This window comes from Neofelis nebulosa, chromosome 5 (assembly GCF_028018385.1).
Source record: "Neofelis nebulosa isolate mNeoNeb1 chromosome 5, mNeoNeb1.pri, whole genome shotgun sequence".
Classification (NCBI taxonomy): domain Eukaryota; kingdom Metazoa; phylum Chordata; class Mammalia; order Carnivora; family Felidae; genus Neofelis; species Neofelis nebulosa.
In genome coordinates, this window is record NC_080786.1 from 69538871 (window position 1) to 69827228 (window position 288358).

General features: G+C 37.9%; 1 protein-coding gene across 9 annotated transcripts; it reads right to left on the bottom strand.

Annotated features, from left to right (window-relative positions):
- Positions 1-33436: 33436 nt before the first annotated feature.
- On the bottom strand, positions 33437-211031 carry TBL1XR1 (TBL1X/Y related 1). Of its 9 annotated transcripts, none has more exons than XM_058730537.1 (17): positions 210965-211031; positions 120091-120159; positions 76255-76357; positions 65316-65461; positions 62857-63079; positions 62002-62134; positions 61478-61619; positions 61192-61359; positions 58851-58914; positions 58651-58748; positions 57099-57159; positions 48707-48828; positions 48493-48567; positions 44899-45026; positions 43980-44145; positions 39133-39234; positions 33437-38266 (listed from the first exon to the last, which is right to left on the bottom strand). In XM_058730537.1, exons 3-17 carry the CDS (start codon positions 76310-76312, stop codon positions 38240-38242), a joined length of 1713 nt encoding a protein of 570 aa, XP_058586520.1. In that variant the 5' UTR covers positions 76313-76357; positions 120091-120159; positions 210965-211031; the 3' UTR covers positions 33437-38239. The 9 variants fall into 9 exon arrangements, with proteins under 9 accessions (XP_058586520.1, XP_058586522.1, XP_058586521.1 ...); XM_058730539.1 differs by having other exon boundaries at positions 120091-120156; positions 210965-211021; XM_058730538.1 differs by lacking the exon at positions 210965-211031 and adding an exon at positions 210148-210816.
- Positions 211032-288358: the final 77327 nt, after the last annotated feature.

Genomic DNA, 288358 nt, shown 5'->3' on the forward strand with positions numbered 1-288358 from the left:
TAGAGGCCCTCTAAGTTAAAGGAGAAGTGAAACTAGGATGTGTTTTGGTACTTCCCCAGCAGGAAGCCCATCTACTTCCCTATGATTTCCACCATCAGTTCTGGTGCAAAGAAGGACAGCATGGTGGGTGCAGAGTTATAAGGAATTATTTTTAGACTGTAACTTACTGATTTCTCTACTAGTGACCAGGTTTATGGACATCACATTCTATAAGTGTGCAGAGCCCATGGGGAAGACATTTGTGAGAGGATTTTAACCAGAGACAGCCAGCATATGCAAGATTTTAAGTAATATCTTCTCACTAATGTTTGATACATTTTGGAAGGTTTGGAAGAATAAAGGGGATCTCACCTTGATCGTTTCCATTATGCTTGCAAACTACTGAGATGTGCAAGAGGAAGTATATATTAGCAGGGATAAAGATTAAGTTGCTATAACAAAGAATCTCTTAATTAAGATAGAAGTTTCTCTCTCAAGAGTAGTAAGTCCAGTAAGCTGGAGAGACTTACACAGGTTGGGCACACAGGTTCTTTCTAATTGTTGCTCCCCCATCCCCAAAGAGATTGTCCTCATCCACACTGCTACAGCTAGATTTGCTCCAACATCCACACCGCAGCCTATGGGAAGAGTGAAAAGGCCGAAATCCAGGGAAGCATGCTTGTCTTTAAGTTGCAAAGTATCTCAAAGTTGTACACACTACTTCAGCTCACTTTCTATTAGCCAGAGATTAGTCTGATGTCCACACCTAGCTGGAAAAAAAGCTGGGAGATAAGGGGCAGTTTCCCAAAGCCCACCTTTCTGATCACCCAAATATCCATGGAGACCCTTTTCTTCCTTCACACAGAACAGGTGCACCCCTCCCCTAAAAGAGGTCCAGGTCCCATCCAGCTACTGCACCCAACTTAAATGCATCATAGCTGCACAATGTGCAGTCTCCTCTGTCAGATCTGGATGCCCCTTCTAATAGACAAGTTACAGTTCATTCTCTTCCCTATCCCCTGTCTCACCCAACCCTGAACCCAAAACATCCTCAGTAAACAATGGTGGATAAGACAAGATGTGCACAATAGAAATTTATTCTCAGAAAGAGAAGAATTAAAACACACAGCAGCCACTGGTCCTTAGCAATGATTGAGTCTTGCTGAGCAGTAATTATTAAAGGGCTTTGCCTTGGCCGTGCAGTATTTTCTATAGTTAGACCTTGGTTCTGGTTTCTGGGAGGAATTCCCTTGTCCATCGTCTCTTGAGCCCGCTGTCTTTCCTCTGGGTGGCTCTTCCTTGTCTACTGTCCCCCATGATCACATTTGAGTTTAAAAACATTTCTCTCTTGAGCACTCCTTTGAGGGTACCCAGTACTTTTTAGACTGCTTCCTAGCAGTACAATTTTAGGAGCCCCATCAGGATTGAAGTATCACAGGCCTGTGGTCTTTTGGGCAATAAAATTTACCCAAATACATGATAGGTTTCTGGTCTATTTGGTTCTGGTCTGATTTAATGTGTCAGTAACCACTCAGAACTCTTTCCTGGGCATTATTTCTTCGGTGTGCTTATTTCCTGGCTTCCGTTTAGCTACCACCCTCTCCCCCACTTAAATGGCAATTCCCTTGAGGCCGCCTGACACAACAGACTTAATATAATCTTTGTTGCTAGGTCTAACTCCCTTTGTTTGGTTGAGTATCAAGGGCTATGAAGAACACTCTTAGTAACACTTATCTTCTGCCTTTGTGGGACTCAAAGTACTTGGGATTCTATTACACTTCAGTTTTTCCTACAAACTGGCCAGTGCCTGCCTGGTATCATTTCTTTCTTACAATATCCTGTGAAAAGCAGCAAAGAGCAACCAACACACAAAAATTCTCACTCTTTCCAACTGCTTTCTCTAGGGCTGATGATTACATAGACATGGGGTTTGTCTTCACTTGATTGCAGAAGACAATTTTACCAAATGTTGCCTTGACATTACAAAGTTTATCAGCTTTCCAATATCTGCAATTTCTATTTTTTTCATTATCCACTGCCTAACACGTAAGGCAATGCCACATATTTAAGGCTTTTTGTAATGTTAAATACCAATTTCTGTAGTAGCTATAATAAAAAATGACATGGCAAAAACAAAGGCATGAAAAAACAGCCTAGTAGGTCAATATGGCAGAGTAACTACAGGAGTTCATTCAGGAGCTTAAGTCTTTTCCATCTGTCACTCTGCATTACCCTAGGGCATTGCTTTTCGTTGATGGAAGCTGGGTCAATGCTACATCAATATAGCAGCCTATGGAGAGGGGAGAAACAAAGACCAAGGACAGCAGCTTTTTTTTTTTTTTTTTTTTTTTAGTGAGAAAGTACTTAGAAGTTACACATATCAATTCTACTTCTGTCCTACTGGTTCAAATTTCATCATGTGGCCACTAAATGAGTGCTTGTATGAGTATTGGAGAGAAAGAGGAAATGCCAGGGACATAATCTGGCTATCAGTACCAGAGGGTGGGGTTAGGAAAGCTGACTAAGCCCTGTAGGAAAGCTGTATAACCCTACCAACAATAGCCCAGTCCTAAAACCATTTGAGGCTTCTTCAGGTTAACACACTCCTAGTCCCAAGAAGTACGGAAGTCCTTCCCTCAGCAGTGCCCACCTCTCACTGTCTGAGGATTTACCTCTGCCCATGATGCCTGATAGTGATAACATCCACTCCCTGCACAGTGCAGTCTGAACCCTAGGGCACCAATAAGACTAATATGAAAACACAGCCAGACACAGGCACATTTCCCAAAGTCTGAGCTATTTTATCTTATACATGATCATTTTGTTACAAAAGCATTTTATTAAGGGAGCTCAATGTCGGACTCAGGGAGACAAAAATCCTTTAAAGGAAATTTCATGGAATCAGAATGTGGAGGCTGCAGCCTAGGAGATCAACTACTCACCTTTTTAGTCTAACTACACTACTATAGAACATGCTTTATTTAGCTACTGAGGCTTCAGTAAATAATCTTAGATTATGCAAGTAGTTGCCAGGCATTACTAATTTATCATACAATATTTGTTGAATATCTATCTCTAGCAACATAATAGAACAAACTTTCTACCTTCATTTCTATTCTAGATGAGAAGACATAGAATCCAAACACAAAAAGACTCTCACCATTTAGTGAAATCAAAATACATGATAAAGCTAAACGTTATCCGATTTCTGATAAATTATTCAACAGTGGAGTCAGGAAGCTTCAAAGAAGTGGCATTTGATCAGGTCCTTGAAGGATAAAGGGTGTGTGAGTAGGTAGAGATGAGAGAAAATAGCCCTGAAGGTAGAGAAAGTAACTTGTGAAAAAGATCAGGAGCAGCAAAATAAAAACAAAAACAAAAACAAAAACACCCCACATTCTGGGCCCTTGGGATAGACACTCTTTTAGGTTCACACAGAGACATTTATGTGTAAGTGAGTGGTGGGAGATGAGGTTAGGAAACTAAAATTGGAGTGACTGCACCTCTATCAAGTTTAAACTTTACCTCTGTGGTGATGGGACATGGAAGGTAAAATAAGACAGGGAGACCAGTTAGAAAACCAAACATAAGAGACTTCAATAATACTAGGATGTGTAGTTCTACTACTCAAACTTTACCTGAAGGGGAGAAAAAAAATGTTCTTTTTCCTTCTACCCTTCTAGATTCTCACTGAGCTCTGTAAGCAAAGATCCATTAACAAGAGAAAAGCATACATGTGTTTAATATTAAGTTTCATGTGACAAGGAAGTCTTGTAAGCAGTGAAACCGGAGTACGTCTATGCCAGGTCTGATGAAGAGTGGAAAGTCCTAGGAAAGTGTGATAGGACAAAAGGGTATGAGCCAAAGATGATAAACTGGGGGAAACAGCAAAGCCTGCTTGTTTGGATTCCTCTGAGCATCCCTATGTTGGAGATAAGAATACTCCTTCCCTGTGGGTTTAGGGAGGGCACATCTCCCAGGAAGGTCTCCCACCTGAAGGAAAAAGAGATCAGAGAGGCCTTCCAGCACCTGACATTTCTCAAATTCCTTCAGCTTAAAATATTTAAATGCCAGTGTGCCATATTTTGGAGTATATGTCCTGAACCCTATCAGTATCTTCAGAATTTTAAATATAAAATTATTTTCCAAATGTCAGTTCTTCCATAAACATAGGCTAATTACCAACAAAAGGGTCTTTTTTTCTTTTCTTTTTAAGCTTCCACTTGTTTGGGGGACTCTGGAATTTGGCCCTTTACAATCAGTACGAGACACACATACACCTTCCAAAAACTGAAACGACAACTTTTAAATACTGGAGGTAACATGATGCCAATAAATTTATATTTCTCAATTGTTTAGTAAGTACCTACCAGGTGCTAGGTTCTAGGGCTACAAAATTGAGTAAGACTAGTAGGTTCCCCATACTGACAGAACTTCCATTTAGCAGGCCAAAGACCCTGAAAGAAGACGTTACTCAGCGGGGCCAGTAGGGTCCTGATGCTCCAGGTACTTGGTGCTGCCAAACATGTAGAAGTCACCCAACCCCAAGTAAGATGTCAGAGAGTTGGGTTCATTTCCTATTGGTACTGTAATAAATTACTACAGACTGCGTGGCTTGTAACAACTAAAATTTATTCTCTCACAGTCTGGAATCTGGAAGTCTGAAATCAGTCTCACTGAGCTGAAATCAAGGTGTTAGCAAAGCTATACTCCATCTAGAGGTTCTAGGAGACAGCCCCTCCCTTGCTTCTTCCAGCTTCCGGTTGCTGCCACAATCCTTGGCTTTGGCCACATCACACCATTCTCCCCTTCCACAGCCCAGTGCCTTCCCCTCTGCTGTCTGTGTCAAAGCTCCTTCTGCCTCTGTCTTATAAGGATGCATGTGATGGCATTTTTCACTCACCCTGATAATCCAAGATAATCTCCCCATCTCAATAGCCTTACCTTCATCACATTTGCAAAGTTCTGTTTTTGTCATGTAAGGTAACATCCACAGGTTTCAAGAGTTAGGACGGGGTATCTTTCGGGGAGTCATTATTTAGCCTACCACATAAATCACTTTTCAGGTAGGATTTCAAAGACATTTAGGAGTCAGCCAGTTCTCTCTGTTTCTCTCGTGTGTGCTCGCTCTCTCTCTCTCTCTCTCTCTCTCTCTCTCTCTCTCTCATTGTAGTCCTGGAGGCTTGCTTTGAGCTAAGACACCCATGTGTGCATCTATCTGAGGTTAGGTGCACAATATATGAAAAATGAATTATTTTTTTTAACTGTAAGCCTGGTGCTATAAACTGAATATTTGCATCCCTCCAAAATTCGTATGTTGAAATCTAATCCCCAATATGATAGTATTTGGAATTAGGGCCTTTGGGAGGTAATTACATCATGAAGGTAGAGACCTTGTGCATGGGATTAGTACCCCTACAGAAGAGAACACAGAGAGCTCCCTCACTGCTTCCACAAAGGGAGGTCAGAGCAAGAAGAGAGCTGCCTATGAACCCTTACCAGACACTGGATCTGCGGGCGCCTTGATCCTGGACTTCCCAGCCTCCAGAACTGATAGTGTTCTAGCAGTCTGAACAGACTAGACAGCCACCTACCCCTCAGAATACCCTTTGCCTTACATTATTGATTCAATCTTCTGATTAGGCAGGACTGGAACACAAACACTGCATGACTGCAGTGGTTCTGGCCCATTAGCTACTCCACCAGTCACTGGGCACTCGTTCTGCCACCTCCCAGGGAATTAGGTGATTTAATATCACCTCTACACAAGCATGCTCTGAAAAATCTATTTTCTAGCCAAGCTTTTTCAGTAATGAAGCCTGACACCGCCTCTTCCCTCAGATTTGAAGCTGTCCTCATCATTCTCCCCATGCTCTGTAAATTTACATCTTGTCTATCTAATGAGTTTACATACTTGTTTTTACTGCACAATCTGAATTCAGATCCATCTTTCTGGCTTTTGATAGGCAACATGTTTGTCATCAATATATTTTGTTTCCACTAAATATGGGATTCACTGTGGCAATTATCCAAGGCCATAATCAGCTGAAGTGGCAGTGAAGTGTTTAAGTTAGAATAGGAAAGTTGTAGAGTTTCATTAATATGCACAGAAACATGACACAAGTGCCTCGCGAGGAAGTGCTCTGCCTCAGACAGCTGCCAGAGCAAGACTGCATGAACGAACAGACAGATGAAGGCCATTAAGAGATTATTATATTTTCGTTAAAAAACACCAAAGAACTTTATATGCTGCAAGACTGAACTCGATAGTTAAAAACAATAAAATGTGTGATTTAAGAAGAAACGAGATCTACTTTTAAATGCACATGAGTATTCGTTGCTGTTGATTTCCTCCTTTCTGGAAAACAGTAAAGTAATAATAGCAAAAAAAAAACAAAAAAAACAAAAACAAAAACATGAAAATCACCCTTTTCCTCTAATACAAGTTGAAATTATTCCATACGTTCATTTATAACAGGGAGAATCTTTCAGAGAAAAGGTAAAAGGTAAATCAACTTACGCATATCCTTTAGGTGACGAGAAGGAGGAACAGTTTTGGTTGGCTCCCTCCACTCCGTTATTTTTCATATTCCAATTTGGATATATAAGCTTTGTCCAGATAGTTAAATTTAGTGTCAGAACTTTCTTTCTTTCTTTCTTTCTTTCTTTCTTTCTTTCTTTCTTTCTTTCTTTCTTTCTTTCTTTCTTTCGAGAGAAAGAGAGAACAAACTAGGGAGAGGGGAAAAAGGAGAGGGAGAGAATCTTTAAGCAGGCTCCACACCCAGCAAAAAGCTTGATATGGGGCTCCATCTCACAACCATGAGATCATGACCTGAGCTGAAATCAAGAGTCAAACTAACTGAGCCACCCAGGACCCCTTGGTGTCAGGACATTTAAAGGATCCTGGAGAACGTCACGAGGGACACATGCAGCCCAAAAATAAATGCCAGAGTAAAAGTAATTTTAATATTGTGCGATTAGGTACATCATTTGGATAAACACAGGGTGTGTTTTAATTTCATATTTACTTATGCTTATGTCCCTACATTCGTTCAGCAGTGAGTGGCAGACAGCTGTGGTTGGGTCACGTTTGGGATATTATAGGACTTCCCTCCCCGCTGTATTTTTTTTCATTCATCCTTCAAATAAGATAGTCATCTGTGTGCTCATTGCCTCAGAGGAAGATTGTTTGTTTTCCAAAAGGCTTGAGCCTCTTAGAAAATTTAGAGAATTTGCTAAGGAAGTAAAAGGTGGATTAGAAAGTCCAAGTGTAAACAGTGTTGGAGAAATATTGAAGGAAGAGGATTAGGACCTCCCCTCCAGAATGATGGGAGTCTCCTGGGCTTAAGGGGAAAAGAGATAGAGAGGAAGTTCTTTGGTGATGGAAGCAGAGATTCTTGCCCCATTCCCTAGCCATGCTGGGAGGGAGTCAAAGGCGTGGAATGTTGAGGCCAAGAAGACCAATTCTAACTTGCAAGATTACTGTATCCCTGGAGAGTGTGTGAGCAGGAGGGAGATGCTGGTCCTGAAGGGATTATACAGGAAGGGACAGTCAGCTTCTAGAAGACAACCTGTGAGCACTGAGTGCCAAGGATCACATGGCCCTCCACCTCCACCTCACCCACCCCTCCTCATGATTTAGATCCTGGAACTGTGGCTTAACCCTGGGGTGGGGATGGGTTCTGGAGAAAAGGTCGGGAAAGTTCTGAGGTTAAATTGTTCCTCTAGTACAGTGGAACTGGAACTCAAATATAAAATTATATAATAGGAAATAAAGTCTTTTTGTACTTAGTTGGGGGACTAGTAAACATAGTCACCACATAATGAAAGCTAAACGATTATTAGATTAATTAATCAATATAATAAGAGCACATGGAAAGAACACCCAGAGAGGAGTGTGGCTTTCCTGAGAAAATGTTGTCAAGATGTGTCCTGACACAGCAGTGAAGGCAGAAGTGGGAGCAGAGATGGCATCATAGGGGGATAAAACAGTCCAAAGGACCAAGAACAAACCTTCAGATCAAAGGACAGAAATTCCTTCACTGGGGATGAAGCACAGTCTATATGGAAGATGCACAGTCTGGCCAGATCCCCATGGGGCAACTAAAAGCCATTTGAAGAAGCGTGGGTATTTTTCTGAGCCCAGTGAAAGACTCTACTTCTGCAATAGACATCTACTAGTCCAGATTTCAGGAGTTTTTCAGAACATGGGCCTCACCGTCACCTGGGTTAGGGCATGTGAGTAAAAGACAGCCTGGTTCCGGACCTCACTGGCCTGTGCACGCTTCCCCTCCCACCTCTCCCCTGCCCCCCAGCCCATCCCTGGCTGTGGGCACCTTCCTTTACTTGCTGTGGTCTCTAACCTCCCTACAACTGGGTTGACACCAGCACCCCCAGAAAAGGGAGGCCCAAGAACTCCACATATGCTGTGGCACTGCCTGCAAGTGTGGGCGAGGGACCCTTTCAGGTTGCTGTCAAACACACCCAGGTGAACCACCTCAATTTATGAGGGGGCCTTGATCCTGCCTTACTGTCCTAAAAACAGCCATTGGCATTTCAGCCAGTCGGACATGGAAGAACCAAGGAGGCCCAGTATGAACTTCTGCAGTTTTACAGAATCAGTTGATTCACTTCCCCATCTTTTTGTAGAGAAGATTTCTGTGTGGAATTAACTGCACGTCTCTCCTCATGGAAAGAAGCAAACCACCGTTTATCGAGCCACTCCTATGTGCATTAAGCACTTCAGATACACATCGTGCCATTTAACCCTTACAACAGCCCTGAAAAATCAGCAGTATTAGCCCAACTTTATAAACAGGAGAAAGCAGAGCATTAAAGACATTTAGTATCTTGCTGAAGGTTGCCCAGCTAGGAAGACATCAATCTACATTTCAAAACCAGTGGTAATTACAGAAATGCTCTGTGTACTGAAGCACACTGTCTCGCTGGAGCAGAAACTCTGACAAGTCGTGGGCCTTTGATTCAGGACCATGACGACACTCTTCTGCAGAGAAAGATGTGCAGCACACTGTGGGAGGGGCCATTCCTCCCTGTAGGAGACCTTCTGGCATCCTATGAGGTGTAGTACTACCTAAACACAGGGTCACACAGCCATCGTGACCACACCCTACATTTCCCCCAGGAGTGTCCTCCGCTCCAGGAAAGGACAAGAGCTCCTCCTCTTGAGACCCACTCTAGTAAAAGGCAAAAGGACACAGTAAAATATTTTGAGTTTATTGCTACCAAGGTATCAAAGGCAGTATGTTTTAAAGCAAATCCTCCTTATAATCATTCAGGCGAGACTGATCTTCTCCATCTTTGTTGCCACTGAAATGTCACTATAAATTAGTGATCACCATATAGGTTTTCTGAGGGGAGCCCAGGGAGAGCAAATGCTAGAGGTGTCCCAGTAATCGGGATCTGCCTGCTATGGGCAGAAGGGCCTCCGACAGCCATGACCAGCACTACCACCACCACATTAACACATCACAAGGCCAAACATCAAGATGCCTCGCAACATGTATCCCTTTAAGGCCATGGTCGCATGGCCCAATACTTGAGCACCCTTATAACTGGAGTGTTATCGGGGCACCTGGGTGGCTCGGTCAGTTGAGCATCCGACTTTGGCTCAGGTCAGGATCTCATGGATTGTGGGTTCAAGCCCCACATCGGGTTCTCTGCTGTCAGCACAGGGACCACTTGAGATCCTCTGTCTCCCTCTCTGCCCCTCCCCAACTCACGCTCTCTCTCTCTCAAAAATAAACATTAAAAATAATATTAAATAGAGTGATATTAATGGAAAAATTACATTTTGGATTTAAGTTATTCTTTTCTAAATGATTTTGTATATACCTTGTGGTCACAGGTAGTTAATACACATGATTTATTTCTACCATCCAATTTTTTTAAAAACCCAGAATTTTAAAGACCACAAGATTTGCCTAAGGTTATTCAAGCTCTTACTTTCATGGCCAGATTCCCACAATATTACCTTGCTTTCAGTGAATCAGTAATTGGAAAAAATCTTAACCAGGAACAAGTATTAGTATCTGTTTCTTTTTTCACTCATTCAACTTATGAAGTAACAAAACAAGAGTATATGTACCATAGGTTCTAGTCCCTACTCTCTGGAGTTCATATTTTTCCTGTACCACTGACTCAATATTTATTAACACTGTTAAATATTTATTTACTTTCACTTGTTAAACTATGGATAGCCTTCACTTAACCTCTCTTGGTCTCAGTCTTTCCATCTACTAAAAAAACAAAACAAAACAAACAAACAAACAAAAACCAGCAGTTAGATTTAAGGTTATCTCTTTATTCTCTCCTAATTCTAAAATCTTTGTGCCAAGATCATTAAAACATAACCTGTCATCTTAACCTTCCCAGCAACACTTCCAATTTTTTAACACTGACTCTTCTTAGCTCTTTAAACTCACAATCATGATGTTTCATTTAGGTTTGCAATCTCAAATATTTATGCAAAATGTATTTTTAATGTCATCCTTAATGTATTGTCATTATTTTGTAATTTACTGTTCTCATTGTCTTAGTAAACACACAGAGAAGCTACTAATGGAGACTAGTTTGAAGTCCCCTAAGCAATTAGGTTAACCTATCTTGATGATAACCATGATTCATTTTTTTCCAATTATTAAACTTTTCAAGAAGCTAGCTAAATGACTTTCAGTAAGTGATACCTAAGAGAAATAAAGGGAGCCTGATAGTTTGGTTATAAGAACATGTAATTCTACTGAATTTGCATAACAGTAACCCCTGAAAGAATAACCTAGTAAATAAATCAACGGATCCAAATTAATTAAACATCAGTTTTAAGAACACAACCAGTAGAGACTTTCATACCTTTTTTTCTAAAAAGATAAGCATGCCATAATCTCAGAACCTTTGTCTTTCCCCAATAAGTAACAATATTTAACATCTACAGAGCATGTCATAACCTTGTATGATTTTGGTTAATACCCAGAGAAACCCTGTTAAATTTGCATTGTGGGTCTCACGTCACAAACGAGAGGGCAGTTTCTGTGAGGTTAGGTGAAATGCATAAAACTCTACTCACTCAAACCCAGATGTTCCTTCCTCTCTACGCCACTCAACGACCACAGCACAGTAAACTGGTGGAGAGTTGGCCAAGCCCACGGCCACCGCTGGTGCAGGTATGAACAGCTGTACTGATCATAGAGCGATCTTTATACCCTGTGAAGATAGCAAAACACCAGGCCTTACTGACTAATCATAAGTTGCCATATTTAGTTCATTTATTTACTTTTTTCCTTCATTAAACCTAAAAAGTCTTCTGAGTACCAACCATGTGCCAGGTACTCTCCTATACAGGTGATACAAAATAAATCAGTCCAATTCAGTCCATCAGGCAGTTAACCTGGGCAGTCATTCATTCAAAACACTTACATGGCACGTTCTGGTAATCTAAACTGAAAAAGAATGGTCCCTCCTAGGGAGGACCTTGTGGTTTCTACACGGCCCCTCTTACAGCAGTCAGTTTGATATTTGTAATGAACAGGTATCACACGTATCATTTAGAAGGACTTTCCTCCAGGGGGGCCTTCTTCGGCTACTTACTTCCTTAGCACTGAGGGATGATGATGCAAGTCTCAAATTGCTCTGCTCAGATTGAGTGAGAGGTTTTCTATTTCCTTTCAGTTAAATTTGAGAATTCAAGAAATAATCTTCATTCTAAAGAACGCTAATTTCATTTTGGAACACAGTACTGAAAATGAAGCAACATCATTTCAAGCTGTTTGTCTTAACTGCTGTCATTACTTGTCAAGAAGCAATTTTGGAGAATTTCTTTTAAAGGAAAGCAAGAAATCTGTAAAAATGTTATCAACTTACAATAGTAGACTTTAGAGGGGAAAATTTTTTAAGCAGGTTGAGATTACAACCTCACTGAATCTTTCTGACTATAACTGTTTACCAGAATGTGTCAGAACCAACTGATTAACAAAGTATAATTCACATTTGGACTTTTTTCAGTTCAAGATTTTTAAGTAGGTTTCATCTGTCACAGGATTGCTAAGAGAGATGTACATAAAAAATAAATCTTATTCTTACTCTCTCTCAACATAGTTGAACATGCAGTTTATTTACAAACGCAGCATGAATGACTTTCAAGTAAATTAACTACAAAGCACCAGGCATGAATGCCATTCAACAAAGTGTTAAAAAAAACAGAATTTGTTCTTGTTTTTGTTTTTTAAATAAAACTTAATTTCTGACTCTGAGCCAGCCTCCGGTCTTCCCTATTCCACAAGGTTAGAGAAAAAATACCCTAGTACTTCATAAACTTCCCACCACCCACCTTCTCTGGGTAGTACTATAGTCTTGGGGCCTTCTGCTACGCCAAAACATGGGAGGGATGTGTTTTTCAGATAATCCTTTATCAGTGCAAGAGATTAGCACATTTTTCTCAAGTTTATGGCCCCTTTAGAATTGGAGATTCTCTGCTACCTCTATGTTCTTCTTGGAACATGGAAATCTTTTGCTTGGCTGCACAGGTCCCATCTGCCTAGACACAACGTGGAGCTATTCTCTCCAAATTTTGTGGACTTCATGACAGTACAGTCTAGAAGCAGAAAATGGTCTTCTCTGCTCTTGGAACCCAAACCTTCCATTCTTCTCTTTCTCTCTCTTTCACTCTCTCCTCCCTCTCCCTCCCTCCCTCGCTTTCTCTCTCTCTCCTCCAGTGCCCCCCAGCCCCTAGTTTCCTGCCACTAACTGTAATTTAGAGAAAATCACTCTCCTTTCATGTTTCTTTGTTAGTCTTATTATGACGAAAAACCATAAGTTTTCCTGAGGACTTGAGCTTCTGAGTAACAAAACTCAGAAAGACTTGGAGAATATTCATGTTTCCTACTCTGCCATATGCCTTCTCTGAGATAATGAACACAAAGCTAGCTACCTGCTGGATGAAAGGAAGGATGGGCATAGCTCAGTCTTTCGAAATATTATTCAGCAATAACTACAGCTCCTTAACAGTAGGAGGAGGAGGGATCTCTAACCCTGTATTCCCCAACATTTTATCTTCTTTAAAACAGACTTAAAGTGAGAGAACGAAAGGGGGAGGGGAGAGAGAGAGAGATAGCAGGGTGTGATAGCAGAATAACGACACCAAGACATCCATCCACATCTGAAACCTCAGAATCTGTGAATATGATATGCTACGTGGCAAAGAGGAATTCAGGTTGTAGACAGAATTAAAGCTGTTTATCAGTTGACCTTAAAATAGAGATTACCCAGGATTACTCAAGTAGATCCAAAGTACATTTAACTTAAAACTTCTGGTTTCCAGTCCCACATGTAAGGAACTTGAAAGGTACTGCTTGGCCCTCCTGAGTAAAAGGCTGAACAGACTGAAATTTTAAAACTAAATCAATCAACAACTCTTCTTAGATCTATAAGAGAGGGTGAGACCATGTCTATGTCCAAGATCAAGAACCAGTGTGAGTACAGAGTCATGATTTATAGAAGCAGAAACTCAAAAGCGTAAACAGCTGTGGGATCCAGCACCAGGCCAGGAAAACCCACACTCTAACTGATGAACTGCTGGAGGCTCAGAGAGCCTGACAACTAAAAACTCCAGGGAGACCCAGTCACAGGGAGGCCCCCACATTTTATGAGTTTTACCTACAAGAGCTCAACTAGGTTCACAGTGAAAAATCAAGACAAAAATTTCCTGGTGCTTCTGGAAGAAGGAGGAGAAAAAAAGAACCATTTTGAATACATCAGAGCACTCTGTTCTTTTCAACAAGGCCCGTTGTCAAAGAAACTAGTTAACCAGAGACTAATCTGCTGGGGTATTATCAGAACCCAACTGACCTGAAGAAAGGGAAATACCCAACTCCAGTCAGCTGTAGTCATCCTGCCCTACATAAAAGGGGGAGGGGGAAAAAAATGAAAAACACTTACAAGTTCACAGTTCTAAGGCACAGGCTCATTAAAAGGCAGACCTAATTCTGGGGCTCCTGGTGGCTCAGTTGGTTAAGATCTGACTTCGGCTCAGGTCGTGTTCTTGTGCTCATGGGTTCGAGCTCCACATCAGGTTCTCTGCTGTCAGCACAGAGCCTGCTTCAGATCCTCTGCCTGCCTCTCTCTCTCTGTGCCCCTCCCCCAACTCTCTCTCTCTCTTTCTCTCAAAAATAAATAAACATTAAAAAAACAAAAAGAAAGACAAACTTAATCCTAAGACTACAGGATGCTTTTCCTCCCCCCACACTTACCACTGCATTACTAAAGGCCTATTTAGAGCAGTTCCTTTCACCCAGTGCATCATGTCTGGCTATCAAAGAAAAGTTATAGGACATACTAAAAGGAAAAAAACATAATTTGAAGCTAATGTAAGCATCAAATCAGACATGACCTAGCTATTAGAACTATCAGACTGAGGTGGTGCCTGGGTGGCTCAGTTGGTTAAGCGTCCGACTCACGGTTTTGGCTCAGGTCATGATCTCATGGTTCATATGATGGAGCCCCGTGTCAGCTCTGCACTGGCAGCACGGAGTCTGCTTGGGATTCTCTCTTGGTTTCCCTCTCTCTCTGCCCCTCCCCCACTCATGCCCTCCCTCTCTCTCTTTCTCTCCATCTCTCTCAAAATAAATAAACACTAAAAAAAAGAACTATCAAACTGAGAATTTAAAACAACTACTATTAATATGCTAAAGGCTCTAATGCATAAAGTATGTAAGATGCAAGAATATATGGACAATATAAGTAGATATGATGGAAATTCTAAAAAAGAACAAAAAGAAATGGTGGAGACTGAAAACACTAACAGAAATGAAGCATGTCTTTGATAGGTTTATTAGTACACTGGACATGGCTGAGGAAAGAATCTCTGAGCTCAAGAATATCTCAGGAGTCAGGGCATTTGGGTGGCTCAGTCACTGACTGAGTCGGACTCTTGATTTCAGATCAAGATCTGATCTGAGCTCAGATCGTGATCCTAGGGTCATGGGACTGAGCCCTGCATCAGGCTCTTCACTGAGCATGGAACCTGCTTAAGATTAATTCTCTCTCTCTCTCCCTCTCCCTCTCCCCTGCTCATGCTCTCTCTCTCAAAAAAAAAAAAAAAAAAAAAAAATCCCAGTAGAAACCACCAAAACTAAAAAGCAAAGAAAACAAAGACTGAATAAAATCAAAATAGTATATACAAGGACAACTATAAAAAGTATAATATATGTAATAGAAATATCAGAAGGAGAAGCAAGAAAGAAACAGAAGAAATATTTGAAACAATAATGACAAGATTCCCTCTGAATTAATGTCAGACAACATCAGCTTCTCCAGGAAGCTCAGAGAATACCAAGAAGGATAAATGCCAAAATAAACAAACAAACTCAACAATAACAAAACAAAACAAATACACCAAGGCACATCATTTTCAAACAGCAGAATTAAAAAGATAAAGAAAAACCCTAGGAAAATGTCAGAAGGAAAAACACCTTATCTATAGGTAAACAAAGACAAAAAATACATCCAACTTCTCAGAAAACCATGCAAGCAAAAAGAGAGTAGACCTAAATATTTAAACTGTTAAGAAAGAAAAAACCACCAACCTAGAATTCTGTACCCTGTGAAATAATCCTTGAAATGTAAAGTTAAAGTAAAGACTTGGCCTAACAAAAATTGAGAGACTTTGTTGCCAGTACACCTGCCCTGCAAGAAATGTTAAAAGAAGTTATTTAGACAGAAGGAAAATGATGTAGGTCAGATACTCATATCTACATAAAGGAAGAACATCAGAGAAGAAATAAGTGAGGTAAAATAAAAACTTACATTTTTCTTATTTTTAATTGATCTAACAGATAAGAGTTTGTTAAAAATAATAACAGCAACAACATACTCAATTTTACACACTTTAATATATCCTCTGTGTGTGTGATTGTGTGTGTATTTGATATGTATATATGACTATGTATATACATATGATTATATATAAGTGAAATGAATGACAGCAATGATACAAAGGATGGGAGCGAGGAATCAGGATTACTTTGTTATTATAAGGTATTCACACTACCTGTGAAGCAGTATGGTACTATATATATATATATATATATATATATATATATGGCAGCATGAATTCATTGTAAATGTATATTGCAAACTCTAGGGCAACCACTGAAATAGGTAAAAAAGAAAAAAATAAAAGAAAGAAGTATAACTAATATGCTAAGAAAGAAAAGAAAATTAAACCATATCAAATGGTCAGTTAAAACCACAAAAGGCAGGAAAAAAAATGGAAGACGAAAATAGGAACAAAAAAAACCAAAGCCAACAAGTAAAAAACAATAATGAATATGGAAGATAGTAATCCAACTATATGAATAATCACTTTGACACTTCATGATCTAAATGAAACAATTAAAAGAGATTTGGGGGCACTTGGCTGGCTCAGTCAGCAGAGCATGTGACTCTTGATCTTGAGGTCATTATTTTGAGTCCCATATGGGGTAAAGAGATCACATAAATAAGACTTTAAAAGACAGAGAATTTACATAAGAAGCAAATGAAAAATAAATATGTGGGGCTATTCAGACTAAAAAAATTCCGCACAGCAAATGAACCAATAAACAAGATGAAAAGGCAACCTACGGAATGAGAGAAAATATGTGCAAATCATATGAGGTATTAATTGCAAAAATATATAAGAAATTCTTTTAACTTGATAGCAAAAAGACAAGCAAACCAATTTAAAAATGGGTAAAGGATTTAAATAGACATTTCTCCAAGGAAAACATACAATGGTCAATGGGTATAAGAAATGATGTTCAACCTCACTAATCAGGGAAGTGAAAATCAAAACCTCAATGAGATATCACTTTGCACTGGTTAGGATACATAGCTATTACCAGAAAGTCAAAACATAAGCTTTGTCAAGGATATAGAAATAAAAGAACCCTGTACACTGTTGGTGAGAATATAAATTAGTACAGCCATTCTGGAAAACAGTATGAAGGCTCTCAAAAGATTAAAAATAAAAGTATCATATGATCTAGCAATTCCACTTTGGGGCATATATCCAAGGTAAATAAAATCACTATCTGAAAAAGTTATTTGCGCTCCCATGTTCATTACAGTGTCATCACAGTAGTGAAGATATATAAAGAACTTAAATGTTTGTCAACAGATGAATGAATACAGAAAATGTGATCACACACACACACACACACACACACACACACACACACACACAATGGAATATTATTCAGCCTTAGAAACAGAAGGAAATCCTGTCATTTGTGATGGGAAATTTGGATGAAACTGGAGAATATTATGCTAAATGAAATAAGCTAAGCTAGTCACAGAAAGACAGATACTGTATAATCTCACTTATATGTAGAATATATATTTTTAAAAAAGTCTAACTCATAGTAACAAAGAATGAAATGGTGTTTACCAAGGGCTGGGGAGTGGGGGGGAGGGGGATATGCTGGTCAAGGGAGCAAACTTCCAGTTTTAAGATGAATAAGTTCTGGAGACCCAATGTACAGCATGGTGACTATAGTTAATCATACTGTATTCTATACCTGAAATGTGCTAAAAGAGTAGTTCTCATCACACACTCAGAAATAGGTAACTATGTGAGGTAATGGATATATTAATTAGCTTAAACGTGGTAACCATTTCACAATGTGCATGTATATCAAAACATCATGTACACCCCAAAAATGTACAATTTTTCTTTGTCAATAATACTTTGATAAAGGTATTATGGGGGAGGGGTGAAGAGACAGAGATTGTCAGAGTGGATCAAAAGATAAGAACTGCTATATGTTGTCTACAAGAAACCCACTTTAAATATAAAGACATACATAGGTGCAAAGAATGGATGGAGAGAAACATACCATGCTAATCCTAATGAAAAGAAAGCAAGAGCAACTACATTTATTTCAGACAAAGCAGACTTCAAAGCAAGGAATGTTATCAGGGATAATGAAAGGCATTACATGGTGATAAAGGGGTCAGTTCTCCAAGAAGCCATAACAATCTTTAATGAGTATGTGCCTAACAATAGAGCATCAAACTACATGAGGCAAAAACTAATAGAAATAGGAGAAGCAGATGAACCCATTATCATAGTGGGAGACTTTTGCTATCAGACATGAACAGATTTAGCAGGCAGAAAATCAGTAAGGTCATAGCTGAACTCAACAACACCATCAATCAACTCGATGTAACTGACAGCTATAGACAACTTCATCCAACAGCACAGTCACATTCTTCTCATGCTCACATGGTACAGCCACTTTGGAAGTCACTTCCTAACTGCCTTCCAATTTAGTTTCTTATAAAACTAAATATATTCTTGCCATACGATCCATTAATTGTGCTCTTTGGTATTTACCTAAAGGAGTTGAAAATGTATATCCCTGAAAAAACCTGTACCTGGATGTTTACAGCAGCCTATTAATAATTCCCCAAACCTGAAAGCAACCAAGAGGGCTTTCAGTAGAAGAATGGATAAGCAGTGGTAGAGACAGACAACTGAATTTTCTTCGGCACTAAAAAGAAATGAGCGATCAAGGCATGAAAAGATGTGGAGGAAACTTAAATACATATTACTAAGAGAAAGAAGTCAATCTGAAAAGGCTACATACTATATGATTCCAACTATATGACACTCTTTGATATAACACCAAGTGATGATTGCTTTAAAAATAATTCAAAACTTAAAACTTCTGCCTTAGAAAAACACTGTTAAAATGTAAAAAGTACCTAATAAACGACTCATATTCATAATATAAAAAACTACCAAAACTCAATAAAAAGGAAACAAACATCTTAATTGAAAAATGAGCAAAAGTTTTGAACACACACTGCCATGGAAGACATATGGCGGCAAATAAGTACATGAAAAGACTCTGAACTTTATTAGTCATTAGGGGAATGCAAATTAAAGCCACTGAGATACTACAACACAATTATTAGGATGGTGTTTAAAAAGACCACCAATAACAGATGCTGACCTGGATATAGAGCAAAAACTCTCAATCAATTGTGCTGTGGTAACAAAACAAAACAAAACAAAAAAATGGTACAACCACTTTGTTAAACAATTTTTCTTCCCACTACTATACACTTACCCAAATGAATTGAAACCTGCTCACATAAAAACCTGTACAGAAGGGTTTACAGCAGCTTTATTCATAATCGCCAAAAACTGAGAACAATCAAAATGTCCTTCAACAGGCAAATGGATAAAAAAGCTAGGGAACATCTACACAATGGAATAGTAATTGGCAATAAAAAGGAATGAACTACTGATTCACCTAACAAAAAGGACAAATCATAAATGTGTTTAAGAAATTGAAAGAAGGCAGACTTAAAAGGCTACATCTGTTATTTTCTTTAGATGACAACCTGGAAAAGGCAAAACTACAGGAATGGAAAATACATCAGTGAGTGTTTGAGTGTTGAAGGAGGGAGAGGAGTTGACTACAAAGTGGTTGTACCTGGGAATTTTGAGGGTAATGCAACGGTTTCTCTGTGGTATTTTGGTGGTTTAGTATATACATGACTATGCATTTGTCAAATTCATAGATTTTTATACTACAAAGAGTGAATTGTACTGAGTGGAAATTAAAAATAATTCAACTAGTATGTCAAGATGAAATCCAGGCTGGCAAATAAATCCAACTATATTACAAATGTGTGACACTGAATAGGGAAAGGGTTCACATCAGGCAGGGAGACATAGGGGACCTTCGGTGAGGCAGGCTGCAGCTGCAAGTGGGAGGCTGAAGAAGCGGTGGGTTTGGGGGGTAAAAAAAAAAAAAAAAAAAAAAAGGATGAAGGTATTCCAGAGCCACCTGGGCTAGGTGCCATGCACGGAGTCTCAAGTTTTCTGATAAGGTCCCAATTAAAAGTCAGGGACAAAATTCCTCAGCGGCTACCCAGTCGGGAACCCTCTCACTCTTGAGGGTTTTATACTTTCTTTCAATAAACTCTATCGCTTTCCTCACTCCGCTGTCTGCGAGATTCATTCTTGGACTCCATGAGACAAGGACCAGCGTCTGTCCCACCCTCCTGTAACAGCACGACGTCACTGAAGGAGTGGGAAGTAAAAGGAACTTACCCAAGTAACTTTGGAACAGAAACCGTGGTGCTCACTGGCTCCTCCAACCGGAAGAGGGTTCTAGCCGCTCTCCCGCACTTTGGTGGAGTGTTCTAGGGCTGGATGTTAACTGTGCCAGTTGCTCTTTTATACCGCAAGTTTGTCCTATGTCCCAAGGCAGGAGTGGGGGTTGGGGGTCAGGACGGCTGGGGCTTCTGAAGCCCGGGCGAGGTGGAGGGCTTGGAAGGTGCTCGCGGCTGCGCTCAGATCAAGACCGAGGGAGCGCAAACCCAGCGTAAACCTAGCGTAAACCCAACGTAAACCCAGGTAACCCCGCGTAAACCCAGAGTAAAGCCAGACGGCTGCAGCCCTCCAACCCTGACAGAGTCCCAACTCCTCCGGCCACAGCTTGGCTGGGTTCTAGTGCTGATTCATTTCTACCCTAGTTGCCTTTAAACCGCAGCTTTTCTTCTGAGCCCCAGGGCCACAGAATCTGCTCCCCGTCCCTCGGTCCTGCCGGTCCCCATGGCGTTCGCAACATGGAAAATGGGGTTCCCCTCATTACTGGGACCACCTTGCCCCGGGGGCTTCTCCCTTGCTCTTTTCTCCATCTTTTGTTGTGCAGAAGCTGTTCAGTCAGCCCTAAGCTCTCCCTCAGGAGGAATTGGTCTATAAACAGATGTACATTTGGTATAAACAGGTATAAATACAATAGGTATAAATTTGGTGTGCCCGTGGAGGTGAATTCAGAGTCTTCCTATGTCACCCTCTTGGACTGGAAGCTCTAAGCAACTTTGGGAACCCCTGCTTTCACTAGATATTGTAAGGAACTATATAGGGGCCTGGGTGGCCCAGTCAGTTAAGCCTCTGACTTCATTTCAGCTCAGGTCATGATCCCAGGGTGCGAGATCCAGTCCTATGTGGGGCGCTACACTGATAGCGAGGAGCCTGCTTGGGATTCTCTGTCTCCCTCCCTCGCTCTCTCTCTCTTTGAGTGTGTGTGTGTGTGTCCCTCCCCCTCTCATGTGCTCTCTCAAAATAAAATTTAAAAAAAAAGAAGGCTTAGTGGAAGATGAATTCTAGCTAAGAGTGATTAGGGAATCCTTTGTGAAGGTGGAAAATGATGGGCATTATTATGTGATATAAGACAAAAAAAATGGGGGGAGGAGGGAAGGGGAGGCCAGGGGAGGAAGAAAAAAAAAAAAAACTGCACCAAAAGCGCCTGGGTGGCTCAGTTGGTTGACCATCTTTTATTTCAGCTCAGGTCATGATTCCTGGGTCATGTGATCAAGCCCTGCTTTTGTTAAGATTCTCTCTCTCTCCTCCTCTGCCCCTGTCCCCTGCTTTCCCTCTAAAATAAATTTAAAAATTTATTTTAAACAAATGTACAAGAAAACACTGTATTATAGTTCATAAGTTTTGTTTTGCACAGGGGCACAGTTAATTATGAAACTATTTTCCATGTATATTAAGGTGGGGCAAATAAGTAAACAAATTAAGATAATGAGAGCCAGGTTACAAGAGAGAAGTGACATGTAAGCAAGGGGAAAAGGCTAAACTGAACCCAAGCAGTACTGGAATAGAGTCAGAGATATCAGTGTGAACCCATGTTTATTTTAATATATATAAAGATAATGAAATAAAAATGTTTAGTATACATGAGATAATACACATGTGTGTATTTGTATACAAGCTCTACTCAGTAAAGGAGCCTGGTAGTAAGGAACACACTTAACTCCCAGATCTTGTTTTCTAAATGCCATTCTCCAGTAAAAGGAAACAGAGCTCTTTGAAGAAATGGCTTTTTCTATAGCTGGGGAAGGGAAAATTCTAGATATGCTTGGAGTATCTTTCAATGTCAAAAAATAGCAAAGTGCATTTTTTTAAAGAAACGATGAGGCATGTTGAAAGGGCACAGAAGCCAACCTGAAAGACCTCTCAATGGCTAAATAAGGAATATGTAAGCAAAAAAATAATGATAGCATTGGATTTGAATCTAAAGAACAAAATAAATACCTACAATTTGATACTAATTTCTCAGTAAGGATTAACCTTGCCTGTAGAGAGCTTTGGCTTTTGCCTCCAATTCCTAGGAAGTAACTTCTAACCCTTGGGTATCCTGAATAATGAGAATGTCTTCATTTATCTGGAGGCCTTGGCCTGTACCAGATAATCTATACTAACAATGTGATTTTGGGCGTAGGGACTTTGGGCCAGACAGTATACGTGGCCAGCCCCAAGAAAACTGGACACCAAGGTTTGGGCACGCTTCTCTGGTTGTTAACACTGGGGGAAGAAGATGCTGTCAGCATGACTCCATTGGGAAAGTGTAACTGGAAATTCTGCACCTGGTGTCTCCTGGACCCTGTCCTATGCACTTCTTTCCCTCGGCTGATTTTAATTTGCTATAATAAAACTGAGCGAAATGGCTTTGCTGAATGCTGGGAGTCCTTCTAGTGAAATATTGAGCCTGAAGTTTGTCTTGAGGACCCCCCAAGTTTGCAGTTGATGTCAGAAGAGAGGGTGGTCTTAGGGATTACCAAATTTTGCACTGATATGAGAGGTTATTAAACAAACAAACAAACAAGGTATGAGAGAAGGGACAAATCTTCCTTGCAGAATTCCAAATAATAAACATAAAAGGGACAAGGGAAATAGAAAATCCCTGTTAAAATACTACTGTAATAGGCAAGATTCACTGATGAATGTGAAAATTCAGGGGGCAACATTTGGAGAAACAGGATATTTGCATAACCTTAAGATATCCTCCCAAATATATATTAATTACTGTAGTGGTTTCAGCATATGTCCTCAGACTATTTGATACTTTTCCTCCAAGAGGTGGAGTTTAATTTCTCTCTCTCCCTTGAACGTGTGCTGTAATTAGTAATTCATTTCTAATGAATAAAATATGAAAAAGAAAAGTATTAACCTTACAGCAGAGAAAACTTGTAGACACTATCTTTAACAAATGAGCATAATTCACATCACCAATAATAAAACATGTTGATATGGGCTACCCCTTGTAATGATGTGAGTACAAGGAGATTTGAACTTTGTTGTCTGCTCTCCCCAAATCCATAATGCCACTCTGATCATGAGAAAATATACAAAAGACCCAGCTTGAGAGGCATTCTATGAAGTATTTGCCGAGACTTCTTAAAATGTGGCAGGGATGGGAAAAACAGGCAGACTGAAACAGTGCTACCGATTGGAGGAGACCACTGTGACTCAGTGCAACGTGGTGTGCCGGGCTGGATCCTGGAACAGAAAAAGGACATTGGTAGAGAAGTTGCTGAAATCTGAATAAATTCTAGTTTTTGTTCAAAGTTTCATGACAATATGAATTTCTTAGTTTTTTATATAATTGTCAAATTGGCTTCCATACAATACCCAGTGCTCATCCCAAGTGCCTTCCTTAATGCCCATCACCCACTTTCCCCTCTCCCCAACACCCACCCCCCCCCAATCAACCCTCAGTTTGTTCTCTGTATTTAAGAGTCTCTTATGGTTTGCCTGTTTGTAACTTTTTTTCCCCTTCCCCTCCCCCATGTTCTTCTGTTAAGTTTCTCAAGGTCAACATATGAGTGAAAACATATGGTATCTGTCTTTCTCTGACTTATTTCACTTAGCGTATCAAATAGCCAGGGAAAGCTGGCTAAAAGATATAGAGGACTTGTACTATCTTTGTAACTCTGGGACTTACTATACTATCTTTGTAACTCTTCTGTAAATTTTAAATTATTCAAAAGACAATTTTTTTCTTTTAAGACTGATCATACCAAGTGGGTGAGGATGTGTAGAGGAACTAGAACTCTCAAACACTGCTGGTTGAGATGTTAAAACAGTAAACAATACACCCAACTTATTTTTTTTAATTTTTTTTTAACGTTTATTTTTGAGACAGAGAGAGACAGAGCATGAACGGGGCAGGGTCAGAGAGAGGGAGACACAGAATCTGAAACAGGCTCCAGGCTCTGAGCTGTCAGCACAGAGCCCGACGCGGGGCTCGAACTCATGGACCGCGAGATCATGACCTGAACCAAAGCCGGCCACTTAACTGACTGAGCCACCCAGGCTCCCCAACAACACACCCAATTTAAATAGTTTGACAGTCTCTTAGGAAAATAAGAATTTCCCATCCATTGCATTCCTAGGTATTTACCCAAGGGAAATAAATGTTTTTGTTTGGTTTGGTTTGTTTTTTGAGGGGGGGGGGGTGGGAGGGAGAGAACAAGGGAACAGGGGAGAGGCAGAAAGAGAGGGAGAGAGAAAATCTTAAGCAGGCTCCACACCCAGTGTGGATGGAGCCTGACACAGGGCTGGATCTCACAACTGTGAGATCATGACCTGAGCCAAAATCAAGAGTCAGATGCTTAACTAACTGAGCCACCCAGGAGCCCCCATGAATAAGTCCTATACATGAACCTTCATAGCAACATTATTAGTAATAGTCAAAAAGTGTAAACAACCCAAACGTTCAAGAGGTTATTGGTTAAGTGATTTAAGGTATATCCATACAATAGAATACTGCTTAGCAAAAAAAAATAATGAACCATAAATGAAAAATAATTATGCTGAGTGAAAGCTAGACTATCCCTACCCCTAAAATGAATAATGATTCCATTTTTATCAAATCCTAGAAAATGCAAACCAATTATCAGTGACAGAAAACAAATCAGTGATTGTCTAAGAATAGTAAGCAGGCTCTGTGGTGCCAGCACAGAGCCCGACTTGAGGCTCAATCCCATGAACCATGAGATTGTGACCTGAGCTGATATCAGGTCAGATGCTTAACTGACTCAGCCACCCAGACACCCCAGGACCAAGAGATTTCTAAAGGGCAAGAGAAACTTTGGAAGGTGATAGGTAGGTTCATTTTGTAAGTGTAATTGTTTCACAGGTATGTACATAGGTCAAAACACATGGGCTTGTATAATTTAAGTATGTACTTTATGTCAAGTAGAGCTCAATAAAGCTGTTTTTAAAAAGAATGAGATGAGGGGCACCTAGGTGGCTCAGTCGGTTAAGCGTCTGACTTCGGCTTAGGTCATGATCTCATGGTTCGTGGGTTTGAGCTGCGCGTCAGGCTCTGTGCTGACATCTCAGAGCCTGGAGCCTGCTTCGGATTCTGTGTCTCCCTCTCTCCCTGACCCTCCCCGCTCATGCTCTGTCTCTCTCTCTCTCTCTTTCCTTCAAAAATAAATAAAAACATTTAAAAAAAAGAATGAGATGAAAAGATGTTTCAAAATATTTTAAAAAATAAAATCAAGTCACATAAAAACAAGTACAGCATAATTCTCTTGGCATTAAAGCAAAACGCCTTGGTTTTTGCTTATAAATGCATCAAAACGTGTCTAGAATATCATGTAATTGACAGAACCTACTGTAAGAGAGAATGCCCAGGTGAGTCACAGGTAGGGGTAGAAAGTGAGTATGCTACACTAACAACTCCAAAATCCCAGCGACTTGATGCAACAATTTTCTTTCTTACTCACGCTGCATGCCCTGTGTAGGTTACTAGGATACCTGCTTCCTCACCAAAACGGCTTGAAGGCCTACATTTAGCAATACTCAGGAATCCTGCTCAAAGCTAGATAAAACTTACACCTGTGATTTTCTCTTTATTTACACACACCCCAGAATTTTTTACTTTAAAATTTTCTAAAATGAACATGTATTACTAGCATAAGGGGAAAGAAATTACATAGAACGAAAGGTCTATGTCTGAAAGACAAATGTGACCAAACACACAAAAGAGAAGTGCTATTTTGACCTTGATTAATGTTTCAAAATTGAAGTCTAAGTGAGATAATTGAAATAGAAGCCAAAAGAAAGTGCAATGTGAAATGCTACGTCTTTAGAAACTTGGTTCTTAATATTGATGCATTTCTGATGTTTTTCTATAAATAATAGATCGCAAAATGGATACTTGGCACAGACTTGCTTTTAAAAGTGCATTTTCCAATTCTTGGCAATGCAAAAAAAGAAAAATGTAGTAGAGACTAAGGACAAGACATAAAAGAATGCTGATAAAGTAACATAAGGGAACTGATTACAGACACACGCATCACCGTTATCATCCAACCAGGTTTCATGCAAAAAACAATGACATGTTTTAAGAATTCCATCATAACAAAATACAACTGTAAATAACAGTTTGTTCAATAAACTACTTCCACATTCATGTCCCTAATAGCAGTGCTTTGTAAATCTAATTACAACCAATTATTTTCAACAAATTATCCTGTCTGACAAATGTTTTTTCTGGCATGTTTCTAACAGGAAAGATAGTAACAATAATCATGCCACGTATGAAAGCCCAACCTATGCCAGTCACTGTGCTATGATTTATATGACTGCTAATCCTTAGAACAATCTTGAAAGCGGGATATCTTATATACATGTTTCTTAAAGGTAACAAAATGACGTTCAGATGTAAAGTAACCTGTTGAAGCTCACTAATATCTGTAAGAAAAGTGTGGTGCTTTTTTCATTCTAGCATGTCACCTTTTCATTTTTATGATTTACTTACCAGTAAATTAATCCAACAGCTACTGTTTTCCAGGCACCGTTCTGGGCTCTGGGTATCCACAGAGCAGTGTCTTTCAGGAACTCAATCTAAGAAGCAGCATAGGAAGCAATTCTAAAGCCAGAGCTATGTAGAGGACACTGAGAAAGCTGAAGGGGCACCTAACCCCTTCAGAGTGGGGGCAAAGGCAAAAGGAAGGAAGTGAGTGATGAGCAGGTGGGAGGCTTGTCTTCCCAGAAGCACTTGGCTTGGTGGAATCTAACAAGAATTGGACAAATGAGAAAGGGGAGAAAGCATCCAGGGAGAGGCAATTACATGCATCAAGGGGAGAAGAAACCCTACAGAAGGGATTTGCATTTGTTTGAGGATGACAAGAATGTGATTGAATGCAGGAGACAAATCTTCCTCAGCCCCTTAAATTCACAACTGCTAATCAGAACACCCCAGTGTCCTGCCACTTAGCCTCTATTCCACAGCCTGCCTCCCCCTAGGCATTGCCACAAATTCTGACAACTCTGAGCAACCATAACTTTATCACCTGTTTGGCAGGCCCCCTCATTGTAGCAGAGCTTCTAAGCTCTCCCCGGAAGCCTACATGCCAGGCACACTTAATCCAGCTACCCTTGCCTTCAAGGGAGGCCACAATGGTTCCTTCCAGACGCACAGAAACCTTCTCAGATACCAGAAACCTGAACTTCCTTACCAGTGTTATCCCCACCTGTCCCAGGTGTTTCCTGACTCAAGGGCCCCATGTTCTGTAAGTACTTGTGAGTGCTGATCCTGTAGCAAAATGTAGACTGTTAAATGCTCCTTGATGCTGTTAGTCTGATCACCACCTAAGACATCCATCTTCCCTGGGCCTACTGAGAACTAGTGGAGAAAAATCACACAATGGCATAGATTGGTGCCACTGGAAAGTCATATTTCCATAGTTCAGCTGGGCCTGCCGCAAGGCTCCACAAAATATGAATAGGAGACATATTCAAAAGTATAGTTAAGTTGTTGTTGTTGTTTTTTTAAGTAAAGGAAAATGTGAATGTGTGGCTACTGCATTTACTATGGCTTGCCACATTCTAGGACAGATTCAGAAGTGACTAACACCGAGGCATATTATGAGCAGTCACTGAGTTTCAAGGACAAAGAAATCCTTAGAAATCCGGGTATGAAAACATGACCTATAAAAAGGCAAAAACCATGTTGGCCTTGGCCTTCAGCACTGCAGCAGCGGTTGCTAGGAGATGGTGGAGCACCACAACAGCGGTTCTCTAGGTTTAGTGGAAATTAGCAGTTTCCGGAGAGCTGGCATAAAATGCAGACAGCGGACACCCACTCTGCATGTGACCTGATTTAGTACGTCTTGGGTGGAATACCACTTGTTCTCAAGCTGGGAGTTCTTGACTTACACATTAACTCTGATCAATGGAGATAGGAGAAAATGTGATAAAATAGATCAGGTATTCATTTTGTGGGCATAAGACAGCACAAGAGCCTCACATATGCAAGGATTCAAGAGAGAGAAAACTCACTAGCCATATTTGAAGATAAAAATCCATCCAATGAAAGGACAGATCCAAATAAAGAACTCAGGAATGAAGAACCATGATCTCAAATTGAGTATGGCACCTCAATAGAAAACTGAGCATGAACAGCTGTGGTTATAGAAGACAGTGTAGATGACATAAATGGCAACGCAAGGGGATGGGAACTTCTGCATCCTAGCACCCTCCTGCAGCATCACCCCCGGGAAGCAATCCTGGTTATGCTTTTTCTCATGCCTAATTATGTGCTGGGCATGGTGCTATAAAATATGTGCATCATCTCCTTCAATTCTTCCAACCTAAGGCAGGTAATTGTTATTCTTGCTTCAACCTAAGGATACAGGTAGAGAGTGGGTAACCTTGTCACGCTCACCCACTTAATTTTGTCAGAGCCTAAGATACTGACTTTGACATTTTTAAGATGGGTAGGATTACTAGGAGAACCCCTTAGTATCCTAGCATTCTACTACTCTGTCTTAATCAGTAAGCTGTGTCAGAGTACCTTTTGGGGAACCCTTCCTCCTTTCCTCTACCCCTACCATGACCAACAACTGTGTTATGGGGTCTCAAGATACATTGCTAATTTCAAGGAATTCAGGATAAAGTAATTCTTCGCAAACTTTTATATGCATATAATTTACCTAGGGGATCCTGTTAAGTTGCAGCTGCTGATTCATGAGAATCCAGGGTGGAACGCTGAACTGACTTAAGTTTCCAGGTGAGGTTGATTGACTACACAGTGAGTAGCAAAGCCCTAAACCGCAAACTCCAAACTAGCTTCTCGTGAGAGCTAATTGAATGGTAGGAGCTATCGTGTAGCTATTGAGGAAGATGTACTTTGATTCAAATACTATTTCTTTATGTGTGATAACTGCCTTTGGAAACCAAGAAGGGGAGAGGTTTGAGGAGAGAGACACATAGTGATTGGCACAAGTTTCCAACCCTTAGGAGGTTCCTGGTTGGTGATGGAAGGACAGCAAAAATATGCCTAACATCTTTAACAAGTGAAAATTGTAACAAACCTCTCAAGATAAGGAGGACTAAAGTGCTTAATTTCTCTGCTTTTCATAGTAAGAATGGACAATGTTTTAAAGTAGTAAGTGGAGGTGTTAATCCAGATTGTTTGAAATGACAAAAAACAAGTAGTTACAGGGGCCAAGTCAATCACGGGGAAGGCCATATTGGGTGTCCTGGGACAAACATAGCCCAGCAAGCTCTCCTAGTCTAAGGGGTCAACAGTCCAAACTGTTAGGTACTCCGTGCCATTAAAAACACACTGCCTTCCATTATGTTGAACCCTCTGAAACTGCCGGTATTTAGCAGTTTTCGACTTTGAAAAACAATTTCAGGTGCTTCTTCAACCTAATTCCCTAACACTTCACAGGAGCAGATTCTATTTTTTTTCTTGCTCACTATTGTATATCTAGTGGTAAACACACTTCCTGGGACATACTCTAGATATTTAACAAACATATATGCTGAAGAAAATAAGAGAGGAACCAAGGCTCAAAAAGGTAAAATGTATAAAAATTGCATTTAAAAAAATCCTAGAAAAAAAAAGTGAATACCTGCTATTCTAGCATGTGGACTAGGAATTTAGCACCCAGCAATATTGGTACATATCATTAAATACGCTGGTAGTTCCATGAAATTCATAATTGAATTTATACAGTTAACTCTATGGCAGAAATATTCCATGTTTAACAAAATCTTAGTCATAATTCACTATTTAATGACTAGTAAGATAGTCTTAAAAATTAGTTTTCTGCCAACTCCCTCCACGATTGTCATTTATTGGTCTAAATTATTCTCGTTTCTGTATGCACATTGAGTAAATATACAAATGACATTTCCCAAGAAATCTTCCTTTTACAAATTCCTAAGTGACTCCTTTTGAAATAAGATTTAGTTAAGGCAGAAAATAGGTGGATGGCGAGTTTTATAGATTCTTCATGTCTGTTAACCAGTGGCGTCCATCAGTATCAACTGCTGAATTTGCCTCACAGATATGCAAATATTTATTGCACCATTGTTTCTAATAGGAAACACTGAAAAAAATACAGTAAAACCTTGGATTGCGAGTAACTTGTTTTGCGAGTATTCCACAAGATGAGCAAACATTTCTAATACATTTTAACTTAATAAATGAGCCATGTCTTGCAATACGAGTAGTACCTGATGCCAAACATCACATGTATACATGATAGGGGGAGAAATTATGGGGTATAATGCAACCATTAAAAATCAAAATAATGGCAGCATCTAGTGTAGTTTATACAACTGGGCACTATTCCCTAAGGGCTTAGGTATGGTAACAATTTTAATCTTCATAACCAATCTATGAGGTAGGTACTATCACATTTTATAGATGGGGAAATGAAGAAAATCGCTCCTTAGGTCAAATGGTTACATAGTGGAGTTGGGATTCAACCAGGCCATGAGGCAGAATTCATCCTCTTACAAACCTTTATCGCATACTCCACATCTACAGCATAGGGAAGTACCTACATTGGTGAGACAGAAGTCTGTGACTATTTTAATGAAAAAGCTAGTTTCTGAAATCAAGAAAATCTACAATTGCATTTATGTTTTCCTTTTTTATTTTTGGATATGTATTAAAAATATTCGCAAGATATTAACAGTGGAACTGAGGAAACTGGTTGGGAGTCTGGAAATGGGAATTTACAAGCATGCGTTTTATAATAAATATACAGTATGCCAGTTACACAAACCCCTTCTTTCCCTCCCACCCATCCCCCACCCGCCCCCGCCATCATCTATGTGGCACACAAACAAGCACAAAAAAATGTACACAGCCCTAGTGCTATCATGTTCAGTGTAGGGCCAAGTATTTTATTTTAAAAAGGGTCTTAATGGACTCTAGGTTAACCAACATTGTTAAAAAGTAAAGTTTACTTACCTCTAGTTTAGACTGGATTCATCACAAGACGTCATTTACTTCAACACCACACTTGTACAATGTCATACTTAAGTTTATTTCCATATACTGTTTCAACCACTTAAATGGAAACATTTTAAACATACTACATGTCATATTAAACTTAATTTGAATTATTTGATGACCTCAGGCCTCTATTATGATATCCACGTCAAATGGGCCATTTCGGCCAGGAGTCTCAGCTATTCCTTATCCTCTACCGAGTATACTGCTCCTCAGGTACCCAAGTTGGAAAATCATAATTAACCTGGTGAAGTACAGTGTATAAATTAAGCCAATAAATGCTTATGTGGAAGAGGACCTGACAATGTGTAGATTTCTCAGAATCCCTTAATTTGTATGAGATTCTGAAAGCTGATGTTTTCAAATGTCTGGTATCTTAGACTGAGTTCAGTGTGACTGGATTTTTAATGCCAAGAGTTTGACTACTTGAGGTATCCATTCAGTGCATCTATAGGAGTCCTGCCCAGTGGCCCTCCAACATATGCCTCTGATATTTCTGGCAGTGCAGCATTTAAAAAAAATTTTTTTAACATTTATTTTTGAGAGCAAGACAGAGCACGAGTGGGAGAGGGGCCGGGGGGGGGGGGGGGCTGGGTAACACAGAATCCAAAGCAGGCTCCAGGCTCTGAGCTGTCAGCACAGAGCCTGACACGGGGCTCGAACTCACGGACTGCGAGATCATAACCTGAGCCAAAATCAGCCGCCCAACCAACTGAGCCACGCAGGTGCCCCAGCAGTGCAGAATCTCTTAAAGCAGCCATTCTGACAGTGGATTAATATAACATACTTAAAAAAAAAATAGAATTGTATTATTTTTTTCCGTGTAGATTCCATCCCACTGATCCTAGTTCTTAAAACGTGAATTGTTAGCATAATTGATCATACAAACCCCACAACCAAGAAACATTAATAATTGTCTTCTGTACTTTACTAAACACTTTGTGTTTAATATATTTTAAATTATAAAGAAATTACAAGGAACTCCTAAAAAATTTAATACAAAAATATTACAAGTTAGGACAAATAAGCATTGAGATATGACATTTAAGAAGGAACATGCAGAAAAAGGAGCATAGGGTTAACATTTCATTGTTGACAGAGAGCTTTGGTACAGCAGAGAAAAGCACCATAAAACTACTGTCCGTAGTGTCTTTTCCTCCACTGCATTTTGCAAATGAATGTATTGGGGAAACAGTAAGCTTTCATCTGCTATGTATAACAGGTTAGAAATTTGGTCTATTGTAGAGTAGAAGAACTATGAAATTAAAAATAACCCCTGCCATGACTACTCAGACTGATTTGTTTTACCTTAAGCTTAGATGGATTATAATCCTTAGTAGTCCAACACTTTTTCAAAGTGTAAAATGCAGACTATTATTAATCTATGCCATGCAATAAAAGTTAACCCTTTGAAAATGAAAGACTGTCAGAAAGTTCTAGCAACGGCAAAAGCTTATCATTTAATAAAACATGACAAGTCTATGCCTGTGTTAGTTTCTGCTTAAGGAAATGAAACGGAAAAGTAGAAGACCTGAGGAATGTAAGTTTTTAAAAAACAAAGGAAAACAAAAAATGTGCTCAATGATTCTTTTAAAAAGTCTCTAAGTACTCAAGAGCTAGGACTAATTGAAACTGGAAGGTGCCTGGTACCATTCCTCAAAGATTGTAAGGTTCGTTAGCAACTTAAGCAACTAGCTAAGGAAGAAAATTATTTAAGTTAGGTTTATATGAGACAAAAATGCCATTATGGAAGTTGAGAACCCGGCCCTAAAATCTTCAGCAACATATACACACGGTTTTGTGCTCAACTGCACACTAAGCAAATGAATCTGAGATTTCTTTTAGTTTATGTGAAACAATGTCCTTTCAATACAGTATTATTTTTGAAAATAATTCAAAGCAATTGTTTATTTCTTAGCTGATTAAATGCTCTATTATTCTTTAATAAAAATAGTAAATAATCCCTTCATTTAAAAAATTTCATCTCCTGTGAGAGGTAATAAAATAGTAAAATTTGTAATTTTATCTATGGGCTTAAAACATATAGCTTAGAAAACAATACAGCTGTGAAAAACAGTGGTTTGGGTTCTGATGGCAGTTGTTACAACTGATAACAACAGCTTGGGAAGAATAGACATGTTATATGTCAGGAAGGCTAACTCAAAGCAAAAAAAGTTTATTCTACAATAGAACATTGGAGGAGTAAATGCAATTAAAATGTAAACAAGAAATTGTAAACAAGAAATAGCATCCCTCTCTTTACTTGACTAGTAAACAGTCTATACAAACTACATAGGTATCAAAGGTTTTATATATGTACACAGCCAACATAATATCAAAATATATTTTATTCTGGACCTCTTTCAGATCTGATTCAAATTACAGTTGTCAAAGCAATACAATGCAAAGGGAAACTGCAACAACAACAACAACAAAAAAAAATGTGCCTAGAAAGGATAAAAGGATCATTGGGGACAAATCATTGTGATGTGGAACCAAAATACATCAGAAGTGTAATTAACATGGTCCAGGACAGCATAGAACATCTATATCAGTCTTCCTTACACAATAATCATGAAAACTGAACAATAAAGTTCTTTAACATGTACAAAAAACTGTCATGGGCTGGTTTACACTTTTACAACAGTTTTAAAGTTAACTGGATAACTAAAGAAATGATGCAGACATTTTAATCCAGTGCTATAGGTAGGCTCACAGAATTAGACCCAAAGGATTTGTAAAAATCAAAATTAGAACATTATAGCTACAATGTCAAAGTCAGGAAAGAAGAGAATTACTTCTGTATTTAGGGATTACAGAGCTACAGAATGCAGTCTGTGTTTGTTTTTAATGAGATGGATAAGTACATCAGACTAGATACAACATGCAGAATGTTTTCTTGAACTTATCCAGAAACGCCAAAGAAAACATTGTGAAACAGCTTACTAGAAAAAAAAAAAATATGCCCTAGTTATTCACCCTGCTTCAACATTGTCAACGTAAAGGCAGAAACAAAGAATGCTATTAATACTTCAGAACTACTGATATAAGACATCAAATTTCTAAATCAGTGTATTAAAAAAAGTGAACACTTCCTCTTTTTCTCTCTCTTCTACATTTAACTAGAATCATGTTAAAAAAAAAATTGATATTGAATGTGACACTTCAGAGCTACTACCGGAAGGAGTAATTCATAACTTCCCTACCCTCCTTCCATCCCTGCTGATTCAGAAGGAAAAACAAACAAAAACAAACAAACAAAAAAAACCAACCAGGGTCTCTTGTAGATTTGCTGCTATTCCCCAAAATGTTGGCATTTGCTGCCATGCCACAATGTTGGTCCACTGAAATAGAATTTCTGTGGAAACAATCAACAGTAATTCACCAAATGCAAGTACCACCCTTAGCATGTGAGAATAAATGCAGGTTCTATAGAAATGTACAATGTGCTCAAGAAAATGAAAACGGTTTTGAAAAGAGTAAACAGCACTGCATTTGAGATTTGTTTTTCTGCTTACTTAGTAAAATTGAACATTTTTGCTCACATAAGGACAGTCATTCGTGATTCCTTTAAATAGCAAAAATGCATACCCCTCTTCAGGCCTCTATGCGTTAATAGTTTACATTACTCTTAACAAAATCATTCTACATAAACAGATAGCTCCTTAAAAATAGTACTCTCTCATTAAATCTAATTTGACAGAAAGAAGTTTAAGGAAAAAAGGAGTGCTTTATAAGTGAAAAAGTACAAATCTTTGGCCTTTCTCTTGACATTTTTATGTCAAAAAGCAAAAAACCTTCATGTAATTCAATCTAATAATTACTTTTTGCACCATAATTTGTTTTTTTACACCACAAAAGGAGGCACTTTCAGTATCTGTAAAAGGTGTTTAATCCTAAAACATACTTACCTAGAGAATTATTCATTAAAACAGAATTCAATATACTCTAATATCTATTAGGAAATGAAAAGTTACCACTTCTAAAAGTCATTTAAAGTCAATGATGGTACCTGATCAATGACAGAAATGGGGATTGGAACAAATATAAGCACGTATCAGATTTCCTACATGGAGAAGAAAAATGATATTCCTTTATGAAGTTTAAGAGTGACAGCTGCTCTTTCTTTATTCTACTTCAATCAATGAGTATTCTATTCATTCAAGTTTTCCTTTCTATTTTTCCTTATACGTTTCTTACAGTAGCTTATACAACAATGATATATAATGAATACCGATAGAAAATCTATTGGAATCAGTTGATCTTCAGGAGTAAGTTCTCAGAAAAAAAAGGAAGGAAAAATGAGCCAAGAACCTCAAATACAGAATTTTGCAGGCTGTGAAACTTGGTCTCCTACAATCAAGTTACTGCTCAAATTCAAGGCAATCTTACTTTTGTCTATTGGAGCAGCATGGTGGCACATCAGCAGGCAATGATGATGTTGAGAACAGCAGCAAAAATAAACAACTGTATGCTCATAAAGAACCCAAGCCTACAAAATGGATACCTTTCAGATAAAGTTTATACTTAAAAGACCCAAGACTTCAGGATAATAAAGCTCTGTATTTATAATCTTTTAATATGTCCTATTGTGGCTATTATGCTTAAGTAAAATACCTAAAGAAAAAAAAAAAAAAAGAAAAAAGAAAAGATGACAATACCATAAAAATGTAGCTGTCTATTTTGGCAGCTATATTGCAGAACTTCTTGACTATCACTTTTAATCAGCTGGGGGGAAAAAGTCAATAACTGTATGCAAATGAATAAATTGTCCATATCAAAATACAAAAGTACTATCAATAATCACCTCTGACTTTCAGATTTAAATTCAGTGCAATTGACAGATGCGTCGCTAAAGGAAAATGCAGCTTAAACCTACTCAAAACATTTGTGTCTATTCCTGGGAGCACATTTAAAAATTATTGCACAGATTTTTAAATTTTTATTTATTTTTTTAAAACAACAACAGAGGTTAACCACAGATGTGGACCTCTAGCAATAAAAGCAGGATTTCAAGTGCCAGATACTCAGCATATTAGGTTTCCTACATAAGTCACAGGGTTATAGTTCTAAATATCTATAATGTGATCCAAAACCCTAAAAACAGCTGGCACAAAACCATCATGAATGACTGCCTCTCTGGATGTAAATTTTAAAAAATATTATTACAGTATCATAGTCCCCACTAACAATAATTGGGGTACATATAACAATGTATTGTGAAATTAAGTGTATTTATTCTCTTTACCAATAGCAAATGCTATCCTACCTTAGTAAAACCAAGACTTGCTTCAATCAATGCTGTTTTGTAAAAATAGCAAAACAACAAATGCTAAAAATCAAAGCTGCATTACTTGGGTTAAATCAGTTTCTACTTAAAACATAGATTAAAATTTTAGTAGTAAAGGCCTCAAAATAATTAGTGACAGAAATAGTGTTATAAATTTGCTAAGCTTAATAATAAGCAACTCCTTAATTATAATCTTTTGAGATACAAATTTGACAACTATTCTCTTCAAAACTGACACTTGTGGATACTTACATTAATCATGACAAACCCTGTTGATCACACATATAAACAAATGCTCTCATTTGCAAATTCTGTGTATTTTAGCTTTTAGTTGCATGAGCGTAAGAAGAGGTTTGCTCTGATACCTATATCTTTAAGAAAATACTTGATATTATAAACAGAGTAAAAGACATGATATAGTAGTGATTACTGAAAAACAAACAAAAAAAAAAATAGCAGCTTAAATCTATCCGTATTTGAAAAAAATGTAGTCACAAGTACCACGAATGCAGAATCAGAGCAGCAGGGAGGTTAGTGCAATTATACTTTTTTTTCTTTTTTAAATTCTGAATCACTGCTATTTAAAAACACCTTGAAGCAAGTCTTTTGTTTTAAAGATTGTTTTTAAACTAAGGTAGCAAACATTTTGCCATGTAATGGCAGTGTTATATGCCGTTATCTTGCTTTGTATAAAGAAAAACAACATGAGAGATTTTTAATACTGGAGTTTGGTTACATTACATTTTTCAGCTTCTACACAGAATGATGGACACTTTGAGAAGCTAATCCTTATCCAGAAACATTTTAATCTCTTAAAAAACAAAGCAAAACAAACAAATAAACAAACAACAACAACAAAAAAAACCCAAACCTACTTTGCTCCTTTTCACAATAGTGCACATTTTAACCATAATTTAGTTATGGCTACAAAACATCAGAAGATTTTTTTTTTATGCATCTTCTCTATGGTATTAAAAAAAATTGTGCCCTTCTAGTCTTTAATTGGCAGAAATATGTCCCAAAAAAGAAACTATTGCATTTAAGCCACATCACCAAAAAAAGAACAAAAACAAAACAAAACAAACAAAAAAAAAACCAACAGAGCATAATATCCTTTTACTGATGTGTCTTACAGATTGACATGACCAAAAGTCATATATTTTCATTCACTTTCCAATTCCCCCTTCCACAACATGCACCAATTGAATATATGCTCTGGGAGCCATAAAATGTACCAAACATCTATCTCTTCAAAAGAATGCATTAAAATATTTTTAAGAATTTTTTGTTTAAAAGGTGAAAAAAATATAAACAAGAAACTGATTCACTCCCTTACTTCATGCATCCATAAACTAAACCGAAAACAAAGTTTAAAAGCAAGAACAAACTACTGCTGCAAGTTTTTGTAAGTCCATTTTCTCTGTACATACAAACTGCTCAACTACTGAAAGGAAAAAAGAATATAATCCATGGTGTCTTCTGATTCAAAGGGGAGAAACAAGGCTGTCATTAGTATCCAAAAACTGGTACACATATGGGCTGCTTTTATAACGCATATTTCTTTCTCTTCTGTTTTTCATATCCAAAACTTCTAAATGCTATTTTAGGGGCACAGCAGATTAGATTCCAGCACTTGGTGAACAGAATTCACAAGCTGTGACAAAATTCTGTCATCTTCAGGGTGCAATTTTGTTTATATACACTGTATGTATATATTTCTTTTAGATTTGGCTGTAGTGGACTGGCCATGGTTCAAGTGGGACTATAGCAGTACATGGGTCAGGGACAGTCATTTTGGCTATGTACACATTCATAGTCGGTCCATGGCTTCCAACTAGTAGCGCTATTTCCGAAGGTCTAATACACAAACCTGTAAGAAATTAAAATAATCAACCAGTGTATTAAGAATTTCATTGTACAGTTTTAGTTTAATGTTTCAATAGTACAGTTTGAAATCTAGTTTTACTTCCTAGTTCACGAAACTGGTAAAGCAACAGTAATCATGGCACTGGGCACTTAACCAACAGAAATCAGATAAATAGTCTAAGTAGATGGAGGCAACAACCATGGGCTACTACTACCAAGAAAGAACGTGGCTTAAATTTTGAAGATCTACTATTAATTAAAAAGTAGAAAAAATACGCTCAAAATAGACCATTTCCTATCTCTTGGACATGAATGAAAGATACCTTAGGTTATATCAAGCTATAGCTTCAGAAAGCAGCTAATGGCTAATATCGTCTGTATCTTCCTTTTGCTTTCAGAGCTTTCGAAGCCACAACTAATATTTCTAAAAAGAGTTGGCCAACCTCATCCTGAAAGTCTCTCAGTATCACACATTCCTCAATGCAGGACTCAACTGCCTCTACTCCCCCTTCCCTGGGCCACCAACACTCTTCTGCAAGGAAGACAAGGTAGAAATAGGCATTAAAAATTCAAATCTCTCTCAGAGTGGTATTCTTCTATGCTCAATTTTGCTAACGAAGGTTTACATTAAAAATAACTGTCCATTTCTTGATTATGAAGATACTCTTTTGGCAAACATAGCCTAAATTCTGTTTACATTATTTGAATGAAATAAACATGAAAAATATACAGCCTTCAGTAAAAAGGACCAAAACCATTATCACAAGATTCATTATGAAAAGAAGACTTTTGTAGTCACAACCACAATAAACCACATTTATTTACTATGCTTACAAACCCATTCCCGTGCAAACACTTCATTATACTTACTGAACCATCTGATGCACTGGCTCCAACTTTGTCTCCTGCTGCATTCCAGCAAACTTCAAAAATTCCACCTGTTCCCCTATAGCTGTGAACTAGAGCACCTGTCTAAAAAAATGAAAAACAGATTCTTAAAAATGAGAGCATATATTATTATAAATCCAAATATTGAGGTACAAATATTACTATTACATGGCTTTATTTCTAGCAATCGGAAATAGAATTTAGCTTTGACTCCAAAATAAATACAAGTTTTGAAACACTAGCAATGTGATATGAGGATCTTTCTATAAAAAGATAACACTTGCCTGCTCTCAACATGTCTATCTGTCTGTCCCTCCCTCTCCCTCCCTCTCTCTCTCTCTCTCTCTCTCTCTCTCTCTCTCTCTCACACACACACACACACACACACACACACACACACACAGACACACACACTCAGTTTCTCCAGTATTGATAACCATTCTTAACTAAGGTATGTTTGGCCTCTTTGACACAGTTAATAGCTAGAAGTAAACACTCAATATATGGCTTCAACAACAAATTATTGTTGTTGAAGGATGCATAAGCTTGGCCAACATGTAGAGAGACAAAATTAAGTCAGAATTTCTTTGACAAAACATCCTAAAGAGAAAGTAAAATAAGCCGGTAAAGACAATTCCAGTATAAGTCTGTTACTCCATATTTACTGAGTAGCCCCTAAGCCAGGGGCGATATAAAAGAAGCTGAAGGAATACACGTCCATTACTCCTGAAAGAGGTTAGAAATTTAAGGAAAAAAAAAAAAGAAAGAAAGAAACCAAAATCATGCAGCTGCCCCACTGAATACTTAAAACTCAGTAAAAAAAAAATCTATTCTCCTAGGAAACCAGTCATTAACCAAGGCAAAGACAGAGGTTCTGCTGTGAGAAATTGGAAAACAATGAAAACTATGGTTCTGATGTTCTGCCCTGACAAAGCAGAAAAGCATCTCTCAGTTTTATGATAACCAAAAAAGGTCAAACTAAAGGCAGCAGATCTAAATAAAAACAACATGGCAGCAAGGCCTTGAAAATACCTTCTCAGGCAGCCAACCCTAACTTAATCATTGAGACTGTTTTCCTTTGTTTTCCTCTTCAAAGTCCTTCTGCTAATATTAAAGTAACCACAGGTGCACTGCTACAGCTGATCATATTTGGAAGGTTCAACTGTTCTCTTTATCCCTAAAGTTTCTCAAAATTTAAAAGATTAATGAACAAGTGTAAGCATAGTAAGTCTTGAGCTTACTTCCATGGTTAATTAGGAGAAAGGAGTGGCACCAACAAAATCTAAAATCTTTTGATGAAGAGAAAGTAAAACCTATAGGACAGTAAATTTGGGGTTTAAAAAAAAACAGCTTTCTTTCAAAAGCACTTCCCAATCTCTAAGCTCAGAGTAAGCTATAACTGAACCAAAACAGCATAGTCAACAAGCTAGAGCTTTAATATTCACAAAGACCAATGGATCATTAGCACTACTCAAATCTGTATATATGTTCAAACCAGACTTCAATAATTTATCTGTGAAATGCTTAGGTAACAGATCATATGGATGATAATCCAAATGAGGAAAGAAAAAACCTTGATTTATTTATGACAAGAGGATGACTTTCTCCTGCACTAAAAACTTACTAGATGCATTTTACTATTTTCAAACTAAAAAGAAAAAAGTAAACTGACATTTTTTGATATGCAGTTGTGATACATCTAAAATAGTATGGACAGCTGCTCAAACCCCCTAAGAGCCTATCAGTATCTTCCATTAGAATCATATACTTCCATACCCAAATTTCATTTAAACTGATTTTCTCATAATAGAGTAAATAAGGGACCGAAAATGTATACAACAGGCAAATTACCTATGTATTACTTTTAGAAAGTCTCTGCTATTCAATCACAACAAAAATACTAACATGCCGCAAAAACCAAGGGGAAACAATTAGAACTAACAAGAGAGTACAGAGAAGTGGATGAATTCAGTCTCAATGTGTCAAAAGTCCTAATGTTCCAAACACAAGCAACAACCAGTAAGTAAAAGGAACATATTTTTAAAAAGATGCCATTCATGGTTAATAATAATATCCACAAGGCACTTCAGAATAAATTAAGAAAAAAGAAGATCTTCATAAACAAATTATAAGACCTTAATGATGGGAAAAAAGACTTAATGAGAGGAAATTTATAAAGTTACTTATTAAAAGTATGCTAATGATGCAGGTATATACGAATACAAATGTCTATCAGTGGAGAATCTATAAATAAACCACAATGAGAACTTGGTATATGAAAAGAAATGGCATTATGAGATAGCAAAGGGTTAAACAGTATTGAGACAACTGATTATCCATTAGATATTAAAACTAGATCTCTACCTCACATCATACATATAAAAATCAATTCCAAGGCAGTTAAAAATCCAAATGAAAAAATAGAGCATAAAAATGAAGGAATCCACACTTTTATTCCCAAACAAATTCAGGAAGTTACTTATAGGGGATCAAGAAGAAAATGGGAGCAAGACTTTGCAATGTATACCTTTTTAGTGTTTTGAGGGAACCATGTGAATGTATAACTTAAAAATGATACTTGAAATTGATGATTTATGCAAAAATAGTTTGACCAACTATGATGATCAGCTACACAAAGAGCACAGCCCACAATAACTTACTACGGTGTGCTATGACCATTTAAGAGGTGATCGCTGATTGCCAGGGAAGAAGGTGGGAGGGTGGGGGAGAGCGTCAAGTGACTGCTATTAAAAAAAACAGTACAGGGGCGCCTGGGTGGCGCAGTCGGTTAAGCGTCCGACTTCAGCCAGGTCACGATCTCGCGGTCCGTGAGTTCGAGCCCCGCGTCAGGCTCTGGGCTGATGGCTCAGAGCCTGGAGCCTGTTTCCGATTCTGTGTCTCCCTCTCTCTCTGGCCCTCCCCCATTCATGCTATGTCTCTCTCTGTCCCAAAAAATAAAAATAAAAAACGTTGAAAAAAAACAGTACACTTCTCTAAAGAAGACATCCGGATGGCCAACAGGCACATGAAAAGATGCTCAACGTCGCTCCTTATCAGGGAAATACAAATCAAAACCACACTCAGATATCACCTCACGCCAGTCAGAGTGGCCAAAATGAACAAATCAGGAGACTATAGATGCTGGAGAGGATGTGGAGAAACGGGAACCCTCTTGCACTGTTGGTGGGAATGCAAACTGGTGCAGCCGCTCTGGAAAGCAGTGTGGAGGTTCCTCAGAAAATTAAAAATAGACCTACCCTATGACCCAGCAATAGCACTGCTAGGAATTTACCCAAGGGATACAGGAGTACTGATGCATAGGGGCACCTGTACCCCAATGTTTATAGCAGCACTCTCAACAATAGCCAAATTATGGAAAGAGCCTAAATGTCCATCAACTGATGAATGGATAAAGAAATTGTGGTTTATATACACAATGGAATACTACGTGGCAATGAGAAAGAATGAAATATGGCCTTTTGTAGCAACGTGGATGGAACTGGAGAGGGTGATGCTAAGTGAAATAAGCCATACAGAGAAAGACAGATACCATATGGTTTCACTCTTATGTGGATCCTGAGAAACTTAACAGAAACCCATGGGGGAGGGGAAGAAAAAAAAAAAAAAGAGGTTAGAGTGGGAGAGAGCCAAAGCATAAGAGACTGTTAAAAACTGAGAACAAACTGAGGGTTGATGGGGGGTGGGAGGGGGGGGAGGGTGGGTGATGGGTATTGAGGGGGGCACCTTTTGGGATGAGCACTGGGTGTTGTATGGAAACCAATTTGACAATAAATTTCATATATTAAATAAATAAATAAATAAATAAATAAATAAATAAATAAAAACAGTACATGGAACATAAACACTAAAAAGGTGAGAAAATGAAAAAATTAGAGCAACTGGCTGTTTTCTCCATTTTTAGGAAAGGATCTCTATAAAGTACTGTCCCTACAAAGGTAGCCTAGTTTTCTGTTGTTGTTGTTTTTAAAAGAGAGAAAGAGAGAAAGAGAGAGAGAGAGTGCGCGCGCACACAAAAGTGGGGGAGAGGGAGAGAGAGAAAATCTCAACCAGGCTCCACACCCAGCACAACCCCCCCCCCCCCAGTGCAAATCCAACGTAGGGCTTGATCCCACGATCCTAGGATCATGAACTGAGCTAAATCAAGAGTCTGATGTTCAACTCAAGTTATCCAGGTACCCAAAGATACTATAGTTTTAAATTTATTTCTGATAAGTCATTGTGTTGAGCCATACAATCTTATCCTTTAATACATTTTATTAACTGCTCATATATAGCTCCTTCAAAGACAATTCTTTTAGAAAATAAAGAAATTAGGGTGCCTGGGTGGTTTAGTCAGTTAAATGTCAAGACTTCAGCTCAGGTCATGATCTCACAGTTGGTGAGTTCCAGCCCTGCGTCTGGCTCTCTGCTGTCAGAGTGGAGCCTGCCCTGGATCCTCGGTGTCCCTCCCTCTGCCCACCCGCAGGTGCACATGCTCTCTCAAAAATGAAACATTTTAAAACATTATGAAAATAAAGAAATTATATCACTTATATAAACACGTATCTTAAACTCTCACATTTTATGTCTGCAACCTGTTGAGGAAAAAATAATACAATCTAAATTTATTTCTAAATTCTGGTCTATATCAGGAAAATATAACTTCAACTGATTTTAGTCTTTGTAAATTCAAAAAAGGTACTCATCTAGAAACTAAGAATTGAACTAATGTCACAAAAGGAATGACAACCAAAGGAGAGAAGAGTATACAGGCAAATGCTTATTAGTACCTATGAAACAATGTGATGATTTCAATAACTGAGACATACCTGTGTGTTCCAGATGTGCACACATTTATCAAAAGAACCGCTTGCCAGGTACCTGCCATCAGGACTGAAAGCCACACTGTACACAGGCTCTTGGTGTTTTGTCAATGTATGGATGCAAATTCCTCGGTCTACGTCCCATAATCTAACAGTAGAATCGAAGGATGCACTGACAAAGGAGGAAACAAAACAATTTTAAAAATAATGAAATATACCCAAGTCCCACCCACAATCTAGAATCATTCCTAGTAGCTAGACACAAATCACACAGTCATTCCTAGCAGCTAGACACAAATTCTTTATGAGACCAGATTGGCTAGCTACAATAGGCGAAAAGGCAGCTTACGGGCATCTCCAAGTCTCTAAACTGAAAAACAAAATAAGCTAAATTCACCATATTCCTTTCCTTTCCTCTCTCTCTCTCTTTTTTTACGTAGGCTCCATGACCACCATGGAGTTCAATGTGGGGCTTCAACCCACAATCCTGAGATTAAGACCTGAGCTAACCGACTGAGCTGCACAAGCACTTTTTTTTTTTTTTTACTAATTTTTTTCCTTTTTTTCCCCTTCCTCTTCCTCTTTAAATAATTACATTGATTCATCCATGGTTCTGAACAATGTATTGACAATATTTTTAACTTTATCTTTTTTTTATGCTGAAGAAATGTTATTGCACTATACCTCAATTACTTGGGTTTTAATTAATACTTAATTATCATCAATAAATATTTGATAACTCCAGATATTAAAATCCATTATGGTCTGAAATAAGAATAAAACTCTGAGTTTAAAGGTTTCCATCAAAAAATTATTCCTGCAGGATACGATCCCATTTCATGAACTCTTTCCTAACTTTGTCATATGTATTAGAAGCTTTTTTTGTGGCAGACTCATAAAAGGAGGAGTAAAACAGAAATATTACCTTGCTAACATAAGGTTGGCATTTGGATTATTTGTCCCTGGCCCTGTTGGACTCCATTTGATAGTATAAATTTCTTTATTATGTGCTTGCAAATCATGGACACAATTGTCTTGTTTCATACTCCATATCTAAGTAAAAAAGAAAAAAATATATAATTATATTTTCCCATACAAAGGGTACATTTACAATAATACTACTTTGCCAATCCAAACTATAAATAGTGTAACCAGAACAACGATTAGAGCTCAAGGGAATATTTGCAAAGAAATTAAAATGTAGTATTTATCACTCTTTTAAAAATAACAAATTAGCTTAAAGTCCTTTCCAAATGTTCACTACTGTGAGGCTTCAAGAATGAATTAACTGTAGTTCTAGAGATTAACTCTGAGAACTTCAGATAGTACAAACTTCAACATTGAGTAAGTCCTTTGGGCAATTATCCTAAATGTTTACGGCATTAGTTTTAACACTGTTCCTTAAATAAATGATCTACATTATAAATTCCTTGTAGAATTTAGAATCAGAAAATGCTTTGTAACAGAGAAGGGCAAAGAGAACTTGCAAATAATACGGTTCATGTATGACACCAAAGCACAGGCAACAAAAACAGAAAGCCAAATGGAAATACAAAATTAAAAAGCTTCTGTGCAATAACGGAAACAATAAAGTAAAAAGGAAACTGACAGAATGGGAGAAAAAATATCTGATAAAGGGTAATTTTTAAAATATATAAGGAGGGGCGCCTGGGTGGCGCAGTCGGTTAAGCGTCCGACTTCAGCCAGGTCACGATCTCGCGGTCCGTGAGTTCGAGCCCCGCGTCAGGCTCTGGGCTGATGGCTCGGAGCCTGGAGCCTGTTTCCGATTCTGTGTCTCCCTCTCTCTCTGCCCCTCCCCCGTTCATGCTCTGTCTCTCTCTGTCCCAAAAATAAATAAAAAAAAAAAATAAATAAATAAATAAAATAAAATAAAATAAAATAAAATAAAATAAAATATATAAGGAATTTCTATAACTCAACAGCAAAAACTGTAGAAAAAATATCTGATAAAGGGTAATTTTTAAAATATATAAGGAATTTCTATAACTCAACAGCAAAAACTGTAACAATCCAATTTAAAAGTGGGCAAATGACTGGAGTAGACATTTCTTCCAAGAAGATATACAAATGGCCAAAAGGTATAAGAAAAGATGTTCAATGTCACTAGCCATAAGGGAAATGCAAATCAAAACAATGAGATATCATTTCACACCTGTTAGGATGGCTATCATAAAATAAAAAAGGTAATAAATTATCACAGATGTGGAGAAATGAGATCCCCTGTTACACTGTTGGTGGGAATGCAAAATGTTACAGCCACTATGAAAAAAGTATGATGATTCTTTAAAAAAATAAAAATAGAACTACCATACAATCCAGTGATCCTACCTCTGGGTATTTATCCAAAAGAAATGATATCAGGATCTCAAAAATACATCTGTACTTGCTGTTCATTGCAATATTAAAAAGCCAAGCTAAGGAAACAACCTAAGTGTCCATCAGTAGATGAATGGTTAAATAAAAAGTGGTATATACATACAATGGAGTATTTGTCATTCAGCCTTAAAAAAAAAAAAAAGGAAATCCTGAAATACACAACAATATGGATGAACTGTAAGGACAAATACTGCATGATTCCATTTATACGAGGTATCTAAAAAAGTCAAACTCAACAGAAGCAAAGAAAAGAATGGTTCTGAGGGGAACCATGCTAAAGGCTGAGGGGAAAAGGATGGCTAACTAACAAGCATAAAATTTCAGCTCTACAGATCCACTGCACAATACTGTACCGTATGCTCAAAAATCTGTTAAAAAAAATATCTCATGTTAAGTTTTCTTACCATAATAAAACATAAGTTTAGAAAATGACTCCTACAGAACAAACCATGAAAGGTTAACAAAGCAATAAATTTAAAATCGTGAGAATGAGGCTTTCTTAAGTTGAAAACATACACGTATATAGATTTAAAAGTTATATTAGCACTGAGCAAAAATTAAGAGAAACCTACACTGAGAGCATTTCTGGCAAAATCATTCAATAAAGGCTTGGGTGGGGGGTAACATCTTGCCAAACACCAACACCAAACCCAACTGCCAACAACAACAACAACGACAATAACATACAAAAATTAGGTGCACTTCACGTCTGCCATGTAACTAGTAAGAGATAACAAAGCAAAATCATAAATGTTTTTATATTCTAGATATTTACAACTCCATGTAAATAAACCCCACAAATGTTTTAAAACTTAATTCTATTTGACCTTTCAATGGCACTGCTACTGTTAACCACTCCCATCCATCACACTCCCTTGCAACATTCTTCTTTAAACACTCTCTTTCCATTTGGGTCATTCCTTCCTTTTTTTTCCTTCTAGAAGCTCATTCTTCTTGAGAGGGTAATTACTGGAGTTTAAGACTTTTTGTTTTTAAGGTTTCCCTGTTTTCTTACTCTATACTAACTACACAGCTTCATCCATGTCTTGGATTTGAATGACCACCCATCTGCAGAAAATTCCCGAATTTTTATATCAAGGTTGGAGTTCTTCTCTGAGCGTAAGACCCACCTGCCACCTCCATCTGCATGGCTCAAATCACTGTTCAGGCTTTGCATGATATTCTAACTCATGTGCCTTGTTCTCAGAATTTGGCTCTACTACACAGTATCGATCCATTTCGTTTCTGCTTTAAAATTCTGACCTTTTATTATTGTTAGGACAAAAACCTCTCCAACACTTTCTAGTTCAAACTCCTAACTGCAACTCAGTAGGCTCTCCAGCCACTGGCCTTCTTTCATTTCCACTTATGCGCCATACTCTGTTCACAGAGACGAGAGCATTAAGAAAAGCCTTTTTACTAGCAATGTTTGCAAGGGAGCCCAGGCTTGAGAAAAATTGTGTAACTAAAAACACAGCAGGTACTTAACGAAAAAAACCCACCAGGTTACCAAGGTTACATTTAGTCTGTTCACAGGAGGAAAAGCAGTTTTCCTTCATGATTATCCCATCTGTAAGGGTCATCACGCCTGTAGCCATTGACATTACAAAGTTAAAGATAAATTTATTTTCACAAGAGTTAGTATTTTGTAGGAAAGGGCTCAAAGTTTCATTAATATTGGAGATTAGTATTAGGTTGTTCTTTATCTCAAAATGCTTTTTTTCTCTAAATGTGACTGTGCATAGCTGCAAGGTGATAGTTTTGCTTTTAGTCACATTGACAAGAAAAACATAAATTCATGTCAAGCTGCAGATGTTGGCCATGTCAACTAGGCTCACTTACCGAGCTGAAATCAAGAGTCGGAGGCTTAATCCACTGAGCCACCCATGAGCCCCCACACATTATTTTAAATAGAGTTTATTTGCCATATTTAAACACTTAAAGCATTTCACACAAAATAAAATAAAAAACAGTGATTAACTATTAAAAAGAAGAGTAAGTCCTGACCCAGGTTTAAGCATTCAATGAACTGTAAGAGAGACATCTTCAACAACCTTACCATGCCCAGAGCAGCCACACTGCATGGCACCCCCAGTGCATTTCTCCCCAGTATCTGAATTACCTTCAAAGTCATGTCATCAGAACAGGAGGCCAGAAGATTGCCAGTTGGGTCCCATTTGATAGCATTTACTTCATTCTAAAAATAACAGTAAATATTCACATTTTCATTTTATGGACTGGGTTGCTCTTTGGATATTAAACATATTTCAAAACCACTCTGTAATATTACTTATTCATCATAACCACTTTAAAGGGGGAAAAAAATGGTTACTCACCGTGTGTCCCTGGAATGTTTTAATAGGTCTGTCTTGTCCTAATTTACAGACATGAATGCACATATCTGTACTACAAGAAGCAAAGGTGTTGTTGCTCTGCCAATCAACATCCAGTGCTGGTGCTGAAAAGGAAAAAGGGCTAGGTTTGCATTCATTCCACAAGCAGTGAAATCTAGGAGCTTTACTCTTAAACATGGTTGGACATTAAGCATGCTAATAGGAGCTTAAACATTTTATTCTATAGTTTTCAAGATAATATTTTTAAAAATTATGGTATCTAAGTATCATAAATATTAATAAATTTCAGTTTAGTTGTCTTGATGTGAGACCCAACCTAACAGCAAGTACACTGACCTGGTAACCAGATTAGGATTCCTGAGAGCTTGCTCTATAAACTACTAGCCCTGGATTCTTGGGATCTCATTGGTAAAAAATTAAAAGTGATGTCATTACTTCCTTTTATTTCTAAAATTCTCTGGAGTCTTCACTGGACAAGGAGGCTTGGTTCTGCCAATCTCTAACCGTTGCACCCTAAGCAAGTCACTTATTAAGCTTTCAGGCTATTTTCCTCATCTGAAAAAAGGGGATAAAGCCTTTTAAGTTTAGTACACAAGGAAACTGTGAGAATCAAGTGAGATGATGTGTGTGAAAAGTACTTTGTAAATTACAAGTTAGACAAATGTTATACTGAATAATTTCCATTATCCACTCAACTGATAAGTGGAATATTGCACACGATTGCAAAAACATTTTATTCTAAGTGATTCTTGTCAAATACTGCTTAAAATGGTTATCATTGAATTTAAAACCTCAGATGCCCCAAAGCTGGCCGGCTATTAATACTTATTTTAGCTCTATGTGATTGGAGATTCGTTCTTTTCATTTCTCCCTGCTCCAAGGTGCAAAGGTTCTCTACAATTAGTAATGCAGATTAAGGTAATGATAGCAAGTAAAGGGTTAAACAATAGGAGCATACAAAAAACAATGGATTTATAGCAGTAGGGACACACTATGGCCATTAACCAAGAGTAGTTTTTACATTTCATTTGGCTGGGTGTAGAGATTAAAAGGTGACACATGATCAAAAGAAGACCTATGAATATAAAAATCGTAGAAAACTCAGATTTTAGTGTCCTTATAATAAAATTTTATTAAAATCTAGCTAAGTTCATTTGGTTACTTATGACCCATGGCTGTTTTGCACTACAAGGGCAGACTCAACTGGCTGCAACAGAAATTCAACAGCTTATAAAGCCTAAAAAAGTTCCTTTCTTGCCCTTCACAGAACAAGTTTACCATTTAGAGCAAGCACTCAGAGACAAGGAGAAAAATAGGAAAGTTGAAGTTAAGCTGTGTATGCCCATTACTGGAGATATAAAGTATTTAATAAAGTAGGTCAAAACTGGTACCTATTGGGGGGGGGGGGGGGGGCGAAAGCCACTTCCTCATTGTATGTATCTACGCATAATAGTAAATGGCTATTTTTATACTGAGCATATTATAAATAGGTGTTTTGGGCACTGTTAGACTGATAGGCCAAGGAATACATCATGTTAAGAGCTTACAACTATGGAAAAGAACAGCAAAAAGAAGAATTAAAGCATTTATGACTCAAAATGGAGAATTTTGAGCAACTACAGCAAGACATTTAAAAAAAAAAAAAAAGGACAACAGGCAATAGTGAAATGGACTGAAAAACTAAAATCCAGAATATAAAGGAAGCTAATGGTAATAATATGACCAGACAACGTAGAACCATTAGGTTTGGGTATATTTCTACAATGAAAAACCAAGAATCAGGATACTACTTGGATTGAGTCAGTAAAGGAAAATAATACAGGCAAGAAAGAAATAGAACAGTTTAATAGAAACTTGCTATGGAAGGGGGTATGGAATTTGAGACTATTTGGAATTATCATATTTAATCCTCTCCCAAAGCAACCTTATGAAAAATATAGTGGGCATATAAAAATACGAACATAAATTCACCTTTTGTACAAAATTTTCAAATTATGAACATTCCCCCCAAATTAATAAAAAATAACAAAGTCACACATAATTTTAGCACTGGTGAGCGGAGTGAAGTGCAGAGCTATATTCTGTTACCATCATAAGGGAACATGACTATAGAGGTGTCTGCTATTCCCCTCCCTTGCATACCCTCTTTACCCGAACTATGTGTTGAATTTTTAGCTTCTGCATGTTTAGGTGCTATGGGTTCCCAGTGGCAAATCTCTTCAGAGAACCACCTTGTTCTGCTGCTGTCTCCATCCTCCTACCCCACAAGCTGGCTGGTGGTATATAGTTGAGTTTGGGGGAGAAAGAGGGAGATTCAAAAATCTAGTATATGGTTCAAGATGGAAAACTCCAAGGTGTAACAAACAATTCAAAGCCTGGCCTGGATTAGGCTAAGGCCAGGCCCTCTTTTCCAGAAAATGCTCCCTTCTTCCGTGGTTCCCTCCTGCTTTCCCATTCTATTCTCTATAATTCCTCACTTGTTTCTCCTGAGAGTGTTTTCCTTAATAAAGCACTTCACCCAAATCCCTTGCTCAAGGTCTGCTTCCAGGAGAATCCAACTTAAATCAGCCAGCAACAAAAAATACTTTGATCAGTACTATGATCCAAAGTATATCCAACTTTGATCAGCACTACGTATGAGCTCTGCTGCTAGTCTGTATGCATCACATCATCTTAGAGCATGTGGATGACTGTCCTGGTCGTTGTCTGCTTACTCTCAGGGCCATTCCTAACACACTCTGTCCCGCTATACTCTACACGCAGAGGGGGACTCTTCCAAATTACATATCCCAGACTCCTGTGCCTACTGGTTTCCAGACGGGTTCATACGGTGGAGGACACAGTCAAGAGATCACGGTCAAGACAGAGAAGACAGACAATTTTGTTCTCTCTCTTTCAAGGCTGGGTCTCTGGCAGTGGCAATGATTACTCACTCCAAGGTGCCTAGTCTTGCCAGATCGTTGTTTTGTTTTGTTTTCTTTTGTTTTTTTAACAGTTCTAATTCCCACTGGGCAGTGAGATCCTGCCTTCTCTATAGTCTTAGGTTTTCTGCAGTTGTTACACTCTGAGTTACTAAACATTCCTGTTTTTCACTCTTCCAACACCTTTTAACTATTTCCTTGTATTAAATTCCCCTTCTTGGTATCTGGTTTAGACTCTGTTTTCACGTCAGGAATTTGACTCAGTACCTACTACACTTTCATTTTGACACTAAATATTATTACAGAAGATATCATTTGAAAAATAATTTTAACAAACTGCTTCTTTGATAAAGAATTTGTCCTCATGTTGAGTGATAGGGGAAAAAGGGCCTGAAAAGTCTAATAAACTTAGAAAACAATTAAAAGTATAATAAAATTCTATAAAGAATGCCAAGTATCTGTCATGATGCACCAGGATGTTATTTCTATGCAAAGCCATCTGCAAAACAGGAGATAGGAGGCTGACAAAATAAGAAGTGGCATTCAAATAAGTATACCATTAGGTTCAGAACAAAACAAAAAGAAACTGTATGGCCAGGTGAAGGTAATTGGGGGAAGCTGGGGAATGCTGCGACGTGAGTTGTAGTATTTATGCTTTGTGATATGCCTAGCTCATAGAATACAATAGTTACAAAATTGGGTGTAATCTAAGAACACATAGTTCCTTACTTTGTATTTATTCCTAAAATGAGTCTAGGTAATGCCAATTCTTTAGGATAGAAATGCATCTCTACTGGGCTCCTGGCTGGCTTAGTCGGAGGAGCATACAATTCTTGATCTCGGGGTCATGAGTTTGAGCCCCATGTTGGGTATAGAAACTAATAAAGAAATTAAAAAAAAAAAAAAAAAAAAAGAAATGCAACTCTAATAAAATGCATTTTTCTGTAAGTGATATGTGAGAGGTGTGTTTGCTAATACTGGTCTCATTTTATGTATGATAAAAGGGATAAAGAAAAGTTAATTAATTTGACTAGGGTTACACAACCCTTTAAAATCTTGGAGCTAAGATTCTAATTTTCGTCTTCTGCAATTTGATATATTTTTGTTACTCCCTCAATCCTTCGTAACTTAAAAATGTAATGAATGACCCAAACCTATGCAGTAAGGAGAGAAAGGCTTTTATTATTCATTTGCATTTTTTAGAAACAGCTTTATTAATATATAAATCACATACCATAAAATTTATCCATTTAAAGTGTACAATTCAATGAGTTTTGGTATATTTTATTATTAATTTTGATATATTGTGGTCATATTTAACATAAAATTTGTCATTTATTAAGTGTACAATCAGTAGTATTACATTCACAAGGTTGTGCAACCATCACCACTATTTCCAAAACTTTTTCTTCATCCCAAACAGAAACTCTGTAGCCATCAAGCAATAATTCCCTATTTCTCCCTCCCACCACTCCTGAGAACTTCTAATCTTTTACTTTTTGTCTCTGCATTTTTCTATTCTAGATATTTACTATAAGCACAATCATATGATTTGACCCTATGTGTCTGCTTTATTTCACTGAGCACATGTGTGAGATTCACTAATGCAGCATGTTTCAGAATTTCTTTCCTTTTTATGGCTGAATAATAACCCATTGTATGTATAGACCATATTTTGTTTACCCATTCGTCTGTTGGACATTGGGTTGTTTCAACCTGTTGGCTACTATTGCTATACTGCTATGAACACTGACATACAAGAATCTGTTTAAGTCCCTGCTTTCAATTCTTTTGGAGATATACCTAGGTGCAGAATTGCTGGATCATAACATGGTAATTGTATGTTTAGTTTTTTGAGGAACTGTTGTACTGCTTGCCACAGTGACCATTTTACAAACCTACTAGTAAAGTATCAGGGCCTTAATTTCTCCACCCCCTCATGAACATTACTTTTTACAGCCATATTAATGGGTATGAAATGGTCACTCATCGCAACTCATCTGTAATCATGATTTATGTTTTATGCAAAAGTGTATATTGAGAAAATTTAGCACAGCAATTAAAATATGGTAACTTAAAAAGCATCATAGACTTCTATTTCTGGTCAAGATGGAGTAATAGTGACAAAATTTACCTCCTGCCCAACGACCAGAACAAAAATGTGAAATAACAATTTAAGACACCAGACTTCAAGCAATGAAAGACAGTGGTTCCTGACAAAATGGAAACCAACCACCAATGTGCTCTTAAAAAATTGCCCAAGCTCATAAATTAGGGATGTGGTCGGGGAGGGGGGTGGGGGTGTCCAAGTCTTGGCAAAGGAAAGAGGAATCTCTCTAGGCAGAGATCAATGCAATTCCTGAGCTGAAGATAAAGCTGAGAATCTGGGGAGACCAAGATAGCTGGAATTCATAGGACATTACTGGAAGAGAGAGCTATGCAGACAGAGATGTCACTAATTAGTAGTTAGAAGTAAATTTATAGCACTAAATATCCATATCAGAAAAGCAGAAAGGTCTCCAATCAGTGACCTTAACTTCCACATCAAGCAAACAAAAAGCAAATTAGATAGACACTGAAAGCATGATACATAAAAGAATAAATAATTTATGAAATTCATCAACATTAATAACTCCTGATCTTCGAGGGACATTTTGTTTGGTTTGGTTTTGTTTGAAGTAGAGTTGGCACAGAGGGACACTGGTAAAACAATGCAAAATGAAGCCACAGACTCCAAGACAGCATTTGTAAATACCTGATAAACTTGTTCCCAGAATAAAGAACTCACAACACTCAGTAATAAGAAAACAATAAATTAAAGGTCCAAAGATTTGAACAGACACTTCACCAAATAAGATCTACAGATGGTAAACAGTACATGACAAGATGCTCAACATCATTAGTCGTTAGAAAATGCAAACTAAGCCACAGTGGAATACCAATACCCACTGATTAGAGTGGCTCCAATTAATGACACTGACCACTTATCAAGTACTGCAAGGACATGGAGGGACTAGAATATCCACCTCTGGTGCAAATGTAAACCAGTTTGGAAAATGTAAACTTCAGAAAACCAGTTCAGCTGTTTATTAACAAGTTAAACATATAACTTCCTGTATGATCTAGCTTTTCTATTCTTAGATATTTACATGGAACAAATGAAAGCATGAGTCCACATAAGACCTGCACATGAATATTGATACCAGTTTTATTTATGTAGCCCAAAAAATTGGAAACAACCCAAATTTGCTTCAACAGGTAAATGGATAAACTGTGGTGTATCCATACAATGGAATATCAATCATCAACTGAAGGGAATGCAAAACAATTATACAGAGGGAAAGAAGCCAGATGAAAAGAGAATACATATGGTGTGATTCCGTTTACATAATGTAAACTAACATGTGGTGAAGAAAGGCCATGAGTGGCTTTGTCTGGGCATAGAGGGGAGAGATCACAAAGGTGCAGGAGGAAACTTCTGAAACTAACAGGTGTATTCATTATCTGAAGTGTGGTGATGGTTTCAATGGTATATGCATATGTCAAAACATATCAAATTGCACAATTTAAATGTGTATAGCTCATTTTATGACAATTATACTTCAATAAAGCTGTTTAAAAAGACAAAAATGCATGGCAAGAAAGAATATCATGGGTAAAAAGCCTATTTAACTTGTAAAATGACTTCAATGCCACCTACCTCATCAGCTTGTAGCCAGGACTGAAGGGAATCGTGTATACTACTAAGGGAACCATCTCTAACACAAAGGTGGTTTAGGTTACATAGTAGCTAGTAACAGTACCAAACACTTAACTTATTTCAACTTTTCATCACTCTTAGGAGGCAGGAGAAACTTTTAAGTGGAAGAGCCAGAGGCCTAAGAGAAATCTATCTGGGTGAAGATTAGAAACAAAGGTGAAAAGGAAGTAAAACAGGTAAACAAAAACTGATGTGTAAATGTGGTAAGCTTTAATCAAGCTGAATTGTTTAAAATGATGCTTGCAAAATTATGTTACCCAGGTACTACAGAACAGTCATTTTTGTACCTTATTTGGCTTGTTTAGTCACACTAAATAGAAAAGACAAAAAGCCAAAATGTCAGAAGCTGTTTTAATTTTAAAGGTGATGCTGTGCTACTGGCTATGTGTGAAAAGGATGTCACCAAAGATTTGAAAATAACCAGTTACCATCAGTTACCTTTCAAAACAAAACTCTTCCCAATCACAACAAAATCATCAAAGCAGCAGTTAAATCAAGTAAAATAGTAACACTACTGTTCTAATACAGCTGACCCTTGAAACACACAAGGGTTAGGGGCCTGACCTACCCCCTCCACATGCGGTTGAAAATCCTCATGTAACTTTTGACTTTTCCAAAACTTAACTACTAATAGCCTAATTGTTGACCAAAGGCCTTATCAATTAATATAAACAATTAACACATATTTTGTATGTTGTGTGAATTTTATACTGTATTCTTAGAATAAAAAGCTAGAGAGAAGAAAATGCTAAGAAAATAATAATAAAAAAGAAAATAAATTTACAGTATTGCAACTGTATTTACTGGAAAACAAACAAACAAAAAAACACGTATATAAGTGGACCTGCACAGTTCAAACCTGTGTTGTTAACAAGGGTCAACTGTAGTTATTAGGCATCTTGTTTAATATTAGTAATTATCATCAGGAAACTCCCTGAGAAAAGCACAAAGCCAGGGAGAGCTGGTACTAAAATCCAGCCGTGTCCACTCATCAAGTTGTATACCTGGTGCATGGCTATGTATCAAGGAGGTAGGAGCACAGAATGTTGGTGGGGTGGGGGTGGGGGGTGGGAGAGGTCAGCTCAGAGTTACTGTATTTAAGTGTCAAATTATTTTTTAGAAGAGAAATCCATCCAAAGTACCAAAGTTCCAACAATGCTTGGAAAACCTATTTTTTTTTAATTTCATGTACACAGGAGGACCGATTTAGAAACGAGTCCAAAATGAGAAATGACAACACCTTAATTTGTATGAGTTTATACATTATTTTCCTAAACATTATTTAGTTTTATCTTCATAACAAATAAGTATAATTATAATCCTTCATTTATAGAGAAAATGAGGCTCAGAAAGTTTAAATGACTTCCTCAGTCTTAAAGCTTGTTAAGTGGGGGTGGAACTGCCATTCAAACTTAGACCGCCTGATTAAAAAATCTATGTTTTCACCATTAAATAATACCGATCTAATTGCACTAGGCTGCAAACGCTTTTTTAACGGTACATTTCACAGAAAATGTTTGATGATCCCCTGACAATTAACAATCTGAAAGTCATGGAACATCAACTCTTCAAAGGACTAGTAACAAGATTGATATTTGATATTTCAAGATTTTAAGTAAATTATATCCCTTTATAAGTTTAATTAGAAAAACAGAAGAAAGCTCCAGTTCTCATGGAAATTGTGAAGATTTACCTGAATGAAAAGGAAACTGCTGCTTGGCCTCACCAGTATGTGCATCCCAAATAATTGTAGTCTAAGATAGAAAAGAAAAGGAAAATATATTAAGAGTAATGTTAAAAGGTGTTTATGACAGATGCATACATAAGATGCCTAACTATGTTAAAGCAATGGGAAATGTCAAAGTGAATTTAATTTTTAACATTTACTTTATCCCCAATAGTACGAGAGTATATTTCATTTTTTGGTGGGGGGGAAAATGACTATTAAGTAGTTTCAGTTTCCCCTGGTGATTTTTCATCAGTCAACTTACTTCAAATAATTATTATCTGTCTACAAAATACCAGACATTATATTACAATGCTTTAGAAACTCAATTGCAATAGCGTATTTAGTGTAAAAAATTTTTCTACCTTTTTAGCTATTAGGAGGCAAATTCTTGGTTAATAAAGTCATCAGCCAATTCTCAATACTAAGATTTTTAAAGCTCACATTTATACATTACGGCAGCTTGAATTTTGACAAGATTGAAGACAACGTCTTGTATAGTATATGCAAGTATGACAAATAAATCTGAGTGGATATATATTCAGAACTCCTTTAAACACCCTCCCATTACTAGTGTAACTCTGGGGATGTAAAGCATCATACAGTGGCAATGGTTATTAATGGAACTTTTCCCTCCTATTCCTGGCCTCCTTTACTTTCCTTCCTTTTTTTTTTTTTTTTTTTTCTCTCTACTTCTGACAACTCATTCAGTTAACTATGATCATATACTTTCCTGGATTAAAATAATCTTTTATTTTTTTTGAGACAGAGAGACAGAGAGAGAGAGAGAGAGAGTGAGCGAGCACAAGTGGGGGAGGGTCAGAGAGCCAGGGAGACACAGAATCCAAAGTGGGCTCCAGACTCTGAACTGTCAGCACAAGAGCCCAACGTGGGTGTTGAACTCACAGTGAGTTCAGACCTGAGCTGAATGAAGTCAGATGCTTAACCTACTGAGCCACCCAAGTGCCCCTGGATTAAAATAATCTTAAACCTATATTCACCTTGGGAGGTATGATAAAGGGGCTGACCTAGGAAAATGAAAGCAAGAAGGCTGTATTTTCAACCTATCCATATTTTCCAGCCTACCTAGGTGAGAAAAGCTGGAAAGATCCTGCATTTCTTACATTTTCAATTAAACACCCGCAGTTCAGCTAACAGACTGGCTCTAAGATTTCTCATGGAATCACTCCGGAGCTATTTTCATAGCTGAGATAAACTAGAAACAAGAGAAGGGAAGCAGAGTATGGGAGGTATGACATTCATTATTCCCACAAATTCCACCAAAACTGAGGCGTGGTCACAAAGATAAAAAAATAAAACAAATGGCATTTTGATGAGTAAATTCAGGAATAAGTGGATAGAAAATCTAAGAGCATTTCTATTATCATCATAAATTCATACCTGAATTTCCCATATATGAATGTTTTGTTGTTTATATGATTAGCAGAAGAAAATACTACTTTAGGTTATACTCTGTAACACATTAACCTTTATAAAACTTAGTTTTATGTTCTTTTACCTTGTCTACTCCAGCACTTAGGATGAAATTTCCTTTCTTATTCCACTTCAATGCAAATATAGGGCCTTTATGCTGCCCCAAGGTGCTAGCAAGGTTACCTAATATTTAAAAAACAAACAAACAAAAAAACCCATTAAAATTACTTCAAGCTTTAAACTTAGATCAACAACAATATATGAAAAGACAAATGCTTCATTTACCATCTTTAGTCCATATTCTGGCAAATCCATCGTATGAACCAGTTGCTAGAAGTGTACCTTCACTCTGTCAGAGAAACACATTTCCTTCAATTATATAATCCAAAAACTGCATTTAATTATTAGACTATTTCATATTTAAACCTTAGGAATAGCAGATCCTTGACATTCTCTGCCTCAAAATTTCTGTTTGCCAATTCCCAAATTGCCTATTTGGGAATGTTACCAAAGACCTACAAAACACCCTTTATTGCTGTGAAGCTAGTATTTATTTAATCAGCATTCAGTCAGTGTGTGAGCCTTATATCCAAATCTCAAGAATGACAGGAAGCACTCTGAGGCAGGACCATCACTACCTTTATGCGTGCTAGGGTCTCCAGTATTCTCATTAGGTGCGCATGATGAAAGATGGGAGTAGGGTGGTAGACTGGGAAGGACATCAAAATCATATAATAATGATTTAACAGTAAAAAGCAAAATTGGCTAAAACATTGTTATAAGTAGAAGTTTTTATATGGCCCTCCCTCTAAATCTTTTACTGTCTAAATGAAGCTTGTATTGTGTGTGAGCCACACAACACTGCTGTTTCAGATGACCAGATACTTAAATATCGCTGAATGTTTCTTTCCTTTGTTAATTCTTTCCCAATATGAGATCCTATTAAAAAAATAAATAAATAAATACAAGAAAAAAAAAAAAAAAGCCAGAAAAGAGCATAGGCTGACTTTATAGTTAATGAAGTGAGTACAATTGCCTGGAACTACTTTACCACAAGGAGAAATCCATACCAATTTCTCTAATCTTATATTCCCTCGCTGTGTCTGACCTTGATGAATGGTACAACAGAAGGACAGATCTACGGAAGTGCAAGTTACAGAGTGCATGAAACAGACTATTACTGGGATTAGTAAACACTACTGAAGACACAGAATGAAATCCTGCCTTACTCAAGTGCTTTCTTGATGGTGTTTGGAAAGGGAATTGAAAGCAAGAATCACCTTTTTTCAGACCTCTCAAACCATACGTTACGTACAGGTAAGTGAGAAACAAACAGATGCTGGTTCTAGAGGTTGTAGACTCAGTCCTGCCAGGAACTGGCTCTATGGTTCTATCTGAGGAAGAAGGAGCATGTTGAAACCAACAGCAAAAGCTTATTTCCAGACTCCACACAATGGGAAGTTTCTTTTAAACTACTGGTGCCCAAATGTCTTAGCTCATGGACCACTACAGTAGGAAAAGTATACTTTAAAGGATAACATTTTCCCCTTTTAGTGGAAGATTCAAGTTCATAGTGAATAATGCATGTTTGAAAAGTCCACACTTTTAAAAACAGTAACTTGCAGTTCAGAATCACCAAGCTCAACAAACCATTTGTTAACCATCCTTAGTATAACCTGTAAATTTCATTAGCATATGGCCTCTGAACCAAATAACATTAACAAGGCGATAAGGCCTCTGACCTAAGATATAAAAATAAGGTCCCATTTGAGAAGATAATTCTTAGTCCTGACCCTACAACCAAACAATAGTGTGACATGCTAAACCTCTTTTCATTTTTGTAATTGTTAACTTCATAGGAGGGAAAGGGTAAATATACTGCTGGAAATTTTGGAAGACCACACTAAAGAAAGGTAGCTATGAGTTTTGGGAGAATTTCAAAGAAACTGAAAACTTTAGCTGGAGCAATCATTTTTAAAGACAGACCTCATTCACTGGAATGAGATTTGGAAGATCCTTTGGAAAGCTGCACAAAAAGCTGTCAAACAGAGGCCAGAGGAGGAAAGGGTGTTCATTTGCTGAGGAAAGGGCCACGAACCCCATTAAATGCTTGGTAATACTGAAAAAGTCCAAGATGTTTCTTAGAATAGGGAGGGTAGGTAAAAAATGGATGCAGAAAGAAAAAGGCAACATGGAAAAGATACAGAACTGTAAAAATGCGAACTTTTCACAAATTAATCATGGGCATGAAACAAATGAAGCTGCTAATCACGTATGTGAAAATGAAAGGGTGAAGCTTTATCAACTAGGAGCTCAAACTTTCTGGTTAAGTCAGAACAGTCAAGTTATCTCTGAAAGATGTGGAATGACAAACAGAATCAGAGAAGTGTAAGACCGCTACAGTTGAATGAAGCCTGGAAGTGACCTAGACTAATGGCCCCTAAAAGGCAGGCAATCAAGTTTTCATCAGTTGATATAGCAAATGAGAAAAACAAGAACATGCTTTTTTAATGTAAATTTCTCTCGTCCCCCAGCAAAGGACTTCGTAGTTAAGGATTTAGTACGTGCCTATTGTTGACTTTCATCTATTGACTCGTTTATGCAGGTACCATTATCCCACTTGTACCTTCCACGTGAGGAAGATGATGCAGAGCAGGCCACCACCAGTTTTACAAAGGTTCTGCTGCAAGACAAACTGAAGAGCTGCAAGCTGAACCTCGGTCTGACTGCTGGAGGGCCAGTCTTTGTTTTTTTTAACACCACACTTCAGAATGGGGAGTCCTAGTTTGTTGTTCTTATTAGTGAAATTCAAAAACATGTGGACAAATGGACACAAGCTGCCATTAGTCTGAGGTTCAGAGAGGTTAAGTACATTAGTAAGTACATTCATCGTGGTTAACAGTGATACTCACATTCCAATCTAGGGATGTCACATCCTTGTTGCTTGGGACATCTTGCCCCCCTTCTCGTATACAATGTCTAAGTACTAACTGCGTGGAGCCACTAGTGCTATTTTCACTAAGATTCCATATTCTTGCTGTTGAGTCTCCAGACCTATAAAGTATGCAACAGATTATTTACGATCTCATGACATTCTCAAGTATCCCAGAACCAAAGCAACATATTTATATGCTATTATTAATAAGACAAATAAAAACTAGAGTCTTAGAGATTTCCATCTCCAGGAGTTTTCTTAGTCTCCATTTTGGGGGCCCTGGGCCACCTTCTTAAGCAGTAAGCTTAATTAAAATTTCTAAGATTACTTCAAAGATTTAAACTTCTAAGATTCTTTACGAAGAAATAACGATTTACAAAGGCAAAAGGACCACAAAGAAGCAACAAAAACCTGGAAACGTAAGTAATGCTTTTATAAAGTGTGTAATAGTTCAGTACAATATTTTTAAAAATACATTTAGTTTCACTTTGAGAAACATACCCTGATGCCAAGAGATCACTAACAGGGTTCCAGGCACAGATGAAAACTTCAGATTCATGGCCCCGTAACACAACTGCTTTATTAGGGGGGATTTCAACATCCCCATCCACTTCCATCATATCAGTATGATTATCTATGTCAGCAGAAATAAGTGGAAAATACCAGTTAGGTAATATTACAACATCCTGAGGAGGAAAAATAATTCTTAACCAGCAAATACCTCCTTTATAATATGTAACTTTTAAATTGTTTTTTAACTGTCAGGTAATGGTGAAAATGCTTATATAGCACTTGTCACATGAGGACAAGTTAAGTATATCTTTAGTTAAGTATGACCATACTATTTTTAAAAGATAAAGATGAGTGTGTGTTTGGGGTGGGGGAGAGGCAGGGAGAAAGGCTGCAACAAGGTTAGAGCCAAACATGGCTAAAACGACAAAATGATCTGAGCTAAATATAATCCACGCCAACACTATTCTGAGTTTCTGCCAGTAGGGGTTGCTGATATCATTCATATAACATGAGAGGTGCCTTTCTATCTCCATGTCAGAGTTTTACTGTGTGTGTTAAAGACTGCATTACAAATTTTCTTTAGAAATCAAAAGCCGAGAAAATTTACCTAACAGTAGAAAATGGTTTCTAAATGTTAAAAAAAAAAAAAAAAAAAAAATCCATGTAAGTAAATCTATCTTTCTGGAGCTTTAGGAACAGAAATCTGAATTGTGATATAAGTTAGGGAAACAGTTGGCATAAACGAAACAGATGATGTTACTTCAGTTTAGAAGATGAGACATCCACATAAAAGCCAGATACTTCTTCTGAAAGGGAACTTTTTAAATTCTGATTTCAGCTCACTTGCTATAGTGTGTGCTCCATTCTCCTCCCCATTTGCTGTGTTTTCGCCATTTTTTGCAGATCCCTGTTGGTTTGTGGCAGCTGTGGCAGCTGCGGTGGCTGCCGCTTGTTGCTGTGCAAGCTTATCTCTGTAAGCTTGTTGTCTTGTTTGTACTACATCAGGCATTACGGCATCTATCAGTGACAGAGACTCTATTGGTCGACCATCAAACAAGGTACCATCCTGGATTTGGAAAATTGTGAGAAAAGAAATATGAAAGAAAACACATTTAGGGTGAAGCAACTGCAAATAGGTGTTTAAATCTTCCTCCTCCTCTAGTTCATACTGTTAAATGCTGTCAGATAAAGCGGAGATAATGAAAGAATAAAAAGTAGGCCCAGATGATAAAATGTTTATTAATTAGATTCCAAAATTCCGTTAGCGAAAAGTAATGACCAATATGAAATAGTTCATACAATGGTTAAGAGACTTGGTGCCACAGGAGAATGGATCCTTAAAACTAAAAACTTTTAAAATAGTTTTGTTGGACTCGAAAGCTTCCTGTGATTTGATTCAAATATTAAACAAGAAATAGACTTCAGATATTTGGCCGTATCTCATTTTACTAATGTTGAAATGGAAGCACAATAAGGTTTAAAAGACTTGTTGAAGTTACACAGCTAGTCAATGGCAACCGAGATCTCTTAACTGGTGCTATTCGAAGTGTGATCCAAGGAACAATGACACTACCATCACAACAGGCAGCTTGTTGTAAATGTAGATTGGAATGTACAGAATCAAAATCTCTAAAGGACTCAGGAAGCCGTGGTTTTACCAAGCTCTCTAGGGTCGTCTTATGAACACTAACATTTGAGAAATACCATCATTTAACTCTGAGACTGGTGCTCTTTAATTTTATGGAGTTGCTATAATTTTCCAAAGCTCCTCTCACTGATATTAGGTAGCTCACAATTAATAAAAAGTTCTCCAGCAGGGGCACCTGGCTCGGTCAGTTAAGTGTCCCACTTCAGCTCTGGTCATTATCTCGCGGTTCGTAAGTTTGAAGCCCTTATGTGCCTCTCTGCTCTCAGCACAGAGCCCGCTTCTGATCCTGTCTCCCTATCTCTGCCCTGCCCCAGCTCTCGCTCCCTTTCTCTTTCAAAAATAAACATTAAAAAAAATTAAAAAAAAAAAAAAAGTTCTCCAGCGGGCACCAGAAGAGACACAGAACAAGTCAGAAATAGAAACTGGGCAAATTAGCTGGGAATATGTGTATGTAAGGCCTGACTCACGTAAGCTGGTGAACATGCACTAACCGACAATCTACAGTGGTGTGATGGGGTGCTCGGAGTTACAAAACACAGCACCTCTTTCTGAGCTGTCACTTATAATGGAGTATCTGAGGAGTAAGAGAATTTATTTTAATTTAAGTAACTTAAAAATATTAATTCCAATGAAGATACATTGTAGAGTACTATATTACAATCTACAAAACATTTATTTTTCAGATAAAATGAGACTTTATCCCTGGCCACTGGTGGAAATTGTTTATTACCCTCCACAATACAAGACACTTTGGGACGGAAACTACTAAAAGATAATGAGGACACACTTAATTTAGTATTAGTGGATTTTTCAGTTATACAGATTAGGAAACAAAAATAATGAAATCAATATTAGTATACCACATAATTATACTAATGAATATTGATATAGAAACCATGGATGCTTGTTTTAAAAATACTTGTGAAAGGGAAGGGGGAGCATGTTAATCTCTGCAAACATGAAAATACGATGAAGAGTTCCACATATTATAAATCCTGACCATGTATGAAAATTTTCAGCTAGATAGACAGACCAGGATTTCAAAACTTTTTCTGTGAAAGGCCAAACAGTAAATATCTTAGGCTTTGCAGAGCATAAGGTCTCTGTCACAATGATTCAATTATGCCACTGTAGCACAAAAGTAGCTAAGATAATATTTAAGTGAATGAGTGTGGCTGTGTTCCAATCAAACTTACAAAAACAGGCAAGCAGGCAGGATTTGGCTCATGGGTCATAATTGGCTGACACCTAAATTAAACCACCTATATATGGGCCTTAGGCAATAGTATCAAGACATGGCTTTAATTATAAACTGCCTTCCAAAATCAGGTATAAGCAAATAACCTGAGGTTTTGTAATTCTTCAGACCATCAATTATGGTGTCAGCATTCCACAGCAAAATGTAGCTGCTTTGAAGAAAATTATTTCTTACTATTTACTTATGAAACCATAGAAAGGGAAATAAGCCAGAGATGATGGTTCTTACAGTTGGGAGCCAACATGCCTTGCCTGTTCAACCTGACTGTGACATAAAGAACAACACCCTTCAATTGTGTCAACCTGGTAAAGCTAAAGTCAGATAATGAATGAACAAACAAGATATCAGACTTAAGGACATATTTAAGAGTTAGTATTTGAAATAATATTTCCTTACCTCATTAATACTAACTTCTGCCTCTACATACTGTAGACCTTTCTGGATGATAGAAATCAATGCAGCAGGTGGGACGAGGGCACCATTTATGTTAGACTGACTGATATGGCTTTCTATACCAAAGGTAAATGCTGAATGAGAAAATCCTAAAAGCAAAAGGAAAGGTATAAGAATTTATTCTCCCAGTAGCAACATGCTATAGGACACAAGTGAATGACCTCTGTAATCTTTCAAAATCATAATCCATCCATTTGAAATCCCAAACTGTTAGCTAAGATTAAATATGTTTTTACACAAAAGAAGTACCAAAATCCAAACATATGAACTTTTATATATTTCCCTTTTTTGCCTTAATTACATAAAATACCTTTTTGCCTTAATTACATAAAATACTATTTAAAACTTATAGTGCATATAAAATTGAGCCATGGCACATAATTTTCCTCAAAAAAATAGCATCAAACTTTAAAGTCAGGGGAAAAAGTCTTTGGAAATCATGGGAGTCAATTGCTTCACTCGAGATAATTAGGTCAAAATAAATTAAGGTGACATTTAATATTTCTGTAGTATATTTAAATTTCTACATACAAATTGTCAAACACCATATAAATCCAACATTTTGCAGTTTTTCAAACTTAGGAAATAAAAAGCCAATTAAAATTAATATAAAAAATGAAGATAATTTTTATGCTTAAATCTCACTGTATGCATGAGTTAAGTGCCAAAACACTTAACTAATTCTTTGCCACTTAGTAATAACCCATCTAAATGAAAGCTTTAGGAAATGAAAGTTGGCAAGTAAAAATCCAGTTTCCACCAGAAATTCTAAGTTTAATTTGAAATACTTAAACCCAAAACACATAATAAAAATCTCTATATGTTGGTCTTGCTTTTTATGAAAGTCAAGTCCAAACTCAAACATAAAATTCTAGTAAAATCACAGACCCAAGTGAGGTTATTCTCTTTACTAAAACATCCTTCAGACCTCATCATCAAATGTCATTAATGTATTTTAAACAATTCAATTACATTATATGAAATGTTAAGAAACTTTCATACTAAGTAAACTAAATGCATATGGGCTTACTTGTGTCTTAAACTGATTTAACCTATGTAATTAACTGTTGCCTAGCCTACCCTAGTTTTTTTTAGTGCCTATTCTTTGTCTTTTTGCATTTTGTGCTTCCACTTTTAGGCTTCTTGTGGCACTTATGAACAGTGTATAATAAAATACTCTGGACTCACAAAAAGCATGTGGCTAGGAAATATTTTAATTGGTCAGTAGACAAGGTATACCTAAAGTTGTCCTCCTGGCTCCTTCCTTCCCTCTTTGAAACACCTAGCCATTCCATTCCTGCAACCCACAGTGAGAAGTGAAAAAAGATTACTTGAGACTTTAACTCATGATTTTACCCACAGGCAAGATCATTATTAACCACATTTTAGCTTAATTTGAGCTCACAGAGATGGCTAAGAAACACAGCAATGAAACTAAGAAACATATCAATGAAAGCGAGCATCATTCTGCATTGTCCCTATTAGGAAACTCAGAACTACCTGAATATAAGTAGATTCCAGGCTTCCAGGGTAGAAGGCTAAGAATAAAGGCCGGGAAGGATGGAAAGAGAGGGTAAAAGATAAGGCAGTGAGGTTGGAGAGTCCTGTTTTTAATTATACACACTCCTCCTTAAATTCTGCAGTAAGTCGTAAACGGGGAGCTAAACAGCCCAGTGGCTTAAAGATTTAACAAGACTTCAAGATGGACAATACCATGTATGGAGGGTCTACACCATGCACACATATATAGTTTTATTATTTTATAATCTGAGTCAGCAGATAGGAAAACAGCCATAAGAGGATAAGGATTTATTTTTAAGTTTTTATTTAAATTCCAGTTAGTTACCATACAGTGTAATATTAGTTTCAGGTGTACAATACAGTGATTCCACACTTCAGTACAACACCTGGTGCTCATCACAAGTGCACTCCTTAATCCTCATCATCTACTTTACCCATCCACCTCCCCTGATAACCATCAGTGTGTTCTCTATAGTTAAGAGTCTGTTTCTTGGTTTGCTTCTCCTTTTTCCCCATTTGTTTTATTTCTTAAATTCCACATACAACTGAGATCATATTAGGTATTTGTCTTTCTCTGAGTTAGCTTAGCACAATACTGTCTAGCTCCACCCATATTGTTGCAAATGGCAAGATTTCATTTTTTATGTCTGAGTATATTTCATTGTGTGTGTATGTGTGTGTATGTATACACACACACGCATAGATAGATAGATCACATGTTCTTTAAGAGGATAAGGATTTAAATCCATTCAGAGACGATGGAGGTAACTACTACATTCTGCTGCTCCTATGGAACAATTAAGTTAGAATGTAGTCAAAGATAAAGCGAAGACAGCGTGAGCTCCTGTTTACTAATGGAAAATAAAGGATTACATCATTGTTCGGTTTCAACTCAGGGTGCTAGAAAGTGGTGTTAGCACTGCATGAAACATTAAGACATCTCATTCACAACATTTTTAAAGTGTTGTGATTTTCATAAGCCTCACAAAATTTTAGCAAAGTCCATGACATTTGTACTCTCTAATTCACGAGTACAATTTAAACCATCAAAATCATCATATTTGCACCCCGTTTAAATTAGAGTTCAAGCTTATGTCCAAGCTTGAAGAGTTGCAGGTGGAACAATGTCAATTTTCGGCTGAAATATTGCATATATCCTGAATTTGTTCTGTCAGACCAGGAGAGAAACTATCACAGGTCCTTACATCCATCTCTAGTTATCACACATTGTGCTTACAATGTTCTCAAATAGTAAGAAAATAACTCTGAAGGGGTTATTAGCACTGTTTTGACACTTCTCATTAATGTCTACCCTAAAAATGGTCCATAATTAAAAACCCTCTGCTTCAATAAATGTGGAATTGAACCGTAATTTTTATTATTTCTAGTCATAGCATTATATGGCACCTTAAAATTATGTTCAAGACTACTTATTAAAAAAAATTTCTTAGTGTTTATTTTTGAGAGAGAGAGAGAGAGAGAGAGAGAGAGAGAGAGAGAGAGAGAGAGAGAGAGAGAATGAGCGGAGGAGGGGCAGAGAGAGTGGGAGACACAGAATCCGAAGCAGGCTCCAGGCTCTGAGCTGTCACCACAAAGCCCAATGCATCCGGACACTCAGGTGCCCCACACAACTACTTTTCTTATTCCTCTCCTTAAAACTTGTTTTTCCTTAGAAATTTGACCTTACTTTATTACACTTCAAAGTCATCCTAAGTTTTACCTGGGCTCCTGATGTTCCACCATTCACAAAATTCTATCAATCCTACCTCTCTGGTCTCTGTCATCAGCTTTCCTTTTCTGCTAGAACCTGGAGTTTAGTCCCCATCATCTTTTGCCTACAGTTACTGCCCTAAGTTCCTTTCCTTGTTCTCCAGCTCAGCCCATCTGTCACACTACAACTAGAGTATTACCTGTGAAACAAAACCAATCATATCACTCCTTATGTGGGCATTTTCAGTGATCCCTTTGACCTTCCTAATAAGGACCAAACTAAGTATGACACACAGTTACCTTTGTAATCTGACCCTATCTATCTCTCCCAACTCATCTTCCCAATTCCACACCCCCACCCTTTCGCCCATTGCACATTAAATTCAAGTATTTGCCAGTTACAGGTAACACTGTGAATACATTAATGCTATCTCATACTTTTGTACCTTGTATGTTCCAAAGTCCTTTTCTCCTATCTGAATGGAGGTAAAGTCCTTCCTTTCACTACCCCAGAGGGTGGATCATTCTCTTCTATGCTAATCCTAAAATTTGTGTATGTATGGTATTTACCACACTGAATGGTTATCCTGTGTGTGTGCAGGACTGTATGCATGTGTGCAACTACTAGACTGGGCAGCTTGAAGAGTTTATGCCTAGTAAATCTTTTCATTTACTAGGGCCTAGTCTCCTAGGAACGACTATTAGAACCTAGAACTAGAACCTAGAAATCTAGAATGTTACCTAATTTAACTAATGCTCAATATAACATTTGTTAAATCAGAATGCAATTCTACTATAATGTATTTTGGCACATCAGAATATCTATGAATCCAAGAAAAAAAGCATAGGACTTAAGTAAAACTAAAACTTGAACTGGGTTATGCCAAAAAAGATTTCCGTTTATCTGTAAATATATACGCAGGAAATACTTTTCCGGGGGCAACTTTTGATTTACAGAATAGAAGGCAAAGAGGGTCTACCTAAATCTGTGAGATGCTGGAAGTCTGGCTTGACTGCTTAAAATAGCATCCCTTCTTTTCAGGAGTGAGAACAAATCTGATATAAATAATACCTCTGTAATCAAGTACTCTACAAATTTGCTACGGTGATTAAGATTTGGGAGGCAGAAGAGACTCCAGAAGGGAATAAGGCTAAAAACCATTAGGTTCAGTATACAGTAACTCAGGAATGAAGACAAGCAGTGGCCAGAGTGAGGGAGGCATGGTCACTCATGAGACTACACATGGTTCTCACATAAGAAACAAGATCACAAAACAACTGTTTGCTATACAGTGCTTGTTACAAGGAGTGCTTTCCCTTGGGATGACAGGGATCGTAATCTCAAAGACATGTTAGTCCTCCAGAGCATGCCAACTGTACTTTGCAAATAGGAATGTGAAAATGGGCCTTGGACATTATGGCTATGGTATGGACTGTCTAAACCAACAAACAAAGCTTAACTGTTATCATAACACAGTCCAGAACGGACTTGGATAAAATCTAATTTATCCAAGATCCTATTTAAACTTCAGGTAAGAAAAACCTAGAAACTTATATCCTTGTTCCCATCACCATACACTTCCTTGCCCCCAAATTCACTTCCAACTGTCCCCTACAGACCCAGACTTCTGTTTATTCAAAAGTTCCATACTTAAATGCTTAAAGATTTTACAAAGGTGTAAAGAATTAGGGGGGAAAATGCTATAGAGGATCTTGCATGTTGAAGACTGAGATACAGCACTTAAAATAAAGGACAACGTGGAGAAGAAAAAAAAATTACAATAGCAAACTCAAATGCAACTGTTAATATTTTATATTTCCTTTTTTCCTTTATACACTGTTTTCCTCCCATCACAATATAACACATCAAGCTACACAATTCTGTGCCCTAATTTTGTCCATATATATATATATATATATATATTTTGTCCATATATATATATATATTATATATATATATGGATATATATATATATAAAACCATGAACATCCCATATAAATTGTATTTTCTGAAATAATTTTAATATTATCATACTATTCAGACAATAAATGTACTCAGGTAGTAAATTATTCATCCCATCGATGGGTATTTGGACTTTCCAAATGCTTACTACTTAGGAATCTCTCCTCAAATATCTACATGTATAGGATTTTGCCATGTATATACTTTTTTCTCCTTAGAATGAATTCCCCTCAAAAGTTGAGGGGAACATCAACATTTTATAGGAAGTTTTCACAATCGCTCAACTGTTTTGCCCCCAATTGTACAAATCTACAATGCCATCAGCAATTTATGTTTCCCTATACCTTCCACTATGCTAGGCTATCCTAAAAAAAAAAACAAAACAAACAAACAAAAAAAAAAACCACAAGATTACTATTAAAATTGAATAGTTCTCTGTTTGGCAACTATTAAAGGACATTTATCTTTTAACAAGTATGTCAGTAGTGATGTGTAAACAGGAATTTCTTCTATCAGCAAAAAATAGTCATTCAGCTTATAAAAGAGAAAAAGTGATTTCAAAGTATACAGTTTACCACTATTTTTGACAACCTGCTGTTTTTATTTTTTTTTGTTGTTAATTAGTCATGTGTACAATAATTCTATGTGACAAATCAATGTTACTGCATATTTGATTTGATTACAAAGCAAAATTATATATACCTAACTTGCACTTCTGCAGCCGGCCATTTACTCATAAAAATGAGAAGAGTAAAAGTGGACATACCCAATCCTGAGCTCTGCTCACTCCAGGCCTTCACAGCTAGTGGCACTGATAGCCAGTTTAACCTGACTCCATTCAGCCTTGTTGTTAAAGTCTGTTTATAAAGTGGCACCAGAAGGAGGATATGGAGGAAGGAATGTTTGTATAGCTCATTTACTTTTATCTGAATCAAAAGAAACTACACTGTCATTTGCTGACATTTTCTTAGCCATCGTAGGGGTTAACACAAAATCATTAAATGAAAAGAACCAACGAACAGGCTCTTTGGTATTATAGATCAGAACCTTAATGTTATACATAAACATTCTGGTTAGCTTGTGCCTTCTATGTTTAGATGTCTAAATTAAGTGTGTATGATCTTATAAACAAATACTAGAACATCTCACGGAAGCATCATCTCAGAAAAAGTGGTATGGTACAAAGCCTCTCTATCTAAAGAGACTTGAAAAAGTTAGTGAACAGTGGAGCAGGGGGCTGGGAAAGACAAGATGATGTTTCATGAATCAAATACTCTGAGCTTACATATATCATCACCTTCTCATAAATGGAGACTATATGGCAAGATGAACCTCAGTTCTAAAAACATGAGGATTTAAAAAAAATTGTAACATTCAGAATCACAATCTAAAAAATAGCTCAGTGGTAAGGACATATTACTTTTGCATTTTCCAGTTAGTCTTCAATCACAAAATGCAACTGTTTCACAGTGTCCAAAATATCAAGTACACCACGAACAGAAATGTCATTGAGCTCTTAAACCTGAAATAGATGACAGCTTTATCTAGAATCAAGAATTCTCCCCCAAACCAAATACACAATTTACGCAAAATAAAATTACATCTTATACAGAGCAACAAGAAAAACAGTAGCACAACGGTCACAAGTGACTGCCAGGTACAATTTCTCTAGGAAAAAAATAAACACGCAAATAACTACACGAGAGTCAAAGGTGATGTACAAGAGGAAAAGGGAAAAAAGGGGGAGAGGGAAATTTAAAAGGTCCAAACCACCTTAAATCTTCTAAAGTTAACAACGCATCAAGTTCTGTTCCACATACTTAGCATGTACCTCTTTGTGCTTATTCTGCATATGGTTGCTAGATGTGAGTTATTAGGGCAATCAAATTATTAATGCCCTTGGGCGAAGGCTAATTAAATGGGGCATACTGCATAATCAAGTCAATCATTACTTACGGTACTACACTGTCAAATACACTCAATTTTCATCTCAAAAGAGAAAAAATTTTATTCCCTAGGAAATTTTTATTGAATATGAAAGCCTAAGTCTAGTTCACAAAAGTACAAAATGGATACCAAAGTAATTTGCTTAGGGTGAACTTCCTGGAGACAGAATAAAAAAAAAAAAAAAAAGTTCCAATACTTAATACAAATATCCTACAATAAATATACTTTCCTCTTAATTAGTTTTAATGAGTAGAGGAGGATGATTTATTTCAAACAAAAGCCTATAAAACATATGCGGCTGAATATCACAATATAATCCCTTTTCAACAAGTGTTTACAGATGAAGGGGAAAAAAATCAAAAGTTACATAATTTGAGAAGAGGAGAAGGGCTTTTAATAGATAATATCTTCTAGAGCTGATAATAGTCATAATAGGATGATCATCACATAGTAAAAGTATTTAAGATGAAAACAATTTAAGGGGTTTTATCCTCTCTGGGGATGGATACCACAGTCCAGTCAACATTAAACACTGTTTATAGAAAGCAAATATTAGAAGTTCTTATTGAAAAACATTATTCTAAATTATATACCTATCAAAACAGCACAAACTTTCATAAGGTGTTTTTTGGACTTTCTGACTGAGAGCTTCCAAGTAATGAGACAAGCAAGAAAAGAATTTTACTTTCCTTAGTGGGTAGTCTTTACAAACCAGTCCTTTGAAGGTCTTTTCACAGACACTTTCTTTGTCATGATTATTTCTTTTCTTCCTATCTCCTAATCCAATACAGTACTCTTTTATAGGGAAAGTAGCAATATTAAGATTCTAGTTCCTTCTGTATTGCTTTAAATCATTGAAGAGAAATTCTTATGGCCTTAAAGTAACTTGCATATTTCTTAGATATTTAATGACTGACCCTCAGTAATTATCTCTTATAAGTTAACAGCGATAAGTACATGGAAATACACCTAAAACCACCCAGAAAAGGAGTTACTGGATTCCAAAATTGAATCAATTGCAAAAATGGCCATTTCTATGTCTAATTAGAGATCAAAACCAAGAAACAGCTTTGGAATAAGTCTCAAGTGCTAAGACGAGTTAGATTCTGAGCTCCATCTGAAACCTGATCTGAGCTGACAGAACTATAAATTTCTTAAACTCTTTCCCATTTCCTACTTCCGGAAGTAACTTCAAATGAATTATCCTCATGATATAAACATGCCTCCTCATTCCTGCAAAATCTTGCCTATAAATAGAAATACACCACTTTTAGTGGCAGCTCCCTGTTAGGAGATATTCTCACACTCCAAATCTCAATGTGTACATTTCATGCTTTCTATTTTATCTTGAATAATTACTAAATATAATTTTTCTTTCAATATATTGTGAACATGCTACATACCTGTTGTCAACTTTCTTGTCAAGTTCTAATTGTCCTACACCTAATATGGACCAGTGGCTTTCAAACTTTATTATGCCTAAGAATCACCTGGGGCATTTGTAAAATGCAGATTCCTGGGCCCCACTCGCCGTTCTCTAAGTGATTCTGATGCAGGTGGTCAGAGGATCAAACTTTAGAACTCTGGTATAGGCGGTTCTTAAATTTATGGCAAGTTGCATTCCTAGAAAAACTGCCATAAGTCAAAATGTCATTAGTTGAATCTGATTTTCTCCTATAAATCATAATGTAAATAGGAAGTTACAAATTTAATAAAGGGACTGGTGTTTACATGTCGAGAGATGTGGCTTAACATAACACTTCATTACCAGTACACTGTTAAGTATAAACCTTTCTAAATACACAAAGCACAACTAAGAACACAGTAAACAATTATGAAGGACTTAATATGATAAACAGCAGTCTACCACATGAGGTTGTTTTTTAAAATGTAATTCCTGCTTTATTTTTACTGCAACATAAAACACCTTAAAACATGAAATTTCAAAGGGTTTTCTCTGAGAACACAGGCAACTTTAAGAAGACTTTTGATAATATTTAACCGTTGGATACTCTTTCAGAAATTAATTCAGAGTATTATCACTTTGTGGGCTTCTGTTTGCAAATAAAATCTGAGTGTTCATTAACATGTCTAACTCCACCTTGCCCCATTTCATCTCATCACAGGATGCGACTGAGCTCATCTCCCAAAACAGCAGTTCCATAAGATTCAACCGGAGCAATTGCCTTTACCACACACTTAATGAACCACCGCATACATTCCTCATCCACTGATCCTTCACAATGTTTTCTCCTTTAGTGTCCAAAGCCTCAAAAGCTCTGGCTTAAATGTGGTCAGATTCAAAGACAGAAAAAGCAGGAGTTTGTTTTGACCTAACAATTCTTCCAATTTTGGACAAAGGTACTAAATAATAGTATCAAGGCACGTGCGTTGTATCAAGGCATATGTGTTATATATGTGATTAATAATCACCAGGTCGGGTCACTACTTTTTCCACTTCGTTAATCATTTTAATCGTCCTCAAAATATTCAGTGGATATTGTCTTTGGATCTGCCTTCAATACCAGCTTGCCAGTTGAAAAAGAAAACAAAACAAGATCTTTCCATTTCAAAGCTTCACAACAAATTATTCTGCCTTAGTTGGTTACTTTTAGTCTCTTCTCTCTTTTTCCCTTTCTGGCCCTCATTAGACATCATTTTCTCAGCTGTTTCAGGCCAGAGAGAAGCAGTGACCGTGCCTGCGAATAGAAAACCTCCACCGGAGAACAAAGCTCAGAACTAGAGTGCAGCTGAGAACAGCTCAGCAAGCAGTGGGGTCTAAGATCTAAAGCCATGTTTGCATTCCCCGTATGAAACAGGACAATTACTAAGCCCTGTAAGAAGAATTAACTGTAGTTTCAAAACCAAAACTGAGGGCTTAATTCCTACTCTATGCCTTTCTGTCCTCCCTCACACGCCACTACCATAGTTACTTTTTTATACACTGTGCCTCACCTTACAATTACAACATTCCAACTTTATGATTTCTAAAATTCAACCTCTCCAGCGTATTTTCAACTACCAAATAGTTCCATCTCATACTAACAATCTGAACTCACCACTGACGTCAATCTTTCCCACGTCCTGTGCCCTATCCACACTCAAGATTTTTTTCTCTACTTTTACAATTTTTGCTTAATTCATCCCACATTTTCCTTTGTAGTCTTCCTTCTGTTTTATAATAATGCCTCTAAATCTGTTTTAAAATGATCACTGATTTATTTAATATTTATTATAAAAGGCTTCCAATGATTTATATTTATTAATCACCTGCCAATAAACACGTTAGTAGAATTCAGGTCAAGGATAATCTAAATCAATTGGGATAATGATTATGAAAGCATTCTGAAAAATTACTGTTAATTTAGTTACTGCAATTAGGATCAGTAACATTTAGCGGAGGACTGTAAATATACATTATCAAACTGATGGTAACTGAGAGTTTATATGTTCCTACTAACCGTGTGCAATCTCACTTCGTAACAACTTATAAAAATGGTCTTTGAACACTGAAAGCCAAACCATTTGTTAACAAATATTTGCCTGACATGATTCCAACATATTTGAAAGAGTCAGAGAGTTAAACCATGCAGTAACACATAGCTTTAAAATGGCAGTCCAGACATTAAGGAAACATACAAAGTTCAACAGTTTGGACTGATACAAATTTCAAATGCATAAAAGGTTATTTTGAGAATATTAAAATAATTTGAGGCCTATTTACTTTATGAAAGTACTCACCTGACTCTTGCAAGTATCTATATACCAAGAAGTTGACCTCATCACTGCTTATACTCATCTTTATTCCCACTTAAACCATGAGGTCACAACACAGGATATAACCCTAAAAATAAAACAAAGTTAATTAAGTATTTTCTCAATAAAATATTTTTAAACAAAATGTAAACAATGTTGTAAAAACCATTTGATTTTATTAAATGATGTAAAATGAAGGTTCTATATTGCCTAATAATAAACCCTAACAAAGTTTTTCCGATAGTTAGTAATAGATTACACAACCAAAACATGGCTGGGTCTATTTTTCTTCAGGATAACATATTTGCAAAAAAGGATTCAAAATTTATAAAAGGGCTGTAGCATCCTATTTTATTTGACTGTATCCAATAGCATAAAAAGTTATTTCCTCTTTATCCTTAACTGTAAAAAAACAGAACATTTTAGGACTCAATACTATTTAGGAAAAGAATGATTTTAGAAAGTTGGATGTGGGGCAAGACATCTATGCTGGTTTTGTCTACATAATCTGGTAGAATTTGAAGTCCCCATTTTCTCAATATCTAATCTGCAATGTTCAAGTTTCAAAAAGATCTAGGTATATATAAAGCAGAGAGGTGGGAATATAGTTTCCAGAACTCAAATGATATTCTCTTAATGGACATACTTAAGCCCTGAAATCGGAGGGAAAAAAGGAAACAGACAACTAACTTAATTATGCCCTAATTATATTTATATGTTCTCATGTCATGGAAATTATTTTAAAAGAAGTCAACATTTTTTGCAGAGTTAGACAGTAAATTTATTAGGCTTTGCCACCCATACGGTTTCTGTTAAAACCACTCATCTCTGTTATAGTACAAAAGCAGCAACTAACAAGATGTAGACAAATGAGTCTGGCCATGTTCCAATTAAACTTTTATTTATGGACAGTGAAATATGAATTTCATATGACAAAGTTGTAACATAAAATATTTTCCTTTTAACTTCTTTTTAAGCACTTAAAAAAAAAAAACCCTTTCTTAGCTTGTGGTTCACATAAAAGGCTAGTGGGCCAGATTTGACCTAGACTGTGTACTTTCTTGGTCTTTATTTAAAAAGGATATACTGACATTTCTTCAGTATAAAGGTGTATCTAACATCATGTGCCTATGTTGATTGTCCTGCCACATCATGGGTCTCTTTATGATGCAGCGGTCACAGTATATTTAAAAGTCACAAATTAACAAACACCTGAGCAGGCTGCCATGTGACAGGAACCATTACTGCCCTAAGTTGTGGAAAAAGTGGTGACTAGGCATATCAAGCTTCTGTCGCAGAAAAGAACAAAGACAAACAAGGAAGTAATAACAATTTTCCAGTGACACACACAGAGGAAACCCTAACCAAATTCAGCAGTATGGGAATACATCTTGAAGAAAGCATCACTGGTGTTTAGACCTGCAAGGATGGATGGGGAGAGTGAAAACACAAATGTTTTAGGGAGGAAGGCAGGGAACGTAAGGAATCTAGTGAGCAGTAACAGTCGTGGAAAGGCTGGATGAACAAAGAAAAACAAAACACTGAAGTAAGCCTTGAAACACAAACAAAAACCATGTTCTGAAGGACCCTGACAGCATCACTTAGAGAAAATACACTGAAAGGTTTTAAGCAGGGTAGCGGAATGAAGAGACTTACACTACAAAAAGATCATCCTGGCTCTGAGATGAGGAAGAGACTGGAAGGGACTGTAATAGGAGGATGCTGCAGTAATCTAGTGGACAAATGAAACCTGGGCTGTGGCACTGAAGCCAGAGAGAAGTACAGGGGTTCCAAAATGTGACCAACAGGACACAGGAAGAGGAAAAACGAAGAATCAAAGGTTTCTTTTAGGAAATCTGAATCAACAATACTTCCACTTACTGAGATGAGAAACTATGGAAGAAGAGTAGCAATTATCTTCATATAGAGAAAAAGATATTCTCCCCCAAAATTAACTCAGAGTACAATTAACAGCCTGAATGTTTCAAATGATAAAGATAAATACTCCTTTGATTATTTCGGCTCAAGACATCTTGTCTAGATGTTACTATGGTACATTAGGTGATTTATGCTCTGGAGGGTATCTTGCTAAAATAATCTTGACCCAAAGTAATGTGTTGCAATGCGTCTGGTACACACAGTGGATATTAAATAGCCAATTTTTAAAGCATGTTGAACCAAATGATTGTAAAAGACAAAACAACCAATCCCATACCATTATAAAATTATGTGAAATTGAATCATAATTTGACCAGTCGTGGATATCTGTTTGTAAGGGGAATAATTCATAACTATTTCATTAACAGGATAATTTCCCAAAATGAGATGTGCTAGGTAGAATCCAAGTGAAACAAAGAAAACAGAATAACTATTCTTTTCCCTTTATCATTCAGTTTGACACTCAAATAATAAACACTGGCACTCAAAGACCTAAGATGCAAAGGTTTTCAATTAATGCTTGGGTCCGATAAGCTAAGGCCATCAATATCACAATTTAAACCAGTGATCAGTGGTGTTTCAGCATCACCTAGTATATTCCGGGGCAAAGAAAAATACGAACCAAACTGATATAAATTATTGCATATAAAAGTTCTAATACTAAGTACATATTGCTGATACACTTTAAAAAGTCATCACAAAGAACACCAAACACGCAGAGCAAAAAAGTTCTTATCTGTTCAAATTACTATGAACTGGTGTATTCTACTGATCATAGTGCTATGTCAATTTCTGGAATCAAGGGTAACATTTTTTTTAAGGGAAAAGGATGAATTATTCAAATTTTAAAAAGTATTATTCCAGCTGTCATCCTACTTCAGCTAGCTCTTTTACATCCTCAGAAAGAACCTTATTGTCACCCTTATGCCAAGTGTATTCCTAAAGCAGACAAAGCGCTGTGCTGAGAGTAGGAATGAAGTAAAAGTTGGCTCACACCTTACAGAACTCAGTTTTTCAATGAAGAGAAACATACAAACAAACGTATCATTTAAAAAAAAATTGTAAATTTAATGCAATCCTGCTTTAGAGGTTTCCATCACAGTTGCAATAAAACTACATAGAGTCTACAGACTTGAGTCTGTCCACTTTCAAAGATACTCAATTCTAGAATATGGTTCATTATGAAACTGATCCTTTTAAATTGTAACCTCAAAAAGACACCTGAAAAGAAACAGGATATTGGACAACAAAATTAAATAAGGTCACAAAACAGCAGTGAGAAACTCATCCAATCTTTATCCTACACCATCCAAGTGTCAGGCCTGCTACAGATTATTATGTGTAAAATAAGGAGCTGATGGACTATTAAATAAATAAGATACTCAAAATAAACTAACCCTTCCTGAAGTCACAAAGCAATTTTTTGTATATTCTACTTCATCATACTTATTTATCCTTAAATAGTAAATGACTGAGTTCTAATGAATGAATGAATAAATGCCAGTGTACTTCTCCATCCTAACTCTCAGGAACATCCTATAAACTCATAAAATCTGTTATTTGAAACTCGCATCAGTCATAGGCAATCAGTTATTTAATCAGATCCATAGCTATATTAAAATAGTCAAAAGTAAATATAAGTCTTTTTTTAATAAACTTTTTTCAAACGTTTATTCATTTTTGAGAGACAGAAAGAGAAACAGAGTGAGCAGGGAAGGGGCAGACAGAGAGGGAGGCACAGAATCCGAAGCAGGCTCCAGGCCTGATGCGGGGCTCAGACTCAAGAACTGTGAGATCATGACCTGAGCCAAAGTTGGACACTTAACTGACTGAGCCATACAAGCACCCCTAAAGTTAGACTTTTTAAAGAAAGTATTTATTTTGAGGGGGGGGGGAGGGAGGGAGGGAGAATGAATATGCTGGCGGGGGGGGAGGGGGGGGGTAGAGGGCAGACAGAGAATTCCAAGCAGGCTCCGTGCTGTCAACCCCAAAGTGGGACTCAATCTCATGACTGTGAGATCATGATCTGAGTGAGCCAAAATCAAGACTCAGACACTTAACCGACTGAACCACCCAGACAGCCCATAAAAATCAATCTTAACTAATATTTAGCCAAAGCATTTATATTAAAAGTATATTTAGTATTTTAAATGTTCAGTATGAAGTATTTTACTTTAAGACTTTATAGAGAATAATTTAATAAATATTATAAAAACAGGACTGTTGAGACAATTCAGCTATGATTCACTCAACTGAATATGTACAGCATTTTCAGCATCACAAAACTGAGTTCAGCATACACACACTGAACAATAACTGCCCCACACATTTAATCATCTAGATCCCCCTCAGAGAAAGATGGATACTCTCTTCTGATTTCATTCCTGGAGCAAGCCAGTGCCTAATTATGAACCTAAATCACATTATTTTAAATTTAAAAGAATGAAAAAAAAGTGAAAGTCATGGGTAGAAATAAAGAAACCAGGAAGATTTTCTTAAATGTCCTGTCGACCACACACTGTTAAGAGATCTGGAAACCCTTTGCATGACACAGAATCAAATGTTTAATTGAAATTACTTTATCTTACAAAATGTATAGTGGTGGCATATTATCTCATAACAGAAAATTTTTGTGCTGCTCGACCATTTGGATGATCCTAATCTTTCATTATTCTAAAACTGCCATCAGGATATTTATGCTTAAAGCAGTTTTCTTTCATTTCTTTTTGGCAGGTGTGCCAAATATTAATGAATATTTCTCAGGATCAGGAAAAGTCTCTACAAGTAAATGACTGGACCAAATGAAATAAATAAATGGTTATTCCAATTATTTTTTTTTTTTAACTAAGGCCTGGTCAACACACAATGTTATATTAAGTTTCAGAAGTACAACATGGTGTACATTATACTGTGCTCATCACAAGTGTGGCTACCATCTGTCACCACACAATGCTATTAGAATACTACCGGCTACACTCCTCTTGTTGTACCTTTTAACTTCATGATTCACTTATTCCATAACAAGACCCCTCTAGATGAAACAGGAAAACGTTCAATTTCACCAATAATAAACATAAAAATATTTGGCCATAACACTAGCAAAGATTTAAAAATAATACTCAACATTATCAAGATTGTGACAAAACAGAAAATTTATCTTTAAATATATCTACAAATATCTGCCACAGCTATTACTCGTGGTTTGTGAGTTCGAGCCCCGCGTTGGGCTCTGTGCTAACAGCTCAGAGCTTGAAGCCTGCTTCCGGTTCTATGTCTCCCTCTCTCTCTGTTCCTTCCCCCACTTGCACTGTCTTTTGGTCTCTCTCAAAAATAAATAAGGGTTAAACATTTTTTTTTTAAATAAGAACTGTTTTATTACTGGCAAGTAACTGTCAACACCACCTTGGACACTAGGGGTTACCTTTCCAAATAAGTATCAATGACCCACAGGGTCTCAAGGTGATTGTTATGCCAGGGATGGTATGGTGCTGGGAGTCCACCTAACAAGGATAACTTAGGCTTCTCTGGAACTCAGCAGCTGAGACATGGAGTGACTATAATTAGCAAGATGAAGAAAAGGGTGGCTTGCCTCTTACAGCTTCTATTGCCAGTGTCTGACAAAACACACCACTATTCCTGCCTTCCAGATTTGGACAACTACTCCATTCTCAGCCCTGTGGTTTAAATGGGATGGACTTCCTGGTTGAAAGGAAGGCACTTAGTCAATCAGCATATTTTATCTTCAGGAAGGGCTGACGTCCCACCCCCACAGATACACATTACCTCCCTCCCCTCTGATCCAACTCAATCACTCCTGGTGAATGAATGCTAGAAGACTTTTGCTGGTTTCAAGACAACCTCCTCCTTTCAGAAAGGAGTGGGCAGATAGCAAGGACACTATGTACATAATCACTGAGGTTAGAGCAGAGATGAGAGAGAAACAGAAAAGCACAGCAAAGAGACAAGAGAAACTGTTATTAATGACATCAGGTTATCTATTAAGCAACTGGATTAAGTACTATCTGAAGCTAATTTACCACTGTAATTCAGTTAAAGAAATCAAAAATTAATTTTATTACCTAAGCCAATTAGATTTGTCAGTTGCAACCCAAAAAAGGCAGACAAATCAGGAGAATTATCCAAGACATGTTTTAAAACAAGAAAATGACTATAAAATTCGTGATTGACCATACCTGGAGAAATAAAAAGCGGGGGGGGAGTCACATTTTTTCAGTTTCTAGACCAGAAAGTATAAAAAATTACTCATATATATGGGGTGCCTAGAAAGCACAGTTCTCTGGGGAGTCACACTTTATGTATGTTGAACTAGAGGTAAAACAGGACATTCCAGCAGAAATGCTCTAGCGTAGTTATAATATTACAGCTCATGTCTTATGGAAAGTGGTATCTCTCATTCTGTTCCCCTCATACAGGAAAGCCAATCTCTAGTTGTATTACTTTGGGGTGATAAACCAATCCAAACAAATGCAGATGAGCTACAATTGTGGGGGTGGGGTAGTGACAAATGAAAAGTAAACACTACAATGGTCATGCAATTAATTAACAAAACCTAAGAGGGGAAAAATGCATTAAAGCACTATTTTCTGACCAATATATTTTATTCACTCAGTCAAAACTTCGGTTAAACACTTCTAATGTACCATCATTCCAGACAGGTACTGGAGATGTGGCTAAACAAAGGAGACCAAGGCCAGACCTTGTGACTTTACAAGGTGTTGTGAAGAAAACAACTAATTGCAACTTGGATAAGAAAAGATACAGAAAATTATGGAAGCACAAACCTCAAGGCTGAGGGTATAGGTAAGCAAAGGACGTAAAATGCTAGTGGCTTACAGGTTTCTGTAAGTATTAGAAGAACTAATTTTCTTTTTAAAATGTTTGGAATGTACCAAGTTATCTCTGCTCCCATGTGTGTGCACACTGCTTCTCATTCATTCGAATGTTACGGAAAATGAAGCAGAAGAATATTTGCATTTATTGAGAAGCTCCTGCATGCTATGTACGGGGTTAGGCATTCTACACATTATTTAATTTCTTCTTCAGTATTTAACTTCCTCATTTTAATGTCAGAGCAGAGACATATAAGAACTATATTTCTATATATTATTAAAATACTAACATGTTATTAAAATACTAAACTACTTTCCTCAGGACATAAAACACACACAGGAAAAAGAGTATGAAGTTTATAACATAAAATAATTTAATGACTATGAAGAATCAAAATTCTTAGTACTGGAAGGTCCTAAGAAGTTGTTAATTCCAAACCATGACATACATTGCCAAGGCTCCATGTACAGTGCAGGCTATCAGCGCTCAGCTTACATGGACTATGCTGGGAATGGCAGTCCTAACCTGGTCAGCCAGCCACTGCAGCAGTCACAAACAGATGATTACAATATCCTGCTAAATAACAGTCTCTAAACTCACACAGAATCATTTATCAAAACTAATTTGTTGGGTGTAAGTTCTCAATCTGCTGTGAAGCAAAGCAGACCATAGTTTATTTCAGCAAAGTAAACCACTGCTGCCATATTACTCACTGAGTTATTGCAGGAAACTCTTGTCGAATTGTCTTGCTAACACCAAAACACACTGCAAAAATACATCATCATAACTAACAATAAAAAAAAAAAAAACACACAAAGTGTATGTGGGGAGGCAAATGAACCAGAGGAGAAAAATTAAATCAATTTACTCATTAGCAAAGTGATGGTGGTTACGACCATCTTATGAGCTGAAATGTCCCTGTAGAATTCTTATGTTGAAGACCCAACCCCAGCAGTATCTCAGAATGTTACTTTATTTGGAGACAGAGTCTTTATTTAAAGAGGTGATAAAGTTAAAACAAGACCATTAGGGTAAACCCTGATTCAATATAACTGGTGTCTTTATATGAGGAGAAAGATACTAGGGATGCCTGCACAAAGACAAACTATGTGAGGTCACAGTGAGAAAGAAGGTGGCTGGCTGGCTGCAAGCCAAGGAGGCCTTTAATAAGTAATCCTGCCGACACACCTTGATCTTGGAATTCCATCATCCAGAACTATGGAGAAAATAAATTTCTGTTGTTTAAGCCATCCAGTCTGTGGATTTTGTCATGGCAGCCCTAGAAAACTGATATACACCCATTATTACAAATTCTTAAAAACTGTGATCATTCATCGGGAGCCTTTAAAATCACTGATGTTAAACTCACAATGACTAGGACCTGCCTTTTTGAAAATTTGCCGCTATTTTTAGGAACCCATCCTGTTCAAAGACATTGAGATTAACAGGATACATTAACATTTTATAATCATCTGCCCCGCAATGCCTTTCTCCTTGAACTGCTCCCTCTCCCCCACCATGAAACACTCTCAGGAACAGCACTGAAAAATGCATTACCCTTCATTTCCTGCCTCATTAAAAATAATTAAAATTCTACCAATGTTAGGCAATAACACTGTTGTGTGTATAAAATATGGTACAATGAAGGAAGGTATCTCTTAAGATTTAACTTTGAAGTAGTTGATAATATAGCTTAAAATACGTATAAAGCACATTTGAGAATGTACTTTTGCCATGCTAAATCTTATAAGGTGTCACAAAATTTTTTTAGACTAAATGTAATCATGTTTTCCAAATTACTTTTGTGAACTATACAGCACAACATTAGGGGGGTGCCTGGGTGGTTCAGTAGGTTGAGAGTCCGACTTCAGCTCAGGTCATGATATTGCGTTCATGGGTTTGGGCCCCACCATCGGGCTCTGTGCTGACAGCAACCTAGAGCCTGCTTCAGATTCTGTGTCTCCCTCTCTCTCTGCCCCTCCCCTAGTGTGCTCTCTCTCTCAAAAAATAAAATAAGATGTTAAAAAAAAAAAATAATAAAGTGCAACATTAGGATTTAGAAATAATCTGATAATCTCAGAAAAAACACCAAGTTCTAAACGAAATACTTCAGCTTATTTTAATACTAACCAAACTAAAACAAAAACAAAACCCATTAACAACAAAATCAAATCATCTGGCTGATTTGTTAAAGCATTAATGTCAAACAACAGCATATTTACTTTTTTGTTATTAGCCCTGAACTACAACTACAGCTTAATTATCAAACGTTTTAAGGACATCTTTTTAAGGCTACCTGTAATATTAAGTCCAAAAAAAGCAAAGAAGTATGTTTCCAAAGAAAAAAAATTCTACCACTCTTCACATTAGGATAAATGTTAAGTTTAAACTGTATTTTTAAAGACCCGATCTCAGGAGATAATTTTTATTCACACTATTAAAAAGAAGAGAATATCTTTTTATAAATTTAAGTATAATTAATATACAGTATTATATTAGTTTCAAGCATACAATATGATTCAACATTTCTATACATTACTCAGTACTCATCACGAGAAGTGTACTCCTAATCCGCCCCCCTTCACCTATTTCACCCATCTCCCCCACCAACCTCCCCTATAGCAATCACCAGAGGCTGCTCTCTGTATTTACAAGTCTTTTTCATTTGCTCATTTGTTTTGTTTCTTAAATTCTACATGAATGAAGTCATATGGTATTTGTCTTTCTTGGACCTATTTCACTAAGCATTATACCCTCTAGGTCCACCCATGTTGTTGCAAATAGCAAGAACTCATTTTTTATGGCCAAGTAATATTCCATTGTGTCTCTGTGTGTGTGTGTGTGTGTGTGTGTGTGTGTGTGTGTGTGTGTGTGTGTACACACACATATATAAAATCTTCATTCATTCACCTATCGATGGGCACTTGGGTTGCTTTCATATCTTGGCTATTGGCAAATAAGGCTACAATAAACACACAGAGGTGCATATTATCTTTTCAAATTAGTATTTTTGTTTTCCTTGAGCAAATACCCAGTACTGGAAGTACCAGATCATATGGTATTTCTATCTTTGGATATTTGAGGAAACTCCACACTTTTCCACAGTAGCTGCACCAATTTGCATTTCCACCAAAAAGGAGAAAAATCACCTTTTAAAATATAAACTCTGTATTTCATTTGTTTTATGTAAGACTGTTTTTTGTTTTTTGGGGGGAGGGCTATCTTTGATAATTTGAATATAAAGTACCAGTAAAAAGACAACAGCATCCTCAAGAGAAAAAAAAAATGCAGCTTAAATTTTTTAAACAGGTAAACAAGATAGTTTGTGAAGGCATTTTACCTTCTAATTTTGGCACATGAGCATCTTCCAGTAATTTTTGTAAGAGTGTAAAGGCTACTCTCTCTTTTTTTTTTTTTTTTACTTTTTATGTTTATTTATTTTTGAGACAGAGAGAGACAGAACATGAACGGGGGAGGGTCAGAGAGAGAGGGAGACACAGAATCTGAAACAGGCTCCAGGCTCCAAGCTGTCAGCACAGAGCCTGATGCGGGGCTCGAACTCACCAACTGTGAGATCATGACCTGAGCTGAAGTTGGTCGCTCAACCGACTGAGCCACCCAGGAGCCCCAAGGCTACTTTCTTTTTAATAGTTAAAGGCAATTTTTGCGCCGTGAACATTTTCTTCTTTTGATTCTTGTTGCTTTGTTTTTTGTCAGATTTAATGGTCACTGACGTTCCAAAGTTTGTGAATCTTAAGAAATTAAAGTATGGTGATAATAACTTAGAAGGGAGATGCCTCTAAGTTACCTTTCTTTTCCTTCTTCTTTTTTTTTCATTAGAATCTAGAGCCCTCAGATATAAATTAAAGATAACATGACCAAGAAATAAGATCTCAGGTAGCCTCTATAATTTTAGATCTTCTGGGCCTCTGTTTCTTTATGAGGAAACATTAGATGTCTCACTTTTAAACTTTTAACGACTAGAGTCAGTACAAGTACATAGGGTATTTATGTGTGAATCTTACAGCAAAGAATCACCAGATCATGCAGTGTTTTTTCATAAATCATTTTTAATAGATTTTTAAAAACAGTCAGATGTCAGATGGACACTTCCAGAAATTAGGGAAAGAGAAAACAAACGACCCCACCTCATTAAGAAACATTTAAGTATTACGCCCAATGCTTATCAGGCCAACACTGCTTTATAACACTGATTTATATAAAGACATAGGCAAATGGTATACCAAACCCATTATTCATTAGTAATTGAGACTTCTAATGTCAATCATTTATTTCAACTGTGATCTATACCAGGGGTCTGAAAACTATGGCCTGTGTGTCAAATACAACCTATCACCTATTTTTGTACCACCCATAATACCTTGTGGTTTTTACAAAACACAGAATGGTTTTTACAGAACATTTTTTTAACAGAACATTTGCCATTGATTTAGCGATAGGGAACACTAATTTTGAATCCCAATTAAGCAATATTAAGTCTCAGCAAAGCTCTCTAGACAGAAAACAGTAAAATAGCATCAATTAAGTAATGAGTCAACTCTGATTTAAGTTAAATTGACATTAACTACAGCCCCATTTCTTTTTATACCCAAAAGACCTCTGATGAGCTGCCTCACAGTCCCTAGATGTGCACTTTAACTTGCCATATACATAAAAAAAATAGCAGTTTACATAGATGTCTTCTAACATCCCTTTAAAATATAAAACTATATGACTTCAGGATGGGCTCAATAAATAATAAATAAATGACAGCCAAAGTATACTGACAGAGGAGTGAAGAGGACAAGAAATTAAAACACTAAGGGAAAATATTTTTTTAAAGATTTTATTTTCAAGGAATCTCTACACCCAACATGGGTCTCAAAGTCACAACCCCAAGATCAAAAGTCTCATGTTCTATCCACCGAGCCAGCCAGGTGTCCCAATAGGCCAAATTTTTGGTACATCTTTTCCAATTACTGAGAAGTAATCAGTCATAGGACGACTTAAGGCAAACCATTGTCACAGTCTGGAAAAGAAAAGTCTGGAAATGAAAGTATGAAAATGAAAATCAAGACACTAGTCCCCTTCCAACTAGCAAGAAAAGCTCTGAATGGGAACCAGTATAAGAAAGGTAACAAAATTTTCTCAATTAAGACAAACCAACTTACTATCTTATATTCTAGCTTTGGAACAGACATGAAATGAGGACATGAAAGACTAAACCATAGCTAAAAGTTTAAAAAGACAATCACATGAATGGATGGAAACTTTGCTTAAAAATGAGGTATTATAGGTAAAGAGAGAAAAGAGGTACTAGGTATAATGAATTCAGAGTTATAAATAAATACTACTTATAATAGTATATGTGAAACAATTTATTAGACAAGGATTAGGTATTCTTTGGTTCCTAAAGAGGGCAGGCAGGGAACTAAGACAAAACTAAGACTACGGAACCATAAGTGAATCAGAACAAGTCCTGAGACTGGCTTTATTTGGTAAATCATTTGGAAGAGCAAAAGTAAAAACAGGCAGAAGACTGTTCTAATGGCAGAAATAACATGATTAATATGGATCAAACATCCAAGTATGGGTAAAAAAAAAAAAAAAAAAGGTATAAGATGAGATCAACATTCATCCCAATTGGTAATAAACGCTTGTTCAAATCAAGTGAAGACAACTTAAACCAAATTTAATACTCAGATAACAGACTGGTACACACCTGCATACACACACACACACACACACACACACACACACACACACACACCACGAGCCAGCTATGAGTAAACCTTGGAAGACAAAAGGCAAAAGAAAATGGAGTAGAAATTGATGATAGATATGAACTGAGATAGGCTCTGAAGTTTTACGGAAAACTAGGGAAATCCACCATGAAAGTGTCAGAGGTCAATTTCACAGGGTGAAAGAAAACAGTTGACAGTACTGTCCTGTAAGAGTTTTCCCCAAAACCAAACAAACATGCTCACAGAGGAACAACGACACTGAGGCCCTGCAGTGTCCATCCTTTGTTAAGTACTCAACCCAGTCAGGCTACAGACTAACTGCAAATACCATCTTATTAAAAAATCTTATCAATACTATCTTATTAAAAAGTCTTAAAAATATTTATTTTTAATACCATCTTAGTAAAATATATTTCTTTCCATTTCATTGTAAATGTACTTCAATGCTAATGCTGTTCAAAGTGCTCAAATCTAAAAATCAGATTTGTTATCTTTGTCCTGCCCATGACAAAGTTTCATCGATTTTTTATTTAGTATACAAATTAAGTCTCAAAGTGAGTCCTGTAGACCCCTGGGGTTCCCAAGACATTTTTAAGGGGTCCTCAGGTCAAAAATTTTGTAGTACTAAGACATTACTTGACTTTCTCACGGAACTGACTTCCATACACTGATGTTACAGAGTAATAGTGAGTGAAACTGCTCATATCGCAACGCGAATCAAGGCGGTTACATCTTCCTATATTAGCAGTCATTATATTCTTAATTATCATGCACTCAAAAAACAAAAACAAAACCCACAAAAATTCTTCACTGAAGAATTCCCTTGAAAGTAGCAAAAATGCTTAATTTTATTAAAATGTTAATCCTCAAAAACACATCTGTTTGATATCCTACATAATAAAACATTAAGTACTTAATAAAGCACTTCCACTGCACACTAAAATGATGGAGGTGGGGGTCTCAAAGAAAACCACTGTGCAATTGTTGAATTGCAAGTTTTCCTCATGGAATACCATTTTTACTCCCAAGATCAACTGACAAAGTATGGCTTTTCATATTGAGAATTTGGCAGACATTTTTTTGCAAATAAACAAAGTGAAACTGTCACTTTAAAGAAAACAAATAGCAATATTTGTTGACAAGAATAAAACTTAAGCTTTTAAGAGAAAATTAGGATTTGGAAAATATCAGCCACCATGATTATTAAACGGTTCCCAATTTTCAAAAACTTTTCTGATGAGATCAGTGATGATGAATCACTCTTTTTCTGCATACTGTAGAATGAACATATGGAAGGTCTACATAACTCAGTGAACAAATGTTTTCCCAATGACCAATACATAATTATGCATGGAGAAATGAAGTATTCTAAGTTCAAGAGAGACTAAAGGATTTTATCTAACAATACAAAAAGTTCACGGATAACATTTCAGATTCTGCATTGCAACTAATCGTTAAGAAGCTTTGCACTTGAGGTGCCTGGGTGGCTCAGCTGGCTAAGCATCTGACTCTTGATTTCAGCTCAGGTCATGCGTGCTCTTATGGTTTGTGAGATGAAGCCCTGCATCGGGATCTGCGCTGACAGCATGGAGCCTGCTTGGGGTTGTCTTTCCCCTCTCTGTTGTTCTTCCCCACAAAATAAACAAGCAAACATTAAAAACAAAAACAAAAACAAAAAACTATCCACTTGAGATTTAGTAGTATCAAAGAAAATATCCAAATTCATACGAAAAATAAAATTGTATTTTGATTTGAAAAAGTTATAATTATACATCTGTTTTATTTTTTTTTTAATTTTTTAATGTTTGTTTATTTTTGAGAGGGAGAGAGACAGAGCATGAGTGGGGGAGGAGCAGAGAGCGAGGGAGACAGAATCCAAAGCAGGCTCCTCCAGGCTCTGAGCTGTCAGCACAGAGCCCAACATGGGGCTTGAACTCACAGACCATGAGATCATGATGTGAGTCGAAGTCAGACACTCAACACTCAACTGAGCCACTCAGGTGCCCCTAATTACACATCTTTGTAAGGCCAGATGTTTTTTCATAGATTTCAACTCCGAGAACATACCTCACCATGAGAATGCAGAAGGATGTTTGAGAACCCAGCTATATTGTAGTAAGCCAGAGACGAACAGAAATTTGCAAAGAAGTAAATCACCGTCATTCTTCTCATGAAAAATTTTTGGAAATTCGGAAAGTACACATTTTTCATAAAATACCATTTGTGTTCACATGTTATAGATGGGTTTATATTAAAATGCATTGGTAACATAAAACTTCACAATTTTAATTTCTGGTGCAGCAAATATTGCTAGTATAAAAACTGATTCCTTCTTGGCAATATTTGTGCTAATCTTTTTGGCAATCATTTGGGGAAAAAGACCTCTTAAGCCATGACTATGTTCAGACTGTACCAGGATATAAATCTTGTTTTCTGTTATGTTCATGTTGAAATACACATAGGTACCCAGCAAATTTACACCTAATAAACAAAAAAGTTACCTAAGAAGTCATAAAAACCCTCATGCAAAAGCACTACTTTGGATAAAACATATGGAAATGTACTAAATAAAACATGTAAGAGTAATAATCACACATTTTCTGAGACTACACCTCTGTAAACGGACTTTGGTCCAGATACAATCACTTGATTCAGTAATTTTATTTAAATTTAGTCTCTCCATCATTCATTCAACAAATACTTACTGAGTGCTAATACATGTTTGGCATTGTTCTAGGCCCTGAACACTGTAATAAAATAGAAATCCATTAACATAAAGCATGATATTATGAAAAACAGGCTCCACGGCCAAGCTGCAGATTGCATCCCATTTCCTACCAAATTCTAAACAGCTGAGGAAAGGTGTGGTAGCAGCAGTACTACCACAACACATTTCCTTCTCAGGGTGGATTCTCACAGGCCTGCATGTCTGTTCAGACCCATCACTTGTGTCCAGTGGTGAGGTTCCAGAATGCTGCAATCCCTTTCCCACCAACTAAAACATGAAGTTGGTCAAACATGAAGGTGGTCTCATTTTGTAACCGTTATATCCCAAAGAGAATACATTCAAGACTATAAGTAATGGCAGCCTCCTCTACCATATACATGGAAACAAATAATGTAAAACTTTGTCAGTACAGAATCAATCCAATCATAGACTCTATTAGCTAGACAAGAAATAAAGAGAGATGGCTAGCTGAGCAACAAATTTGAAAATTCTTTATGGTCAGATTTCCAGGATACCTGGTACAATTTCCGTGCCTGCCCCTGCACTCTGAGGACACAAAAGAAAAAAGCAGAGGGAATGTAGAGAATAAAGGAAATCTAGGGAGTACAAGCCCATCTGTGACTTGTAATGGCAAGTAAATAGTCCACACTCTCTTTGCTACTTGTAACTGTATCAATAGTTGCTGTGAATACATTAAAATAAATCCAAAACATAAGATAATAGGGCTTCTCTTCTTTTTGACATTCTTGTATACGTCCCATTGTCACCCTTTTGCCAGGTAGGGAAACCCAGGCCTAGGCAGAATTGCTGTGTAAATACAGCTTCCCTAAAATCTCCTATCATTCTTTTCCCCGGACTAAGCACAACAATACTTAACACTATTCTACGAATGAAACTCTCTGCCTTGACAACTTTTTCCATCTTCCTCCGAACCCCACCTCTGACCCCTACACTCCCAAACCAACTGAGCCCTTTGCTCTCCTCAAACAGTATTTATTTCTAAGCTAGGTTTTCTACATTAACTCCTCAACCCTCACCACCAACAAATACATTTCATCACTTAAAGCCAGGTAGATGAAAAGCTTAACAAACTGACAGAACAAAATGTTAATAAATAACAACTGCTTAGTGTTCTGCTTTGTAAGGAATTTATATACAACAAAGGCACAAGTATATCTCCTTAACTCAAGTTTCTCATATTTGAGTAATATCAAGTGCCTTCGAAAATTTTAAAAAATCAGTTCCAAGGTGTTTGATGTCTAATGTAAACTACAGTATTGAAATAAACACAAATAGCTTTACTTTGCTACAAAGTGGCCATATGGATGATCTGAATATAATCACATGTCTAGCCAGGTTGGCAAGAACAGAGAAGAACAAAATATAATAATTTTTTAAGAATCATAATAAGCCAAGGCACAAATGAGCTTAGCAGTGGATAGAGAGCTAGGGAATATATTACCCACAGGCTGATAAAAGCTAAATGAACACAAAACTGTATGTGTAGGGAGGGGTGGGAAAATACTTAAGCTAGAAGGTTCACCCAGTGGTTCTTCAAAATGTGTTGCACATTAAATCACCTGGGGAGCTTTGAAAAATCCTGATGTCCATGTTACTTACATCCCACACTAATTACACCAGAATTTCCAGAGGTCAGAGCCAGATGTCAGCATTTTTTTTTAAAGATTCTTCAGGTAAATACAATGCACAGCAAAGTTTGGGAACCTATTTATCCAACAGAAAGCATTCTGATAACCTGCAAAATGTGTTAAGAGAAAGAGCTCTTCAGATCACTAAATACTTTTCAAAATCCTTATGACCTCCATATCGGTTTCTTGCCATAACAATGTACCACAAACCAGGTGGGTTAAAACAGAAAAGTATGGTCTCCATTCTGGAGGCTACAAGCCTGAAATCAACCTAGTGGCAGGGCCACACTCCCACCAAAGCCTCAGTGGGGAGAATCCTTCCTTGTCTCCTGAAGCTTCTGGTACCTCTAGGTGTTCCCTGGTTTGCAGCAACATAACACCAGTCTCTGCTTCCATCCCCACATGGCAGTCCTCCTTCTGTGCCTGTGGCTTCACATGGCGTTCTCCACTGTGTGTGTCTGTGTCCAAATTTCCTTCTTATGAGGACACCAGTCACACTGGAATAGGGTCTACCTAATGACCTTATATTAACTTAATCACATCTACAAACATCTTATCTCCAAATACGGTCACAGTCACAGATACCAGGGATTACAATCTCAACATATCTTTTGGGGAACATAATTCAATCCATAATACCTAACTCTTAAGACTCTCCCACTAATCAAATATAAAACTTAGTGTTACATGGTTTAATACAGAATTCCAGCTTAGAACCAACTGAAGTATGCTGCACCTTTTCAGAGCCTAAAAGGACATCAGATTTGAAGGTACTCTAAAGAGAGGATCCATCTTCTGGTATCCCCTCAGCAGCTACACTACTCCATTATTAAACAGTAAAGGTTAAAATAAATAAATAAATAAATAAACTACCCTTGAGCTAGTTTCTTCTTGCCCTGGCTCTGTGTTGGGCTTTGTGCTGACAGCTCAGATCCTGGAGCCTGCTTGGGATTCTCTCTCTCCCTCTCTCTCTGCCCCTCCCCTGTTAGCTTGCTCTCTCTCTCTCTGTCAAAACTAAAACATTTAAAAAAAAAAAAAAAACAGAATTCAAAACAATACTAATTATGGGGACTATGATGGCATCAACATACAGGGATCGACTTAAGTGACTATGTGGCCAAGTGTATTTCTGTTAAGAATTCAAATCACTCTTTTCTTCCCGCAATTGAGTTATTCATCCCTAGTCCAAAAATCTGGACCTTGGCCATGTGACATGCTTTGGCCAATGGAAACTGAGTAGATGTGACACATAGCACATCCAATCAATCACAATTTTAGAGGTATTATAAGTGTCTGCAAGCTCTATTGCCACAAAAATGAGCATGTCCTACATACCAGCCTGCTCTGAGAGCCTGGATCCCCAAATAAGAAGACCAAGAAGAGGGGCACCTGGGTAGCTCAGTCGGTTGGGCATCCTGACTTCGGCTCATGTCATGATCTCATTGTTTGTGGGTTCAAGCCCCTCTTTGGCTCTGTGCTGACAGCTCAGAACCTGGAGCCTGCTTCAGATTCTGAGTCTCCCTCGCTCTCTGCCCCTCCCCCACTCATGCTCTGTCTCTCTCCATCTCTCAAAAATGAATAAACGTTAAAAAAAATAAAAATAAAAAAAAAGACCAAGAACAGAGGCACGGCCAACCAATATTATCTACATTTAAGATATACAGAAAAAAATGTTTTTAAGTTTATTTATCTTGAGAGGAGACAGCATGCAAGCAGTGAAGGGGCAGAAGGAGAGGGGAAGAAGGGGGGAAAGAATCAGAAGCTGGCTCCACACTGTCAGCTCGGAGCCTGATGCTGGGCTCAAACACAGAAACCGTGAGATCATGACCCAAGCTGAAATCAAGGGTCAGATGCTTAACTGACTAAGTCACACAAGCATCCTGAACATAAATACTTTTTAAAACTAGTGAAATTATTTGTTGTCATAAAGATAAGTAATACACTTTAGAGCAATATTTTGACTGCATATACCCCTAGAGACAAAAAAGAATCACAAAGAAACTTTAAACTGTTCTCAGTAGTCTTCAAACCAAAATTTTCATAAAGAAAAAAGATATACAAATAGAGAAGCAGTAAAAACTGTTTTGTCTTCTCTTCATGATATAGTATCGTGCTCAAGTTGGCTACCCCTGGAGGATATACAGCAACATGCTAGGGAGAAAAAGTGAGAAGGTAAATGCATCACATTATCCAAGAACACAATTTTTCTTGATGGCAAATATGTTTAACCATTTTACTTTTATTACAAAACTCATATTTGATAGAACTGAATACAACTAAATTTTTTTAATTTTTACTGTTAAAAATTTTTTTAATTTTTTTTTATTATTTTTAAAAGAGAGAGAGAGAAAGAGAGGAGACAAGAGCTCAAGCAGGGGAGGGGCAGAGAGAGAGGAAGACACAGAATCCGAAGCAGGCTCCAGGCTCTGAGCTGTCAGCACAGAGCCTGACATGGGGCTTGAACCTGCAAGCCATGAGATCATTACCTAAGCCGAAGTTGGACGCTTGTGTATTAACCAACTGAGCCACCCGGGTGCCCCTAAAATTATTTTAATGTTTATAATACACAGATATTTTTTCAGTAAAATTCACAATACAAGCTTTAAAAACCTATACTCTTACATATGAATTAAAATATAACTAGGAACTCAAAATTTGTTTTACTCTTACTAAAATACGTTTGCTAGTTCTAAAAAAGCCATTAATGACAACCTCGAACTAAAAAGCACTCTATACTTTGATTACAGTCCCTAAAAAACACTGTCCACTACAAGGACTCAGAACCCCCTATAGGAATGGCCAATTTCAAGGCTAAAGCAGGAAGCCTGGGACATCCTGTCATGCAAGAAAACAAGGAGACCAAAGACCACTGGCATCATAGCAAAAGGAGACAACCAGTGAATTAAACCACCTCAAAAATAGATTATAAAAGTTAAATATAAAATCCACATCAATGGTCACCTTGAGACCTTACTGGAGTGCCACCAAGTAATTACTCTAAAAACTGATAACTAAAACATTCAGGCACATACTCTGTCTTTCTTGTGACAGATCTATTTCAGAATATCCCAATACTTGACTAGGAACAGTCCTTCACAGAATTCCAGCCAAATCAATGCAAAAACAATGATATAATTGGAAAATAATCATTTTCTATCCCTAAGAAAATGATGAATCTAAACAACAATACTGAACAGTGCTAAGCCCATGAGGGAAAAGTCTGATGTGCAAATTGGGTGGATCAGGCTAACAACAACTGAACCAACTAATCAATATCAGCATCACTGAAAGTGAGACAACCAGATGGTTTTTGCCTCACGTGGTGTGATGCGAATGGAAGGAAAAAGAAGATATCATGATCAAAGAATTAAAAGTGAATTTAATAAGGTCTCTAGCTACTACTTTAAAGAAATACAGGATAACAGTGAAATATGTTAGCACTACCACAAGGATACAGAGCCAAATTCAGACTATAGGAAATTCAACAAGACAAATGAATCGCTTTCCTCTACCAATAAGCGGAAGAGACTTAAATTTAGCAAACCAAAAGCAATATGTAGACCTTATTTGGATTCTGACTAAAACTAACCATCTGAAAGGTCATTTGGGAGATAAAAGAAAAAAATTAATTCTCTTTACCTCTTCCAGTTTCTCATAAGGCTTGTATTTTTTCTGGACCACTGTAATACATGAAGCCTAACCTTTTCCCTATATTAATGGAAAGGGCAGGGGAAACTAACAACGAGGGCAGTGAGTACAGAGACAATACAATGGCTGTTACTGCATACTCAACATGTATCCTAGTAGTCTTCTAATCCTTACTTTGTTTAAAGATTAAGATCCTCATTTGAAAATATTATGTGGGTTTGACTGTTCTGGAAAGTAACTCCAAAGAAGATGACTCTCTAGTAGTTCATCTAGACATAATTCAAGGGTTTTCATCAGAAATATTTAACATCAAACTGCTGATCAATTTAGTGTTTCTCAAGTATAGGTACTAAATGGCTTTCTTCCTTCAATATAATGCAAATGTATATATACTAGGTGCTCAAATAAGTAGTTTTAAAGAAACAAAACTCTAAGGCAAAACAATGAGAGTGAAAGAATGCTTTTCTTCTCCTTTGCTCTCAACTTCACCTCCTTCTTGGAGAAGGAAAGGCATTTAAAGAGAAAAGAGGAAACTGAATACATCCATAGACATCAACTTCAGAATCAGTTTGACTTACTCCAAAAATAGTAAGAAATTAGTAGTGGGGGGCCTGGGTGGCTGAGTCAGTTAAGTGTTTGATTCTTAATTTCAGCTCAGGTCATGATCTCACAATTCTCGGGATCAGGCCCCGCATTGGGCTCTGCACTGACAACGCGGAGCCTGCTTGGGATTTTCTCTGCCCCTCCACCACTCTCTTTCAAAAATCATTTTTTTAAAAAACATGAAAAAAAAATAGAAAGCATATTGTGCTGAAACTGAAGACTGCCAGAAGTAAAAGAATGTTCCTTTTTTTCCATTATGTGATAGAAATGGGTTCACCTTTTTTTTGTTGCTGCTTTTATTGGTGGTAAAGGAAAGTTTCAAGGAAATACTTACCAACAAGCAAAAAGTAGTCAGAGGCAACAACAAATGAAAGCATTCATTTCAAAATTAATGTTTTTGTTTATATAGAACACTACTCTAAAGAAATACTGGATCGTACAATATGTGGTACAGGTTAAGATTTTTCAAACACTGGTGACTCAACAAATATTCTAGGAATGACAACTTATGTTCATTAAAAAAAAAAAATGCAAGCTACATGAACGTGGATACTTGATCCTTGTTATTCATTATGGTTGTGCCTGGAATACAGCCCGATTCACAAAAGGCACTCAATTATTATTTGTTGAAAACAGTGAATAAAGCTCTTTCTTTCTTCTAGTCAACAGTGTTTTAGAAGACCAGAAAGATCTTCTTCAATGACTAAGATTCATTGTTCCTTCTCATCCATTCCCAATTTGATCTCCATTACCCCCACAAATTCAGTAACTTGTATCTCCATTTCTTTTTGGCCAAACACTGAATATGAAGAAAGAAAAAGGCCCGCCACACTCATTTCCAGCCCACCAGTGGTTCTTGCTTAATGGTGTATCAAATTCACCTGTGGCAGCTCTTAAAAGTAATGTCATAAACTTCATGACAACCCTGAAAAGTCTTAAGTTTTAGCAAATCAGAGGTACATCCCAGGCATGTATATTTTAACACATTTCTCAGTCATGCCAACCATGACTTGTACGTCATGCACATACTTCAAAAACTTCTCTACCTTTACATCCCATAACTGTAACACACACACAAACACAAATACACATACCCTCTCTTTTACTATAAACTCCTTAAATCTGTGATCTACTCACTAACTGAACAGATTTTCATGGTCATCTCAAATTACTCATACTTCTCAGCATCCTTCAATCCATCATCATACCTCCTGGATCACATATATTTTTTCTCCATTTTGATGCAAATATCCTGATCTGACATTTCAACAACAAATGCTATTATAATCCTGACATTAAGCTCAAGTAGTCTTGCCAATTCCCACTCAAGCCCTATCACTTATCTAAACTCCAAACCATAATGGTATCTAACATCATTTTGCCCCTCTGAGCCATTTGGCAATCATTTTATTAGGTTTTGAATTTCCTTATCAATTTTTCCATCATGGATTTTAAAGAATTTTAAACTTCCCTCAAAGACCCCATCTCACCAAAAACCCTCACATCTTAGGTAACTTCAGTAAAACTTATGAGTGCCTCCTCAACTTTTTACTTCAAAACCTTTATTACTTGCACTTTCTGAAGTAGCAAAAAAAAAAAAAAAGAAAAGAAAAAAAAAGATACAAAAGAGAAAAATTTTATCATAGAATCTGTTGGGTCTTCTATGATACCCTATCATATCATTAGCAACATTACTAGACATTTTTTTAAACATTTATTAATTTATTTTGAGAGAGAAAGCACGAGTGTGCATGTAAGAGGTGGTGAGGAAGGGAGGTGGGGAGGAGAGAGAGAGAAAGAGAGTGAGAGAGGAAGGGAGGAAGAGAGAATACCAAGCAGGCTCTGTGCTGAACTGGATGCTTAACCAACTCAGGCACCCAGGCGTCCCTACTAGCCTTTGCTTACGGAGTTTTAATACAGTAGCTTTTCCCTGCTCCAATAATAAGCACCTATAAAAACAGGTAAGAAAATAAATATCCCAAGACCAAATAAAACTATTTTAAATTTTACTGAATTTATACAACTAAACATAGTATTCTATTGAAAGACACAAAGGTCTGAGCAAAGGAAAAGGATGGAGTGTAGACATCTGTGTTGCCACAAGTGACTATTCCTCTGAAAGGAAATAAAAGTGGGCACGCGTGTTTTACAATAGATAAAACATGAACTCCAGGCAGATATAATACTTATATATTTTAATTTTTTTTAAATTTCTTTTGAGAGTGCACGCATACATGCGCACGAGCAAGCTGGGGAGGGCAGAGAGAAAAAGAGAGAGAGAGAGAGAGAGCGCGCGCGCACCAAAGAGAGGATCCCAGGCAGGCTCCATGCTGTCAGCATGAAGCCCGATGACAGGGCTCCATCTCACAAACTGTGACATCATGACCTGAGCCGAAACCAAGAGTCAGACGCTCAACCGACCAAGGCACCCAGGCGTCCCCGTACTTAGATATTTTAAATAAATGTGTGTATGCATGTACTTACACATACATACCTCTTAACAAAACAATGAGGCTACATAACCAATCTAGAGAGAATAAAATCTTTTTAACCAAAACTGGAATCTCAAAAACTATACAAGAAAAACAGCTATATCTGAGTACATAAAGATTTACTAGTTATCAAGGAAACACATATCAAAGTAACAAGGAGTAAAATTACACTCTCTAAAATTGGTAGATATTTAAAAGATCTAGTTGCCTATTTCAGACAGTAATGTCGGGAAAGGTTTTTCACCTATACTGCAAGTGGAAATGAGAAGAAGCCTTTTGGAAAACAATCATCAACCTCTATTACAAGTAAAAGTAGCAGGAACTGTAAGAATTTGACTTTTTTTGTTGTTGTTTTTAAAATGGTCAGTCATTAAGTTCAACAAATACATGTACCTTACAACCTAGAGAAATAAGGAGATTTTTTAATGTTTATTTATTGGGGGGTGGGGGGGAGCTCAGATAGAGAGGGAGACAGAGGCTGTGAAGCAGGCTCCACGCGGACAATAGAGAGCCTGATGTGGGGCTTGAACCACAAACTGCGCAATCACAACCTGAGCCGAAGTCAGATACTTAACCACCACCCAGATGCCTCATAACCTAGAGAAATAAAGCATAAGTTCCTAAGGATATTTATTTTAGGAACATTGTGGCGAAAGAAGAAAAACAAATAAAGTAAACGTCCATTAAAAAGGGGTACCAAAATAAGACTGGTACATTAATAATATTCACGGACTATACAGTCATGAAAAATAATTAACTGATGGAAGAACAAAAGGAAAGAGTATACTCTTTGGCACAAAATGTAAATAACATTTACACGTTTAAATATAATGTATAAAAGAAGAAAAATATTTTTGTTATTGTTAAAGTTTACTTTTGACCTTTTCAACTTAAAACACTTTGCTACGAATAACCTCCAAATGCAATGGGTTTTCATGCTCCTTGATCTCCACTCCTGGCCATTTTTCAGCATTTAAGAATATAATGAGAACAGTCTTTGAACTTCCAATAGTTGGCTTCCTGACTCTGCCCTCTCTCCTCTCTCGCTGATTCTTCTTTCTGCCCTAACATGTGTACAGTGGACTTTTTGGCCTTCTGGTCTTCAGTCTACTCTCCCAGCTAAGGATCTCAGCCACTCTAAAGACTTAGAAAGCTACCAACTTCTCCTATTATGTGCCACTCCACATATCCAGATCTTTCCCACTCAAGCATTCTAATTCCAGCTGACTAATGCACAAATCTATTTATATGCCTTTCAGAATCTCATTAATTCAGTATCACCCAAGGCAATTTATATCCTTTTCTCCAAGATTTGTTTCTCCTCTTGCTCATAACTATCACTGATTCTACCATTCACTGCACTTTAAACCTTAGTATGAGGGGTGTGTGGGTGGCTCGGTTGGTTGAGCATGCAACTCAGGTCATGATCCCAAGGTTGTGGGATCGACCCACACGTCAGGCTTTACACTGAGCATGGAGCCTGCTTAAGATTTTCTTTCTCCCGCTGTCCCCCTCCGTAACTCATTCTCTCTAAAATAAACAAACTTTAGTATCATGTTGGATATAACTTCCTATCTCTGCTTTTACCTGCAATCTTAGAGATTCTATCTTCTATTACCTGTACAGCACCATGTTCAGCCAAGCCTTTCTTCTTACAGTACTTGTCATCTGTATTACAACAGCCTCAGAGTCTCCTAGGTCTCTTCCTATTATCTTCTGATACCAAGGCATCAAACATAACTGATTATATCATATATATTTACTGCTACCTAGTAACTTCCACATCTTACTCTAAACTGATTAGCCAGCCATTTAAGTTTCTCATTCGATGATTTCAAAGTACCTACCCAGCCATACAATATCTTTTTTGAACGTACTTTACCCATAAGGTGCATATATTCAGGTGTATCATTTAAAACCCTTGCATTTTTAGTTCTTTGTTCCAACTACACGTACTGAAATTCTTCTATTCTACAAATGTCATCTCCTTATGAAAGCCTGTTCAAATACCAACATCATAGTTGTGTTGTTTTTTGTTTTGTTTTGACTCTTGTGAAAACCTGGCAGTAGTATAAGATTACTAGACTAGAAATCAGAATGTTGATGCCTTCTTTCAAATGCTATTGCTTCTGACATTCGGACATTAAATCAAACCCCTGAGCCTGTTTCTTGTTCTGTAAAATACAAATAAAATTAACCTACACACCTCACAGGTAGGTAAGAATGTATGGAAAACCAATTATAATTTAAGTGCTAATGCTGTCATTATATTACGTTTTGTTACACATATTTGTTTCCTCGACCACAAATTATAAATATTTATTTTTTTAAAGTTTGTTGATTAATTTTGAGAGAGAAAGGGATTGAGTGCTACCAGGGTTGGGAGAGAGAAAGAAAGGGAGAGAGAGAATTAGAAGCAGGTTCCACACTGTTAGCACAGAGCCCAATGTGGGGCTTGAACTCATGAACTATGTGAACATGACCTGTGCTGAAATCAAGAGTCAGATGTTTAACTGACTTAAGACAGACAGGCACCCCTAGAAATTATAAATATTTAAAAGACAGTCTATACTTCATATCTAGCACCTAACACATAGTAGCTATTCAAATGTATTTTTTAAAAATACTTCATGTCATAAAATACAACTCTCCCACTCCAGCATAAGAAATATAATCCACACACAATTTATATATAATTATACACTGATTAAACAAAAAATCCACAACCCTTCTCCCCACAGATACGTTTTCAGGAAAACTACTGTCACATGACATTTCTAGACCTCTGATGTAGTTCACCTGAAACCCAATTAGTTATCTGGCTGGTGGACAGGGGTCCATTAAAATGGCTGATAAATAGGGGCGCCTGGGTGGCGCAGTCGGTTAAGCGTCTGACTTCAGCCAGGTCACGATCTCACGGTCCGTGAGTTCGAGCCCCGCGTCAGGCTCTGGGCTGATGGCTCAGAGCCTGGAGCCTGTTTCCGATTCTGTGTCTCCCTCTCTCTCTGCCCCTCCCCCGTTCATGCTCTGTCTCTCTCTGTCCCAAAAATAAATTAAAAAACGTTGAAAAAAAAAATTAAAAAAAAAATAAATAAATAAAATGGCTGATAAATAACTAGTCAAAGAATGCCAAAACCTTTAAAATATATATGTTAAGTGCTGTAAAGTATCCATGTGACTGTGTTGTGGTATCCTGTCCATTCCAACAAATTTAACCAGCATTCATAGATGAGCATTAGTGCTTTAGTTTGCCCGAAAATTGTAAAGGTTGATATCATGGTTATTCCAGTGACATAAGACAACAGATTAAAAAAAAATAAATATACAAGAGAAACAGGTTAATTTTCATTAAGCTGAAAGATTTTGGTTTTTTCCTCCTCTTTCACAAAAGCAAAATTAATGTTGGCCAATGTTCATAAAAATTCAAAATAATATGGAAAGTGGAGTAGAAACAGCACTTTGGTCCTACAGAAACCTGTAAATCATAAACTTACTATGAGAACTTGAAAGTCCTTGAGGTACCCGTGAAAGCCATGTTATCTTAAACTTTCCAGAAAACAAGAAAGCTACCAAAGTAGTAAAGTCTTGTCTAAAGGACACAAGAAATCAACTTGAACAAGCACTCACTAGCCAAAAATGGGTCAATTTGAGTATCAATACAAAAAAAACTCAAGAATCTAAAATGCAAATATGCTTATCTAAATCCGTGAGTTCACAGGATAAACCACTGTTATAATTATGTAACACCACTGGCTAATATTTTTTGGCATTTTATTATTTCATAAAAAATTTTTTTCATATCTCGTATCACATCTGCTCTTAGATGTAGTATCTATGCTCTTGTACATACTTGTAATTCATTTTTTAAATCTAAATTTAAAACTCTACAAAATCATCCCTGTCATAAATTTTAACTTACTGTTGCTATCGTGCCTGGTAAAGCTACAGTGGTTACTGATAAGAAACCTTACTAAGAGTTTAACTCTTAAAAATGACCGTTGAGTGCCAAGAAGTAGTAGCAGCAAAACAAAGTAAATGGGCTACATTATGGACTAAGACAGGTATGGGTAAAAAAGGAGAATGGGTTAGACAGTAATGATGAATAGCAGTTGATTAGAGCAGGAAATCACTTTGTGTGTTTAAAAGAAAAAAAAAAAAAAAAAAAAGCTCACCCTGTATGTGATGTTGCCGAGTTCCATAAACAAACATCAGGCAGCATGATGTAATAGAAAGAGTCCTGGACTGAGTGAGGGGACCTCTGTTCTAGTCCAAGGCCTCAGTTCCTCATCTGTAAAATGAGGGTTCTGAATTAGATATCTGAGAGGGCTCCTCTAGCTTTCACACTGAGGGATTCTGTGGACAAACTCCGAAAGAAGCAATAAAATGTAGAGTTTTTGTTAACAGTGGAGTTAAACTGTTAACAGTGGAAACAGCAGGTGGGAACAGAGACAAAAACAATTTTCATAGAATTTTAAACTTCAAATAGCAATTATAAATTTATAACTGCTAGAAAGGTTTTTATAATATACCTGCCTTAGGAGCATAATCGTCTAAGCTAGATTAGTAATGAGTGACCAAATTATGACCTGAAAAAAACCAATTCACCTTTGGCCAGTCAGATTGCCCAAGTAAATCTAAAAACAGTGCAGAAACACATTTGGGCTAATGATTACGCTAAGTGATAAAAGTGCCTCATAAGTGTCCCCAATTAAGTAACTGAACAAAAAGATGACAAGGAAAATGATTAAAGTAAAATAAACACTGAATTTTAACATGTAATAAAACACAATAATTTTGCTTGTGATATCCTTCTGTATTAATGCACATATTTTCCCTAAGCATAATATTTATTTTTTTTCTGACTAGCTCTCAAAATAGAACATGGCTTCTTTTGACAAAGCTAAATGAAATAAACCATTTTTTTCCCCAGTGACACACAGAAACATTTAAAGAGTGTCTTTAAGTTTTCTACACTGAAGGAAATCAAGCTACTACCAGTAACAAATAATAGAAAGGCTCTGGTGCCTCAAAAAATGAGGGGTTTTCTAACTGCAATCACCTACATAACATTAACTGCCTGGTCCTAGTAAATCCTCCTGGGTCTAACAAACAGAATACTAAATTTTAAGTTCATAGATCAGGTGACATTCTACTTTATTTTTTGCTTATGTTCTTACGTGGCAGACTTAAAACTCCAGGGACAGCAGAACCAATAAACATACCACTGTAATCAAGAATCTATCAAAACTCTACTCTTTTACAGGATGTAATCTCTCTTTTAAAGAATGTAATCTGTGTCTTTTAAAGGATGTAAAGACAGAATGAAACATTCAGTGAAAAAAAAACTTGCTTTTTAAAGCTTGTTTTTATGCAAATTACTTAAAGTGACTATAAAATTACACCCAATTCCATTAATTATTCATTTTGAGCATTTCACCTTGGCAATATATTGCCTAATAAGTTATTCAGAATCACTAATAAAATTTCTTTCTCTCTGGTTGGCAGAAACAAAGGCAAAAATAAAGCAGTCTTGATGATAATGAAATTTGTTCTTGGCTAGTCTTAAAATGGTGGCGATATTCATGTGTCTGAGATAAAAATCTGTGAAACAAAATTTTCCTTTACATTGAATTTACTTTCCGTTTTAATTTAGGTATTTTGATTTACAATCCTAATGAGCTGATTAAAATAACCTTACACTTAATGGCAAACAACAGAAATCAGGATGGATATGCAAAGCATACTTTAGGGTTCTATTTTGAGCATAAGCTGTTTTCAGCAATTTTCTCCATCTACCTTACCGACCCCCAAGACTCTTCCAGAGACTTAAAACATTAAACTTGACAATAATATTATTACTAATGATAAAATACTACAAGCCATATTGGTTTTAGCCAGTATTATACAGATGTAAATTGTCTCCTGCAAAAACTCAGGACTGACTGAACCACTGTCCTAAGATATTCTCCTCCAAGAAGGGTTGGCACCAAGATCAGCAGCTAAAGGAGAACTTGGAATTTAAATAACTAGTTGGTATATCACATGAAGCCCACTGGATTGTTCCTCACTAAATTTCTCCGTAGAACATAAAAACATTTGTTAATTCTTTCCCCTACTTAGAGAAGTCAGCACACGGTACAATTTGCTCAAAGACCAAAATACTTCATTTACATATCAATAATACAGAATTCATAGAATATAAATGGCTATAGCTTTGAAAAAGTTCTACTATCTAGAAATGGTAATTCTCTTTATATTATTGCAATACAATTGGAGAGAAAAAGACAAAAGACCAAAAATAAGTCCAAATCTATTTTGATCACTAAGAAAATAGGAAACTCTGTAACATAATTTCATATATAACACAATTTCATATAACTTTTTATTTTCTAAAATATATCTAATAACTGCTGAGTTTTGTTGGAAAGTCTCCTTTTATGACTGGGTAAGAAAAAAATGCCAATAAAAAAGAAACTAAGATGATCAAATTAATTGCTAAAAATCCCACATCTTGGGGTGCCTGGGTGACTCAGTCGGTTAAGCATCTGACTTCAGCTCAGGTCATGATCTCACTGCTCATGGGTTTGAGCCTCCTGTTGGGTTCTGTGCTGACAGCTCAGAGTCTAGAGCCTGCTTCGGATTCTGTGTCTCCCCCTCTCTCTGCCCCTCCCCCACTTGCACTCTGTTGTGTGTGTCTCGCTCTCAAATATAAGTAAAACCATTAAAAAATTTTTTTAAATCTCACATCTCATTATTACATTTTATATTTTAATATTAAGGTTTTACTTTTCTCTCATCCTCACCTGCTTAAAATTTATTCTGATATATACATTTTGAAAATCAAGCCTTTCAGAATAGATTTCCTAACAGTAAATAAATGGAGGATAAGAAATGAATTAGTATTTTATAAACATTATACTTAATATTGGATATTACATTATTTCATTTTTTATTTTTGAGAGACAGAGCACAAGCAGGGGAGGGGAGAGAGACAGAGAGGGAGACACAGAATCCTATGAACTGTGAGATCATGACCTGAGCCAAAGTCGGATGCTTAACCGACTGAGCTACCCAGGAGCCCCCTGGGTATATTATATTATATATAAATATAATAAATATAATATTAAATATATATTTATATATTTATATATTATATAAATAATATATATTAAATATATTATAAATATAATTAAAAATTTATATTTTTATTAGCACTATACTTCTCTCCCAAAACTTTACAAAAGAACCACAAAATTTTGCAAAAATGATCATATGCTTTTTAACCTACCAACTCATTAACATACTATCACTATATTCCTAAAATACAGATTTTTAAAAAACAAATTAATTTAGCCTAATAATTCTAGCATAAAAATCATGCAACATTCCTCTTGATAAATAAATACAATGCACTTAAAAGAATGTGTTCTAAGTCAAACTTCATAAATGACAACTGGTCAATTTAAAAAATGGAAAGAGAATCTAATAATTGCCTCTAATAGTATTTTCAAAAACATATTCAAAATAAGCAAACCCAGGGATTCCATATCCCATTCATCATACCTGACTCTGAGCATACTCTAATTATGTATCCATCCCCTCAGAATTTATGTATTATAAATGATCTTAATAAGCCTCTGCTGTATCACTTTGAAGTAATCAAATTATTTGTGTGGGGGTATGTTTTGCCTTACTTTTATTCTTTATATTTCTGTATCTTACTGCATCCTTTAAAGTTCAGAATTCAGAAGGCAGAAAAATGTCACTCATAAAATTTTAAAGTATTTTCAAATTTAAAAAATATCAATTTTGATGAAAGCTACTAACAACCTATTAAACAGGAAAGTGGTTTAGAAAAATACTACCCACTAGTAGTTTTAAAACATTTTATTGTGAAAATTTTCAAACATACAGAAAAAAAATTTAAGACTGTATAGAAAATATTCACATAGCCACCACCAAGCCTTTAGAATTAACATTTCCTTCTATTTGTCTTACCATCCTCTCAATTGATCTTAACTTCTGAACCATTTCAAAATAAGTTGCAGATCAGTACACTTTCCCCATATATACTTCAGTTTCTCTGTCATTAATTATAGTATAGTGTTTAATACAGTGTTTCTCTCAAAGAAAAAATTTACACAAATAAAATGGATAGATATTAGACTTACCATTCAATGATATACTTAAGTAATGCAAATCCCCAACAGGATATAGGGTATTACCACCACCCTAGAAAATTCCCACATGCCCATTCCCACTTAATCCTTGTCTCCAACACCCATGCATCCATTTCTAAGCCCTCTAATCACTTTTTTTCCCCAACATTAGTTTTGTTTGCCCTACCCCAATACAGAAATATGTAAGTTTGCATGTTTGGGGGACATCACAGAAATGGAATCATAATCATGTCCTAGTTTTCTGTAAGGCTACGTTCACTCACCATGATGTTTCAGAGATTAATCCAGGTTGGTGCAAGTATCAATACTCTCTTCCTATTACTCAGTAGTACCGTGTTATATATACACAGCAGTTTATCTATTTTGTTGTTGACAGACATCTGAACTGTTTCCAGTTTAGGGGTCAGCCACATATTTGGCAGAGTTTATACATAGAATCTGGTATTCCACCACTGTGGTTCTTTCTTTTCCGGAATTTCTTCCCTCTTCCTCCTGCTAGACTGCCATCACTCTACAGCTGCTGTGGTATTTGTGAATTTGATCTCATTCCTCAAGCCAGTCAGACTGCAAACAACCCAAGAGGAGTCTGCCTGAAGCAAAACACCATCAAGATGAGAAACTCACCCAAGGCCATTCCCTTTTTTTAAGAAACCACTCCAGTCCAGTTTCTACTTGTTTGTGTTTGCCCTATAGTGTCCTCATGTTTTTTTATATGTTGGCCAGAGACTGTAGTCACAATTTGTGGGAGAATTTGTTCAGTAGGATCTCGACTTCATTCTTAAAATTATAACTCCCTATTTTTCCACTTCAAAAAAGCTATAATTGATAAATCTCTTTTTGGCTTTTCTTTTTCTCCTCAGGAGCTTGACTGATTCAGTCTCTTTCTATCTGAAAAGCCAAACTAAACCAAGAAAAGGCCTCTGGGAGCCACAGATTGAGAGCTGGAGGAGGGAATCCTGTAACTCTGTACATGAACCAATACAAGTCCCAAAGGCATCCCAACACATGTATGAAGAACACACCCAAAGAAGCTAAGGTTTTGAGACCTTCTGATAGAAGCCACTCTTCAGGTACCACACTAACCCTGAGTGGTGCATGCAAGAAGGAGACCAAAAGCAGCAGGGCAAAGGCTTTGAAAACTGAACTGGCGCTAGAGACTGACAACGCCCAGGCCACAAACACTGAGAACGTGCAGTTCTCATGAACCTAACCATGCTCATCACCTGTTTTAATTAAAAAAAAAAAAAAAAAAGTCAACATTCTCCTGACAAGACACAACACAAATTTATTTTACATACACAGAATCAGGAAAATCTGACCAATTCTCAAAGAAAAAGACCAGAAAAGATGCCAATCTTGAGATTACCCAGATATGAGAATTATCAAACAAAAATGTTAAGGCAGCTATTTTCATCCATCCTCCCCAGGGTAAAAGCATACACTTATAATGACAGGAAACACAGAATTTCTCAGAAGTACAAAGTAAAAAGAACCAAATGGAAACTTCACAACTGGGAAAAATTTAGGGAAAAAATGATTTGACAAGTGTAGACAAAGGAAAGCAAGCACTGAATAACCGATCTTCCAAATAAGAAAATAACACAAATAGATAAGAAAAAAAAAATCTCATCTTAATAAAAGAAAATTTTCCTGACATTTTGCATCTTTAGCACTGAATAGTAATGGAGGGTAAAAAAACATCAACACAAAACCTAGACATCTCTAAAATGCTTTAATCCTTATTCTGTCTCCTCTTGAGCCCCTCTGAAACCTCTCATGATTCACCTTTGAAAAATATTCTGATTCTATGAATTTGTAGGATATACAATTTTTAAGAATGCTGGACTACAAGTGAGGACATCTGATTCAAGTCTCGGTTCTGTAACCATGACAAAATACGTAAAGTGACATCACTTCTCTAGGCCCTAATTCCTATTTGTAAAATTAGGACCTACTTAGTGAGTGATGACAACTTACTTACCTTTATAACATAGACCCATTGTTAGAGTAGGCAGTTAGTTAGGTTCTAACAGAATACCTGGAGGCCAGCAACAAGGAAGTCATTGCTGGCTATGGGGAAAGTCAGAGGCCTGGCGGCAGCACTCTACATCAAACCACATCAAACCTCATCAAACTGGACAGGCTCAAAACAGCAGGTGAGACGACAGGAAACCCTGACCAAATAAGGAAGAAAACTCCTAACACCTTGCATCCATGCCCAGGTAATGAATATTCCACCCCCTAGTTAACAGCTCTCAATAAAAGATAGAGACCCAACAAACCCCAGGTGCTCCAGCTTCTCTCACCCTAGCTCACATCCCCAGACTGTATTTTCACTTTAATAAACTTCCTCACTTGTGTCACAGTGTCACATGTCTGTCCTTGAACTCTTTCTTGTGACAAGACCAAGAACTTTTGATGACACCTATGGGACAGGCTAGGTCTCCCCCAGTTCACCTGGCAACACCATGAACTAATTTTAGGAATGCTTTGAGGGTCACTCCTGTTTCCCCAGATCTTAGCATTAGCCAAGTTCTTCACTGCTCTCATTACTTGTTTCTGACAAATAAGGAGAAACTATGGTCAGGTAGCTGTGACTGGCAAGGTCTAGGGCAACACTATTAACAGATATAAAAGGCAAGCCACAATGCAAACCACATTATGTAATTCTAAATTTTCTGGTAGCCACATGAAAATTTTAAGGAGAAACAGGTGGCAATTTTTCTACTAATATATTTAACTCAATATATAACCCAAATGTGATCATTTCTTATAATCAGTATTTTAAAATCAAGATTTTTCTTTATCTTTAAAACCCAGAATACATTTTATATTTATAGCAGATCTCAACCATGACTAGTCATATTTCAAGTGCTCAACAGCCACGTATCACTAGTGGCTACCACAACTATAGACTGAGGGTCCAGATGTGGAGGTGGAAAGGGGAGGAGGACACAATGGCAAACAAGGGCCAAGGGCCAAGGTATCTCAATGAGTCACCTCTCTCTGTCTCTCTCTGTCTCTCTCTGTCTCTCTCTCTCTCTCTCTCTCTCTCTCACACACACACACACACACACACACACAAACTTATTGGTGATGGTAAAAACGTCATCCCCACGTGGCAGATAGATCAGAGAAAGTTTGTTTTTGAAATAAATTTCCATCTCTACTATGGGGAGTACCCACTATAAAAGAAAAAAAACAGGTAGATAAATGGCTTACATATCATTTCCAAATACGTGAACTTGAAGTATTTATTTTGGGTCACCTGGGTGGCTCAGTCGGTTAAGCATCCTACTATGGTGCATGTCATGATCCCGTGGTCTATGAGATCGAGCCCCGTGTCAGGCTCTGTGCCTCCCTCTCTCTCTGCCCCTTCCCTGCTCATACTCTGTCTCTCTCTCTCTCTCCCAAAAATAATAAACATTAAAAATAATAATAAACTATTTACTTTTATGAAAGCCACTGTTTATTTTATTCTATCCACAGTTGTAGGGAACTACAATCATGTAGGGAATATATTAAATAGCATTATAAAACAATTAAATGATTTTAAAGATTAGTGAAGGAAACACAAAATATACTTCAAAAGTTCACAATTTTCAAATCAAATGCTTTACTGTGACTTAGTTTCTGAAATTTCAGCTAATTTATCAAATCTCTCCTTTGAATGAAAATAACAAAAAACCTTAATTTTTTGAAGAAATTTATGAACACTGAAACCTCTATATTTTTTAAATGGATATAATTTCTTTTGTTTTGAAGGACAGTATAACAATTTTATTCCTTAACTGTTTCTCATGGAAAATAAAGGAGAAGTGATCTTTGTGAGAACCTATGGTCCCACCCCAGTCCCATTTCACCATGGTTCCCATCTCTGTATTGGAACAGTAGTGCAGACACTCTCAGGAAAGGACAGAACTGTGGAAACAAGACCTAGTTCAGAGCTATCTCTACAATTTATCATCTAGGTGATTATAAACAGGAATAATTGTTTCCTCATCTATAAAACAGAGATATTAAAAACCTCACAAAGTTACAGAGACTTATTTAAATAAGATATTTACACTCTATCACAGAACATTCATTCATCCTTCCATTTCTGGTCGGATTTTTATTTACTTTATCATTCATCAAAGAACTTTTAAATTAATCAAATGTCTTTTGGTGTCTCCAAATACTTCACATTTGAAGTATTTCTATGTAATCTACTCTAAATTCACAAACCCTTGTGTTCTAAGTCATTTTTTAAAAGGGCCAAATTATAATAAAATGATCCCATTAAACATCCGACTAGAAATAAATAATATAGTGAAATAAGAGCATTAGCATCTTTTTTTTTTTTGACGATCCTGCTTATAGGAGAAAATGGCAATCACAAGAAGGAGAGAAACTAGTCATTGTGAAGGATCTCTGTTCCAATGAACCAGAGGAAAACAATCAAAAGATATGACTGAAAGTAACTGGCTTAAAAAGGCAGTAACTGGCAGAACATGCACAAGAGAATAAATAGTACATATTAAAATCAGAAACTCCTGTCTTTTACATACCAAACTTTACTATGTTAATTTCCTTTCGGAGCAAAAAATTAAAACTTAAATAACAAAAAAAATGCATTACTATCCACTGGAAAGATGGATGGATTGATAAAAGGAAGAATGGTAAAAAATAGAGACTCCTAATGGCTTCAATACATTCAAGAAATTTGCAACGGCCTGTAGTTTCAAATGTTATGGCTGTACTGCTAATACTAAATCACGTAGCCCACCCCTGAAATGTGTTAGAACCTACTAGTAAGACTGAATTTAACATAGTACAGACCGTTTGAAAAGTTTGAAATACTTAAAAATAAGGCCAGAAAACAAGTGAAGATAGGACGCCCCACCCCCGCCTTTTTTAACCAAGAGAGAACACCCAAGCACCCAAAAGAGGGGGGGATATGAGGCTCAATCCCATGACCCTGGGATCATGACGTGAGCCTAAATCAAGAGTTGGAAGTTCAACCGACTGAGCCACCCAGGTGCCCCAAGGACACTTTTCATTTTATTTATTTTTTAAGTCGCTTTTTTTAATGTCTATTTATTTTTGACAGAGAGAGAGAGAGAGACAGAGAGACAGAGCATGAGTGGGGGAGGGGCAGAGAGAGAGGGAGACACAGAATCCGAAGCAGGCTCCAGGCTCTGAGCTGTCAGCACAGAGCCAGATGTGGGGCTTGAACCCACGGACCATGAGATCATGACCTGAGCCAAAGTCGGACATTTAACCGACTGAGCCACCCAGGGGCCCCTAACATTTTTCCATTTAACACCCATTCTCTACCTCTATGTGAGTTTTAAATTCTTGCTCTCATTCTATTCTGGGTTCCTTGAGATAAGAAGAGAGCTACATTTTGTTTCTAGTTGCATGGTGTCCATATTAAAACCTAGGGAACAGATGCCAAAATTACGTGAAGCATGAAGATCAATTTTTAAATAACAACAGCAACCCACCATAACAAGTTCTACTATTACATTTAAGGTAAGGCTTAAATCTATGTAAGAATTCAAGCTTTCTTTGACTTTCAAATGATAGATAACACAATCTTTCAGGTTCCATTTTAGTTACAGAAGCCTCACATCAAAGAACAATCATCCAGTGGTAAGATACAGGGGATTAATAGAAGTCCAACATGCATTTTACTACTGATTTGAAAATTAATTCTCCAGAGGCATAAATTCACAACCAAATGAATATGAATATACAATGCCATCTATATAGTAATGCCATTCATTCTTCACATTTAATAACACCACTTCAAAATCACATGACAACAAAAGATGATAAATAATGACAATGAAGTTTTCTACAATGAATAGAACAAGTTAATTCACAGATGATATAATTAAAAAGTAGGTAGTAGGGGCGCCTGGCTGGCTCAGGTGGTTAACTGTCCGTCCGACTCTTGGTTTCGGCTCAGGTCACGATCTCAGTTTGTGAGTTGCAACCCTGAGTTGGGCTTTGTGCTGACAGTGTGGAGCTTGTCTGGAATGTTCTCTCTCTCTCAAAATAAATAGATAAACTTAAAAAAAAAAAAAAGTAGATAGTAAAAGGGAACAGATCATTGGTTTCTCAATATGCACCACCTCAATGATCCTACCTCTAGGAAGGGTCACAACTCTTTGGGGCCTTATCCTCAGTCTAGCAAGCTACAACTTACTTTTATCAGTTCTCTTAGGATAATATAGTTCTGAGAGAATAAATGTTAACAAAATACACTAGAGCAATTTATGAATGAGAAGAATGATTTACTAATTTACACTGAGAATGTAACTGCAAACTGGAACATTCACTGATGCAACAGAGCTGGCAGTGCCCAGCCCACATCCGCTTACCGCTCAACTTTTCTTAGGAACGAGGCAGCTTTTTTACACTAACACCTACGGGTCATCTCTGGCCACAGGTTTAGGTCAGGGAGAAGTTGCTGAGGACCTGCCCACCCTGAAAGCGTAACTCCACCAATATGGAAAGGGAGTTGGTAGACAAATTACTCCCACTTCAATGCCCCTTGAGTGAAATAACTCAGAGGCATGTTCTATTCAGTCTCCCAGAGGTCCCTACATGATTTGAGCCTCAACTGCCCACAACAGTCATCTACTGTTTAAGGCATCCTTACTGGCCTCTATCTTTTCTTACTTCCCCACTACTCCATCACACCCACAGGAACTTTCTGGGTTCATTTTCCAAATAAAATGGTTATATCAAGGGTCCAATTCCCCTGAAATCAAACATAAGACAGCCAGTCAGCTTGGTTGTTTTCTTAGCAGAAAAATATTACTGTTAAACCAAATTAATTTTTAGAAGTTGTGACATGACTACAGACTCAGAACAAGAGAAAATAGGAGGTCTGAGGGACGGATCAAAAAAGTTGACAGATTTTCTTGAAAATAAGAATCTATCTTTTCAACAGTTCAAAGAAAAAGACACACAAATAGTTCTAAAAAATATGAAAAGATGCAAATTAGAACTATAGTGAGATACGATGTCTCAACTTTCAGACTATATATATATAAGTTCTGACTATATACTGTTTGTAAGTGGGGGAAAAAAAAAAAACAGAAGATGCCAAAATGTCTAAGGGAATTTGGCAAATTGCCTAAAAAATAATATGCATATTTATGGTCACACATAAAACTCCCATTCTTGAAACAAGTTAGGTACATCCATGTAATGGACTACTACACAGTTATTAAAAGGAAGGCAGGCTAGCTCTATACAGTGCTTTAAGATGATCTCTAGTTTACGTATACACGTGGGTTTGCTTATGTATATATATTTTTTAAATAGCAATATAGTTAAAACTGGTTACCTATAAGGGGAGAAATAAAAATGTACCTTATTTATAATTAACATGAATGATCTATATATAATTATAAAACAAAACTAAATCAAAACACTTAAATGCTAAACACTAAAAATAAAATGAAACAAACGGACCTGACTATATAACAAGATGGCAGAAAAATCATACAGGTGAATGTACTTCAAGTACTATAAAACAGAATACTTAACACTGTAAACCCCAGCAGGACAAAGGCCAAAAAAGCAGTTTTTAGTAATCATGTTGGTGGTACTGGTTTAGATATATAAACATATATTAAGACAAAAAATCCTATGTAATACTTCTATATGTATTTTATATATTTATTTATATCTGACATATTTCACATATATATTCTATATTTTATATTTTAATGTTATATTACATTTATATTTAATAATACCTAATATTTTACATATATGAAAGAAAAAGAAGTTTATGTAAAAGCCAACTTAAAAAGCCTTGTCTGGCCAAGACAATGAGCATCATCATCATCAAAATAAAAACTACAATGCAATAAACATAAACCTATTTCAATCTACAAGCTCAATGACACTTCAAAAAAAAGAAAAAAATCCTCACTGGTCTACTTTTCCAAGATTCTAGGAAACAACTCAAATACTTTGAAAGTTGGTAAATAAAGGAAAGAATCAAGTAATTAGTATGCCTTTCCTGTGCAAACTGTGCCACAGAGTAACCAAGCATCTGATGAGGGAAGTTTCTTTTACAGAGATATTACAGATCATATATGAAGCCTTGATATAATTAGGATATCAACATTTTGAATGTTTGCAAAGAAATAAGAGATCTAGGCAGTGATCAACAGTAACCTAATCTCACAAACAGAGACAATTAAACAGCTATTTCTTCTTGGAGTACTTAGCACCTCCTTATGAAATATTCTGTCACCCTAACACCACAAAATAAAGCAAGAAAAACCTGAATTAGATTAAGCTCTTTGATATAACTACTGATTTACAAAAAAGTACAAGGGAAAGAGAAGCATTTTACTACAGGGATGCAATTTAAAAAATAGGGACGCCTGGGTGGTTCAGTCAGTTAGGCATCCAACTTCAGCTCAGGTCATGATCTCACAGTCTGTGAGTTTGAGTTCCACAATGGGCTCTCTGCTGACAGCTCAGAGCCTGGAGCCTGCTTTGGATTCTGTGTCTCCTTTGCTCTCTGCCCCTCCCCACTCACACTCTGTCTCTCTCTCTCAAAAGTAAATAAACATTAAAAATTAATAATAATAATAATAATAAACACAGAATGAGGAAATTTACATGGCAAGTAAGTTAAAAGGGAAAAAATATAATAAAGAAGGTAGAAGAGTTAAGGTGTATATACCAACCAAATGTAATGTATGGATTTTGTAGTGACTCTGTAGAAACATTATTTATGAGCAAATGAGGAACATTTAAACTAAACAGCTCCTTACTGATATTAAGAAATTATTGTCATCATCTCATGCATTAGAATGTCCATTATCAAAAAAATAAAAGAACACCACAGAAAATAACAAGTGTTGGACAGAATGTAGAGAATGTAGACAAAGAGAAATCAGAATACTTGTGCACTTTTGGTGGGAACAGAAAATGGTGCAGCCACTCTGGAAAACACTATGGAGGTTTCCATATGATCCAGCAATCTCATTTCTGGGTATGTACCCAGAAGTGAAAGCAGGATCTTGAAGGGATTATTTGCACACCCATGTTCACTGCAGCATCATTCACAACAGTCAAAGGTGGAAGCAACCTAAGCATACACTAATGAATGAATAAAGAAAATATGATATATGCATACAATGGAATATCAACCTTTAAAAAGAAGGAAATCCTGTCACGTGCTACATGCTACAAGACTGATGAGACCAAAGGACATTATGCTAAGTAAGCCAATCACAGAAGACAAATACTGTATGATTCCACTTATACTAAGTATAAAGTATCTAAAGTAGTCAAACTCATAAAACCGAAAAGGAAAATGTTTGTTGCCAGCTGCCGGTAAGAGGGAGAAATGGGCATTTTTCTGTTTAACGGATATCAGCTTCAATCTGAGTTTTGCAAGATGAGAAAGTTCTAGAGATCTGTTGTACAACAATGTGAATAGAGTTAACACTACACTTAAGTGTACTAACTACACACTTAAAAATGTTTAAGATGACCAATTTTGGTTTTCACTATAATTTTTCAAAAGTATATTTAAATCCCTTTTCAAATAAAAAAATTACCACTTTTTCAAGTGTGATTAATGGTATTGTGTATGTGTGTGTGTGTATATATATATGTATATATATATATAATTTTAATAGTCCATATCTTACGTAGCTACATACTAAATAAAGTATGTATGAATGAAATCATATGATACATGTATTGGCTCCAAAATAACGGGGGGCGGGGGGGACATGGAAACAAGGTGGTTAAAGATGAAACAAAATTCCTGACCACTGCAGCTGAGTTCATTACGCTATTCTGTCTTCTTCAGTGTATGTCTGAAAATGTGCACAATAAAAAGTTAAAATAATAATATACACTTGTAGGCCAACAGATTATATTAATACAATGGGATCCACATTTATTTAGGAAAGTAGCTGTAAAGCATGATGATGTAAGGTACAATTAGAGTTAAAATAAATTGTACCTAGCCAAGTGAAGAATAAGCAAAAAAGAATATTATGAATCCCTCATGCTTATTTATATCAAAAACAAAGTTGAGGGTGGGGGTGGGGTGGTAGAGGTAAGGTAAGTGTTCCCACAAAGCATTCCTTTATGGCATTTTCAGGGAAAGAATGTAAGATACTACATAGCACAGGTTTAACTCAAAACACAGGCATTTCTCAGGTTCATGAGAAAACCACCACTGTGAACCAATACCTGTAAATTTATTAGCACATCATGCGAGTATGTACAAATGGCTGTCATGTCCTCAGCTAGACTATAAGCAAGTTTGTTGTAATCCTGGCCTTTTTCATCTCTAACACATTTTTAGAACTAACATAAATTTCTGTGATCATGACTCAAAAATGATTTAAGGAATTCTCAACAAAATTGGTAAATGTGTTGGAAATAACCTGATTTGAAATACAGTCTAAGAGCTGTTCCAAAAACAAAACAACATACAGTCTGTGAGGGACACATTCAAAAACTCACTTGAAGATAGGTACTTAGAAGAGGTAGCCAGTTACACAGCACCTGTACCTCACATACCCAACAGGCCTGCACAATGGATTCTTAAGGGGGACATGCCACAAACAGTTAAGACTATCAAGAAAACCAACAGGTTTCAAATGTGAACTTCAAACATAAAGCCAAGGGCAGGTAATCCAAATGATGATGCTGATTTACCAGAGAGCTGTTTCTTACATGAGAAACTATAATGCTTCAGAAGAAAACAGCAGATTTTAACAATGGTTAATGAGTCACCCAAGCACCCTAAAGAACCCAGCAAGCGTCTCATAAACTAATGAAGAACCATGTCATTGTGTCAAGTAAGGCCACACAAAACATTCTCTCTCAGCAGTTAATGGGGAATGTTGAAGAAAATAAGAGGGGGGAAAGAGAGAAGAAATTTTCCTCTTATCAACATACTGACCAGCCCGTCTTTAAAATGAATCATTTCCTAGGAATTTGTTCACAGATAACTCATCTCACCCACTTATTCTGATTCTAGTTAATTTTTAGTAGCTTTTATTTCAGACTGATACATCTACTATTTCCCACCAAGTTCTAGAAGTCTTTTTCAGTTTCTATAGCTATTTGATTTAATGTTTAAAATAAAAAATTTGATTAAGTAAAAAAAAGTTTTAGTAATGTACTACAGAAAACATTTTGAAATTGATTATTGTTAAGTAATTAATTGTCCTATTTATTGAACTCTAAAATACATACCAATACCACTTAGGTAAAGAATTACTTTTTGTAAGGGAGAGTCATTCTGATTTTAGTTAACAGTAATGAGATCACTCAGCCTACAGTTAGAATAAACTTTAGAAATTTAGCCCAATTCTATCATTTAATTGCAGAAGAGTTCTTGCCAAAAGTTATCCAAGACATATACAGAAAAGAGAGCTATCTCAGCTCTTACAGATTGGCTTTTCTGCTGTATAACACAGTTCACAGATGTTTATTCCACAGAGAAAGGTTTCTAAATGATCTTTTTAAATATTAAGGATGGTTCTCTTGGAAATCATTCACTCACTAAAAAGAGGTAGAATTTTAGACATTTAACTGCCCGTTAACTATAAATATTAAGATAAATGCAATATGCAAAAAGACTATTTAACAAGAAAATTCTATTCATAAAATATAGCCCACCTGTTAAAATACAAGATGATCGCTATATAATAATAGTTTTCATCCTGGTAACTACAGCCAAGTGGTTATACAATCTATAGATGATGGAACTCTCCAAAGGGTTCGCCCTTTTCTTTTTTAACTAAATAATCAAAAATTACTTTAAGTGCCTTACCTTACATATATTTTTTAAAACATTTCTTTACTCTGGGAACACAGATATATTTTGTCAACCTATGACAAACTTTAAAAATTCTTAAGAGACACTCCCAAGTAAGAGAATAATAAAAAGACCAATTAAAACACTCCACCATTCGGAGTGGGAGGAATTCTTACCATTGGCAGTGCATTGATGTGGGGATGTGCAATTGAATATCCGGTACCGCCAATCACAAGTTGCTGCTGCTGAGAAAAAGGAAAGTACAATATTCAGTGTGCCCTAAAACAAATTCAGCTTAAGAGATTTCCCACAACAAGTTTCCATGTTATCAAATTATTTTTATTTACCTCTGTAAGGTCCCCGCCACCAACGATTATCCTTCCCCCCCTAAACAACTATTATCTTATATAAGCAACAGCAGCAACTTTTGGGGTAGTAAGTGGCAGGCACTGAATCTTTACAACACTCCTAAAAGGTTGACACAATGAACAAAAGGGAGACTGGAAAAGATGGATTTGCACAAAGTGTACACTCACCCCATTCAACTTAACTGGTGCAAATATTACTGCGATAGGGCCCAGTATAGCATGTTCATAATCTATGATCATGAGCCACAAGGACTGGTATGAACTTATCTTCTATATATTCTGTTTAATAATAAAAACAAATGCATGATTGGTTTTGAAACAATTTCAATCAAAACTTATTAAAGTTTAATCTCTTCAGAGTCTACATTTTACAGAGTTTACCCCATCATCTCAATTGCTAAGTCATAGCACATTATTTTCTGTGTCCTTCTGTGTAAAATATACAAGTTGTTTTTCAGACACCCTGTCAAAGTGGTGGCTCTCCAGTCTAACGCTAACCAGTGCAGATTCCACCACGTGCTAGAGTACAATTTTATGTAACAGGGCAAGCTGATGCCACAGAAAGGAATGCAGGAGCTTTACCTCCTCCACCAAACCAGTGAATTAAGTCAGTAAACACTAAAAAGATAACTAAGCAAATACACTGAATAACTGTAGAAAGAATATAATCCCTTTAAGTTGGCTCCTCTCTGATCTTATCTTTAATTAACTAGAACTCTCATTTGTGCTGCCAACTCCATGGCCAATCTGAACAACTTCAGGGCTACTAAATAACTTTCGGGTAGTTAAGTTATAATATCTAGGAATTAAAATAACATTTATTAAACATGGCACACACTTACTGAAATTATACACAGTTACATCAACATATAGTATCATATCAGCCTCTGCAGGCACCAAGGTCTTTTGGCACAAGACACTTGTGAACCAGTTGGTAGATCCTTTGTAGACCTACTGGACAAATGTTCTACAGACATCATAAGTGAGTCAAAACAAAAACTAGATTACAGCTAGAACTGTTTACCTCAGGGTCATTTGCTATGAACATCAATTGTTTTATCAGAGTTTTCATGAGTTTTTGAGCTATAAGCTATATAGGGCTACTTGTTATCCAAAAACTGACCGAGCACCCTTAACAGAGAAAAGTTTGGGCATACATCCATTCTAGTTATTTATAAATAATTAACATGTGTTACTGAATTACATACATTTTACTTGTTTTTAATGTTTATTTATTTTGAGAGAGAAAGAGAGGGAGGGAGGGAGCGCGCGCGCGCGCGTGTGTGTGTGTGTGTGTGTGTGTGTGTGTGCACACTTGGCAAGTGGGCAGTGGAGGGGCAGAGACAGAGGGACGGAGAGAATCCCAAGCAGTCTCTGTGCTATTCAAGCACAGAGCCCAATGCGGGGCTTGATCTCACAACAGTGAGATCATGACCTGAGCCAAGATCAAGAGTAGGATGCTTAAACGACTGAGCCACCCAGGTGCCCCTAAATTACATGTATTTTAAAACATAGAAAACTGAAGGAACAAAGATGTATTCCTACATGTCAAATATCTTTTTTGATAATCTCTTATATGTTTAGTCATCTTCTAAAATAATTAGATCATAATAGGTAAAAAAGCTCATTCTAGTAGTTTAAGTATCAGCTCTACCATTTGCTTCTTTACTATTCTTATTCACATTTCTCACAGTCAGTTTCTTTTGCATGAATCTTTAAATTATTTGTCTGTTTTGCAGGGTTCGGTTGAAATTACTCCATAAGTCTACGTTATCAAACACAAGTAAACTTAGAATAGTAAGCTCAGACTCGTGGCAACTCCCAGAAAAGAAGTGAATGACTGGGATTGCCACAGCTGCCTTGTGGAGCTCCCCACTCCTCAATCCCTTTATGTACCACTTTAGATAGAACTTTCTGACATCAGGGCGGAATGAGGGTGCAAATTTAACCCATCTATCAGATATTAGTAACACTTAATTTTTAAAATTTAAAACAAACATAAATAGACTAATAGAGTCCTGTACCCCAATGGATACTTTTCACTACCAGGGTGTGTACACACATACCACGCACAAACTCACACAAATCTATCCACCTTTGGAAAATACTAAATTAGATCATTCCAGTTGCTAGTCTTTCTTGTTCCTCCTCTGCCTGCTTCTCTTCTCTTCCTTTTCTGTGATTAGTGAGTCTTTCTTCCATCACACTCATAGATGTCTCTAATCTCCGTTTTCTCTAATTAGTTTTTCTCTACTTTTGTTTTCTTCATCGACTCATTTAGCTTTTCCTTTTAGACTATATTTCCTTAAGGGAAAGAGTCCTAATAGTAATTTAATAAATATTTAAATAGTGAAATAAATATTTGATTCTAGGATTTCAAGAGTGAATAAATCTGTGGAAAATGGTATGTCAACAGGTATGCCCATTTGCACATATAATACAATCTGAAAAATTTAGGAAGTCCCTACATTAGCTGTTTTCCTAGTCAACTTATTTAGCCACGTCCTGGCCATTTTGGAGGGCATATATAAAACATATATATCACATAACTCTTAAGTTTATAAAATGAATTATCTGAATTTTAAAAGATATAATTATATACTCTACCAAAGAATTACAAAAATCTAATGCATATTTAAGATAATCTGACAGAATGTATATTAAAACTATTTGTACTAAAGTAATTCAAGTTGTCCAGAAATCCCAAAATGTGTATCCTTTACACCTGCCTTAGTAATCACACTTGCCCGGAATGCTTAGGTGGCTCAGTCCGTTAAGTGTCCAACTCTTGGTTTCTGCTCTGGTCATGATCTCACAGTTTCTGAGTTTGAGCCCCACACTGGGCTCTGTACTGATAGTGTGGGGCCTGCTTGAGATCCTCTCTCTTCCTCTCTCTCCCACCACCACCCACCCCCCCCCCCCGCTCACTCATTCTCAAAAATAAACATATAACCACATTTGCCCAACATCCTCTACTCTCACCAGCACATCACCAGTGTCTCTGTTCTCTGCACACTTTGGCTGCCATGACATTACTCATCCTGTACCAGGAACTTCCTTCTACTATGTGGTTTTGGCCACTAAGCGAGTCCATTTCTTCCAAGGTTCAGCCCAAATCAGCTTCCCCTCTTGATTATTCATCCCACTACCCAAGGACACAAAAATGAGCCTCCTTTATTACAACCGTGTTACTGCTTACTATCAAGCCTCCCCTGCCAGACTTCTTGAGACCAGGGAATTATCTGTCACCTTGCTGTCCCACAAAAGAACAAAGAATAGCACACAGAACACACACAGTATTTAAGATCCATAATGATGTATCATATTATCCATAATATAATGTGGGAATAGGTAGATACATATTTGAAAATAAAACTGTACAAACTGCATTACAGCACAAATAAATCATATTGGTAAGAAAGAACTTAACTGTGGATTTTTATTCTAAAGATGTCTAGGAGATCCTGGCTATATATAACCAGTAATTTCAGTACCATTTCCAGGAAGTGGCAAATAAATGCTGATTATTTTGCCATTTAAAGATGACTCAAGAGCATGTGATCAATCACGTTATAAAATTAGTGTAAACCTACCAACTACTTTGTATACTACATAAACTATAACCCATTTGCTTTACCTCTTACGATGAAATAAATGTTTGCCAAATGTTTGGTTTTGTATCCAAATAAAAAGCTTTGCTCTTACAATCTATATTTCATAACATTTTACCTGAAATAACTGAAGTATTAATATTAGAAAAGGCTTTCAGCACAAAATTAGACACTGCTAGGGCACCTGGATGGCTCACTTTGTTTAGCCTCTGACTCTTGACTTTGGCTCAGGTCATGATCTCAGGGTCATGGAATAGAGCCGCATGTCGGGCTCTGTACTGATCATGGAGCCTGCTTAGGATTCTCGTTCTCTCTCCTCTGTCTGCCTCTGCCTCTGTCTCTTCCTCTCTTTCTCTCTCTCTCTCTCTCTCTCTCTCTCTCTCTCTCTCAAAAGAAATAAACATCACGGGCGCCTGGGTGGCTCAGTCAGTTGAGCGTCTGACTTTGGTTCAGGTTATGATCTCATGGTTCCTGGGTTCCTGGGTTTGAGCCCCACCTTGGGCTCTGTGCTAACAGCTCAGAGCCTGGAGCCTGCTTCGGATTCTGTGTCTCCCTCTGCCACTCCCCCACTTGTGCTCTGTCTCTCTCTCAAAAATAAATAAACATCAAAAAAAGAAAAAAAAGAAGAAAAAAGAAAAGAAATGGACACTGGTAACTCAGTAGACCTCTCCTAAAATCTACCACCTAGATATAATTAGGAGAATTTTTTTAAGATACAAAAATCTTTTTTTCTATTTTTTTTTTCAACGTTTTTTTTTAATTTATTTTTGGGACAGAGAGAGACAGAGCATGAACGGGGGAGGGGCAGAGAGAGAGGGAGACACAGAATCGGAAACAGGCTCCAGGCTCCAAGCCATCAGTCCAGAGCCTGACGCGGGGCTCGAACTCACGGACCACGAGATCGTGACCTGGCTGAAGTCGGACGCTTAACCGACTGCGCCACCCAGGCGCCCCACAAAAATCTTTTAAAACAGCACAACAGTATATTTTGACTGATCTTCAAAATTACTGCCCTCCAGTCTCTACAAGTAAATTTACTTGATTTACAGATTTCTTAAAAAGCTAATGGATTATGGGTTCTCTCCCCAGGGAAAGGTACAAGCAAAACAAAAACTTGCTTATAATTTAAAGTAGCAACAGAATCGAATCTATTACCTCGTAGCCAGAAATAAATTCAAGAAACTGTACCTGGTATCCTTAACAAATAGAAATTACAAATGAATTTATAATTTTGCAGAATTTGGAAGAATCATCCCAAGAATTAAGAGAAAAACATAACAATCAATCTGCTTAGAAAGATTTTAAGTTTATTCCTTTTGAGTGAAGGAAAGAGCACAAGTTGAGGGGAGGGGTGGCAGGGAGAATCCCAAATCCTACTAACAATGCAGAGCCTGATGCAGGGCTCAAACTCACAAACAAGATCATGACCTGAGCCAAAGTCCCCAGAAAGATTTTTATTAAATGAACTTAACAAAAGTCACAGATAAAGTCCAAATTAAATTGTTCAGTACATGACTGAAAACAACAAATAAATGGTGATTACCTGCAACTGGAACCATAGAAAAAGCAATACATTTGTAAAGCAAAGTGTTTCAACTGAATCTTCTCAATTCCACTGATCCATTTCACAAAAGACTTAATTAGTTGTCTTCCTTCACATGCCAATTTCTAGTAACATACTAAGCATTAATCAAGGCCTCCAAGCATCTAGATGTCTGGACCTCTCCTCTCCCCATCTCATTTCCCACCCTATCACATACACGGGTAATATTTGAGGCAGCCAGACAATTAAGAAGGGGGAAGGGGAAGGAGCTGTAACAGGAGGAATATCCTAAAGAAACCAACCCTGAGAGGAGACTGAAAGGCAGAATGGTCAGATCAAACAGCTCTGCCATCACTGGCTCTAATTTTCCACTTCTCTTTGTTATTTAGGTGACTCAGAAAAAAAGGATTTAAAAGCTGTGTATTATGATCCTTATTTCCTAAAAATTAGATATACTCAGTACCACAAACCCACATCAATAACAATTTAAACATGCACTGGTATCTAATCATGCTACTATTACACTTCGGTTAATTTCATTGGTAGCAACACATGTGGTTGAATTGTACATTAAATTTATATGAAAAAAAATTACTGTGCAAGAATAAGACAAAGAGCTATCAAGTACCCTGAGATCTGCCCGTTAGAGAATAAGCAATGCAATTAAAGACAATAAAAACCAGAAATTCTCTTTATAGTAAACCACAGTGTTTTTAAAATTAAACTTTGGTTGGCAGTTTCAAGTGTTACTGAAAGTCAAATTTATTTTTTAGGCACTACAATCTGCCCATCAAAAGTTTCCAGTTCACTAACTTCCAAAATGTTAAGAGAAGCTGAACATGAGAAGAGGCTTAGGCTCAAACTTGAGTTATGATACTCGAAAGGTGATATCAAAATGTATAGATAAATACACATTATTGTCAGCTACATGAAAAATAAAAGTGAATATACCAACAAAGTAACTATAATTTCCTTTTCTAAAAAACTATTACTAAATAAATGGTGCAATTTATAATTCATGGTATCTTACAAATATGACAAATGTGAGGATGCCTGGCTGGCTCAGTCAGTTAAACGTCCAACTCTTGATTTTAGTTCAGGTCATGGTCATGGAATATGGAACCTGTTTGGGATTCTCTCTCCCTCACCCCGTTCCTCCTCCACTTGTGCACTCGCTCTCTTTTGCAAAATAAATAAACTTAAAAGAAAAAAAAAAGAAATATGACAAATCTGACAGATCATACAAAGCTGATAACAGCTCAACTTTTTATTTTTTAAGGAGAAAGAAACAAGTAGAGGGAGGATGAAAAGCAACAGGAAAATCATCAGGGTCTAATAAGTAACAGGATGAAAAGAAAAACGAGACTTTGCCTATGATCACACATGTAGGTAGGTAGGTACCCCAGCACTTAACAAGTTAGAAGAAAAAACTGATAGAATTCCTACATTTTATTAGGTTTCTCACTCTTCCCAAGGGTTGAATATTTGATTCAAGATACCAAGAACTTGAACAGCTAATTAAGACAACACAAAAATCATTCTGCTGAACAATACATTCCCAGCAGAAATGAAATGGTCATGCCAGGGATATTGGGTCTTTCTGTGTCCTACAGAAATGCCCTTCCAGATTCTAACCTAATTGTGAGACAAAGTGGGTCCCTCATTCAGATTTAATTGGTCTAGAGTAACGATATGCACATCAGCTGCATGAAAAGCTCCCCCAAGTGATTCTAAGTGGGGGGTTAAAAACCACTGGACTTTGTGGCAGGAAAGGGCACGATGGGGACTAGTCAGAGTTTAATAAATAATCTATCTTGGGGGAGCATGGAGAGATCACTTCTTTCAACTATTAGCACTGCAAAGTGAGTAGTTCTCAGAATTAGAGTGGGAATCACACTATCAAGTAAAAGTTTTATTAATTTGATTTCAAGAGTAACAGTAAGGAACAAAAGATAAACACCACCCTTCTCCCCAAAAGTGAATTAGAAAAGGGAGGATAATAGTGAGAACACCTTAGAAAGAAACCCAGAAAAAGAACACAAAACAAGGGCGTTATCATACAAAAAGCACAAAAGGAGCAATGCTGATACCCACATTTAGATAAAAAGGCACATAAAGCCTGAGACTCAGCTACATGTGACAAAACTTAATAGGGAGAAATTATAGAAGGGTATTTTTTTCTGCTCAATATAATGGAAAACTGTCACACAAGTCAATTGAAGTCAAACAAAAGTTAAACAAAGTCACACAAGTTAAACAAAACCTGGATGTATCACTCAGCAAGAAAGTTACTTGCCACATGATGGTGGGGGCGGTTGTCGTATGAGCCCCCTGTCCAATTCCTTTCAACTTGGCATTCAAATGTGCTATCAGGGCCATCAGCAGCCTCTGTGGCACCTCTGTGCAGACGACACCCTAGCAGGACAAATTAGAAAAATAAAAAGGCCATACTATGGTACAGGGAGGTAAGCCTGTACTGCGGAGCCACAGAGATTAGACTTGACTCGGAGCTACGGAATTTAGAATGCTAGCCCATCTAAGACAAGTTACTTAAACTCCTGGTGCCTCAGTTTTCTCATATGGAAAATAAATTGTTGTAAGAGTTGAATAACTTGGTATTTATAAAGTGCTCAACAGTGCCTGGCATAGGAGTCACATGCAATCATTTTTAAATAACATATGTAAGAAAAAGGAGCCCTTCCCTCTGAAAGGACACCTTCCCACACGAGAGAAATGGCTTGCTGACAGTGTGGCCTGGATGTCAGCATCCACTTGTCCCCTTGGCCATGCACTTCTATGCAGGACACAAACTGCCCATTCGTATTCTGCTGTGCTATGTGCTACCATGACTCAAGAGTCCAGTTACACTAGGTCTTTCAGAAGTTCATTTAACAGCATTACTACTCAAAATAATTAATCATTGGTAAAACTTTTAAATTAGAACAGATGTGGAGTGTGCCCGAACATGGCAGTTGTCCTGTGTGACCAGTGACAATGCACACACCTTACTGTGACAACACAGACTGACAAAATGACACACTTGACCCTCTCAGTGAAGCAGAGTTTCTCCATCACACTTGAAAACTAAATCTTTGACTTTCACTTTGTAAAAGGATATGCTTAACTTTTTAAAAAATTAAGAACATGCCAGCAGATAATTACTTAAATGAAAATTGTCATTCTGAAGTCTGAGCACAAAGAGAAAAAATGCATTTATGTTAAAATAGATACTGGGTTCAGAATTTTAAAATGTTTTATTTCTATCTACTGCTGAAGGATGTAAAAGTCATTCTTGTGTGTCTTTACTAAGAGTATTTCCTTACAGATTTTCACACGAAAAAACTCAGAAACTGCTTACTCTGAATTCATATTTCTAAAATTGGTATAATCTAGACAGTACCAACAAATGCTTTGCCTTCAGTGAATTAAAACAAGCTCATTTAACTACCATGTTTCTATCAAAAAAAAAAAAAAGAAAGAAAAAGAAATACAGTCCTTTAAGATATCAGGGCTATCCTGGGGTACCTGGGTGGCTCAGTCAATTGAGCATCCAACTTCGGCTCTGGTCATGATCTCACTGTTCGCGGGTTTGAGCCCCGCGTCAGGATCTGTGCTGATAGCTCAGAGCCTGGAGCCTGCTTCAGATTCTGTGTCTCACTCTCTTTTTGTCCCTCCTCTGCTCATGCTCTCTGTCTCTCAAAGATAAATAAACATTAAAATAATTTTTTTTGAAAAAATAAGGGCTATCCTGTCTTCTGGCAAAATAAATGACATATTTATAATTCTAAAAAATGTCAAATTCTCATCTGATGTTGGTTTGCTAAATTGGTTTCCACCATATTTAAAATGAAACATTTAAACAAGCAAATACAAGCTATGTTGTCTGCCTGACCCACTCAGGACACACAAAAATGGGGATGGGGGACGAGGACGGGACACACACACACACACACACACACACACACACACACCCTTACCTCTCTCTCTCTCTTTTCTCTCTAGGGGTCATGAAAAGAAGATCCACTTTCTTAATTCAATTTATTTACTTCAATACAAAACACCACTTTCCGCTCCCTGACTACCACTCAAGTTATAATAAAGTACAGACTGAGACTAAACGAATACTACAACTGCTTCATCTTAGTTTTTAGGCACTGCTAAGCAATGGTCTAGAGGTTGGCAAATTATGGCCAGAAAGTTAAGTATTTTGGGTTTTGCAAGCCACACGGTCTCTGTCACAACTACTCAACTCTGTTATTATATTGCAAAGCAGCCAAATACAATACATGAAGGAATGGGTATTACTTTTTCCGATGAAACTATTCATACATACACGTTCTCTCTCTCTCTCTCTCTCTCTCTCTCTCTCTCTCTCTCTCTCTCTCTCTCTCTCTCTGACACACACGGGCATCAGGCAATACACTATGTTGGTACTGAAGTAATTCCCAAGACCACCCAAAATTCTACTGATCCAGGATGGAGCATAAACCTATTAGGACAAATAACCTAAAGATATAAAGGGATGCCTGGGTGGCTCAGTCAGCTCAGATCATGATCTCGCAGTTCGTGAATTCTAGCCTTGCATCAGCTTCACTGCTGTTGGCCTGTCAGCATGGAGCATGCTTCTGATTCTCTGTTCACCGCCCCACCCCCCGCCGTCCCTCCCCTGCCTGCACTCTCTCTCTGTCAAACAAACAAACAAACAAACAAACATTTTTTTTTTAAAAAAAAGATAGATATAGGGGCACCTGGGTGGCTCAGTCAGTTAAGCGTCTGACTCTTGATACCGACTCAGTCATGATCTCATGGTTATGACTTTGAGCCCCACATGAGACTCTGGGCTGACAGTCTGGAGTGTGCTTGGGATTCTCTCTCTCCCTCTCTCTCTCAAAAATAAATAAACATTTTTTAAAAAGACATATTTAAAAAAATCAAACTAACAGATAAAGTAAAAAAAAAAATTACTCAAGGGGCACCGGGTGACTCAGTTAAGCATCCAACTCTTTTTTTTTTTTTTAATTTTTTTTTTTTTAACGTTTATTTATTTTTGAGACAGAGAGAGACAGAGCATGAATGGGGGAGGGTCAGAGAGAGGGAGACACAGAATTGAAACAGGCTCCGGGCTCTGAGCTGTCAGCACAGGGGCCCGATGCGGGGCTTGAACTAACGGACCGCGAGATCGTGACCTGAGCCGAAGTCGGCGCTCAACCGACTGAGCCACCCAGGCGCCCCAAGCATCCAACTCTTGATTTCAGCTCAGGTCATGATCTCATGGTTTGTGATTCAAGCCTTGCATCAGGCTCTGAAATGACAGTGAGGAGCCTACTTGGGATTCTTTCTCCTTCCCTCTGTTCCTTCCCCACTTGTTCTCTTTCTCCCTCCCTCAAAATAAATAAACCTAAAAAAAAAAAAAATTATTCAAGCATTCTCCACTAAAACTATAGCCATTTAGTGGGAAAGAAATTTTCTAAGGCATTCAAACACTGTCTTATGTGGCACCACATGGAACAATGAAGTTTGATTAAAAAAGGATTAAAACTTCAGTATTTCTCTGTGATCTTCAGATACTTAGAAGACAGATGTAGAATGGAAAGAACTACTGCTTACAAGTTTAACCCCTTCATATCATATCCATATAACCATAAGCATGTCCTCATGTGTAAAATGAGGCTACTGTGTAATGCTATACTCTGCAGAGTGTATATGATAGCCCAACAAGTATGAACAGAGTTCAGTTTATTGTTTAAAAAATAAATAAAAAGCAATGATTCAAAAACAAGAGCACACTGGGGTGCCAGGGTGGCTCAGTCAGCAAGCCTCCATTCTTCACTACAGCGCAGGTCATGATCTCACAGATTGTGAGACCAAGCCCCACCACATCCGGCTCTGCACTGTCATGACAGCACGGAGCCTGCTTGGGATTCTGGCTCTCCCTTTCTCTCTGCCCCTCCCACGCTCATGTGTGCACATGCTTTCTCTCTCTCAAAGTAAACTATAAAAATAGGGGTGCCTGGGTGGCTCAGTCGGTTAAACATCCAACTTCAGTTCAGGTCATGATCTTGCAGTTCCTGAGTTCAAGCCCCGTGTCAGGCTTTGTGCTGACAGCTCAGAGCCTGGAGCCTTCTTCTGATTCTGTGTCTCCCTCTCTCTCTGCCCCTCCCCTGCTTGTACTCCCTCTCTCAAAAATAAACATTAAAAAAAAATTGTTTTAAATAATAAAAATAAGGGCACCAATCCTACTAAGTTCCTAAAGATGTTTTCACACAGTATACTAATAAATACTAGCAGCTAATTGTTAACTGCTTAGTATAAAAGTCCACAACAGGGTTAAGAATAGTATTAAAAGATAAAAAAACTTCAGGTTCTAAGCAAAAGAACAAAAAACAAAACAAACCTGTTTATGACTTAACCATGAGATTATAAAAATAGCAACTGGACGTATTAAAAATAAACAAGCAAATAAAGAACAATGAAGGCAGAGAGTAACAGACCGGTCCTGGAAATGAACTCTCTTCACCACAGCAAATGCAAGCAGGAAAACATGTTAGCCCTAAGTTTTGGCAAAACTAGCTAATGTTCATCAAGTAGATGGTGAGAAGTTGGGATGCCTGGGTGGCTCAATCGGTTGAGAGTCCAATTTTGGCTCAGGTCATGATCTAATAGTTCGTGGGTTTGAGGCCCGCGTCAGGCTCTGTGCTAACAGCTGCGAGCCTGGAACCTTCTTTGGATTCTGTGTCTCCCCCTCTCTGTGCCCCTCCCCCGCTCATGCTCTGTCTCTCTTGCTCTCAAAAATAAATAAACATTAAAAAAATTTTAAGTAGTGGGTGAGAAGAAATGAGTTATGCATATTTTAAATTAAGAGAAAATGAGCTTGTATTTTAGCTTTGACATGGTTTAACGACAAGTGGACACCAAAAATCACTTGTATAAGATGAACTAAAATGTTACTGCAAAAGATGTTTTTTACATTTTTTTAACAACCCTAAGTCATAATATAACTTACAAATATGGAAAACAAGTAAACTGTAGATTTGCAATTATTTTTTAAATCAACTTCATTAAACTATCTATAGACAGAATTGCATTTAAAACAAAATGTCAGGAGTGCCTGGGTGGCTCAGTCAGTTGAGCGTCCAACTTCGGCTCAGGTCGTGATCTCAGAGTTCATGAGTTCAAGCCCCACGTCAGGCTCTGTGCTGACAGCTCAGAGACTGGAGCCTGCTTCGGATTCTACGTCTCGCTCTCTCTCTGCCCCTCCCCTGCTCATACTCTGTCTCTGTCTCTCAAAGAAAATAAATGCTAAAAATTAAAATAAATAAATAAAACAAAATGTCAATTTTCTGATCTTTTCCCAGTTCTCTAATATCAAAGCAACCAGAGATTCCCTCAACAACAAAGGACCTACATACTATAAATGAACTCTCTCCATTAGTGATGCATCAGTTACTCGAGAAAACAGAAACTAAGAGGCCAGATTTTCCTTCAGGAGATTAGGAAGCAACAGAATTTAATGCCAATGTTTCATCTTTCAGCCACGTTAGATGGTAGAATTGTCATTGTTGGGCTGTTGTCTGTACTGACTGTTAAAAGAGTTATCTGGCTATAGACAATAGAACTCTGAGGAGAAAGCAAAGAGGAAGAAAAATTTTATTAACCTCGCTCCTAAACACTGTTAATTTTAAAAGTTAGCCCTTTACTGACAATGTAAAGTACATCAATAAATAAAGATCCTTGCCCTGGGAGAGTTTAAACTCCAACATAATTTAGGATTAAGTGTTATGTAGGAGATGACAAGCTATGAAAAAAGAAAAACTACCAGGAAGGTCAGGGGTTCTGGAGTTTTCTGTGAGGAGGAGGTGGTGCCCCCAGGTTGAAACAGTAGTATGTAGGATGGTCAGAACCAGTCTGTATTTCAAGTGAGCGCTGGCAAGATAAGAAGCTCCTGCGTATTCTATGTTCTGTATGCAGACAATCATATACGAGGACGTGCTTTACCTTAATGCTGTGACCATAGGATCATGTTCATGTTTGTTGGAAGCCATACCTGGAACATGTATATTTACCAAACAGTTCATTTATGTTTCAATTACTCTAATTTTTCCTCTGAGCTACCTGTTCTTGCCTACATTTGCTGTGTATTATAAAGCTACAATTCTAGGGTAGATATTAGGCATTATAAACTGATAGGTTTACCTAAATATTTTAGCATTATAGGGGCACCTGGCTGGTTGACTTAGTAGAGCAGGAAACTCTTGATCTCGGGGTTGACTTCAAACCTCATGCTGGGCACAGAGATTACTTTTAAAATATTTTTAAAAATAATTTTATAAATATTTAGCACTATAATATTATGGAGCCCATCATAAATGTTATCAAATGAGAAAGAAGATACGTTATATTTTTAAAAACTTTTGTAATTGCCCAGAGTCTGTTTAATCAAATTATTTTTCACACAAGCATTCTTGCACAGTTAACATTAAAAAGCTTCTAACTTTTTCAAGACACAAAATACAAAAACAAAACAAAACCCAGAAAATAAAACAGAAAAATATGCCAGTGAAATGGAATGTCTAGTCACTTTAAGTTCTACTGCAGTTTAGACACAGGCTCAATTTTTAAATATCCAGCAAAGGTTTACATTGTACCTGATACTGCATGTATTTACCTGCCATCACTACTTTAAAATACTGAACAAGGTAAAAGTAACAAAACCCAAATGTGGGATATAGACCAAGGCTTCCTCAAATTTTTATTAAGAACTGTTGGTCTTGGGGATCTTGGGCGGCTCAGTTGGTTGAGCGTCTGATTTCAGCTCAGGTCATGATCTCACAGTTCATGCGTTTGAGCCTCGCATCGGGCTCCACACTGGCAGTGTGGGGCCTGCTTGGGATTCTCTTGCTCACTTCCTCTCTCTCTGCCCCTCCCCTGCTCATGCTCTTTACTTTTTTTAAAATAAACTTTAAAAAAAAATTTTTTTTTTTAAAAAGAACCTGTTGGTCATTTACCCCCCTCACTGTGTCCAATATTCTTGAGAACAAAAATAGTGAGACTAGTTTATGAAAATGCACAAAGCTAGAATTAAAAAGGTTAGCTGAATTTATTTCAATACCTCCAACTGTAAATTCCTAGAAAAAAATTAAGTTATCTCGATAACTGTGCCTACTATCATACCTAAAACGGAATTCTGGGTTCCAATGAGTATTAAATGACAAGGGGCTGGTAAGGATCTGTGCAGATAGGGGAATGGCAACTAAATCTCAACCTCTTCTCCTTAAGAAGGAATATAAGCCAGAAATTGTTTAAAGAATACTATGAGGAAACTGTCTTTGCCACAAAGAGGATGAAAACCTGTTGCATAGGACTGCTCACTGGCCTCTTGATTTCAAGTCAAGGCTAATCAATCAGATAAAGAGCATTCTGATGACTCAGATTGGATTAGATGAACTCACAAAAAAACAAAGAAGGCCACTGAGTTTACTTGGAAGGATATAGAACAGGAAAAGACTATCCGAGAGCTTCAAGCCAGGCGTGTCAGCAGAACACGCAATCCAGGAGCTATAGTCTTCACAACTCTCCGTCCCACCACCAGCACTTCACTGCTCAGGTACAAGGGAGCAAGAATTCACGAAAGGACATGGAAGCTACTTTGGGTTAAAAACCACAAACTCCACAAAGGGTAAGATTTTCATGGGCCTAGCTTCCTGCGGATCCAACCCATCAAAGCATATGCTCCATTGTAAGAATGTACCCCACCTTCCCTCCACATATGTACTCCCAGTCCAGATGCAGTTCACAAGTCAGGGACCACTCTGCCATGCCCCCTTGTTGGCTGGTAATACTGCTGGACGTTCCACTTTTATGTTTTAAATGAAACACAGCCAAAACTGAACCAAGGTTATTTATCCACAGAAAGAGAAAAGGTTTGGTGACTCCTTGTCTTACAACACATGTGGGTCCTCATCTCTACTCTGCCTCTAGGTTGTCAGTGGTCTTGGACCTGTAACTTAAAGCTTCTAGGAGAGCAATTCACCTCCTATAAGCAACGACTGTCTTGAATATGGCAATACAGACAGAAAACCAAACTAACACACTACAAGATATCTTACAAACAACATAGAAAATCTTTTTTTTTTTTCCTTTTTTTTTTTTTCAACGTTTTTTTTTTTTTTTTTTTTTATTTTGGGGACAGAGAGAGACAGAGCATGAACGGGGGAGGGGCAGAGAGAGAGGGAGACACAGAATCGGAAACAGGCTCCAGGCTCCAGGCCATCAGCCCAGAGCCTGACGCGGGGCTCGAACTCACGGACCGCGAGATCGTGACCTGGCTGAAGTCGGACGCTTAACCGACTGCGCCACCCAGGCGCCCCAGAAAATCTCTTTTGATGATATGAAGGCTAAACAAAGCTAAAGAAAAGCAGTGTAGTTCAAAAGGAAATTGAGGCCCAGAAGTTAAATATTCTTACAAGAAGTAGTGAAATATTAAACTCTGCACTGCTTGCACACTCAGTATCATTTAAATATCATAACAAGCTGTATAGTAAGTATTGCATCTATTTCAAAAACAGGTTAACTAAGGCTCAGAGCAGTTCCTAGACCAAGATCAACAGTAAGGCCAAGTAAGCGGACATCAGATGCCAGGTTAAATTCTTAACCACTCTCCTCTTCTATGTCTCTTGAATCTCTTTTCGAAGCTTTTGTTTCCAATAATTTTCCTTTACAACAACTTGATAAAGATCTTTTAATGAAAGTTGAAAGTATCACTTAGGAGAAAGAGATCTATAGCCATGTTCTCTTACTGCCACAGGGAGGGCACAATCAGCACAGCAAGGATCACAGGCAGCCACCTGAAGACAGCTTACATCCACCCACCAATAAATACTACTTTTCGTCACCTATCATTACCCAGCTTCCAAATACTCTGAACTTCGAGTGTTTCAAACAACCAACTAGTTCTTGAAACACTATGTAGGTTTAATTGTTTAAAAACAGATACATACGGAAATCAGGAATTTCACTGATGAGAGTTAGGTTATATTTATTTATATATCAGAATTCCTTAGGGAGCATGGAATTTTAAAATGCATAATCCTCCTTTTGGAAGTTTATCAAAAGTCCTGGAAGGCACAAAAACACTATAGCCATTTCTGCAGCAAATACTGTGTTGCTTTTGGCTTAATATTCATTACCCAAAACAAAAGCCTGAAAGTTATCCTTGACTCTTCCCTGTCTCCTTTGTCAGCCATATCAATCACTAAATTTGATCAATTCTCTTTCCTAAATATATCTATAATGTCTACTGGTTCCTTGAATCCTACCACCCATTCTTCGTAGCTCAATCTGCTTCCCCATCAACTTTGATAAAATCCAAAGCAAAAAAATTATTTTTAATAGGCATGCACCCCAAAATTTATAATTGAACAGCACTTGATTATGTGAAAATTCAGATTTGTTTTTTTTTGTTTTTGTTGTTATTGTTTGTTTGTGGGTTTTGTAATTTTGAAGTGAAAGAGGCAATAATGGATTTCTCTGTTGGGTCACTGTTTATTTACATAACAACTATTAGTTGCCTTCAGCCTCCCTGCTAACATAATGCCAATTTTGTTCAAAGTAGCAACATATCCACATAATACTTTCTCAGCCTTTCTTGCAGCTAGAGGTAGCCATGTGAAATAGCCTGGTTAATAAGATCTAAGCAGAAATAGGGGTGGGTGAAGGGGCTCCCAGCCATCACAGCAAGAGAGGCAGCTAGGGAATCTTTTGTTTTCCTAAAAATGGAGAACAGATGCAGATGTTTAAACCTGATGCCTCCTGAAGCAGTAGCCATTTTTCAAACAAGGCAATACGCCTGATGGACTTCCTTACACTGAGGACAATGGAATAAAAAAATAGCAATTTCCTGCCAGTAGATTTGTTTAAAATAGTGTTTTGAGTTACTTGAAGCCAACTGGACATCATTCTCCCCAGAGAGGTCCCCAAAGCATTTCAAACTTACTATGTATATACTTAATTCCTCTCCCATCCCAAACTTGTTCCTCCTCCTATATTCTCTACTTCTTTGTATGGCTCCGACATCCAGTCACCCACACTAGAAATACGGTTCTTTCTCCTCTCGTATCTCCCACACCTACCTACCTATCATCAAACACCATTGCTTTCTATCTCTAGGGTGTTATTTCACAAGTACATTTTTAGTTCCTTATGCCTTCACGACTTTGGATATGCTATGTCCTCTAGCTAAATTTTAGATCACCCATACCCCACCAAAGCTCTATCACCACTGCAGATATTTATTTTATATGTCCATCCCCCTTCACTAGAAACCTAAACACTTTATTATTATTATCACATCCTGGTGCAACATTTTAATGCTGTACTACTCTTTTTAAAATGCACATTCAGGGGCGCCTGGGTGGCGCAGTCGGTTAAGCATCGGACTTCGGCTCAGGTCACGATCTCACGGTCCGTGAGTTCGAGCCCCGCGTCGGGCTCTGGGCTGATGGCTCAGGGCCTGGAGCCTGCTTCCGATTCTGTGTCTCCTTCTCTCTCTGCCCCTCCCCCCTCCATGCTCTGTCTCTGTCTCAAAAATAAATAAAAACGTTAAAAAAATTTAAAAAAAAAATAAAAAAATAACATGCATAAATTAAAAAACAGTAGTTGCTCTTAAAAGGCTTAAGTTTTGCTTTTTTTAGAGTACACAGTTTGATTCTGATCCCGTTAATTACTTTAGGCCAGAGGAGAGGAACCAGGAAGGCAAAAGAGAACTGAATGAAGAGAAAAAAGTATCAACAGCTAAAGTTAAGTTCACTGAGAAAGGTTTAAGGTTTGTTACTTCTCCTTCATTGTTATACAGACAAAAAACTGGAAAGACTACTCCAAGAGATCAACTTACAATAGGCAGGGATGCCTTTCATCGTTAGTTTCTGACCCCAAGGTCCTGGGAAGAAAGACCAGAAAGATGGAAAAATTTGCTCTACTGGCATTCTAACACTGGAGGAAATAACATCTGAAAGAATAGTGATATATGTCCCTTACGTGTTCACTATAATGAAGTTTTTCTGCATTTTCAGATATTCTAGATTTACTGGTGGCTACTTTGAAATTATATCCTTATATCATACCTCCTATCATAGTTACTTTTTGCTTTTTCCCCCTCTAACAACCTGAGTATTTCATGTCCTTGTTCTCCTCTAACCACACCAAATCTTCTACTCCTTCCCACATTTATTCAATAACCCTGTGCCAGGACATTTCATTTGAAAACATCACAAAATACAATAGCCACAAACAAATGTCTGGTTCTTTACAATTAATTATATTAGTATTCACTCAATTCATTCAATTCACTTATTCAGTAAATATTTACACTGCCTTTCCATTCCAAAGCTTCATCCATTCTTTACATAATTCTAAGAATTAAGGTAGAAGAAATTACACATAGAACCAGAACAGAACCAAAGGCAACAGTACTGTGACTCCTACCACTTACTGAGCATGAGAGGCAATGGTGCTTATTTAATCTCTCTTAACCTGTTTCCTCATCTGTAAAACGAGGATTTTAGCACTATCTACCCAGAGGGCTACTATTCTAAGAATTAAATAAGGGAATGCATATCAAGCATATAATCTTACCTGAAATATAAAAAGCACTTAATAACTGGCAGTCATTATTTTACCAGATTTAGTGAGTGACGGGACACACTGAGCTGTCCTTTAATAGAACCACAGCCTTGATTAAATAAACTTATCATTCAGTATACCTAATCTAAATGTCCAGAATGCTTTGTGTTTTCATGAATGTTAATGAACAATTTATTACATAAAACAAAAATGCAACTTTGTTTTTAAACAGACTGCTACTAGCATCCTGAAAATAATGTATCATTTCTGGATTAAATATTGGATATAAAATAAGAAAAAAGAGGATTACCCGTCACGGAAGCAGGAGTGAGTCGATTTTGGTCTCTAAAAAAAACAATACTCATGTTTTAATTAACACCACAACCAATCATCTATAATGGGTCCTGGATTAATCAAATATCCATGTTTTTTAAATTTTTTAATGTTTATTTTTGAGACAGAGCAAGAAACAGCACGAGCCGGGGAGGGGCAGAAAGAGAGGGAGACACAGAATCCGAAGCAGGCTCCTGGCTCTGAGCTGTCAGCACAGAGCCTGATGCAGGGCTTGAACCCATGAACTGTGTGAGATCACGACTGGATCAAAGTCAGACATTTAACCGACTGAGCCACCCAGGCACCCCTGAAATGTCCATGTTTTAAAGAAATATTAGTGTGATATTATTATTCCTATACTCTGGCTTCTAAATAGTTGAGAAGCTATAAAACTAGTGCCTAAAGAGCAGCACTGAATTCCTGGACTGGATACTTACAGTGATAGCAAATAAAGGGTAAATTTAATAAGGCTTTCATTAAGCCTTCTACATAATTACACAGTATTTAAAAATAGTACTTTTATTTTGGTTTTGAATGTCATATAAACTATTGAATACCTGTGTAGTCTGGAAATCATTTTCCTTCCAGATAGAATATCAAAATAATTTTAAAACATTAATAGGAAATAACTTGCAGTTTCCCATTCCAGGAAATTCCTTTTCGGCAATGTAAGCTCTTGGTTCTCCCTGATGTTTCCTACCCCGGACAATTCAACATGCTCTATAAGTTCTATTAATACACATCTTCTCTAGTATAATAATAAAGAGGTTAACAATTTGACTCAGTCTAACTTCAAATTCCACTAGTACAGTGACTAATTTTCTAATTTGAAAGAAGTCAGCAAATCCCACTTGGAGCTTTAATAAATTCCACTTTATTTCCATGTCATTGATTGGGAGAAATATAAAGTAAAACTAGCTATTTCATTCAAAAGGGCAGAGAAGAAGTACTGAAGAGCAGAATGGGATCACCCTAAGGTGAATTATCAACCAAGACCACTGAACCCATCAATTTGCTATTTTTCATACTGTGCAAAGAATTAAGCAGTCAGAAACCAGAAGTCTAGGGCCAATGGCCTTTTATACATTTCTTACTACACAGTATATAAATTTTTAATTTTCCCCCCTCCCTTATTTTATCCATGTTCTCAGCCAGAACCTCGGGACATAACTGTAGAATGTTCAAGCAAGGACTACTATTAAGCTACTTTCTAAGAAACTGAATATAGAAGTCCTGTTCTTCCAAAACCACTCAATCTTTTCAAACTTTGAACTGCTCTTGAATGGTCATTCATTCATTCAGAGCCTATTTAAGGACCACGGACTTTACACATAAAGGGGGAAAGAACAGCTTAGTTATAACCATGCTATACATGCAAAAATAAACTTCTAGAATTTCTTCAAACTCCAAGTCCCCAAGGAATTCTCTGAATGGAAAACAACTTGGCAGAGGCTAAATCTCCTTGAAGTCCAACTGTAGTCAGAGATGTATTCCTAGACTAAGACTAAGTATACAAGGAGGACACAAATACTAGACTTTTTCTCAAAGTCTATCTAGAATACTAACTTGATCCATTTGTTGCTGTGAAATAAATAGGGGGGAAAATATACATGTATATATGCATATGTCTCTGACCCTAGTACCTAGCAAAGAGCTCCTAAAACTTGTAATTTCCTAATGACAAGAACACCAGAAATATCTTTTGTGCTAATATTTGGCCTTTGACCCTGATTTCTCACACAGAGTTCCTAAATGCCTTGGAATTTGCTGGGTGATAAGGACTCTACTTCAGTATGAGAGTTGATCACCAAAAAGACCAAGCCATGATTCATCAGAGCTTGGAACTTTCAGCCCCGCTCCCTGATCCTTCAGGAAGGGGAACAATGGTGACTGAGCTCATGATTGATCTCACCCTACATGATGAACCCTCCATAAAAATCTCAAAAGTACGAAATTCGGAGAGATTCCAGATTGCTGAACACACGGAGGTACTGTGAGGGTAGTATACACGTCAAAAGCTAAAGCATGGGCCCATACTTTAGAAGGGCCCACACCTACCTCTTCTACCTAAATGTCTGTTCATTCATCAAGTCGTTTTATAATCAATTGGTAAATGTTAAGCGGGCCCTGAGTTTTATGTGCCACTCTAGCAAATTATGAAACCCACGGGGGTCAGAGGACTCCAACTCACTGCCAGTCAGTCAGAAGCAACAACCTGGGACATGCGACTAGCATCTGAACTGGAGGCAGTCTTGTGGGATTGAGCCCCTACCCTGTGGGATCTGATGCTAACTCCAGGCAGACAGTGTCAGAACTGAGTTGAATTACAGGACACCCAGCTGGTGTTGAAGAGAATTGCTTGATGTGAAAAAAATTACCACACGTTTGGTGATCAAAAGTGTCAGAAGTATTATGTGTGTGAGTAAAGGAAAACACAGGAATGTTTTTCCTGACAGTTCCCAATATTTCTCCTACCCAATAAACTTCTTATTGCACTCTCACGTTTTATGTCATTCTAAAACAATCTTCTCTCCCCAGACATTATTCTAAGAACACCTATTTCACTAAGACATTATCAAGGACACTTTATTTAGGAGTTGAAGATAGAAAATAAATTGTGTCTCAAACTAACAGATAAAGAAAGACATAAACAAACGTGTAATGATAACAAAAGAACCAAAATACAAGTTCTTAAACACTGCTATCTCCTGAGGATAGGCCTAGTAAAGAAGCCTCATTTTTTTTTTCATTTTATTATATGTATTCACTACTTCTGTGGTATTAAAAAAAAGAAAAAAGTACTGAAATTTCTGATTTTCTAGGTCACCTAGGGCCAGGAAAGAAATTTCCTTTACGCAGATAACAAACTCTACCTTTTGCACACCCCCATCACTCAAGTGTTTCTTTGGTAATTTAATAAGATTTAATATAACTTTTAGGTAGTAATTCTTTAAGTATGGGATTTTATCAAATAAGATTAAAAAATAATCACTAGTACAAAACAAATTTTAAAACTGCTGGCTTTATCCTGTTAAGAGTGTTAAGTGTCCTTTCCAATTAAGGCTGAAAATCTGGCCATGGTATGGTCACCCAAAGGCACAACTAAGTATCCTACACAAAATTAAAATGTACCTTGTCATACTGACTCCTTTCACTGATTGAAACAAAGCCCATAAACATGGGGGAAGGAGAAAGGGAGTAAGAGTAAAAACTTTAGGAAAACTTACATCATTTCCAATGCTAATAAGGACAGAGCAGTAAGGAAACTCCTTGAAATTTATTTTCTAGTGGGGGAGGACAGATAAACAAAATGAGTACATTCTAATAAATGGGGGCTGCCTTATCTCAATTTCTTAACCTAGCTTGTATAAAACCAAGAGGGACTCAGGTTTTAGCACTATAACCATTCAGGTTCACTGACTGCAAACACTAAAAAGCAACTCCAGAAAACAGGACTTACTGAAAGCATTAGTTCAGAAAAACCTGAACCAAAAGGTTTTCAAAGAAACAACACCAGTTCTATGGATCAAGAATATACCTACTCCACCCAATTAAGTTGGTTCCCAGAACCTCTTTCAACAATTTGTGGTCAAATACGGTCCCATCTCGCTCATTTCTCCAAGGAGTAGCTGGACTCATATATAATTAGGACTTCCCTTGATGCTATTTATAGATAGGCAAATAGATATGATGACTGCCAGAAGGAAGGTTATTAACCCGGAGGCAGGGAGAACAAAGAACAGTTATCTGTATACTGTCTGTCTTTACTGCCACATGACAGGATTGTTGAAATTTACTCTGAACAGACAATGGTCCAGATTCTGCTACACTGTGACATGCTGTTGGCCTAGATCCTGGCCCAGGCAGCAGCACTAACTACCAATGTTGCAAATTGTTTCAGTTTACACTTCCACTTTCCTCCAAGACCAACTGCCATACTTGGATGACTGGGTCTGCAGAAGCTCCAGAGTCAACTGACATGCAGAAACATTCCAAAGACTCTTCAGGCCTATAACTCAATCACTGGTCTATATTTCAACCTCACCCGTTTTCTTAAAGGTCATTTTATTACAGTACTATAGTTGCCCTCTATTTCCACTAAGTCTTAGTATTTTTCATATTAAATTTCTGGCAGAAGAGAGTTTTAGTATATGTGCTGCCGAAGCGAGCACTGGCAGAAGAGAGTTTGAGGTATCTTCCTCAGGCTCCCTAAACAAAGTACACAAAAACTGTCGTCCCTCAAAATTGCATGAAGTGAATTTAGTTCTACTCCAATATGCGTCTCACCAACCTTTATTTAAATAACTTAAGAGGGCCATTTTTTTACTCCAACTCTAAATGCTATAAAGACCCTACTTATAGGGCTCAGAACTGATAACCTTAATTTCTCATTACTTTCCAACATGCATCACTCCTTAACCTGTGATACAACAGGCTTATTTCCAATAGTGCCTTCTTTATAATTTAACATGCTGGTCTAATGGCTTTCCCTTTCCTTCTATCCAGAGCCTACCTATTTTTCAAGACTCATCTTAACGCTTTCCTGCTGAAAGCCTTCCCCCACTACTCCAACCTATCAAGGATGATTCTCCTTTATGAAAATTGCTGGTAATATGTCATTTTATAGTGCTGGAAAACACAGTCCAGACCTATGAAATAATGCACCCCAACAGCCAGTGGCAAAGGCTGGACTATAATGCAGACCTTCAAACTCAAACGCCAAGGTTTATGTTTTTACCAATTCCTCACTCTAACATTACTTCCTAATCTGAACATATCCCCTCACACACGAAACTTTCCAATGGATTCTTCACACCTAGTTTATCCAAAGCCAACCCATCCTTCAAATCACAGGTGAAGTGCATTCTCCACTCAAATTTCTTTTTTGACAGTTCTAACTCATAGTGATTTTCCTCCTTTTCAAATTTTACTATATTGTAATAAATAACACACAGCCTGCCATCCTTCTACTTGGCATGCATTATCTCACTTATTCCTCCAAACATCTTGAAAAGGCAGAAATTAGCCATATTTTTACAAAGGGCCCTAAGATGTTAATTTGCTTCCCTTTATACAATTAATTCACAATAGAGTCGAGATTTAAAACTATGCCAACCACCTTCAAAGCCCATGCTCTTTAAATATAGCATTGCGTACTTTTTTTGCTTAACACACACAATGGAAACTATGTGGAGATAACGAACAATTATTTTCCAATAACCAGAATTCAGGAGTCATTCTTGATACTTGGCCTAGAATTAAATTATAACCTACAGCTTCTTCTTGTTATGTTACTCCACGCTTTTCATTCCTTTAAAACCACAGTTAGTATAATCTGAATCTGTTCCTGAGGAAATGAACTCAAACTGAAGAACGTTCTTTAAAACTGTCAATGTCAAAGTAATAAAACACAAAGAAAGGCTGAGGAATATGCCAGGTTAAAGATTACTCAATGTGTGATCTTGGATTGGATCCTGAGTTAGGGCAAACCAATGGCTAACAAGATCAATAGGATAACTGGCAGAATTTTAATATGGAATATGTTAAATACTATACTGTATCAATACTGTATCAGTGTTAAATATCCGTAAATGTGACCACTGCACTGTTATGTAAGAGAATATCCTTGTTCTTCAGGGTACACCCAAGTATTTAGAGGTAAATGACCATAATGTGTACAACTTATTCTTAAATGGCTCAACTAAAATAATGAGATAAATAAAATGACAAGAAATGATTAATAATATATAGCAAATGTGAAAAATACCAAAACTGAAAAATCTATTTGAAAGGTATGTGAGAGGTCAAATTTACAGAAAAGGAAAAAAAATACACCATTGAAAGGAATGGGTAGGCATATAGATCAGGGACTGGCAAACATTTTTTACAAAGAGGCAGGAAGTAAATATTGTAGGTTTGGGGGGGGAGGTGCTTACAGTCTATCCCATCTACTCAATGCTGCCACTGTAGCACAAAGACAGCCTGTAGACAGTAATATAATGAATGGACTTGGTATGTTCAAAACACTTTATTTACCAAAACCTGGCCTTAGTCTAATGACCCTTGATACAGATAAAAAAGATTGACCATGACCTGCTTAACACTGGAAGTTAAGCAACAGGAACGTGAGAATTTATTACATTACTCTCTTTTATGTATCTTGAAATTTTTCATAAAAAGAGTTTAAAAATAAAACTTTGCTTAGAAATCTCTTTCTTCACTTCATAGCCTATCTCCTCCAGAAAAAGTCCCAATTTGACTTTTACACATCCTTCTTTCAACCGTTATCTTTTACTTCCAAACAATGTGCAGTTTTTTCAACCAGACTAAATTCGTACAGGCCACATGCATTTAACTTTCTCTTTAAACTCTTAACTCCCTGAGGGAAAGGGTCTTATCTGGTGATTAACATAAATTTGGTGGCCTAACAAGATTATGCAACACCTCTTATCATTGGCTCTGAATTCAAGTCTCTCTTTGGCATTTGGAACTGAGAGAAATGAAACTCCCATAACCTCACTGAGCTTATTTCTTGTGAGATATAAGGAAGGCAAGCCTGTAAAGCTTGGTAAAGCTGACATCGTATCTAATTTAACTTTAGATTTCATAAGATTTTTTTTTTTTTTTTGTAGCTAAACAAGTAAAATCCATGGAAGCTGAAGAGTCACAGATTACTGGAAACGTAGAATGTAGGGCTTGAAGGAATTATAAAAACAACCTCAACCCCAATCCCACAGAAGAAATGCAGGTAATCCCAACATTCCATTTAATTCTCATTAATTGACATGAAGTCAAAATTGTGAAGTGCGTTAAAAATTAAAGCAATATTAATAAACTAAGTTTTTTCCTATTAATAGAAGATATACTTAAATCACAATACATTTGTGTTGACAAATTCACCAAAATTCTGCTTCTGGGCACAACTATCAAATTTACTTATTCCACAATACCATGTCTACTAAGTGAAATTTGTTCTCTTTGGTGCTACAGGTTACAATTCAAATACTTCCTCCTCTAAAATAAGACATCTGAAGACACAGAACTGCTATACAAGATAGATGTGCTGAACACTGCAAGCCTGTGTCAAAGCATCTAGAAATGCAGTGTCACTCCAGTGTGGGGTAACAGAAGAAGTGAGATGAAAGAACAGAGAGGATAGCATCGAAAGTTCAGCACATAACCTGAAAATCGCCAAGAATTGACCCAAAGTCCTTAATATTGTCATAATATCTGCTGCAAGCACTAATGTCAAATTTGGCTCTATAAATACTGATTTGAACTCTTGTGCAAAATCTCTGACCTAAAATACTGCAGCTAAAACACTGCAAGTCCACCAACAGGGAAGGCACACTCTTAGAAATTCAAATTTGCTAGAACAGCTTTCATACAGCTATTATGGTCAAGTTTAAAGAAAAGCAGAGCTCTTGAATCAATGACAGATTCTGGCTGACAGAGCTAAAAAAGGCAAAGGCACAGGGCAACAGGTTCTTTAAATAGTGGGGATAGCTGCACATCAAAGCACAGATTATCACATATGTGGTAAAAGGACTGGTGGTCACAAAGGAGTCTTTTCAGGCTCATTCAAATACCAAATAATTAGCATAAACAATGTTTTTCTTCATCTTCCAACTCCAATAGCATTTTTTAAATTACTCTATAGCTTATACTAGTCGAATGTGGGGTACTCTTTAATACAAGGACTCTCTCCCTAAATTTAAATAAGGCTATTAAACATTATAAGCAAAAGTCAGCCATAGGAAAATACCATCTTGTGCAATATTTTCCCCCACATTCTATCCAGTACTGCACATACATGTCTTTTTTTTTTTTTTTTTTTTTTTTTTAGATTTGAGTTAGTTAACATACAGTGTAGTTAGTGCTGGTTTCAGGAGTAGAATTTAGCGATTCATCACTTAGATATAACACCCAGTGCTCATCCCAACAAGTGCCCTCCTTAGTGCCTATTACCCATTGAGCCCATCTCCTTCCCCACGTCCCCTCCATCAACCCTCAATTTGTATTCTATATTTAAGAGTCTCTTATGGCTTGCCTCCGTCTCATTTTTTATCTTCTTTTATTTTTCCTTCCCTTCCCCTATGTTCATCTGTTTTGTTTCTTCATACATGTCTTGTATCTATTAATTGAGAAAGGAAGTGAAGTGCTTTACTAACTTCTGATAGCATCATGGAAAGAAACCTAAACATTAGCAATCTTTAGGTGGTACATTCAAAAACAGGCAAAAGAAAAGAAAATCTTGACAGTATACTTTAATATGCTTTTTTTAATGTATAGTAACTTAGAAGGAAAACTCATATACACTAAAAACACTTTTTACATTCTTAAGCATAAAAGAATACACACATTAACAAACATTTTAAATTCAAGCCTTAAAAAGCTACAATTACAGAAAGACATGTTTATTTTAATATATTTATACCAATTGCTCATTAAGGCATAACTATACCACATCACAGAAAAGGGGGGGGAAAAAAGCTTCTGTTTGAAGCCAATCATTCCCAACCAGGATTCCAGGGTATACTCAAAGTGAGAAATAATGGGGTACCTGGCTGGGTCAGTCAGTAGATCATGTGACTCTTGATCTTAGGGTGTGAGTTCAAACCCCATGTTGGGGAGAGGGGAGAGGGGAGGATAGGAGGAGAGGAGGAGAGGAGGAGAGGAGGAGAGGAGGAGAGGAGGAGAGGAGGAGAGGAGGAGAGGAGGAGAGGAGGAGAGGAGGAGAGGAGGAGAGGAGGAGAGGAGGAGAGGAGAGAGGAGAGGAGAGGAGAGGAAAGGAAAGGAAAGACAAAAAGAGAGAAATAGACAAACACCCCTAAAATTGAGCAAACAAGATAAATGTTTAATACATGGAACAGACTAAGCTCAGAAATTTTTCTATAAAGCTCATTCCAAAATCTCACTTCAAAGAAATGAAGGCATTGGATTTTTTCATGTTCCCAATTCTAATTTAAGCATATAGTATGAATCTTATCACTAAGTGTCCTTAAATTATTTTGCCTAAGGCCAGGTATTCAAATTCATGTGTCTCAATCAGCTTATATAATGATCAGGGTTTTTTCAAACCTTAAAACATATGATTCAAATACACCTATCACAAAAGGATAAATCTACACTAGCACATTTTCTCCTTTTAACAGTATGTACTCTTCTAAGAGATCATTTATAAAGAGCAAAATTCCCTGAATCAGGAAGGGTCATTTCCCGAAAGGAAAATTTATACTATCACAATTTACATTTCCCTGCATTTATGCCAGCTTTTCTTCATTGAACAATCCACAACCATGCCTAAATTTGACCTTAGACTAATACTTATTAGTTTTCATCCCAATTTTCCCTCTTGCTACAGTGCCTCATCCCCACTGTTCACTATGTGTTACAACAAGGTTAGAGACGTGTGTGTGTGTGTGTGTGTGTGTGTGTTTACGTGGGGGGGGGAGTGCACATACATATACAAAAACACACCTTTACTCATGCGGTGAGCTAATATTCAGGATAATGCACAACAATGTTAGCTAATCAAAAACTGGATTACTTCTATCATTTAAGCCTTCAAGACAATAGCCCATTTTCACTCACCCTCATTCTCCTACTTGACAAAAGTGTGGAAGAGGATGAACCCTGAAGAGAAAACCCTTCACAACTGTGAAAGAAAACAATAGGAAATAGAAAACCTTCAACAAACTTCATTCCATGGAGAAACCCATTCTGTAATTTTTTTAAAACGCTTTTTTAAATGTTTTATTTTGGGGGCGCCTGGGTGGCTCAGTCAGTTGGACGTCCAACTTGGCTCAAGTCATGATTTCGCAGTTCCTGAGTTCAAGCCCCTCACTGGGCTCTGTGCTGACAGCTCAGAGCCTGGAGCCTCCTTCTGATTCTGTGTCTCCCTCTCTCTCTGCCCCTCTCCCACTCACTTTCTCTCTCAAAAAATAAATAAAACCATTAAAGAAAAAAATTTTTTAATGGTTTTATTTTTGAAAAAGAAAGAGAGAGAGAGAGAGAGAAGGACAGAGGATCTGAAGCGGCTCCATACTGACAGTTGAGAGCCCGATGTGGGGCTGGAACTCACAAACCAGGAGATCATGACCTGAGCTGAAGTCAGACACAACCAACTGAGCCATCCAGGAGCCCCTCATTTTGTAATTTTAATGACAAAATGACCCATCATTCAACCTCTGCTTGAGCTTCTCCAATGTTGAGTGCTTTTGCATAAAGGTGCTTTTTTAGTAAATTATTAGACAGCTCTAATTGTTTTCAAAGTTCTTTCTTCTCTAGGATTCAAATGTATTTACCTGTAATTCCTACTCAGAGCTTCTTGAACTATACAAAACAAGTCTAACTCTACTTTAAATGAAACTAGTTAGCAACTGGAAGGACTTTCTTCCAGTCTCTTACTCCCAAGTGTTCTATTTCCCATTTTAAAAATTTGTGACCTAACAATTAACAAAAATCTGCTCCACTTTATGTCCTTCTAAAATTAGGACTCCTAAAACAGTACACAGTGCTTTATTCACAGCGTCTTTTCAATAGTTAGTAAATTTATTCTTTCTTGGACAATGGGGTGGGTGTAGACAGTAAAACTCAAAATCTCTTCAAGCACAAAAAAAGACCTAGGAAGTATAGATAAAAATTGACAAAAATCTGTCACTATAAGAAATGGGTGCTGGGACAAATGGATATCCACATGCAAAAGAATGAAAATGGAACCGTACTTCATACCATATAAAAAAAAATAAAATGGATCAAAGACCTAAGTAACTCTGGATTAGGCAATGGTTAGCTAGGATACCTAAAGTACAAGCAACAAAAGAAAAAACAAACTGCCATCCTCAAAATTTAAAACTCTTTCCCTTCAAAGGACACACCATCAAGGAAGAGAAAACCCACAAAATGGAAGGAAATTTTTGCAAAACATAAGAGACTTGTGTCTAGAATATATGAATAGTACAACTCAATAATAAGGAGGCAAACAATATAATTTTAAAATGGGCCAATTATCTGAACAGATATTCCAAAGACAACACACAAATGGCCAATAAGCACATGAAAATACCTTCAACATCACTAGCCATCAGGGAAATGCAAATCAGAATCACAATGAGATAACACTTCACATCCACAAGGAAGGCTATCAAAACAAAAGGACAGTAATAATGGTTGTTGAGGATACAGACAAATTGGAACCCTCAAACACTGCTGATCAGAATGTAAAGTGCAGTCCAGCCCCTTTGGAAAAGCCTAACAGTCCCTCAATTATTAGAATTTAATTAGAAATAATGAATTATTCCAATTCCAAAACAAATTAGTATAAAAACTGACAGGTATCATTAAAAGATTTCATAAAAGTCAAAAACAGTATTAGAACATGTTTCCTTTCTACATACCCAATGGCCACAATACCTCAGTTTTAAATTCTGGGTGAAAATAAAACAGCAAGTATACTTGATGTGCCAAGGAGATGTACTAGCAATTTTCTTTATAATTACTACTCACAATTAAAACAGCCCCCTAAATAATTTCCAGATTTTAAGTTGCAGAGCAATGACTTTAAAAAAAGAGAGAGAGAGTGAGAGAAAGCACACATGTGCATGCTTGTGAGCCCGACATGGGGCTCGATCCCACAACCCTGGGATGATGAGCTGAGTTGAAATCAAGAGTCCGATGCTCAACTGACTAAGCCACCCAGGTGCCCAAGCAATGACTTTTAATCAAAGTTACCAAATGGGTGATTAATCATTAATAGCTTCTAGGAAAGATTATGTAAAAAAAAAAAAAAAAAAAAAAAATGCTCTATCAAATAAAAATGATACAGATTTTTTCAAAGGGTAACAATGAATTATAAATGCCTAGTCCTCTCAAAACAAGGTAGGACTTGTTAAAGCAGATTGCTGGGTCCCCCCCCTGTTCTTTCCATTCCAACTGCTAGGTCTGGGGTGGATTCAAGGATTTGCAATGCTAACAGGTTACAAAGAGACCACACTTTGAGACCTACTATACTATACAATCCTGAATCATACAGCAACATTCTTTTGAGAACAAAAATCAGTAATATTAATAATCCAACAATCAGCGGTCAAACATCATTAATCAAAATGGGTTATGTAATAAAATTAAGACAAATCAGACAAGGGTTTTTATCTTTAGGACTTTCCCAGCATTGTCTCCTCCAATTGGTACATGCTTCTGTTAACATGCCCAGGAGTGGGGCACCTGGGTGGCATAGTAGGTTAAGCCTCCAACTTCGTTCAGCTCAGGTCATGATCTCATGGTTCCTGAGTTTGAGCCCCACATCAGGCTCTCTGCTATCAGCACAGAGCCCACTTTGAGTCCTATCTCCCTCGCTCTCTGCCCCTCCCCCGCTCCTCTTGTGCTCTCTCAAAAATAAACATTAAAACAAAAAAAAAAGAACAAATAAAAATTAAAAAATAACTTAAAAAAATAAACATGCCCAGGGGCGCCTGGGTGGCTCAGCTGGCTAAGTGTCCATCTTCGGCTCAGGTCATGATCTCACAGTCTGGGAGTTCAAGCCCGCATCAGGCTCTGTGCTGTCAGCTCAGACCCTGGAGCCTGCTTCAGGTCTGTGTCTGTCTGTCTCTCTCTCTCTCTCTCTCTCTCTCTCTCTCTCTCAGGTCTGTGTCTCTCTCTCTCTCTCTCTCTCTCTCTCTCTGCCCCTCCCCTACTCATGCTCTGTTTCAAAAATAAACATTAATAATTTTAAATAAACAAATAAATAAACATGCCCACAAGGTATCTTTCAAGCCCTTGAAAAGCTGTACTGCATCCATGAAGCCTGCTCTGAATACCCTAGCTGGAAATAACTTCTTACTCCTTTGAACTTAAGTCCTCACCTGTATCACCAATAAGACAATGTATTATTAACATTAAAATATCTGTTTTATGGCATGAGTTAGACATGTTGCCTTCTGACCTATATAAAGATGCTCAATCTGGTTCCCACCAATTTCCTTGAAAACAACAATCACTCTTGTGGCATCACCAACATCACAGAACACAGCAAAGAATTCAACAACACTATAAAAGTATTAAAAATGTTTCAGTATCATGAACTTTAATTCTTCTATATTTATACACAACTCCAATATGTTACCTCTTATCTATCTGTACATCCTTTACACAGTGCCTAGTACAGAACAGGTTCTGAATACACACACAAAACCACTGTTGTCCTTGATGACCTTGCATACTCGTCTTCATAAACCTCATGAGACTGTTAAGATCCACACTTGGCAATTTGGGGAAGAAACGAAATCCAGAGCACCTCCAAGAATTCAAGTCCTTAAGTACGTGAAAAACATACCATTTTCTCAGTTGTACCTAATCTATGATGGACTCCCAGGTCAGAACAGACGACGAAGAGATCATTTTCTAAAACTATTAGGTCAATTTAAGGAGCTGGGGGCGGGGGGGGGGGGGGGGGGGGCAGTTGTTAGTTCAAACACACACACAGGCAGTTCCCATTTTGTATGGTAGTGTGGTCATAGAAATGATAATGGAAGATGAAACCAAGCGAAGTGACCTTCTTCAGTGGGACCTGTTCTGTGACGTTTAAAATTATCAAAACATTAAAAACTGTTCTATAATAAAAATACAGTAAAACTAATATTTTCTAATATACCATATTAAATGTTATAATAAAAAATACAATATTTTTTAATAATTTTTAAAATGAGAACCACTATGAATTAAAGTACTTTATTTCTTTGTAAATAACTTACAAGTAGTTTGACGTTTGTCTTCTCTCATGGTATAACTTAGAGTACAGAGCATCTTTTAGATTTCATACACCACAGGGAACTGTCATACAGCTTCTAACATTTTAACTCTTACATTTTCAAGGTCATGGAATATCTCAGAAAGTTCCTTTAGTGGGAAATTTTTTGCCAGCATCACTTCCTGTGGAACATCATCCTTTTCACCACAACCACTTTCTTCATTTTGCCCATAAAGTTTGTTATACTTCTTTCGCTGCATATACCTAGAGTCTCCTGGACAGCGGCAATATCTTCTTACAGGCACCTTTTCTTATACCTCATTCACATTTAATTCAAATACCATGGTCAGCATTATCGATTTTCACTTATTATACTTTCATCTTCACTGACATTAAAGTGTGCTTGAACAAAAGTTATTGGATGATCAGAAAACAGTAGACCTATTGAGGAAAATAATATAATGGGGAGAAAAAAATTTAATGGCCATAAAAAATTACTTAATTTAAAAAAATCTTCATGTAAGAACCATTATATGCCAAATCAAAAGGCATGACTAACTTTATTTTTTTTTTAATTTTTTTTTTTAACATTTATTTTTGAGACAGAGAGAGACAGAGCATGAACGGGGGAGGGTCAGAGAGAGGGAGGGAGACACAGAATCCGAAACAGGCTCCAGGCTCTGAGCTGTCAGCACAGAGCCTGAAGCGGGGCTCAAACCCACGAACCGCAAGATCATGACCTGAGCCGAAGTCGGACGCTTAACCAACTGAGCCACCCAGGCGCCCCAAGGCATGACTAACTTTAGAAAACAGGTACAACTCATATCCCATGTAAAGGATTAACTTCCTTTATATAAAGAGATCCATAAGAATGATCATCCACCCATGGATACAGAAAAACAGTTTACAGAAAATAAAAATTTTAAGGCTTGAAACATGAAAAGATTCTCCTTAGAAGTGTGCAAATTTAATATTTCACTGAGAATTTCCAATACAACTTGTTAGATACGATGCTAAGCAAAGAAGCCATAAATAAGGACATATACTGTTATGATTTATATGAAGTACAAAAATAAATAATCAATGATCTAAGTAAGGATAATGGTTATCTTTCCAAAAGTTGGGGACTGTACAATGACTGGGGGGCGTGGTTACACAGGTGTATTCAATTTATGAAACTCATCAAGCTATATTTTGTGATTTTTTATGTATTTTTATCTGTTATATTACAATGAAACCTTTATTACAATGAAACCTTATACTACAATGAAACCTTTAAAAAATACAAGATAGTTGATTTAGACTCTGGTCAGGATCTCACAGTTTGTGAGATGGAGCCCCATGTCAGGCTCTGCGCTGACAGAATGAACCCTGCTTGGGATTCTCTCTTCTCTGCCCCTCCTATGCATGCTCTCTCTCAAAATAAATAAATAAGTAAAATTTTTTTTTTAATTTTTAAAAACACAAGATAGCATTTTTCATCTACTAGTTTGGTAAAGATAAAAAGTACTAAAAATAAAATAAATAAATAAATAAATAAATAAATAAATAAATAAAGAGTGCCGTAACACTTCATGGTGTTACTCAAACACTACTGGTAGGAGTGTCCATTACTACAACCTCCATGGAAACAATCTGGCAATGAAATGTAAAAATGCTTATATCCTTTGTTCCTAAAATTCCACTGTGGAGAATTTATTTTTCAAAATACACTTGCATACATGCAAAATAACTTACATACAAAGATATTCTTGCAGCATTCCCAAAAGGAATGAAACAAACTACTGTCCATCAATAGTAGCCTATAATAGTGACATATTATCCAGTCGAAAAAAGAGAATAATAAACTCTTCAGGTACTGATAAGGGCATGATCACCATGATATACTGTTAGGTTAAAAGTACAAAGGGGAGGAAAAGGCAAAACAGTATGTTTAATGTATAATATTTGGGGGGGGGGGAATTTGAGAGAAAACATTATTTGTTTGCATACAGTAATATCTCTGGAAGGATACAGAAGAAAAAAAGATAACACTGAATGCTGCAAGGAGAAGAACCAACAGAGTAGGGGGCAGATAGGAGAAGATTTTTCAAGTATATACTTTTGTAACATTTTAAGCTTGAGCCATGCTAAGATGTTCAAATGTTCAAAATAATGAGTTAAAAAAATAATCACCTGAAAGGAAAGCAAAATTAGAGACCCATAAAGAGGTGATCAGATCCTAGATTTATAAAAATGCTTACAATCTCTCAGAGAAGGACAATCTAGAAATGTTTTAAAAGGCCAAAATATTTGGGATTTGGATATTCTGTAAAAGCAGTTAAATTACTGAGGCTTACTGTGTGATCAGTAACTCAGTATCAACAGAAAACTACCTTTCAGAGAATATAATAGGCAGAACTTATTTGGCACATCAGGGGCATCCATTTCAAGATATCTATTTCACATGAATCCAATAAAAGAGATGAGAGAGTTCTAAATACGTAAGTAAAAACGGAAACAGAAACAGACTAAGACAAAGCACCAGAAGTTATGGTTAACATGGAATCAGCAAGCTGTAAGGGGCAGAACTTTGACTTTTTCTCATCTTCATTGCTACCATATGTTGCAAAGTTATGTCACTAGCATTCACTGTAAGGTTCTTGTCATCTTCTACTTCTACTACATGGTATAATGAGAAGTACTCTGGTTTTGGAACTCTAATGACCTTGGTCCACATCTACCTCTTCCAAGTTATTACCAAGAACAGCCTTAAGCATAGTACTTTATTTTAAGCCTCAGATTATATTTCTTTAAAATAGGGATATTAGTGTCCACCTTGTATTGTCCTCATAAGGATTACAAATAGTGTATGTTAAAAAAAAAAAAAAAAAAACTTAGCACAATGTTTGGTGAATAAAGACACCCAAAAAAGGTAGCTATTATTGCCTCACCTGCTTATAAAAATACTCTTAGTTTTTTTTTATAGGAGAAAGTTCAGAGAGAATTTTTTGTATGTGTAACTCCTCAAAGACACATAGCAACATACAAAAAAAAGGGAAACTACCTCATTTGCCTAATTATAAAGACCCTTTATATATATATATGTATATATACATATATGTATGTATACATATATATATATATATATATACACACACACACACACACACACACACACACAGGGGAATCAAGAAAAGATGAAGGAATAACAAGAAGGGGAACATTCACTGCCTCCTGACCTCAACACTGCATAAAGTACCTGGTCCTTTCAAACCTAAAAGGGAAGGGGAAAGGGGAGGGGGAGGGGGAGGGGGAAGGGGGAGGGGGAGGGGGGAGGGGGAGGGGGAGGGGGAGGGGGAGGGGAGGGGGGAGGGGGGAGGGGGAGGGGGAGGGGAGGGAAGGAAGGGAGGGAGGAAAGAAGGAAGGGAGGGAGGAAAGAAGGAAGGAAGGAAAGAGGGAGAGAGGGAAAAAAAAAAACCCCACCTCTAAATAGGAAAGATACTTTTGGTCATTCTGAATATCCACTGTTAAATCTCACATACATTAACAAAATCGTTGATATCTTCCAACACAGACAAGATTCCTGCTCTACTGACATTTACATTCTAGTGGAAGACAAAGATAAACACATTAAGCAAAAAGCACTCTGACAGAAATTCCAGCAGGCCTGGAAATGGCCTGAGTCAAGCCCTGAAATAAAAGTACCACCTTCATGGCACATATGGATACCTAGTCAAAGCACAAAACATGCTGATTAACGGAGGCGCCTGGGTAGCTAAGTCAGTTAAGAGTCCGATTCTTGGTTTCAGCTCAGGTCATGATCTCGTAGTTTTTTGAGTTTGAGCCCCACATCAGGCTCTCTACTAGCAGCATGGAGCCTGCTTGGGATTCTCTGTCTCCCCTCCCTCCCTCTCCCTCTCCCTCTCTCCCTCTCCCCTCATGCTGTCTCTGTCTCTCTCAAAATAAATTAACTTTAACAACAAACAAACAAAAAACCCAAACATGCTAATTAATAATGTTGCTTTGAAACCATGGGTCCAATGAGTCTGGGCTGTTTGTACCAGCTTGTCAGCACTGTTTATTATTAACAGTGAGACTGATGGTTTGCACCTGGTTGTGGTGAGACCCCCAGAGGTCTCTATCAAAAGCCTATGTGCCCTGCAGAATATAAGAGGCGAGACTTCACTGTGGGCTCTCAGCAAGGTGCTTCTTGCACACATCAGTGATCATGGTCAGAGAGAGGAAACATGTCCAGTATGACCCTACAGAGGGAAGACAAATGGAGTTCACATTCAACCTCTTCAGGTCCGCTGCTGGGAGGCAACCTTTGGTTGTGATGCATAACCTTACTTCAAGGCACTTGCTGTACGGCATCCTTTTTCAGCAATAAATCAGACTGACTAGCACTGTATTTGGGGATCCTAGGAGTCTCCTTTAGCAACCAAATCGTAGGGTCCCTACCACTGTTAGCAGAACTAGTGGGAAAAAAAATTTAAGTAACTGCTATGGAGAATATAAAACAGAATAATCTGAAAGTGAAAAAATATATAGGCAATGGGATCAGAGAACATAGCCAGGAAAGAAGGAAGGGACATTATGAACTGAGGTATATATGAGGAGAACCCAAGCGAGTTGCCAACCAGAGATTAGAGAATTCCAATCAAGTATACAGGCTCTGAGGAGAGAACAAGTTTGACTGGATCAAAAGAGAAGTATGGCCAGGGAGTGGTAAGCAAGGGACAAATGGCAGAAAATTAAATCACAGCAGTAAATGGGAACAGATCAGAAAGGGCCTTATAAATCTGGATTTCAACTAATTCGACAGCTTTCCTACTGGCCTTGCTGCCTCTATCTGCTCACACAGCCATTCGCCCTAACTTCAGCCTTTTTAATGCCTCTAGAGTAAACTTTCTAAAAGATAAATACGGTCATATAATTTCACAGCTTAAAATAAATGAATCAGAAATCCCTGGGATGACATTATCTTTATTATCTCTCTCTTCTCATATCACATAATTTCAAAATATGTGCCCTAAGCCCTAGCCACATACTGTTCCTAAGTTCTTTCACTTTTTAAACCAGATGTGTGTCCACTAACACACTCTACACAGGGTAATGATTAAGGACCAGACATATTGGCTTTCTGCAGTTTGAGTAAAACACACACCCCCCCTCTACAAACACAACATACAGTCACACTGCAACTGGACACACTGTTGGCTGCCAGTACCCAGTGTCCCTTCTGGAGCAACACTCTACACAGCTTCTACTGCAGACTTCTGGCTGGAATTTAAGCGAGTGTCCTCTCCACCCCTGGCCAAAGGACAGAAACGTAACTCAAGCTCCGGAAATCAGACTCCATCCTAGATATCGGAATATAAAGAGAAAAACCATAGAGGAAAATAATTTGAACTGATTATTAACCACCGTCAAGTCAGCTCACTGATTTCTATGTCCTAGATCTGTTGATAATTTTTTTTCTTTGAACCACCACATCTTTCCTCTGTGTAGCTTCAGCTATCTATAATCTACTTCTGTTGCTTGCAACCAAAATACCAGGAGTCAAAAAAACCAAGAGTGTGACAGGGGTCAGCAGAAATCACACACCAACAGAAATCATAAAACAAAGAGTAGAACATGAGCTAGTGAGAGACAGAAATGAGTTATGATGACAGAATTCTGTACCTAGTATTGCTGCTACTGAAGGAAACACATGAGAATTCTGTTATATTCCACAAGATGTGCCAATTATCCATGAAGTCAGACAATGAAAACAATTAGTTATGGTCAAAACAGTACTGCAATTCTCTGAAACATCTATTTCTGCAGCTTTAAATAACTGCTGTTTTTCCTTACTTCCCTTATGTAGCCTTAAAGTAAAACCCCATTTAGCTAGAGGTAATTTGAGGGACCCTGTTCCCTGAAACTTTAAAACAAAAAAAAGGCACCCCTGTACTTGCCCAACTCTAACTTCCTCTATTAGGTTACTATTCCTCTTATATACTCAACTTACATCCTGTTCACCAGTAAGGCAGTTATGTCTACACGTCTCTGTACCTGCCTCCCTAAAAGTAAGAACGTTTGAATCTCATCTCAGTGCCTACTCAACATGACAGGTGGCATATCGTAAAACTAATGAAGATAATAAAAACCTTCTGATTTTTAAATATCTACATTATCCCTAGCACTGCTAGGCACTTTGCATTTATTTTTAATCCTCATTATCAAGTTAACAAGACATTATTATTCCCATTTTTCACTTGTAAAAACAAACGCAAAGAAGGAAATTACCCAAGGCCATAAAGCTAGCTAGAACCACCTAGGTCTCCTGAATCCAAATCCTTCCCTTTTCTCAGTACTCTAACAGATCAGGATTTAAATCAGGGGTTTTTAAACAGCAGGTCACAACCTATTAGTGGATTATAAAGTTAGTGGATCATACCTTTTCTTCTAATGAAATAGAGACAATACAAGTATATCCTATGAAAGGCAAATACTATTCCACGGAACTCTAATTTCGGTGTCATGTACACACATGTAACAAGGCAGCAATGTAAATGCATGTCTTACTGTGGACTACAGACCAAAAAAGTCTGAAAGCCACGTACATAAACACCTGTCTTTATTACAGTTGTATGCACTGACATATCTTCTCAATTTTTCCTCAAAGGCCTAAAGTTTAAAAACATTTAGGCAGTAAAACCCTTCACCTAATATCCTCAGGACATTACAAAAACAAAACAAACAAGGTCTACAAGGTGGTTAAGTGAAAAGGTATTTGGGACAAAAGTGCCATATTTCCCCCCCTCCAGCAAAGTTTGTGCTAAAACTACCCTGCACATCCACAGAAGATCGTAAAGCACAAAGATGAGCTAGCTGCTCCTTCACTCTCTTCCCCCAGGCTTTTACTAAATCATTTTCAAAAATGTTTCTCTGATTTGCTATGCTTCACTAGAGGTAACAACACAATTTTATCAGTCTTCTGACCATGTTCATGAGTGACTGAATAAATTATTATCCAGTACATAGTGTTTCTTAAAAACGGTGACTTCACTCACACATGTAACCATATACATACAAGATCCACCCAGAAGGGGATGACCGGCAGCATCACTATGGTTATGCATGCTCTCTTCCACAAAGAGCCATATGCCCAGGAACAGCAGTCAGCATTATATGGCACAGACTGAAGATTAAAATGTTGTTACTAGGGGGAAAAGAAGATGATTTAACAATTCTTCTCAGGCACGAAAGAAGAAAAAGGTGTTTGAGAACTTATACACCTTTTATCAGTCACAAATTAGTCAATTATAGCTTAAGGTAGCAGACAAAATAAATTTCTCTCAGTCTCTGTCTCTCTCTCTCTCTCCCCCCTCCTTCCCAAGGTCCCCCTGAAATGGCAGGGAAAAGATTTATATTAAAATGAATTGACAGCACTGTTGCAAAACAAGAAAAGATGTCACTGACCAATCATAAATTTTAAAGAAACATGGGCAGATAGAAAGTAGGAAAGACTGGATTAATAGAGGAAATCACATTAAGGCACCAAAATCTTTTCAAGGACATGCTAGAGAAGTTCTAAATATCAATCAAACTAATCACAACTACAAGCAGGAGGAAACAACTAAGGTGCTTCATAAGGGTGCTGCATTACCTTACTCTGGATAGATGACCCCTCCTCCTCTGACTGGTAATCAGAGCAATGGTGGTGGCAGCTTTTGCCTTTAAGATAAAGCCAAAGAGCTGATCTCTATGAAGTAGGCATTTCTGCCTAGGTTAGCCTTACTGTGAGAGTAGCCAGGCTTGACAGAAAAGCAGAGCAGGAAGTTGGCGGGGCACATCAGACTTCTAACACAAAGAGTGAAATAAAGGGGGAGGGTTGAGCAGGGAAAAACAGGGAGAAAGGGATCAGTTTCTTAATACTAGCCAAGTGAAATATACCAAAATGCTCCCCACCTGCAATGTTTGAAGACACCACAATTAACCTAAGTTAGAATGGTGCCACTTCACCCACACATACATCCTCCCTGGAAGGAGGCCTGGTCCGCTGGCCCACACCTAATCCAACTTCACAGAACCTACCACACCAAAACTACCATTCAAGATAGAGGCCCTAGTAAAGAACTACATACTAGAGCAGACACACTTCAACTGCCAATACTAACCAAGATCCACTAACCACATGGGGAAACCTAACAGCATGAAAGAAGAACAAGATAAACAGAACTGTTAACAGAGAAAACCAAAATCCAGGAGAAAACGGTCATGATTAAATACCAAATTATTTAAGGGTGCCTGGGTGGCTCAGTTAGGCGTCCGACTTCGTCTCAAGTCATGATCTCACTGTTCGTGGATGGAGCCCCACGTCAGGCTCCACACTGAGAGCATGGAGCCTGCTTCAGATTCTCACTCCGACCGCACCCCCTCTCCCCACACTGCACACACAGGGGTGCACGCTCTCGCTCTCTCTCAAAATAAATAAACTTTAAAAAAGAAAAACAAACCCCCAAAACACAAAGGTGAATCTCTAAGAAAAAAATTAAAAATGAATTAAGATCTAGGGGGTCCAAGATCTGTTTACACAAAACATCCCAAAGTGGAAAACAGAGGTGAAGTAAAATTAATTCTCAAAAGCAGGTGATGGGTTGAGGGGAACACATCGTAAGCTTTCCAAGAGACAAAGATTCAATCTTCAAAGTGAAAAGACTCAACAAAACAAAAACAACACAACAAATGAAATAAGACCCATGACTAGACAGACTCACGCTAGTAAAATTCCAGAATACAAAGAAAGCCGTCAAAGACAATCGAGAAATATTCATCTTCTTATCAGAAATACTGGATGACAGAAGACAGCAGACCAGTGTCCTCCAAGTTCTAGGAGAAAAATATGTAGAAACTGGATTCCTATTATAACCCAGGGTTTCCCCAGCACGTATGCTACAAATAAATGGGTTACCAGAAGCCTCTGCTGCAGGCAGCTCCACCCACCAAATAGTATCATTTTCTATATACATATCATGACATAAAAGCACTGCTCTCACTAGTCAGATTTTCCATCAAGAGTCAAAATAAAAACTTTAAATTTTACTTGTATGGCAAAACTGAAAAGGTACAGGAACAAAAGAAAAAAGGAACCTGATGAAACACAATGTGAGATAGAAAAAACAGTGGCAGCTAAGTATGACAGACCTACAAATAACAAATACAAAAACAAAAAGGGATACTCATCACTGACAGTGGGAGATTCTCGTTGAACAGAAATTTAATAACACAGTATTAGGTTTCTTTCTCATAAATATTACATAGTAATTATCATAAAAATTACTCCTTTTTCAGTTTCTAAAACATCATACAGCAAAAAAGGAGGTATAGAACTAAGTAGTTGCAAGCTCTACTCTGTACTCTGCAATAATATTCAGAAAGTTGGAAAAAGGAAGTGTAAAGAAGAGTAAATGCACTAATTTCCTCAAAACCTTCATATTAGATGTGGCTCATGGTTAATATATCAAGAAATAAGAATCTTTGGTATAATTTATTATTTAAAGTTACTACAGCAAACAGTGCCTGCCTCCAGGAAGTAAGATTGGGAGGGAATAAGAAAAAATAAAGGAAGACCAGATATTCTTAGTTTTCTTCACACCATTCTGTACTGTTTAGAGTTTTCTACCATATGTATGCATTACTTTTAAATTTAAAACCTGATTTTGATTTTTCAAAAGTATGCGACAGAAATTAGAATAGTAGATAGTATTTAAGACTAAGATATATACATATTTACATGAAATATCAACAATATATAGAACAGTACTCATATGATCCCAACTGCTACTATACTACACATGTTAATAAGTCATATTCAGTAGTCTTCACATATTTTATATATATGCTTGAATTGTGTACATATGAAAGAATACACACCAAACTGTAAATAACAGCTGTCACTGGTGAATGGGGCGAAGTCAAACTGACAACTTTTACCTGTTGCTTTGTAATAAACACCTGTTGTTAGCTCATTCATTTTTGCAATATATATGTGTAACATATAAAAGATAAACCATTGTTAAAAAAAAGCAATGTCTCAAAGAGATATCTGCACACCTGTGTTTATAGCAGCAATATTTACAAGAGCCAAATGGTAGAAGCAACCCAAGCGTCCATCAAAGGATGAATAAACAAAATGGGGTCTATACGTACAATGGATTATTATTCAGCCTTAAAAAGCAAAGTCTTGACACACACTATAACATAGACAAACCTTGAGGATATAATACTAAGTGAAAGAAGCCAGTCACAGACAAATACTATAGTGCCACTTATCTAGTGTACTTAAATTCATAAAAACAGGAAGTACAACGGTAGTTGCCAGGGAATGGAGGGAGAGAGAAACGGGGAATTGTTTCACGAGTATAAAGAGTTCTGGAGATTGGTGGCACAACCATGTAAATATAGTTAACACAACTCAACTATAAGCTTATATGTATTTTAACACAACTTAAAAATAAATAAGTGAAAACATTAAAATATAAAAGAAAAATTAAAATCAAAAACTGTGGCATCTGAGGAGATAGTGTCAATCCTCAGTATTCATGGATCCCATATTTGTGAAATCTGCCTACTTGCTAAAATTTATATGTAATCCCAACATCAATACTTGTAGTGCCTTTGTAATCCTCAGTCCTGTACAGAACAGTGAAAAACTTGAGGTGCTTGTTGTATACCCCCAGCCAATAATGCAGCATTCTGCCTTCTTGTTTCAACTTTCATTCTATAAACAAATATCCTTTGTATGGTACATTTAGTGCCAAATTTTTGTATTTTGTATTTTTGGTGATTTCACTATTTAAAATAGCACCAAGCATAGTGCTGAAGTTTTGTCTAGTGTTCCTGTGACACGCCTTATGGAAAACATGTGTGATAGATGGGCTTAATTCATTTAGGGAGTTATGATGCTGTCAGCCATTAATGAAATGTTAATGAATCAACAATATATATAAAATAAGGGATGGTCTTTAAACAGAAACACAGAAAACAAGGTTATTATTGATCACTTGATGAAAATGTGACCAGAGGTTCACAGGAATCTAATCCTGCATTTCCCCCAGAAGCAATGGTTCATTATGTGCTAATTCAGTGTTCACAACAACCTTATAAACATAACTACTGTGAATGAGAACCTACTGTATTTACCTATAAATTTTTAAAACGGAAAAATATTATAGGCAAAAAATGTTAATTTACGTCATTCACTCTAAACTTAACGTGATTTTTAAAATTTTAATGGCCCAGGAGGTTTTTTTTTTTTTAATCACACATGAAGTATGGGGGGGGAGAGATATTTATATCTAAATGAAAAAATAAGTAAATGTCAGCTAACCTTTTTTGAATACTTATGTGGCAGACACTATACTAAGTAAGCACTTCTGTGTGAAAAGTGCTTAGCTCAATGCATGCCTACAGTAAAAGTTGAATAAAACATTGGCTAATATTATTTATATCATTAAATTCTGAAATCACTGAGGTGATGAGAATCTGGGAGAACCTTCAAGGTAATGGGAAGCTGAGGATGTTATCCAATCTAGTTGGGGTAAGGCAACAATCACATAAGATGGGTCTCTGATAGTTTATACTCAGACTATGGCAAAATTAAATTACCAACTGCAGTCATCTGTAATAAAGTGCTTTAAAACAAGGCTCTGGGGACCAAGCAGAGACAGTAGTGTGAAGCTGTGAAGACATGAGGTGGATACACAAGGACAGTAGAGTAGGACATAGCTTCTAACTGGAGAATTCAAATATAGAGAGCAACATATTCACAATGTAAATTCTTGAGTCAAAGCACTGACAAACAACAAGTCCGTTACTGATCGTGACACAAAAGAGTTTTTCTCCAATCTTAGAGCAGGGATCAGCAAATGTTTTTGTTGTTGTTGTTGTTGTTGTTGTTGTTGTTTTGGGGTGTTTTTTTTTCTCTAAAGGGCCAGATAGGACATTATTTTAAGGCCACAATGTCTCTGTCACAACTACCCAACTCTTGCTGTGAAGAGAGGGCAGCCATAAACTATATGTAAACAAGCTGATGTGGCTGTGTTCCAGTAAATCCTTATACAAGATATGAAAATTTGAATTTCATAGAATTTTCACTTACAGAACACTATCCTTTATTTTTTTCAATCAATTAAAAACGTGAAAAACATTTTTAGCTTGTGGGTCAACAAAAACAAGTGCAGGCCACATTTGGCCTGTAGGCTATGGTTTTCCAACTCCTGCTCTAGAGCTGTTATGACCAAAATGCACACTCTAGATTTTGCTGGCTGTTTAATTATAACATCAAGTAGTACCAAACAAGGTTAAAGAAACAGGAACCTAGTGGTTATCGAATTGGTTTGTCTGCAAGAATTGTGGAAAATCCCTAAAATCGTAATATTAGGACATCCCACCATAATCCTATAAGATCTATACTAGAGGTACAGATATTACAACCTGCAGTCTAAATATGACCCACAGTGTTTTTGAAAATGAAGTTTTATGGAAACACAGAGATGCCCATTTATTTATATATTATCTATGTATGCGTTAACACTATGATGGCTGAGTTGGATGGATTTTTTGAAGACCATAGCACACAAACCCTGAAACATTTAATACGTGGGCTGAAAAAAGAAAAAGTTTGCTGATCCCTAAACCTACACAAATAAACAACTCTAGGTATGACACACAGAGGTTGACAGAGGAGACATAAGCCACCACATAGAAAATCACAGCCTCTCAAAGTCCCTAGACCTAGAGCCTCTAGAATGAAGGTAAAGCAAAGAATCCTTCAAACAAGACCCTATGATTATATCACAAGTACTGTTATTTTCCATGGAAGAACAACAGCCACTTAACAGGGCAACTATGTACTTGGGAGAGGGAAATACCCTGACCCAAATTTTTGGGACTATAAAAATCTAACTCTTAAACTAATCCCTGAGGACCTCTTACATAACACCAACCATGACGTATGTGTCAGGAAAAAGGATTATAGCATTCAAATAATATATTAAGTTTTGGGCCAAGCCCATTTATACAGAGTGGATCAATCCCCCAACCTATAGGTATTTCCCCAGGTGCTGAAAATGTAGCTGAAAAACGTAGTTCCAATGGACTACCAAGTAACAAAATCCTACAATGATGCTATGACAAATGGAGTAATGGGGTTATACTGGATCAGGAAAGTTCAGATATAGACCCCTGGAGCACTCCCTCCAAACAAAATATTGCCCGGGGGAGGGATGGGGGGTGGGGTGGGAGGGGAGTGGTGTGCAAATTATCAAAGAATTAAAAGATGCAAGGGTTGCAATCCCTAGCAGATAATCATTTAATACAACAGTTTGGCTAACACAGAACACATAAATGTTCATAGAGAATGAGTGTATTTTAAATGTAATGACTAGAAATACAGCTGGTAATCCAAATTTGATCTCTTTAGCGCAGTACCTCCAGTTCCTGTTATAGCTGCAGCTATAGTTCTGGCAAATGGTTTCTCTACTTCTACAAACAGAACTCCAGAAGTAATTTGTTATCATTTGGGTGGGACAGTAATACATAGTCACTATATTACCTCAAGCTAAGTCAAGTTTCTAGCTTTCATATGACCTTAATTATTTCACCACACCACTACACATCACGCTGGTCCACTACACTGATAAAATCAACTCAATAAGACCTTGTGAGGTAGAAATAGCATTACTCTAGATGTCCTAACAAAACACATATACCAAAAGATCAATAAAAAAAGTCCCAAGGAAAAACAGGGTCCTGCCACCACAATTTAGTTCCAGGAGCCAATGGAGTGCGGCAAGGCAAAATATTCCCTCCAAAATGAAACCCTATACTTCCACAACAAAGAAGCAGAAAGCTTGGTGGGCCTCATTGGAAACAATATACACCAATATATGTGCACCGCTGTTTACTGAGTGATCTGAAAGGCAGCAGTTTTAAGTATGGCCCCAAGGAAGAGAAAAATTCTCTAGCCAATCCAGGATGCAAGTACAAGTAACTCTGCCACTTGACCATAATGAAACTCTGATTGCAATGGTGCTCAGAGTATCAACAGACCAATGTCATAAGAAGCTATTGGCAAACCCCTCTAAGAGAATCAGAGCGGAAACCTCTTAGGAGTTTTTAGGGCAAAAACATACCTTCTTCATCAAACCAAGATTCTCTTTTGAAAATAATTCCTGTACTTTTTATACTGGTAGAGAATTAACATCGAGCCACAGGTAACTATGAAACCTGAGCTACCCATCAATAATTATCATCATCTGATCCACAAAGTCAAAGCTGATGTGACAGAAATACTCTATCATCAAGTGGCTGTAGTACATTCCGAACAAGATTCAGGATGCTTGCAAAGCATGAGCAGATGGTTCATATTCTGTATGACTAACTCCTCATTCACTGCTATTTCTTCCTCAAACAAGGTCTATCCACTACACAGGAGATTCTCTAGGACTAGCTAATTGAGAGAAAAAAATATATAAGCCTGGATTACACAGGACTTTGCATTATATGCTGGTTATCACTCAGAAATGGATTCTTTCAACCATCTGAAGTAGTTCTTATGGAAAGTTAAAAAAGAGAAATCCACCCACTGGGTAACACATCTCATTGTCTGCATTGTCAAGAAAGGGAAACAGTGAGATTCATACCAACTATTAAATGAGGAGTTTTCATATGCCTAGATTTCCAGGTCAGGTCCTCACAAGAAACAGGTAGGCAGAATAATTTAATGAAGAGCTGTATGGATGGACTGACCAAATGTGAAAATATTTCTGTCCCATGTGAAGTCTCCCCACAAGTCCTTGTTGTAGAGAAGACTTCCATAATCATGTGGAATTATGTAAGATAGTACAACCCATTTTTTGGAAGTCAATCAAATCTTTTCCCCAGCAACATCAATGCCTAATCAATGGTCTCAGGAAAAAAACAGCCATAGTAGGGGCACCAGGGTGGCTCAGTTGGTTAAGTGTCTGACTTCAGCTCAGGTCATGATCTCACAGCTCAGGAGGAGTTCGAGCCCCACATTGGGCTCAAGCTCTGTCTCTCTCAAAATTAAACAAACACTTAAAAAAAAAAAATTTAAGGGGCATCCGGATGGCTCAGAGGCTGGAGCCTGTTTTCGATTCTGTGTCTCCCTCTCTCTCTGCCCCTCCCCCACTCGTGCAGTCCCTCTCAAAAATGAATAAACATTAAAAAAAATTTTTTTAAACAGGAGGAAAAAATAAAGATCAGAAACCAATTCAAAATTAAAAAAAAAAAAACAGCCATAGTAACAAAACAGAATGTCAACAAATTGTACCAACTTGTATTTCTCAGTAAGACCGACCTAACCATACTGCCAATGTACCAGGTTATGATGTACCAAACAATCCCTACAAATCTTAATCATTTACAACATTAGTTCATAAATGTTTTGGACTTGTAACTTCTTTCTACTATTAAAAATGGAAGATCTCAAAAAAATTTAGCTACATATACTATGTCAGAAATTAAAATGAATAACTTTTAAAATTTGTGTTAACATTAATTTAAAATCAACGACATTTTCCAAAAGAAGTAACAAAATTCTAAGAGAAGCATTAACTTTTACAAATCTCTTTAAGGTCTACCTTAAGAAAACATACCAGTTATCACACATGCTTCTGTATCCAATCAGCAGCAATGTCATTTTGACTGAAATGTATGAAGAAAATCCAACCTCACTCTCACATGGATATGCAGCTGAAAAAGGAGTATTTCACGACTTTTTTAAATGAGCTGTGGTGTACAATCAAAGTTATGAATATTATTTGATTCTACACCAAAACTCAACAAGTGATAGGGCCCCGAAAATTCACTGAAGTGTGGAATCTTCAACCCTATCAATGAATTTTTCAATATTGTAACATTAAAATCCACTGGTTTGGCAACATGAATGGATCATTTATCCATTCATAATTTTGTAACATCATTCATCAATCATAAAATATTGGTCCACTGAGTTATTAGGCAGATCTCTCAAATGCTGGCATTTAATTATACATTACCAAATTTTTTTAAAAATTATATTCACTACTATCACTACCAAGCTCATCAGAAAAAGTCTAAGCACCTGGGGGCTCTAAAGCTCACATTATCTGAGAATTTTCCAAAATTCTAATTTTCACATGAAATTTCAGTTTTTATTACTGGCAACAGAGACTGCCAGTTCTCCTCCTCAAAGTAAAAGGTTCATTTTGTTCACCTGAGAAAACATCTGTCAAATGCTCATGTTAGAATAACCTTAGTGAAGCAATGTCTCAGGGGTACATGATACTCCATCAGAGGCTTATCCCGGCTCCCAACTCAACTGCACAAGTGCTTTTCTCTGTGACAACCAGCATACTTCAGCATGCACAAGTGCTTCAGGTTCATTTCCTGTTTAAGCACACAGACTTGTAAAAAGGCGCATACTCAGGATTAAAGTTTTTTTATTAATAACTTTTACTGCTTCATTGAAGACATTAGGTAAAACTCTGTTTACTATAAAAATGTGGAGATAAAAGGTACGGTTTGAAGCAACTATTGATCTTTCCTAAGGCACCAGTTTTCCCCACTATCACTTAACCATAATGCAATGTCAGCACAGTTAAAAAGATGCCTAGTATTATTAAAATTTAGTATTTAAAGGTCTTGGGTTCAATAGACTTTGAGAAGTACTGTTTTTACTAGAACAAAAATGTGTTTCTCAATTTTGTTCTGTTGGCTTTGGTTTGGCTACAGGTATCTTTTTCATCCTGGGATCCTGGCAAAAGAAACAGCCTTTATCTGGCATGTGTTTTTCTTATGGCAGAGGAAAATAAACAAAAATCAACACACAAAATGGCTCCTAAAGCTTCTACTTAAACACAGCAAATCTCCCTTCTCATCTTCCATTAACCAAAGCCAAGTCCCAAGGCTAAGCCTGGTGTCAATGTGAAGATGTACTCCTTCTGTCAGGTAGGAACTCTGCAGAGAGAAGCCCACTAAAGAAAAGAGAAGAAAATGTGTTGGAATAATACAACCTACCACAAGCAGTAACTCAGTGCCTCTTACCTCCACACCAACGAGTACTTTATTTCACAACAGACAAATAGCCACCTAGTAGTAGCAAGCTGACAACACTCAGGAAAATAGTCACTGGAAACAAGTCCATTATCTAGAACCTTCTTGTTTTGAAGGGAAAATAGGTTTTAGGCTCTACATAACCAACTCACACACCAACTTAGAAGACAAACCTTTCATAAATTACAGTTTTTAGCAAGGAGCTTATTACAGTTTTTTGAAGTTTAAGTACAAATGGAGGTATATGTACATGCTAATGGGGGACAGTTGAAGTACCTACTGTTGTGGACATCCACCATATTCATCAATACTAAAAGTTTAAACAGATTTTTAATTTGTGTATATTTCTACATTTTATGGTCTACCATCTATTGAACTCATGTAATTTCTAATTTACTAATTCAATTTCTAATGCAGTACTTAGAATTTAAAATTCCCAAAGAGACATAGTATATTATTCTCTCTCTAATATCTAATCTCCAAAAAACTTTGACTTACAAGTAAGCAATGCACAGAACTTCCATTTTTGCTCATGACCAAAGCGTGAGCACTTGGTTTTTGATGGTGGCAGCAGCAAGTCAACCATTTCCATCTGGTTACATACAACATAAGAGTTCCTGTCACTGAAAAAGCATCAGAGCCAACAGTAATAGCATCTGTCATCAAGTTGAGTACCTAACATTTACTGCTCACCATCAGTGACTCTCAACCCTCATTCTGCTGTACGGGTTTAGAAAAATTCCCAGAAGCTTGGACTCAAGTCTGTACCTCTGGCATTCCCCAATGACTCTGGGAGCTACCTAATATTCTTTAGTAATTCCCTACTCTGCTAACAACAGCCAGGGTGGGCCATTGTTTATAAGAACTGTAATTTATAACACTCATATTATTCCCATTTTATATATATGGAAACTAAGGCTTAAGATGAGTAGGTAATACACTGGTAACAGATTTCTTAGATTTGAAAGCTTATTTTGCTAATTTCATACTATACTAATTTTACAATTATTTAAATAGTACAGGATATGAACTGAAACAAACATCATTCTTCTAAAACATGACTTATCAAACCATGGCCCAAGAGCCAAATCAAACCTCCTTTTTTTTACAATCCACAAGCTAAGAATAGTTTTTACATTTTTAAATGGTGGAGAAGGAGAAGAATGGAAAAATTATATGAAATTCAAATTTCAGTGTCTATCGTAAGTAAAATTTTACTGTCCATTCATTTATATATATATCTATGGCAATGCAAAGAAGTGGACTTGAGTAGTTACCCAGAATATTTACTAGCTGATCCTTTACAGAAACAGCATGCCAACTTCTGCTATAAAATTATTCTAAATAACTGAGGAAATACCAATGTAGACAAATCTTAAAATAGGTATATATGCACTTCTATCATCTCTGATTACCTACTTTGAGAACATGAGACATGAAGCACTGCACAATTTACCCCATAATTAAAGTTAAACAGGAAAATCCCATTTTTTTCTCACCTACCTCTTCCATTGCAAGGGAAAACATGAGACTAAAGTTAGTTCACAAAGGCTATTTTCAGGACAAGCAGGTAACCAAGAGCCAATGTGCCCGACTATTCATCTCCTTTAGAAGTTGGGCGGGGAGGGGGAGACTGCAACAGGGAGATTTTTTTAAAAAACAATTGAGCGTTCTTTTTAGGGGGAGCAGGTTGAGATAATTCAGAAAAGGAGAAAAAAGTGTAGTGTCAAAGGAGAGGACATTTTAAGCAGAGGCTAAAAAGTCCTCAATTCCTTAAAACTTGGCAAAATGAGCCAACGGAAGAGGAAACACACAGATAAAGGACTGGAACATGCATCTGTCAAGAAATGATCATAGCAGGGTGCCTTTTCTGCATACCAAAATCCAGAGTTCAAGTCACTAAGTTGCTAAAATTTAAAACTGACCAGTCCCCGATTCTTTCTTCCTTTTTCAGCAACTATAGTTACCTAGCATGAAAAAAAAAAATCATCTGACCCTCAGAAGTACTCAGATTCAGCAGACACTGTCTTTCCCTGTCATACAGCTTAACAATGTTTGAGGAAAAAATTTTCCCATTTACTGGTAGTATTCCCAGCTCTGATATCCAGAACCCCAAAAATGACTGGTTCTGTGTGGAAAAGTGTAAGCCATATAAGTCTTTGTTCAAGTGCCATGAGGAAAGCAACCAACAAAGTAATTGTGTAAGGATTCTTTGAGATAATCCTAGTTATAGTAGGCTGAAAATGGAGTAGAGAAAGGTATTAATAAATAAGGAGAAACACTCAAAACTGTCACATTTTACCTTGATTTTAAAAATTAGGACACAAAATTGAAAGAACTTGTGAAAATCCAGATTTGACCTCACCATATAAGTCCACCACTGAAGAAAGATTTGGAATGTGAGTTGGTTGTGCAGAACTTAAAACTCATTCTGTCCTAGAAATAAGGTTATACATAATGTACTTGTTCCTAAGGTAGCTCAGAAAAGCCAATGATGACAAGGAGAAGAATAACAACATTAATAAAAATAATAACACAAACAAAATAGGATCACAGAATCAGATGCACTGATTAAAGATGCTGCTCAACTCCTTTACTTTATAGCTCATGCAAGTCTGGTGAAGAGAAAATTAGGTCACTTGCCCAGCTATTTAAAAATCAAAGCAAGGAGTCTTAAAACCATGCATTTTCAGACTACACTATCTCTACTTATGAAATATTTTTTAAGTACATATGTCTCAATATAGCTTAACTTTGGGTCTCAGAAACAGTATTTAAAAAACTGCATTATATTCTCTTAACTAATGGTTTGCATAAAGTAATAAATTGGCTGAGCATGAAACCAACTATACTCCAGAACACCTGTGGTATATATTCCCAGTTTCAGGTATGGTGAAATCTCAGAACAATTTTTCACCACCTAAAAGGAGTTTTCCCATTAAATACAGTACTTCTTTCTCCTAAATATTGCTAAATACAATTTGTTCCAAGTTGATTCAAATAGCTAACAGTATGAGGAAATTGCAGGAATAAAAATACAATTATAGCAGATAAAAGTTTATTTTTACTTATAGGTTAACTCACTTCAGTTAGCCTGTGCTGCAAAATTTCTTCCAAAGATGCTCCCAGCTGTCATCCTTCTTTTCCAGTCTACAAAACTTAAGTTGCTATACTCACTCTGATGAATACACCTTACTTCTCACTTCTAGGCCACGATCCCTCCTCTCTCCGGTTTCTCCAGAGCCAAATGATTAATTAATTTGAGCCCCATTCTACTCTAAATTTTTGCAGAAAACTTAGAAAGCTTATCCATATTTAATTTCCCTCACCCACTCAGGCAATGTTGACCCTGGTTCTATATATTTCTATATTTCCTATATAGATCTCTGTAATCATCATTTATAGTCATCATTTCTGCTCAGAGCTGAACATCCCATTTATTGTCCTTGATTAGTCCCCAATCGAACTACTATTGCTTCCATCTGCCTCTGTTTTCCATACATCTTTCCTAGAAGATGTATGGAAGATCTTTCCTGTTCAACTCTTGCTGTTTACAATTCCCACTCTCACATTCCTATTCAGCTGAAGCTACCCTGCAGAACCACACTGCTTGAAGACTTGGTTTGCAATCAAGACCTGTATCATTACTGCCTTTTATGGACCCAGAGAAAAGTACACTGACCTGCCCAGTGCCTCATATTTGATCAATGGCAAGATCAAGATCTAATATTGTGTAATTCTTCATCAACCAAGAATTCATCTTACCAATAATTATATCAGCATGGTTTCAAAAATAATTTAGAAGTATGTAAGAATAGAATATTAAATAAATAAAAATTTTAAACTAATGAATAATACAAATGGAAACAGAAAAGTAAACGGAAGCAGGAATGAAGCTGGTGCACAAACACTTGCTCAAATCTTAAGCTTTCCCAAAAAAGATATATATCATTAGAAAACTGTAAATCAAAACCACAGTGAAATACCACCTCACACCTGTTAGGGTGGCTGTTATTAAACAAAAAAAAAAAAAAAAAAAAAAATCTGTGCATCAAATTATACCATCAACAGAGTGAAAAGGCAACATAGGGAATGGGAGAAAATATTTGCAACTCATATCTGATAAGAGATCAACATCCGTAATAAAGAACTCCTACAACTCAATAACAACAAAACACAAATAATCTTGTTTTTAAATGGACAAAAGACTTGAAGATATTTCTACAAATATGATAAATGAAAAATATGCATATAGAAAGATTCAACATCACTAATCATTAGGCAATTATACGTCAAAACCACATTATCACTTCACATCCATCTGGATGTCTATTATCAAATAATAACAACAACATGTTGGCAAAGAGATGGACAAACTGAAACCTTTGTGCAGTATTGGTGAGTATGTAAAATGGTGCAGTCTCTATGGAAAACAGTATATGGGTTCCACAAAAAATTTAAAATAGAACTATTTGTTCCAGCAATAGAAAGAACTGAAAGCAGGGACTTTAAGAGGCATCTGTACAGTCAGGTTCACGACAGCATTATTCACAGTAGCCAAAAGGTGGAAGTAACCCAAGTGTCCATCAAAGGACGAATGGATAAACAAAACATACTGTATACATACAGCAGAATGCTATTCAGCCTTAAAAAAAAAAATTCTGACACGTGCTACAACAAAGATGAACCTTGAATAAGATCATACTAAATGAAAGAAGCCAGTCACAAAAAGACTATGTAATGCCACTTATGAGGTATCTAGAGTACTCAAAATTCATAGAAACAAACTATAAGAGTGGTTGCCAGGGACTAGAGGGAGAGGGAAATAAGGAATTGTTATTTAATGGATATAGAGTTTCAATTCTGCAGATGAAAGGAGTTCTGTAGCCTGATTGCACAACCATGTAAATTTACTTAACATGACTAAAAGGTATACTTAAAAAGTACACATGGTGAATTTGACATTTTACTGTAACAAAAATAATTTTAAGTTAAAAAAAAAAAAAACAGAAAATACCAAGTGTTGGTGAAGATGTGGATCAAATGGAACCTTTGTGCACTGAAATGCAAAACAGTATACGAACTGTGGAAAACATATAGATATATTGAATTCTCATTTGATCCAGCAATTCCGGGTATATACTCAAAACAACTGAAGACAAAAAAAAAAAAAAAAATTTGAAAACAGGGACTCAAACATATTTGTACACCAATTTTGAGAGAAGCATTATTCCCAATAACCAAATGGTGAAAATAACACGTGTTTATCAGCAAATGAATGGATACACAAAATGTGGTATATACACATACAATGGAGAATTATTCAATCATAAGAAGAAATGAAGTACTTTTTTCATTGATGATCAATAAGCTTCCAGTTGTAAGATAAATAAGTTCTGGGGATGAAACATACAACATGATGACTATAAATGACAATACTGAATTGTAGATTTGAAAACTGTTAAGAAAGTAGACCTTAAAAGTTCTCACCACAAGAAAAAAAAATGTTTGTAACTATGTGAGGTGATGGACATTAACTTACTGTAGTAATAATTTTACTATATATATTATGTATATATATGTATTACATATACATACTGATCCATTATGTTGCACATCCTATACTAATACAATATTAAGTCAATTATATATCAATGAAGCTGGGGGAAATTTTTTTTTTAAAAAACTAGAGCAATGAAATTCTAATACATGCTACAAGATTTAAGATGAACCATGAGGATGTTATACTAAGTGAAATAAGCCAGACACAAAAAGAAAAATATTAGGATTCCATTTATGTAAAGTACCTAGAATAGGCAAATTCTTAGGGACAGAAAGTATAATAAAGGTTATCTAGGGCTGGGGGTAAAGAGAATAGGAATTATTCTTTAATGGATACATAGTTTCAGTTTAGGGTGATGAACCAGTTCTGGAGATGGATACAGGTCATAATTCACAACACAGTGATTTTACCGAATGCCATGAATTGTATATTTAAAACTTGTTAAATTGGTAAATTTTATATAATTTATTTTACTACAAAAAACAAGTTTTCTAGCAGAAGAATCTACATGTACTAAAAGGTTCAAAAGTTCACAGCCACAAGAAGAGTATATATCAATTTCCTGTTCCTAAAACCTTAAGGACATTTCTGTCATAAATCCTTATAGAAAGGACACTGGTACATAATGAACCGCATCTTCAATAATATAAAATTTATATATAAGAGGTCCTTCACACACGTGAGTAGTAGACCTCAACACCTTTATAAAATTTCTGAACACATGGGGCGCCTGGGTGGCTCGGTTGGTTAAGCGTCCGACTTCGGCTCAGGTCATGATCTCGCAGTCCATGAGTTCAAGCCCCGCGTTGGGCTCTGTGCTGACTGCTCAGAGCCTGGAGCCTGTTTCAGATTCTGTGTCTCCCTCTCTCTCTGACCCTCCCCCGTTCATGCGCTCTCTCTCTCTCTCTCTCTCTCAAAAATAAATAAACGTTAAAAAAAAGTTTTTTAAATAAAAAATTAAAAAATAATAAAAAAAAATAAAGAAAATAAGGAAAATACAATTTCTGAACACAGATACAGGCTCATCGTTCCCAATTAGACCACTAAAGCACACTGGAATGCCAGAGTGAACTCTCAAACACAACACATAATATTTTAAATTTGAGGAGAAAACAGTGATACCAAGCATCTATCAGAAGCCACAATTTTGCAAGATTTAAATTGATTTTGAAAAGAAGTTACATATTTTTTCAATGGGGGGGGGGGGTGAAGCTATAGTAATCTGTGTGATAATAACAAGCAGTCAAACACACATGTAAGTGGAGTTGCAGAGGTAAGGTGGAAAAGAAAAATCTCAAAGATTTTTGAAATTCTAATTAAAGTATAAATCCACAGATCTAAAAAGCTCAAATAAACCCAAGCAAAATAAAGAGAAAACTACACAATTATTATTACACACAGAAAGCTATACACACTATTATCAAATTGTTGAAAATCAGTGTTGAAAAGAAATACCATAAAAGCAGTCAGAAAGAAAAAAAAAAAATTTAAATACACAGGAAGAACTGAAGACTTCTCATCAGAAAGTATGCAAGGAAGAAGATAATGGAAAGATGTCTTTAAAGAGCTCAAGTAAAAAAGATGACAACACATAACTCTATTTTCAGTGAAAATATTCTTCAAAAATGAATATGAAATACAACTAAAGTTGACAGAATTCCTTACCAACAGATCTGACAGCAGAAATGCTGAAAAAGTTCCTAAACAGAGAGAACACAGGTTAACACTTTGATCTACCCAAAAAAATGACAAATGCCAGAACTGATAAATAGGCATGCAAACATAAAGAATTTTTCTTTTTTAAAGTTTCCTCTAAAATGTAAACTATTCAGGGGCACCTGGATGGCTCAGATGGTGAAGTGTACAACTCTTGATTTCAGCTCAGGTCATAATCTTACAGTCATGAGATCAAGCCCTTGGGCTCCAAGCTGGGTGTGAAGCCTGCTTAAGATTCTCTCTCCCTCTGCCCCTCCCCCACAAGCACGCTTGCACATGGAATGTAAAAAAAAAAAAAATTTTCTTTAATGTAAACTGTTCAATGCAAAAATAATATATCCTCAAATTTATAACACCTCTGAAAATAAAATGTAGAGTATGAGTGAAAAAAATGGAGAAAAGCAGATTATTGTAACATTGTATGTGGAGTGCTATAATTTTACTTGAAGACAAACTGAAAGTATGCAAAAAATAAACTGCAGAGTAACCACTAAGTAAACAAAGAGGTATGGAAACAAAATGAAACATTAAAAACTACTAAATCAACAAGTAAAAAAAAAAAAAAAATGAGACAAATAGCAAGGTAGCATACTTAAATTCTATCACATTAAATGTTACATTAAATGTAAATGATCTAAATCCAATTCAAAGACAAATCGTCAACATACTTTAAAAAAGACCAATTACATGCTGCTTTAAAAAAAATCCACTGTAACTATAAAAATATACAAATTAAAGGTAAAAAAATTGGAAAAAACATAACATGCAAACATTAGGTATAAGGAAGCTATGGTGGTTACAGTAATATCAAACAAGTACTTTAATGAAAAGGAGTAAGGAATGTTTCATAATGAGAAAGTGGTTAATCCATCAGAAGGACATATAAATCTTAAATGGGTACACCTAGCAACACAACTTGGAAATATATGAAAGCTGAGAGAACTTAAAGGAGAAACAGATAAATCACATTTGGAGTTGTAGATTAACACTCTTCACTCCATAAATAATAAAAACAAACATAAAAATCACAAGAATACAGAAGATCTGAACACCTAGCCAACTTCAACTGATATTTATAAAAAACACCACCCAACAGAAACAGAACAAAATGCAAACAGTTAACATGACCAAAATAGACACATACAGTGCTACAAAAGAGATACAAATCTAGAAGACTTAAATCACAGAGTATTTTCACTAACCATAAAGAAAAGACATGTACAAAGTTCCCAAATATTTGGAAAACAAAAGCATATGCATAAAATAACTAACGGGTCAAAGAGAAAAAAAAATCACAAAGAGGGGCACCTGGGTGACTCAGCTGGTTGAGAGTCCAATTTTGGCTCAGTTCATGATCTCAGTTTGGGAGTTCTAGCCCTGCATCAGACTCTGCTGACAGCTCAGAGCCTGGAGACTCCTTTGGATTCTGTGTCTCCCTCTCTTTCTGCCTCTCCTTGCTCATGCACGCGCTCTCTCTCTCTCTCTCTCTCTCTCTCAAAAATAAACATTAAATTTTTTTTTTTAAAAAACTAAAACGTATTTGTCAAAGAGCTCTAAAAAAATCACAAAATTAGAACTCATAATTAAATGAAAATGTGGGATGCAGCTAAAACACCACTTTGAAGGGAAATTTACAGCACTAAATACTTTGTATTACAAAAGAGCTGGCATTTGGTATCACAGATCTAATCTTAAGAAGCAGGAAGAACAAATTAAATTCAGTAGATGGAAGGAAATAAAGTGGAAATCAATGTAAAAGAAAATGGACATACTATAGAGGAAGACCAGTGAAACACGTGTTTGAATAAATCAATCTCCCTACACTGATTAAGACACATACTGCTAATCATGAACAATGAGAAAGGTTACTTAGCCAGATTCCATATTCATTGAAAGAGCAAGGATATTAAGCTAATCAGCTCTGAAATTAAAATGAAAAAAAATCTTGAAATACACAAATTACCAAAAAGACCCAAGAAGAGAGAGAAAATCTACACTGTCTTGTATCTATAAAAGAAATCTGATATGTTATTAAAAACCTTCCCATAAAGAAAACTCCAGGTCCAGATGACTTTTCTGGTGAATTGTATCAAACATTTAAAGGAAAAAAAAAATCTATATAAACACTTTGAAAAAATACAAAAGGCAAACATTTCTCATATCCTTAAATTAGCATTACCCCAATGCTAAAACCAAAAACTAGCCAAAAAAACCCCCAAAGAAACACAACCACAAATCAATCCCTCATAATAAAATATTAGAAAACCAAATTAACCATATATAAGAAAGGATAGTACATCATGACTCTGGAATACAAGCAAGGAAAATTTCAAATGTTAAATCAATATTATCCATTATATTAACAAAACAGAGAAAAACATATGATTATATCAGAAGATGCAGCAAAAACCTGACAAAATCCAATACACATTCCCATTAAAAATTCTAAGCAAGGTAGGAATACAAGAAAAACATCGTCAATGTGATAAAGAGTATCTATGAAAAACCTGCGGCTAACATAATTGATGGTGAAAGAATGCTTTGCCCTTAAAACTGAGAACAAGGCATGAATGTCCTATTATCACCAACACCTATGCAACACTGTCCTGGAGGCCCTACCCAATTGAAATAAAGAAACAAAGGCAGGGGCACCTGGGTGGCTCAGTCAGTTGAGCGTATGACTTTGGCTCAGGTCATGAACTCACGGTTCATGAGTTTGAGCCCTATGCTGACAGCTCAGAGCCTGAAGCCTGCTTTGGATTCTGTGTCTCCCTCTCTCTCTACCCCTTCCCAGCTCGTGTTCTGTCTCTGTCTCTCAAAGGTGAATAAGGAAGGAAGGAAGGAAGGAAGGAAGGAAGGAAGGAAGGAAGGAAGGAAGGAAGGAAGGAGAGAGAGAGAGAGAGAGAGAGAGAGAGAAAGAAAGGCATACAGATCAAAAAGAAGAATAAATCATCTTTATTCACAGTAACATGATCACATACACAGAAGACCATAAGAAATCTACCCCTTAACCACCAAAAACCTGATTTTTGACAAAGGTGCTAATAAGGTCATTAATTGTGAAAGGATATTCTTCTTCAACAAGTAGTACTGAAACAACTGGGTATTCACATGGAAAGAGAAATGAACTTATCTCATGCCATACACAAAAATTAAATCAAAGTGTTTTAATGTTCACAGATCTAGAAGTAAAAGCTAAAATCCCAAAACTTCTAAAAGACAACACAGGATAAATTTCCTTAGGACACAAAAAGCACAGATCATGAAAGAAGAAAATGTGTAATCTAGACTTGATCAAATTTAAAACTTCTACTCTACAAAAAATAAAGTAAGCATGAAAGGAATGAAAAAGCAAGCTATATGCTGGGGGAAAAAACAACAACAACAAAACATTCTCTGCAGTTCTGACAAAGTATTTGTATCCAGAATATACAAAGAAAGCCACCACAATTACATAAAGACATACAACTCAAATAAATGAGCTAAATATTTAAACGATTCACAGAAGATACATGAATGTCATCATCAACGAAACGAAAATTAAAATACAGGAATATACCACACACACATTACAATGGCTAAGATTTAAAAAGGCTAAATGGGTGCACCTGGGTGGCTCAGGTGGGTGTGGAACCTGCTTAAAATTCTCTCTCTTCCCCCCACTGAAACTCTTCCCCCACCCCTTGCATGCTCTAACACAAAACAAAACTAAACTAATAAAAGGCTAAGAATTCTAGGGTGGAGAAACTATTGGTGGGAATGTAAATTGGCACCTGGAAAACAGTTTGGCAGTTTCTTATAAAACTGAATGTATACTTACCACTTGACCCAGCAATCCCACTCCAAGGTAAAAAGAAGTGAAAACATCATGTCCATACAAAGACCCAAACAGAAATATTCACAAGCAGCTTCATTTCTAATAGCTCAAAATTGGAAACAATCCCAACCTCCATCAGTAGTTGCATACATTAAAAAAAAAAAAAAAGTATGATATATCCATACAAGGGACTATACTGATAAAAAACTAATTACTAACATAGGCAAAAGCATAATGAATCTTTAAAAACAAAAGGCACAAAAGCAAACAGCATAGAATATTACTTTTTATGGCTGCTGCAACAAATTACCACAAAGTGAGTGGCTTAAAACAACACAAATGTATTATGCCAAATTCTGCAGAAGTGTGGCACAGGTCTCACTGGACCAAAACGTTTAAGAGCAGGACCCTATTCCTCTTTGGAGGTTTACTTTGATCCTTCTAGCTAACAGAGGCAGCCTTACTTTTTTGCTACCCCATCCCTCTGACCATTCTTTTTTTTTAAATTTTTTTTTTTTCAACGTTTATTTTATTTTTTGGGACAGAGAGAGACAGAGCATGAACGGGGGAGGGACAGAGAGAGAGGGAGACACAGAATCGGAAACAGGCTCCAGGCTCTGAGCCATCAGCCCAGAGCCTGACGCGGGGCTCGAACTCACGGACCGCGAGATCGTGACCTGGCTGAAGTCGGACGCTTAACCGACTGCGCCACCCAGGCGCCCCCATCCCTCTGACCATTCTTCAGCATTCCTCTCTCAGACCATGGTTTTTAAGGACTCAAATAATTAGACTGGACCCACCTGGATAATCTCCCCCATCTCAAAGCCCTTAATCATATCTGCAAAATCCCTTTTGGCCATGTAAAGTAAAATATTCACAGATTCTGGGGATTAGAGTATGGATACCCTTGAGGGGCTTTTATTCTGCCTACTATAAAATGGAATGGAATTCCATTTATACAAAACTTTAAAAGAAGCACAACTAATATGGAGCATTGAAAAGCAGATCAGTGGTTGCCTGGGATGAGGGTGAAGAGTGGAAATGACTGCAGCTGGGAACAAGGAAACATTTTTCTGTAACGAACATGTGCCTTGCCTTGAATTGTGGTGGTTGTACAGGTATGTATATTTATCAGAACTCAGTGAATTAACCATTTCAAATTAGTATATGCTACTGTATATAAAGTATACCTCAACACAGTTTATTCCAAAAGCCATAAATAATATGGCATACAAGGTATTTTACTTTCATTACGTTCCCACCCTCTCCGCCCCCCCCCCCCCCCCCCGCAAGGCTTTAACAGGTTTGCCCATAACCTCAATTCTCCAACCTTTCTTTCTCATATACCTGAAGTTCCCACCATGGCACGTTCAGTAAAATACTCTATATGACTAGGGAAGAAATAATGTTTACCACTAGAGAACTAAACACTTTTTATATGTTATTTCTCAAGAAAAACCTGTTGCAAATTACATTTCAAATATGGGAATTTATAACAAGGCCACAACTATGGCAGTGATAAATTCCTAAATTACCTGGTATAGATTGAGGACTCAGAATCCTGTGTGTTGCTATGGTGTTGCTTTTAAGAGACAGTTCAGAAGCAGTAACTAACGGGCTAAGAAGCCAACTAACCTGTGTGCAGGTGTGATTAGGAAATCATCTGCAGCACTTCAAACACTTTGGTGGAACACCACTAGTTTAAAGAAAATTAGACAACCACTAACAACCTCCAGGTTATGTCAACCCCCAAAATAATGTAACTTAATACCAAATATTATTCTTCTACACATAACTCAGTGTAAGTCATGAACAGAACATCCACCCTATGGGCCACACTTAAACTGCTGAGACCAATGAAAGGACTTACCTTCCTAACTCCAAAACTGTAAGAGCTATAAAAACACAAAATCGTCTCTAAAATCATTAACATTCAAAAAGCCTCAATGTGGAGATATCCTATTAGAGCTTTAGATCCCCTGTTCTAAAATGTAAAAACTGGAAAAATTCTTTTTTAATTCCTGTAGTGACAAGGATGATTTTACTTATGCAGCACTCAGTTGGATTTTCTCAAAGGGAAAAAAAAAAAAAAAGAGAAATCCGTTTCCATCATGGGTTTAAAATGCTAGGCCTGATTCCTGCTACTGAGGAAAGTAAACAGCTCACTTCCAAAACTGAATGAACAAGCTTCTTGAAATTATATCAATTCTCTAATGCTAAAAAGATTCCCTCTAAAATGGTAAGTAATTTACCACTCACAGTACAATTCAGAGCACCAATTTATGAAAATAAGGACCCTCTATTTTAAAATAGAGCACATTCAATGCTGTTATGAGAATTGCATGATTTATTAAGAAGAAAAACTATATAAAGTCAATATATATAATTTACACACATATAAATGACAAGTCTGATCAAAATAACTTCTTGAAAACACGAAGACATAAAATTCTCATCACATTTTAACAGCATGAATTCTTACATCCATTCTCTACTTTCTTAAAGTAAACATCTATAACACTCCTTCTGAGCACAAAGGTACGTTAGTCCTTAACATTCTAGTGGGAAAAGGAGAAAAAAAGTCACCCCTGTAAACGCAGAATTACAATCAGTGGTAAATATAAGAAAAAGTACTAGCTCCTGTGATACCAAAAAAGTCCTCTCTAAGCAATTAACACTCCTGCAGCCACCTTGGGGTAGAGGGCTTGGCACAGACGGATGATGACCATTGAAGCTTTTACAGACTATGCTGCCCCAAACTGTTGGCTATGCTGCTGAGTTTCAAAGACACTAGTTATACATCTTCATAAGGACTCAATATTCTGTTTCAGTAAAATTTAGCATGTGTATCTCTTTACCAGTAGTCAAGGTCATTGATATTACCCCAAGGGTTCACATATCTAACCTCACAGTTTAGATCTAAGTTAACTTAATAATACTAAGTAGTGGTTAAGAGCTGGCTAGAGAGCCATATTTGCATGTGATCCTTGAGTACATTACTTAATCTGAGAAAGATAAAAAATATGAAGAGGGGAGGAACAAAAACAGTGCTTTTCTCTAGGAGCTTACACAAATAACATAAATTAAACAGTTGCTGGAAGACTTGTTTTAATGATTTGTGGACTAGGTGAGGATTATCTGGTCTGCAGAGAGAAAAGGAGAATGAAATAACATCTGGCATAATCTCCACTGAGTCCCTAGTTCCCACTGTGTCTCTAATTCCAGGCTATAACCCTGCACCAAGTTTCATGAGACACTTTCCAATAAATTCTCCTTTTCATCAACCTCTCAAGTACTGCGTTTTATTTAAAACTCAAGAGTCCTAGGTCAAACAAGTCTAAAGTCTGCAACATTCTAGAATCCTTAATAAAATTATAAATGTATAATTAAGTACCAAATAAAGACGGTTAAACGACAATCTTACATACATCTTGTATACATACATATACACAAACCCATCTAGGGATTTTTTTTTAATTTGATAAATGTTTATTTAACACCATAATTTTCCATTTGCTATATTCTAAGTTATGCTTTACTGCTTTTCTGTTCTGTCTTCCTATTATCTCGATAACCCAAAACCAGTTCTTGCCTTTCTTTTTCATGTGGTTATCTTAGCTAGTCTATGTGCCCTTTAGGTTTTCTTTTCCCCAAAACCCTTGCTGGAGAGAGATTTCTACTACCAATGGGCAAACATTATTTCCTGCATCTACTTCACATGTACCTTATGAACATGTTAGGTTAATTCCATTTTCAATTAATAAAATACAAGTCAAAGACTTTGAATTCAGTAGTAAGCATCTATATGCATTCATAAAAGATAATTATTGTAAAATGACAACACCAGATTGATTCCCCCAAGCTCCACTGGCCAAGGTCATGAATATCCAAAAGGCAGTCAACAGTTCAAGCAACATATACAGCAGTTTATTTTCCCCTCTTTTTAAGTTGTTTTTTTGTTTGTTTTGAGAGAGAGTGAGCACAAGCAGGGAAGGGGGGAGGGGGGGAGGGAGGGAGAGGGAGAAAAAGGGAGAGAGGGAGAGGAGGAAAGAGGGGGAGACGGGGAAAGAGAGAGACAAAATCCCAAGCAGGCTCCACATCATCAGCCCAGAGCCTGAATGTGGGGCTGGAACTCAAGAACCATGAGATCATAACCTGAGCCAAACCAAGAGTCCAATGCTTAACCAACTGAGCCACCCAGGCGCCTCTATGTTCCCTTCTCTGGGAACTAAATTTTACACATACATGTAGACAGACAGACAGACAGACAGACACACACACACACACACTACAGTTATTTAACAGGGAAAATATGCTGATTTATTTAAATTAGGGGAAGAATGCAAACAGATCAACCTAGAAAAAATGCATTTCTTTGATTTCATACCGTATTCATTAGATTGAAGACACAAAGTGTAAAACCAGATTTGTCTTATCATTAGTGTTGGCCAGCTAGCATCATGGCGGACCTGTCCGAGCTTGTATGTATGCAACCAGCATCAATATTTGTAGACTGGCAGTCAGCCACTTGGGAGAAAAACCCTGAAACAATAGTTAGCCACTCTTTTAAACCTTATATACCAAATCCAGCAACTTACAAAAACCTTGAAACAATAAGGTCACTCTTTTAAACTCTAAGCTATAAAGAAAAAAAAATAAGCTGGTCAACCTAATTGCAAAGTCAGTTTAAGAGCATAGCACCAATGGCTTTTAGTTCTTCTTTGGATTCTTTTAAGAAATGTTCCCGACCATATGCAAATTGGTACAGCCACTAAGAAAAACAGTATGGAGGTTCCTAAAAAAGTTAAAAATAGAACTACCCTATGATCAGCAATCACACTACAGGGTATTTACCCAAATAATACAAAAATACTAATCCAAAGGGATACATGCACCCAATGTTTACAGTAGAATCATTTACAACAGCCAAATTTGTAAATAGTCCAAGTGTCCAGTGATTGATAAATACATAAAGATATGGTGTGTAGGTGTACACACACACAGACACACACACATACACACAGACACACACACCATGGAGTATTATTCAGCTTATTCGCCATAAAAAAAGAATGAAATCTTGCAATGACATGGATGGAGCTAGAGTACTATGCTAAGCGAAATGAATCAGAGAAAGACAAATACCATATGATTTCACTCATATGCAGAATTTAAGAAACAGAACAAATGAGCAAAGAAATAAAGAAAAATGAGAGAGAAAGGCAAACCAAGAAACAGACTCTTAACTACAGAGAACAAACTGATGGTGACCAAAAGGAGGTGGGTGGGGAGATGCATAAAACAAGTGATGGGGATTAAGGAAAGGCACTTGCTGTGATGAGCACCGGTGCCAGGTGCCACTTGGATGTGTTAAATCACTCACTATATTGCATACCTAAAACTAATATTACACTGTACATTAATGAACTGGAATTTAAATAAAAACTTAAAAAAAATGTTCCCCACTAACATTCTTCAGGCAAAGAAGACAACAGAAAAACACACTAAGAAGTCAAAAAGTGACCCAGGAGTCCTATTCGAAATGTGGAAACTTAGGGGAAATACTTGATTTATTTCACCTATATTTCCCTACTCATTTATCTGGAAGTATAGTATATATTAGAAAAAACTAAAGCTGTAAGTTTAAGATAAAGATTCTAAGTGGTAAAAAAAAAAAAAAAAAAAAACTCGTGTCAGTTTCACAATATTTTTCCTATTTTGTGGGAGTACACAAAGTAACAGAATATCTTACATTTGGTGGCACATTAGATTCACTGAAATATGGTAACCTCAGAATGAACAAGCAAGACCTTTCAAAGTACACCACAAAACTCGAAAACAATTTGGAAACAACAGAAATTTTGATCAAAAATTTTCCTTTCAAGTATGCTTATGTGGGGGCACCTGGGTGGCACCATCAGTTAAGTGTCTGCATCTTGATTTCAGCTCAAGTTATGATCTCAGTTCATGAGACTGAGCACCACATCGGGCTCTGCACTGACACCTCAGAACCTGTCTGGGATTTTCTCTCTCCCTTGCTCTCTTTTTCTGCCCCTCCCCTGCAGATGCATGCACATGCTCGCTCGTTCTCTCTCAAAGTAAACAAACATAAAAAATAATAAAGTCAGTTTATTTGAATTTTTGCCAGGACATCAAAAGACATATAGCAAATCAATAAACATCCAGAGGGCACCTGGCTGGCTCAGTCAGTAAAGCAGGCAACTCCTAATCTTGGGGTTACAGATTTGAGCCCTGCGTTGGGTATAGGGATTACTTAAAACCTTAAAAAAACAAAACTGCAAACTCTTATCACAATAGGTGTTATCAAAATATATTTAAAAACAAAAAAGTTCCTGGGACACCTCTGTGACCCAGTCAGTTCAGCATCTTGGTTTCAGCTAAGGACGTGGTCTCACGGTTCCTGAGTTCAAGCCCTGCATCAGGCTCCACGCTGCTGGTGCAGAGCCTGCTTGAGATTCTCTCTCTCCATCCCCTGCAATGTCCTTACCTGCTCTCATATGTGCACGAGGGCTCTCTCTCTCTCTCTCTCTCAAAATAAACATTTAAAAAAAAGCTCCTACAGATCATGCTAAGATCCATCACCCAGTTAAAGAATATGTATCAACAGTAAACTCATGACAAGGCACTCAACTTCATTTAGTCACCAAGAAAATTCAAATTATAACCACAATGACATACCACTACACTCCTGCCAGAATGGCTAAAACTAAAAGGACTGACAGATACGAAGTGATAGCAAAGATACAGAGCAACTGCAAGTCTCAAACACAGCTAGTGGAAGTACAGAGTCATACAATCACTTTGGGGAACTGTTTTTCAGTATCTACTAAAGTCTGACATATACCTATACCCTATATCCCATCGATTCCATTTCTAATATACCAAAAAAGACGCAGGTACTCAAATCTTCCAAAACACATACACAGGAATATCAACTGCAGTTTTATTCAAAACAGCTCAAAGGTGAAAAACCCAAATGTCTGTCCTTCCACACACACACCACAAAAAAATAACAGGGTTCTATCCATACAGATAGCAATTGGGGGGTGGGGGGAGGCTACTGCTTGACACCACAGAGATGATGGCTCACAGCTTTATGAAACTCTGTACGGTGAATACAGGTCAGCAGATTGGTTCCTTTCGGTGGGAGAGAGACTGGAAGAAGAGTACAAAGGTGTCTGCCAGATGGCAGGTAATGTTCTGTATCTTGATCTTCATGGTAGGTACATGTGTGTATGTATACTCCAACAAAAATTCATGGACATGACCAATTTATGGTAAGAGAAATCAGAAAAGTGATTACCTGAAGTGGGGAGAAAGGAAAACTGAATGGAGGGGGGGCCTGAAGGAACTTCTTTCTGGGTGATGGAAATGCTCTAAATTTTGACTGGGATGAATTATATCGTCATATAAAGCTGTCAAAATTCACCAAAACGGTACGCTTAAAATCTTTCTATTGAGAGTAAATTATACTTCACCTAAAAGAAAGTTTACAGAGTTATACATTTAAAATGTATGTACTTTACCTTATGTAACTTATGCCACAATAAAAAATGGTAGAAGAATCCAAAAAATAGTTCAATAGAAGAAATGACTCAAATATATAAAAGATGCTCAATCTCACTCAAAATAGAAAACCAGGGGCGCCTGGCTGGCTCAGCCAGTCAGAGCTGGCTGAGCATGCTGGCTCAGCATGCAACTGCTAACCCCAGGGTTGTTAAGTTCTAAGCCCCAAGTCAGGCACAGAGTTTACTTAAAAAATAATTTTAGAAAGATGCTAAAATATCATCTTTACTATCAGATTAGGGAAGATCAAAACATTTGGCAACACTATGTTGGCAAGAGTGTGGGCAAAAGACTCGAGCTGGGAGCAGGAGTATAAACTGGGGCAGCCTCTGTGAAGTCCGTCTGGCAGTAGTTATCCTACGTGCAAACATACACATCCTTTGATCCAGCAGTTCCACTTCTTGTGATTTATCATCAGATATCCTTGCATGCATACACAAAGATAAATGTACCAAGGTGACTCACTGCAACACTGTTTGTAACAGCAACAGTCTTAAGAACCTGAATATCCATCAACTAGGAGAACCAGCTCAATTATGGTATATCCATACAGGGGCGCCTGGGTGGCTCAGTCAGTTGAGCGTCCAACTTCGGTTCAGGTCATGATCTCAGAGTTCATAAGTTCAAGCCCCACATCGGGCTCTGTGCTGACAGCTCAGAGCCTGGAACCTGCTTCAGATTCTGTCTCTCCCTCTCTCTCTGCCCCTCCCCCACCCCACTCACACTCGTCTCTCTTCCTCAAAATTAAATAAACATTAAAAAAAGATTTTAAAAAATTATGGTATATCCATACAATAAAATACCTTGCCACCATTTTAAAACAAGCAGGGGGGGGGGGGGGGGGGAGGAAGGCTCTTTATGTGTTGACTTAAAATACACAGTAACTAGTAAAAAAAAAAAAAAGAAAAAAAAAAAAGGAAGATAGAACAGAGTGACTGGTATCCTACCATTTGTGTTTAAAACAATATTGAGAAGAGGGTATGAAATAAATACTTACTAGCTTTCTACATAGTATACAGTATTTCTCTGGAAAGACACAGAGGAAACTAGTAACACCGAATGACTCCAGGAAAGTAACTGAATAGTTAGGGGGACTAGGGGAACAAAAGGAGAAAAAATACTTTTGACTTTTTTTTTTAACAATGTGAATGTATTACCTAGTCAAATCATCTTTGAAGCAGTTATCAGCTTCACTTCCCATGTATCAATCACTTGTTGTACACACAAAGACATACTTGTATAAAAGTGCAAAATGTATAATGATCATAGATTCTCCCAAAAAAGTACCTAAATCTGGATTCAAGTTATTTTGTTGTTATATTTTTAATCCTTAAAAAGTATCAACAGTCTGGGGAGCGTGGGTAGCTCAGTCGGTTAAGCGTCTGGCTTCAGCTCAGGTCACAATCTCACCGCTCATGTGTTTGAGTCCCGAGACAGCTCTCAGAGCCTGGAGCGTGCTTCAGATTCTGTCTCCCCCTCTCTGCCCCTCCTCCACTTGAGCGCGTGCTCTCTCTCTCTCTCTCTCTCTCTCTCTCAAAAATAATAAACATTAAAAAATTAAAAAAAAAAAACTTTTAAAAAGTATCAATAGTCTGAACTGAAGTGATTACAACTGAACAGTAAATATTCAGCACTTTGTCCAAGCCTGAAAAAGACATATACGTGTTAAGACATAAACCTCTAAAAACATACCCAACTATCCCCATAACCAGTTACTCATCTTAAATTAAGCAATTAGCTTTTAATCATTCTGTCCCCTGACAATTTACTTTCCCTTATTAATTTTGGTATTCTTGAATCCCTGAAACTCAAATGCATGTTTACATATCTATACATTATGTATGTCCTTTAAAAAAATGAAAACTTCACTTCAGTTGTTAATGCAGTGATGGTATTTACATTTTATTATTTTCTTGGATAATACTGATCATTAGTCGATAGAGAAAAAAATGGAGATTTACCACTTCAGTATGTTCAAACATCAGTAAGGACTGAATCTTATGGATAGTAATTTCCTTAAAGACTTTAAATCTAGTTATACCTTGTATAATCATCAGTCTAAAGAAAAAATAATTACATCCACCCTACAACCAAAAAATAGCTAAATCTCTAAATCTTAACTATTCATGCTTTAAAAAAAAAAAAACGCTATTTTGATGTGTTCAAAATTAACTTATTAAAAAAAAATCAAATTCACCTTTCAGTTACATTTCTCCAAGAAATATCATTAAAGAGCCAAACCTAAAGAGTCGTGCACATAGGCTGAATAAACAACTGTAACAGAACAATTCTCCCACATTAACACATCTTGGAAACTACGCGCTGCACATACGCTAGCCAGCACCACTGTAAAACCAGGAGCTGTTGTAAGTGGATGTCAACAGAGAAAGACACACATTTCCAGTAATGGAGTGAGCATACAATTTTTCAGTTGGCAAAATACAGAACCTGTATTTGCATGTATGTTTCCAAAAACTAATCCCGGCCCTTTCCTCACTAGTCAAAAAAGCCAGCAGCTCTAAAAGATGTAAGAGACTAAGATCAAGATTGCGAATGAGCGATGAACAGAAAGATCAGGAGGTGTAAGTATCCAGTGATCACCTCCTTAAATCCCTCCCCCTATCACTTCCCTTCATTCTCTTTGACAGCGCAGTGAATGCCAAGTGTGGTCACCAAACCAGCAATATCAGCATCAGTATCACCTAGGAATCTACTAGGAATGCAAATTCTCAGGCTTCAACTCAGATCTAATGAATCAGAAGCTCTGGGGGTGGAGTTGAGCAATGTTAAAACATGTTAATAAGCTCTCCTGGTGATCCACATAAAGTCTGAGAACCACGGTCACAGTTCTTAATTAAGACTTTCGCTTCTCAACTCTGTCGTAGCAATAGCCTCTTGGAAGTCAACATACCCTCCAAGGTGCTGTCAGGATAGCTTGATTACATTACCTTCCAACTCAAATTCCTTCAAAAGGTCCCTCAACTCTCCAAAGCCTTAGCTTACCCACAAGACTCTCATGATATTGATCCTGCCACCACTTCCTCCCATCCCCTCCACCACCACCCCGCATAGTCAGGTGTTTACCTATAGATCTAATTCATAAATTACCAACCCTAGTAGTCTTTTCACTGCTATTTCTCTTCATGGAACGGCTTCCCTTCCTCCTACCTTTCCTCTACCTCCCCACTCAACCCCCTATCTAGCTAAGATGTAGTCATTTTTCAAGACTCACTCTATACTCTACCTGGCCCAACAGTGGGTTAAGTACTCCCTCCCATATGTTCCTAAAAAAAACCTGTGTAATCTTGATTGTGTTCTTATTATTCCCTGTTGACCTGTGCACAGTACTTGGCATATAATAAGCACTCAATAAAGTATGTTGGGAGTGAGGAGAAATCTGTCTTTCTTATATCTATCGAGACTCCTTGGTATCAAAAGGTCTTCTTATGTGTCTAAGAATGCTGACACATACCTTTAAAAGTTTGCTAAATGAATACATGGGGTTCAGAATCCTTAAGAAATTTTTGTTGCAGAACCACAAGCCAATATGGATACTTTGTAAAATACGAAGACATTACTACCAGGGCACCTGGGTGACCCAGTCGGTTAAGCATCTGACTTCCGCTCAAGTCATTATCTCACAGTTTGTGAGTTCAAGCACCACGTCAGGCTCTGTGGTGACAGCTCAGAGCCTGAAGCCTATTCGGATTCTGTGCTTCCCTGTCTCTCTGCTCTTCTCCCGCTCATGCTCTCTCTCTCGCTCTCTCTCACAAATAAACATTAAAAAAAATTTCTTAAGACGTTACTTTCCACACTAGAAAAAAAATGTTGTTGTGATTTTAATAACAGGAAGCGAGGGCTTCTTGGAGAAGTGGCTTATGCCAAGGCTAGGAGAGGGAACATGCAAGAGGAGTCTGGAGCATTCTGTGTATCAGAAAGAACATGATTACAAATACACAGGATGGGTCATGTCAGAAGGACACAAGAGCTCCCAGTGGCCCACTGAATGAGCTCCCAGTGGCCAATGGTGGAACACCCTGAGCAAGAACAAAATAAAAATCCACAAGTCCACAATTAACATAAATAATTGAAAAGTTAAATGAAGGAAAGGAACAAATCTGCATGGAAAAAAGTTCAATTAATACATGTAGAAGACATGAAGGAACTAGAAAATCCCCATTAGACCACAACCACCACAGTGATCACTACTGCAAACAAGATCCCACTAATGAATGCTAAAATTACTGAGTGAAACCTACACAGCCTCAGAGTATCTCCCCAAAGTATTTTTTTACGATTTTTTAAAAAGTTTATTTGAGGGAGTGCGCATAAGAGCACGTGCAAATGCGTACACACACACACACACACACACACACACACACACCCAGGGAGAGGGGTAGAGAGAGGGAAACAGAGAGAATCCTTAGGGGGCTGAGTGGTGAGATCATGACCGGAGTTGAAATCAAGGGTCAAATGCTTAACTGATTGAGCCACCCAGACATCCCTCCCCAAAATTTCTTATTACTGTGGTAACTTTAACATATGTCCACAAACTCTCGGATACATTTCCATCTAAGAGATGGAACTTAATGTCCCTCCCTTGAATAAGGGTTGAAATTATTGACTCACTTCTAATGAAAAGAATATGGAAAATAGAAAAATTTCATCGTAAAGGAATCTACCAGACACGACGTAAGTAAGTGATGAAGATTAACACCACCAGTAATAATTGACAGTATTATTGTATGTAAATATTGGTATGTACCCCTGGATGCTATGAGACAGGGACCTACATCACCTGTGCGGCATTATTCTGCCAAGTATCCATAACTTCAGTCCATCATTAAAAATATACAAACCAGTATTCTTCAAGGTCATGAAAAACAAGAAAGATTGATGAACTGTCATAGATCGGAGGAGATTAATGAAACAACTAAATGCAATATGGGATCCTGGATTGGATACTGAACAGAAAAAACATTAATGGGAAAAGTTGGGAATATCCAAATAAAGTTTGTAGTTTAGTTTAATATTATACCAATGTTAATTTCTTAAATTTGCTAATAAATGTACCATATGTAATCTTATTATGTAAGATTTTAAGAGTGAAGGGTACACACAGCAATTTTGTACTATCTTTGCAACTCTTCCATAAATCTAAAATTATTTTAAAATAGCTAATTTTTTGAAAAACTATTTATGTAATTTTAACTAAACAGTACTTCAGATCAGCTTTCTAAAGTTATCAAACCAAGATTCTTATGACTTTTATATTAACATAAAATCCTTAGGAAAGTTTTTATATATAAAGTGATTATGAAATAAAGTGATTAACCTAAAACTCCATAAAAATTACACCCAATGAACTAGTTACACTATAACAATCCATTTTTCTTGTGACTATTCTCAGATAAGCATCTAATTTAATTACCATTTGGTTAAGATATCATGACAAGGGGATTTCCCATTCCCATGCAGCAATTTCTCCCTCCTTGTGTTGCCCTCAAGCTTTTGTCCATTAGCTATTTGGATTGTCAAATTAATTCCCCATCTCCACAGACCCCCATTCTTCATACCCCGGTTCTCCACAAGAGGAGGAGCAAGCCAGAGAGAAAAAAATTTGGATGCTTAGCTCTTTTGACTCTCTCCTGAATTTCCAAATGCTTCCTTTCAGAATTCACAAATGCAGTCCAGTTTTCAATACTCTCAGAATTATGTGGTGTCATTCTCACCCATCATACTATCAGCTCAACTTTCTCCCAACCAGAGCTCAGCGCCTTTCCCTCTCAAACCATCATCTCACCCTTCATGCTCTACATCATCTGAGGCTAAAACATAATTCTGCTGTTCTCCTTAAAGTCCTTCACAAGTTTCCTGTCACAGAAGAAATGTCCAAACCCCTTAACACAGCAAACATGTCACTTAATGATACGACCCCTGCTTGCCTTTCCTGTTTGTTCTCACCACTCTACGAGTTACAAACCATATGCTACACATAAACAAAACTTTTCCAGAAAAAAAAACAACTTGTTTGGCATCTTTAATGCCCTCCTGTCATACCACTCACATATCTGTTTTTTGCTGTTTTTTTTTTAATTTTTTTTAATGTTTATTTATTTTTGAGAAAGAGAGAGAGAGGGAGACAGACAGACAGAGCATGAACAGGGGAGGAGCACATAGGGAGACAGAATCAGAAGTAGGCTCCAGGCTCTGAGCTGTCAGCACAGAGCCCAACACAGGGCTCGAACTCACAAACCGCGAGATCATGACCTGAGCTGAAGCCCAGACATTTAACCGACTAAGCCACCCAGATGCCCCTCGCTGTAAATTTTTTTTTAACATACACAGCTTCTCAATTAGTAGTTAATATGGGCGACACTTGAAACGTATTTCAGTAGTTAAAAAAATTACTCAAAATACAGCATTTTCTCATTGCACTTCAGAGACGTGTATCTTTAGTACAATTTCAAAAATGTACAGCACACAAAGATAAAACCTAAATTGCTAAAAAATTTACTGACTGGAACATTCAGAAATCATACAATTAAAATAAGGGCATTAAAGAAAAAAACTGCCGTAAACATGTTTGTTGCTATTCCTTTTAGTTTTCACTACAGTGAAATGGGATGTAACAAATGCACCTGAACTCTGATTAATGGATAAAAACAGACATTTCTTCTTCAGATATCTAAAAAATATTTTCTCTGAGAATAATCTGTTCAAAACTGAGAAGACATCAGAGAAATGTAAATGTTATTAGAAAAAGCCAATTCAGGTAATAAATAACCTGAAAAAATCAGCACTGTACATTTCCCATTTAATTTGACTGAACACTAACTTAATTTTTATTTTTGAATGTTTGTTTTTGAGTGACAGAGAGAGAATGGACACATGAGCAGGGGAGGGGCAGAGAGAAGGAGGCAGAGGATCAGAAGCAGGCTCTGCGCTGACAGCAGAGAACCTAACGCAGGGCTCGAACTCACAAACCAGGAAATCATGATCTGAGCCAACGTCGGAGGTTTAACCGACTGAGCCACCCAGGCCCCTAGCTTAATTTTTAAATTATATGTGCAATCATAGGATCAAAGAATATTAGATGCAGAAGAGACTTCAGAGACCCAATTCAATGTTCTCAAGATGAAGCAACTGAAGTCCACGAAAATTAATTTCTATTAGGTCACAAAAAAGCTTTGTCTACAAGGCTAACAATTTTTATTTTAAGTGAACTGATGAAGTATTGCTCAAAATAACTTCAGAATATACAACTCATTAATTTTGCTATATGCTAAATTTGAGTATCTGGTTAGGACAAACAAGGGTAGTTATCTTCTTCAAGGTTTAAAATATCCCCTAAAAATATATAATTAACCCGTTGATAATTTTCTAATGCTTGCCCTCAAATTTGGGCTTCTGTTACCTGTAAAATTAGCAGAAATAATGTGAAAAACAAAACCAAAATAAATAACATCAATTTTTTTTAGTATGTAACTCGTTTTGAGAAGATAAATTCATTTGAACACCCATATTAGTTATAGACAGTGTACATAAAATTATAAATACTACCACATGAGGAATCCCAACTTTTCATTTTAAAAAACAATACATATTTAAAACATTGAGAACAACAAAATATATGCCAGTTCTGGTTGAAAGAGAATTTTATGGGCACAGTCCATCATGGATTAAAATGCACAACCTTCCCAACTATAAATGGATGCACATTTTGGTGTGGGGGGAGGGGAAGAGAGGCTGTCTGTCCAGCGGCTCCCTGGTTTACTCAAATGTCATTCCCACTGCTCTACTGGAAAGTGGCAGCCATTGTTTCTAAATGGCCTCTGGCCATGATGGGCACCTTCCCAAACCAAGCTCATCACTACTTCAAGATCTTTCCTGATGAGATAAATAGGTAGTCCCTCCTCTACAGCAGGGGAAAACAACGGATAAAAACTCTGGCACTGACATTTTCCACTGTGTGAAGAAAGTTAATCTTCTCAAAGAATGAAACTAACCTACCAGAACACACACACACACACACACACACACACACACACACATATATTCTGTCAACAGAGATTTCTGGTGATATTCAAATGGCTCTAGTTCTTGCTGTGCCTAAAGCCTTGCAGACCCCATGCTCTTCCCACAGTTCAATCCATTTTGGGATTCTATTGCCAAGGAATCCCTCTCTTTGGCTTAAGCTAACTTGAACTGTCTATTGTACACCTACGAGTTCTAATTCATATACCAACTTGGTGAAGTTAGCCTAGATTAATCGCAACAGAATAGCACAGGTAAATGGAATTAAAAGCAAATTAAAGAATCTCTTTAACCTGTAAAAAACATAAATAGGAATATCTAGCTCTCATCACATAACTTGAATGAAATATGTATTTTAAAACGAAAGTGTTAACTTCTTAAAATCTAACATTTTATGGTAACAGAAGCACATATTCAAATTTGCTCATCAATTATCCATTTACCTGTTTTTTCCAGATTGATTCAAATACCATCTGCAGTAGTTCCTCCAAGAAAAGCATACAGCACTCACATATACATCCCTGGGATTCCAAACAGTAAATGCAATAAATAAGCCTCTTTTGACCCTCCCCTAAATGCTGATTTTTAATGAATTATTTCCAGTATTCTACTGTAAGGAGGAAACAAGTTAAAGCTATCAGCTGGTTACAAAAGCATTTCTGAGCAAACAATTCACTCAAATATTTACTGAACACCTACCAGTCCTGTTTTGTCCTGGAGTGACAAGACAGAACCCATCCCTGTTCTCATGGAGTGTAAATTCCAGAGGTGAATAAAACAAACAGAAAGAAACAATGATCAAGGCTATTTCAGAGAGACTAAATGTTATGAGGAAAATACGAGGGTCCTGCAACTGAAAAAGGCTAAGGAGTGAGCAGCTATTTCAGTGTGACCTCTCAGGTGGTGGCACTAGAAGTGAAATCTGAATGACATAAAAAAATTAGCCATATGACAATCTCAGGGCAAAGCCTGAGGCAGAGAGCAAAGCAATTAAGGCACTGAGACAGGAACAAGCTTGTTCAGTGGGAATGGAGCTGGTATGGCTGGGCACAGTGAACGAGGGGAAGACGGGCAATGTGAAACAGGAGAAGGTTTGTGAGGTGGTCACAGAGCAGATTATGTGGTGGGGGGTTCCTCACAAGCTAAGGAAGGACTTTTGGATTTCACCCTGAGTGTGAAGAAAAACCCACAGGATAGGGTATAGGGAAGAAAACTGACATTTAGTGAGCATCTTTCATAGTGCCAAAGTAAACAGCATATAAGAATGTTTCCACCACGTATGCTATAAAACAACAGATGCATTTGTGTAAATTATACTGTATGCACTTATCATACTTATCAAAGGTCATTAGTATGCTGTTACAATAAAAAAAAAAAAAAAGTCACTTTTCCTGTTACTACCAGTTCTCACTTGTAGGAAATCACCTCTACGTTGATTTGTCAGACCAAATGAACCAACCAATATTATCTACTACAGAACATACATGAGTCATCTAGAATAAAATGCAAGAAGGGCAAACGAGACTAGATGAAATAAAGACAGTCAGCTATTCATGAGTATAGGACCCAAAAACAGGCAACAAAGCAAGTAGAGAAGCACCAAATTAGAAAACATACCCATATTCAAGAAGCAGAGGGTCCATGGATACAAAAGATTGTTATCTACTTAAAAAATACTCTCCTACAAATGAGTAGACAAAGGGTAAAAAACACAAAAGCTGGGGCGCCTGGGTGGCGCAGTCGGTTGAGCGTCCGACTTCAGCCAGGTCACGATCTCGCGGTCCGTGAGTTCGAGCCCCGCGACAGGCTCTGGGCTGATGGCTCGGAGCCTGGAGCCTGTTTCCGATTCTGTGTCTCCCTCTCTCTCTGCCCCTCCCCCGTTCATGCTCTGTCTCTCTCTGTCCCAAAAATAAAAAAAAATTAAAAAAAAAAACCCACAAAAGCTTCTAAAGTAAATTCTCTGTTCTTTTCATTTCATAATACCTTGCCTGTTTCAACAACATTCAGAGAAAAGTAAAAATACTATCTTTTAAATGCACCACCTTGGTAACTTTTTAAATCTGTTGATGAATTTTAAAACATTTATAAATACAAATATTTATTAAAATATCATTGAAATACTGTGTCAAGCATTGTACCTACCAGATGCTAAGGATAAAGATGGGTGAAACACAACTGTTCCCAAAGAAGGCTTTTGCCTAGTGAGACAGGACTCAACAAGTAACTCAAAGGGAGATCTGTGCTAGAAGCAGATGATTAGTGGTCACAGGCCAGGACGTCAACTTAAGACTGTCACAGAAAGAAGCTTAACCTTCAATCCGATGGTGTAACTTCATTGAGCCAAAATGTTGTGGTATGTCAGTTTTTAAACACTATAAGACAATCTTATACAAACTTCTTCTCTAATGAAATAGAAAAATCTTACTATAATGGTTATTATTTTGTTACTATTCTTTATGAAAAGCAGTCAGGATTCTTAATCCAGAGATGCTGGCAGATTAATCCTCCCAAAAATCTTATATTCACATTTATTAGCAATCAAATGTCTTTATTCTTCGTATCTTACTTTGAGTGCACACTTTGGGGGATTAGAACTTCAGAATCCTAACAGAGCCTCAGAAAACTACCTAAAGAAATCAGCACCAATAAATGTGACTTACCTATGCTCTATCATTCACAACGACAATTTGATTCTAATTTTTAGTACTGATTCTAAATCCATAAAACTTAGAGAATTGTAATTCTACATTACTTTAAACCAGCATTTTTTAAATTTGGTAAATAAAATCATTTTCAATTCATAAATTTATAGAAGCATGTTTTTAAATGAAAGATTATAGAAAATGTCTATACTAGCTATTAAAGCAAAACTTCAGTATTTTTGCACATATACATATCCTGTTATGTCTTATATACTTCTCAGTGAAAGTCCAAGTCTGCATAACATGCAACATGCATATTTGAAATAACTGATCCATACAAGCAACATCCACTGGGGAGCCAGAGAGGAGTGTTTCATTTGCCAGAGAACAGAAAAGGAGTGGAGAGTCCATTCCAGAAAGTAAAAAGACTTTTTTTTTTTTTAGGAAAAGCAGTAACTTTTTTTTTCTCTAAGTATCAAGAGGTGACCAAAAATATTTAAAAATTACTGTAAAACAACATATACGGATGGATGCCTGGGTGGCTCGATCAGTTGAGCGTCCAACTCTTGGTTTCAGCTCAGGTCATGATCTCACAATTCTGTGAGTTCAAGCGCCATATTGGGCTCTGCACTGACAGCACAGAGCCTGCTTCTTGGTATTCTCTCTCCCTCTCTCTCTACCCTTTCCCCACTGTGCTTTCTCTCTCTCCAAATAAATAAACTTAAAATATATATATATGTACTAGAGACATAACAAAGGCACACAGTACACATTCTCTTTTTATTTAAGTTTTATTTTTATTTAAGCAATCTCTACACCCAACATCAAGACCCTCACATCAAGATTCGCATGCTCCTCTGACTGAGCCAGCCAGGCGCCCCCAAGTTCTCATTTTAGAGTGAGCAACATGGGAATGCAAGCTGGTGCAGTCACTCTGGAAAACAGTATGGAGGTTCCTCAAAAAACTAAAAATAGAACTACCCTACAACCCAGCAATTGCACTACTAGGCATTTATCCACGGGATACAGGTGTGCTGTTTCGAAGGGACACCTGCACCCCCACGTTTATAGCAGCACTATCCACAATAGCCAAATTATGGGAAGAGCCCAAATGTCCATCGATAGATGAATGAATAAAGAAGATGTGGTGTGTGTATACACACACACACACACACACACACACACACACAAATGGAGCATTACTTGGCAATCAAAAGAATGAAATCTTGCCATTTGCAACTACATGGATGGAACTGGAGGGTATTATGCTAAGTGAAATTAGTCAAAGAAAGACAAAAGTAATAGGACTTCACTCATATGAGGACTTTAAGAAACAAAACAGATGAACATAAAGGAAGGGAAACAAAAATAATATAAAAACAGGGAGGGGGACAAAACAGAGGAGACTCATAAATATGGAGAACAAACTGAGGGTTGCTGGAGGGGTTGTGGGAGGGGGGGATGAGCTAAATGGGTAAGGGGCACTAAGGAATCTACTCCTGAAATCATTGTCACACTATATGCTAACTAATTTGGATGTAAATTTAAAAAATAAAAAATAAAATTAAATAAATAAAATAGCTTCCAGATTAAAAAAAGAAAAAGAAGAGTGAGCAACAAAAGCTCAGTCACAAAATACAGAACTGGGAATTCTGGCCATCCAGTTCTCTGCAGTTGCCACAGGAAGCCCTGACAGGTTCACAAGGGGGAGTGTCACTTTTCTGCCTCTCCCTACAGCTGTTACTGCTGCACTTAACAAAGCCACCAAGTAGTAGCAAGCATTACTTCCCATGTGCCAGGCCTATGGTAACTGCTTTACACATATTCACACTTGAATCCTCACAAGTGTTCTATGACGCATGTATTAATTACTCCTTATTTCCATTTTTCAGAGTGGAAACTGGAATTACCTAATTTTCCAGAGTCATACAACTAATAAGTAGGGGTGACAAACCAGCCATGCCGGACTCCAGACACCGAGCTCTTCGCCACAGCAACATACTACAGTAAGAGTTAACTGCCTAAGATCAGACACCTACCCTGCCTAGCTCTCTTATCACTAAAGAGAGAAGCACTGCTCCCAGGGAGGCAGGTCACACTGTCAAGTCACAGTGAAGCAGAATTAAAGGCACAAAAACAGATGCTACCTTTCTCTGAGACTTTCCAGCTTAAGTTGAAAATGAGGAGCACAACTAGAACACCCTTTAGAATAAACTAAACATTCAATGAACAATTACAAGTGACGCCAACTTATACATACATGTAAATTCCCAAGTCAGGGATTGTGTAGTATCAAAACCCAGTTCCACAAATCCCATTATGCCAAAAACGATCACAATTATTAAAAATCAACTACTAAACTATGAGAAATACAATTTTCACCTGATTTCCAAACCCTTGGCAAAACACCTTTGAAATCAGACAACACCTACATACATCTGTACAACCAGTATCTCCTTCTAATATTTGCACTGAATTTCTAATTATCGACCTTGGATAGGACTTGAAAATCACCAAGTCACTATTACTAAATAGTTCAAGTGGTCTGCTGACCCAATCATGGAACAGACCAACACTTTTTAATCATACTCAGTGGCTCTAATTTTCCCAACAAATCTGACAAATTAAGTGTTTGCAGAAATATACACAATTCCAGCTCTTCAAGAACTGTCTGAGAAGCATAGGAAAAATTAAGTTTTCTCTCTTCTTCTGACTGTCCAAATTAAAGAAATAGAAATATTAAGAATTCTTAACCGGATGCCTTGATTTTTCACAATCAATACTTTTTTTTAAAATGGTAATACTGACATAGCAAGATTCAAACAGTTCAAAAGGTTATACATGAAAATAAGTTTCTCCCACATCTGACCACATGATCTCCCCATCCCAACCTCACCCCCTAAAATCACTGTTACTAGTCTCTTGTGTATCTTTCTGTAGTCATCCTAAACACGTAAAACAAACATACATACACACAACTCATACACTCTCCCATCATGTCTGTGTCCTCCTCACTGCCCTTCTCCCCTTTTGCAAGCTAAAATGGCAGCAGACTACAACATCCTCTGCCTGTTTTTTCACTTAAATGTATCTTTGAGAACCTATAAATACTAACAAGAAAGTTATAAACATTAATTCTAAACAAATCTGTAAAGGAACACTTCACACAAAACAACTCTCAACAGATGTTAAAACTGGTGACCTCTGCTAGCAGGATAAAAGGAAAGCCAAGGTCAAAGAAGTAATCCTCCAACCATGAGGGCCTGTTAGTTCTCACAGAATAGGAAAACTACTTCCCTGACACAGTTAACAGACTGCAATCCTAAACTCAGTCTAGGATCTCACAAAGATACACTGTTTACTAAAGAAAACAGAGAAAGGTGATTTAAAGAAAACCCATTACTTTAGTGGGAGAAAACTTAAGTATAAAAGGTGCCTAAGAACTATACTAAAGCTACATATAGCATCTAAAAATTCACACATGTATGATAAATTCTATTCCATAAAAGAACAATTACACAGGGAAAAAAAGACATTAAGGAAATTCATTCATTATCTATTTCCATTACCTTATTTCAGAAACCCAAAGCAGATGACCCAATTGCCTTATACTGAGAGTTAATGACATCTGATAGCCAAAAAATAGAAATGGAACAAAATCAGTATACATTCTACCCAATTAGCTTGTTCAAATTAAGAGGAAAGCATAAAACACCTCTCACTAACCCATAAGCTGTATTCTACTAGCAGTTGAAGGTAACTAGCAAAATTATACCATTACTATAAATTCTCTAGAGGTGTTTGCTTATGCTAATGCCAAATGCTTTCTATTATTCTATGTAAGGTTATAGATTTTTAGCCATTAAGCATATTTTCCATGTAGATCTCCCTCAAAAAAATTACATAAATGACAGAATCTCCAAATTTTAACACAGGAATTGACTATACAAGTATTGCTTGAAAGGATGAACTAGCTTTACATAACACTTCATTTGAACCTCTTCAGTTGCATTTCTAAAAACTAAATGATTTACCCTTGTAACTATGGCTTTGCAAAAAATGATAAAAATTTATTTGCTTAATACTGAATCCATATTAAAATACTAGCCACCATTTAAGTGGATAACAGTAACAACAAAGCAGCAAACATCCACTTAACTGATTATCTATGTCATTACAATGTCCTATCACACAATGTGCTGGAAAGGACACAATGAAAAAAAATGAAAGAAAAGGACTAATTACCACCTTTGAACTCGGACAAACTAGATATCAAGAAGTACACTGGTATCTAGTTCCTAAAAAGTAAAAATTATTCACTACTTTTAAGGTATTTAAAATTTTAAACGTCTCATTAAAAAAAAAAAAAATGTTTGAGAGTCCAGAGTACAATTTTATATGAAAAAGAATTATTTTATTAAGAGACTGGAAGCACCATCTCTGACCCTTGCTTTCCATGTTCTCCTCTGTTCTACCACCTGAAAAAAACTTACAATTGCTTAAGAGGAAAACAGATGGCAAACTCCTCAGTTTAAACATTCACTACCTATTCTTCCTCATTCAAAGTATTCATCTCACATTCTTTAATCTGGATACTCTTTGTATATTTACTGAAATTTAATTGTTGATCTTTCAACACGACCTATACAGTTTGTATTAATTCTAAATTAACATAAGCTCTAAAAGGGGTGCGTGGATGGATCAGTCAGTTAAGTGTCAACTTCAGCTCAGGTCATGATCTTGTGGTTTGAACCCCGCGTGGGGCTCTGTGCTGACAGCTCAGGGCCTGGAGCCTGCTTCGGGTTCTGTGCCTCCCTCTCTCTCTGCCCCTCCCCCACTGGTGCTCTGTCTCTCTCTCAAGAAATTAAAAAAATAAAAAAGTGTAAGCTCTTAGAAAGCGGGGGGGGGGGGGGGGGGGGGACACAAGCAGCTCATTTTGTTTGATGCAAATAAAATCATGCTGAGAACCTATTTAAATATTAAAAAATTAAACAGGATATAATACCAAATTAGTTGCTTTAGAATAAATTACCCAGGTTGTGAAGAACTAATATGGCACCCAGCCTTACCATAAAAACCTACTGAAGAGACAGTTATGATAACTTTCTTCTGGTAGACTGAACCCACCTACACCATAAAATAGACACACTCTACACTGAATGTTAATACCCTCACAGTAATGACTCAAATGAGATTCCAATGTGGTCAAGATGCTAAAAACACAATCTTATTTAGGCACACTACAGAGAAAATAATGAGCAAAAAAGCCAGAGAGGTTAAGAAAATAAGTACAAAATCCTAAGTTTCATTATAACTGCCACAAATACAACCAAATAAAGCCAACTTAGGGTGACAGGATTCCCAACTAGACTAGGTTCCTCACCAAAATCATGGCTACAATTCCAGGATCAAGATTTTTTTCAAATTAACAGTTAAGTGCTGCTACAGCACACCTCAACTTTGAAGGCCTAAGTCCAACAGAAGCTTCGGCCACATCAACAGTAGTATAGGACCCATCACCACTTATTTTACCATGGGCACTTGTAGAAAGAAACAATCCATTGTAATATGAAGACAGTATGGTACAAAAATCAAAAATTCTGCTAATACCAGAAGAAAAAAGGCCCTTTCCTTCAAGAAATGTAACATGCAGTTGGGGCTAGGATAAACAAACCCATGAAATAATAATTATGGAGGCTGTGATAGTCATTAAACACGATGGTATCTCAGTGAAGAAATATCCTGAGTCGAGATAGCCAGAAACAGCTTCAGGGAAGGTGGACTGAAACTAGACTATAAAAAAGACAAAGGGAAGGACAAGCATGAGTGAAAAGCAGAAGAGTAACGTGTATGTCAAAACTGCAGTATCTGATAGGCAGGCCAGAATCACAGTTTGGGAGAAGAGAGGGAACTATAGCTGAATAGGTAAAATAGAGCCTTAAAAAGCCAGACTGAAGTTTATGAACCCTATCCAGTTGGCAAAGGGAAGCCATTATGGGTTCTCCACAGCAAAGGAACAGACACGATGAAATCAGTATTTTAAATAAATTACACTGCCAAGCAGTTACAGAAGACAGAATGGAGAAGAAAGCCTGCTCAGAGCAACCTACTAGAAAATTAATGCAATAATCCATACCTAAAACCATTCATTCAGTCTTCCGTTCATTCACTGTGAAGCAGTAGACTGCTAGCTAAGAACACTGGCCTAGAATCAGACACACGGGGCCTAAACCCCTCTGTGCGCCCCTTACTACTGAGCCTTGGCTTCCTCACTCTTAAAATCAAGGTATCAGCCACTCAGATTGTCCAAGTCCCTGTCAAAGCAGCTGTGTGGTCCTGACACATAAATTCTATTAGTAGTTAACATCACTGCTGAATTAATAGTAAAAATGGGAAGTGAAAATAAGACAATGCTTAGAGATGTATCAGAGCAACAGAACTTCCAAGTAGAACTGTCTTGACAGCAGCTGAAAATATGGAACAAGAACACAGGTGAAAGGTCAAGGCTACAGAAAACAATGATCCACTTAAAGTCATCACTCCAATCTAAAAAGGAGATCTTAGGTACTTGCCAGATCCAGCCCTGAAAAACAAAATTCCTTTATTTAAAGAGTTAGAAAATGTTCCAAATGGTGGGAGATTTAAAAAGTCCAAGTCCAAGTAACAAAAGAACAGCAATAAAAGTCAGGCAAAAGACCCAACACTGGGGGTGCCTCCGTACCCCAAACATCCAGCTCTTGATTTCAGCTCAGGTCATGATACCAGGGTCATGAGATGGAGCCCCTAGTCCCCTTGTCAATGCCTGTGGAGACTGCTTAGGATTCTCTCCCTCCCTCTCTCTACCCCTCCCTAACTTGGATGGGTGCTCAGGCACATACCCTCATTCTCCAAAAAAAAAAAAAAAAAAAAAAAAAAAGGCAAAAGACCCAGCACTAGCACTGTCACTATACAATGCTTGATATTGTTCCTAGTTTTAAAATCAAATCTAATTCTTCAAGGTTAAGTCTTCAATCACAACTTCAAGAACAAATACATTAAGTTTATTTCAAACATTTTACCCAGGAAACTCAGGAAATAAAACTACTAAATATTTTCTATGACACGGCCCCACTAAAATAAAGAATAAAATGTAATACAAAGAAGCAAACTTCAAATCCAAACCCAACATCATCATGTTTAACAGCTTACATTTCCATGATACTTGTATGTCAAGTATTATTCTCAGCACCTTACACATACAATTCTCTCAATCTTTTCAACTCTAGAAGCTGACAGTCCACATCATGCAGAAGAGGAAACAAAGAGGGAGTTACTCCCCTTAAGGTTGCATAGGCAGTAAGGAATGGAGCTGGAGTTTGAACCCAGGCAGTTTGCCTCAAAGACCCCCAATGGAACACTATGCTACACAAAAAGACTTAACGTGACATTCTTACACAAGTTTTGAGGAATACATACTCTGAGGATGAGGATAGTTAAACATACTCTTACTTGCTTTTCCTTCTTAATTTCAGGCATGGAACCATATTTTCTTTTTTCTACTGGCAGTACTTGGAAAGGCTACTTCACTGCTGTCCATCTTAAAGGTAGGAAACAGAGCAGTTGGCAAGAGGATTGCATCTTATTAAATGGTTCTAGAGAGTTAAAGACAATGATGTAGGTAGGACTCCTATGAATTTCATTTATCCATGCAATTACTTGACCCAGTTAATAGAGATGCCCAACTACAGAATTATAAACGCTAATTTTTTCCAAGGACATCTGACAAAACAGCTGGAAAAATCTGGCACAGCTACACTCATCCAGAACGAGCACAGACTAGGACTTAGACCTACCTACATTAGAACGCTAATGCATCATTTGATCATTCTGTGGCCTAGGACAAGGGAATTAACCCTGCACCTCTGTTTCATCATCCACAGATCCAGTACTACCCACTTCATAAGATTAGCCTGAGGTATACATGACAGAGAAAGCACCTCACACCTTTCCTAGATCATAACCCAAGCAAAGTCTCTTTCCTCTGGCTCTTCATAACAGGACAATCAATTGTACTCTTACAGAGTCTAATCCTGCAGGTGGTGGAGAGTAAACCTCTCCAGCATCAGCTTTTTTTTTTTAATTCAAGTTTCTGTTGGTGATAGAACAGGCGATACCACCATGATGGTCTCCAAACTGGACCATACTCTTACTAACTGTCTACTACACAGCCCAGGGTCCTAACCCCTCTATACTATGGGGATGTATAAATGGCTCTGTTAGCTGATTTTTTTTGTATTTCAGTGACAAACCACAAATGTTATTTGTGAAATAAGTCAAATTTGCATATACTAGAAAAATACAGTCCCACGGTGCCAATATTTCTGCCATCTCTCTCCCCTGACTTACTGTCACTCACATTCTTTACAATTCTTTTTTTTTCTAATTTTCTTTTTACATTTATTTATTTTTGAGAGACAGAGTGAGACAGAGCACAAGTGTAGGAGGTGTAGAAGAGAAGGACACACAGAATCCGAAGCAGGCTCCAGGCTCCGAGCAAGCATTCAGCAACAGAGCCTGACACAGGGCTCGAACCCATGAACTGTGAGATCATGACCTGAGTCGAAGTCGGTTGCTGACTGAGCCACCCAGGCACCCTTCCTCTCAATTCTTATATAAAAGACACAGGAATTGAGTAAACCCAACAAATTATTTCTACTAACTTCATCAAAATACATTAAGTCAGAAATTCTCTGTAGTAATACAGTTTGAGTAAATCATAGAACTCCTGTGTCAGCTACTCAGCTGACCAGGTTGTACTTAAACATCATCGCTATGTAGGAACAGATGTATTTATTCAACAGGTTGTCATTACAAAGGTTCATTAGTCACATCTCTTTTTATCAGTAACCCCTATATTTATATTAAGCTTTTGCCCTTTCTGCTTATTAGCTTGAAAGGCTCTCAGGAAGTAGTTACTTATTTTCCTGGTAGGCACGTATCATGATAATCATGATAAACCTTAATTAGATGTTGAAAACACAAGTAACAAAAAAATTCATGGACACACGCAAAAAGTTATTAAAATATCTAACACTTCTTTGAGACAACCAATGCAAAAATACAACCTCCACAAGGGGCCACTCCACATATACCACATCTCCCAAATTAATAACTAAAGTTGGTATATGCAAGAAAAGCATTTTATAAACTGATGGTGAGCTTTGCAACAATTTTTAAGTCATTAACAAGTCCATTAAGTTCTGTAACAGTAAGGGAAACTTTTCCCACTTACATATGGTTTTCATCCTCCATACAGTGTACCATTTTGCCCTATAGATCTCATTCTAACTATTCAAATAGCAAAAAAGAGTAGTTATTTGTGGATTTAATGGTTGTGGTTACATAGATCACACAATGCATTATAGCAACACAGGGGAAAAAAAACATCATATTCCAAACAGGCAGAAAAACCACAATTTCAGAGCAAAAAGTATAAACACACATCTCACGCCTAACCACTCATAGGCATATTTTCTTTCTGCCACCCTTCCTTCACAGGTAAATGCTAACTATTTCTAGAACCCTCAATGATGATTTCTCAAGCTTGCTTGCCATGAACTCCCATGATACACCCCAACAAACACACTGTTTTCATGGAGACAAAGCTGCCCTATTTCCCTAGACTACAAACTTCTTAAAATGGTGAGAACATACAGTCTCAGGAAATAAGGATTACTAACAAACACCAATGTAGCACAGGTCTTATTTAACAAAAATGAAAATGAACTAAACTGAGAAAGCCAAAAAGTCACTCACTGTATCTTCAATGTGTAATTACTATATTTTTTATAATTTGGTTTAGTAAGTAGATGAAAACACCACAGGGGCCTTATACTATGCAATCTGATAAAGGAGTCTTTGGGAAAAATGGAGGAGAAAAACCATTACTTAATTACATGGGGGGAGGGGAGGTCAGGCAATTCAGACTAGAAATCACCCATCATTTCACCCACCACATTTTACTAACAAGCTTATTTAGATCAGCATAAGGTTCTTGTATGGAAAACAAGGAAGCCAACAGTAAACTTCCCTAAGTAAACCGTAAATGACATAGGTACTAAAACTCTTCACCTTGGTGCACAGTCCAAGATTCTAAGTAAACTCCAGACACTGAGAAAAATATAGCTTTTAACTAGGTCTCAGCACTTGTCATTTGTAATCACCAAATTATTTTAGAGAATGTTATGAGGTAACTTAGTAACAGGAGCATTCTTTAAGAGCCATTTCAACCGAAATTTTACATGAAACACCATTTTCACAACCTAAATTTAATCTCGGTTGCCACTGCAAAGTGATGCCTCTTTCGGCAAATTAGGAACTTCCAAAAATACTGAACATGTTAACACATGCATGGTTTCCCTCGAGCTGCCACTTAAGATTAATAATTTCACTTGAATAAAAGTCGGCTTGTTTAAAAAAAAAAAATGACATCGGTTGCAAAGAGGAAGTTACCGAGAAACCACCCTCACAACGTGGCCTTTACACTGTCAGAAAATAATGTGACTTTGTGCCACCCAAAACTTACCAGGAAGCTGGCAATAACTTTGCCAATTCTACACTTCTGAACCCAACTTCAAAGAGGCTCTAGCAAATACCTCCTTAAGACGATAAAAGGCACTAAGTTACAAATAAACACGTCCGGGAGTGCGGCCCCGCGGCCGCGCGCCCCTCCCCCTCCGGCGCCCCCGCCCGGGACGCGCGGCCCCAACAGCCGCCCGCAGCCCCCAGCACGCCAACCCGGGTCGCCGCGCCTGCACCGGGGACGCGCCTGGGGAGGGGAGCAGATTTCCATTGCCAACAGAATAACGTGCACCGAAAAGATCCCTCTCCTCTGCTAAAAATAGGCTATAAAAGAGTCGGCCTCATGATGGCTCCTTGATTCAATTTGCTGCAAATTCTTTCCTGAAAGCCTCCCCCCATATACATACACACACATACACACACACACACACACACACACACACACACACACAAAAAGGGGGTGTAAATGCACGAAGGGTGGAAGCGAGGGAGAAGGCCGAGGCGCACATTTTCGGGGACAACAACATAATAAGGGTGAGGATCCCCGAGATCAGGAAAGGGTAGGGGGTGGGCAGGCACGTGAGCATTTCAAAGAAGCCTGAGAGGAAAAAGGGGGGATGGGGCACCCTAAATGCCTTCCCTGCCTTCCCCTCCCCCACCAAAACCCCAGCTCGCCAAAGGGCCAAGTTGAAAAATGCATGTTCCACTTGTGCCCATCCCCCCGCGGCCCAGCGCCCCCCAGCCGCCTCCGCCCGCGCCGCCCGCGCCCCCCGCCCGGCCCGCAGCCGCCCCCACCCCGGGGTCCGGCCCCCAGCGCTTACCTGGAAACGGTGGCCTCCGACGCCGCTCCCCCCTCCCGGGAATGGAGGCACAAGGAAATTCCCCTCCTCGCCGCCGCCGCCGCCTCCAACCACCCCCAAAATAACCCCTCCGGGGGGTGAGAGGCAATTATAACCCCGGCGAGCGGAGGGCGCGGGGGATGGGCGCCGGGCGGGCGGGGGCGGGGAGCGCGGCGCGGGTCCCCAGGTGGCGAGCGGAGGTGCTCCCGCCGCGGGGGGAGGGGCGGGGGCGCACGCGGCCGGCGGCGGGGGGAGGCGGCGCGCGGGGGAAGGGCGCGAGCGGGGAGAGGAATTGAGGCAGAAGGTAAAAGCTGTTACTAAGGGAAAGAGCCAAACGGTTCGGAGCAGCCAACGGCTCAGACACTCAACACTGGGGAGAGAGGAATGGGGACCAGCCAGGCACAAATGAGCTCGCGAGGCCCGCGGCGGCGGCGGCGGCCGCGCAGCAAAACAAACCCGAGCGGCCTGCGCCGGGCGGGCGCGCGGGGGAGGGGCCGGCGGGGGAGGGGCGCCGCGGACTGGGGGGGGGGGGGGGCGGGGGAGGAGGCGGCGCGGCGGGGGGGCCTCCGCCGGCCTCGCTCCTCTCGCTCCCGCCCGCCCTGGCGGCGCTGGGGGCTGTAGAGTGCGGCGCAGTCTTTTAAAAATAAAGACCCGCAGGCGCTGCGAGGCGCCGCCGGGGCACTGGCCGCCCCGCCCCCACCGCCGCACGCAGCCGGGTGCGGGGAGGCCTGGGTGTTGGCCCGGCAGCCCGAGGCCCGGTGGGGGTGGGGAGGCTCGCGCCGCAGCTGGTGTGAAAACGCCGGTTAACTTTCCTGGGGAGGCCCCGCGGGGCTTCCGCGTGTTCGGGGGCAGCTTGTCCCTGTGGGCACCCCGGCTGCGCGGGGTGGCCGGCTGGGCACACCACGCGGTGGGCATGTGCAGGGGAGCGCTGCTCAGGCATCATATGGACATTTGTTTGTGAAAAGATCTGCACACACCTTTGTGTGCATAAATACATATGTTTCTCGGAAACGTACCTGGAAAGGGGCTTTATCTGTAATAAGCGATTTTCAAAATGTAATCCAGAGCACGGGATCTGTAGAGAAAACACACGCACACAAGAAAAGGTTTTTGATACTAAACACAAAGCTGTAATTGAAGTGTTTATGCCCAAATGTACTGTGAATCAAACATATGGTGGTATTTATCGTCTGGTGGGTCTGTTTGAAAGGTTTGGTCGATCAGTTCTCATTTCACAAAAATAAAATAATGTAACTAAATGTTTACTAAATATATACCTCTACAGCAGCATTGACAGTAGAAGTTTATCCACTTTGTATACTTTTTGCATGTGTGTACCACATCAAAGCAGTTTATAAAGTATAACTTAGATGAGTGATAATGTGACAATATGAGGAGAGGAGTGCAACGGATTGTTTTTTGAAAAGAGGGGCACCAGCTTTTAAAACAAATGTGTTAATCTTTCTAAGGCCCTCTGAAAGCAGGGGTTGGGGTCTTAGACGTTTGTATAAGCTTAGGACCTTTTTAAGATTTGACCTGAAAGAAACCTTTTTGTTTTTTTCAGTTATTGCTGTCTTGAAAGTAAAATCATATTTTCTGCAGCCTTTTTAAGAAGGGTTCTGTTTTTATGCTTTCATGACAATATTTGAAATAGGTGTATTATTCTAAAGCAGTCTTTTTTTTCCCTCCCAATACCAGAGACCTAAATTTTCACACCAAAGAAAAAAAGTTCAGTCCAACTAACTTTTACACATGTGGACTCCTGGTGGCCTAATAAGCTCACTGATTAGACAGGTACTTTTCTTGACCAAGGTCAAAGGTTCTTTCCCCTGGTGAGCCCTTACTTGTGGTAGGGAGTGCCGGGGTGGGTTGGAGGAAAGCAGCCAGAAGCCTTTCCTCACCTACTTGTGGTAGGGGGTGCGGGGAGGGGGAGGGGTTGGGAAGGCAAAGGAAAGAGAGTGAGATTGGAAATTCCCTCCCAACCACCAGAAGAGAGAGAGTTCAAAGCATCTCTGCGGTTTGTCCTTAGAGCTGTTTTCCTATACGAAAGAGGGAATGTTAGATTAAACAATGTCACCTGATGGGAATTTAGATAACTGAAGGTTTCCAAAACACTGTGTTGAGTGTACAGGGAAACAGCACAAAGAAAGCATGCTTTGCATTTCAGGAAGATTCTAAGCTGAGGTTTATTTTCTGCAGTACTGACACCTTGGCAAAGACTCTATTTCAGAAATGATGAGAGTATAGTATCTTCCTTTTTTATTTTAATATTTTTAAGCTTTGATTAATGACGTATGTATTTCACTAAGCATAATCCTCTCTTCAGTAAGTAAACCCAGTACAATTAGGGTTCTTTATCTGAGCCACCCAATGAAACAAATGTATAGTCCTAGCTTGTTTTTGAAGTTTCACTTCGTGCCACCATGCATGGATCTTCTCTAGGCAGCAGTTATTATAAAATCAAACTACTCTTCCAGGGAATGAAACCTCCCAACTATGCTGATTTTTAATACTCATCTCCATACCTGGAGCCTCCGGTTTATCCTCCCTCAAAATGACCTCTATCCTTCCCTCTCCAGGGAAGGGCCCACCCTTCTTCTTAATGTAATAATAGGGTCCATGACTTCCAGCCTGAAATTCTTTTTTTTTTTTAAGTTTATCTGTGTTTTTAATTTTTTTAATGTGTATTTTTGAGAGAAAGAGTGAGCGGGGGAGGGGCAGAAAGAGAGAGGGGGACAGGATTTGAAGCAGGTTCCGTGCTGACTGCAGATGCAGGGTTGAACTCACAAATCATTTGATGGCTACCTGAGCAGGAAGTCTGACGCTTAACCAGCTGAGCCACTTAGGCGCCCCAAAGTTTATCTATTTTTTTAAGTAATCTCTACACCCAACATGGCGTTTGAACTCACAACCCGGAGGCCAAGAGTCATGGGCTCTTTCCACTGAGCCAGCCAGGCCTCCCTACCCACCCCAACCTGAAATTCTTTTTTTGTTTGTTTGTTTATTTTGAGAGAGAGTGTGTGCAAGAGAGCGAGAGAGAGCGAGAGAGCGCGTAGTGCAAGTACAGGGGAGGGGGAGAGAGGGCCGAAAGAAAAAGAATCCCAAACAGACTCCACACCCTTCAGCTCAGAGCCAAGATCACAACCTGAGCTGAAACCAAGAGACCAACGGAGCCACCCAGGCGCCCCCAGCCTGAAATTCTTATACCCTACACCAAGCTGCCTCCTTTTCTAATGAAGTTATTATCACAATAATCCATATGTTTGTTTACATTTTTGTAGTTTACAAGGTATTTATTTCTGTGCATAAATTACTTTATTTGAACATGATAAAATTCACCAAAGGTGGGACCTGTGCCATAGTCTTTACTTAAAGTACCTTTGGACAAAAAAAAAGTGCTAAATGGGAAAAGCCTTGATTTCCCCTAGGGAAGGAGTTTTATGAGACCATATTCTGATCCCTTTGAAATACATCCTGGAACCTATCTGAAATGATAGTGTGGCCTCAACATGAAATGTTCAGATAAGTGAGCCACCGTAAAAAGGTCACATGTATTGTCACCCCACCCTCCAGTCATTCCAACATAGCTAGTACACATGACCAGAGGCCTCACCAAAATTCAAGCAATAGTTAGGCACAAGACAGAGAAGTAACTGTTGTTACTAATTTTCAGTGCTTTGTCCTAATCTTAAAGCTGTCCCTTGTGCTTTGAATATAAATGTTAGTATGTTTCTAGAAAGGAGAAATTATGGTTACTGAGAAATTTTAAAGCAAAGAGACAAATTATTAAGAAAGTTCCCTTGAACTCTCTAGCTAATTATTCAACAAAGAGAAACCTCATACCAGTAACTATTACCAGAAGTTACATATATATTATAAAATGACTAAACAAATCTTGACTTGTTTTATTTCAGTAATATCACACCCAAGGGGGTGTGGTATGGCAAGATAGCCTAATCTTTGCAACTTCCATCACTCAGGAAATAGAACATTTCTAAATTAAGGTGGTTTAATCCCAGGTCTACAGTATCTCATTACTATATATGTTTATATTTTTTTTGCATTAGTTGATCTGTGTAATTAAAGTGATCAAAACACAATAGCATAAAAAAGATATTTGATACCAAAAATATTATCCTGGTAACTATAACTCTTTATATTCTTACTCACCCGGGAACTCAGTGGCTTTCTGTCTGCAGCATTTACCCCCAAGCATCTTACCGATACCCTGTGATACGTTTCTGTTTCATTTTGACTCAGTTTGTGCAATTCTTTGTCTGTGGTTCTTCCAGCTATCAGCTTTTGCCATCCGAACTGATGCACATCTCAGCCACACATCTCAAGATCTCAGCATACAAGCTTCTTCTCTCCATCTGTGCTTAGCATGAGACTTGTGACCTTTCCTCATCACTGTGAACCTTGTCACAGTTTTCCATGACTCTGTGACCTGATTTCATTACAACAATGAACTTTACTTGGGAGTTTTCATTTAAATTACAAAAGCAACACACAGCCATCTTACAAGTATTTATGCTTCTCAGATAATGGGAATAGCAGGTTGTATCCTGCCTTTGTGATTCAGTCAGAATAGAAAACCAACCACACACAGAGCATATTGCTGTACCCATCACTTACTTATACTGACCAGCTTCCTCAGGGCAGCACTAAACAAGGCCCTGCATTATGTTGATGGTTTTGCTATTTTCATTCATTCAACAAACACTTATTGAATGTTTAGTGTGCCAGACACTGTTCAAGAAGCTATTTACAGTGAGCTAAACACAGCCCCTACTCTAATGGAATTTACATGCCAATCTTGAGTCAGGTAGGGGTTGGAAAGACAGACAGATGCTCAAAGAACATTGTATTAGGCTATAGTTTGACTTCTATAACAAAGATAATATAAAAATGCCTTAACCAAGATGATCATTTTATTCTCTTCAGTATCCATTCAAATGTAAGCATTCCAGAGCTGATGAAGTATCAAGGACCCAGATACCTCTGCTGTCTCAACACACATCTTCTACCTAGTGATCTAAGAATGCATTTCTAGTTCCTGCCATCACATTAGATGTTTTAAAAAGACTACTGTGCAGAAGATCAACTGCAACAGTGCAACAGTGGAAAGAGGACACCTAGTTGGGGGCCAGTCCAGAAGTCCTAGTGGGGGGATGGTAATGTGGGTGATGGTGGCAGGAACAGGTGAAAGAAGCTAAACTCTGTGTACATTTTAAACAAGAGAATCTGGGTATATTTTATGACATGTTAGAGAAACAAAGAGTCCACAGTGATTCCAAGATTTTAGACCAATCAAGTGGAAGAATGGAATTGCCATTTATTGAGATGGAAGAGGCTGGGAGAAGAGAAAGCTCATGGGAAAAATCAAGAGTTTTGTTTTGGAGGTTGATGTGGCTATCAGACACCTCAGTGAAAATATTGACTAGGCAGCTAGATATACAAATCTGGTATTCAGTATCAAAGCTGGAAATATAATTTTGGGACTTGTCAGTAATGATATTTTAAATCATAAACCTAGATATCATTGGCTTGAGGGTGACTATTGGTAAAGAAGAGTTCTCTATTGCCTTCAATTGGCTCTTGTCCCAAATATTTTCTCTTATTATCAATGCTTCTCTGCTCTTAATAGGGTCAGAAACCTAAATATTTTAGGTGAATGTAAGGTGACATTCTATCTATGCAAGGATGTTGATGGAAACCATAGATGATATTAATTGGTATCATTTATTGAGCTTGTTGCCAAGCAGTGTAATGTTTGTCGTCTCCAAATTTCTCAACAACTTGAAACAGTAAATAATATTATCTCAGTTTGATACATGAGGAAATCAAATGAGACCAAAGAGCTTGCATCATGCTGCAATTGGCAAAACAAAGATTTGAATTCAACGCTGATTGCAACATCTATTGTTCCACTAAGTGAAATGAGGCAGATCAAGGCCCGAAAGTGCAAGTGTTTGCTGAAAAATCCTTCAATAGGTGAGGAGAACAGAGAAATGCAAAGTGAGAAGGAGAAACTACTTGAGGATAGGAACCATGTCTTACCATATTTATATGACGCACCATTTCCTAGATCAGAATCTCAAAAAATGTTTATTGAATGTAGATGTGGTTGTAATCAATTGGATTCACTCTTTGATACCATTAATGTATCTACTGATTTCACAGGAAAGATCTTTCTCCCTACCTCTCATCACCACCCCTAGCATCCCCACACCACAGGGCAACTTGGGTCTGGAATGTTCTTGAAGACAGGTTTTGTGGGTGAGGAAGACAACATACAAGAATTCAATTTCATTTATTTTGAATTTGAAAACCGACTTTTCCTTTAAGCTTTGAATTGCACGTTTTATGTCTAACTTTCCTTTTAAGGAAATGTTTACAATTTGATTAATTAAATTCCCTTGAATTATTAAGCTGCATTTATACACTTAATGTATTCAATTTTCTTTTTAAAATACTTTAGTTACTCAAGAAACAAAAGAATCACAAGTAAGTAATACTTATAAATATGATAAACTAATTATAAGATATGGTGCATCTTAAGTTCTGTTGAACATTGTGAAAATGTTTACTGATTTAATGAAATTCTCATATCTTTTCACTTGAAATCACAAATCTAAGTCAAGTACAGATCCCATGTAGATGTTTTGCATTGGCATCACATGAATAACGTGCTGGCCATTCTAAATTCTCAAATTATCTTAAACATAACAAATATTGAAAATACCAAACACAAATATTCAGAAATTATTTCCAAACATAAAATAAAAATAATAGTATTATGAGTTTACTTTATCTCTTGAAGCTTTCCTGGAGCTAAAAGAAAGTTGTTATGCTTTAAATAAATAATTCTGGCCCAGGGGAGTTGGGATGTCTTTCCACTGGGCTAAGTGGCTTATTCACAACTTATGAGAGACATGCTGAACCCTCCTTAAGTGCGAACTCCAAGTTCTTGCTCTCAAATGAGTGGTCTTGCCATAGTTCATGTCCACAGATCCTGACTATGCTCATTTCTTCTAAACAATTGAAATCTGTAACCCTACTCTTAAATTGCTGACACACACAGTTGGAATCAAACAATTTACCACTTCATTTTATTCTGAATTGTTTTCATTTTCTTTTCTGGCAGGGCTACAATTCTTATAGAAATTAGCTGTGCTCACATTCATGTCTGTGCCTTGCTCTGCAGTTCCAAACACACACACACACACACACACACACACACACACCTTTATTTATATATTTATTTATTTATTTATTTATTTATTTATAGAGATTTTTTTTTTCAAGTTGACTTATCTTGAGAGAGAGAGAGAGAGAGAATGCACATGCACAAGCAGGGGAGGGGCAGAGAGAGAGAGAGAATCCCAAGCAGGCTCTGTACCAGCAGCATGGAGCCAAATGCGGGGCTTGAACTCACAAACTGTGAAATCTTGCCCAGAGCTGAAATCAAGAGTCAGATGCTTAACTCACCAAGCCCCCAGGCGCCCCCCACACACACCACCTTATTACAGCCATTGGAAAGTGAGCAGATGTGGCTTTACAAGCAGAATGCCCCAAATGCCTTGCGACAGGTACAGCCTTTTTTTTTTTTTCTTTTTAAAAAATAGCTGCTATCATTTCCTTATGTCAAGATTTCTTAAACTGTGTTCCATTCATTATGGGCACATTTCCTTTTCTTTGGGGAGTAAAAGGTTCCAATATTAAGGAAGTTTGGGATATCTCACATGTTAAATCCATCTTCTAGAGATTTGCAATGTCCATTAGCATATTAAAGACTGATAAACCTTGCAGCATGAAAATCTTGTAAGCCCAATGAATCTCTTTTTAAAAGATGCATGTTTTCAAATTTGGCAAAGCTAGCATTCTATTAAACGCTGATAAATTGTATTCATATTTGGTATAATGTTTTTATTTTCTTTCTTGAGGTTTTATTTTTTACTTCTTGGAGATCAAAGCTCAGATATACAACCAAATGGGCTTCCTAATGTTTTCCTTCCCCTAAACTTGCCCAACCCAGCCACAGACAGAACTGAACAGTTGCAGCCCTTCCCTGCAGGGGAAACTACTGCACACCCAGGGGGTAAAGGGTTGAGAGAAACTGTGTCCTGTGGCAAGTCCCCTCCAAAAAGACAGAGGAAGTCGCTGAGTACCTTGTGCTCACTTCCTTCCCACACCTGTCCTTTGGGGGAAAAGCCCTGCAGAGACCTCTCCCTTGGGGCCTGGGAGCTCCCCTCCCTTATACAACCTTCTGATATTGTAATCCTCTTTGAGCAACAAACCAGGAAGGCTGTGCAACACAGTAACCAGGTTATTATTGGAATCAAATAAGACAAATTTGATTTTACACATATTTAGTGACAGGTATAACAGCTGCAGGGCTAGTTTGGAGGCCCAAGGAACCTGGTTCTAGATGCAGCTCTAACTCACATTACTGTGTAACATTAGACAAGATGTCAACCAGCTCAGAAACTCCCATCTTGGCCGATAAAGTAAGGACCACGTTGACACCATTGCCCCAGAGCGGATATTCAAGTTACTTATCAACCAGTTCTACATGGCCACTGACCCATCAGCCATGCCAGATCATTCTGCTAACTGTCAGCCTCATAGCTCACCTCCTTCACTCAGTCAACATTTAGAGGTGCCCACCATGTGCCAGCAATTTCACAGGGCTGTTGCATGCATCTAATTTAAATAGGTTTGTGAAAGCAGATCATAACCTCCATACAAAAGCAAGGTATTTTTAGTTGTTATTATCTTATATAATAAAGATATAAATAAGGGAGATGGGAAGACTCTCAAACACGTGTCACCTGTTTAACAGTCTTGCATACCCTCCCGGGGGGTGGCCCAACTAAGTTTGAGAGCAGACAGCACTTTGAGCAACAGCCTGAGAAAGTGGAGACCTGAGCCCAGACCAGCCCATGACACAGCTTAACCTCAAAATACCAAATAGTAGTAAGAGCTAGCACTTTATTGAGTACTTACCATGTGTTTAGGCCTTGTTCAAAACAATTTTACACAGATTAACTCTTAATCCTAGTCACAGACACATGAGAGAGGAACCATTATTATCTCCTGTCCACAGATGAGGAAACTGAATCATAGGCTGATTAAGTGACTTGCCTGAGGTTTCCTAGCTGGTACATATCAGTTTCATTTTCATGTAGGTGGATGAGTTCATGCTCTTAACCACCACTCCATATAGCAAACAGATCTGAGACTGGCAAGGGAGCAAAGCGCTGAAAGGCTGGCCGCCAGAGAGCATTATGGGTCACAAACTGAGCTCAGAGTTCCTAGGAAGCTTCTCTTAGGACCACAGGTTTTATAACTCAAGGGAGTCCCAAGGAGCAGACCTCTTCACTGTTTTTCCAGAGGATACACAGGACCCTTGGTCTCCAGAAGCTACTGGCTGGCAAGAATGCTTGCCTCCATGCATTAAGAACTGGGGTAGAGGTATCTTTCACTTTTCAAAAGTTCATGTTACATCTCTTTGCTTTTACAAAACACCTACATTCATACCTGTCTTCACTAACCAAACAATGTTTGGTTATCCAAAAGAAATCCAAAGAGAATTTTCGTTTTTACAACAAAGGCAAAAAGCAGAAACAGCATCCACCATTTGTTTTGCAGCAAGTTGTTGTGGAGGCGGTTCATATCCTGAGCAGGAAGAGCGGCCCCACCAAGCTCCTTCCCCGGGAATTACACTCAGCATTTCAGCATCAAGCTGCCATGTCGCACTGTGTTGGTGAGCACCTGGGCTCTATCTCGATTTATTTTGTGAATCCGTTAGTAAGATGTGCCTTCACGTACCTAACATGCCCTAAAGAACCTAAGAAAGGTGTTTTTGGGGGGAGGGTCTGGAAATGTTCAAAACTTTTTCCATATGGATTGATGGTGATTGTTTCTTTGCTTTATGCCACTTTGGTTTATGAAGGTTTTCATGGGAGTGCTCTACTTTTGGCCAGCTAGCAGAGAAACCTGTGCCCGCAGCCTGAGGAGGGGCACCTCCCTTCCACAGCATATGGTGGACGCCAGGGGAAATGAGAAGGGGGAAAAGGAGAGGAAGAAGTTGGGGAGCAAGTCTTCCTCCAGCTGGGAAAAGGCGGTCAGTTCAACAGGTTTGCCTTTGGGTAGGAGGATCAGCTCTCATTACTGAGTAAATAAACCTGGAGCTGCGGGCTAGGCATCAAAGAGGAGGGCAGAGAAAGGGAGATGGGAGAGCTCTGAAACTGGGTAGGCAAACTTTTCCAGTAAAGGGCTAGATAATTTTTATAGGCTTTGTGGACCATATTCTTCTTTGTCGTCATTGTCATTTTTTTCCTCCATATCTTTAAAAATGTTGGGGCGCCTGGGTGGCGCAGTCGGTTAAGCGTCCGACTTCAGCCAGGTCACGATCTCACGGCCCGTGAGTTCAAGCCCCGCGTCGGGCTCTGTGCTGACAGCTCAGAGCCTGGAGCCTGTTTCGGATTCTGTGTCTCCCTCTCTCTCTGACCCTCCCCCGTTCATGCTCTGTCTCTCTCTGTCTCAAAAATAAATAAACGTTAAAAAAAAAAAAAAATTTAAAAATGTCTTTACCATTCGTACCTCCAGGCTGTGGCTGAATTTGGCTGCGAGGTATAGTTTTGCCAACTCCTGCTCTAAAGAAATCATCTGTGGGGCTCCTGGGTGGCTCAGTCAGTTAAGCCTCCAACTTCAGCTCAGGTCATGATCTCATGGTTCTTGAGTTCGAGCCCCACAGCAGGCTGTCAGCAAAGAGCCCACTTCATATCCTTCTCTCCCCTTCTCTCTCTGCACCTCCCCACTCATGCTCTCTCTCTCTCTCTCTCTCAAAAATACACATTTAAAAAAACTTTTTTTAAAGAAATAGTCTGTAAACCTCACCATTTTACCTGAATCTGACCCTGTGCTCCTCTCCAGCATTGGCCATTTACCCTGAATCAGGGCCCCAAGGAGTTGGAGAGATGCTATGGTGAGGAAAAGGCATGCAGTTCTGATTCTAGAGTTGCTTTGTGAAATCTGAAGTATGTTCCACTGAGGAGGTTCAGGACTAACTCTTTTTGGCAATCTGAAGGTTTGCTCTGGGGATTTTTATGCCATGCACAGCTGCACACATGAGCAACTATGAAAGAATTCTGTTTCATGCCACATTCCATTTGGGAACTTATGCCCAAGACAATATTGCAAAGCAATGGACTTCAGTGTTACTCTATTTCAGGGAAAATGGAGTAGCAACCTTTCCCACTCAGCACCCCAAAATGGAATATCTCAATGTCTTTGGGAAGAGCCTGCCCTCAGCAGGAAGAAACTGGACCTTTTTTTAAAGCAATCTCTACACCCAGCGTGAGGCTTGAACTCACAACCCCACGATCAAGAATCACATGCTCTACCAACTGAGCCAGTGAGGTGCCCCAAGAAAGTGTACTCTTTAATAAACATGACTCTCAGTTATAATGTATCCCTTAGAGACTAGCTATACAATAAGGAAGCTCACCTATAAAACAAGCAGCTTTATATATTTTGTTATTAGAATGATAGCTCATTGTCCTCCCATCTGTCCAAAACTATCTGACACAAAACAGCCTTCTCTCCTTATTTTGAACCCGAACTGCAAGCCACTGAAACTATATTCTTTTTAAATTTTTTTAACTTAAAAAAAAAATTTTTTTTATGTTTATTTTTGAGAGAAAGAGGGAGGAATGGAGGGAGACACAGAATCCGAAGCAGGCTCCAGGCTCTGAGCTGTCATCATAGAGCCTGACACTGGGCTCAAACCCACGAACCAGGAGATCACAACCCGAGACAAAGTTGGATGTTTAACCAACTGAGCCACCCAGGTGCCCCTCTTTTTTTAAATTTTTTTTTTTATAAGTTTATTTATTTTGAGAGAGAGATAAGGAGAGAGAGCCTGCATGTGCAGAGGAGAGGCAGAGAGAGGGAGAGAAAGAGAAACCCAAGTAGGCTCTGGGCTGCCAGCACAGAGCCAGATGAAGGGCTCACACTCACTAACCATGAGATCATGACCTGAGCTGAAATCAAGAGTCAGACGCTTAACCGCTTAACCGACTGAGCCACCCAAGTGCCCCTAAATCTATTCTAAATTAACAACAAAGCCTTGGTTTTAAAGCAGGAAGGTAGGGAAAGGGGAGGGAACTTCTAAAACACTTTTTGGCCTGCGCAGCCCATTGAGATCTCCCTGATAAGGGTTCCTGCATTGACCAAGGCAGGCCAACTAGACTACGTATTAACCAAGAAACAGTTAGAATTGCCCCACAACAAATTTCAAGAACTTGTTCTGCGGAGCTTTAAACTTATAAACAATTATCTCCTTGGAGTGGTCTGGGGAAATTAATGCTTGGACGCTTTGATATAAATTTTATTTTAGAGGTCTCTTTAAATTCTATGAATTGATTTAAAATCCATAAATAGAGAAACCTAGGCCAACTAGCAGTATCTTTCATCTGCCATAACCTCCCAACTCTCTGCTTCCTTTCTGCTTTCCTCCAAAATGTTCCCACAAACTGGCTTAAAAACCTTGAATGCCTGGGGCACCTGGGTGGCTCAGCTGGTTAAACATCCCACTCTTGGTTTTGGCTCAGGTCATTATCTCATGGTTCGGTTCGTGGGATTGAGCCCTGCATAGAGGTCTCTGTGCTGACAGTGTGGCGCCTGCTTGGGATTCTCTGTCTCCCTCTCTCTCTGCCCCTCCCCACTCACAGTGTCTCTGTCTCTCTCAAAATAAATAAGTAAACTTACAAAAAACGAAAACCAAAAACAAAAGCAAAACAGAAAAACCGTGACTGCCCAAACTTCTGTGAAGCTCCATTTACATGCACCCTTCTGGCCCTGGGCCCTGGGTTTCAGCCACATTGAGCTTCTTCCAGTTTATCACATGTGGTATGCTCCCTCCTACCACAAAGTTTTGGGACCCAACCCCTCACCTCTCCCCATACCTCATTCCCTCTCCTTAATGAACTCTGCACTTTTACTCCTCCTTCAGATCTCAGTTCAAGCATCACTTTCCTGGGAAAACTTTCCTAACCCCTGGACAAGATCAAATCTCCCTGTTATTCAGATGATCTGTTTACAACAGACTTCTCCTTTACAGTGCTTAACACGGTGGCCATTGTATATGTATCTGTCTGATTATTTGATTTACAGTCTGTCTCATCCACTAGACCATGAGCTTCTTGATGCCAAAGATTAGGCTTGTTTTATTTAGTAGTGTACAAGGCACAGAGTAAGCATTCAAGGTGAGCTATCATTACATACATCTGGAACAGTAGGTCAACATTTCGTTTGGAGTGTTTGGGGATGCTATCTACAAGTTTACTACTTACAAAATTGACACACACACAAATTAACCAATGCGTAAGCATGGTGCTGAAGTACTCAGTCTGATAAGTAAACAGAAACACAAAGCTATTAGATAAACGTGGTATGCTGTTCTGAAGGGTTAATTTATTCATGGGGTACTGTGGGGGGCATTTTTATAGCATGACAAAGAGATATTAAAGACCTTTGAACTGTGGGCAGAGCGTTTAGGGCATGTTCTTCAGACAACCCCACCCCGCATTTCTCACCTTGACCAGCCTATAGGGGCACGAGTTGCACCATTAAGTGTAGCATAGTGGGAATGTTAACAAGTGCTTAAAAGAGAGGATTCTAAAATACATCCTAAATATGGACACAGGATCCCTTTTTCTCTAATCTTATTAAAATGCAAGATTGGAATATTAGTAATAAGCAAGATACATGCCACACCCTCACAATTTCTTAAGCCTAAATCAGAATGTGGTAAAACATTGTCTTCTAAGGTGCATAGTTTCAGCTTTACATATATAAATACCTCCCCAATTTATAATAGACTGTTGTAGAAATCCTAGTATTATCATAGACAGATCAGGCTTACATTTAGTAAACACATTAAATGAGCTGCCTGGCTTGATTTGATGTAAAACAGGTACATAATAACACATAAGCAAAAGTGTATAGAAGGCCCACTATAACCAAAAAATTTAATAGGTGGTATTTCATTATTTTTCATGGATGTGTGCCAGAGAAATTGGAAAATGCCAAGAAAAGCAGGACTGGTATTTAGGGCTCTGCCAGCTTTGGATCTAAATTCCAGTGTTTTGACCTGAAAGCTCTTCAAAACTTGTGCTTTAAGGACAAGGCTGAAATCTGGAACAGACATCCCAATCAACACACACACACACACACACACACACACACGTAGACACACACACAAGTGAGGAGGAAAAGAGTTTAGGGGTTTAGGGAAAAGATTAGGGATTCTTTTCTTATGTGTGGAGATGATTCTCTTTAACCAGGGTCCTGTGATTCAGCATTCATAAAATAAATCATTTACAATTTGAACAAACTAACATCAGGTTCCCACAGAGCTATGGAAAATGACTCGTGGGGGCTAATAAGAAATAGGGAATGGAACAAGTGCACGGAGACTTTATTCTGTTCCAAGGGGTTGACAGTCCTTAGAAGGCTTCTAAGCCACTGTTTGTGACTCATTCCCTTCCACCCACACTTCCTCTCTATGCTCTTAATACCACGTAGGGCTTCTTGTGTTAGCTCAGGTTTTTAATTCCACCGCCTCCTACCATCATTCTCCAAGCAACTACCTTCTCTGTTTGTGAGGACCCTTAGAAAGGCTGGCTAAGACATGGTGAACCAAAGCATTTGTCACCCAAATTGACCTAGATTCTCCTAAGTGACTAATTACTTGGTCACCATTGATGTACCAATTCTCTCTGCTGGCCTTGTGTGCCCCAACCTCGCCTGGTCTCAGCCACCTCAAAGCAAGCTTCTAGCTAGGCACAGGCCATGTTCTCCTCTTCAAACAATCAGAGCAAAACAGGATTTGAAATTTGTCTTGATTTTTCCTGATCTGAATATTTCTTCTTCATCCGGTTGCATTTCATTCCAAGCCCCGGGCAGAGAAGCCAGGCCACCAGTCTGCCTTCCTCCTGCCTAGGTCTTTGGATCACAGCACTCCTACTGCCCTCCCACCAGTCCAGCACATGGGCACAGGGTGGATGGAAGCCCTGACATGTACCCCAACCGTTAGGCTGAAACTTATTTCTCAACTGCATCTTGCCAACCCATTTTCCTGGAGGCACAGCTCTATTTTATCCCTTCCAGGGCAGGTATCTCAGCAGACCTACTTTCTCTGATCTGCACTGCCTCCCTTCTGTCTTTATTCTCCCTCTAATTCTGCCTTCCCTTTTCCCCTTCCAGGTTTTTACCAAATTTGCAGTTCCTCTGTTTGAGCGTCAGCTTGCATTTTCAGCCCAGACTTGGGCCACTTGCCTGAGTCCAATTTTGGCTGAGAGGGTACTAGGTTCCTATTAACCTTTTCTTCATTCACCTCTATCTCCAGCCCTTTGCCTCCACAAGCCCCTCCATTTATATCCGTGTGTGCGTGTGTGCACGCACACACAATCATACTGCAGAGGTAATATTCAGCTCATTTGTAGCACAGCTATGAAGATTTCTTTTCTATGAACAGGACCTAACACTGATGTCCATGGAATTGTAATGGCAATTTTATCCTCACAGACAGCTCTAGGGAGAGATGTAAAAAGCTAGGTAGCCAAAGGCAGACTTGTCTTCCACCATCATCCTTAGAGCTCTCCCTACATCCCCAACTTCCTCACTTCTACCCATTCCAAATCCCTTTAACACTGGGCAGTTCTAATAATAAGTATGAACAATGCCACTTCCTCTGAACAGGAAAGAAACTTAATCTCTGCCCTTTTTTCTCCTCATATGACTACCTTCCCCTCCAACAACCACCCAGGATCCCTAACCTGATCCCCCAGGAAAGTTCCTTTTCAAGTGACTGATCCAGTGCCTTTCGGGGGGAATCCAGCATTTACTATGCAACATTCCCAAATGCCACCTTCTTGGGAAGAATTTTCCAGTGGACTCTAAGCCTTATTAGACACTGAAATAAGTTATGGAAGATGGTTTAGATTCTCACTCCCTGGAGGTCTTTAAAAGCAGGATGGATTCTCACCTGTCTGGGACGATTATGTGGGACACTGCTAGTTGGTTAAGGGGATAGACCAGGTCATCAGGAACAAGCAATACTTATTAAACTCTTGGGCATTCATGATACTGTGCTAGACTCCATATATATTAGAAGATACTTTAAGAGACACAGCCCCTACTCTCAAAGAAGTTTTTTTTTTTTTTCAACTTTTTTTTTTTTTTTTTTTTTTTTTTTTGGGACAGAGAGAGACAGAGCATGAACGGGGGAGGGGCAGAGAGAGAGGGAGACACAGAATCGGGAACAGGCTCCAGGCTCCGAGCCATCAGCCCAGAGCCTGACGCGGGGCTCGAACTCACGGACCGGACCGCGAGATCGTGACCTGGCTGAAGTCGGACGCTTAACCGACTGCGCCACCCAGGCGCCCCAAAGAAGTTTTTAATTAATGAAATAAAAACTTTATATGGGGTACAAATAATATAATGAAAGTGAACAGTTCTTTAAATTTCAAAGCATGCAGGTTTCTTGTTTTCTTTCCTTTTCTTCTTATGCTCCTTAGTTTTGGCTTGGGACTAGGCAGACAAGATTTGCAGTGAGCATATTTTTCTAGCTCATATTTTCCAGGAGCTTGTGAATGATGCAGAATGTGAGCAGATATCAGAAGAATTAAGTGGGGCAGAAAGCACAAAGTGGCCTCAGTTCTATCATGCAGAAAGCAAGAGGCTGCTGGGTTTGATCTCAAAGGATTCTTCACTTTCTAACACCCTGGGATTCTAGGTCAAGGAGTAATTAGGGTCAAGGGGAAAAAAGAAACTATAAGGCAGTAGGAAGAGAGCAAATTGTTGAATATTTTCCATCAGAGCCATAAAATAATATTGGCCACAGGTCTATTTGAGGTCAGATTTTCAGCAGACAAATAAGGAGAACCAGCAGGATCATATGAATGCCCTCTGTCTGAGAAGTGCACATTTATGTGCAGGCATAGGTCCATCCCACTCCCTTTACCAAAGTGCCAAGGATGTGGCCCTGTACTCTGCAGTTTCAGATCTGTGCTGTCCAGAATACCCAGAGCCCATAAGGGCCACATTGAAGTCACATTTATACCTTCATTCTCATGCCCCATAGGAAAGTCTTTCTGGGCTACCTCTTTGGTCCTTCTCATTCATGAGAGCAGGGTCACTGAGGGACCCAGCCAGCATATGCAGGTCCTTTGTGCTCCCTCTGGGTGGACCAATTAGAACTGCATACACCATCCTCTGCTGGGACCTAGCACTGTGCTAGGGTACAGGGTGTGGCCAGAGGGGCAAGCTATGTGTTAATCACCAGTCCTGCTACTTGAGCTGGGCCCTACCCAAAAACACAGCAGCCTGACAGGCAGTGAGAAGATTGTGAAATATTCTATATATGTGTGTCTCTGTACAAAGCAAATAACTGATTCAAAGTGCCTTGTGATTTTTCTCTAATTTCTGTGCATATAGAGAAATGTGAATGGCTCAGATCTTATGATTATTTATTTCTGAACATAATCCTTTTTTGCCACTAAAAAGAAAAGCATCGACAACTTTTCCCTCAATTTTCAGGAGAGCTGGTGTCGTGTACGTTAAATGTTGTAATGTAATCTCCACATTCGGTTTATTGGACATTTTCCCCTTTTAGGAATATACAGGAAATAGGGTGTGGATAGTTATATGTCTCTTTGAATCTAGTGAGGATCTTTGGTTGAAACTACCTCTTGTTGCTGGTATCTTAACCAAAGTCCGTCAACCTCAAGACGTGTTTCTTAGACTACTTACATCTAATGACTTCACTGGCTTTATTATTTGTAACTAAAACGTGTAAGTTGAATTTACATAGGTAAATAAATGTGGAGTGTAAATAATTTGATCAAGGATTAACTGCTATAAGAGAAGAAAGTGGGTATTCAGCTAGTTTCACTGAAACTGGAAAAAAAATATATATGCCCTAACTGATCAGCATATAATTGGTCAAGTCTTCAGCATTATTTAGTAAGCCATTTAATCTATGATATAATTCATTAAATGTTTAAAGTAAAACTTAAGTTATAATTTTATCTACTGAACATTTTAGGCTTTAAACACATTGCACAACTAAATTATTTTCAACATTAAAGAGTTGATCTATTTTTTTTAACATGTTAAGTTCTCTTAGAATGTTAAGATAAAGCTTGTTTACATATTCTGTCACCAAGGAGTTCTATTTTAATGCTCCTGACAATTTAGGAGAAATATTTTTAAAACATAGAAGGACTGATAATGGTCATTCATTCAAGGAATTGGTTCTACCAGAAGTTTAGCAGATATTTCCTTTTTCAAAGGTGGAACTAATTTTACTCCTCTGTAGTCAGTTGTTAAAAGTTGCTAGTTACAGGGGCACCTGGGTGGCTCAGTCAGTTACGTGTCCAACTTTGGCTCAGGTCATGATCTTGTGGTTTGTGAGTTCAAGCCCTGCATTAGGGTCTGTGCTGATGGCTCAGAGCCTGGAGCCTGCTTTGGATTCTGTGTCTCCCTCTCTTTCTACCCCTCCTCTGCTCATGCTATGTCTCTCTTTCTCTCTCTCTTTCTCTCTCTCTCTCAAAAAAAAATTAACATTAAAAAATTTTTTTAAAGTTGCTAGTTTTAGGAGCACCCATGTGGCTCAATTGGTTAAATGCCTGGCTCTTGATTTTAGCTCAGGTCATGATCTCACAGTTTGTGAGAATGAGCCTGGTATTGGGCTGTGTGCTGATAGCTTGAAGACTGCTTGAGATTCTCTCTCTCTCTCTCTCTCTCTCTCTCTCTCTCTCTCTCTCTCTCTTTCTCTGCCCCTCCCGGGTTGTGCATGCACACATGTGTACATTCTCTCTAGCTCTCAAAATAAATAAATAAACATTAAAAAAGTTGCTAGTTTTAGGGGCCAAATCCATACAGAGGAACTCTTGGTGTTCTTGAACATACATGGGAGAAAGCAGAAAGAGCAAAGCCTCCTTTTTCCTTACTAGATCCTGGAATCAAGCTGATCCAGTAAATGCAAGAGGAGTAGGACTGGAGCTTGTTTCCTCATGAGTTGTGTGGCTTTGAATAATTTACTTAACCACTATAAACATTTAGTCTATTTGTTAACTGAGGATAATATCTACCTTGCAGAGCATTTGTAAATATTTTAAATATTATATATAAATTATTAATCATATTGTTCTTCACAGTAGATGTTCAATAAATGGTAGCTGTGCATTTGAGTCCTTGCCTCATTTTCCTCCATCCACAGAGTATAAATTCCTTGAGCATAAGAATTATGGAGAGTTGAAATCACAGAACCTAAGGTGACCTGGGCACTTTCTTCGCTGACTCTACATCCAGTCTACAACTTGTTTTTCTCTATCTCTTTTAAATACAAAGTAGCAATTCATCTGGTTGCTTCCTTTACCCTGGTAGAGGTGAAATTTTCAGAAAAAACATGTTGCTAATTTATCAGATGCTTTGCTTTTAACAGTGAGACCCTCCCAAAGATGGCTTGAGAGCTGAAGCCCCCTTTCTTGCAATATACCCTGCTTGGGCCAGATTTGCATGTTGTTGAAAGAATGTGAAGCTACAATATCTATTCTGTCAAGGCAAATTTTGCCTTATCCTGGGCAAATATCCTGTTATTGAGATACCACAGGCATAAAGTACCAACTTTCTCTGTTCTATTATTCCCTTTCTGGAATTGTCCCTCAGATTCCAGGGTTCAAAATCCTTGTACTCTTGTGCTCATCCAGCCCGAATGAGAAAGTGAGCCTACTCTTTCCCTCAGGCATCTTTCTAAAGATGAGGGGGTTCCTTTCTTGAGGCAGGCCTGGGCTTACTGCACTTTTCCTTTCATTCAGTTAGGAATGATTTCAGTTGCAAGTAACCGAAAACCAACTGTAAAAATGGCTTTTAAAAATAGAAATCTTCTTTTATTCTTCTCACTCTCCTCCTTCCCCTTCTTCTTCTTTCTTCTCGGCTCCTGAGAAAATGAGTTCCAACTCCCCCCCTCTCTCCCCCTTCTCTTCCTCCTTCTTCTTCACAACAAGCAATCGAGAACCACAATATTAGGGTCATTGTCTCTCTTGACTTGTCCTTTGTGCTAGTTCTCTTCAATCCCACAATGGCTGCTGTGGTTAGAGAGGCATCATATCTGATTTCAGGCCAGGAAGAAAGCATGGGGTGGTACCAGTCATGTCTGTCTTTCAGACCAAGAAAACAAAAGCATTCCTAGAAACCCCAGGAAACCTCAATTTAGATCTAATTGACAGCATGTGTCACATGGACATGTCTAGCACCAAGAGTATTTGGGAAGGTGGGTATTTAGTGAAAATGGCAAGGGAGCTCGGGATGACTCTTGGTTAGCCAACCATCAGCATTTACTGCAACTTTCCAGTGTGAAGTAGTAAGATTTGGCATACCAGCTTTGCCAACATTTTCCTGGACCTAGACCATTATTATGTACGGTTCCTCTCAAAGCTAATGACAACCAGAAAGTATTGTAGATAGCAAAATCTGATACCCACTGTCATGGGCTTTTTCAACCTGTGTTTTCCAAACTTAGCAAATCAAAAGAATCACTTATAATACATATTAAACAGAATTCCTTGGGTTTTCCCCAGAAGTCTAATTTAGTTGGTCTGGAGATAGAGTCAGGAATTTATATTAAAACATACACATACTCATACACCAGTAGATTTTTCTTGTCAAACAAATTTGATGATCCAAAGGATATCTCTGATTATTCTTGCTCTGCTTATAAATATTCAGCTTCTTAGGACATTGTCATGAACAGAGTTATATTAACAGAGTTATATGTCCTCATATTCTTTCTTTTACATATGCCTCTCATAATGTTCTTCTCAAAATGTTCTGTGCTAGATAAATTCCTTTTACCCTGTTTCCTCTGTCTCCATGAGTTCATTGCAAGGAACTCTTCATCTCTTTTAAACCTATCCCAGGAAACAATCAACAAAATTAAAAGGCAACTGATGGAATGGGAAAAGATATTTGTAAATGACATACCAGATAAAGGGTTAGTATCAAAATCTATAAAGAACTTATCAAACTCAACACCCAAAAAACAAATAATCCAGTGAAGAGATGGGCAGAAGACATGAATAGACACTTTTCCAAAGAAGAGATCCAGATGGCCAACAGACACATGAAAAGATGCTCAACATTGCTCATCATCAGGGAAGGACAAATCAAAACCACAATGAGATACCACCTCACACCGGTCAGAGTGGCTAAAATTACCAATTCAGGAAACAACAGATATTGGAGAGAATATGGAGAAAGGGGAACCCTCTTGCACTGTTGGTGGGAATGCAAACTGGTGCAGCTGCTCTGGAAAACGATGTGGAAGTTCCTCAAAAAATTAAAAATAGAACTACCCTACAACCCCGCAAAAGCACTACTAGGAATTTATCCAAAGGATACAGGAATGCTAATTCATATGGGCACATGTACCCCAATGTTTATATCAGCCCTTTCAACAATAGCCAAATTATGGAAAGAGTCCAAATGTCCATCAACTGATGATTGGGTACAGAAGATGTGGTGTATATATACAATGGAATACTACTCAGCAATGAGAAAGAATGAAATCTTTCCATTTGCAACAACGTGGTTGGAAATGGAGGGTATATGCTGAGTGAAATAAGTCAGTCAGAGAAAAACAGATACCATATGTTTTCACTCATATGTGGAACTTGAGAAACTTAACAGAAGACCATGGGGAAAAGGAAGGGAAAAAAATTTCAAACAGAGAGGGAGGCAAAGCATAACAGACTCTTAAATACAGAGAACAAACTGAGGGGTGATGGGGGAGGAGAGGGAAAAGGAGAGGTGATGGGCATTGAGGAGGGCACTTGTTCTTAAAACATATTTTGTAAATTTGGGGCGCCTGGGTGGCACAGTCGGTTAAGCGTCCGACTTCAGCCAGGTCACGATCTCGCGGTCTGTGAGTTCGAGCCCCGCGTCGGGCTCTGGGCTGATGGCTCGGAGCCTGGAGCCTGTTTCCGATTCTGTGTCTCCCTCTCTCTCTGCCCCTCCCCCGTTCGTGCTCTGTCTCTCTCTGTCCCAAAAATAAATAAAAAAACGTTGAAAAAAAAAACAAAACAAAACATATTTTGTAATTTTGATTAAATGAAAGTAAGGAAAATACATTTTATTAAATAAATTTATAGTAACTTAAATAAAATAAATAAAAATAAATAAACCTATCCCAGTCCAGCCTTGACCCCATCCCTCCCTTTTATTGCCTAACCTCAATTTCCAATACAGGTCATTATGTATTTTTCTTTCAAGTTTTACTTTGTTACTTCAGACACATCAGTCAAACTCTCATAAAACATTATCACCCTGCTACAGAGATTATGTGATCTCACTGAACATTTGAAAGAAAAATTCTCAAGCTCCTGCATTTACATGTAATCACATCTATTCTATATAGCGCTTTTCAGAAGTGGGAAATGTTGTATGCATGAATAGTACACAAAGACATGAGACAGACAATACGACACATTGAGTGAGATGAGATTGTTGTGGGCTGAAGGGGTTATGGAAGGCACAGAGTAGAAAGAAAATTTGCTCTGAATCTTGGAAAGTAGGCTGGATTTAGAAAGGCGGCGAAAAAAAAATTCCATGAAGGTGGTCATTGCTCTATTGTCTTCCTTGCACTGACCTTTTAACATATGCAGTACTTTACTTGTTGACTTCTCCCTACTAGACTATGTGATCCATGATGCAGAGATTTTGTTGTTGTTGTTTTAACTTTTAAATTTTTAGTGGGGCCTAGCCCAAAGTAGCTACTCAGTAAATATTTGTTGACCGAAGAGCATGTGAATGAATGAATGGTAAGGTCAGCCTGACAGAAGCAGTGTTCCAATGACATTGGAATAGAAAATACAGTTAGTTGGTTGTAAGAATGTTGGATTTGAGACAAGAGACATTGGAGTCTTTTTTAGACAATGGGAGAGAGAAGAAACATTATGCAACTCCTCAGCTCATCTTATTTCATTTCCATATTTAGTCTAACTACTCCAAAGAAATTGGGAAAGGAGATAAAAATTGCAAAAGCAAACATGGATCCTTCTTAGAAAAGGGCGATGTACTGATGGGCTGGTTGGTAAGGCTGTGAGGTTGCTGAGGGCAGACTCTTCCATCAGCCAGCGGCACCACCAGGGAACAGGGGTTAGAGGCACAGATGAGTCAGGCGGTGTGCTGCTGCTGTGAACACTAGAATATTCTTGGGCACTAGATTCTCTTTCTGGACCCAAGGGCCATATCTCTCACATGTGCCCTGTTGTCTCCATTCTTGCCACTTTTATCCTAATCCACAACTTCTCTAACCCTACTGGTGATTTCCTGAAATTGTCTTTTAAAAGGTTTCCCTACTTCAAGTCTCTAGCTTCCTCTTTGCTTTCCACTCCCATAACACACTAACGCAAAGTCTTTTCTATCACATCAGTGATATCACTCTCCTAAAGGACTGCTTTAATGATGTAACTTTCTGGTTAAGGGCCATAATAGATCTCTAGTAAATATCCATTTAACCCATTCCATATTTAGGTCTGGCTTTCTCTCCCTTGCCTTGCCCCTCCCCACCTCTGTCCAACTAGCATCAGTCTTCTCTCTACTATTCAATTTTTAATTTATACATATTCTATTTTTAATTTTTTGAGGAACCTCCACATCATTTTCCAGAGCAGCTGCACCAGTTTGCATTCCCACCAACAGTGCAAGAGGGTTCCCCTTTCTCCATATTCTCTCCAGCACCAATTCAGTTGTTTCCTGAATTGGTAATTTTAGCCACTCTGACCGGTGTGAGGTGGTATCTCATTGTGGTTTTGATTTGTCTTTCCCTGATGATGAGCAATGTTGAGCATCTTTTCATGTGTCTGTTGGCCATCTGGATCTCTTCTTTGGAAAAGTGTCTATTCATGTCTTCTGCCCATCTCTTCACTGGATTATTTGTTTTTTGGGTATTGAGTTTGGTAAGTTCTTTATAGATTTTGGATACTAACCCTTTTTCTGATATGTCATTTACAAATATCTTTTCCCATTCCGTCAGTTGCCTTTTAGTTTTGTTGATTGTTTCCTTTGCAGTGCAGAAGCTTTTTATCTTGATGAGGTCCCAATAGTTCATTTTCGCTGTTAATTCCCTTGCCTTTGGAGGCGTGTGGAGCAAGAAATTGCTGTGGCTGAGGTCACAGAGGTTGTTGCCTGTTTTCTCCTCTAGGGTTTTGATGGTTTCCTATATCACATTTAGGTCTTTCATCCATTTTGAGTTTATTTTTGTGTGTGGTGTAAGAAAGTGGTCTAGTTTCATTCTTCGCGTCGCTGATCCAGTTCTCCCAGCACCATTTGCTAAAGAGACTTGGATATTCTTTCCTGCTATGTCAAAGATTAGTTGGCCATATATTTTTAGGTCCAATTCTGGGTTCTCTATTCTATTCCATTGGTCTAATTGTTTTTGTGTCGATACCATACTGTCTTGATAATTACCACTTTGTAATATAAATATATTTATAAATATAAAAATAATAAACAGAGGCGCCTAAGTCGCTTAGTCGGTTGAGCATCCGACCTGGTCTCAGGAAATGATCTCACAGTTCGTGGGTTGGAGCCCCGCATCAGGCTCTGTGCTGACCGCTTGCTCAGAGCCTAGAGCCTGCTTCAGATTCTGTCTCCTTCTCTCTCTGCCCCTCTCCCGCTCACGCTTTGTCTCACTCTGTTTCTCAAAAATAAATAAATGTAAAAAAAATTTTTTTAAATAATAAACATAATTACGTAATAATATATTATAATACATTGTAATATATAATGTAACATTATTATATAATGTGTTACATAATAATATGTAATATATTATAATTGGGGCTTAAAAGATACTTATATTGGATAATTAAATGCTTTTATTTATTTAGTAAAAAAAATTTTTTTTAAAGTTTATTCATTTTTGAGAGAGAGAGAGAGACAGAGCATGAGCGGGGATGGGACAGAGAGAGAGGGAGACACTGAATCTGAAGCAGGTTCCAGGCTCTGAGCTGTCAGCACAGAACCCAATTTGGGGCTCAAACTCACAAACCAGGAGATCATGACCCAAGCCAAAGTTGGACGCTCAACTGACTAAGCCACCCAGGTGCCCCTTAAATGCTTTTAAAATCATCTTAGGGTGATTCTGTTCAGTTTTTTCATTTGCTATTAATATGATAGGAATTTCAAGTGTGTTACTTAATACACATTGATCTAAATAGGAAAATTAAAGACGATACTTTGGATTCTTTGTATGTATATATTAGGAGACATTCAAAAAGCTTTGGATTTCAACAATGATTGTACTCTAATGTGGAAAATAGAAAGAATTTTCCAAATAATTAGATAAAAAATACACTCGCAGATATATCTAGATATTTAAATAGGTCTTTGAGGGCTTTCAAGAAATTATTCCCACATTTTGTTTTCTTTTTCTTAAAAATTGAAATTAAAAATTTTAATTTTATTATTAAGTACAGAAGAATATATGATACATTCACATTACAAAAATTTGAAAATACAGACCAAGCAAAAGTCCTTCTGACAGTGTTTCTCCTCTGAGAGAGAGGACATTACCTGCCTGACACTTGCCATCCTCTTGCTTCTAGCCACTTCCACCAACCACGTTATGCCAGTGTTACTTTTAATGTAATAGTGTTATGGTTAGTAACAATTTTTGTTGGTAACTTTTTAAATCTCTTAAAACCTTAATGAAGTGTTTAAGGCTTCAAAGGGTGATTCTGAGAGATGAAAAGTAACAAACAGGGCTTACATTATCATGACTGTAAATATTGTTCACTGCAGAGATAAACAATGTTATGTATTTCCTTCTCTACTATTCCAATGTCACAACACTGGTGACAGAATATTACAGTTGAATTCTCCCTAGTCTAGTCTACCAACTGCTCAAAATCATGCCACATTTAAAAATATTAGCGTCAGACCTTTTCTTGTGGAGTTCTGTTTTATTTTTCTTGGTGTTTCTATTTGCCTTTATCTCACTCTTTTTCACTGCTATGTGTGATAGTCTATGACGGAGATGCACTATGATATATCTCCTGTTCCCATATTGCTCAACATTTAAGTTGTTTTCATTTTTTTTCTTACTATATATAATGCTTGAATGAATATTTTGCCTGTGCAGCATTGTGTACATGCAAAGTTGTAGAGGATAAAAATCTAGAGGTAGAACCTCTGGGTTAAAGGACAGTACATTAAAAAAAAATTATTTTTAATGTTTATTTTTGAGACAAAGAGAAAGAAAGAGAAGGGGGGAGTAACAGACAGAGAGACACAGAATCTGAAACAGGCTCCAGGCTCTGAGCTATCAGCCCAGAGCCCCACACCGGGCTGGAACCCATAAACCATGAGATCATGACCTGAGCCAAAACCAAGAGTTGGATGCTTAACCGACTGAGCCACCCAGGCACCCGGGACAGTACATTTCAATGACTACTAGTGGTAGCCTTCAGAAAGGTACTGTCATCTACATTCCACTAACATTATACAGAAAGGTATAATTCTGTACAATGTTTCTAGACTCTTACTAATCATGTTGATTTTTGCCAATCTGATTAGTTTAACATATCTCACTGCTGTTTTCATTTGTTTTTCTTGATTATTATTAAAGTAAAGTATCTTTTCATAAGTTTAATGGCACTTGGCATTTCCTCTCCAATGGTGGTGTTGTTAGTGGTCTTTTTTGTGTTTAGGATTTCTTGTGTAATTTGATCATTAATTCTTTTTTCTGTTGCACAGGTTGAAAAAAATATATTCTTCCTGTGTATCAATTTTCTTTCAACTTGGCAGTATCTTCCGTCAAAGAGAAGTTTTAATTTTCATGTGATTAAAAACCAGTCTTTTTCCTCTATAGGTTTTGTACCCTGTTTTGCTTAAGATAGGCTTTTCTAGCCTAAGGAAACATTTCTATGTTTTTGTATGTTTGCAACTACTTGTATAGATTTCTTTTTACATTTAGCTCTTTAACCCATCGAAAATGTCTTGTTTGTATACAGTGAGGTTAATTTTCTTCATTCTGTATGTATGTAGGACAAATTATGTACAAATTCTCCAACTCAGAAGACATGATTACATCCTCTCCCCTTTTTAATTATGTGCCTTTTTAGTTATGTCTCCCCACTCCTTATTCTCTCTTACCACTAAGACAACACTGGTGAGTGTGACCCATTTCAACAGGACTTTCTAAGGTTATGAGCAATCCCAGCACCTATTCAATACCCATTCCTTTCTCTCTATGGAAGACATTATTGGGCTCACCTGTATCCAGTTCTCTCCTGGGTACACAGAAGACTGTACTTATCAGACCTCATGTAGATAGTTGGGGCTGTGTAACTATTTCTGGCCAATAACTTCTGAGTGGAAGTGGCATATCATTTAGATGTCACTTCAGACTGAGGTGTAAAGCCCTGCTTGACCTAGCAGCTTTTCTTCTGAGTCCTACATTGGGCTGGTGGGGCCGTGTAGAAGCAGCCTGTGCGGTGTGTGTTGTGAGGCCCTGTATGGAGGACAGATGCCCTGCTGACTTGCTCAACTAGACATTGGACATGTTGTGAGATACAAACTCTTACGTGTTAAGCCACGAGACATTTGGGTTTGTTTATTATGACATCAAAAGGCAAATCAGTAAAGAATGACAACATTTTTTTCCCCATTCAACCTTGATTCTGCTCTATTTTATTTTTTGACAGTTTGAAACTTTGGTACTTTATCATTTGAAACAAATCATTTGCAAAATACCTTGCAACTGATTTGAGAAACACTGATATCATTTATTCATTATTTAGGTGTATTTGTTGAGTACATATCCAGAAGCAGATTTTGTGAATAAAATGAGAATATAAGAGCCGGCCTTTGGAGCTTGGCAGTAATATCAGAAGAAACTGTGCAGGGGGGGCGCTTGGCTGGCTTAGTCAGTAGCATGTGCAACTCTTGATCTCAGGGTCATGAGGTCAAGCCCCACACTGGGCCTAGAGCTTACTTAAAAAAAAAAGTGGGGCGCCTGGGTGGCTCAGTCGGTTAAGCGTCTGACTTCCGGCTCAGGTCATGATCTCACTCCTTGTGAGTTCGAGCCCCACATCAGGCTCTGTGCTGGCAGCTCAGAGACTGGAGCCCGCTTCAGATTCTGTGTCTCTCCATCTCTCGGCCCCTCCCCTGCTCATGCTCTGTCTCTGTCTGTCTCTCAATAATAAATAAATGTTAAAAAAGATTAAAAAATAAAAAAGTGCACGGAAGAGGTTGTGCAGGAAACTGTTAAGGGTATGGTTCTAGACTCAGGTGCCCTAAGGTAGAATCCTGGCTCTGCCTCTCATTAGCTGAGTAAACTTAGGCAGTTTAATTAACTTTTTACTGCCTCATTTTCTCATCAAGAAAATTAAGAGTAAATGTGTTAATTCATATAAAATATTTAGCACAGGATCCGACAAACAATAAGCACTCAATAAATATTAGTTATTATCACCACTGGGACCGTGGGCCTGGAATACACCCAGGTGCCTTGGGGTATCTAAAGCTCTACCCTCAGAATATGGAACCCACACCACTACATCACAGCCCCAACCTAGCAATTTGCCTCATGCCTCAGCATGGTGTACTTACCATCAGAAAACTAGCGGAAAAGGCCTAAAGCAATAAGAAGTAGGGATTATGAAAAGCACCTTGTGCTGTCATCCCTCTAGTCTTAATGTTTAATTTTTAATGTTCCAGGGCATCTGACTTAACCAAAGATAATGATCTATTTTTAGATGGCCTATAAAAGAACGCTAAGTCTAGTTTATGGGCTCTGAAATTCTCAGTTTAAGAATATGTTAAAAGAGGGGCGCCTGGCTGGCTCAATCAGAAGAGCATGCGATTCTTGGTCTCAGGGTCATGAGTTCGAGCCCCATGTTAGGTGTAGATGTTACTGAAATAAAACAAACATCAAAGAACGTATTATAAGAACTTTGTGTGTTTAGCTTATGGATACATACTGCATACGTAAACATATACTTGCAACTGTGTAGAAACACATACATTTAAACGTGGCACTTCCTATGGAGGGTGTTAGATTTGTTTTGAACTCTGAACTTAACATTTATCTGTTGCCCAAGATCACAGAACTAGTCGGTAGCAGAGACAAGAATCATGAAATCAGCAAATGCTCTTTCCATCACACCCTGTTTTATAGAAGAAATAGCCACCTTCGACTTACTAGAGCTGCAATCAACACGGAAAAGATAGTAATATATTACACATGCACACGTTTTTATTGCTAGACTGTATAACCTTATCTTCAACGGAGGTTTCAATATTTTCTCTGTAAATACACTCCACTTCCTTTGTACACCATGATAGCTAAATTATTAATAAACACAGTAGAAGGCAAGGTCTTTGGTAGAACTGTAGATCTAATATTAGGTCAATTACAGAATCTCTCTCCTTTCCTCCTATAAAAAACTGCTGTACATTTGTAACATTATAGCCCCTTCTAAACCACCAAGCAAATCCCTAAGGGAAAGGGAAACTAATATTTATTGTGATGCTAACATTTATATGTTAGGAACTGTGAAACAGTCTTCACATAAACACAGACTCTCAACAAATACACGAGTAATTTAAATATATACATTATGCATAATTTTATTTCACTTTTACAGGACACATACACAAAATAGCCCACAGAAAAGTGGAAAAAATCTGCAACCTCTTCATCATCTTTATTCTTGTTGGACTGAACTTTGATTCAACAGAATCACTGAACTATGACATGTTGCCTTTAAAGCCATAAAACCTCTGGATTTGTATTTGTGTGTACATTGATTACAATCAATATGTGATTGTTGTCAAAATATATGAACTATGATTAGCAAATTCTAGAAAAAATTCCATGATTTTACTACCACTGATTGAGAAAACCACTCAGAGAAAATCACTGTCAATATTTTTAGGTATACCCTTCAGATTTTTTCTGTGTATGCATATATTTTGTAAATATATTTTTATGTGCCAAGTATGCATCTACATTATCTTTGTTAAAGATACATATTTTCCCTCGTACCATAACTTTGTACTATAATTTATGTGACAAATATCCTGTTGTTTGTTAATTAATATGTTTCCAATTTGCCACTGTTTTCATTAATCCTAGTGGCTGAATCAAATCCTCCAGAGCAGATATTAGGACTATCCAAGGGTCAAACATGTAGCTGGGACATCTGTGCTTGGTGTTTAGCCCATGATACCTTCATTCCTCTCTTCTTTAAGCACAATAACATCAAAGGAACATGGACGTGAGAATCCATGGTATATGGATTTCAATCTCAATTCTGGTTGCTAGTTAGAATAATTATTATCCGTGGGATAGAGAGAGTTTAATTACAACTTTAATTACTGTATAAAAACCATTTTCAGATACGCTAAAATGGGGAACTGGACTAAGATGAGGTGCAACAAGTCAAGTTATCATGAGTTACCTGAGAAATTTAATATATATTTTGGGTCTTGATTTGGAACTTTTGAATCTAGATCTTCAAGAGCAAGACTTGGGAATCTGCATTTCAGAAACTCTCTGAGTATTTCCGATGCATTGAAAACTGGAACCCACTAAAACAGGTTACCTTTCAAGTGTTCTCCTCTGCTGGAGGTACTTCATCCTTTTTCCCCTCCTTATCTCCCTGGGGTCCCAATGCAGTTGCTTCGGCATCTAGGCAGTTTGTGTGTAATAACAAGAAAAACTGGGCAATTCAGTAAGTTAAAAAACAAGGGTTCTTGAATCATTTTTAAAAAGCATATTTAAACCAAGATAATAACATAATCTCACTTTTGCTGCTTCTTATTGACTTACCTATTGTTTAATTTATCAAAATGTTGGCTTAAAAATTCCATTTTATTCTTTTTCAAAGCCTGATTAAAATTTTTCTTGGTGTCCAAACAGATGCCATCTGGCAAATGGCAAGTGGGCTGTTTAAGTAATAACTGAAGAGTCCAAAGTCACTTGTGGTTCTGAAAATCTATGATTTTATTCCAGATAGTCTTATAGATGCTAGAAAAATATCCACACTGTTGGCAGGTCCAGCTCTCTAACTCTATGGGGAATATGCTAACATAAAAAGTTTATTGGAATTCAGCTCTTTCAGGGAGAGTAAAACATAATATACTGATTCAAAGGTACTGTCAACCAATAATAATTTAGTACACACAGTTCATCTAAGATCTGTTTTCAGCTGTTTTTGAATATCAATTCAATGAGGCTAATATAGAAGGCTGAGAAAGCATATGTAGTATTTTCATTTTTTATCCTTAAATATTAGTGCTGATAAAATATTTCTAACTCACCTCAGTTTTGTATTAAATCTTTACATCTTCCACTTAAAAGAAATAAAGCCAGTGAATCAGAGAGAAAACTTAGAGTCTATGTTCTATTTTAAAAGTAAATACTAATAGAATTTAACTTTTCTTTATGACTACAGTAAAATGAAGATTTTATCTATTAATTTTAAAGGATAAAAGAGAAAACAAGGCATTTGAGACCTAAAAATATATCATCTTAAGTGGAAAAAGCCTTATTATTTCAATTTATCAATTAAGACATGTTTAGCCATGAGATTCTAATAAAAATATGAGCCTTTCATTCAGAGATCACATTACTATGATAGTATCTATATCATACTCCTATGATGTGATAGCATTTTCAGGGGCTACTTACAATGAAAATGAATTAACGCTTTTTATCAACTATCAGCCCTATAATGGGTGATTATAAGTGCTCAATATTCTCTTCTGCACTCTGACTCTAATTTATGTCATGTGATGCACTAAACCATTTGGCCCAGAATCAGCAATACACTGAAATCAAACTATTACGGTGCTGAGTTGTTTTCTGCATTGCACTTTACTTAAAATGTACGATACCAGAACTGAAGCACCGAAGGTTACTATTACTGCGAGTCATTTATCTATCACTTCAATAACAAAGCTAGTATTAAATATAAAACCATTCACAATACTGTTCAGCAAAGAAAGTATCATTAAGATAACTCCAGGGCTCCAATTTAAGCTCACATTACAAAAAGAAACCTTGAATGGAATTGTCTTTATAGCCTCAATTTACTATTTGAGGAGTCACAGTGGAGAGTTACAATTTAATTCTTTTTCCATGGGGAGAGGGAAGACTGTCATGAAGTTAAAAAGCTGTAGGCCAAAGGTCCTTCTCCTTTTGTGAAGGGAAATGATTTTTAATTCCCCCAAAGCTCAGAGATCTATGCTAGTGAACAGAGTGGAGAGGAGCCATGGTAGCTTTGCTCCTTCCTCCCAGAATCCTGTGGGGTATGAACAAAGTAGCCTGGTTGTGAAGTGTAATCATATACTCTGATTTATAATTATTTGTGTTTTTCTTTTCCATGAGACCATAAACCTCCTGTGGGAGTGATTATGTATTTTTGGTGTTTCTGTGCAAAGGATCTTGAAACACAAAGAATCTTCTTGCAGTGAGAATTTGAATTCTTAATGAATTTGGCATTGCAAAGATGGGCCTGAGAGACTTTAGAAATGAATTTCATGAAATTAAAACTGCTGAAGTACATACTCCAGGGGAAAAAAAAATTGATGTTCTCACAATTGGGGCAGTCAAAGGCAGTGTTAAGAAATAAAAAGGTTCTAGTGAGTTTGAGGATTATCTCTCGTAGTTTCATTGGGTGGAGTAGAGCTCAAGAGAATGTCAAACAGAATGTCTGCTGTTCTGTTTGAAGCTCTGTGGATAGTACAAGGTAAATGCCTGTACTACCTCACTGTTCTCCCATATTCAGTAAAGTCAGCTGGATATGAAAGTATCATGAGAGTGGAATTTGCAAGGGGAGGGGAATTTGCAAGTGGAGGTTGAATTTTATGTTAGACACTACTGAGAATAAAGAAAGCACTTGAGAAATGGCCAGAATAAGTTCTAAATCTGCAGAACCAAGAGATCAGTGCCAGAGGTGAGCATAAGAATATACCTTCTCAGGGTTGCCTGGGTGGCTCCGTTGGTTAAGCGTCCAACTCTTGATCTCATCTCAGGTCTTGAACTCAGGATCTTGAGTTCAAGCACCATGTTGGGCTCTGCACTGGGCATGAAGCCTACTTAAAAAAAAAAGACTACACCTTCACAGATATCCCAGAAATCTTGGGGGAACACTTGAGACTTGAATAGCATGTCTGGATTATAATGGTCATGGAAACCTTAGTTGAAACTAAGTTACATAAATGGATTGGAGTACCTGGCCTATTCCTTGGGTATTGGAATACACTAACTGCCGTGACTAATGGCCCCCAGTCTCACTGGTTTAACAATAAAAATTTATCTCTTGCTCCCATAATAGTCTAATATGAATCTGTAGTGTAAGCTATAGTTTTTAAATATAAAGCCATTCATCAAGCTTCTCAGTAATGAAGCTCTCTTGAAATAACTCCTAGGCTCTATCTTAAACTCACATAACAAAGAGAAACATTGCATTGGAATTGGAGGAGGTGCTCTACTCCAGGCAGTATATTGGAGTCTTCCAGAAGATTCTCAGATTTGGGGAAAGGTGAGTGGGACACCTACTTTTAACCATCATGGCTTTAAAGTACCACTCATTGCTTTGCTCACAATCCACTGAAGAAAACTCTTCATTCCCTTCCTAGCTGCAATGGGCCTGGGCCATGCAGGCCAGCACTGTGCCAAGGACAGCAAGAACATGGGTGGTGGGCAACAACTAGCTAGTCTCTGCCATTCTCAGTAAATACTTGCTGCATTAAATTAACTACTTCTCTCCAACCCCTGTTTATTAAAGTATATCCTCCTATGCCTTGTGCTTGGACCTTGCTAAGAAGACTGGCTGTGGTAAAATAGTTCTCCATTTATAGTTCCTGGAAGACATCTGTGTATAATAAAAAATGCCTACATGACTCAACTCTTTCACCCAAAGCAACATGTTGAGGATGGTGAGAAGTGGGTAGACCTGACCTATATCCTCTGAAGTTGCACCTGATTGTTGTAACTAGCACTGTGTCTTTACTCTGAGAGCAGAATCTCTCATGTAATATGCTTTGCCTACAAACACTTATATAACACTTATCCTCTGTCAGACACTGTACCAAGAAATTTATTAATACTAGTTCAGTGAATCCTCATAAGCCTACAAGGCACATAATATTTAGCTCCATTCTACAACTGAGAAAACTGAGGCACAATGAGGACAGAAAACTGCCTACGACTAGTAGCTCATAAGCCATGGGACAAAAATTCAAAACCAAAGAGTCTAGCTGCAGAGTCTGAGCTCATAACCATCGCCCCATGGTACCTTCTCCTCTTGTAAGCCTCTCCTTCCCCTTTCCACATTTGAGTTTGCACCCAAGAGCATTATGTATGCAAGTAGGGGTTTGCTTAAAATTTCCAAGGGCATTGCTCTTTCACATTATTTCTAGTTGGCAGTTACAGGTGGAAACAGAGACTTAGAAGCATGTATTTCAGTCTTAATAGTTAAATTTCAGAAACCCTTAATGCATGTTAGATTATATTAAAACAATGGAGAGAATTCTAGGCCCTAATAGTAGGCTGATGGAAAAGATAGGCAGGACTGCCTTTACCCTTACCTTACAAATCACATATTTGTTCAGTTTATTCAACCAATATTGATTAAAGCCCCTCATAAGCCATGAGATACAATGGTATGCAAAATAGACATGGCCTTTGCATTCATGAGTCTTGTGGCCAATAAAGGAGAAATACCTGAATCAAATATGCTTATGAGTAGATAATCCAAATTCTATAAGTTCTATGAAAAGTATGGGGGAATGTGAGTAACTCAAGACTTATGCAAGGCTTGCTTTCCTAAAAATGTGGCATTTGAGTTAAGTAAGCTAAGTAGGAGTTAAATCAGTGGAGGGAGGCACAAGGGAGAAAAACATTTCAAGCAAAAGGAATAACTTTTTGCTTTTCAGGGGGAAGGATTTGATGCTTTGGAGGGAATTGAAGAAGGCAAATGTGGCTGTCACTCAGAGAGCAAGGGAGAAGGAGGCATGAAGATCAGAGAAGCAGAGAGACGATCCTACAGAGACTGGCAAACCACACTGAGGGCCTTGGTGTTTATCCCAAGAGCAATGGAAATCCAGTGAAGGATTTTGAGCAGGGTAAGTGACATGATCAAATTTTCAGTTAGAAAGATCATTTTGGCATACAGATATGAAGTGTTCATTGTGGAAGTAGGTAGATCACTTAAGGAACTAGTACAATCCTCCATGGATATCTACACTTAAACAACTGCCACATCTATGTGTGAGTGTGTCCTTGCCAATGTCCTTTGAAATTCAAGATACAGCTAAGACATTTTTTAAAAATTTTTAACATTTATTTATTTTTGAGGGACAGAGAGAGATAGAGCACAAGCAGGGGAGGAACAGAGAGGGATAGAGCACAAGCAGGCGAGGAGCAGAGACAGAGGGAGATACAGAATACAAAGCAGGCTCCAGGCTCTGAGCTCTCATCACAGAGCCCAATGCAGGTCTCGAACTCACGGACCGCGCGATCATGACCTGAGCTGAAGTCGGCCGCTTAACCAACTGAGCCACCCAGGCACCCCAAGACCTTTCTATACTGACTTCAAATTTTCTTGTTTTGGCATGGCTAGCCTATCTCTCATTGAGGTGAGGACACATTTAGGACTCCAAATCTAACTTATAAGAAGGTATTTTGCTGTTACATCCTCTTTCCCCATTATAATTTAAGATTGATAATGTGGAAGCAGTGGGTCTTATAGAGGGCATCTAGATAACTGGATAATAAAAAATTGAAAGATTATATAAATAGATCATTGAATATAATAAATATTTATGGTACTCATGAGTGAGAGGAGAAAGTGTATAAGAAATCATAAGTGAAACGAGAGGCAATTCTAGAGTTTTTTTGTTTGGGAAAAGGAGTGGTACTTTTCAGACTGGGGTCTGGCAATCTAGTCAAGTATTTTTATTTTTTCATTCATGTAACAGTCTAGGACTATCATTCCAGGATTGGTACAAGGTGACCCTCAGAGTCAGGGATACTTGTTCCTGCCTTGTTGATTATCTGTCCCCAAGATTTTGACCTTAGTCAGGTTTATGATGGTTTACTAGCAAGCAGAAAGGAGAAATGGGGAAGTGAAGATCAAACCTGTATCCTTTAAGTGTACAACCCACAAGCTGGGCTCATATCCCATTAGGCAGAATGTAGGCACATAGCCAAGGGAGGCTGAAAAATCTAGTCTGTTCCTAGTGAAGGAAGAACGAGTATTAGGGACAGACAGCATCCTCACCCATAGAACTATAGGAAAATGAGACTACGTCAGTAGAGCTTACTGTCTATTGGGAGAAAAAAAGACATTAAATAATTATACAAATACATATTTAGTTATAGCTATATTATATAATTAATATGATCATGAGTAAAAGTACAGGTGCTATTAGGATCACTATGTAATCTGCTGGAGGGGCAGAGATGGGAGTGAGGGTGCATGGAACACTTTTCTGAGAAAATGGAGCACATGAACCCTTTTCTAATTTCAAGACCACGAAAGACCTGAAGAAAGATGAGGAATGAGGCAGGGGAAGAGCATTCCCCAGCAAAGGTAATCAAAGGTACATGGTACATTCTAGAGACTCAGGGACTATAGCTCAGAGAGAACTGGGGAAAAGAAAGGGCTCCCAGTAGATCAAAAGTAGTTGGAGAAAAAGGAAAGGGGATGGAGATGAGTGTGGAGAAGAAATTAAGTGAAGGGTTTTATTAGGGGAGTAAATGATGAAATTTGCCTTTTAAAAACATCATCTCAGCTACAAAGTGAAAAAGGTATGGGATGGGCCAGGACCAGAGGCAGAGAGACTAGGCAGCAATAAATCAAGGGGAAATGGAAATAAGTGGAAAGATCTGAGATACTCAGCAAAAGCCTCAGGAGGGTGACTTTTCTGAGTTCTTGTGTGTCTGAAAATATCTTTAGTCTATCCTCCTAAGTGGATGCTGGTTTGACTTAGTTCGAAATTTTAGACTACAAATCATTTTTTTCCCCCAGAATACTGTTGTCTTCTAACAGTCAGTGTCGCCAGTGTGAAATCTGATTCCCATCAATCTGTGTTCCTTTGTAGGTTGTTTTGTGTCTAAAAGCTTTTGGAATTTACCTGTTTTCCTGAGAATCCTAAAATTTCACCAGTATTTATGTTGGAATTAAAAAATAATTTTTTTTCCTTTGTTCTGATTTCTCCACAGCCAGTGGTACTTATAGTGTGAAGCCTCTTAACTTTCTTCAGCCCTGGGAAATGGTATTTTTCTTCAAAAAAATTATTCCTATTTTCTCTTTATAGAACTTCTGTTGATGACTGCTGGAAACTTTTAGTTTTCCAAAATATCCTGCTACTCTATAATATTTGAGATTTCCATGAACTTTTGGGCTAATAAGCATTTCGATCTTTTATTTCACTGATTTGATCTTCGATTGAGTCTATATTCCATATTTATCTCCCCTATTGAACTTTTAATTTCAGAGATACACTTTTCTTTTTTCTTTTTTTTTTTTTTTTAATTTTTTTAACGTTTATTTATTTTTGAGACAGAGACAGAGCATGAATGGAGAAGCGGCAGAGAGAGAGGGAAACACAGAATTGGAAGCAGGCTCCAGGCTCCGAGCCATCATCCCAGAGCCCGACACGGGGCTCGAACTCACGGACCGCGAGATCGCGATCTGAGCTGAAGTCGGACGCTTAACCGACTGAGCCACCCAGGTGCCCCAAGATACACTTTTCTTATTTAGAAAATAAAGGTTTTTGTTTTTTAAAACTCAACTTTATAGAAGTATGACGTACATACAACAAAACAGTCGTATTTTAAGCAGATGGGTTTTGACAAACATACATTCATGTGTATAGGATATATACTACTCCAATTGAGATATAGAACATTTCCATCACTTCCAAGTTTCCTTGTTCCTTGGTGCAGTCAATACTCCCCCATTCTCCTCATACCAGGCAACCATTTATCTGCAATTTATCAATACATATTCATTTTTCATGTTCTAGAACTTTACATAAGTAGAATCATATACTATGTAGTCTTTTATATCTAGCTTTTTTTTAAGAGAGAGAGAGAGAGAGTGAGTGTGTGTGTGTGTGTGTGTGTGTGTGTGTGTGTGTGAGTGAACAAGGGAGGGGTAGAGGAAAAGGGAGAGGAAGAATCTTAAGTAGGGACTGCCTGATGTGGGACTTGATCTCATGACTGTGAGATCACAACCTGAACCAAAATCAAAGAGTGGGACGATTAACCAACTGAGCCACCCAGGCATCCCTCTAGCTTTTTTTTTTTTTTTTTTTTTTTTGCTATTCATAATGTCTGTGTGATTCATCCGTATTGTTGCATATAGTAGTAGTTAGTTCCTTTTTATTTCTGAGTAGTATTCCATCACATGAATGTGTCACAATTTCTTTATCACCTTATCATTTGATGGGCGCTTGGGTTGTTTCCTGTTTGGGGTTATTATGAATGAAGCTACTATGAACATTCACTTGCAAGTCTTTTTGTGGATATATGCTTTTATGTCTCTTAGGTAAATACCAAGGAGTGAAATTGCTAGGTTGTATGGTAAATACATGTTTAACTTTATAAGATTCTGCCAAATGGTACTCCAAAGTAGCTCTACTATTTCTCATTCATACCAGCAATGTATGAGTGTTACATTTGCTCTACATCCTTGTCAACATTTATTATTTTCAGGCTTTTAAACTTTACCTATAGGCATGTATTTCATTATGGTTTAAACATGCATTTCCTAAATGTGTAATGATTTCATATATCTTTCTGTGTGCTTTGTGGACATTCATATGTCTTCCTTGGGATACCTGTTCAAACCTTTTTGTCCATTTTTAAATGGACTCATTTGTCTTCTTATTGATTTCTAAAGATTCTGGTTATAAGACCTTTATACGTGTTGCAGATAGCTTTTCCCTATCTGTGGCTTAACTATTTTATTTTCTTAGTTTTTAGTGTTTTTTGAAAAGCACTGTCTTTTGAAGAATAGAAAATTTTAACTTTCATGAAGTATTTATAATTTTTTTCTTTGATGGTTGGTGCTTTTTGTGTATGATGCAAGGAATCATTCAAGGTTCTTTTTTTTTCCCAGTTGGAAATATTCAGCAAATTTGTTGAAAAGACTATTCTTTCCCTATTGAATTACTTTGGCACCTTTGTAAAAATTGAACTGACCATATAGGTTTAAGTCTATTTCTGGACTTCCAATTTTGTTTTGTTGATCTTTACATCTATCTTCATGCCAATATCATACTTTTGCTTTATAGTAAGTCTTGAAATCAGGTGGTGTATGTCCTCCAATTTTATTTTTCAAAATAGCTGTGATTATTCTTGGTCTTTTGCATTTCCATGTAAGTTTAGAATCAGTATATCAATTTATGCAAAAAAAATCTGCTAAAATTTTGACTGAGACTACATTATATCTGTAAATGATTTTAGGAAGAATTTACGTCATAATGGTATTTAGTCTTGCAAGCCATGAACATCGTGTACCTGGCCATTTATTTAGGATTTCTCTAATTTCTCTTAGCAGTTTCATAGTTTTCAAAATATAAGTCTTGCATATACTTCATTAAGCATTTTTGTGTGTCTTGATGCTACCTTAAATGGTGTTATTTACATTTCATTTCCTTATTTGTTGCTAATAGAAATGCAAGTGGATTTTGTATATTGACCTTGCATATATTTCATCCTGGCCATAAGTGGAAACTATCTGCCTGTGACAGATTGAACATGGTCACAAATTCTTTGCTATTCCTCTCAATGAGAGGTGGGCCCTCATTCTCTACCTTTGAGTCTGGTGTGGCCTTAGTTATGCTTGACCATTAGAATGTGGGCAGCATGATAGTGTTTGGATTTCCAATGAAATTCTAGGTCCTAAGACTCTTTCACTGGGGTTTCTTGGAATCTTTGCTCTGGGGAAGCCAGCCATCCTATAGGAAGTTTTACTACTCTGAAGCTGCCATGTTAAGAGGCAACTTGTAGGTGTTCTGTTGGACAATTCCAGCTAAGTCCATTCCTCCGGCCACCCGCAGCTGGCATGTGAATAAATCTGTGTTGGAAACTCTAGCCCAGTTTATCTGTCAGCTGCATGTAATCAAGTGAGCCCAGCTGATGACACAAGGAATAGAAAAGTCACCCCACTGACACTTGCCCAATTTCCTGACTCACAAAATGGTGAAATATAGTAAAATGCTTGTGTTTAGCCACAGGATGGTAGTTTGTTATGCAGCATTAGATATCTGGAACATTGCTAAGGAGATATTTTAACTTATAATATTTCTTATTTGTTTGAAAGATAACTTTCCTTAAGTTGATTTTTGGTCATTGTTTTCCCAAATGTTAGTGATTGTCAGTGCTCTTTGAGGCTTGGGCAGGACGTGTGTCTAGGCAGTCTGTGAATTTCTCTGTGAATAACTTGATTTTGTTGTTGTTGTTGTTAAGTTCATTTATTTATTTTGAGAGAGAGAGAGAGAGAGAGAGCAAGAGTGAGAGAGCACATGCATGAGCAGGGGAGGGGCAGAGAGAGAGGGAAGGAGAGAATCCTAAGCAGTCTCTATGCTGACATGGGGCTCAGTCTCATGAACTGTGAGATCATGACCTAAGCCAAGATCACCACTCAGACACTTCAGTGACTTATTCCTCCAGGCGCCCCTGTGAATCACTTGATCTTGGATGTGAGGGCAGGGCTCCCCATCACTTTTTGGCAACTTAAATTATCTGGCATTCTTCACTGCTTTTCTGGCCCCAATTAGATCTTCTGGTGTCGGAAAACCCACCTTACAGGACAACATCTAAAAATTCTGTACTGGAGACAAGTGCCTGATTTATCTATTCTCCTTTTCCTTTTTCTTTCTTTCTCTCCTGCCAATGTGGGGGTTTGGAGTTACTTCACTGCTTTTCTTCTTTCTCCAGCTCTAACACTCATTGCACTCGTACAGTAGACACACTGTTTGCTGTTGGTGCTGGTGGTCGAGGGACACACAGCAGTAGCCGCTTTTCTCCACTTTCAGGGGGAGAGGAAAAGCTGACTGGTACAGTGTATCCAAACACCGCAATTTAATGAACCACTCAGACAGTTGTGCCGAAGCTACTTCGCTTTTTTTTTTCTTGCCTCTAAGCTTAGGGTCTGTCTGGAATGGCTCTTATTTTTGCAGTGGAGTTATATTATACCAATACTTAATTTTGCAGAATTCAATTACATTGTAGGGGAAACAGAAAGAAAAATAAAATTTTAAATATGACAGAGGATTTTGCCTGTCATTCTGTTCAAGTAGGCTTGTCCCGGTACGAGCAAATCTCAGATGGGAAATGTAAATCTGTTGTTCTTTCCATCATATTTGGCATCCACACACCTCTTGCAGTAAAAGCATTCACAACATTTATTGTGACAATAATGATTAAAGATACAGCTTTGTCTTTTACCACATGGCTTCTAAATGTAAGGTGTTTAACCAAGGAAATATTCTGTTCCAACAAGGAAAAGTCACTTGTGCTGGGTGGTTAAGAGATATTTCGAGTGTCTGCAATGTGGCCCTTTCTCAAGAGCTTTCTGAGGATAATTTTTCATTTTTTTTTAAACAGGTGATTGTGTACTTTTTATGAAGATGATTCTGTTCACTGGAAGACAACAAAATTTCAGGTGTACAACACAGCTTCCTCATCTGGGAGAAGAAAAGGTATGTCGCTTTGTCCATACAGTTCTGGGGGCAAAAGGCCCAACAGCAGTCTCCCTGTTGGAGTGACAGTTTACCTGACTGTGGCCTCCCACCGGGGTGTCTGGCTGCTGGTAGCACCACCTGTTGACAGAGAGAACTCTGAAGGGTTTTTAAGAGGTCGTTTTGCTATTACTCAGAGGTTGTTGCTCCCTTTTGATCACTCTCAACTGCTCTGGGGACTTTGGTGAAGTTTCTAATGTTCACCAGATGCAAAATGACTCGTGACCACCGCAGCACATTCCTGAGTGCTTACTGTAAGAATGGATGAATTGGAGATCACTTTCTCGGGGCTGTTTTTTCAGGTGTTCTAACCCCCTAGAAGACCCTGGCCTCCCAAAACTTTTACCGACATGATACGTGCATAAGGCACTACATTTGAATATGCAAAAAAGGACAGTGAAGACAAAGCTCTTTTCAATGGTAGTTTTGATTATAAACAATTTTTATAAACTACAAATTTACTGAGATACTTTTCTCCTGTTTGTGTTTTAGGCTGGGTGGGGTTTTTGTTTATTTTGTTTTGGTTTTACTGGCTCTATTCCCCTTCAATTTCCCATCTACTTTGTTCTTCCTTGAATTTCCTGTTAGGTGATAATATGGGTGGGTTTTTTTTTTTTTGTTTGTTTGTTTGTTTTCAGCACAATTATCCTTTATAAGTGAAAATTATTATTATTATTATTTTCTGTAGGCTGAGGGATTTGGGAAAGAGAGGCTAGGTAGATATATATTTCAGTCTGACATCTTTAACTAAATGTCATCTTTGGTGTTGATGGTTTGGGGTCTGGACTCCTAATTTGGGTTTTCCCACAAGGACTTTGGTGTGAGTTTCCCTCGCCATCTCTCTCTGCTTTTTTTAGAATTTCAGGTAGAATTCCTGCACCAGCTTTTCTCTCAGAACCATATTTGTGCTCCTGGTGTTCTGTTTAATGCTGCTAGTGACCTATCTAATGCACTAGAATAGGAGAAGGGACTTGGGCAAGGCCTTTTTCCTGTTCATTTCCCCAGGGCCTTGTGGGAGTGGCCACTGCCTTTAGTGTCCCCGAGGTCCCCCTTGCCCTAGCTCTCAGCTCCAGCTGCACAGATCTCCTTTCAGTGCTTTGAAAAGAAGTGCATGCCCAGGTTTGCTTCATAGCCTCTTACATGCTTCCTCTGTGTCTAGAGCTGCCTCTACACCCACACCAACTCCCAATTAGTTATTGTCTTGTCATTTTCAGGTGTCTGTTCAAATGCTACTTCCTCAGAAAGATCTTCCCCGACTTGCCACATACTCTGGGCCTCAGAGCATCATATGCATTTCCTTTGCAGCACTGATTTCAATATGTAATCATATATTGATTTGTATTATGATTTGATTGCTGCATTTCCTGTTTGTGACTCCTAGACTCATGTGTCTAAGATCATGTCTGTTTGGCTCATCACTGTCCTCTCAGCTGCTAGCCTAGTGCCTATATGAATTGCTGAATGAGTAAGTAAAGTGCCAGTAACTGGTAATTTTTTTTTGAATGAAGATACTGGAATGATGAATGAAACTGATATTTGTTTCTTTTAGGATTTCTGACATTAATAGCATTATAGTATAATGCTTGTATTTATCGGACAGAATAATATACATATAGCTATATGTCTATAGCATAAAAATATCAACTTATATAGAAACTAGATAATGACAATTTTAACATGGGCATTAACTTAAAGATTCTTAAAGTGTATAGTCTATTCTAGTAATATTGAATTTAACTATCTTAACTCACCTACATGTTAGTGAATCACTATAAAAACATCACAAGATACTTTATTTCCATTTCCCAGGCTTCATTAAGGACATAGAACATCAGTGTAAGTCATGGTTCTTTAGGCAACAAGCATATGGCTAAATTAAGTCAACTAATATTGATATAATACATACTATGAATTTGAATTAATCTGAACTTGCTCTGTGAATTTATATAATAGAATATTCTCCCTGTATTATATAGGCACAATATAGTACACAGGGTCCACTTATATTGTTAACTCATTTTATAATCTTAAAAATCCAATGATATCTTGGTTAGGGTTCCTAGTAAAAAAAAAAAACAGAAGTCTGTTCTGACTAATTCAAATAGCAAAATGGATGAAGTAAATCACAGCATTAGAGTTACTGTATAACTCATCTGTTCAGTGTAATTCTAGTTCATCCTTGACATTATTAACAGCATCCCCTTTCCCTCCCAAATGTGTCTTAGTTCAAATGATAAACTATAGGGTCCCCTACACAGGGTCATGGGGAGAGTTGGAAAAATAGATTAAGCTTCCAGGAATGATACTTTGAGGCACACCACAGAATTGGACTGAGAGAGTTGTCGTTTGTCACCACCACGGACACCGGAATCAAGCCACAGATCTGTTCCATGGAGGAAATTGTCACTACCACTGACTCCCAAATCATATTTCATGGATTAGAGAGAAAGCCCCCATCACCACCTCTACTTCTGGTGCCATTCACACCATCAAAAAGTGAATTCCCCATGCAGATCCATTTTCCCACATGGCAGAAACCAGATAACATGGCTTGCACTGTTTGGAAAAGAGTCTGTAAAGATGTAGTTTTTGGGACTCCACCTGGGAAAGTAAGTTTTACAAGATAGGAAACAATCAAAAGCAAGGAGAATATTGAAAATATTTTGAGCAGTCAAGATAGACAAATGTCACCCTTTATTTGGACATATATGCATTTTCTGGACTTAAAACAACAATAGCAACAAAAACTATGTTCCTACCTAATAAGGTGCAATTTCTCATACAAACAAAATCTTCACCTTCTTCCCAGATGAGGAGATTCTCAGATTATTTAGAATAATCTTTTCTAGGTTTAATATATGTAATGATGGTATGTTTCCTCAATTCTGCCTTGATATATATATATATATATATATATATATATATATATATGAACAACAAAGTGAAAATGGGAGTGGCACTTCTTACTATTCCCTTAATGGCCTTCATTATATCCCCTTCATTATATATCCTTCATTATATATCCCTTAATGGAGATATATATATATATATATATATATATATATATATAAAATAAAGTAGTTTTTAAAGGTTATTTTTATTTATTTTGAGAGAGAGAGAAAGAGAGAGGGAGAGAGAGGGAGAGAGAGAGAATCTCAAGCAGGCTCCATGCTATCAGCACAGAGCCTGATGCGGGCCTCAATCCCATGAACCATGAGATCATGACTAGAGCCAAAATCAGCGGTCAGATGCTTAACCAACTGAGCCACTTGCCTTGATATTTTTAAAATGTGGACTAAATTGTAAATACTGCCAAAATATACTAAATAAAGCAAGGGTAAAGCAGAAAACTTGTTATACTTTTTGCAGATTGTCTTCAGTTGATGTGTGTAACTTTCCTCATCAACAGCTAACCATTCCAATTACTTTTATTTTTAGCTCAGTATTGGCTCAGTTAACTGGGGCTCTTTTGTTAGGAAGAATAGGAATCCTATTCCTCAGGATTTGTGCCCCTGCTGGTTCTGTCTCTATAAGGGTGCTCTAGTTTCCTGTTAATATTTACTAATGCACGTGGAAATACTAAGGAGACACCCTATGGGAATCTTTGTGTTTTGGAAATATTGTTTTATGTTTACATTGTGTAGTAGTGATTCTTCCTTTTTAAACCTGCTTAACCCTGAAACCAACATAGTAATCCTCTTGTCTGCTTTGTTAAGTGGTTTGAGACGCTGTTGTGTTTCTTGGTGAAAGTATTCCTTCCGTAAGTATTAAGATCCTTAACCCAGTGCAGTTTGCAGTGGCAAGGATGTGAAATACAAGGGAATAGTGGGCCATTAAGGGAATAGTAAGAAGTGCCACTCCCATTTTCACTTTGTTGTTCCTAAGCTCATATGTTCTGGCCGTGGCTGAAAAAACACTACGTGTTGGTGACTATTTTGTACATATACTATATTCTTCAAGATCTCATCTCAATTTTGTAAGGTATCTCCCAATAAGCACCAAAACTAAATCTTGAATACGTCATTTCACTGCTTCTGGTTGGAAATCTTAATGCATTGTAAATACATCAATCTAATGTCCCGATAATTTTTCTATAAAATAAGATCCCTAGTTAGAAGCGATGTTATGTGAATTATAGTGACAGCAAGTGAGCATTTGGTAAGTCCACAGATGGTGTTGCTGGCAGAAGCTCGGTAGACAAGATAGACAAATCTATATCTAGAATGTATCAATTTCAGGGAGGACAGATTCCAACACTCACCATGTTGGAAGAGGCCCTGTGTAATTAACCTGCCATCAGGTGGCTGGTTATTCCTTTTGGGGTATGGTACCATATGGCAGGGCTCGTGTTTGTTCACTGTTGCTTTCAAACTGGGCACTCAGGAGAAGTAATATCTAGACATCTAGGGGAGAGGAAATTTAAGTTGTTAAGCTCATGCATGAAACAATGACCACTTTTTTATAAGATATATATATATATATATATATATATATATATATATATATATATATATTTCAATAATTACTGAGTGACTGTGGAAAGAGGTTAACAAACCCACATGGCAGGTCATCTTGTCCAACCATCTACTGACACCTTCTAGGTAAGGTGTCAGTCTTTTTGTGTATTCACATGGGACATGAACTTTCTCAAACTCTAAAATAGTCTAAAAGTCTAGATTGGCCTTTGCTCTAATCCTTTTTTATCACTAATTCTCCAACCTTATTCTCCCCAAATCCCTGACTCTCCGATGAAATTATTAGCTATCGTCCGTAAATTAATGTAGACCTGTAGTTCATCTCCCTTTCCACATAAATGGATCATAATGAGTACTGTTTGAAGTTCTGTCTGTTGGGAATATTTACTTTTCTACACTGACCATCAGGTCACCCCTGAATGAGATTGTCATGATATAGTAGTCCACTTCTATATGAGAGATGATTGAGCTGCATTAAAAGGGACACAAAATACAGCTACATGATGCGGGCCAGAAGAATACCTCTATAACATAGAGGTTCCTATAGGGTGCTTCTTAGTATTGTCATGTCCAGTGGAGTTGATAGCAAACTGGGGTATTTTTCTTCTCAGTCACCTAGTCATAGAGATTTCGTACTGAAGCAAGGGGTGGTTTGAGAGAATAATAGCAGCTTGGCAGGAGTAGACGCACTGAGAATGTGACTCATCTGCTTTTGCAACTTGTGTTTTCAGGACCTACTTGAGCTTGTTCAAATATAAACAGTTTCGTAGGGATGATGGAATGCTGCAGGGAATAGCTGACTGTAGCTCAGTAGATGAGATATCACATATTCATGGTGGGCAGGTTAACGTCTATAGTCACATGGTATACCGCTCTTAAACATTCAGTCTCTACCAGGGTCCAATAGCAAACCAAGGGTTTGTCAAAGGGAAAATGCTATAGTTACTAACTGAAAAAGATACCGTACCTTGAAATTTGAGGATATGTACTATAACATAGATCTTCTAGAGAATTTTCTATTGCTCTGTACTGTACTCAAAGCTTGAAGGCTTTCAGATGGCCAGATAATTACTTGGAGAAGCATAACCAAATGTCATGTGTATTTTCTACAAAATACCAAAGAATTGAGCAAGAAGAGCTTTGTTTTCTTCGTAATAGGGGATGTATAGTGCAATACTTTTCTTTCACGTTGGTGGCGACATTTCAAGAAGTTCTCAGATCACTTGTCTGTAGAAATGTCACCGAAGTAATAGGTCTCTGTATTTTTCATATCTTTTTTGATATATATGTGATATATTATGAACACATCCAGGGTACTTACTCTTCCTATGCACTGAGTTGCATTAGCATAAAGTTGTCAGTTTACAGACCACAGTGATGTTCCGTGGACTAAATTATGGTACAGTGAGTTCACATTGCTCTTAGGTAGGGAAGCCAGTGAAGGTGTGCATCTGTCCATGCCAGGTGAAAACAAACTACATCTAGTGTTTTCTGTTTATTGAGACAGAGAAAAAAAAAAACACTGGCCAGATCAATAACTACATTCCAGCTACAACCCAGGGACTGAATTGATTTTTTCTACCAAATTATAGCATCCTTATCATGTGACAGCCCAAATAAATGTAAAATAATTCTTTGTCATTGTGCAAGATCTTTTTCTCTTCTGCAAAGGTCAGATAGGTATATTCAATGAGAATATGATAATGGTCAAATGATGATATTAATCTCTGTGATTACCTCAGGTGTATGGTACCGCCTTTCATTCAACATTTTCGGAGCACAGATACCTTTTGAGACTTGCACTTGGTCATTTCTACCATAATTTAAACTTTTATTATGGGGGTCAAAGGCCAATATGGGGGGTTTTCCAGTTGCTGAGTATTTCTATTCAAACTCTATTTTGAGAACTGGGAAAGTATTAACAAGATGTTTTTGTGGAAGCCCCAGATCCACTTTAAGAGTGACTAAGTCCATAAAACTCGCTTATCACCTGGCTCCCATTAGCTTGCATTCTGACCAGTAGGCCATAGTAAAAGCTTAGATTTTCATTGATTAACTGGATCAGAGACAATGTTCAGTAATCCCCAAAAGTGTTTTTTTTTTCTCTCATCCTTGCAAAATGGCTGCAGATCCCATTGGAGAATGCTGGAAAAACACATGTGAGGCCATTTTAGGATCTCTTTTCAAGGGTTTTCTGGGTTCCCTTCTTCACTGATAGTCTTCCAGGTCTGAAATTACTCAGATCTGGAATTGGTTGGGTTTGGACTCTGTCATGGCAAATTGTTTTATGCCTTTGTTCTTCAGAATTCTGAAGCTCTTATTGTTATGTCATTATTTACTTTTTTTTTTTTTTATCAAAAAGGATTATAGTGAATTGCTCTTATGTTTTTGTACTGGAGATGTCTTGGCCAATTAGCACTGTCAAAGGTCACTTTCTTATGAATCATATGATTATTGTGCTGGCCCAATTGCTTATTACCATAACCATGTTCATATTTTCTTTTGAAGTTAAGAACTACTACTAGATTAACCAAAGATCTGCTAATCAGAGAGCCCATTTCCATGATAGTGTCCCTTGCCCACATAGGATAGCACTTTTCAAAGACATTGGCTTTCCTCTCACATATGCATTTTTCAATGGTGTGGTGAAAGGAGTTTCTTCTGGGCTCTTTCGAGGGTCACTTGTGTGTGTGTGTGTGTGTGTGTGTGTGTGTGTAGTTTGCAAATTATAAATATTCACCAACATTCTTATTTATCCCAAATCTTTGTATTTCTTCCTCTTTACAATATCACACAACTTCTTTTATGTCTTCATTTAGGGAAGACCACTACTGAATTCAGATTTCAGTGAACCAGTTGAGCAACACTTTGAACTCTAACTACTTGACTTAGCATACTGACTCTAGAGACTATAATAAGTATACTCATATCAGTAACTCAGACCAATCTGAATTTATGTTCATTGGTCTGGATGTGGTTTCAGTTACTAGTGCTGTGTAACAAGCTACTCCAAACTCTGTGCCATAAAGTTTGTTGTTGTTAAGCTCATGGATTCTGAACATCAGGAATTAAGAGAGGGTATGGTGCGGACAGGTCATGTTTGTTCCATGACAGTTTGAGGCCTCAGTTGGAAGGATTCGAAAGCTGGGATGTGGTAGGGAGCTAAGTGAAGACCTGATTACTTACCTGTCTGGTGATTAATGCTAAGCCTCGGACCTCAGCTGAGGCCAGGGACTAGGAGCACTACATGAGGCTTCTTCGTATAGTTTCTTGGACTTCCACACAGTATGGTGTCTAGATTCCAAGGGTAAGAACTCCAAAAAAGAAGGCCAGGTAGAAAGTGTTGCTCTTTATGACCCAGCCTTGAAGTTGCATAACTTTACATAACTTCACTTTTGCCGCAAGCCCATTCGTATCCAAGGGGAAGGAATAAGAGAATTCAACTATTGATGAAAGGAACACCAGAGGAGAGTATATGGGATGGAAGATATTGTTCTGCCATCGTTGGAAAATCTGCCTACCTCAAGCATGGTCAAAATCCATTCCCGCATATTATTTCCCAGGTTTTGGCTGATACAAATTAGCAAAATTTTGCTTACTTTTGTGTGTGCATATTCATGTGTATAAGCTTTCTCTTTTCTGGTTTGACTTTGTAATAGGCCTCTGGAAATTTGTAATTATAAGCCTGTAGGCAATGAGGATTCTCATGGGAGGAGAGTGAGGAGAAGTAGATTTCCCCTATAAAATAATTGCCTCTGTCTAGGCCATTACATGGAATTCAAGAAAGGCAGGAACTGTCTTATTAGATCAGAAATGGCTTTGTGAAATTGGGATGTTTGGAGTATTGTAAATCATCAGACTCTTCCCATATGTCTCATTCTAATTATTAGGGGTCTGAGGAGTAGTACTACTCTTCCTAAATACCTTCATTTTTATATAAGAGAAGCAATGAGACTGTGAAATCAACTGGTGTAATTCAACAATTCATAGGATACCCCTGTGTGTTATATTTTCAGTTTTAATAGTCTGTGGCCACGTAAGGCATTCTTTTTTTTTAAATTTTTTAATGTTTATTTATTTTTGGGAGAGACTGCATGTGAGTGGGGGAGGAGCAGAGAGAGAGAGAGGGAGACACAGAATCAGAAGCAGACTCCAGGCTCTAAGCGAGCAGCAAAGAGCCTGATGTGGGGCTCGAACTCAAAAACCAGTGAGAGCATGACCTCAGCCAAAGTCAGCCACTTAACTGACTGAGCCACCCAGGTACCCAGTAAGGCATTCTTTTTAAGGGCATATATAGTTTTGTTACTGCAACTTGATCCAGGTCATCATGGTCAAACTTTAAGCCTGTCTGTATTAGAGTTCTTGAGAGAAACAGAAATGAGACATAGAGACAGAGAGAGAGAGAGAGAGAGAGAGAGAGAGAGAGAGAGAGAGACTGTGTATGTGCGTATACATATAATGTTTATACATATACATTGACCACATATCTGGGTACCGTGGTTTCGCCAAGCTTACACATAAAATTTACGATCGCACTGTCTTTTTGTTCCCATCACAATTAGAAGCATCCAGACGATCTTCAGTCTTTTCTTCCATATGCCTGCTTACTCTGGTACAACTGCAATCCTGCAATCACTTGGTCCCTGCCAAAGTCCTGCCATTGATAGGCTCCTCATCCTTCCTTGATCGAGTGATAATTTAAATAACCCTCTCTACTGCTGTCATGGTCTGGTTTCTCACTGCCTTTTCACCTGACCATATAAGATAAGCAGCCATACATTCTCATTTCCCAAAAAATATCTGTTGTCTATCACCACATCTGCAATTAATTATGATCTTGGTCAATGTTCTTGTTTCCAAATAATGGAATTCACTCTGGCTACTTTTAGCTGAAATAGATATAATAAAGGTTATTAAGTAGCTCACTGGATAATTGGGAAGGCTAGAGAAAACTGCTAAATTTCCAGAAGAAAAAGGCAGAGCCACACTAAAGAACGAGCCTAATGAGGGAATAGTCATTATTGCTGCCAGCTTCACAACCACGAGCACAAGAGGCCTGCGGGGAAAACTGGGCTCCAACACCATGGGTGGAGGTCAAAGTGCATTGCTTATGGCTTACATATTAAAGAATGGAATAGAAGCAGTTAATCTTTTTTAAAAATTCTAGTTTGAAGGAATAGCCATCCTGAAGTGTCAAAAGCCGAATTTCAAAGTAGTGTTGACAGTGCAGTATTGACAGTGATATTTCCAGATAAGGGAAGGCAATGCCCTCTTCAGAGCTGTGAAGTAAAAGTGACCATTGTAACTACTTCTTCAAGCAGCAAAATGCTCATCTTTGTTGTGGTGGGAAGGATTCTAAAACAGCCCCAACATTCTGTCCCCTAGTGCATAGGCCTTCTAAAACCCCCTTCCCTGGAGTGTAAGTGGGGACAGGGAATGTGAGGGGGTACCTTCCCATGGTTGGGTTACTAACTGACCTTGAGTTGATCACAAGGGTGATTATCCTGGACCTGACTTCATCAAATGAGCTCTTTAAAAGAAGGTAAAGCACCTGTAAAATGTTTTCCTGCTGGTCTTGAAGACAAGCTAACTGTCAAGTTGTGAGAAAAGGAGGGCACACGGCTAAAATCTAATCCCTCTGGCTGAAAGCCAGTGAGAAAATAGAGACTTCAGTCCTATACCAAAAAGAACTGAGTTGTACCCATAACGTGAATAAGCTTCGAAGAGGGTCCCAAGCTCTAGATGAGAATGTGGTGTGACTGACACTTAAATTTTAATCTTGCAAGACCCTGAGTAGATAACCCACGATGCCCTGCTGAACTTCTGACCTACTGGAAATGCGAGGTGACAAATGGTATTGTTTAAGTCACTAAATGTGTGATAATTTGTTCTACAGGAATAGAAAACTAATACACTTGTGGTTAGGAGCCATCATTGAGAGAATTTTTAATCACATAAAATGTGTCTTCATATCTGTTTACTTTGTACTTGCTTTGGGAATGGAAGCTTTCTCAGAGATATGGGACAAGAAGAGAATAAACTCAACAATATATCATTGAATCCACTGAATACCTCTCTTCTTCAGGTGTAGAATTCTTATGTTTTGATTAGTGATTTACACAAAGAAAACCCAGATTTTAGGGTTAGTCAAAAGGCCTGCCTCAAAGTTCCAAGATCTACTAGAGAACTTGGCCCACAATGGACACATTTTAAATGGAGGCTATCATCACTATTGTCACATATATATGTGGATATGTGTATATATACATGTATATGTCATATATATGTATACTTCATATATAATATATTATTATTAATACTTTCCATAAAACTCTACAATTTAGAAGTTCCTACTACATATTTGCATATTCCTGAGCACAAGAGTCTTTCATGTTAAGAACCCCCAAACTTTCTGTATTTCCTATCAATTTCCAAAGGAAAAAATTATACTGGGTGTTTTATCCCTATGTTCAAATTTTTTTTACTGAAATAAATGGAGGATGGATGGTGGCATTAGTATTTTTGTCTTGCTTAATAACTGAATCATATTTTCAAATGATTGATCTGATTCACCAACAGATGATTTGATTTCAAATATTGTTTGAAAATACCTGATGGCTGTATAACAGAATGTTTAACCATGCTTTGTAGACCTATCCCAATTTTTAAGCTTCAAGATGTTGAAAACCTTTATATCCTCTGCTACTGTTTAATCTAATCACTTAGAAGTTAGAAATTGTTCTTGGCTGTGAGCAACAGAAACCAGAAAAACAGAAGCTTAAACAAATGAAGGTTTTTATTTCTTCACATTATGTGATATCTGGAGCTAGGCATTACAGGGTTGTTATGGTAGCTCCTTGCTCCCAATGTAATCCAGGCCCCTTCTCTGCTTCCACTCAGTTTCCTTAATGGATGCTTATTGCCTCCTGAGCCTAAGCTCCCTGTACCCCTTTTGACATTACATCTACTCTCTAAGAAGAAAGGAAGAAGAGTAAGGGCAGAGGAAAATATTTATTAGCTGCATCTGTACTGCCATTTAAAAAATTTTTTTTCAAATTTACATTTATTTATTTTTGAGAGACAGAATGAGACAGAGCATGAGCGGAGGAGGGGCAGAGAGAGGAGACGCAGAATCTGAAGCAGGCTCCAGGCTCTGAGCAAGCATTCAGCACAGAGCCTGATGTGGGGCTCGAACCCATGAACTGTGAGATCATGACCTGAGCCGAAGTCAGACACTTAACCGACTGAGCCACCCAGGTGCCCCTGTACTGTCACTTTTTAAAGACGTTTCCTCTAAGTCCCAACCAGTGACATCCATTTATATGCCATTGGTGAGAACAAATGGCCACTTATATCTGCAAGGGGATGTCGTTAAGAAATTTAGTGAGTTAGTTTGTTTTTTGGTCAAGCACTTGGTGTCCCAAATGGAAGAAGGTGAGAATGGAGAAAATTATGAATTTTTGCCATGTATAGCATAGACAAAAATTAATATTGTTTAAAGAAGAAAAGGGATTTGGACTGTTTCAATTGACAATCAGCAAAACAAGCTATTTCAATATATCAGTGGTAGAATTGGATGCTATAAAACAATGCAATACAATAGTATTGTCTTGGCACTAAAATGTTATAAAAATCTCTGGAATTACTCAAACAGGGAGTTGCAAATATATTCCATTGGAGGATCTGGCTTATAACTAAAATGGTCAAAATCTATTGTACCTTTTGTGGGTTCCTTGTTAACTGTCCATTCTCCTTAAGTACAGATTTTGAAAGATAAGTATTTATATACTCATTTATATACTCATTTCTATACTCATTTTTTCTAAGTATTTATATACTCATTTTTTTATAAAGCAAAGATAAACACTAGTATTCTAATTCTTATAGGCACTTACATATCAAGAAACCAGGTTTTCTTATGAAGAAAACTGTAGGGTGATAATAAATAGATTGAAAAATATGAAAAATTTCAGTACTGAGATGTGTGCTCTATAAAACATGAAGACACAATTTCTTGAACAGGAGAACAGTTGATCTAGCTGAGAATAATCTTTTAGGTACAAACTCAGTATAGTCAGATAGTTTGTTTTTGTCTACTGAGGAAGCAAGTTAATTTCAGTGGAGTACAATCTTTGGGGAAGGGAAATGGTGAGTGAAATTGTAAATACTTATACTTCATCACCAATTATCATTCAGGATACCATCAACAAAAAAATCTCTACAAGATGGCATTTTTTACACCTACTAAAATATAGTGTCCTAACAAGCATGTAAAATATATCTGTGTCTTTCGCTTCCTTGTCTGCAAAATGGGAAAAACAATTGTACCTACAGTTGTACTTACTGAGTTGTAGGAATTAGAAGAGTTAGTATGTGAAAATCACATAGAATGGTATTGGTATATAGTAAATGCTACATGAGTTTGCTATTAGTATTAAAGCAAATCCCAAAATAGGGTTAATAACATCCATTCTTTGGATGGATTTAGTGTGTGGTTGTCAAACGGTGATTTATTCTTCCTGGTGAGGTTGAGGAATGGTGGTTTAAAATTAAATTTCTGCCTCCCAGTGTTTTTGTTGGCAATGATAAGGTCATTTCACTTTTATCCACTGTGTGTCTAAGCAGGATTGTTGGAAAAGGTTTGAGGGACAGAGTTACATTTACTGAGTCACTAGGAATTAACTCTCATTATTAGGCCCTCCATTTCCTCTACTTATTTGTAAAGCCTCTATTATCCTTGTTGGTTATAAGTTTTTTGCCTTTATGTTTCAAGGCTAAAATTCCCTGCTAAACCTACTAAAGAGAAAGAGGTCATTGCTTCCAGAAGTGTGCTATACTCTTAAGCTCCTAGGCTATAGGGAAGCTGCTGTTGCAGTAGATGTTGGTGATTGTTGGACAGCAATCTCTTAACAGAAGCAAAATTATAGTAAGGAAACTACAAAAGGACATGGAATAAAATGTCACATTTCATAATATGCTATCTCAGACACTTCTGTACAAAGTGTCTAAGTTCTGGCAAAGACCTTTAGGATGGTTGAGGAAAGCCCTGTGGTTAGAGAACTGGGGCCAAGGCTTAGCTCTGCCTCTTACTGGTTATATCACCTTTAAGGAACTTCACAGCCATGAGGACTTGTACTTGACAAGTGTCCACCTAAGCATCTGTAACAAACAGTACCCCAAAGATGTTGGCTTACACAAAGTAGTTTTTCTTTAAAAACAAATTTTTTTAATGTTTATTTTTGAGACAGAGAAAGAGCATGAGCAGGGGAGGGGCAGAGAGAGGGAGACCCAGAATCTGAAGCAGGCTCCAGGCTTTGAGCTGTCAGCACAGAGCCTGATGCGGGGCTCAAACTCATCAACTGATGAGATCATGACCTGAGCGGAAGTCAGATGCTTAACCGACTGAGCCATCCAGGCACCCCACAAAGTAGTTTTTCTTATTTCCTTCTCTGCAGAAGCCCAGAGATAGGAAGTCCACATCTGGGTTTAAGGCATTAGTTTTTGTTGTAGCCATCCCATAGCCAGCAGGAAGGAAGCAAAGGGCCAGGAGCATTCACTTAGTCTGTTGAAGGGCAAAACCACATTCCATTGGCTGGAACCAGTGGTCTCATGCTAGATATGGTGGAAGTCTGTAGCTAAGAAGCCATGTGGCCAGGTAAAACAGTATTACTGTGAAAGGGGAGGATGGATATTGAAGGATAACTAGTGATATGCCTTATCTGCTCCACCTGCCTCACAGTATTTTGAAGATAAAATCATAACCCAATAGACAATGCATAAGACTGATTTTAATCACATTTTTGTAGTGTTACCAATATGCTGTGTGAGCAATCCACTCAGCCTGATTGTTGTAGGTAGGAAGGCATGAGCTCAAACAAGGAGGTTGGGCCAAGGGGATCTGTAATTCCTCTGCATAATTGTATAAAGGGTATTTGGGAGGGGTGTGTGGGAAAATTTTATTGATTAGGTTGGCTTTGGTAAGGTGGATTTTGTTTCTTCTTGGGAGCATGCATTTATGTGTTTCTTAAAGGTGACCCAGAGATATGCAGGAGTAGAGACAGAGAATACAGAGGTTGAGCTTCACCTTATACTTACACAGTCACTGTGTAGTAAACAAGATATGGAGACCTGGAGCCTGGCCCAAACTGTCTTCATGTCCCCTGCTCCACAGTGTGATATTCTTAGAGTGCTGCTGTGGGTTATTTATCATATGAATCGTCCTGATGTGCATGCATATAGGTCTGTGTGCATGTGTGCGCACATGCATGTGTGCATGTGTGTGTTGGGGAGCAATGTGGGTGTAGGTTGGGACAAATTCTACAGTAAATATAATTCATCTATGGAGAGGGGGTCCTTATTCATACAATGAAGGATTATGGAGGGAGATCTCTCTGAAGACCTCAAGAAACAGAAACAAAACTAGGAACTGGAGTTTGTCCACGAGGAACCTCTATCATGAATTTAAAATCCTCTTTCCTTGAACTCTGGAAACAATTGTGTTCAGCACCCAGTTGTAGATATATTCCCTCTAATTATACCCCACTCTTCATTATAGTCTGTTCACATATTAGCCTTGTGTTAATAGTGACATAGGGAGTTAAGGAGTGATGTGGCACTGAGAAGCTTGGTTCTCTGTGATCCCATCCTTTGAGGCTAGCGTCACCAATGACTGCATTGTTGCAAAGGAAAAAAGTAGTCCTCTAGTTCCAGGATTAGCAGAAAAGTAATCAAAGACCAAGGCAGAGGGCTTTGGACTCAAGTAAAGTGGAGACACAGGTCACAGCCACATGGCTTCTAGAAAGGAAATGAGACAATCCCAGATTTGGAAAGATAAATGCCTATTTTTCTAAAACAAAATGGGTGCATATATCATATATAGGTTGGAAGGGAAGTGTAAATGTTAAAAGAAAGGGTCAAACCAGCTTACTAGAGGGCAAAGATACTTCCAGGGAACAGGCATCTGGGTTATAAACATAGTTAGGCAAGACATCATGGCAAGTCTAGGGTGGCTAAGTGAGTACACTGTGGGTTTTCTGATCCTGGAGTCCAGGCTGCATTGAAGGAATGATGTGTTCGAGGAAGCAGACCTATGATTTAGGAAGAAAACAAGGACCCGGAGTAGTCCCCGTGGGCAGAGAGCAGGTAGTACAGGAGTGCCTGAGAAGTGGGCAGTCAGGAGGTAATTGTCAGTGAGGGAGCAGAGATCATGTTGTGAAATCTAACTTTCTACTGACGCAAGTCATGTGTAACATTTTAGAGTAATGTACCTTCAAATCCTTGTGGTTTCAAAAGCGAATGGAGATATTTTTTTGGTTGAAATTTTTCCTTTTTGCCTGTAAATTGACATTCCTTGATTATGGAGAAGAGAGAAAACTTTTCTGACAATACTTAGATATCCTCTGGCTTTATGGGTGATAATATAGCACTTAAGTATATTCTTTATGTTCCCTGTAAGAGGACATCCTTGACTCAATCCATCCAACAAGTGTTTCCCAAACTTCCCTGATAAAAAGAATCACCTAGGTTCATCCCAAGCTGATTGAATCAGAATCTGCAAGAAAAGGGAATCTAAGAATCTGCATTAAAAAAAAATTAAGTTTATTTATTTAATGAGAGAGAGAGAGAGAGAGAGAGAGAGAGAGAGAGAGAGAGAGAGAGAAAGGGAGGGAGGAAGCGCATAAGCGGTGGAGGGGCAGAGAGAAAGAGACAGAGAGAATCCAAAGCAGGCTCTGCACTGTCAGGGGGGAACCTGATGCGGGGCTCGAACTCACAGACTGTGAGATCATGACTTGAGCCAAAACCAAGAGTCAGATGCTCAACCAACTGAGCCACCCAGGCACCCCCAAGAATCTTCATTTTTAACAAGGGTTCCTGTTAACTAGGCACACTTGGGAAATAGGATATTCTCTCAGTGTTGGCAGCACACTTAGAATGTTGGGATGGTTCTGTGTGCGGTCAGTGGGTGTAAGTGGGTGGGATGTGGGAGGAGACTGGAAACCGGGTAGAGAAATGAAAGCTAAACAAGAGATGGGGAATGTAGAAATCCAAAATGTAGCAGAACCATGTGAGCGGGTTTCCTAGTTCTTCACCTTTGTCATTTTGCTTTCTGGGTTTCTTTTCCTCATATGTAAAACAAAGGCTACACTACTTTTATAGTTCCGTTGGGAAGAGACCCTCAGGCTCATCACAGTCTCCTCTTCAACCAAAGCAGATCTGCTTGGATTTGCTCTACTCACTGGGCTTCCATACTACATTTCATTTAAATAAAGTGTTGAGTACTGTCTTTTCAAAGTTTGAAAACTGCCACACTAAATGATTTCTGAGGCCCTTACAACTGTAGGAGAGTAAGCGTTTATGTAGAAGCAATGCCAACAACACAGATCATTAGCACAGTAAAGAGTACCAGGGGCTTAGGATGCAGACCACATTTTGAGGCCTAGTTGTTTTTTTGTTGTTTTTTTGTTGCTTTAATACTGACTCCTGCTGTTCAAACCTCCTGGCTTCTTTCTTGTGGGCTGACATTTAACTGGAGAGCAAATAATTGTAGTGTCTTCGTGAATGTAGCAATTCAACTCAAAGACAAAAGTCTACCCCAAAGATTGTTTATCAATGTGTAAACAAAATAGTTACTGGTTAATTGTCTGAATTTCCCCCCTTTGCACTAGTTATTTTAGAAGCAAGTGGTTATAACCCAATGTCAGCTGGGTTGAGTGACCTGGCATAGGATTGCTGTGCTTTTCCAAAACAGATGTAGCCAGCAGCAAGCCAGGTGCCTTGTGGGAGAGCTTGTCCAGAGTTTAGAGATGCCACTTCCCCTATCTGGGCATTACATGCTAGTACATCTTCAGAAACAGGTGTCTGTTTACAAATTAATATAACTTTTGCCTTCCTACTCACGCTTCAACCCAGGGGAAAAGACTGCTAGTTATATGTGGCAAAATTTGGATTCAAGTCCAGTGCTCTGTGCTTACTGTGCACCTCGGACAAGATCACCTATCTTATCTACAGTGGGGGATAATAATATCTAATTCACAGCACTATGAGGATTAAATAACATAATGCATGTGAAAGCATTTTGTAACTAGCACAAAATCTTAGAAATATAAAGGTGCATTTATCTTAATAAATAACGGCACCACATTCAAGTAAACAGCATTGGGGAAGAAAACGCTATTATGTTCACAAACTAGACAAATGATTTTATGTATAATCAGATGCCATATGTTAATTAACACATCCATTCATTTGTTCATTCAGTCACTAGTTCCTGCCTGTACAGCACCAATCCCTGTGAGAGATAAGAAATAAACGAAGAGGGCATGGTTAGGTAAAAAATACATTTAGGGTTTGATGATTATACAGTTCAATGTCCTTTGAGCCAGTACTGTGTTCCTCCCTGTGGGAACGTACACTGTTAACACCCTATGTCTCCAGTGGAGGGGCACAGCATCACGGAAGCTGTGGCTCAGTATGTCTGAAAAATCCAGAGGGCATCTGGAACTGACCCCCAACTTGGCAAGTGGATGTTGACTGACCCAGATTTTAACTTAAGAGATTTTCATTTTTAAGGCCACTTTCCAAAATGTTCATTGCTCTTCCCATTCCCCATGTAACCACACTCAGGAGTATCTTGCCTGGATGCTCAAGAGTCTCTCAAGTGCCCTGAGAAATTGCACAGTATCCCTTCAGGGCTGAGCCCTTTCATAGCAGAATGACTTGACCCATAGACCAGTAGAATGATGGTCCTCAGAGCCCTTATCCCCTAAAATTAAAGGAAAAATGACCTTTTAAGTAAAAGAATAAAGCTGGTGTGCTTCCACTGAATATGCCCTTTTAAATAGTAGTAGAAAATACGAATGATTTGGCATGTACGTGTATGGTTATGTTGAGAAAAGACACAAGATGAAATAGCTTTAGGTATCAGACATAGATGGATCTGAGCTGCCTGTTGGAGTTAACTGGGCTACCGTGCCCTTTGGTTTTCCTGTGTCACCTTATATCATGATGCACCCAGGCATTAGTCTCCCACATACTGATCCTGTAGCTCAGTGCTTTTATTTACACATGGCTAATCCCAAACTTGCTTTCAATACATGTCAATAAAAACAAATGTAAGCTTGGTCTTCGAATCCCTCGTAGGAAGGCTGAAATTGGATAGTAACTAATAGAGTTGCCTGGTCTGAGTGTAACCCTTTTCTTTTTGATGTCTTGCTTCTCTCAGAAAATGGTGACAGTAAAGATGATAGCTTTTTCCTCTGCCAAGTGTTCCTCTTCCCGCCCCCTTTCCCTCTTTCTGAAGGGCTCTTAGGTCATACAAGAGCGTTGCACATATTTTGCAATCCGAAGAGATCAAGCAAGGACAAAGGGCGGGGTTTCCTGCTTGGAGAACCCTCCAGTGCCAGCAGCCTTCCCGCTGAGCCTCCATAAGACACTCCTTGAGGCCTCCTGACATTTTCTGTGCCATTGACTTTGATTAGGTCCAGTGACTCCTACTAGGGGAGGTCCTTCATATGTGTTTTTCTTCTGTGCGTTAGAAAGACTATCAGGCAGCACGTGGTGTTGAAGTGGGTGCCTTGTGGTCCGTTACTAAATTATTCCTCAGGAAAAAGCCATTTCCTTTTCCATAGACTTGTGAGGCAAAGTCCTCTTGCTCTGGACAGGTGTTACCCATACCTGTGGTGACGCCTGTGCCTTTGTTCTATGGTGTTCTGTAATCTCCCTTTGTTTATCTAGCTGTGTTTTTGTAGCTCCTAGAGACTAAATGTATATGTCATTTGCTGTTTGTTCTTTAACACTGTATTAGTATAACATGGGTACTGCTCTCTTTAAATAATATATATTTTTAATAGGCTAGATAATAGATAGCCTTACAGTTGCATAAAGGTTATATGAAAAGCTTTTGGAACTTGTTTAGGGATCATGCATTTCTTATGACTAACCATGGTCACAAATTACAAATCTTGTAATAATTCTAAGACTAAGGTTATCCTGAACAAACTGTGACTACCACCTCCCTTGTGTGATAATAATAATGACAGCTAACATTGGCTCAAGGCATAGCGGTTTGGAAAGTACTTTCCTGGAAATTATCCATTATGTTCCTCACACCATTATCAATGCCATTTTATGGATAGAAACCCCGAGGCTTGGAGAGGATAAGACATTTGCCCAGGATCACTCAAGGGGTACATGAGGAGCCAGGATGCGAGGCCAGGCTTCTGACTGGAGAGCCATGGGGCTGCCCAACCCATGCAAGTTTCCAACACTTCTCCAAGAGACACAGGGGCCAGTCAAGACTGTGTGGTGATAAACTTACCAGAGTAGGCATCAAGGGATTGTGATTTGGTTGTAATATTGCTGCCTGTAATTGTGTGATCCTGAGAATTTCTTAACTCATCTAGGCCTCAGGTTCCTCATTTCTAATAGGAAGAGCTTGACCAGACCAGTGCTTGTCAGTGGGATGGCTTCATGTTGGCATTTCAGAGGTTCTGCAAATGCCTGACTGATGGCATAGAGGCAAAGGCTGACCTGTAACCATTCTCAACTCCTGTTTTCAAATTTCTGAGTTCATGTGAAGAGCATCTTTGTTCAACTGTGATAAGTGTGAACTTAAAATGTATTGTCAGAGAAACCAGACTGCTATACAGAACCAACAAAGAGAGGTTGAACACTAGTTCTGCAAGCTGTATCCCTCACCTGATTTGGAATACAAAGCAATTAAAGTTGAGGAGACCAAGGATGGATGGGAGTTGGAAGATTTTGTTTTTCGAGAGAGTTGTCCGTATGCTGTTAGTATTCTTTACCCACGGAGGGGGTTAAAGTGGGTGCTTTTTCCTCACCCCGTGATCAGTGAGCACGGTTTTTGGGAGATCACTTAGAGTACTTGATTTGTACTTCCTGCAGTTTGAGGAGACCCCCTGGATCTCTATCTGACTCTACCCTCAGAGACCTAGCACCAGTGGCTGGCTGAAGCACTCCAGGTAGACTGGAGGGTGCGGTTTAGGATGTGGCTGCACTCCTTGAATGAAACATGAGAGGTGCATGCTTCTTGTGGACCAGATGAAGGTAAGAAAGAAAGAGCTAGCTTGGGGTTGCCTTAGATTCTACATGAGAAAGCTACCTAGGATAGCAAGGCAACCTCAGTAGAAGAGCCTGGAGGTAGGGATTGACGGAAGACTCATTAGTTGCCAGTCTAAAGACATTGACTTGGGACACCCGGGTGGCTCAGTCAGTTGACAATCCGACTTCAGCTCAGGTCATGATCTCAGGGTTCATGACTTCGAGCCCTGCATCAAGCTTTGGGGTGACAGCTCGAGTGTGGAGCTGCTTTGGATTCTGTGTCCACCTCTCTCTCTGCCCCTCCCCTGCTTGTGCTCTGTCTCTCTCAAAAATAAGTAAACGTTAAGAAATAAATTAAAGACATTGATTTGGGGTGCTTGGGTGTCTCCGTCAGTTAAGTGTCCCACTCTTGATTTCGACTCAGGTCATGATTTCACGGTTCGAGTCGTGCATTGGGCTCTTCACTGATGGGATGGAGCCTGCTTGGGATTCTCTCTCTCCCTCTTTCTCTATCCCTTCCCTCCCCCAAATAAATAAATAAATAAATAAATAAATAAATAAATAAATAAATAAATAATAAAGGCATTAGGGACACCTGTGTGGCCCAATCGGGTAAGCATTGGCTCAGGTCATGATCTTGCGGTTTGTGAGTTCAAGCCCCAAGATTGTGCTCTGTGCTGACAGCTCAGAGCCTGGAGCCTGCTTCAGATTCTGTGTCTCCCTCACTCTCTGCCCCTCCCCAACTCTCGCTCTGTCTCTGTCTGTCAACAATAAATAAACATTAAAAAATTAAAAAAAAAAAAGACTTTGACTTACCTTTGTAATGGTAACAGCAAATGGAAGTTCATAAAAGAGTCTCCCAAGAACCTATGACAAAACCCCAGGAGAGAAAGAGGCAACTTTACATATTTACTGGGCCCATCAGGGTACCCGTTGAGTAAAACTTTTCTTGACCCTTGGCCTCTCCCCTTTCTCTTGACCCTTTAATCCTGGAAGTGTCAAAAACTTCATTAATTAGCTGGAGGCAAAACAGATAGAAGAAGGTGGGCAGGTTGTAAGCTAAAGAATTAGCCTACCCTTGGGATGCCTGGGTGGCTTAGTCGGTTGAGCCTCTGACTTTGGCTTAGGTCATGATCTCGTGGTTTGTGGGTACGAGCCCTGCGACGGGCTGTGTGCTGACAGCTCAGAGCCTGGAGCCTGCTTCCAATCCTGTGTCTCCCTCTCTCTCTCTGTCCCTCCCCCACTCTCACTTCATTTCACTCTGTCTCTCAAAAATAAATAAATGTAAAAAAAATTAAAAAAAAAAAAAGAATTAGCCTACCCAAATTTCCTCCCCAACTACTGGAGCCCAGCCTAAAGTGGGAGGGAAAAGCATAAACTTTGAAAGGAACTCAGAATTTTGGTTACACTAGACTCATCAGACTAATTACTGACCTGACATTGTTTGGAGGAATACAGTGAGCAGAAGACTTTCTTTTTTTCTTGGTTAACTCTGGGGAGGATCAGAAAAGGCTCGCTCTATATTGTATCCAAAGGAAAAGGAACACGGGCATGGCATGCAGGGGCAGTGGGGAGAAAGGAATAAAGTTATGTGTCTGTTACCTTTCATGGGCCCTGAATATCGAACATAATGGTTAAATTTATACACTAAAAATAATACTATTTTTTTTCATGTTTCCAATAAACTGATTTGAAAAAGAGTTCTTCAATTTCAAAAGCTTGAGAATTGCTAAAGCTCAGTGATGTTGAAAGCCACCTCCAACACTAGCATCAATACCAGTTAGTACAGAGTGGAAAAAAAGTGGCAGAATGTTCTTTTTTTTTCCCCCTTCCCCATTGTGCTCATAACCATTTAGACCTTTTGGCATGAAATTAAAGGAACTGTAAATGTTTCTTTCTTCGTGAAGAGAGAATATAATGTTGATCCTGGTCCTTCCCCTCCCCCACACCCCCACACCCCCATAAACACACAGACAATAGTAAACCCTACCTTTGGATTAAGGGGAGAGTGGAAGAGGAAATAAGGAAAATGAGTGGAAGGAGTAACAAAAATGAGGTTAAGGAACAGGAAAGGAAAGAGGAAGTGGAGGGAAAGGTTACTGTGGGCACAGAGCAGCCTTCTTGACCATAAGGGAAGGGAGCAAGAGAGAGAGCCTCCTGAGGAAGAACCACCCTGCCTCATTGAGTACAGGCTCCCACAGCTCCACTTCCCCAGTTCTGCCCCTCCCACTCCCTGGGGCACGTGGGGACAGCTGTTTGAACAAGCCTGCCCACAATTACAAACATGTCCCCTGGTCTCATACAATTATATTGGTACTCATCTACCACCGTTTCAATGCCTTTCCTCTTCTGACTTCCTCCTTGGGGTCTTATCAGTGTCTGTCCCCCAGGACTCGTTCCTCATCTGGCAGGATAGAGTGATCCAGGATCACCTACAGCCACAGGATATAATGCAGTGCATCTTCTTACAGTATTGGTTCTATTGCTGCTAAGCAGTTCAGGACAGTTTTATGTGAAAGCAAACCTGGGTATATGATGGTGTAGGGTGTATAATTTGTATGAATGCCAAATCCAACAGAAGATTTGATTTAAATGTTGGACTTTCAGCTGCTTCAGGCTTAGTTCAATCAGATCCCCAGGGTTCCTAGTTCACCCTGCTCTCTTATTAGAGGTGTTTTCCTGGAAGTGCTTCAGGAAATTTGGCCTAATTTGTTTCTCTTCTCAGGAGCATCTGTATTTGGAATAGAAAAAAGTATTCAAGAACCAAAGAAATGGCATTTTAATGGCACTTTAATGGTCTGACCCCCCCCCCCCCCGCCCCGATTTCATCAGACGAATGCCTATGGTATCATCAAGAGGCTATCAGAATTTTTGAGCAACATGACTTAGTTGCCATACTGAATTGACATAATTTTAGCCCAAAGCAAAGAAATCAGATGTTATAATTAACTTGTATAAATAAATATATGGTACATGTAAAATTGCATTTAGAAGTCTGAAAATATTTAAAATAGCACCAGGGTGTCTTGCTAACTTCATAGATCCCTAAGCATCCAGGTATTACAGACTGAGATGTATAATAGGCCATTTTACAGATGCTATTATTGTGTTTAAATGACATACATTGCTTTTGTATTCAAAGTTCTATTAATCTATTTTTTTTTAATTTTTTTCAACGTTTTTTATTTATTTTGGGGACAGAGAGAGACAGAGCATGAACGGGGGAGGGTCAGAGAGAGGGAGACACAGAATCGGAAACAGGCTCCAGGCTCCGAGCCATCAGCCCAGAGCCTGACGCGGGGCTCGAACTCACGGACCGCGAGATCGTGACCTGGCTGAAGTCGGACGCTTAACCGACTGCGCCACCCAGGCGCCCCCAAAGTTCTATTAATCTAAAGACGACTTTACATTAGGTAACACTCAGGATCACACCGAGTGATAATATATTATAAAAACTATGAGAAAGTTAGAAAATCATGAAGCCTGACCAACTGTCTACTCTATAAGTAGAAATTTTAACCCCCAGTCAATTGACTATAAGGACTTCAGAAGAATCACATTCATGCATTGTGTTTTATAGATGATATAGCACTTCTACATGAGTGATATCAACCAATTCTCCCAGCAGTCAGGTGTTGCTGTTTCCAGTAGACAAAGTGGCACTGAAGAGTTCCACATTATATAATGTTTGGGACCTTTCAGTTGCAAATGTGAGAAACCCAAAACTACCTTATGTAAGAAAGGCAATTTATTGGACTGGGGTGGTTTTTGTTGTTGTTGTTGTTGTTGTTGTTGTTGTTGTTGTTGTTGTTGTTGTTTTCTTCCACAGACTTCTAGAAAGCATTGAATAATCAAGACATAGGGAGAACCAGAGGTACAGGTGTGAATACTTGAAGCCAGGGACTAGAAGTAAGTCAGGATTCTTCTCAGTCTTATGGGCCTCTCTGGATGTTGACTTCATTCTATCTCATTTCAGAGTAGCTTTCTCCACTTGGTGGAAGACATGCTTGCCAAAAGTACCTGAGTTTTGTATCTAAGTGTGGAGCTACTGGAGAGAGATTGGTTCAACTTGTACTTCATTTGAAGGCCACAAGCTGCAAAGAAGGACTATGGCTCAGCTTAAGTCTGGTGCTAGCCTGTGGATGAATGAACACTAGCCAGGGAGCTGGGCCCTAATGTATACATATGGTGGCTCCTGTGGCAAAATGCATGTATGGATGGGTTGTGAGAATATGCGTAGGGAGGGGACCAATTCTTGGAAAAGTTGTGCTGGGCAGAAAATCCTATAGGTTTGTACTCTGTACTGGTGGCCTGTCAGCAGAACCCTCAAGCCCACAATAGCTGAAGTTATGCTCAACTCCATCAGGAGAGTGATTATACATTAATGGAAACTTCATGGGTCATTACTTCCAAGGAGGCCAGATCTTCCCCATCTCACACCACAGAGAATGTAAGCCATGGTCTGTCTGTTCAAGCCTGGGATCAACATGGCGGGGTTTGTTCAGGATCTCCTAGTATATGGGTAAAACTGGTTAGAAAAGAGCTATGAGAAAATAACTGATAACCTGGAGGAAGAGAGGGCATATCTCTGCCTGGACTATTTCCTTATATGACAAGTGTCAGTGAGACAAGGAGGAGAGTTTTGGCTGGACTTGAAATTCTAACTACTTAGCCTTTCTAGGAGGATCTGTCTACAGATGTTTCAACCTTTCTTCCAGGAGGGAGAGGTAGAGAAAAAGCTGGGGGAAAAGACCCATAGTTCTAGGAATTAAAAAAAGGAACTGTTTGGGTGCGAATTGTTTGATTCCCAGGCAGGGGTCAGGTGTGGCCAGGCCTAGACCACTGTGAAGGAGTGTACAGTGCTAGAACCAGAGATCTGTTCTTTGGGAACTTAGCAACTCGTGCTGTTGTAGTTTTCTGTGATCATTTCCTTTTATTTCTCTTAATATGTTCAGGGCACCTGGATGGCTCAGTGGATTAAGTGCCGACTTCGACTCAGGTCATGATCTCACAGTTCATGAGTTTGAGCCCCACATCTGGCTCTCTGCTGTTAACACAGAGCCTGTTTCAAATTCTCTGTCCCCTTCTCTCTGCCCCTCCTCCATTCTCTCTCTCTCTCTCAAAATAAATAAACATTAAAAAAAAATTTTTTTTTTCTCTAAAGCAAGGGCATATTTCAGCTGTGCTGGAAGAAACTTCCAGTGCACCCTGCATGCCTGCAAGCCCTCTGACTTTCTGTGTCCATGCTTTATGGGAGGAGCCCAATATCCATGGGGTTAGTTTCAAGATGGCTCTGGAATAAAAGTGAGAAAATTCTGGGGCTCCTGGGTGGCTCAGTTGGTTGAGAGTCCGACTTCGGCTCAGGTCATGATCTCACAGCTCATGAGTTTGAGTCCCACGTCGGGCTCTGTGCTGACAGCTCAGAGCCTGGAGCCTGCTTCAGATTCTGTGCCTCCCTCTCTCTCTGCCCCTAACCCACTCACATTCTGTCTCTGTCTCTCTCAAAAATAAAAATAAACATTAAAAAAAAATTAAAAAAAAAAAAGAGAAAATTCCAAGGGCCAAGAGAAATTCCCCCCTTTTGTGGTTGGTAATGATGATACCGAGAAGAAGCTATACTAGGTCTTTAGAAACTGTGATGGTTAATTTTATGTGTCAACTTGGCTGGGCCACGGTGCCCAGAGAGTTGGTAAGACGTCATTCTGGATGTTTCTGTGAAGGTGTTTTTGGATGAGATTAACATTTAAATTGGTGGGCTTTACGTAAAGCAGATTACCCTCTCTACTGTGGGTGAGCCTCATCCAATTGTTTGAAAACCTGACTAGAACAAAGACTGGCCTCCCCTGAGCTAGAAGAAATTGTACTAGCAGACTGCCTTTGGACTCTTTCCTGGGTCTTTGGCCAGCCCTACAAATTTTGGGTTTACCAAGCTTCCACAACTGCATGAGCTAATTCCTTAAAATAAATCTCTTTCTCCATCTATATATACACACACATACATACGTCCTGTTGAATCTGTTTCTGTGGAGAACCCTAATTAATACAGAAGCTATTCCTACAGCTAAACTTTACAGAGATTGCCCACTCAGAGCTCTTAAATCATGAAAGCTGTTGCTGTACAGAGCCCCATCCTCGAAGAGCATAAACAAGAGGGAAGTTAATTTCGCAAATATCAATCACTGTTCATTATTTGTTGAGGGGCCTCTTTCTGCCAGGTCTTAAAGCCCAGTGAGGTAGAATTCGGATGTGTAGGGATGAGAGAGAAAGGGGGTTCTTGTTGATAGAGCAACTTGTGCTGGGAGCACGTAGAGGTATATGGGGATGTGGGAGGGAGTGGGTGAGAAGGGTAGGTACCCAGGAAATATCAAGGGAATTATAGAGGTATTATGTTGGAAAAGGTTTATGTGGCCTTGATTGCCAGCCTAAGGAGTTAGACCTTTTCTGTACAGGCGAATAGAATCCAGTGAGGATTTTTGAATGAGGGAGTGAAGTATTTGGAGGAGAGGAAGCTGGCAATGCAATATTGAGTGACTTGGAAGGAAAAGACGGGGAATAAGGAATCCATTTGGAAAGTTATTGTAATTATCTCCATATTAATTCCCTTATTCTTTTATTCACCAGACATTTATGGATCCCCTGCTAGTGCCAGGCATTGTACAGCTTAAAGAGAAATAAAATGGTGCCTGTGTCCCTGAAGAGTCCACCATTCTGCGGAGAGATGTAGATGGTGGAAGAAATGTAAGCAAATGCTCGTGGAAGTATTTCCCAGTCTTTAGTATTCATGCCTGGGGGCTGGCCCACATCGGTTTCGACACAGAACTGAGAGGTCAAAGTTTTTTCAGAGTGCCTAATAGAGTGGTACAAAGTACTTTCATACCTTGCTCATACACTGTCTCATAGTAACAGAAAACAAAAGTCCGAGTTGAAGGAGGAGAAATAATTCTGGCAATTATGAACCTGATATAAATATATCTTGTCAGCTCCTCAGGGAGAGAGAGTTTGCTGTCTAGGCTGACTCAGGATTAGGCCCAAAGCTGGAGAGAATGCCCTGATCCCTGGTAAACTCTGTGCTTATGATTCAGAGGATGGACTCTGTGAACATAAAAGATTGGACTTGGACCTGTAGCCAGAAAACAGTATTTTCTTATCTTTAATCTCCACGAAGCACGTGTTTATTCTTCTCTCACAAAAGCCAAGCCTGAGGTACACTGCCTATTTTATTAAGGATTTATTCCTCTTTGGACAGCTGTGCGCCCTGTAAGTGCCCTCCTCCAAGGGAGACAGGCAGAGGAGGAATGCGCACCCTCTGAGTCCTGGCCTGTATAGCGTTTCGGTGGCCCAGTGATATAAGCAGAGCTACACCCTGGAGTGCCATGGTTCAGTGAAGGGCCAGGAGGAGTGTTCATTTCGCTCACTCATTCGCCTGGAAAGGCTCAGCACTGTCTCACAAACCTGATTGCACTTTACAGCTTGGTAAGTGATATATTCTAAGGCCTCACAAAAATTAGTCCAGACCCGTGCTACAGAGCCGATACTATGAAATGAAAGAATGAGTAGAGGCCCCCTTTTGATGTGAGTCCAGGCTGGGCTAAGGTGTGCCTAGGAGGAAAGAGGCTCTTCTACTACTTTCCCTTGTTGCAATTGCCACGTTCAACTCGCCTGGAAGGGCACTCATACTCCCACCATCACTCCTGTACTGGGGGTCATGATGCGGGAAGAGCTGTCTTTCTAGAGGTTTCTAGAGAGTCCCCCAGTTTGCTCCTTCTTCCAGCTCCTCCTTTCAGTTAAATGAAATCATTATCTTGAAAGTTGTAATAGCTACCATTTACTGAGGACCCAAGATGTGCCAATTTGTCGACACATGCTGTGTGTTTAATTCTCCCCATCACATACCATGCTCAGTAGTATTATCACCTGACAATCAGGAAGAAGGACTTGCCAACGGCACACAACTACAAAATGAGGGAGTCTGCATACAGACCTAGATCTACCTACTGTCACTGTCCACGCTTACTCAAATTCTACTTGATTTAAGGCAATATCTGGGTCATTTTTATTTATTTACTGTGGAGATAAAATGCAGGTCCTACAGTTATACATGTTTTAAGAGGAAGGAGGTAAGAGGTCTAATTTTCTTCCTTCCGAGGATTCTCTGGCTTTTTGCATTGAGATAGAGTACAGGGAGAAGTACATGAGAAAATTTTGAGTCTTCCTTTTGGAGCACTGTGTCAAATTTTTTTTTTTTTACAAGTTTATTTACTTATTTTGTGTGAGAGAGAAAGAAAGCGTTAGTGGGGGAGGGGCAGAGAGAGAGAGAGAGAGAGAGAGCGAGAAAGAGAAAAAATCTTAAGCAGGCTCAGCACTGTCCGTGCAGAACCTGATAAGGGGCTCAAGTTCACAAAGTGTGAGATCATGACCTGAGCCAAAGTCAGATGCTTAACCAACTGAGCCACCCAGGTGCCCCTGTGTCAAATTTTGAATAGCAAGACAATGGCCAGGGAGCGACTTGATATTTTTAGATATTGAAAGTTTATTTTAAGAAGAATTATGGTTAAGATCTTTGCATATAGTTTCTAACATTTTCTTTTAAAGAGAAACTGTTTTTATTGTTTTAAAAATAATTCAAACTATGTAGGAAAGCAAAAATGAAAAGTAAAAGTGAATCACCCAAATCCATTGCAGAAATTGCCACTGTTAGCACTGTTAGCACTGGATGGACGTGCGCCTTTCTATGCACGCACTCAAATGGCTAGACTTTATATAAAGATGGTGTCGTGATATAGGTATTATTTCTCAACGAAAAATTTGAATTTAATAGGTGAAAAATCAAGTAAAATACAACTAGAGGAATTGTTGAACTTCAAGTAAATATTTCTTCTTCACTAGGGATATTTCCTAAATATCCCTCTAAGATTATAAAAGCAGTTGTAAAGAATATTGAAAAGTCCTCCCCACCCCCCAATTTTAGATGGTATAAAACGAGAAAATTAACAGTGTCTCTGTTCCATCTCCCCTGTGTCCATCTCTCAAATGCTATTATATTATTAATTTCAAATTATCCAGATTTATAATGTTTATATTCTATAATTATAATTCTATTGTTTTCGTATGACTTTGTGTAAATGGAAGTGTTATTCCCCACCAGTCTTTGTACTATAGTTTCTTTGATCTTTACTTTGATTCATCTCTTATTTGTTTGGATTTCATTGTCAGATATTTTTTTCAAAAGGAGCACGTTAGCACCATATTCCCTGGTTCTTTTATGTTTGAAAAAAATCTGTTGTTTTTATACTAGAAAGGTATCATGACTGAATCAATGCTCCTGAGTCCGTTTCTTTTCACTAGAAATTTGTGGCTATTTCTCTAGTTTTCTGCTATTGCATGTTATTGTGAAGACATATGAGATGAGGCCAATCTGATATTTTTCATCTTTGTAGGTATGTTAGTCAGAGTTTTTCAGAGAAACAGAACCAAGAATGTGTGTGTATGTGTGTATAGCCATCATCCTACATGCAGGATATTTACGAAGAGATTTATTATAAGGAATTGGCTGATGTAATTATGGAGTCTGAGAAATTCCCAGATCTGTAGTCAGCTAGCTGGAGACCCACAAGAGCAGATGTGTAGGTTCTAGTCTGAGACTGAAGACCTGAGAAGTAAGGGAGCTGATGGTGTGGTCGAGTCTGAAAGCCAGTGGCCTCGAGGTCCAAGAAGAACCAAGGCTTCAGTTGAAGTCTTCATGCTGGAAAAGATGAATGTTTCTGCTCAGTGGTCAGGCAGGAGAAGTTCCCTCTTACTCAGCCTTTTTATTCTATTCAGGCCTTCAATTGATTGGATGAGACACACTGACAAGACAATCTACAGATTCAACTGTTAATCTCATCCAGGAACACCCTCACAGACACAACCAGAGTAATGTTTAGCCAAATGTCTAGACACACCATGGTCCAGTCAAGTTGATACATAAAATTAACCATCATAGTGGTGATATGCTTTCCTAGACATCTAAGTCATTCTTTGTTTGTCCTTGATGTTCAATAGCTAACCTAGGTAATGTCTATATTGAGCCTTCTGTTTCAAATTTTTTTGGAATTGATTTGCATATCCAGTTTTTTTCCTTCACTTGGGGTGTGGTTATTGGGGATTTTTTTGCTACTTGATCTTTCATCACACCTTCTGCTTCATTTGTAGTTTCTGTAGCATGGAGATACCAATTACCATTATTTGAGATTGTAACATTTTTTCTCTACATTAGCATTATTCTAATTGAATTTGTGGTTTGTCTTTTATAATTTCATATTCAATGGTGTCTAGTCTTCCTTGCCATCTCTAGTTTATGAATTAGTCCTATGATGATAATGTTTGGTCAAATCTGCCTTTTACTCTCATTCTACTGTCTCATCATCTTTGTGCTCATACTTAATAAAGTATTGAGTTCATATTCTCCTTAATTTATGCTATGGCATGAAGCAAATGTTAATGCTTTCTTTCTAGGTTTCTTTGTCCTTTCTCCCTCCCTCCCATTCTTCCTTCTTCCCCTGTATTACGTTTTCAGAGTTTTCATGGCGTTTAATTTCTTCCTGTTCTTGCTTGGTCAGTTCTATCCCATCCTGCCTCTGTTATGGTGTGGAAGACTTCTTAACTTGATTCCCACTGAATCCAATGTGATTTCTTCTCTGCGGAAGGATTTGAAGCTGGGTACTTTTTCTTTTATTTACTTTATGAAGCTAATCTAACTTTGAAGGTCTGATCTGAAGGTTAATAACTGAGTTAGACCAGCTCTCTCTTGTTTCTCTCAGAATCTTCTCTTTCTTTCCCTAGCCATTAAATTTTGAAAAATGGCATCAGGTTACACCCCTTTCTCTGCTTGGTTCCATAACAGTGTTCTTAAATCTATATTTTGTTCAAATTTTATGTGGTAGAAGAAAGAAATTCTTTCTTTTGTTTCCTTTCACATATTTTTAGAAGTCTTAACCCAGAAGTTGGAATGATAGGAGAAGGAACTAAATGAATAAGTGAGCCTGCATTTAAGTCCGAACATTTTTTTCTTTTCTTTTTTTTTTTTTTTTTTTTTTCATTTAGGGAGCATCATCTCATTATGGCACAGGAGATTGTATTGTGCAGGGAAAGAGAGCCAAACTGAGCATCAGATAACCATCAACTCTAGCCCTGGTTCAAGCATAGACAGCTGGAACTGGGGAAAGCACCTCACTTCTTTGACCCTCATTTTTGTCAGCTGTAAAATGGACTGTTAGTGTCAACCATGACTAGTTCATAGAATCATAGCTGTCGTGAGGCTCAAATGAGGTAATTAAATGAAAGGGTCTTGTAAATAGTAAAGTGGCATTTCATATAAGACATTGCCATTATTTTGTTGTTAGCATTATTGTTATTGAAACTTTATTTGTAGAGATCATTGTAAAGATGGTTAGACCAAGGGTGCCTGGGTGGCTCGGTCAGTTAAGTGTCTGATATCGGCTCAGGTCAAGATCTTGCAGTTCGTGGGCTCTGTGTTGACAGCTCAGAGCCTGGAGCCTGCTTTGGAGTCTGTGTCTCCCTCTCTCTCTGCCCCTCCTCTGTTTGAGCTCTCTCTCTCTCTCTCTCTCTCAAAAATAAATAAGCATTAAAAAAAAAAAAAAAAAAAAAGATGGTTAGACCAGAGTTCTTTGGAATGGGATTTAACAGGGTCAGGGAACTGACATTCTGATTAAGCCAGGGAGTGTTTCTAAGCATTCACATTTCCCCTATTCCTCATCTGATAGAGAGAGGGAATGTGCAGCCTTTGAAGGATGTTTTGACCTTATTCTGTATTCCATCTCTCCTCTCCACTGAGAGGTAAGAGGTTTGGACATTCACCCACCTGAAGATAGGTGACTTAAGTTTTTCTTATAGCTCCATGTTTTCATGAATATTGATAGGATGTCCAAATAATCCTTGTATTAAAGAGTTAATAGCTTTAATCATACTTTAATGCTTTTTATGGTACCTTATGGATTTCAAGAGATTTGCACTTTTTTAAAATTTTGAATTATATTCTCTTCAAAACAGAGGCACCTGGGTGGCTCAGTCAGTTAACTGTCTGACTTTGGCTCAGGTCATGATCTCACAGTTTGTGAGTTTGAGCCCAGCATCGGGCTCTGTGCTGACAGCTCAGAGCCTGGAGCTACTTTGGAATCTGTGTCTCTCTCTCTGTCTGCCCCTCTCCCACTCATAGTCTGTGTCTCTCTCTGAAAAATAAACATTAAAAAAATTAAAAATAAAATGATTCTTTTCAAAACATAGGCATGAGAAATATGTTCTTTACTGATTTGAAGGAGAAGAGCTAGGAAAGCTTTGCCCATAGAGTTGAGTAATAAACCTTGTTTCTAATAATCCTAAACCTGAATCACACAAATGATTTATTCATTTAACAATTTCATTTTGAAAACTAACATTTTATTTTTTCCACTTCAATATTACTGATTCTTAAACATTTTCCCTCTTAAATATGCATATTTTAAAAAAGTAATTGATACACAGGACGAAGTTTCATACCCTCACACATGCTGGAAAGCAAAATAAGCTCATTGACATCATTGATTTTGCATTCCACTTTATTCATGTTTTCAAAATAATCTTGGTTTGGGCAAAAGCAATATTGGATTGAAGAGCTTTAAAAGAAACCCTTTATACAGTGATTACAATTTTTAATTTTGGTTTAAGAAGTTGATAATTTTGCTTTTACATTTATTTAGCATACTCTAATAAAGAAATCTATGCAATGTTTCCTGCTACGTAGCCTTGGAACTCAATGACAGCCACAGAAATGAAGCAGTAAGACACCAAGCAGGGGCCTGACCATTTGTAAGTCTTGGCTTGAAATGAAATGTTGACTCCGGTCAGAACCCAAGACTGTTCTCATCCTTGGAGAATGACAGCTTCCCTGTACACGGGTGTAGCTCTGCTTCCATCTTAGACTGTACCTGTGTTCATGAAATGGTCCTTTCAGCTCAACACTTCAATGTTCACCCTAGAGACATTATTCCTACTGCTATAGTTCAGGGAACCATCCACCAAAACTTACAGCACAGTTCTGCACTACATTTGGCTGTGTTTGTTTTTAGGACTCATGTCATATTGAAATAAATCTATCACGTTATTTGGAAGTGTGTCCCTTATATAGTTTGGTTTTCTTTACTATTACTTAAAACCTGAAACAGATTGAAAATGGAACATTTGATTTCAATATGCTATGAGGAAGGTCATTGTTTCAGAATTTATTACACCATCTTTGCATCATTAGAAAGATAAAAGGGAGAAAGAGCCCTCTTCCGAAGAATGATACGTTCCCTCAGCCTTTAGCTGATTTGGCAGTACTTACAGGGTGTGGTGTTTTTATTCATTGAAACTAATAAGTTGTTTTTATTTCAGATTCCTCCTATCTGAAGCTCATTGCCTGGGTTGTCTTCACGTATGGACCCAAAAAAGGCCCATTTGGATTGAGGAAAACAAATACTAATGAGCATTAGTGGAAATACTAGATCAAATACCTAATACATGCTTTCATCTTAGGTTAAAAGAAAAGATTTAATGGTTAGGTTTGTCAAGATACACATATTATGCTTTTCTGACTTTCTTCACTCTGCTTTCACAGTTGATAGTGTGCATGTGCTTCCCGTGTTTTTTTCTATTCTCAGCAGCATGGTGGAGTTAGATGTGAGCAAAAACACCTAGTGTTCAGTCCCAGGTCAGTAACTGTGGGTGTCAGTCTTTTTGTCTTCAGGTCTCCGTCGAGGAAAAGAGGCCTTCCGGAGTGGGAGCAGCCACGCACAGGTGCTCCCAGAGCCACTCTTCCTCAGGAGCCACACGGGGCATGCGCAGGGAGGGTTCTTGGTGGCCACTCCCACTTCAACCACAGCACTCTTACTTGTGTCTGCTTATTCTCTTCCGCTTAGCGGTAAACATAAGGTTCACTATATATACACACACACGAGATTTTGCTGAGATGAAAAATTAACAAAACTTGAAACCCACTGTTATCTGTTTTTGGTTCCCTTTTTGCTGCCTTCTTTGAATTCACTGAGTATTTTTTACGGCTTCATTTTATCTCTTTTATTGGCTTGTTGGCCGTATTCCTCTGTTATGTTATTTAAGTGGTTTCTTTATGGGTAGTGTAGTACACATAACTTATCCTCACCTACCTTCAAGTGGTGTTATCCCACTTCGCATAGAGTATGCGAACCTCCCCACAGTATATCTCCACTTCTCCCTTCCCAGCCTTCAGGCTTTGATGCCAGACATTTAAGGCCTCCATATATTTGCACTCACAGTACACTGTGTGGTTGTTTTTGCCTTAAACAATCAGTTATCTTTTAAAGACACTTTTAAAATGTGACAAAAATTTCTTTATACTTCATAGTTTCCATTTCTGGTGCTCTTCATTTCTTTGTGTAGACATTTATTTCCATATACTATCATTTTCTTTCTTATTGAACTACGTCTTTTAACATTTGTGGTAGTGCATGTCTGCTGAGAATACATTTTGGAACCTTTTTTTTGAGTTTGAAAAAGTCTATTTGCCTTCATTTTTTTGAAAGGTATTTTCACTGCTGAAGTATTCTAAGTTGACAATCTTTTTTTCTTTCAGTATTTTAAAGATGACATCCCAGTATCTTCTAGATTGTGTTGTCTCTAACATGAAATCTGCTTTCCTATATATTTTGTTTTTCGGCATGCACTGTGTCTTTTGTCACTGGCTGTTTTTAAGATTTTCTAATTACCACTGGTTTTAAGTAATTAGATTATAATGTGCCCTACTGTAGTTTTATTCATGTGTCTTTTCAGTTTTTGGATCTGTGGGTTGATAGTTTTCATCAAATTTGGAAAAACTGTACCCATGATCACAATATTACTTCAGATACTTTCTGCCCCTCCTCCTTCCCTTTGGGAATTCCAATTGCAGGTGTAGTAGACCTCTTGAAGGTGCCCCACAGCTCACGGAAGCTCTTTTTATTTTTTT

Coding starts and splice junctions, on each gene's coding strand:
- TBL1XR1 (XM_058730537.1), bottom strand. CDS start 76,312: ATGAGTATAAGCAGTGATGAGGTCAACTTCTTGGTATATAGATACTTG. Junction 61,620..62,001: donor AGTGATCTCTTGGCATCAGG/GTATGTTTCTCA, acceptor CATACTTTATAG/GTCTGGAGACTCAACAGCAA. Junction 45,027..48,492: donor CTGATGACATGACTTTGAAG/GTAATTCAGATA, acceptor TTTTTTACTTAG/ATATGGAGTATGAAACAAGA.